Here is a 243,149-nt window from a genome sequence, read left to right on the forward strand (position 1 = left end):
GTTCTGAACTAGACAAGGAACGTTACATTTTGCACCCAACTGAAGTGTTCTAACTCTAGGTGCTTCACGCACCATGATCAATTCTCTGTTTTTTTATCTCATTCCCCAGCCAGAAAAATAGATGTTATCACACCTCATCATGTATCCGAAGCATTTTCGTTCTCTGTATTATCTTTCTAATTACTTTCCACCTGTTATCAATCAGCAATTGCTTTGTCAGATCATAAGCACTGTTATGAAAAGACGGCTGGATGATGTTAAAGCTCTCTGACCTTAATCAGTCACATCCAGCTCTGTGACCTTAATCAATTCATTCTCAGGTACTGTTAGGCAGCACAACAGAGTGCAGTGTCAGACCAGCAGCAGCGCAGCATCTGGGAATGCAAACGCTTAAGCACCACCCCAGAATTAGTAAATCAGAAACTCTGTGTGTGGAGCTCCACATTCTGTGTTTTATAAGCCTTCCAGGTGATTCTCATGCCCACCAAAGTGCGAGAACCCCTGTTCTGGTGCAAAGAAGATGAATAAGTTTTAGTCAGAAAACAAAGATTTATAATCTTGCTTTGTTACTAACTTTATAACCTTTGACAGGTTACATAATTATTTTTTCTTTTTTTTTTTTTTTTTTTGAGACAGAGTCTTACTCTGTTGCCCAGGCTATAGTGCAGTGGTGCTATTTTGGCTCACTGCAACCTCCGCTTCCTGAGCTCAAGCAGTCCTCCTGCCTCAGCCCCCAAAGTAGCTGGGATGACAGGCACCAGCCGCCACGCCTGGCTGATTTTTGTACTTTTGGTAGAGATGGGGTTTCACCATGTTGCCCTGGCCGGTCTTGAACTCCTGAGCTCAAGCTATCTGCCCGCCTCAGCTTCCCAAAGTGCTGGGATTATAGGCATGAGCCACCACACCAGGCCAGGTTACATAATTTCTATAAACCTCAGCTTCTTCAACTGCTGAATGATACCTCTTTCATAGGATGGCTGTGAAAGTAATTATATACATTAGTACATGGTAGTTGTTAAATAAATACTGTTTCCCCTTCCCCTGCTATTTCTGTCACAGCTCTCTGATTTATCACACATGTCCACCATTTAGGGGTCAGGAGTTCCAAAAATAAGACTTCTTAATTCCCCAAGGGCACTTTTTTTTTTTCCTTTTTGAAACAGGGTCTCACTCTGTTACCCAGGCTGGAATGCAGTGGCATGATCATAGCTCACTTGCAGCCTTGACCTCCCCAGGCCCAAGTGATCCTCCCACCTCAGCCTCCCAAGGAGCTGGGACTACAGATGCGCACCACCGTGCCCGGCTAATTTTTGTATTTTTTGTAGAGACGGAGTTTTGCCATGTTGCCCACGCTGGTCCCGAACTCCTGGTCTCAAGTGATCCTCCCGCCTTGGCCTCCCAAAGTGCTGAGATTACAGGGGCACTTTCGAATAAAAATTAAAAATTAATGTCCAGAATGGGCCCCCTCCAATGTAGATTTGTGGCTGCCTATGGCTAGGGAGGTTAGTGGGGAAAATGGAGAGAGACTGCTAATGGGTCCAAGATTTCTTTCGGGGTGAAGGAAGTGTTTTAAAATTGTCGTGATGGTTGCACAACTTTGAATAGAGTAAAAACCATTGAATTGTACAATTTAAATTGGTGAATTGCATGGTATGTGAATATCTTAATAAAGCTGTTTTTAAAAAAAAAAATCAGTGTCAACCAGGGCTAGAAGAAAGAGTTTTAGGAAATGGGAACAGAAATGGGCAAAAGCAAAGAGAAATGACTGAGATTTAAAAAGACTGCGTCGGAGAGAACGTAGTAACCTGTAAGACAATACGCAAATGTAGGTTATTAATTTGGTGGAATTTAACATACGCCCTCTCTCAGCAAAGATAACAGTCATTCAAGGGCCCTTAAATTTTAGTTGGCCCAACTTCAGAAATCTCATAAGAAAAAGTCTTCACAGAATTGAAAAAATTAACATACAGATTTTAGTTCTATAGAGATTTTCTGATTTTTCTCTCCCTTCCCCATACCAGGACACTTTATAACGTGATTCTTTGAAAACAGGCTGAGATAAAGTTGAGAATTCTGTTGTCTTGCCCAGCCAGTTACCAGCACCTGATAAGAGCAGGCCTCAGAATCCATGTTTTATTCACGATGTTCTAAGCTGTTTGGCTTCATCCTGTTCACCTAGACGCATATCTGATCCTTTACTTCTTTTCCTGTCACCAGACTAAATCGTTGCTATCCCACTTTTCTGCAATGACTTCCTTCATTTTCCCTAATTAGTTCTTAGGTTACTGTCTCTGCAGATAATCTACTAGTACCTCTTCCCTCCTCCTGTGGCTGATGCTCTTTCCATCAGAACATAATGGATGCATTATAGTTGGTGACACAGAGCTGGGATTAGGGTGAGACAAGGGATGTGCCTAGAGTGCAAAAAGTGAGGAGGCACCGACTCTTGGGTTGAGCAAGTACAAGTGCAGGGTGGGAAAGGAGCAGCTCCTTCATACCTACGTTGCCTCACCCTAGTCTCAGAGCTCCGGTGATTGTGAAGAGGAGAAGCAGAGGATGTTACTGCTGATGGCGTCAACGTCAGACAAGTAGTTACATTTAGTCTAGTGGCTTATATTTGAACTGGTGGCCAAGAATGGCAGGTTTGACTTTCCTCAAGATGATGCGCTGAGGTGCCAAGTGATGTTGGAAGCCAAAGGAGATTAGGTGGATTAGTTTTTGCTCAGTGTTCATGGTATGTTACTAAAAGTTACTTTGGTGTCTTGAAGCGAACTCTCCCCAGGTCATTAGGAGAGAAGATTAGTTCGCTTTTTCTTCAGAATGAAATTATAGCTGTTCCTGGTGGCCAGGAGGCCTAAGGCTTCAAGTGATGAATGCTAGTGTTTCAGAAATATTTTTAGTCAGAGACACTGAGAAGCAAACAAAAGCAACAGATTCCCCAGGAAAACACTGTGTATGCACACACAGATAGAATGTTGAGGATACCTCGAAAGGGTTCAGAGATCTCAAGAAACCCATTCATGAAGAACTCCAAAGAACCTTGATTAAGAAACCGTGGCGTAACTGGAAAGGCCTTGAACTGAAGAGAGAGAGTCAGTTAAGCAAGTTCTCCTTTCAGGGTCGTGGAAGAGACTGGTTTGATCCCTGGATACCTCTCCTGAGAGAGTTTGCAAGATCTTCAGCTGGTTAAGTCATCAGAACTAGAGAAATAAGATTTAAAAATTATGTGTATATCTGTATCTGCATCTATGTATATATCTACATTACATATATTTATATTATATGTATCTACATTTTATATATATACATCTGCATTACATATATATGTGTGTGTGTGTGTATATATATATATACACACACATGTTTTTTTTTTTTTTTGAGACAGGGTCTTGCTATGTCACCCAGGCAGGGGTGCAGCAGTACAATCTCAGCTCACTGCAACCTCTGCCTCCTGGGCTCAAGCGATCCTCCCACCTCAGTGTCGCAAGTGGCTGGGAATACATTTGCGTGCCACCACACGGGGCTGATTTTTGTATTTTTTATAGAGACAGGGTTTTGCCGTGTTGCCCAGGCCGACCTCAAACCCCTAGACTCTAGCAATCTGTCCACCTCAGCCTGCCAGAGTGCTGAGATTACAGATGTTAGCCACTGTACCCAGCCTATATCTTTTCTTTTTTTGTCTGTTTCAAGTTTTAATCAAAACTTGTATATAAGATTACTTCATTCCTGCATCTTATCAGTTGTTTCTTCCTGGTATTTGCCCTTTTCCTTGCCTACTTGGGGAGATTTGGCTTTCCGTTCAAGGATCTTTTCGCGGTCTTTGCCGAGTTTTAGCCTAGTGATAACCTTTCTGGGGTGAATGCCTATGTGGACAGTTGTGCCATTAGCCTTTTCCCACTGCACCCATTCAGTGTAGATGACGTATTTCTTCCTGTAAACCTGGACTACTTTACCAATTTGCTAACCCTTTAGTGTCCTCATACAACCTGAACTTCATCATCCTTTTGGATGGGCAGGAATCACACGTTGTACTTCAGTCTCAGCTCTTTGGAAAGAGGGGAAGACATAATCTTCCTGTGAATGTGGGAAGGTGCATTGAAATGCCTTTTGCGATTTTTGCTTCGGTCGGAAGTCACAAAGGGATTGAACTTCATTTTGGCCGCTCTGTCACCCAGACTGAAGTGCAGTGGTGTGATCATAGCTCACTGTAACCTCAAACTCCTGGCCCCAAGCAATCCTCCTGCCTCAGACTCCCAAGTAGCTAGGACTACAGGCATGCACCACCATGCTCAGTAATTTTTTTATTTTTTTGTACAGACAGGGTTTCACTATGTTGCCCAGGCTGGTTTTGAACTCCTGGCCTCACGTGATCCTCCCAAAGCTCTGGGATCACAGGTGTGAGCCACCATGCCTGGCCTATGTACTGTGTGTGTGCGTGTGTGTGTGTGTGTGTGTGTGTGTATAGATATATATATAAATATATATACATATTTCCTCCCAAAGTGCTATATATATATACACACACATATGCATACATACATATTTTGTATACATGTAAATGTGTATATAGGCGTGTATCTATATCTGTAAATATACACATATATATTTTGTATCTTAAGATATAAAAGAAGTTAAAGGGATAAAAAATTTTTAAAGGGATATAGCATTTTAAATGTTAAGCTATTAACCAATGTTAGCCAAAAGAACATAGGCATCTTGATTAACATCTAAATAAAAGCTCTAGGACATCATTCAGCAGCATTTTTCCTAGCCCCAAACTGGAAGTTTATAAAGTAGAATACAAGAAAATATAAAATCAATATGACATTAAATTATAATAAGAATACAATAGAATAAAATAACCCCTTATTTTAAAATAATAATAAATAACTTAATCAGCTCTAGTCAAAAGTTGAACTCCTCTAAAGATTATTCCTATTTTTCTCTCCAGATTTCATTTTTAATTCAACTTTCAGAATGTGTAACAAATTACCTGATTTAAGGAAATTATCATCATCATCAACAACAAAAAACCTTATTTTGCCATTCCATTCCTTAAGACACATACTTCTACTACTTTGAGACCCATCATTTCAATGGATGTTAATAAACCCAACACTGACCTCTTCTCTTAGATCAGCCTGGCCTGCAGAGGAGAGCCACCACCAAATTTCTTAGGATCAGTGGTACCTCTCTTCCAACCTATTCCTGATGGCTTGAGCAGTGTGTCCTTCAGGCCTTCCAATGGAACATAATTATCTGGCTGGTCTTGTTGCCTTACATATCAGTTTCGGCACGCCCACCTTCTTCTGTGGTTTGGCAGGGCAAGGCAGGTATTTCCATTTCCCTGAGATTTGGCCATTGTTTTTTCCAGGCTTCTTAAATCCTTGCAGCAACTTTGCCCCATCTCCCGGAGCTCCTGGTAGACTATTAAATCTTTTGTCCTGAGAAAGTACCCCCACATCAGTGAATTCTTGCTTATCCAGTCTTCCATTCTGACATCCTTGATTAAACATCCTCAAATGCTAATCCCAGGAATAATCCCCTGACTCCTGCTAAGTCTTGTCTTTTTTTTTTTTTTTTTTTAAGATGGTGTCTCCATCTGTCTCCCAGGCTGGAGTGCAGTGGTGCAATCTTGGCTCGCTGCAACCTCCGTCTTCCGGGTTCAAGTGATTCTCCTGCCTTAGCCTCCTGAGTAGCTGGGACTACAGACGCATGCTACCACGCCTGGCTAATTTTTTGTATTTTTAGTAGAGACGAGATTTCATTGTGTTAGCCAGGATGGTCTCGATCTCCTGACCTTGTGGTCTGCCCGCCTCAGCCTCCTCAAGTGCCGGGATTACAGGCTTGAGTCACCGTGCCCAGCCCTTGCCATTTTTTTAAGTACATAGTCTCTTTTCTCCCTTATCAGGCCCAGCACAGCCCCAGTTGTCAGCCTGGTAGGCAGGAGAGGAGGCGGGGGTAAGGGCAGCATCAGAGGAGGGCACCGATTTCCAGCACAGCCAAAGTGCTAGCTCTTTTTAAGAAAGATAAGGTACCTCTGTAAACCCAGAGGGTCCAGGGGCACAGTGGTTGCAGAGGCCAGACTCTTCAAAGCCTTCTCACCCACATCTTAGGATCTCAGGTTTTTATCACCAAGCCCTGATCTTCACTACTGCTTTGACTGAGCAATGCAAAAACTATGGAGCTCTAAGACTCTACATATTAAGTCTTCAGCCTGCTGCTCAAATGTGCCTGCCCTTCTACTGGAAGAGATAAGGGCCTCTTTGTAAGCTACCACACCGGTTCTGAATCTCACACTTAATCATTAACTAATTGGTTGTTTGTTTGTTTGTTTGAGATGGAGTCTCCCTGTGTCTCCCAGGCTGGAGTGCAATGGCATGATCTTGGCTTACTGCATTCTCCACCTTCTGGGTTCAAGCGATTCTCCTGCCTCAGCCTCCTGAGTAGCTGGGATTACAGGCACATGCCATGATGCCTGGCTAATTTTTTTGTGTGTGTTTTCAGTAGAGACAGAGTTTCACCATGTTGGCCAGGCTGGTTTCAAACTCCTGATCTCAAGTGATCTGCCTGCTTCAACCTCCCAACGTGCTGGGATTACAGGGTGAGCCACCATGTCGGCTGATTATTATTAAGTGTCCTCAGTCTCTCATTATCCTTATGTAGTTGTATCACTACAACTTAGCAGCAACCAGCCAACTCCCAACTCCACTGTACTTGAAAGCATTGTTTCTCCGTATTTTTGAAAGGCCTGAAATATTGCTCCTGCTACAGCATTCTCTTCCATCAGCATTCCCCTCTAGGGATGCATTTCCCCACATTACCACTAGTGAAATCTTTAGCCTCTGAGCCTCAACTTTGTGCCATGCCCCACTTCACAACCGCAACAGCATCCTTTTCATTTGCTAGGCAGTAGGTGAGCTAGTCCTAAGTGAGCCAAGTCCCCATCTTACCGCCTATTTTCTTAGCTCACTCCTGGAACCATTTGTGTTAGTCTGGACGTTTTAAGAAGCAGACACCAAGATAGCATTAAGTATACAAAGATTTTATTAGGGGAGGTGATTATGAGAAAAATTAGAGAAGGAACTGGAGAAGTCATCAAACTACAATACAAGCGTAAATCTGAATGAAGGAGAGAGAGAAGCAAGGTCGGGTAGAAGCATCCTAGACTACTATGCAGAATAAGAAAGTTTCAGCAGAGCTGTTGTCCTCGAGTCAAAGTTCTTGATAATCCGAAGAGCCCCATATCTCCCGGGAATGAGGCTGCCTTAGCATTCCAGCTACATGCAGTCATTGGCTGATAGTAGCCTAGTGGAAGCATGGCCAGCAAGCAAATGAAGCAGTTGATCTCAGAATACACTAGCTGGGCTTTTGGTCAATTATGCTGTTCCTTGTAAGTGAAGGTCTTTGAGGCACGTCTCCTGGCCACCAGATGCTGAGGGTGAAGTGCATTGTCTATTTTTCTTTTCAATCATGTCAGGCTTTTTGCTTCATGTATTTTGGGGCTTGTTAGGTACATATATATTTATAATTGTTATTTTTATATATTGATCCTTTTTTATTATGAAATGTCTCTATTTGTCTCTAACAATGAAATGTCCTTATTTGTCTCTAATATGTCCTAAAGCCAGTTTTGTCTGATATTAAAATAGCCACTCCAGGTTTCTTATGATTACTGTGTACATAGTATATTATTTTCTGTCTTTTAATTTTAATCTATTTATACCTACAACTCTAAAGTATGTCTTTTGGTGAACAGTATATAATTGAATCTTGCTTTTTTTTTTTTTAAGACAGAGTTTTGCTCTTGTTGCCTAGGCTGGGAGTGCAATGGCATGATCTCAGCTCACTGTAACCTCCGCCTCCCAAGTTCAAGCGATTCTCCCGCCTTAGCCTCCCAAGTAGCTAGAATTTAGGCGTGTGCCACCACACCCGGCTAATTTTGTATTTTCAGTAGAGACAGGGTTTCACCATGTTGGCCAGGCTGGTCTCGAACTCCTGACCTCAGGTCATCCACCCGCCTTGGCCTCCCAAAGTGCTGGGATTACAGATGTGAGCCACCTTGCCCAGCCTGAAAAGAAGGTCCTTAAAATCTTATCGGTCCTATGGTTTAGAACGGTGCCCAGCCATCTTGCTTTTTTATATAGTTTCACAATCTATGATCGATTAGCAGTATATTGGTCTGCTAGCAACATATTCTCTCAGTTTTTTTAAAAAAATGGTTTCGTTGGATATATAATTCTTGGTTGAAAGATTGTTTCATTTCGTTTTGTTTTGTTTTCCAGCACTTTGACTATGTCTTTCGGGCCTCCATTGTTTCTAATGAGAAGTTGGCTATTGACTGTATCATTTCCCTAAATGTGATGAGTCATTTTTATCTTGCTGCTTTTAAGAGGTTTTTCTCTTTGGCCGGGTGCGGTGGCTCACACCTATAATCCCAGCACTTTGGGAGGCTGAGGCGGGTGGATCACCTGAGGCCAGAAGTTCAAGACCAGTCTGACCAACATGCCAAAACCCTGTCTCTACTAAAAATATAAAAATTAGCCCAGCAAGGTGGCGTGCACCTGTAGTCCCAGCTACTCAGGAGGCTGAGGCAGGAAAATCACTTGAACCTGGGAGGTGGAGGTTGCAGTGAGCCAAGACTGCACCACTGCATTCCAGCCTAGGCAACAGAGCAAGCCTCTGTCTTGAAAAAAAAAAAAAAAGAGAGAGAGAGAGAGAGATTTTTCTCTTTGTCTTTGGCTCTCAGAAATTTGACTATGATATGTCTAGGTGTGGTTCTTTTTTGTTTATTCTATTCAAGTTTCATCAAGCTTTTTGTATATGTAAATTAAGGTTTTTCATTAAATTGAGAAATTTTCAGCCATTATTTCTTCAGATATTTTTTCTACTCTTTTCTGTCTCTTCTTCTGATATTATTATTATACATAAGCTGAAATGCTTGACTCCATGGTCTTCAAGGCTGTATTTTTCCTTCAATTTTTTTTTTGGTCTGTCCTTGGATTGGATAATTTCTATTAGTCTATCTTCAATTCAGTTATTCTTTCTTCTGTCAACTCAAATTTGCTGTTGACTTCAGTGTATGAATTTGTCATGTGAGTTATTGTACTTTTCAAGTATAGAATTTCCATTTGGTTTGTGTTTTTTCTTTTTTTTCTTTTTTTTTTTTTTTTTGAGACGGAGTCTTGCTCTGTCGCCCAGGTTGGAGTGCAGTGGCACGATCTTGGCTCACTGCAACCTCCACTTCCTGGGCTCAAGTGATTCTCCTGCCTCAGTTTCCTGAGTAGCTGGGATTACAGGCACTCACCAGCATGCCCGGCTACTTTTTGTATTTTTGGTAGAGATGGGGTTTCACCGTGTTGGTCAGGCTGGTCTCGAACTCCTGACCTCGTGATCTGCTTGCCTCGGCCTCCCAAAGTGCCAGGATTACAGGCGTGAGCCACCACACCTCACCTTCGTTTTTGTTTTTGTTTTTTTAATACTATGTCCCTAATTAGATTTCCTTTTTGTTGATTTATTGTTAGCATTTTAAAAATTAACTGAACAGCCAGGTCCTGTGGCTCATGCCTATAATCCCAGCCCTTTGGGAGGCTGAGGCGGGTGGATCACTTGAGGTCAGGAGTTCCAGACCAGCCTGGCCAACATGGCGAAACCCTGTCTCTACTAAAAATACAAAAATCAGCCAGGCGTGGTGGCATGTGCCTGTAATCTAGCTACTTGGGAGGCTGAAGCAAAAGAATTGCCAGAACCCAGGAAGCAGATGTTGCAGTGAGCCGAGATCGCATCACTGCACTCCAGCCTGGGTGACAGAGTGAGTCTCTGTCTCAAAAAAAAAAAAAAAAAAAAAAAAATTATTTGAACATATTTATAATAGCTGCTTTGAAGTGTTTGCCTGTAAAAACTAAAATCTGGGCCCACTCAGAGTCAGTTTTACTACGTGCTTTTTTCCCCCTGTATATGGATCATACTTTCCTGGTTTTTGCATGTCTAGTAACTTCTGGTAAAAAACTGAACATTTTAGGTGATATATTGCAGCAACTCTGAATTCTGTTTTCTATTTTTAATGGTTGTTGGGTTTTTCCCCCTGTCCGGATTTAAATGGCAGAATCTGCATCTCTGATGTGCAACCACTGGTGTCTCTACAGCGGTATGCCCCACCACTTGCTTTGAACAAAACCTCATTCTTAAGCTGGCAGAGCTATGCATTTTTCCTATTTGTACCCAACTAAGTGCACCATTTATTGCTGGCAAGACTATGGGGTTTTGCCCCTCATGCTGAATGGAGTCTGACTCCTTTTACAGAAATGAACTCCAAAATGGAAAAGTTTCCAGTGAAATAAAATACAACAAAATAAAATTCCAGGCCCCACTTTTGCCAGCGAATTTGACCAAACATTCAAAGGAGAGTTAATGCCAAGATTATACAGACTCTACCAGAGAGAAGATGAAACATTTCACAACTCAAGTTATGAGACCAGTATAACTTTAATGCCAAAACCTGACAACATATTACAAGAATAGAAAATTAAAGGCCAATCTCTCCTATGAGAATAAAATGTAAAAATTCTTGTTTTATTTATTTATTTTTTAATTTTTATTTTTTTGAGATGGAGTCTTGCTCTATCGCCCAGGCTGGAATGCAGTGGTGCCATCTCAGCTCACTGCAACCTCCACCTCCTGGGTTCAAACAGTTCTCCTGCCTCAGCCTCCTGAGTAGCTGGGATTGCAGGCACCTGCCACCATGCCCATCTAATTTTTGTATGTTTAGTAGAGACAGGGTTTCACCATGTTGGCCAGGCTGGTCTTGAACTCCTGACTTCAGGTGATCCACCCGCCTTGGCCTTCCAAAATGATGGGATTACGGGCGTGAGCCACCACGCCCGGCCCCTTCTTGTTTATTTTATTTAGTTTTCAGAGATGAGAGTCTCATTATGTTGCCCAGGCTGATCTCAAACTCCTGGACTCAAGCATTCCTCACACCTCAGCCTCCCAAAGTGCTAAGATTACCGGTGTGAGCCACTGCACTCAGCCAAAATGTAAAAATTCTGAACACAATTTTAACAAACCAAATCTCACAATACATAAAAGGATAAATCATCACTATCAAATTTTGTTTAATCAAAAAATGTAAAGTTTAATATTTGAAAAATCCATAGTTTAATTAATTTAGATCTGGCTCAAAAACTATGTGCAATGGCTAGATATGGATAAATCCTGTAATAAGTAAGAATACCCAGCCGGGCACGGTGGTTTACACCTGTAATCCTAGCACTTTGGGAGGCCAAGGCAGGCGGATCATCTGAGGTCAGAAGTTCCAGACCAGCCTGGCCAACATGGTGAAACCCCGTCTCTACTAAAAATACAAAAATTAGCCAGGCGTGGTAGCATACACCTGCAATCCCAGCTACTGGGGAAGCTGAGGCAGGAGAATCACTTGAGCCCAGGAGGCGGAGGTTGCAGTGCGCCGAGATTTCGAGATTGCCCACTGTACTCCAGCCTGGGCGACAGAGCAAGAACCTGTCTCCAAAAAAAAAAAAAGGTCTTAAATAAAGAATACCCCTCAGTATGCAGTATCCTCTAATAAGTACTAGAGTATCCTGTAATAAGTAAGCATACCCCTCAGTATGCAAACAACTCTTTCCTGAACGCCCTAAAGCAATGTTTCCCAAAATGTGCTCCTTGGAACAGTGGTCCTGGGAGGGAAAGGGATACTAGGATACTAGGAACAAATGAGTTTGGAAAACCCTACATACTGCACTCCATTCCCACTTTAATTTCTCAGAGTCACAATGTGTATTAGTGCATTAAATAGACTAACAAATGTTAATAATAATAAGCACATTTATCTTTGTTTAGACCATGTTTTACCAAATTTACGAAACCACAAAATCTTTTTTTCTGGTATGTCCAGTACCAAGCAGCAAAATTAATGCTCTATGGATCTCACCTTAAGAAATGCTTCTCTATAGTAACTTAGCGTTACTTAGTCTATAGTAACTTAGTGTTACTTAGTCTAGCAAATTATCTCTTACAAGGAGACAAAAGGTATTCTGCTGTCTTGGGAGAGGTCCTGAGAGACCTATTTACATTGAGAAGCATATTTATTGATGTTAGCTTTCTATTGATAAACATCTCATGTTTAATATTAACAATTTTTTTTCAGTTTATTGCATGAAGGAGTTACACTAGTCCAAGTTAAAAGCAGACTCCTAATAATTTATCATAATTTTTTTAGCATAAAATGTTATATGTGTTTTGTATTTTAAAAAAAACCTAAATAATGCAGAAATTGTTTTGAGACAGGGTCTCACTTTATTATCCAGGCTGGAGTGCAGTGGTAAAATCATACCTCACTGCAACCTCAAACTCCTGGGCTCAGGTAATTCTCCTGCCTCAGCCTCCCAAGTAGTTGGGACTACAGGTACGCACTGTCGTGCCCATCTAATTTTTGTATGTGTGTTGGAGGGGGATGGGGGTCTCACTATGTTGAACAGCCTAGTCTTGAACTCCTGGCTTCAAGCTATCCTCCCACCTGGGCCTCTCAAAGTGCTGGGATTACAGGCATGAGCCACTGCCTGGCCGGAATATTTTGTATTGAATGAGAAAGTTCCCTTTAATACCCGCCCTTAGAGATCATCATTATGAGCAAGTTAGTGTTAGCTTAGCTTTTAACATTTCATATTTGCAAAGTTGTTTTAGAATAACCGCTTACTACTAGAAGAGTTGAGTCAGTTTTCACTATCTAACAAAAAGTGTACATATTAATCACGTAAAAACATTTAAACTTGCAAATAAATGTGAAAATAAATATTAGCATGTAAAAAATTTTGGAAAAAGAAAATAAAAATCTAAACACAAAAGAGAAGATTAAAGAAGAAATAAACCTAGGGAAAAGAAAGCTGAAGATTGAAATCTGATAACTTCAAATAAGAGCTGGGACATAATAAAGATGTGAAACAAGGACACAATTAATTTTTTTTTTATTTTGGCATGCACCAAACATCCTTTGAATACTCTAACACTATTATAAGTTTCCTCTATTGCTATCATAAATCAAGATATACTTAAACAGGAAAATATTCACAGGCATAAAACTGCCATGCATGCCAAAAGGAGAAAATGAATAAAAGGCATCATTAGTTGATAGTTATGATTGAGGGGGAGATGTGTCTCATTTTACCAATCCAAGATTTGGAATGAAATGATCAACAGGCCGGGCGCGGTGGCTCAAGCCTGTAATCCCAGCACTTTGGGAGGCCGAGACGGGCGGATCACGAGGTCAGGAGATCGAGACCATCCTGGCTAACACGGTGAAACCCCGTCTCTACTAAAAAGTACAAAAAAACTAGCCGGGCGAGGTGGCGGGCGCCTGTAGTCCCAGCTACTCGGGAGGCTGAGGCAGGAGAATGGCGTAAACCCGGGAGGCGGAGCTTGCAGTGAGCTGAGATCTGGCCACTGCACTCCAGCCTGGGCGACAGAGCCAGACTCCATCTCAAAAAAAAAAAAAAAAAAGATCAACACTAGAGTGTCTCCAGATAACTGTCATCCTGTTGACATCTGCAGCACCACTAATGGTCACCAGTGAAAACAACTTCATTTCCCCCTCTCTTTTTTTTTTAATACAATTATTAATTCAATAACTTTATTCTTGTCCCCAACTGTATTATAACAGTACAGCACTTTAAGATAAACCCTAATCCTTTTTTAAATATTTGCATTTTATCTTAAAAATTAACATGCTATGTTAAAACATAACAAAATCCCTCCCCCCACCCCAAAATCCTGCATAAGAATGTGAATGGTTATGTTTGCACAGAATCTCCCAATGCTATCCCTCCCCTCTACCCCCTCCCAACAATAGGACCGGGTGTGTGATGTTCCCCTTTCTGTGTCCAAGTGATCTCATTGTTCATTTCCCACCTATGAGTGAGAACGTGTGGTATTTGGTTTTCTGTTCTTGCGATAGTTTGCTGAGAATGATGGTTTCCAGCTGCATCCATGTCCCCACAAAGGACACGAACTCATCCTTTTTTATGGCTGCATAGTATTCCATGGTGTATATGTGCCACATTTTCTTAATCCAGTCTGTCATTGATGGACATTTGGGTTGATTCCAAGTCTTTGCTATTGTGAATAGTGCCGCAATAAACATATGTGTGCATGTGTCTTTATAGCAGCATGACTTATAATCCTTTGGGTATATACCCAGTAATGGGATGGCTGGGTCACATGGTATTTCTAGTTCTAGATCCTTGAGGAATCGCCATACTGTTTTCCACGATGGTTGAACTAGTTTACACTCCCACCAACAGTGTAAAAGTGTTCCTATTTCTCCACATCCTCTCCAGCACCTGTTGTTTCCTGATTTTTTAATGATTGCCATTCTAACTGGTTTGAGATGGTATCTCATTGTGGTTTTGATTTCCATTTCTCTGATGGCGAGTGATGATGAGCATTTTTTCATGTGTCTGTTGGCTGTATGAATGTCTTCTTTGGAGAAGTGTCTGTTCATATTCTTTGCCCACTTTTTGATGCCCTTAGAAATAATACCACACATCTACAGCCATCTGATCTTTGACAAACCTGACAAAAACAAGAAATGGGGAGAGGATTCCCTATTTAATAAATGGTGCTGGGAAAATTGGCTAGCCATAAGTAGAAAGTTGAAACTGGATCCTTTCCTTACTCCTTATATGAAAATTAATTCAAGATTGATTAGAGACTTAAATGTTAAACCTAAAACCATTAAAAACCCGAGAAGAAAACCTAGGTAATACCATTCAGGACACAGGCATGGGCAAGGACTTCATGTCTAAAACACCAAAAGCAACAGCAACAAAAGTCAAAATTGACAAATGGGATCTAATTAAACTAAAGAGCTTCTGCACAGCAAAATAAACTACCATCAGAGTCAACAGGCAACTTACAGAATGGGAGAAAATTTTTGCAATCTACCCATCTGACAAAGGGCTAATATCCAGAACCTACAAAGAACCCCCTCTCTTTTAGTGGTACTTCTGGGAACAAAGTAGAGTTTGTAATGATAAGACAAAGATATTTGTAAATAAGGCCATATGAGTTATAAGACTGGATCAGTCTTATGGGTTCATGGTAGGTCATCTGACAATGGCATCCAGGGCTATTTTGTGGAAGGGTCTGATATTCTTCTAGGTGATAACTTCAGAAGATTTGGGTGCAGACCTAACAACTGCATTTCCTTTGAACATCTCTGACTGAAACAGCAGAACGCTTTCATTTTATTCTGGATCTTTCCAACTCTCAGATCAGTTTCTTTTCCTCCTGTGGCCCTCCTCTAGCCATAGTGTATCTTTTCTCAGGTAAGGGGACAGAAACTACATACAGTGTTCCAGGTGTGGCTCTTATTTCCTTTTGTGTTAAAAATGCCCTTCATAATCCCAAATTTTTGTTGGTCTTTGTGGCTGAGGAAGCAATCTGGACCAACATGTTCAAAGAATATGCTGACCCTCTTTGTATGGATGTAAGTAATAGCCAATCTTTTTTTGAGTCTAGAGGAAAGAGAACTTGACCAGCAAGTCAGGAGATCTGGCTCAGGGTCTAGTTCTGCCAATAACTGTGTGATCGTATAAGTTATTTAAATTGTATTGCCTTCAATTTATTCACCTACAAAATGAAGAATTTGACTTTTCAATGTTCTAAGATCCTTCCTAGCTCTGAATTTTTATGATTATAACATTGTAGCTTATCTGCCACTTTTCTCGACATTCTTGCATCTGATAGGAACTTTTAGTAGTGTATCCTTAGACTGGCATTTCATTTACTGCAACTGATTAGTGTCAAATGCAAACTTAAACATTTCCCTCTAAACCTCAAGTCTTAAATGTAAAACTCCTACCCTTTATTTCCTAGCTTTAATGAGATCTCTATCCATTAATTCATTTATACACTTTTTTTTTTTTTTTAAGAGATGTGATCTCGCTCTATTGCCCAGACTGGAATGCAGTGGTGTGATCTTGGTTCACTGCAACCTCTGCCTCCTGGGCTCAAGTGATCCTCCCACCTCATTGGAAGTAGCTGGGACTACAGGCCCATGCCACCATGGTTGGCTAATTTTTGTATTTTTTGTAGAGATGGTGTTTTCCCATGTTGCCCAGGCTGATCTCAAACTCCTGGACTCAAGTGATCCGCCTGCCTTGGCCTCCCAAAATGCTGGGATTACAGGTGTGAGCTACCACGTCTAGCCTCCATCTATTTTTTTAAGAATGCTTTTGTAAAGACAGAGTCTCGCTATGCTCCATTTATACATTATGACATTAAATATTAATTTCCTATTATGTGCCAGTAAGAAAAATATCATCTCTACTCTTACTGAGCTTACAGTCTGGAAAGGACAGCCATTGATGCAAGCAATGACATGGAAATATAATGCTTGGGAAAACATAGGAAATACAAGAGAATACAGACAAGTGTCAGAGCAATTTCAATGTTTTAAAATAACCTTTCAGCTTGGTTATTCAAAATTTGGAAATTTTAAATTATTATAGTTATATCCACAGCTCTCCTTTTTTAAAAATAAAGTAATAACAGTTAGAAATTCTCCTTTCCCTAAAAAAGTAGGTACATTCAAATACCTCTCTATATAAATAACACCTTACAACCAAGAAAAAGATTTGCCAAATGGCTTAATACTTATTTCCTAGTAGTTGGGGGAACTGCTTCCTTCCTTTTGAACAATATTTGAACAACTTGGCGTTTTCTCTAAGTATTGTGCAAAAGTGGCCTGGCATAGGTGAAATGAGTCAAACCTAATATAATCTATCCATTGTTCATAGAAATGTTTTGGCTCTATTCTACATGGAATCAGTGTAATGCACTACAAAGGAGCATAATTGGCCAGCATGTCTTTTGTTTATTTAAAGAGAGTAAGGCTTCCCTGTTGTTATTGTTGAGTATTTTTTAATCTTAAATTTTATTACATTGACCTTCATTGTTTCCTCATTATATAATATACAATTGCAGACAAATTAGGAAATCTGATTTAAAATATAATAAAGAGATACAATCATCTTAAGACTCCAGTTAGAGATAACTACAGTTAACACTTCAGTGTATAACCACCTATATGTTTTTCCATTTCCTTCCTTTCTTTTCTTTTCTTTTCTTTCTATGCTTCTTTTCTTTTCTTTCTTGACAGGGCCTTTCTGTGTTGCCCAGGCTGGTCTTGAACTCCTGGCCTCAAGTGATTCTCCCACCTCACCCTCCCAAAGTGCTGGAATTACAGGTGTGAGCCACTCTGTCCAGTCCTCTTTTTAAAAGTATTTTAATGGACTTCAATCACACAGATTTTGAACTAACCATAACCCTTATTTTGTAACTTGTCATCATGGACCCTCTTATTATTTATTTAATTGATAAACATCTGCCATCCTATGTAAGATCCAGAATATTGGCAATGAATTACAAGTTACTGTCAGTATTCTAGATGTCTTTCTATGTATAATGTATACACTGTTTTGTTTTTGTTTTTGTTTTGAGACGGAGTCTTGCTCTTTTCCCCCAGGATGGAGTGCAATGGCGCTATCTCGGCTCACTGCAGCCTCTATCTCCTGGCTTCAAGTGATTCTCCTGCATCAGCCTCCCGAGTAGCTGGGACTACAGGCGCCCACCACCACACCCAGCTAATTTTTGAATTTTTAAGTAGAGATGGGGTTTCACCATGTTGGCCTGGCTGGTCTCGAACTCCTGAATTCAGGTGATCCACCCGCCTTGGCCTCCCAAAGTCCTGGGATTACAGTCGTGAGCCACCGTTCCCAGCCATGTATACACTGTTTTTAACAAAGCCTTTTTTTTTGAGAGCTGAGAATTAGACCCTCACATATATGGTCAATTGATTTTTTTCTTTTTTATTGTGGTAAAATTTATATATATATATTTGTTTCTTTTTTAGTAGAGATAGGGTTTCACCATGTTTATATATATATTATTATATATTACATATTTTATATTATATATTATATTATATATTATGTTATATATTAGATGTTATATTATATATATTATATTATATTATATTATATATATAAAACATTAAACCTACCAGTGTAACCATTTTTTAACTTTACAATTCAGTACTGCTCCTTTTTTTTTTCACATTATTGTAAAACAGAAAAACAGATCTCCAAAACTTTCTCACCTTGCAATTCTGAAACTGTATACCCATTAAACAACAACTCACTTTTTCGCCCCTTTCCCAGCCCCTGGTAGCCACCTCTCTACTGTTTCTATAAATTTGACTACTTTAGATATATGAGTGGAATCACACAGTATTTGTGTTTTGTTACTGGCTTATTTCACTTAGTATAATGTCCTCAAGTTTCATTCATGTTGTAGCATGTGGTAAGATTGTCTTCCATTTTAAAGCTGAATAATATTTCTCTGTGTGTGTGTGTGTGTGTGTGTGTGTGTGTGTATACCACATTTTGTTCCTCTATTCATCATCAATGAACATTTGGGTCGCTTCCACTTCCAGGAATAGTGTATAGTACTGCTATGAATATGGGTGTGTAAATGTCTCTTCAAGACCGCTCCCTTAATCTTTTTGAAGGTATACCCAGTAGTGCAATTGCTGGATCATTCTATTTTTAATTTTTTAAAATTTTTATCAATAGTTTTTTTATTATACTTTAAGTTCTAGGGTACATGTGCACAACATGCAGGTTTCTTACATATGTATACATGTGCCATGTTGGTGTGCTGCACCCATTAACTCATCGTTTACATTAGGTATATCTCCTAATGCTATCCCTCCCTGCCACCCCACCCCACGTCAGGCTCCCATGGGTGATGTTCCCCTTCCTGTGTCCAAGTGTTCTCATTGTTCAGTTCCCACCAATGGGTGAGAACATGTGGTGTTTGGTTTTCTGTCCTTGTGATAGTTTGCTGAGAATGATAGTTTCCAACTTCATCCATGTCCCTACAAAGGACATAAACTCATCCTTTTTTATGGCTGCATAGTATTCTGTGGTGTATATGTGCCACATTTTCTTAATCCAGTCTGTCATTGATGGACATTTGGGTTGGTTCCAAGTCTTTGCTATTGTGAATAGTGCCGCAATAAACATATGTGTGCATGTGTCTTTATAGCAGCGTGATTTATAATCCTTTGGGTATATACCCAGTAATGGGATGGCTGGGTCACATGGTATTTCTAGTTCTAGATCCTTGAGGAATCGCCACACTGTTTTCCACAATGGTTGAACTAGTTTACACTCCCACCAACAGTGTAAAAGTGTTCCTATTTCTCCACATCCTCTCCAGCACCTGTTGTTTCCTGACTTTTTAATGATTGCTATTCTAACTGGTGTGAGATGGTATCTCGTTGTGGTTTTGATTTGCATTTCTCTGATGGCCAGTGATGATGAACATTTTTTTCATGTGTCTGTTGGCTGCATAAATGTCTTCTTTTGAGAAATGTCTGCTCATATCCTTCACCCACTTATTCATAGGGTTGTTTGACTTTTTCTTGTAAATTTGTTTAAGTTCTTTGTAGATTCTGGATATTAGCCCTTTGTCAGATGGGTAGATTGCAAAAATTTTCTCCCATTCTGTAGGTTGCCTGTTGACTCTGATGGTTGTTTATTTTGCTGTGTAGAAGCTCTTTAGTTTAATTAGATCCCAGTTGTCAATTTTGGTTTTTGTCACCATTGCTTTTGGTGTTTTAGTCATGAAGTCTTTGCCAATGCTTATGTCCTGAATGGTATTGCCTGGGTTTTCTTTTAGGGTTTTTATGGTTTTAGGTGTTACGTTTAAGTCTTTAATCTATCTTGAATTAATTTTTGTATAAGGTGTAAGGAAGGGGTCCAGTTTCAGTTTTCTGCATATGGCTAGCCAGTTTTCCCAGCATCATTTATTAAACAGGGAATACCTTCCCCGTTGTTTTTTTTGCCAGGTTTGTCAAAAATCAGATGGTGGTAGATGTGTGGTGTTATCTCTGAGGCCTCTGTTCTGTTCCATTGGTCTATATCTCTGTTTTGGTACCAGTACTATGCTGTTTTGGTTACTGTAGCCTTGTAGTATAGTTTGAAGTCAGGTAGTGTGATGCCTCCAGCTTTGTTCTTTTTGCTTAGGATTGTCTTGGCAATGTGGGCTCTTTTTTGGTTCCATATGAACTTTAAAGTAGCTTTTTCTAATTCTGTGAAAAAAGTGAATGGTAGTTTGATGGGGATAGCATTGAATCTATAAATTACTTTGGGCAGTATGGCCATTTTCATGATATTGATTCTTCCTATCCATGAGCATGGAATGTTTTTTCCATTTCTTTATGTCCTCTCTTATTTCCTTAAGCAGTGGTTTGTAGTTCTCCTTGAAGAGGTTCTTCACATCCTTGTAAGTTGTATTCCTAGGTATTTTATTCTCTTTGTAGCAATTGTGAGTGGGAGTTCACTCATGATTTGGCTGTTTGCCTATTATTGGTGTATAGGAATGCTTGCACATTGATTTTGTATCCTGAGACTTTGCTGAAGTTGCTTATCAACTTAAGGAGATTTGGGGCTAAGACTATGGGGTTTTCTAAATATACAATCATGTCATCTGCAAACAGAGTCAATTTGACTTCCTCTCTTCCTATTTGAATACACCTTACTTCTTTCTCTTGCCTAATTACCCTGGTCAGAACTTCCAATACCATGTTGAATGGCAGTGATGACAGAGAGCATCCTTGTCTTGTGCCAATTTTCAAAGGGAATGCTTCCAGCTTTTGTCCATTCAGTATGATATTGGTTGTGGGTTTGTCATAAATAGCTCTTATTATTTTGAGATATGTTCCATCAATACCTCGTTTATTGAGAGTTTTTAACACAAAGGGGTGTTGAATTCTATCGAAGGCCTTTTCTGCATCTATTGAAATAATTGTATGGTTTTTGTTATTGGTTCTGTTTATGTGATAGATTACGTTTATTGATTTGAGTATGTTGAACCAGCCTTGCATCCCAGGGATGAAGCCAACTTGATCGTGGTGGATAAGCTTTTTGATGTGCTGTTGGATTTGGTTTGCCAGTATTTTATTGAGGATTTTCACATCGATGTTCATCAGGGATATTGGCCTGAAATTTTCTTTTTTTGTTGTGTCTCTGCCAGGTTTTGGTATGAGGATGATACTGGCCTGGTAAAATGAGTTAGGGAGGAGTCTTTCTTTTTCTATTGTTTGGAATAATTTCAGAAGGAATGGTACCAGCTCCTCTTTGTACCTTGGTAGAATTCAGCTGTGAATCCATCTGGTCCTGGACTTTTTTTGGTTGGTAGGCTATTAATTACTGCCTCAATTTCAGAACTTGTTATTGGTCTCTTCAGGGATTCAACTTCTTCCTGGTTTAGTCTTGGAAGGGTGCATGTGTCCAGGAATTTATTCATTTCTTCTAGATTTTCTAGTTTATTTGTGAAGAGGTGTTTATAGTATTCTCTAATGGTAGTTTGTATTTCTGTGGGATCAGTGATGATGTTCCCATTATCATTTTTCATTGTGTCTATTTGATTCTTCTCTCTTTTCTTCTTTATTAGTCTTTATTAGTTCTTTATTAGTCTGGCTAGCTGCGATGAACATTTCAAACTTCCCAGTGGCTTTGTTTACACTGTGAAGGGAAAACTGCCTACTCAAGCCTCAGTAATGGCGGACGCCCCTCCCCCTACCAAGCTTAACCATCCCAGGTCAACTTCAGATTGCTATGCTGGCAGCCAGAATTTCAAGCCAGTGGATCTTAGCTTGCTAGGCTCTGTGGGGGTGGGATCTGCTGAGCTAGACCACTTGGTTCCCTGGCTTCAGCCCCCTTTCCAGGGAAGCGAATGGTTCTGTCTCACTGGCGTTCCAGGCGCTATGGGGGTATGGAAAAACAAAAAATAATTCCTGCAGCTAGTTCAGTGTCTGCCCAAATGGCTGCCCAGTTTTTTTGCTTGAAACCGGGGCCATGGTGGTGTAGGCACCCAGGGGAATATCCTGGTCTGTGGGTTGTGACGACCATGCGTAAGTGTAGTATCTGGGCCAGAATGCACCATTCCTCAAGGCACAGTCCCTCACAGCTTCCCTTGGCTAAGGGAGGGAGTTCCCTGACCCCTTGCACTTCCCAGGTAAGGTGATTCCCCACCCTGCTTCAGCTCGCCCTCCGTGGGCTGTGCCCACTGTCTAAACAGTCCCTATGACATGACCCGGGTACCTCAGTTGGAAATGCAGAAATCACCCGCCTTCTATGTTGATCTCACTGGGAGCTGCAGACCAGAGCTGTTCCTATTCGGCCATCTGGCCAGCCACACCAATCTCATTCTTTTTTACGGCTCCATAGTATTCCATGGTATATGTGTACCACATTTTCTTTATCCAGTCCACCCCTGATGGACACTTAGGTTGATTTCATGTCTTTGCTATTGTGAATAGTGCTGTGATGAACATACACGTGCATGTGTCTATGGTAGAACGATTTATATTCCTCTGGGTATATATCCAGTAATGAGATTGCCGAGTCAAATGGTAGTTCTAAGTTCTTTGGGAAATCTCCAAACTGTTTTCCATAGTACTTTGCTCATTCTGTAATGGAGTTATATCACTTTTTGTTGTTGAATTATAGGAGTACTTTATATATTTTGGATATTAACACCTATTAAAATAAAAACTTCAGCCAAATTAAATTTAAAGGAGTTTAATTGAGCAATTAACAATTTGCAAACCGGGCAGCCCCCAGATCACAGCAGATTCAGAGAGACTTCAGGGATACCTCATGGTCAGAACAAATTTATAGACAAAGAAAGGGAAGTGACATACAGAAATCAGAAGTGAAGTACAGAAACAACTGGATTGGTTACAGCTCAGCATTTGACTTACTTGAATACGGTTTGAACATTCAGCAGTGTATGAGTGGTTGAAGTATGGTTGCTGGGATTGGCCAAGACTCAGCTATTGTTACAGGTGCATACTGCTAAGTTAGGTTTTCAATCTTGTCCACCTATTAAGTTAGGTTATCAGAACCCAAATATAGAAGTACGGAGTCCTTCTCAGGCCACATTTAGTTTGCTTTAACGCACCTTCTCAAATATATGATTTGCAAATTTTTTCTCCCATTCTGTAGGTTGCCTTTTTCACTCTGTTAATTGTGTTCTTTGATACACAAACGTTTTTAAGTTTGATGTAGTCCCATTTGTCTATTTTTGCTTTTGTTGTCTGTGCTTTTGGTGTTATATCCTAGAAATCATTGCCAAGTCCAATGTCATGAAGCTTCCCCCCACATTTTCTTGTAGGAGTTTATTAGTTTTAGGTCCTTAAATGTAAGGACCTAAATATAAGGTCCTTTTTCTCTTCTCTTCTTTTTTTTCTCTTCTCTTCTCTTCTTTTCTCTTCTCTTCTATCCTCTTCTCTTTCTCTCTCTCTCTCTCTCTTTCTGTCTGTCTGTCTTTTTTTTCAGGGTCTCACTCTGTCACATAGGCTGGAATGCAGTAGCACAATCACCACTTACTGACACTTTGACGTCCCAGTTTCAAGCAGTCCTCCCACTTCAGCCTTTCAAATAGCTGAGACTACAGGTGTGTGCCACCATGCCCACCTATTTTTTTTTTTTTTTAATTTTGGGAGAGGTGGGGTCTCCCTATGTTGCTCAAGCTGGTCTTGAATTCCTGGCCTCAAGCAATCCTCCTACCTTGGTCATATGAAGAACTAGGATTACAGGTATGAAACATAGCACCCAACCCCAACATAATTCCTTGACATGTGAAGATTCAGTTTTCACAACACTATTTGAAGACAGTCTTTACCCCATTGAGTGTTCTTGGCACCCTTGTTTAAGATTATTTGGCCACCTATGGGAGGATTTATTTCTTGGTTGCCTTATTTCACTGGTCTACTTGTCATCCTTATGTCAGCACCACACTGTTTTTTTTTTTTTTTTTTTTTGAGACGGAGTCTCGCGCTGTCGCCCAGGCTGGAGTGCAGTGGCGCGATCTCGGCTCACTGCAAGCTCCGCCTCCCGGGTTCACGCCATTCTCCTGCCTCAGCCTCCTGAGTAGCTGGGACTACAGGCGCCCACCACCGCGCCCGGCTAATTTTTTGTATTTTTAGTAGAGACAGGGTTTCACTGTGGTCTCGATCTCCTGACCTTGTGATCCGCCCGCCTCGGCCTCCCAAAGTGCTGGGATTACAGGCGTGAGCCACCGCGCCCGGCCCCACACTGTTTTAATTACTGTAACTTTGGAACATGCTTTGAAATCATGAAGTTTGAATCTTTTGACCTTGCTCTTCTTTTTTTTTTAAATTGTTTTGGCTATTTGAGATTCCTTGAGATTTTATATGAATTATTTTATTTCTGCAAAAAAAATGCCATTGGAATTTTGATAGGGATTGTTTCATATGTAGATTACTTTGACTTAAAAGAGGTATTTTCAAGCCAAGGTTTCATTAACCAAGTCCCCACAATTGCAAGATTGCACTAAGAAGCAAAAGCTGTCCTAACACATATTTACCAATGAACCAAGATGATACAATGTATGGTGAACTTTCAATGCAATTAATATGCATTTATATCATTACTAATACTGAAAAGTATTCCCTTGTGTAAATTTACTGTATTTGGCCAGTGCTTTTTTTTTTTTTTTGAGACGGAGTCTCACTCTGTCACCCAGGCTGAAGTGCAGCAATGTGATCTCGACTCACTTCAACCTCTGCCTCCCCAGTTCAAGCAATTCTCCTGCCTCAGCCTCCTGAATAACTGGGATTACAGGCATGCGCAGCCACACCTGGCTAATTTTTGTATTTTTAGTAGAGACGAGATTTCACCATGTTGGTCAGGCTGGTCTCGAATTCCTGACCTCGTGATCTGCCCGCCTTGGCCTCCCAAAGTGCTGGGATTACAGGCATAAGCCACCATGCCCAGCCGGCCAGTGCTTTTTTTAAAAAAAAATTTAGACATTCTTTCTTTTTAATTAGGTAAGAATGTAAAAACACCCTCAAATATGCCTCTTGGACCATCTGCGTGATTGTTTTCTTTTATTGAATCAAAGGGTATGTATGTTTGTTTCAGACAGGTTCTTTGTTGCTGAAGCTGAGTGCTGCGGCATGATCATAGCACACTGAAGCCTCAACTTCCTGGGCTCAAGCAGTTCTCCTACCTCAGCTTCCTAAGTAACTAGCTGGGACTACAGGTGTGCACCAACACACCTGGCTAATTTTTTATTATTTGTGGAGACAGGGTCTCCCTATGTTGCTTAAGCTGGTCTCTAACTTCTGGACTCAAGTGATCCTCCCACCTCAGCCACCCAAAGTGCTGAGATTACAGGTGTGAGCCACTGCACCTGTCCCAAAGGGTATACATGTTTTTAAAGCCTCTGCTACATCCTGCTATATTGCTTTTAAATGTTTAACCCAATTTCAGCTCTCACCAGAAGTGTGTAAGTGTTTAAGGTCCTTTTTCTTTCCTTGAAGTGTTATTGTTTTTTAAATCTTATTTGTTTATTTTTAAAATGTATTATTATTTATTTTCAGAGATAGGGTCTTGCTATGTTACTCAGGCAGGACTCGAGTTCCTGGACTTAAGCGATCCTCCTGCGGCAGCTTCCTGAGTAGTCAGGACTATAAGCATACACACTGTGCCCAGTTTATTTCTTAAATCATTGCCTTGATTATTGTTCAGTGCTCTACTTTAAGCAAACTTAGTAACAGATCCCAAAATCCATACTGACACAGAATAATATATCAGAAGATATCTATTCAAATTAAGGAGGGTTGTCTAAGTTCTTTCAATCAGGAAAGAACAGAGAATTTCAAGCTTTCCATTGATATCCACTTTTTCTTCTATTATTTTTGAAACTTCTAACATGTCTCTGCAAGTTTCTTTTATCTTCTATTCCACCAGACCCTCTAATGCTTCCCTTCTCCTTCTCCTTCTTCTTCTTTTTTCTTTTTTTTTGGAAACAGAGTCTTGCTCTGTCACCAGGCTGGAATGCACTGGCACAATCTTGGCTCACTACAACCTCTACCTCCCGGTTTCAAGCGATTCTTGTGCCTCAGCCTCCTGAGTAGCTGGGATTATAGGTATGCACCACCACGCCTGGCTAATTTTTGTATTTTTAGTAGAGATGGGTTTTCACCATGTTGGCCAGGCTGGTCTCAAGCTCCTGGCCTCAACTGATCCACCCACTTCGGCCTCCCAAAGTGCTGGAATTACAGGTGTGAGCTGCCACGCCCAGCCTCTAATGCCTGTTTTAAAAGTAAGCTCTGATGGCCTTCAAAACCTAGCAAATTAAGACCAAATTCCTTAGTCTGGTATTCAAGCCTTTCTGGTTTTATTTTTCACTTTTTCCTTGTACATACCAACACCCCAGTAATGAGGCTACGCTTACCATTTCCTAAATACACCCAGTGCTTTCCCTCATCAAAAGGACCTTTTCTCATCACACCTATTGAAATTAAAATTTATATGCCACCTTCTTTGTGATTCTCTCTAGCTGCATAGAATTTTTTTCTTCCTTAAAACACCTACAGCATTTTGCATGCACCTCTGAATATTCTACCTTGCAGAATTTTTTCCCCTAGCACTAGCCTATGAATGCCTTTAGGATAAGAGGTCATTTTTTTGGGTGAAAGGGATGGGGGGAACAGGGTCTGGCTCTGTTACCCAGGCTAAAGTGTAGTGGCATGATCTTGGCTCACTACAACATCTGACTGTAGGGCTCAAATGATCCTCCTGCCTCAGCCTCCCAAGTAGCTGGGACCACAAGCACAGGCCATGACGCCAACTACTTTTTGTATATTTCGTAGAGACAGGGTTTTGCCATGTTGCTCAGGCTGGTCTTGAACTCCTGGGCTCAAGCGATCTGTCCACCTTGGCCTCCCAGTGTTGGGAATTACAAGTGTGAGCCACTGTGCCTGGCAAGGTCACTTTCTTAATCTTTGTATCAATTTTAGAGCCTAACAGGACACCTTACATAGTAGTCCCACACCCATATATACTTGTTGAATTAATAGGCAAAACATTACTTCTCCTATTATAATGCAAGTGCACTAAAAATAAGCATCTGTTTATAGAAAATCACTTTACAAACCTCCCATTATTTATTTTAATTAATTAATTTATTTATTTTTGTAGAGAGAAGGCTCCCTGTGTTGCCCAGGCTGGTCTCAAAACTCTTAGCCTCAAGGGATCCTCAAGCTTCAGCCTCCCAAATTGTTGGGATTACTGGCATGAGCCACCATGCCAGGCCTACAAACATCCCATACTGAGCAATATGGCTTGATTAGAATAAACAATCCCTCCCTTAGCTTCTCTGGGATGAAAGTAATGAAATCATTAACAAATGAAAAGAAAAAAAAAGAATAAACAATCCCTAAGGCCTCCTTCTCTTCTGGTATTTGATAGCTCTAAAAGCATCTAGGATAGTATATCTCACCTGATTTCAGCCCTTATGTGTTAATTCAGATTCCCCACAAACAGACCTTGAGATAAGGATTTGAGTGTAAATAGTTTATTTTGGAGGAGATTCCAGAAAATACCAGTAGAAGAATGTGGGAAACTGAAAAAGGGAAGGGAAGGCCACCAAGTTATGAAGCCAGTTGTCACTGTGGTTAAACGGAACTCTGAGAGTCAGTGAAAATAAGTATTTCTGAGTTATCCCACCTGGGAAGGATGTTGGGGTGTTTATAACCCAACTCTGCCAGTCATTGGTTCAGGGCTTTTCCCAAGAGACCTTAATTCTCTTCATTTGCTGACTGGCCTCCCTAAAGGGGCAGAGGCTTCTGTTGCCAGAAGATCTTCAGCACCTGGGAAGTTGCTGGCATAAATACAATAGTCAGACCCAAAGGTGGGCAGGAGACTGACAAGGTCTACCTGTTTCAGGAAGAAATCTTAAATTATATACAGTTTTTAAAATGTGGGCTATTTCAGCATGTTTATAGGTTATATATGCAAGAGTAACAGCAACATCTGTGGTTGGAATGAAAAGTCACAGAAACAAAACCTGGAATGGCCAGAGGTGCAAAGTTCATAGAAAAGGCAGATTACATGATGAAAAGTATAAAATCATTTAGAAACACAAAAAGCGTAACTGTTAGATCCAATCTAATTTTTAGTTCTCTGTAATCCTTAGACCAATTTTAAATAGGCAACATGTAAGCCTTTAGGTAAATGAAGACTAGAACAAACATTTTTAAACTCTTACTTTTATATGTTTCTATATATGCAAGTAACAAACCCATATTTAAATACTTCTCTAAACTAAATTTATCATCTTCCAACATCATCCCACTCCTCCCATTTACCAGTTATTTTAGGTTTCAGAAATGGTAAAGAAAAATTGTAAAGTAAAATAAAAAAATACATATAGACAGAGAATAAGTAATATGTGCACAAGGTAAAAGAAATAAATAATACCGAAGAGTATACAGGAAAAAAGTAAATCTTTCCCATGTGTCTTCCATTGTTCCTCCCCAAAGGCAGTCACTCTTACTGGTTTCTCATGTTTTCTTAAGATAGTCTATGCATAACACACACACACACACACACGCACACATGTAGCATATGCACAGATTATTCTGCATTTAAAAACAATTACTGCCAGGTGCAGTGGCTCACACGTGTAATCCCAGCACTTTGGGAGGCAAAGGCAGAAGGATTGCTTGAGCCCAGGAGTTCGAGACCAGCCAGGGCAACATAGTGAGACCTCGTCTCTACAAAAAAATTTAAAAATTAGCCAGAAGTGGTGGTGTGTGCCTGTATTTCCAGCTACTGAGGAGGCTGATGTGGGAGGATAGCTTAAGATTGGGAATTCAAGGCTGTAGTGAGCCCAAGATTGCACCACTGTACTTCAGCCTGGGCAACAGAGTGAGGCTCTGTCTCTGAGTGGAAAAAAAAAAAAAAAAAAAAGTAAAATATCTTGCAAAAATGACCTTTTGGGGACAAGACAGAAAATTACCATGTCTTCCCCCTTCAACCCAACTGTGAGGATGCTTACTGTAAGAAACCTTTGGGAGTAAAAAGAGTCTTACCAGTTTCTGAATGGAAGGAAATGGCAGTCTGAACAAGAGCACCAGTGTCATGAAAATAGATATTCCAGATGAGAATTTACTTGTGTTTGTCTTTTTCTTTCTCCCCTACATTGAACTGGGCACATCATTACTTACTCTTTCTCTACTGTGTGGAAGAAAAATATCAGTAATACCAGCATCAGGCTAGTGTCAGGGCAATATTGGGGCAGTGTTAGAACCTGGAGGAGGAGGGCTGGGTACGGTGGCTCACGCCTGTAATTCCAGCACTTTGGGAGGCCGAGGCGGGCAGATCACCTGAGGTCAGGCGTTTGAGACCAGCCTGACCAACATGGAGAAACCCCATCTCTACTAAAAATACAAAATTAGCCAGGCATGGTGGCGCATGCCTGTAATCCCAGCTACTCAGGAGGTTGAGGCAGGAGAATCGCTTGAACCCGGGAGGCAGAGGTTGCAGTGAACCGAGATTGTGCCATTGCACTCCACCCTGGGCAACAAGAGCAAAACTCCATCTAAAAAAAAAAAAGAAGAAGAAGAAAAGAACCTGGAGGAGGTAAGGTAATTACAGGTGCAGGCAGACTAGTTGGCTCCAATTGTTTCCTCTGGATCCTTCCCCACCTCCCCTCACCTCAAGTGAATGCAAGAAGGCAGCTCTTAGGAGACAGCAGAGCAGAGAAGCAAGCTTCCACGAGGGGCAGAGTTCCCCAATAGGGGGTGAAGTGGGGGTGATGGGCAGATAATAGGAGATGCTCCAGTCGAAACATCTGAGGAGTACAGGCATTGTACAGGAAAAACAAAATGAAATATTCTAACAGAGAATTAATAGACCAAACAGAACAAGAATTTAAAGCAAACATTAAATATCCTTAAAGAGTTAAGAGAGGATATTGGGAAAAGGAAAAAAGAACAAGAAAATTATGTTGGGACTCAAACATATAATGATTGAAAGAAAAGCACTCAATGAAAGGAGTATGTGAAAAATGAGTAAATCCAAAGAACAAACTTGTGAGCTGGGAAATAAGGTCGGAAACGCTACGAAGAACCTTTTAAAAAAGTTTTTTTTAAGGTAAAACATAAAAGAAAAACCATATGGAGTCAGGAAATGGTAATGCTGAAACCAATATATGCAACATGAATCCAAGACAGAAAAAAAAATGGAGGGGAGGGAATATCTGGAGAAATGACAAGGATATCCTAGAAGTAAAGAAAGGTGAAAGTCCTCGGATTGAAAGGCTTCACAAAGTGCCTACAAGATAGAGAAGAAAAAACCTCCACTTAGACTAATAATAGTGAAAAATTTCAATATTTTAATAAAAACGTTCAAACAGAAAAGTTGAGAGAACAATACAATGAACAAGCCTATATCACCTAGATCCAATAATTACTAGCATTTTTTGCAATATCTACTTTTTCTCACTTTTTTGGAGTCATTTTAAAATAAACTGCAGACATCAAACTTCACCCTAAATGCTATAATACGCCTGTTGTAAGGATAAGGACATACCCCTATATAACCACAATACGAATTCCCTAAAATCATCTTTCAGTCTGTATTTCAATTTCCCCAATTGTCCCCAAAATATTTCTTATACATGCTTAATATGAACAAGAACTAATGAAGTTTCTCTCATAGCACTTTTTTGTCTTTTCAGGCTTATAAAATCTAGAACATATCCTCACTTTTTTTTCTTCGTAACATTGGTTTTTTTTTTGAAGTGAGTAGACCTATTTTCTTGTGGAAAGCACCACATTCTGGATTTGTCTAATTACTTCTTCCTGGTGTCACTATCTAATCCCTATATCCTCTATATTTCCTGAAAACTAGGAGTTAAGCCTAAAATCTTGATTAAATTCAGATGAAAATGAGCTTGACAAGAATTCTTTATAGGTAATGCTATGTATTTCATAATACATCTTATCAGAAGGCACATTATGTCAGGTTTAGTGATGCTAAATTCAAGCTCTGAGTTAACTAGTGAATACTAGAGCTTATTCAATAATCCCATACTGATGGACATTTAGGTTGTTTCTAATCCATTGCTATCACAAATTATGTTACAATGAAACATCTTTGAAATATATTTTTATATATGGAAATGTCTCCTCAAGGTAGTTTCCTGAAAGTTCATTGGCATATATAATTTAATTAGATAATGCTAATTCTCTTGCATGGGGTTGTATAATTTTGCATTGCCATTGGTAATGTATGAGAGTGGCTGATAATTCACAGCCATGCTAACAGAATGTGCTGTCACATTTTTGGATTTCTGACAGTTTGATAGTTGAGATAAAATGATAGCTAAGGAATGTCTTAGTGTTGCTTTCAATGGACTTTCTCTTACTATGAGTGAGCTCAATTATCTTTTCATATATTTAAGAAACATGTGCTATCTTTTTTTGTGAACTATTTGTGAGTTTTATCCATGTCCTATCATACTTTTAGTGTAATCATCTCAGTTTTTAAGGCAAATCAGCCTTTTGTCTGTGGTACAAGCTGCAATTATCTTCTGTTTTTCATTTGTATTTTGCCATGCTTATGGTGCTTTCTATACCCATGCAAATGTTTTTTACTTTAATCCTTATGTTTTAAAAATTGTCAGCCTTTATTATGATTTCTTCTGATTTTGAATAATAATTAAGAAAAGATTTTCCCTTCTCCCAGTTCTAAAGGAATTCATCCTGTTTTTTTCCTAGGGCTTATATGATTTCATTTTTTTACATTTAGATCTAAAATCCATTTTGCTAATAACATTTTTCAAGTCTTTTATGTCCTTATGGATTTTCTGTCTACTTGTAATCTAGGTATAAATGTGGATTTATCTATTTTTCCTTCAGATCTATAAGTTTTTCCTTCATATATTTTGAAGCTCTGAATCAAATGCATATACATGTATTTATTTATTTATAATTTTAATTTTTTAAGAGTCTGTATCTTGCTGTCACCTAGGCTGGAGTGCAGTGGTGTGATCATAGCTCACTGCAGCCTCAAAATCTTGGGCTCAAGCGATCCTCCTGCCACAGCCTCCTGAATAGCCAAGACTACCACACCTGGCTAATTATTAAAATTTTAAATTTTTTGGCCGGGCGCAGTGGCTCAAGCCTGTAATCCCAGTACTTTGGGAGGCCGAGATGGGTGGATCACGAGGTCAGGAGATTGAGACCATGCTGGCTAACACGGTGAAACCCCGTCTCTACTAAAAAATACAAAAAATTAGCTGGGCGAGGTGGCGGGCGCCTGTAGTCCCAGCTACTCGGGAGGCTGAGGCAGGAGAATGGCGTGAACCCAGGAGGTGGAGCTTGCAGTGAGCTGAGATCCGGCCACTGCACCCCAGCCTGGGCGACAGAGCGAGACTCCGTCTCAAAAATAAAATAAAATAAAATAAAATAAAATAAAATAAAATAAAATAAAATAAAATTTTAAATTTTTTATAGAGACAGGGTCTCACTATGTTGCCAGGCTGGTTTTGAACTCCTGGGCTCAAGCCATTCTCCTGCCTCAGCCTCCCAAAGTGCTGGGATTACAGTATGAGCCACCATGATCGGCTAATCTTCACTTCTTCTAACTGTTCTTCAATTTTCTCTTCATTAGTAGTGGTCAGCAATCTGATTATAATGTGCCTTTATATGTTTTTTTTCTGATACATATCCGACTTGGAGTTAGTTGAGATTTTTGGATAAAGGAATGTAGTTAAAAACAGTATAAAACAGTATTATAACTGCATTCCATATTGTGAAAAAGCTAGAGGAAAGACTAAATATGGTTAAGTAGAGACAGGAAAGATATTAAAAAGACCCAAATTGAACTCCTAGAAATGAAAACTACAATTTCTTAGCTGAAAAATACACTGGATAAAAGTAACACTCTATTAGTGAAAACACTAGAAACTGTCCAAAATGAAAACACAAGGGCAAGAGAGAGAATTTACCATAAATTACATGTCTGAGAAGAAAGAAGTGTGGTTATTGAATAAAAATGAGATGACCTCCAATGTGGTAAATGATGTGAGAGAGGTAGGAAAGATTCTGAAAAGGGAATTGGACAGGGATTTAACGAAGGGGATAAATAAAAACATTGACAAAGAGCATACAAGACCAAGCTGAGCTTATATGTTTTTTTGTTGTTGTTACAGATCCATTCTTCCATCTGCTACTCTAGAAATATGAATAATTTTCATCGTTTCTCTTCTTTTCCTATCCTCCAAACCATGTCAAATTAGTCCCGTGAATTACTTTTCTAGTTTCTTGTATTTGTCTTTTTTTTTTTTTTCCCAATAACACCCCAGTTCTGGCTCTTGTTTTCTATATGCCTATACTTCAATAATAGTCTGCTAACCTACCATCCATCCTGAATTGTACTGCCAAATTAATTTTCCTAAGGCGCCACTTTGATCATGTCACTTCTTTTGGCTCTAAAATCTTCAAAGGCCCCATTCCTACTGTCTTCTGAATAAAGTTTGGATTTGTGTTTATCTGCAATTCAAAGTTTGACCTATTTTTCCAGCTTTTCAAAAGTCCTCTATGTATATACTAAAGTATCTGTTATCTCCAACCAACTTTCATGTAATTGTCTCTTCTTTTAGTCATTAATTTAACCAACAGTTACTGAGCACCTACTATGTGGTAAGCATTAGTCTAAATGCCATTGATAAAGTCACTTTCTTTCAATTAAATTTGGAGGCTGATCACTATCATATGAACTCATATAATGAATTTTCTAAACTTTCAAAGTTGAAGATCAGGCCTCACATTGAGGCAAGATCGTTATGGTATTGTCACTTCAGGAGGTTTTATCTGAATTAGTCAGTTGACCTTTCTCCATGTTCAGAACACATGAAAAAAATGATTCCCATGGGGTTCAAGAGAGAACACTGAGAACAGACCACAGAAAAATGAGAGAATCATATTGAAGTGAATGAAAGAAGTCTGGCTAGCCTTTTAGAGTCATTTCCCTCTAACTGGGAAAGCATACGTTATCTGTACCACACTAAGAGAAAGTGAAAAATTCCTTTTCCTTCCTCCCTTCCTCCCTTCCTCCCTTCCTTCCTCCCTTCCTCCCTTCCTCCCTCCCTTCCTCCCTTCCTCCCTCCCTTCTGTCTTACAAGACAGTCTCACTCTGTTGCTCAGGCTGGAGTGCAGTGGCGTGATCTTGGTTCGCTGCAACCTCCGCCTCCCGGGTTCAAGCGATTCTTGTTCCTCAGCTTCCCAAGTAGCTGGGATTACAGTCACCCACCCCCATGCCCTGCTAATTTTTGTATTTTTAGTAGAGACGAGGTTTCATCTTGTTGCCCAGGCTGGTTTCAAACTCCTGGCCTCAAGTAATCCACCTGCCTCAGCCTCCGAAACCGCTGGGATTGCAGGCAGGAGCCACTGTGCCTGGTCTCCTGTGCTTTCGTATACAGAGCATGCATTTCATCTCTTTCACAAATATTTTTGACTATCCATTATAGAACAGGCCCTGTGATAGATGTGTAAGTCAATTTGAGATGGAGCTCCTGAAAAGGCCTAGAGTCAGGGACCTGAAGCTCTGAACATTCAACAGTATTGCTTATGGTATTTGTGTTTCTGTGTGAATAAAATCAGTGTCTTTTTGGCAGCAGAGTACATCACTAAGGTGAAAGGTAAGAGTTTAAAAAGTGAGCAAAAGTGGATTATTGGCCAACAATGTATCATGGGAATATCCAGTAAGCACGACAGTGTGTATTTGTAATGTGCAAGGTCACCTCAGATTTTAGGCTTCTATTAAGACTGCCTCAACTCATGCATGAGAAAAGGAATGTGGATTTATTTAGGTATTTATGCATTTTCTTTTTTTTTTTTTTTTTTTTTTTTTTGAGACGGAGTCTCGCTCTGTCGCCCAGGCTGGAGTGCAGTGGCGCGATCTCGGCTCACTGCAAGCTCCGCCTCCCGGCTTCACGCCGTTCTCCTGCCTCAGCCTCCGGAGTAGCTGGGACTACAGGCGCCCGCCATCTCCCCCGGCTAGTTTTTTTGTATTTTTTTTAGTAGAGACGGGGTTTCACCGTATTAGCCAGGATGGTCTCCATCTCCTGACCTCGTGATCCGCCCGTCTCGGCCTCCCAAAGTGCTGGGATTACAGGCTTGAGCCACCGCGCCCGGCCTATTTATGCATTTTCTAAGGCCTCTTTCTGACTCTAAGATCATAAAAGTTTAGTCAAACTGAAGTTTTTATATTTTCCTTTCCCAATGAAGGAGGTCTTCCCAACCACTCTATGGTAGGCTTGTCACAATATCAGGTTAAAATCCAGAGACAAATTTACCATGAAGTTAATAACATTAAACTTCAGACATTTGTTAAAATTAAACAAATGAGTGGGCTGCTCATTTGCATTAGCCCCTTCTAAATAAATATTCACTTTTGTACCTAATTTTGACTCCTAATTATGTATTCTTTTTCTAAAGAGAATTGTATAAGGTCATATAAGACCTTGAAATGCCCCTGATAGAAACCTTAGACTTGTTGATGTATTCTCTTATTCACTTCATCTTTTAATTATTTTGTTTGTTTATAACTGGCACATCTTGTTTAATTCTAAGAACCACGATATCTTTAATTCTATGAACCACCGATGCTCTTGGACTTGCTCTTTCTTCTTAATTTCTGCTGATACTACTTACTTGGTCAAGGGATTCCTCATTAAAAATTGTGTTACGGTGACAGCCTAATAGTTGGTTTCCCTGAATGTGATCTCCCAAATGAATCTATCTGATATAAGGCTTCCAAACTAACTTTTTTTTTTTTTTTTTAAAAGAAACACTGCTTGTTTTGCAAAATTCTTTTTTTTTTTTTTAATTATACTTTGAGTTCTAGGGTACATGTGCATAACGTGCAGGTTTGTTACATATGTATACTTGTGCGATGTTGGTGTGCTGCACCCATCAACTCGTCAGAACCCATTAAATGACGAGTTGAATGGGGTCTCATTAAACTAAAGAGCTTCTGCACAGCAAAATAAACTACCATCAGAGTGAACAGGCAACCTACAGAATGGGAGAAAATTTTTGCAATCTACTCATCTGACAAAGGGCTAATAGCCAGAACCTACAAAAGAACTCAAACAAATTTACAAGAAAAAACAAACAACCTCATCAAAAGTGGGGAAAAGGATATGAACAGACATTTTCTCAAAAGAAGACATTCACAGCCAACAGACACATGAAAAAATGCTCATCATCACTGGCTATCAGAGAGAAATGCAAATCAAAACCACAATGAGATACCATCTCACCAGTTAGAATGGCGATCATTAAAAAGTCAGGAAACAATAATAGGTGCTGGAAGGATGTGCGGAGAAACAGGAACACTTTTACACTGTTGGTGGGATTGTAAACTAGTTCAACCATTATGGAAAACAGTATGGCGATTCCTCAAGGATCTAGAACTAGATGTTTTGCAAAATTCTTATGCAAGCTTAAGATGTTTCACTGACTTTCCACTATCACCAATCTCCTAAAATTGGGATGCTTAAATGCCGAGGCAAAAGTGGTAGTTGGTCAGAGGGTACTAGAAACCACAGGAGAAATGTGACACATTTTTCCAGAGTATCCATTTTATTGATGATGAGTAATTTAAAACATCACTCCTCCCCCACCATCTTTCCCCTTATTTATATCAAACAGATACAGAAAGTAAAAAGGAAAAAAATTTTGAGCTCAGATGCATAGAATTAGATACATCATTATTCTTGGTTCATGACACATTCTCATTGTTGTTGCATTCAAGACCCTCATTCATTCATTCATTCATTCATTCATTTAAAGTAATACAACAGGCCGGGCGCGGTGGCTCACGCCTGTAATCCCAGCACTTTGGGAGGCCGAGGCGGGCAGATCACAAGGTCAGGAGATCGAGACCATGGTGAAACCCCGTCTCTACTAAAAATAGAAAAAAAAAATTAGCTGGGCGCGGTGGCGGGTGCCTGTAGTCCCAGCTACTCGGGAGGCTGAGGCAGGAGAATGGCGTGAACCCGGGAGGCGGAGCTTGCAGTGAGCCGAGATTGCGCCACTGCACTCCAGCCTGGGCGACAAAGCGAGACTCCGTCTCAAAAAATAAAAAAAAAAATAAAAAAATAAAAAAAATAAAGTAATACAACAAATACCTATGACATTACCACCAACATGAAAACTAGGAAATGAATTTCCATTCATGTTCACCTCTTTGATCTTCAGTTGTATCACCCAGCATCTTCCTTATTCCAAGGTAACACTACTGAAATCATCATTCTCTGGTTTTCCCTTTTAATGTCACATGTGAATATATTCAAAAACAGTGGATTTTTTTGTGGGGCAGGGGTGTTTAGATGTTATTGACTTTATATGTAATCTTTAAGGACATATGCTTTTCACAATACTATATTGCTAGGATTAATCCACATTATGGCATATAATTATGGTACATTCACTTGGAGTGGATACAAATATAGCCTTATATATTTATAGGTGCACCTCCACTGCCCCGCAGGGTCCTGGGACACTGTGTGAGATGGGGAAGGTACAGATTTTTTATTTTTTGTAGAGGTGGTCCCCGTCCTCCAGGAGCTTCTAATTAATTTGTCTATTCCCTTGCCTGTTAGTGGGCATTTGGGTTGTTTTCAGGTTTTGGTATTAAAAAGAGTGCTCACATGAACACTCTTGTATGCGTGACCTGATACTTGTTAAAAAGTTTTTTTGAACTGGGCGCAGTGGCTCATTCCTGTAATCCCAGCACTTTGGGAGGCTAAGGCAGGAGGATCACTTGACGCCAGGAGTTCAAGACCAGCTTGGGCAAGATAGTTGATATGGTTTGGCTGTGTCCCCACCCAAATCTCAACTTGAATTGTATCTCCCAGATTTCCTCCATGTTGTGGGAGGGACCCAAGGGGAGGTAATTGAATCATGGGGGCAAGTCTTTTCTGTGCTACTCTCGTGATAGTGAATAAGTCTCACGAGATCTGATAGTTTTATCAGGAGTTTCCACTTTTACTTCTTCCTCATTTTTCTCTTGCCACTGCCATGTAAGAAGTGCCTTTGGCCGGGTGCGATGGCTCACGCCTGTAATCAGCACTTTGGGAGGCTGAGGTGGGCAGACCACAAGGTCAGGAGATCGAGACTAGCCTGGCCATCATGGTGAAACCTTGTCTCTACTAAAAACACAAAAATTAGCTGGGCGTGGTGGCGTGTGCCTGTAGTCCCAGCTCCTTGGAAAGCTGAGGCAGAAGAATTGCTTGAACCCGGGAGGCTGAGGTTGCAGTGAGCCGAGATCACGCCACTGCACTCCAGCCTGGTGACAGAGCGAGACTCCGTCTCAAAAAAAAAAAAAAAAAGAAGTGCTTTTTGCCTCCTGCTGAGTTTCTGAGGTCTCCCCAGCCATGTGGAACTGCAAGTCCAATTAAACCTGTTTTCGTTTCTAGTTTTGGGTATGTCTTTATCAGCAGCGTAAAAATGAACTAATACAATAGTGAAACCCTGCCTCTACCCCCGCCGCCCCCAAAAAAAATTCGCTGGGCATGGTGGCATGCACCTGTAGTCCCAGCTACTAGCAGGGTAAAGTGGGAGGATAGCTGGAGGCCAGAAGATCAAGGAGGCAATGAGCTGTGATTGCACCACTTTATTCAAGCCTAGACAACAGAGCAAACTCTGTCTCAAAAAAAAAAAAAAAAGTTTCTTTTATGTATATGCCTAGGAACAAAATGGCAGGTCAAAGGGCATGCAAATGTTTATCTTTACAGGATAATGCCAGATTGTTCCAAAAGGGCTGTACCAATTTACACTCCTACCAGCAATGATTAAGATATTGTGATAATCTGTATCCTTCAGATATGGGCCAACTTTAAACATTTCTTTAACATACATATATATATATATATATCAGGTTTACCATTTTAAACATTTTTAAGTATATAGTTCAGAGACATTCTGTACATGCACACTGCTAGACAATCATTACCACCATCCATTACCAGAACTTATCTTCCTCAACTGAAATTCTGTATCTAGGCTGGGCGCAGTGGCTCATGCCTGTAATCCCAACACTTTGGGAGGCCAAGGCGGGCAGATCACAGGAGGTCAGCAGTTCATGACCAGCCTGGTCAACATGGTGAAACCCTGTCTCTACTAAAAATATAAAAACTAGCTGGGTGTGGTGGCTCATGCCTGTAATCCCAGCTACTTGGGAAGCTGAGGTGGGAGAACCCAGTAAGTGGAGGTTGCAGTGAGCCGAGATTGCACCACTGCACTCCAGCCTAGGTGACACTGAGATGCCATCTCAAAAAATAAATAAATAAATAAATCTGTATCTAAAAATAACTCTCCACTCTCCCCTCCTCCAGCCTAGGAAACCACCATTCTATTTTTTGTCCCAATGTATATGACTACTCTAGATACCTGTGTAAACCAAAAATAAAATTATAAGCACCACCGCCCCATGCCCCCTACCCCCAACCGCCATCAGAATGGAACCCTTCTCTCAGCCAAGGGCATTCCAAAGTTAACTTGAAAAACTAGCTCAGGTCATTATGGGAGTGGGGAGCTGGATATGCCTAATTATACCCTGCTCTCTTTTGGAGTTAAGGATAGAACAGACTCTTAAAGTCTGATACGAAACATTTACAGTCTATTCTCTCTGAAGCCTGCCACTTGGAGACTTCATCTGCATGATAAAACCTTTGTCTCCACAACCTCTTACTGTAACTGAGACACTCTTTTCTATTGATAACTCTTTCAACCAATTGCTGATCAGAAAATTTTAAAATCGACCTATGACCTGGAAGCCCCAGTTTCAAGTTGTCCTGCCTTTCCAGACCAAACCAATGTACATCTTACATGTATTGATTGATGTCTCATGACTCTCTAAAATGTATAAAAGCAAGTTGTACCCCCACCACCTTGGGATCACTTGAGGCTGTATCACAGGCACATCCTTAACCCGGGCAAAATAAATTTCCTAAATGGATTGAGATCTGTCTTGGATACTTTTAGTTTACACCTGATATTAGAGAAATCATACACTATTTGTTCTTTTGTGGCTAGCTTATCTCACTCAGCGTATCTTCAAAGTTCATCCATGTTATAACACATGTCAGAATTTCTCAAGGCAGAATGATACCCCATTTTTTGTCCCAATGTATATGACTACTTTAGATACCTGTGTAAACCAAAAATAAAATTATAAGCACCACCACCCCCTGCCCCCCACCCCACAGCCATCAGAATGGAACTCTTCTCTTGGCCAAGGGCATTCCAAAGTTAACTTGAAAAACTAGCTCAGGTTTTCAAGGTTTCAAGAATATGGTTTCAAGAATATTCTTTTATCCATTCATCCATTGGTGGACACTTGGGATACCTTTTGGCTACTGTGAATAATGCTGCCATGAACATAGATATACAAATATCTGTTGAAGTCCCTGCTTTCAGTTCTTTAGGGTAGATACCTGGAAGTGGAATTGCTGGATCCTATAGTAATTCTTTATTTATTGCAGTGACATCCTCATGACTCACTGCAGCCTCAACTTCCTGGGCACAGGTGATCCTCCCACCTCAGCCTCCTGAGTAGCTGGGACTACAGGCGTATATTATTACACCTGGCTAATTTTTGTATTTTTGGTAGAGACAGGGTTTTGCCATGTTGCCCAGGGTGATCAAAAACTTCTGGGCTCACGTGCTCCACCTGCCTCAACCTCCCTACATGCTGGGATTATAAGCGTGAACCACTGTGCCTGACCTTATGTTTAATTTTTTGAGGAACAATCATACTGATTTTCCATCCTGACTGTATCATTTTTACATTCACCCCAGCAATGCACAAGGGGTTGACTTTCTTCACTTCCTCACTAATACTTGTTTTTGTTGTTGTTGTTGTTGTTTTTCTGAGACAGAGTCTCAGTCTGTTGCCCAAGCTGGAGTGCGGTGGCATGATCTTGGCTAACTGCAACCTCAGCCTCCGGGGTTCAAGCCATTCTCCTGCCTCAGCCTCCTGAGAAGCTAGGATTATAGGCACATGCCACCACACCCAGATAATTTCTGTATTTTTAGTAGAGACAGGGTTTCACCACATTAGTCAGGCTGGTCTTGAACTCCTGACCTCGTGATCCACCCACCTCGGTCTCCCAAAGTGCTGGGATTACAAGCGTGAGCCCCTGAGCCGGCCCTGTTTTGTTTTTTTAATAATTGCCATCCTAATGAGTGTGAAGTGGTTTGATTTGCAACTCCCTAATTAGTTAAGTTGACCATCTTTTCATGGGCTTATCGGCCATTTGTTTATCTTCTTTGGAGAAACCTTTGATTAAATCCTTTGCCCATTTTTGAATTTTTTTTTTTTTTTTTTTAGTAAGTTGAAGGATTTTAAAATGTTTTTATAATGGATTTTAATCCCTTACCAGATAAGTGCTTTGTAAATATTTCTCCCATTCCATGAGTTGCCTTTTCGCTCTGTTGTATCCTTTGATGAATACAAATTTTTAACTTTGGTAAAGTCCAATTTATTTTTGTTGCCTTTGCTTTTGCTGTTATATTCAATAAATCATTGCCAAATCCAATGTCATGAAGGTTTTCCCGTTTTCATCTAAGAGTTTTAGCACTTCCATTTAAGTCTTTGATCCATTTTGAGTTAATTTTGCCTGTGGCTATCTTAAAGATAAATCTTGGGAAAACTGGATTATCCACGTGCAAAATTCACCATTTATTGAAAAGATAAATGGTGTTGGGAAACTGGATATCTTTTTTTTTTTTTTTGAATCAGAGTCTTGCTCTGTCACCCAGATTGGAGTGCAGTGGCATGATCTTGGCTCACTGCAACCTCCACCTCCTGGATTCAAGCGATTCTCGAGCCTCTGCCTCTTGAGTAGCTGGGATTACTGGTGCCCGCTACCATACCCAGCTAATTTTTGCATTTATAGTAGAGATAGGGTTTCACCATGTTGGCCAGGCTGGTCTTGAACTCCTGACCTCAAGTGATCTACCCATCTCAGCCTCCCAAAGTGTTAGGATTACAGGTGTGAGCCACTGCACGTGGCCAAAAAAACTGGATATTTTTAGATCATATATTTTAGATTATTTATTTTTTAGATATTTAGATTTATCATTTAGATTATCTTTTCAATAAATGGTGTTGGGAAAACTGGATTTTCACATGTAAAAATGGGGAAAACTGGATATCCTTTCTCCATTGATTGACTGGTCTTGACAGCCTTGTCAAAAATCAATTGATCATATATGTGAGGGTTTATTTCTGGGTTCTTTATTTTATATGTCTGTCTTTACGCCAGGACTACAGTGGTTTTTTTTGTTTTTGTTTTTTTTTGAGATGGAGTCTCGCTCTGTTGCCCAGGCTGGAGTGCAGTGGTGTCATCTCAGCTCACTGCAAGCTCTGCCTCCCAGGTTCATGCCATTCTCCTGCCTCAGCCTCCCGAATAGCTGGGACTACAGGTGCCCGCCACCACGCCCGGCTATTTTTTTTTTTGTATTTTCAGTAGAGACGGGGTTTCACCACATTAGTCAGGATGGTCTCGATCTCCTGACCTCGTGATCTGCCCACCTCAGCCTCCCAAAGTGCTGGGATTACAGGTGTAAGCCACCACACCCGCCCAACTACAGTGTTTTGATTACTGTAGCTTTATAGTTAAATTTTGAAATCAAGAAGTGTGAGACCTTCAGCTCTGTTCTCTTGCAAAATTGTTTTGGCTATTTGGGGTACTTTGAGTTTTCATATAAATTTTAGGATGAATTTTTCTATTTCTGAAAAAACGTCACTGGGAGTTTGACAGGGATTACATAATGAATCTGTAGATCACTTTGAGTAGTATTAACATTTTAAGATTAAGTGTTTCAATCTATGAACACAGTGCATCATTCTACTTATTTGTGTATCTTTAATTTCTTCCAGCAACATTTGTAGTTTTCAGTATACAAGTTTTTTGCCTCTTTGGTTAAATTTATTCATAAGTATTTTAGTTTTGATGTTATTGTAAATGGAATTTTTAAATTTCCTTTTTAAATTTTACATTGAAATGCAACTAAATTTTGTGTGATTTGGATCCTGCAACTTTGTTTTTTAGTTCTAACAGGGTTTTTTGGGTGGAATCTCTAGGGTTTTGTACATAAAACATCATATTGTCTGTAAACAAATCATTTTACCTCTTCCTTTCCAATATGATGGCCTCTTTAATTTTTGCCTGTTGAACAGACTGGTCCCAAATATGGTTCCCTGATCACTGATGAGGTGGAGTATCTTTTTATAAGGAAGCATTAATATCAGTCCCATAATAGTAACATTTACATAGGATGTTAGGATAAATATAAAGTCCTAAGTTTCAGACTTCATCTCTAAATCTTAGGGTCTCATTCCCTCTCTTCTGTTCCTAATGAGTGCTGTAGTAGAAAATTTTTGAAGACTAATTTGCTACAGCATTAAGCTTAAGCCTTTCTATTAGTCTTTCAAATGCACAACATAAATGATTCTTAACCTTTATTGGTTTATAAACACCTTTGAGAATTGGATGAATACTACAAAACTTCAACTCAGAAAAAAATGCACACATGAAGTTTTGCATGCATTATCAGGAGAAGATGTATAGCTCTCCTGAAGTTCAACCATTAGTCTGGGCATGGTGTCTCATCCCTGTAATCCCAGCACTGTAGGAGGCCTAGATGGGTGGATAACTTGAGGCCAGGAGTTTGAGACCAGCTTGGGTAAGATGGCTAAACACCATCTCTACAAAAAATACAAAAATTAGCTGGGTGTGGTGGTGCACACCTGTAGTCCCAGCTACTCAGGAGACTGAGGTGGGAGGTCAAGGCTGCAGCGAGCCATGATTGCACTACTGCACTCCAGCCTAGGCGACAGAACAAGACCCCTTCTCAAAAATAAATAAAGTTGGCTGGGCACAGTGGCTCAGGCCTGTAATCCCAGCACTCTGGAAGGCCAAGGTGGGTGGATCACTTGAGGTTAGGAGTTCAAGACCAGCCTGGCCAACATGGTGAAACCCTATCTCTACTAAAAATACGAAAATTAGCCAGGTGTGGTGGTGCAGGCCTGTAATCCCTGCATGGGAGGCTGAGGCAGGAGAATCAATTGAAACTGGGAGGCGGAGGCTGTAGTGAGCTGAGATCATGCCACTGTACTCCAGCCTAGATAACAGAGTGAGACCCTGTCTCAAAAACAAAAAAAATAAAGTTCAACCATGGACCTCTTACAGATACAACCTGGATTCACTTTAGTCAATCCTATTTCTATCAAATATATAATCTCTTTCTATATTTTAGTTGTTTTTACTACACACTAACTCCCACATCCTACCACTTTGTTCCCAACTCAATGCTTTTAATCACTGCTTGTGTCCTAATTGAATTTCACCTTTTCTTCAAGGTCTACCTAAAATTTCCAATTCTTTCAAGATATTTCTCCAACCCACTATCTTCTCTCCCAAAGGTATCATTCGTTCATTCAATAAATACAAATTGTGCAACTTCTCTGTCCTTGACCATGTTCCAAAAGCTGAAGATGCAACAGTGAACACAGTCTCTGTCCTAAAGAAACAGTGCTCAGCCAGGAGCAGTGGCTCACACCTATAATCCCACTGCTTTGAGAGGTCAAGGCAGGAAGACTGCTTGAGGCCAGGAGTTCAAGACTAGCCTAAGCAACATAGTGAGACCCATAGCTCTATGCACGTGCACACACATGCACACACATACACAAATTAGCTGGGCGTGGTTGCACACACTAATCAGCTACTCCTAGTTACTCAGGAGGCTGAGGTGGAAGGATTGCTTGAGGACTGCTTTAGCCTGGGAGTTCAAGGTCATAGTGAGCTACGATCGAGTCACTGCATTCCAGACTGGATGACACAGCGAGACCCTGTCTCTAAAAAAAAAACACAACAGTACAGGATTATCCAACCAGCAGATGAAACATGTATTTAGGGCATACACACATGGACTCAGAGGGAAAACATTTAGAAAAAATAAGATTTCAAAAATAATAATTAAAAATATATTTCACCTTAGTATTTTAATTATATTTGGGAAGAGACCTCACGATCTTCTCAGTGCCCAGGGTTTCTGAAGGTCTTCATCTAGTCCTACTAGCCCAGTGGGAAAGAAATCTTCTCATAAAAACCTGATTCCTTTCCTGTTTTCTCGGATATGAATTTGTTCATGTATCCAAGAAAAAAGTTTGGGAGCTGCCCCTAACTCCTTCTTCTTCCCAATCTTCCACACTCAGTCATCTTTGTATTTGACAAAGATCACTACTGCCTAAATGAGAAGAATGGCCTGAAGGGGACAGAATTGGGTATACAAGTGGAGACCAGTTAGAAAGCTGTAATATAAGTGTAGATAATGACGAACTGAATTGAGGTGTACTAGAGGGGATTGAAATATGTGAAAAAAAGATATGAAAAGGGGGAAATCTATGAAGCTTGCAAAGTAAACATGTGAGATAAAGAGGGAGTTACTGAGGATAGTTCCCTTATTTTTGGCTTGAAAACCAGTTAGATGGTGGTGCTACTCATTAAGAGAATAAGGGAATATTGCAGTTTGGGGAAAAGAACACAACAGATTGATTTTGGTATATCCAAATGGAAATTTTCAGTGGGCGGCTAACTATTAGGCCTGAAACTGGAAAGAACTTGGGCTCAGATAAGATTTTATGCATTATCAGCAGATAAATGGTAACTGAAGCTACTGAAGAAATGAGCACAGGGAAAATGAATAAAAAAAGAAAATTAGTTCAAGTATTATGTGCTCAGTGGTTGAATATAGCCAGTAAAAAGAACATAACAGTAATGTGTTACTGGCCATGTAACAAGAACAAACAGACCATGGACCTTCTAAACACTTACCTTACATACTTTTAAAAAATAAAATCCTTTAAATTTACATACCATTATGACATTTTACACTCCAGAAAAACCAAGGCATGGTATAGTGAAGTAATTTGCCTGAAACTGCATATCTAGTTAAATGGAGAAGCCAGGATTTGAAGACAGGTAGTCTGACTCCAGAACTTTGTTCTCAACCCTATACAAACCTCACAGTAGTTCTTGAAGGTAGATATTTGTACTTATACTTTACAGATTTAAAACATTGAGGCTCAGATAAATTAAATAACTTGCTAAAAATAAGGTAGCTTACATGTAGTGGGACTAAAATTGAAAGGTAAAGTTCATATTGTTTCAAACCTGAGTGTAAGCAGGGATTTATAATTCTCTTACAGTCTTTTACAATACCTAGCTTAGTACTGTGTATTTAAAGAACAGTATTGGGCCGGGCATGGTGGCTCATGCCTGTAATCCAAGCACTTTGGGAGACCGAGGTGGATGAATCACCTGAGGTCAGGAGATCAAGACCAGCCTGGTCAAAAAGTTGAAACCCTGCCTCTACTAAAAATACAAAAATTAGCTGGGTGTGGCGGTGCATGCCTGTAAACCCAGCCACTCAGGAGGCTAAGGCAGGAGAATTGCTTGAACTCAGGAGGTGGAGATTGCAGTGAACTAAAATTGTGCCACTGCACTCCAGCCTGGGCGACAGAGTGAGATCCCATCTCAAAAATAAAATAACTAACTAACTAACTAAATAAATAAAAATAAATGAAGCACAGTATTGGCTGGGCATGGTGGCTCATTCCTGTAATCCCAACACATTGGGAGGCTGAAGCAGGAGGAATGCTTTGAGCCCCAGAGTTTGAGACCCAGCCTGGGCAACAGAGACCCTGTCTCTACAACACAAAACCCCAAAGCAACAACAATATTATTATTACTAATTCTACTAATAACATAAGAACAGGCTTAGCTCCCATTCACCTTTCACAGAAAGTTACTTGAAGATGTACCACAACATCAAGTATAAACTAGAAAAAACATGTGGGTTCAAAAGAATAGTAAAATTAAGTCCCAGGACAAAAGTCTTGCTATTGTACTAGAGACCGGAGGATGTCATGAGCTTTGGGAGAGCGGTCCTCATGGGGAAAACTTTGAAATCTAAAAATTAGATAGTACAACTGAGAGCTTAGAGAATTTGGGAATATGACAAAGAAAACTAGTTGAATCTAGAAAAGATGTTATCTGAACTTCTCTCTAGCACTGTTCTTAAACAAGGGGCATAGTGTCATGACATCATGACCCTAGAAGTGTATCCTAGCAGTCCATGGCTGCAAACATTTACACAGGAATAACTTAACTGCTTATTAATATATTTCATATTTTCTTATTTGTTCATATTTTAACATCTCTGAATGGGATTCATCTTACAATCAATGGTGTGTCATGGTTTAATTATTTTTTCCTTTTTAGTAGTAATGATGCATCTTACAATGAATAGCATGTTGAATTTGATGAATTGTGTGTGCCAAGCACTGCTTGAAATGCTTTATAATATACTCTTCCTCATTCAATCTTCATAACAATTTTATGCAGCTGATGCTACCACCATCTTTAAGGCTCAAAGATGCTAAACAACAGGTTCTAGGATTGCTGTCAAGTAACTGGCAGAGCCAGAATTTAAAATCAGGTCGATTTCCAAGATCATGCTCTTACTGTTATCTCAGTACTTACCTTGGGTGATACAAAGGTGAATAAAAATCTATCCTTGTCTGAACTGCTCAAATCAACGTCTAGCTCAAATATGATCTTTTTGAAACCTTTCCAACTCCCCAGGAAGAACACATCTTGTTCTCCTCAACATTATAAGAATCTCTATAATACTTATAATCTTATTATATTGTATAATCTCCCTGGGCCCTTGGAAGTCAGGAATATTCTCTTAACCATCCTTTTGACCCTACAGTGCCTACCACAGTTCTTGACATACAATAGAAGCTCAATAATATTTCTTAAAAAGAAGATAGGGTCTCTGCTGCTAAGCCTAGGAGACAAGAAATGCACATAAAGCTAAAAAAAGGTCAAAAGTAGTGTTTAGGAGAATTATATAGTTAAGTGCAGTAGGGTTTAAAAGAACCAATGAGGGCTGGGCACGGTGGCTCACGTCTGTATTCCCAGCACTTTGGGAGGCCGAGGTGGGTGGATCTGAGGTCAGGAGTTCAAGACCAACTGGGCCAACATGGCGAAACCCCCTCTCTACTGAAAATACAAAAATTAGCGGAGTGTGGAGGTGGGTGCCTGTAGTGCCAGCTACTCGGGAGGCTGAGGCAGGAGAATCGCTTGAACCTGGAGGCAGAGGTTGCAGTGAGCCGAGACTGTGCTACTGCACTCCAGCCTGGGCAACAAGAGTGAAACTCCATCTCAAAAAAACAAAAGACAAAAAACAAAACCCACCAATGATAGGAAGTACAAGAGGATACAGCTCAGCCAGCTTCCAGGGTTTTTTTTTGTTTTTTTTTTTGAGACGGAGTCTCGAACTGTCGCTCAGGCTGGAGTGCAGTGGTGCCATTTCAACTCACTGCAAGCTCCGCCTCTGGGTTCACGCCACTCTACTGCCTCAGCCTCCCGAGTAGCTGGGACTACAGGTGCCCGCCACCACGCCCATCTAATCCGTCTAATTTTTTGTATTTTTAGTAGAGACGGGGTTTCACCGTGTTAGCCAGGATGGTCTCGATCTCCTGACCTTGTGATCCGCCCGCCTCGGCCTCCCAAAGTGCTGGGATTACAGGCGTAAGCCACCGCGCCCGGCGCCAGCTTCCAGGTTTTCTCACTCACTCTCTCTCTCTCTCACACACACACCCCAGTCTGAAAAAGCTGAAACCGTCTACAATGGCTGAAACCACGCTGCTGAGGCATTTTAAAAATTTAATTAGTTACCAGCATGTATAAATTGAAGTTTCACATAAAACCCAGGATTTCTGGATTTTCCTGAGAAACGAAGTCATCTCAGAAACTGGGTGCTCATTCTCCTAGAGAAATGCGTTGGATTTGGGTATCAAATTCTCCTTTCAGATGAACTTAATGCTCCTTTATCCATCATAGTACCTTCCACCATTTTTTTAGGCTCAGCTTGCATAACGTAATTTATATTCTCTCGCTAATCTAGGCATCTGGATTTATGACCCCTTCTCTAGACACATTACTTACTCACTGCACTATCACACTATGAATTTTCAGGCATCCGTGATTTGACTTCCACTTTGCCTAGAAAGTCCTTTGCTTTCTCCAAAAGCACTCCTACTCCCCTAAGGCACTGCTTCAATTCTTTTCGTTAGTTTCTTCTGACCACCCTCTCAACCGTGTCACGTAGCACTGTGGTAATACTTCTATTAAAACCCTTATCAAAGCGTATGCACAAGCTGCTTCTCCTCGCGCTGACATTCGCTCCTTGAGGCCAGCGGCCCACAACTAACTCATTTCGCGGCCCCAGCTGCACGTCCTTGCCCTGGCACCTACACCCAGGCGTTCAGTACGTTTGCGCAAGTCAGACTTCTTACTTCACGGCAAACCCAAGCTAAACTAATATTACGATTACAGATGTGCGGCTGAGGTGGAAGCCAAGATTATCCCAATTGCTGGATTCTGGCCGAGAAAAAGGCGCGCGCCAGCACCCCAATCAGTAAAAACTACCGGGCAAAGTTCGCCGCCGCAGCTATCCTGCTCTAGGTCTGAAATAGTTCTAATTCTCGCGAGATTCGGCCTGAGTACCAGCCTTCAGCTCCAGTGACTTGCGGGTTCGTTTCCTCTAGATTCTCGTGGCCACACCGTTCTCAGACACGAACCTTTCCGGTGCTATGCCCCGGAAGCGGAAGTGCGATCTTCGGGCTGTCAGAGTTGGTCTGTTACTCGGTGGTGGTGGACTCTACGGAAGCCGTTTTCGCTTCACTTTTACTGGCTCTAGAGCGCTTTCCCCCTGGCGGGTGGGAGTGCAGGGACGAAGGTGCGAGATGAGCACTATGTTCGCAGACACTCTCCTCATCGTTTTTATCTCTGTGTGCACGGCTTTGCTCGCAGAAGGTGAGAGCGGCTATTTCTCAGACGTTTGATCAGTCCCCGGGAGGAAGGGCCCCGGGGTCCCTTGTGCCTCCAGGGGAAAGATCGCGAGCCTTACTTGCTAGAGACGCTCATCTACTCTATTCCAGGGGATCTCTGGGCAACTCGTGAACAGGAGCGGGAGGGGAGTGTGGAGTCGATTGCCGAGTTTTCTTTGGTCTCAGGTAGATTTCACTTGTGTAATGGTGGAGACACCTTCACATCATGTTACTGTTGTTTTGGCTGAAGACTCAGTTGTATTAGCCTTTGAAAAAGTTAACTGTGGGTAAATACAAAGCAAAAAGTTGGAATCCCTCCTTCTCCAACAGTAACCTCTAATAGTTTGTTGTGATCGTTCCAGTCATTTCTCTATTAACATGTTGCTTTTAATGTTTTAGGCATAACCTGGGTCCTGGTTTACAGGACAGACAAGTACAAGAGACTGAAGGCAGAAGTGGAAAAACAGAGTAAAAAATGTGAGTATGACAACACATTAGAAATAATTTCAACACGTCAAGCTCATTAAGTCCATGTTCACAGTAAATATTTTAAGAGCACCAGCTGGTACAAAGATGAACCTGACTTGAAGCCTATTTAGAACTAGAAGACTTTTATGCAAAATGTGTAATACCAACTAGAGAGAAGTGGGGGACGTGGCAGATACATGTTTTGTGCTGTGGTGGTTCTAAAAAGAGGTTCAGCCTGGCGCAGTGGCTTACTCCTGTTAATCCCAGCACTTTGGAAGGCTGAGGCAGGACTGAACCTAGGGGTTTGAGACCAGCCAGGGTAACATAGGGAGACCTCATCTCTACAAAAAAAAAATTAGCTGGGTATGGTGGTACACGCCTATAGTCCCAGCTATTTGGGAGACTGAAGCATGAAGATCCCTTGAGCCCAGGAGGTTGAGGCCACAGTGGGCCACGATGGTGTCACTACACTGCCTCCTGGGCAATAGAGTGAGACTTGTCTTTAGAAAAACAAGAAGAGGTTTCATTCAGTTGTGCGGAACCATGGTAGCCTTCATAATGCTGATGGCCTTGCAGTTCCTTGTGGATAGTTAGAATTTGGATAGAGAATGAAATGGGGAAAGGAAATTCCAGGTAAAGGAAATAACATATGAGCAAAAATACGGAAATCTTAACATTTAAGGCATGTTTGGAGGATAATAGGTCGTTATGACTGGTGTCAAGGTAAGTGGTGTCTTCAGAGATAAGCCAGGTTTCAGTTGGGTTAGGAAGTTGAAGAGGTGTTTGAGGAAAAGATTAAAAACAAGAAGGGTTTGTTACCTTTGAAATAAAGCAGGAATTCCACAGGACTCAGCTAAAGGTACAAGGTGAATGGTTCCTTATAGGCCTGATTTAGTTTTCTCTGTTCTTTTCTCCCTTATAAGGATTAAATGTAACTTTTGTTTCTTAGAATTCCTACAACTTTCTGTATTCTGTGACTTTTTCTTATATCTTCATAGGGATTTGAAGTTTTTTTCTTAAATTACCACATTTGATCCACACAGCAACCATTTGTGGTCACTCGTATAAATATTACTTCCATGTCATAGGAAAGAAAACTGAGCCTCAGGATGATAATGACGACTTACGTCACAGAGCAAACAAAGAATAGAGACCAGACTCAGGCTTTTAAAATTACAGCTTACTGTTCCTTCATTTACTCAATGTTGATTATGTACCTCAGCATATCTGAGCCAAACTCCTTATCTTTACCTTCACAAACAAGATACTCTTCCAGGATTTCCCTATTTTGGTGATGGGTACCTCCATGCTTCCAGTAGTGTAAGCCAGAAACCTTGATATGCTTTATTAATTTGGCTTCCAGGATACCATACTCTCGGTTTTGCTGCTCTCCATCTTACTGGTCATCCTTTTTTTATTTTTTACTTTTTAATTTAATTTTTTTTTTTTTTTTTTTTTTTGAGACAGGGTCTCACTCTGTCACCCCCAACAGCTCATTGCACCCTGGACCTCCCAGGCTTAAGCGATCCTCCTGCCTCAGACTCCTGAGTAGCTGGGACTACAGATGCACGCCACCATGACTGGCTAATATTTTGGAGAGATGAGGTCTTGCTCTGTTGTCAGGGCTGATCTCAAACTCCTGGGCTCAAGCGATCCTCCTGGTTAGGCCTCCCAAAGTGCTGGGATTTACAGGCATGAACCACAGTGCCCAGCCCTTACTGATCATTCTTCTGCAGTTTACTTGTTGGTTTCATTTCTTGACCTCCTGTTGTTAGGGGTTACACGAAATTTAGGTTTTTTCTCTACATTCACTTCCTTGGTGAACTTATCTTTCAGCTGTATTGGCCAGTGACTCCACTCCCAAATTTATGTAACCCTCTCTCCTTAATGCAAGATTCACATATCCATGGATCAATTTGTTATCTCAGCTAGAATGTTTGGTGGACATCTCAGTCCCAACACGTCCCAAATTGAATACTTGTTCCTCATGTCTAAGCCTGTGTCATTTGTAGCCTTCTTTATATTGGTCTATGGCATTTCTGTCCTTCCACTTGCTCAGGCCATAATTCTTGTGCAGTTATCTTTTACTCTTCTTTTTTTTTTTTTTTTTTTTTTTTTGAGACGGAGTCTCACTCTGCCGCCCAGGCTGGAGTGCAATGGCCGGATCTCAGCTCACTGCAAGCTCCGCCTCCCGGGTTCACGCCATTCTCCTGCCTCAGCCTCCCGAGTAGTTGGGACTACAGGCGCCCACCACCGCGCCGGCTAGTTTTTTGTATTTTTTAGTAGAGACGGGGTTTCACCATGTTCGCCAGGATGGTCTCGATCTCCTGACCTCGTGATCCGCCCGTCTCGGCCTCCCAAAGTGCTGGGATTACAGGCTTGAGCCACCGCGCCCAGCTTCTTTTACTCTTCTTAAAACCCACATCTAGTTTGTCTGCAGATACTGTGGGGTCTCCTTTTTGGGGAAATACCCCAAACCAGTAAAGGTTCAGAGAGCTTCCGATATCCAGAATTTGACCATTTTTCATTAGCTCCAGTGTTAACCACTGTGGTCTAAGCACTGTGATCTTTTGCATGGATTATTGCAAGTCTCCAATAAGCGTTCCTGTCTTCCTGAAGTCTGTTCTCAAGATGACAGCCAGAATAATCTTTTTAAAAGCCTATTAGGTCATGTCCCTTTCACTCAGCAGAAAAGCCAGCATCCTTATAATGGCCTACAGAGCTTCCTTTTTACCACTCTGATATTCTTTCTTCTCACTTACCCTGCTTTACCCACACTGTCCAACTTGCTGTTCTTTACACATACTGGCCATACTCTGTGCTGAGACCTTTCTAGTGGTTGTTCCTTCTGCCTAGAAATGTTCTTCCCTACAGTATGTGCTGGGCTAATCCTATTACCTTATTCAAATCTTTGTTCCAACATCACCCCTGACACTTAAGTTGACCACTCTATTTGAAACTGCAGGCCGGGCGCGGTGGCTCACGCCTGTAATCCCAGCACTTTGGGAGGCCGAGGCGGGCAGATCACAAGGTCAGGAGATCGAGACCACGGTGAAACCCTGTCTCTACTAAAAATACAAAAAATGAGCCGGGCGCGGTGGCGGACGCCTGTAGTCCCAGCTACTCAGGAGGCTGAGGCGGGAGAATGGCATGATCCTGGGAGGCAGAGCTTGCAGTGAGCCGAGATCATGCCACTGCACTCCAGCTTGGGGGACAGAGCAAGACTCCGTCTCAAAAAAAAAACAAAAAAAAACAAAAAAACTGCAACCTGCCAATCTCTCCTACTCCTAATATTCCTTACCCTGTTCTATTTTTTTCTGTTGCTTTTATTACTTTCTAATATACTGTATGATTTACTTATTTATCATGTTATTGTTTAGTGTGTATTTCTACCTGCTAGAATGAAAACTCCACTAGGGCAGGGTTCTTTGTTGTTGTTTACCTATGTATCCTGTTTACCTAGAACACTGACTGGCACATAGTAAATGTTTAATAAACATTTATTGATTTGAATGCTTTCTTCTTTTGCCCCATATATGCAGTCCGTTACCAAGCCCTATTGCTGTTTTCCTGATTAGTTTTCAGATCATTTCACATCTCTCCATTTCTCCTACCACCACCTAGTCTAAACTTCTATTATATTTCATTTAATCTGCTGCAGTAACCTCCTCTCTGGTCCACCTGCACCCACTCAAATTTGTCCCCTATAATCCATCTAGGGTAATGTTTTAAAACACAAATCTGATTATGTTACTTGTCCTTCTTAAAACCTTTCAATTTCTTCACAATTGCTTTAGGATAAACATGTGGCCTGTAAGGTCCAGCACGGTACAGCACCACCCTTCCTTCTCCTGGCTACGTCTTGTATCATGTTCTCTCTTGCTCCCTATTCTCTATTCATTCATGCCTTTTTTCTGTCCTCTGGGCTAGTCTTATGGTTTCCTACTACAGGCACTTTGTATCTGTTGTTCCTCCTATCTGGAATAATTTTCCCTTCTCATTTTGTTTAGTAAAATCCTACACATTCTTCAGATCTTATCCAGTCTCCCAGACGGGGCCAAATCTTCCTATCATAGTTTATGATTTATCCACATACCTCTCCTTAGAGTGTTTGTAACAATTGCAGTTTTACCTGTATATGATTATGGTCATCAGGGTAATGTGTCTCTCCTCAACAAAACTGTAATTTCTATGAGGACAAAGGCCATTGTATCCACAGTACCTAATGCAGTGCCTGGCACATATTAGATACTTGATAAATGTATATTGAATAAATTATCTGTATAGCATAACATCACATGTATTCTTTGTGAAAAATTGTTGTGCTATGATCCTGTGCTAGTTGGCAGCACGCAGTGGCATCCCTGTATACAGTTCTTCATGTCATTTATATCATTGAGTAGTTTTATGAAATACAAAACAAATTTAGCTTCAAATTTGTTTGAATATACTCATACCTTAAATATTTATATAATATGGATTTGCCCTATAGATTTTGAGCTTCACTGGTATCTACAATATTGCCTTGTCTTTAATTATTTACATTATAGAAATAAATGAAGTCTCCTTCACTGTACACTGCAAAAGTAATACCGTTGAGGCCAGGCGCAGTGGCTTACACCTGTAATCCCAACACTTTGGGAGGCTGAGGCAGGTAGATTGCTTGAGCTCAGGAGTTCAAGACCAGCCTGGGCAACATGGCAAAACCCCATCTCTACAAAACATACAAAAAATTAGCCTGACACAGTGGCGTGTGTCTGTGGTCCCAACTACTTGGGAGGCTGAGGTGGGAGGATTGCTTGAGCTCAGGAGGTGGAGTTTGCAGTGAGCAGAGATGGGAAATTGGGCCACTGCATTCCAGCCTAGGTGACAGAGTGAGATCCAATCTTGAACAAAAACAAAACAAAGTAATACATTTGCCAGTTTACACGTCTATAGTTGCAATTTTACTATAATTTCTTCATATACTTCCTTTGAAGGTAAGTATGAGGTAGGTTGATGATTGGAATGACTCATGGCATTTCTTGTGGTCTTAGGTCCTCTACTCCGGATAATCTACCAAAACTCAGTAAGCATGTATTATTTTTTTTTATATGATCAATTGAAATATTTGATTGCTTGCTATGTGTTGAGTTTACCATAGCAAGTACAATATAAAATGAGCGGCCACAAATTCTGTCTCTGGAATGTATAATCAAATGCACAGCTATTATATTTAGCATGAGGAATATTAAAAGGGAAAAACATACGGTAAATTTCCTCTTTGAACAAATATCTTAATTGCAAATACAGAATTCCTTCTGATACTTAGTATGAATTTAAGCAAGGGAAGTTTATAGGGTTTTTGAAGAACATCAAAAAATATAAAGAGGTTTGAATCAGAATTTGATATAGGTTACTTTGCTTGTGCTGATCTGGTCCTTGGCATTTTTAAAAGAATACTGATACCCAAAAAGCAGTCCTACTGAGCTGCCTTTAGCAAAAGAAAATGCTTTCTTAAAGGTAGTGAGTTGGTTGACTCAGATGGTCACTGGGCTTATAGATGTACTCTGAATATCAGTGGGTCTCCTTTTATTGTGTTACTATTATAATATATACTAATGAAAGGATACTTCAATAAATGAGAAAGATTACAGTACAGTATATATAACTTGATTCTTGTAACACATTTGTTTATTTGAGAGCATTTACTAAGTATAAATTGCTGTGAAGTATGAGTTATGTTGTTTACGGTAAAATAGGATAAATCTTTTAGAACAATCTATAAACTGTTTGGCAGAACTTTGGAATTCAGAATGCAGGAATACCAGGTCATGGACAGAAATGCGTTTCATAGTAGACATCTTTTATTTTTGTCAACTCTGACATTTCTACTTCTTGTTGTCAGGTAAGATTCTGATGAATAAATATCAACACACCAAGGTTTCATCACAACCTCATGAAGTTTGAAAAATATTAGATTAATATATCCCTAAAAACAGTTTATCTAGTCTCAATCTGGTCTGCTAGAAGACCAGACTAATGTTTATGAAATTGTCTTATGTTTCCATTCTCTAGCCTTCTGTCTTTTTATTGCCCTGTTTTCTATGCAGTCACGATTGAATGCCAAGTAGTTGTGTTACAGTCCTTCTAGGGTGGGAAAGAAATATTTTTGTTTCTTTGTTTAATAATAATGATAAAGAATAAAACATTAAGTGTTTTCTAAATCCATTTTGTCTTTTGAAATGTTATCCTTATAACATTTTAATAAAAATGTTTATTTTTTATTTATTTATTTTTTTGAGACAGGGTTTCACTGTGTCACCCAGGTTGGAGTACAGTGGCCCAATCATGGCTCACTGCAGTGTCGACTTCCTGGGCTCCTGTGATCCTCTCATCTCAGCCTCCTGAGCAGCTGGCACCACAGGAGTGCACCACCATGGCTGGCTGATTTTGTAGTTTTGGTAGAGACGAGGTTTCGCCATGTTGCCCATGCTGATCTCGAACTCCTGAACTGAAACAATCCTCCCATCTTGGCCTCTCAAAGTGCTGGGCTTACAGACCTGAGCCACTGCACCCAACATAAAATGTTGTTTTTATAACATCTTAAAATGTGAAATTTGACATTTTTCTTTTATGATCTCTCACTAGTATGTTCATTCAAAATCTTTCTCTCTCTCTTTCCGTATACATGATGTTGTGTTTTATTTTATTTTATTTTGGCAACAGGATTTCTCTCTCTCATAGGCTGGAGTGCAGTGGAGCGAACACAGCTCACTGCAGCCTCAAGCTCCTAGGCTCAAGAGCTCCTCCTGCCTCAGCCTTCTGAGTAGCTGGGACTATAGGCATGTGCCACCACACTCAGCTAATTTTTAAATTTTTTATAGAGACAGAGTCTTGCCATGTTGCCCAGGCTGATCCCAAACTCCTGGGCTCAAGCAGTCTTCCTGTTTCACCCTCCCAAAGTGTTGGGATTACAGGTGTAAGCCACCATGCCTCGCCTATATCTTATCTTTCTCTTTACCTAGAACAGTATCTGTTACTCAGTCTCCCAGAACATACATAAACTATACACACATACACACACACACACACACACACAAATCACATAAATCACATATTTTCGCCAACCCTTTAAATTTCATTTGCAATATTGGAGTCAAATTGAATTTTACAATTCTTAGATAAAGCAGTGATACTAATTTTGCTTTTAGAATTCAGGGACAGACTTCTTCTACTAAGGGAAAGAGTTCTACCTGCTAATTCTCTTTAATGTAGGTTTTAGAAATGATACTTATACCGTACTGTTTGCCATTAGCATACTAAAATAATATGGGTAACAGGTAATATAAATAAACTAAGTAAAGGCAATTTTTGACATATCCCTAGTCCATTTACAGGAGATTAAAGATAGAAAATATAATATAAATACGTTATACTATTTCTTTTTCTTTTTCTTTTTCTTTTCTTTTCTTTTCTTTTTTTTTTTTTTGAGATGGGGTCTCGCTCTGTTGCCAGACTGGAGTGCAGTGGTGAGATCTCGGCTCACTGCAACTTCTGCCTCCCGGGTTCAAGCAATTCTCTTGCCTCTGCCTCCCAAGTAGCTGGGACTACAGGCATGTGCCACCACGCGCAGCTAATTTTTGTATTTTTAGTAGAGATGGGTTTTCACCATGTTGGCCAGGATGGTCTGGATCTCTTGACCTCGTGATCCACCCGCCTTGGCCTTCCAAAGCGCTGGGATTACAGGTGTGAACCACCGCGCCTGGTCCACTATTTCTTTTTCAAAAGCTTATTGTTATGTAATCTTGATAGTAATTGAAATGCATCAGAAAAATTGGTCTTTTTTTTTTTTTTTTTTTTGAGAGACAGAGTCTCGCTCTGTTGCCCAGACTGGAGTGGAATGGTGCGATCTTGACTCACTGCAACCTCCACCTTCTGGGTTCAAGTGATTCTCCTGCCTCAGCTTCCCACACAGCTGGAATTACAGGCGTATGCCACTACGCCCAGCTCAGTTTTGTATGTTTTTTAGTAGAGATGGGGTTTCACTATATGTTGGCGAGGCTGGTCTCAAACTCCTGACCTCAGGTGATTCGCCCGCCTAGGCCTCCCAAAGTGCTGGGGTTACAGGTGTGAGTCACTGCGTCTGGCTGGTCTTAGCTTTTCTGGCTCTCCTGATTTTCCTGCAGTGTGCATATATCTATCTTGTCACATTACTGTAATTGTCATTTGATTATCTCCCCTGACTAAAGTATTCTTTAGAAGGTAGGGAGCATATTTTTTTCATCTGCTTAGAGTTATTTAGGCAGCGAATAACTGAGTGAATAAATTTCTACCGTTTGTCATAAGATAATGGAATTACAATTAACCTAGTTATCTGAGAGAGCAGAATTTGAAAATTGTGCTTTGACGCTAGCTAAGGTAATCATCCTCAGCTGATGGTCTGTTTTCATTATGATCGTATCAATATAATTCTTTATGGGTATTTGATTAATGATGCTTAGAATTGTTGTTTCATTCTTAGAATGTTGCATCTACCTTTTACCATCAGTAGCTGTGAGAGTGGACCAGTTAACTTAATCATGACCATAATCAGTCACTGTGTAACTTTCTTGCAAGCTTTTTTCATTGGTTCAGCTGTAATAAAGCATCCTTTGTTTCTTTGGTATAGTCCAGTTAATTTTTACTATGTTACTATGTTGTTTACAGTGGAAAAGAAGAAGGAAACAATAACAGAGTCAGCTGGTCGACAACAGAAAAAGAAAATAGGTAAGATGAGATATTAGTCAAAATGAAATTTGGTTTTTCTTGGAAAAAAATTAATTCTTAGATAATGAAACTATAATAAAATTATTAATAGTGATAACTCACATTTCTATGATTTTATGGTTTATAAAGCACGTGCATTCTTTATCTCACTTGATTCTTACCCATTTCGTGAGGTATACAGGACAAATTTAAGCAGTTCCTCTATTTTTGCTCTTAGCTTTGGAATTTGAGTTTTGTAAAATGACAGTTGTGGCTTTTGAACTTGGCTGAGGGTTTTTGGCATAGTTTGTAAAAGCATATTTTTTTTATATCTGGGATGATTATTTCCACTTAAGTCTTACTTGTATTCGTTGTTTCCATGGCTTCCTTACTGAGTATTGACTAGTGATGGAAATCCACCAAGGGGTAGGAAATTTTCTGAGTAATTTTGATATAATTGGAGAAATAATGAACATATCATATGTTTTTAGTTTTTTAGTATAATTTAGAATTTAAGTAATTCTGTTTTCCAAAAGGCAATTCATAAGGATTGTATATGATTTGTTTTTATACATTATGATGTTTCTTGATTCTGAAATTAGGAAAAAGATTATTATGAGATTGTGTATTTGTTTCAGAAACTGTGTCTGTATACCTAGGTCACTGCTGTTACAGCCCAGGGGAGAATTCCGTGCAATTAGATTATGTCAATTCCTGTTCTGATTAAAGTTTTTCAGTTAGTATAGTGATCCTGGATGTTTTTTAAGTGGTCTGTTTACTTAATTCTATGGGAAAATGCTATTGAACATTTACTGTATGTGTCAGTTATCCCTAACGGCATTGGAGAAACAGAGTAGAAAAAGATTCTATTTTTATGAACTGTGTTTAGAGGGGGAAAATAGACCAGAAAATAAATGATTACTATGCAGGATGATAAGTACTTTTTTGTTTGTTTGCTTGTTTTGTTTTTGTTTTTTTTGAGACGGAATGTCACTCGTTTCCCAGGCTGTAGTGCAGTGGTGTGATCTCGGCTCACGGCGACCTCGGCCTCCCGGATTCAAGCGATTTTCCTTCCTCAGCCTCACGAGTAGCTGGGACTATGGGCATGTACCACCACACCTGGCTAATTTTTGTATTTTTAGTAGAGACAGGATTTCCCCAAGTTAGCCAGGCTGGTTTCAAACTTCTGACCTCAGGTGATCCGCCTGCCTCAACCTCTCCAAGTGCTGGGCTTATGGGCGTGAGCCACCGTGCTGGCCGAGAGTCTTGAGGAACAGAAATTTAAGGAACAACAGAGGAAGTAAAGTTCTGAAAAAGTATTGCCAGATAAGTTGAAAGTAGTAGTGTCACAGAAGTTGAGAGGAGAGTGTCAGGGAGGAGGAAGGACCTGATGATGATGGTAAATGTCTAAGAAATGGAGGTTATTAGTGCTTTTAGCAAAAATGGTTTCAGTGGCATGATGGGGGACAGAAGCCAGATCATATAAATGAAGGAGAGAATGCAGACATTGAGAATGCAGACAGTGAGAAAATGAAGACATTGAACATGGACAACTCTTTCAAGTACCTTTGCTATAAAGAATAGGAAGGATATAAGAATGGAAGGCAGATTATCCTCTGTCCTTAAATTGGCAACACAGAGTATCTGAATTCAAATGATCTTAACATGGAGTGCAACCCTGAATTGTTTGCTCACCCAAAAAAAAAATCTCATCAGAAGTTATAAGAAATAGTATTTATGGCTGGGCGTGGTGGCTCACACCTGTAATCCCAGCACTTTGGGAGACCAAGACGGGTGGCTCACCTGAGGTCAGGAGTTCAATACCAGCCTGACCAACATGACGAAACCCTGTCTCTACTAAAAATACAAAAATTAACCAGGCATAGTGGCGCATGCCTGTAATCCCAGCTACTTGGGAGGCTGAGGCAAGAGAATCACTTGAATCCGGCAGGTGGGAGGTGAAGGTTGCAGTGAGCTGAGATCGTGCCATTTTACTCCAGACTGGACAACAAGAGCAAAACTTTGTTGCAAAAAAAAAAGTAGTAGTATTTATGAAGAGTTGCTTATCAAAATCTTACTAGGAATTATGAGATGTAATATTTATGAGGAATTGCTTGAAAGATGATCTATCCATTCTCTAGATTTGTACATTTTAATCTTAGATTAAGCCAGACTATCAGAAATCTGTAAACCTAAACTGGATTATTTTGGACTTCATAAAATGCTTTTACTGTATTTCGCCTTGGCATTTGCATTGTTAGGCTTATGAAAAATTCAGTCAGGTATCATACACTTTGTTATAGTATTACTATGGAATATATTTAAAAACATCCACAACATTACACAATTGTCTTTCGATAAGAAATTGTGGAAACTGTTTCTATTAGTTTTCAATGTCAGGAAAAGTAGCAGTTCTCATAAGTAATTGATTTATTTTATCTTACTGACACTGTGTTCAAACTGATTTTTGTTTTCCTTTGAATTGGCTGCTGTTAAGCCTAGAATGAGATTTGCTGTTCATCTCCAGCAAGTTTATAGGACCAATTAAATGTATTTTTATGTACGGATCCTCTATGGTTTTGTTATTATCTAACCCTTACTTTTTCTTAGCCCAGATTCCTCACGTGAACTTATTTACAAATATATATATAGTATCTGGGGAAAAAGGGGGCATAAAGAGTAAAGCCACTGCACTGAAAGAAGGGAGTTTTCAGTAAGAGGGAAGCAGCCAGCAATATTCAGTGTTCCAGAGAAGCAAAATGTCATTGATTTCACTAGGTGAAGCTCTTTGATAACAGTCCTTGAAAGAACCATTAATCTGCAGTGGAAGTGTCTTTTGCTTTTTAACTGAAGATTTGATGTTCCCAGTTCTTAATTTCAGAAGCAAATGTTTTGGCTATTTTGCATTTCCCTCTTATAGAAGAAAAATGAATTTACTTTTGGCATATGAATTTTATATAGTTTGTTTTGTTGCATTCCAAATAAAGAAGTCATTAGAGGTTTATTTGAAGGATATACGTGATGAGAAACTCAGGCAAAGCTGAACTAAGTGGTTACAGTAAGGCAGGAACCGTGGTAAAGCAAGTCCTGCAAGCAGAGCAAGTCTTGAGAAAAAGTCAGACAGGGATCTTCACTGTAAGATTTCACTAATTTTTTTGGCATTCAGCTTTTGCCTTCACCTAACCTTCCCTGTGTCCTTCCCCGCCACCAACCCCTTAGGAATATCCGCTCCAGATGCTTGTGTCCTGGGGTTCTATCTCAGTATTTTCATAGTGTGATCTATAGACTACCTACATCAGTATTGCTTGAGATACTTACGAAAAATGAAGGGTTCCAAGTATTACTCCCAGACTTTACTGAGTCAGGATCTCTGGATGTGGGACCCAGGAGTCTACTTTTTTCTTTTTCTTTTTTTAAACAAGCTGTTCATATAATTCTTAGGCAAATTAAGTTTTGGAGCCAGTACTATATTATAACTTTTCTATTTCTGTTCCCCTAGTTAATTGATTTATTTTACCAAAATTTTCTAGCATAAATTCCTGAGAGGGGAATCTAATTGGTCCAGCCAATCTTTTTATGCCATAGGCCTATGGTTTGACTGCCTCTTGGGTCAGCAGTAGTAGGACAGAGGATGTTATAAATCTTCATGAGGCTAACCCTTCAACTAGGTATGATGCCAGGCAGATATCCCCAGAAGGTGGGTGGGAAAGGGCGGGCAGACATTCTGAAGCTTGTCTGAGTGGGATAAATATCTCTTTTCTTCTCTTTTTTAGTTTTGTTTTGTTTTGTGTTTGTTTTTGAGGCAGGGTTACTCTCTGTCAGCCCAGGCTGAAGTATAGTGCCATGTTCATGGCTCACTGCAACCCTTAACTCCTCTTGCCTCAGCTTCCTTGAATAACTCAGACTATAGGCATATACCACCATGCCTGGCTAATTTTTAAGTTTTTTTTGTAGAGATGGGGTTTCTCTGTGTTGCCCTTGAACTCCTGGGCTCAAGCAATCCTCCTAATTCAGCCTCCCAAAGAGCTGGGATTACAGATGTGGGCTACCACACCTGGCCTTTTTTCTGGCCTTTTTTCTTCATGACCTGGATTTAAATATGAGAGGAAATTTTTGAAATTTAATATATTTGGGGCCCTGAATTTATACATTCATTCTAGGCCGTTTTCTGTGTTATTTGGATTGGCTGAAGGTCTACTGACTCTGTGGTCAGATGGATGTCATCATTGCTGCTAGTTTATTCCAACAGCCACAAGAAATGTAGCTCCATTTTTGGAGTATTCCTTTTCTGACTTTTAATTTTCCCTTTTGCTAGTCACCTTGGAAAATAAATCATTCTAAATATAAATGTATCTTCTGCATATTTCCAGATTATTCTTTCCATGAAATTTTCTCAAATTTCATAGATGTTGTATTCTAAAAGTTCACTACTTAGAGAATGCATAGTTTTTTGTTTTTTTTATTTTAAGACAGAGTCTTACCCTGTCGCCTAGGCTGGAGCACAGTGATGCGTTCATGGCCCAGTGCAGCCTCAAACTCCTGGGCTCAAGTAATCCTCCCACTGTAGCCTCCCAGTAGCTGGGACTACAGGGGCATACCATCATGGTTGGCTAATTTGTAAATTTTTTGTAGAGACAGGGTCTTGCTATGTTACCCAGGATGGTCTTGAACTCCTGGCCTCAAGTGGTGTTTACCTCAGCCTCCCAAAGTGCTGGCATTGCCCAGCTAGAACCTGAATTTTAAGTTCATCCTATCAACTGGCTTATAATTTTAGACTATATGCCATTTTAGAGAAATTGAAAAAAGGGAGAAAATTTAAGAGAAGGATAACTAATTTGAGACATCTAAGTACAATCATTATATTTACAAATTAACTAGCAATTCCCATTGGTGTAACATAAGCATATATATTAATGTACAGAGTTAAGACATTTAATGCCAGAGGTAATTTCAAAAAAACTCTAAAGATTGTATTTATTTAAACTGAAATATTTTGGTGCTCTGCTGAATTTGAATCTTCTGAGTACAAAATGTATACTATCCCCGGTGTTTTCATCATCTTATTAAATGATATTGAGATAGAGTACTTTTGTAATCACCAACCAGTGACAGTTTATTTAACAGCTGCTTTGTGCTCAGCATTATATGTATTAACCATCTCATTAATTCATTGCAGAGAGACAAGAAGAGAAACTGAAGAATAACAACAGAGATCTATCAATGGTAAGAGACCTAAATATAACTTCATGGTTAACCACATAATGTTTTTAGCAAAAGACTGATTTACATCAAGTGCATTGCACTCACCTTTTCAGAAATTTATCACTTGTGAAGGCTATAAATAATATCATGGGTGTTCCTGGACCAAATGGAAGTGAAAATATGCTCCTGCTCTTAAACTTCATTTTAATATTATAAGTAGCTTTTTTAGACTGTCTCAGAGGTCATAATTTGTCCTCTTCACACAGTTCTTAGTTCCCTCTTGTGTTTTCAAATGAAGTAGTTCATTTTCTTTTTCTTGTGTATGTTAATGCTGAATCTTTGGTTTTATGGTGATATGTGTAATCCCAATATAGGAGTTGGAACATTATAAATGGCTTTTATTATTGTCTTGTGTTGTTGTTTCTTTTTTAGAGACAGGGTCTTGCTTTGTCACCCAGGCTGGAATGTAGTAGCACCATCAGAGCTCACTGCCACTGTGAATTCTTGGGCCCTAGGGATCCTCCTGTCTCAGCCTCCCAAGTGGCTGGGACTACAGGAGTACACCATGCCTGGCTAATTTTTAATGTTTTTTTTGTAGAGATGAGGTCTTGCCATCTTGCCCATACTGATCTTGAATTCCTGGGCTCAAGTGATGGATCCTCCTGCCCCAGCCACCCGGAGTATTGGGATTATAGGCGTGAGCCACTGCACCCTGCCCAGTCTTTTTTTTTTTTTTCTTTTTTTGAGACAGAGTCTTGCTCTATTACCAAGGTTGGAGTACAGTGGCTCTATCTCGACTGACTGCAACCTCTGCCACCTGGGCTTTCATGCTCCTCCTACCTCAGCCTCCCAAGTAGCTTGGATTACAGGCGTGTGCCACCATGCCTGGTTTATTTTTGTATTTTTTTGTAGAGATGGGGTCTTGCTCTGTTGCCCAGGCTGGTCTTGAACTCCTGAGCTCAAGCCATCCACCTGCCTTGGCCTCCCAAAGTGCTGGGATTACAGGTGTGAGCTACTGTGCCTGGCTTTTCTGTTCTTTAAAGAGACCTTTTGTTCTCACTATCTGGCATACCATGAAGTATAAGGAAGAGTGATTTCATTACCAATTTCCTCATTATTTATTAAGAGTAGGCTTTATTTGAGCATGTCTTCCTAAAGCATAGATAGGCTAATTATATAGCTTAATTTTTCACTTCTATATATTTAACACAGGACACCTGAACTGTGCAATAGTTCTCTTTTACTTACTGAGAGGCCTTTTGCCAGTACTTATTAACTCATTGGCCAGAATTGGGCCACAAAGTCACCCCAATATTCTTCCTCACTGGGTGGCAAGAAGAGGAATTGGAGGTGAAGAGTGGGTTAGCCAACATAAAACTATAGCTTTTTGCTAAGGAGTACTTTTTTTTTTTTGAGGCAGAGTCTTACTCTGTATCCTGGGGCAGGAGTGCAGTGGCACAATCTCGGCTCACTGCAACCTCCGCCTCCCGGGTTCAAGAGATTCTCCTGCCTCAGCCTCCCAAGTAGCTGGGATTACAGGCACCTGCCACTACGCCTGGCTAATTTTTTGTATTTTTAGTACAGATGGGGTTTCACTATGTTGGCCAGGTTGGTCTTGAACTGCTAAGGAGTACTTTTTAAAAAAATGACATGAAACCAAAACTTTTGAGATATGCTTTAGATGTGGTTTTTTTGGTATACAATGACAATTTGTTTGTCTCATTACAGGTTCGAATGAAATCCATGTTTGCGATTGGCTTTTGTTTTACTGCCCTAATGGGAATGTTCAATTCTATGTGAGTGTCCTTTTATATGCTTTTGACTAATAACTATTACTCTATATTTGTAAATAGGTTAGCATGAACTTTTTGGGTAATATTTTATTTCGACGTAATTTCAAACTTAAAGAAAAGTTGCAAGGATAGTATATCCACTACCTACATTTACAATTGTTAATGTTTTGCTTCACTTTTTTTTTTCTTTTTCTCCCTTTTCTTTCTCTATTATATGTGTGTTCATCCATACATTATTTATGTATTTTTCTTTTTTTTTTTTTTTTTTTTTTGAGACGGAGTCTCGCTCTGTCGCCCGGGCTGGAGTGCAATGGCCGGATCTCAGCTCACTGCAAGCTCCGCCTCCCGGGTTCACGCCATTCTCCTGCCTCAGCCTCCCGAGTAGCTGGGACTACAGGCGCCCGCCACCTCGCCCGGCTAGTTTTTGTATTTTTTAGTAGAGATGGGGTTTCACTGTGTTAGCCAGGATGGTCTCGATCTCTTGACCTCGTGATCCGGCCGTCTCGGCCTCCCAAAGTGCTGGGATTACAGGCTTGAGCCACCACGCCCGGCCTTGTATTTTTCTTAATCATTTGAGAGTATGTTGTAGACCGTATGCCCTGTTTCCCATAACTACTTCTCTATATATTTCCTAAGGACATTTTCTTATATAACTTCAAAAGAATTATCAAAATCAAGGGAATTTTTTTTTTTTTTTTTTTTTTTTTTGTGAGACGGAGTCTTGCTTTGTCACCCAGGCTGGAGTGCAGTGGCACAATCTTGGCTCACTGCAACCTCTGTCTCCTGCATTCAAGCGATTCTCCTATCTCAGTCTCCCAAGTAGCTGTTACTACAGGCATGCGCCACCATGCCTGGATAATTTTTGTATTTTTAGTAGAGACGTTAGTAGAGACGTTAGTAGAGACGGGGTTTTGCCATGTTGGTCAGGCTGGTCTCAAACTCCTAACCTCAGGTGATTCACCTGCCTCGGTCTCCCAAAGTGCTGGGATTACAGGCATGAGCGACCACGCCAGCCAGAATTTAATTTTTATAAAATATAATTACACAATAACTTTTTTACCCTCTTAATATTGAGGGTATTTTATGTATAAGACATAAGGCTTAGGCATTATGGGTTCTCTGTAGAGAATGTAATATGTTCCCTCTTTTTTTCAGTTGCTAACTAACATGCTGCTTCAAAATGAAGGTAGTCATATAAAGATCTTTTGCCTCTTAAAATAGAGTCTTAATAACTATAATCTTGTTTAATGATAAGGTAAATTACTGTTGTCTAAACCAGCATATAGCAGACCAGAGTAATTGTGGAACTGCGTTTGACAGAAAATACCCAAAGATGATAGTAATTTATTACCTTTTTGTTGTTGTTGTTCAGGACAGAGTCTCGCTCTGTCGCCCAGGCTGGAGTGCAGTGGCACGACCTCAGCTCACTGCAACCTCTGCCTGCTGGGTTCAAGCGATTCTCCTGCCTCAGCCTCCCGAGTAGCTGGGACTACAGGTGGCCGCCACCATGCCTGCCTACTTTTTGTATTTTTAGTAGAGACGGGGTTTCACCATGTTGGCCAGGCTGGTCTCAAATTCCTGACCTCAAGTGATCCTCCCACCCAGGCCTCCCAAAGTGCTGGGATTACAGGCGTTGAGCCTGGCCTGGTCCATTTATTACCTTTCTAAAGCTCATCTGAACTATACTGCAGGTGTTAGAACTTTCCTCACTCCCCCTTTCCTTCCCTTCCTCTTACTCTTTTTCTCCAGCTTCCTTTCTGTCTGACTCTCCCTCTCCCTGCATCTCCTCCCCAAGCCTGTCTTTTCCTCCCAACCTGTTAAGTGTATACTTTGTGCCAGGCACTGTGCTAGGTATTAGAATATAATGGCTGGGCGCGGTGGCTCACACCTGTAATCCCAGTACTTTGGGAGGCCGAGGCAGATAGATCACCTGAGGTCAGGAGTTTGAGACCAGCCTGACCAATATGGTGAAACCCCATTTCTACTAAAAAAAAAAATACAAAAAATAGCTGGGTATGTTGGTGTGAACCTGTAGTCTCAGCTACTCGGGAGGCTGAGGCAGGAGAATTGCTTGAACCCAGGGGGTGGAGGTTGCAATGAGTTGAGATCAGACCACTGCACTCCAGCCTGGGTGACAGAACAAGACTCCATCTCCAAAAAAAAAAAAAAAGAATATGTGATCCCTGCCCTTAGTAGAATCAAAAATTTATAAGAAGAAAAGACAGGTAAACAAATGAGTACATTGATGGGTATTACAATAGAAATAAGTGTGCGGTACAGTAAGGGAGAAAGAAGGGAATGGTCATTTTTATCTAGATGAGGGATTAGAAGAGTTGTCCAAAGTGTTTTTAATATAAAATTTACACTTAACTAACCATTATTGATATCACAGACCTTCAGAGCTGGAAGGTACCTTTGGAAGAATAAATACCTTGTCTAAGATATCTGGACATCTCATGATTTTTATCTTATAATTCTAAACCCAGTACTCTTGCACTCTGTCATACTTTCTCTCATTTCTCAGATACATATCACCATGAATTACCAGGCAAACCAAATGCTGCAATGTTTTATAGTCAACTGTAAGCTTCATTGGTAGAATTCCAACTATTCAAATACTCTTCTTATATTTGTTACATTCTGGACACTAAAGATCTGGCTCAGTACTCATCTATCCTCCTTCTTTTTTTTTTTCGAGATGGAGTTTCACTCTTGTTGCCCAGGCTGGAGTGCAATGGTGTGATCTCTGCTCACTGCAGCCTCTGCCTCCTGGGTTCAAGTGATTCTCCTGCCTCAGCCTCCTAGGTAGCTGGGATTACAGGCTCCCACCGCCATGCCTGATTAATTTTTGTATTTTTAGTAGAGACAGGTTTTCGCCATGTTGGCCAGGTCTCAAACTCCTGCCCTCAGGTGATCTACCTGCCTCACCCTCCCAAAGTGCTGGGATTACAGGCGTGAGCCACCACACCTAGTCCAGGCTAATTTTTAAAATTTTTTTTGTAGAGACGAGGTCTCACTATGTTGCCCAGGCTGGATATAAACTTTAATACCCAAGAATGGTTTTTGTAACCTACTATAATTTTTGTCCACACAAAAATCTGTGGGCAATTTTTAAAACATGGTATGTATATTAATTTCTATAACATATTCTTTTTTGAAATGTCTTTATAATGTTCATTGAATGGATGTACTTTTTTTTTTTTTGAGACAGAGTTTTGCTGTTTTTGCCCAGCCTGGAGTGCAATGGCCCAGTCTCAGCTCACTGCAACCTCTGCCTCCCGGGTTGAAGCCATTCTCCTGCCTTAGCCTCCTGAGTAGCTGGGATTACAGGTGTGCACCACCACGCCCGGCTAATTTTTTTTATTTTTAATAGAGACGGCGTTTCACCATGTTGACCCAGGCTGGTCTTAAACTCACGACCTTAGGTGATCCGCCCGCCTTGGCCTCACAAAGTGCTGGGATTACAGGTGTGAGCTACTGCGCCTGACCAGGATGTACTCTGTTTAACTAATTTTTTGTTAATCATCATATAGAATTTTTCAGATAATATGTATACCAGTGTATACTTATTATTCCTTTAGGGTATATCCTAGTATTTCTTGAGTTAAACTTTGCTATATATTGTTCCTTAGAAAGATTTTATTAATTTATATCTTTAGATTATTGCCATCAGTACTTGTGAGTGGATCTTTCTCCTTATCATCACTGGGAATTATGATATAACTGCTTAATATTTGCCAATTGAATAGTTGAAAAATATTTCTTTCAAATTTTTTCATTTTTTGATAACTTGTGTAAGATTTAACATCTTTTCATATACTTACTATGTTTCTCCAATTTTAAGTTCCTAATTCATTCCTTCCACTTGTTCCCTGCCTTCTTTTTTTTTGCCGTTTATTTTTTATGTTTTTCTTTACAAGAGTTTTTTACATATAGAGGCTATTAAACTCTTTTTTTGGTAAATATTTTTTGTTGTTGAAAATGTTACTCTTTTCCATTATGTAAGTAATGCATTCCTCATATCAGATTATAGAAAAAAATTTTTTCCTGTTTTATTTATTTATTTGTTTATTTAGAGACAGGTTTTCACTCCATTACCCAGGCCGGAGTGCAGTGGTGCAGTCATTGCCCACTGCAGCCTGGAACTCCTGGGCCCCAGTGATCCCCACCTCTGTCCTCCCAGAGTGTTGGGGTTATAGGCATGAGCCACTGCACCTAGCCTACTTGTTATATTTAAATACTTGTTTCATCTATAATTTATTTTGGTATTTGGTTTCCAACTTTACTAAGTTTTTAACCATTGTCAATATCACATAGTTGAATAAATCATCTTTTCCCTGATGATTTGAAATGACTTGTTTATTATGTATCAGTACTTTCCCAAAACTTAGGCAGTGGACCTTAACCAGGAGTGTGCGTCAGAATCATATATGGGGGAAAAATCATATATGGAGTTTTACAAAATGATTTTCTTTATGAGTAATATATAAAAACTTACTTCTAAAAAATTTAAACACTTATGTAGAATAAAAAGTGAAAGTGAACCCAAATAAACTGAAAACTTAGATCCACACAAAAACCTGTACACAGATGTTTATTTATTCATAATTGCCAGAAGTTGGAAGGAATCAAGATGTCTTTCAGTAGGTGAAAGGATAAACAAACTGTGGTACAACTAAACAATGAAATATTATTCAGTGCTAAAAAGAAATGAGCTAGTAAGCCATGAAAAGACATGGAGAAACCTTAAATGCGTATTTTTAAGTGAATAAGCTCTTCTGAAAAGGCTATACACTGTATGATTCCTGCTGTATGAAAAAGGCAAAACTATGGAGAGAGTAAAAAGATCAGTGGTTGCCAGGGGTTAGGAAGAAGGGAAGGATGACTAGGTAGAGCACAGAGGATTCTTTAGGGCAATGAGATTATTCTTTATGATACTATAATGGTGGATAACATGTTATTATATATTTGTCCAAACCCATAGAATATACAACACCAAGAATGAACCCTAATGTCAACTATGGGCTTTGAAACTTACTTGGAACCAATCATATTCTCTGTGAAAGCAGCACTCTCATCCATATGTCTTAGTGGTACTCAATTCTAATCACCGGGAATTCAAACTTTTTTTGTTTCCCTTCCTCTCCCTCTTATTTTCACTAGACATTACTCCGTATCTGTCCTGTCCCAAATTGAATGATATGTACTGGATTAAATCTGACCCTTTCAACCTTCTCTTCCTCTCAGTTAACAGTCCCTTTTTTCTGTGTAGTCATGCATTCATCCCTTTCTCCTTTCTTCTCATTCATCCTAGCACTAGCTCCCATCCTAGTTTCAATGATCATTTCCTTTTTTCTCCTCTGCTATTACTTTTTGCTTGGTATCACAATAGCCTGCTTGCACTCCCTCAGGTGTGTCCTCTCTATCCAACATTGTTAAGTTAACCATCCTCAGAAGCCTGTTACTCATTGCCTAGTAACATTATCTGCTACTAATTAAATAGTAACCTATGTTGGGGACTGTACTAAACTCTTTATATGTATTACCCTTTTACTTTTTTTTTTTTTTTTAAATGGAGTCTCCTTGCATCACCCTGGCTGAAATGCAGTGGCGTGATCTCGGCTCACTGTAACCTCCACCTCCCGGGTTCAAGCGATTCTCCTGCCTCAGCCTCCTGAGTAGCTGAGATTACAGGGCCCTGCCCCCACACCCTGCTAATTTTTGTATTTTTAGTAGAGACGGGGTTTCACCATGGTGGCAAGGCTGGTCTTGAATTCCTGACCTCAGGTGATCCGCCAAAGTGCTGGGATTACAGGTGTGAGCCACCGCACCCTGCCTTCCCTTTTACTTTTAACAGTCTTCTAAGATAAGAATTCTAATCTTTATTTTACAGATGAGGACATGAGACTCTTAAGTTATTTAACTTGCTCAAGGTCTCCAAGCTAGTAAATGTTGAGCTGTGGTTTAACCCTGTCTCTTAGACTTTAAAGTCCACACTTATCACCATGCAACTCTGATTACTGATTTTAGTGAGACTCCTTACCCTGGCTGTCATGACATTCCATGCTTTGGCCCCAGCCTGTTTTTCAAACTATTTTCTTATCATTGCCTACTACCTACTCTCTTTTAACTGTGTTGTTCACTGTTCTGGCGCACTTATTCTTTCAAATGAATTTTAGAATCAATCAAGTGTCAGCTTCTTCTAAAATAATCCCTTCTGAGTTTTGACTGAAATTTTATTAAATTTATACATTAATTTTGAGATATTAAATAACCTTTATAATTTTTAGTATTCCCATCCAGAAAGATGGTATTTCTGCCAAGTCTATTTTATATATTTTCTTTAGTTTCTTTCCAAATAAGTATAAGTAATATTTTATATTTTCTAGTTTGCTACTACTGTATGTAAGTAGGTTACCTTTTTTTTTTTTTTTTTTTTTTTGAGACAGAGTCTCACTCTGTTCTCTGTTGACCAGACTAGGGTGCAGTGGCACGATCTTGGCTTATTGCAGCCTCTACCTCCCAGGTTCAAGTGATTCTCCGCCTCATCCTCCTGAGTAGCTGGGATTATAGGCATGCGTCACTACGCCTGGCTTATTTTCGTATTTTTAGTAGAGATGGGGTTTCACCATGTTGGCCAGGGTGGTCTTGAGCTCCTGACCTCAAGTGATCCACCCGCCTCAGCCTCCCAAAGTGCTGGGATTACAGGCGTGAGCCACCATGCCCAGCAGGTTATCAATTTTTGTGATTTTATTTTCTAACTGGACATCTTCCTGAACTCTCATAGCTTTTAATTTGATTCTCTAGTTTTCTAGGTAGATAATCATATGATCAGACAAATAATATTGTCATCTTTCCCAAATTCTCTTCCCTCCCTCCCTTCCTTTCTCTCTATCACTGTTCTCTAGTTCTAATGTGCAATGAATTAGAATAACCAGAAGAGGGTTAAATGCTTGAAGGTAAAATACCAAAGATACTGCAGTAAAGATGGGAACAAGATGAAGAGAATGCCTATATCAGGCCGGGCGCGGTGGCTCAAGCCTGTAATCCCAGCACTTTGGGAGGCCGAGACGGGCGGATCACGAGGTCAGGAGTTCGAGACCATCCTGGCTAACACGGTGAAACCCCGTCTCTACTAAAAAATACAAAAAACTAGCCGGGCGAGGTGGTGGGCGCCTGTAGTCCCAGCTACTCGGGAGGCTGAGGCAGGAGAATGGCGTAAAAACCCGGGAGGCGGAGCTTGCAATGAGCTGAGATCCGGCCACTGCACTCCAGCCTGGGCAACACAGCGAGACTCCGTCTCAAAAAAAAAAAAAAAAAAGAGAATGCCTATATCACTGCTATGATATTTATGAAATTTTTAGAGAATGGAGGTTTTCAAAGCTATATGCAAGCATATGTGATACGTTATCCTTAATAGAGTTAATAATATAATAAGCACTTATCAAATATTTGGTGATTAAGTTATTAGACCTTGGACCAGTATTGAAATGCCAGATTATTTTTGCAGTTCATCAATATAAGATAAAATACTAGATGCTGTGTGTGTGTGTGTGTGTGAGATATAGGTCTTCCAAGCTATATAAGTCAAAGAAGTCAAGTAGAGTATCTTCAAGGAGGAAAATTATATGAAAGTTTCATTATAATCAGGTTTCTTATAAAAGGATATGTTGGCAGGAAAGAAGGCTATTTTTTTTTGTTTTTTTTGTTTTTTTGAGACGGAGTCTCTCTCTGTCGCCCAGGCCGGAGTGCTGTGGCCGGATCTCAGCTCACTGCAAGCTCCGCCTCCCGGGTTCCCGCCATTCTCCTGCCTCAGCCTCCCCAGTAGCCGGGATTACAGGCGCCCGCCACCTCGCCCGGCTAGTTTTTTGTATTTTTTAGTAGAGACGGGGTTTCACCGTGTTAGCCAGGATGGTCTCGATCTGCTGACCCCGTGATCTGCCCGTCTCGGTCTCCCAGGCTGGAGTGCAGTGGCACAATCTCAGCTCACTACAACCTCTGCCTCCCGCGTTCAAGTAATTCTTCTGCCTCAGCCTCCCAAGTAGCTGGGACTACAGGCACGTGCCACCACGCCTGGCTAATTTTTATATTTTTAGTACAGAGGGGGTTCCACCATATTGGCCAGGCTGGTCTCGAATTCCTGACCTCATGATCCACCCGCCTCAGCCTCCAAAAGTGCTGGGATTACAGGCATGAGCCACTGCTCCCAGCCTTATTTTTTCGTTTTTATGTATATTATTTTCATCAACGTTCTTATTCAGAACGCTGGCAAACAATAGCTTTTTATTTGCTTGTTTTGTTTTCCCAAACTAGTGGAGGTTCACGTAATATATTTTACCAATATTAGTGCTGTATTCATGTTTTTGTTCCGGTCTTTGTACCCTGTACATTTTTTAAAAATATTGTGTCTTAGATTGTCAGCACCTAGAAGTTAAAGGCTGTATATCTATTTTTATAAACTGGCATATGAAATTAAAAGTCTAATACGTGTTTTGATTATATTGAACAAAAGTTATTCAGTCTTTAACATAATTTCTCCAAGTTTAACTTTGATCATCTCTTTTTGAGACCAGATCTTGCTCTGTCATCCAGGCTGGAGTGCAGTGGTGTGATCACTATTCACTGTAGCCTCAACCTGCTGGGCTCAAGTGATCCGCACCTCAGCATCCTGAGTATCTGGGACTACAGACATGCACCACGACATCTGGCTAATTTTTTTTTTGGTAGAGATAGGGTTTCGCCATGTTGCCCAGACTGGTCTCGAACTCATGGCTTTAAGTGATCCTCCTGCCTCGACCTCTCAAAGTGCTGGGTTTATGAAACATGAGCCACCACGCCTGGCGAAGACTATAAGGGATACTAAAAGAGTGTGTAAGCCAGGAGTGGTGGCTCATTCCTATAATCCCGGCAATTTGGGAGGCTGAGGCAGGAAGATCACTTGAAGCCAGGAGTTTGAGACCAGCCCGGGCAACATAGGAAGACCACGGCTCTACAAAAAAAAAAAAAAAGTAGCTGGGCATGGTGATATGCCCCTGTAATCTCACCCTCTTGGGAGGCTGAGGCAGGAGAATTCTTTGAGCCTAGGAGGTCAAGGCTGCAGTAAGCCATGATTGCACCACTGCTTTCCAGCTTCAAACAGAGCGAGACCCTGTTTGAAACAAACAAAAATAACCTTACACTCTTAAAATTTGTTAACAGCTGGCAGATGCTTTAAGGAAAAAAAATCTAAGGTTAGATTAAGAAGGGAAGGACTTGAACTCCCAGATTGCCAGAAAAAGGACTAGATATAGCTACTTATTTCTCATTGTTCTTTCTGGCATCTCTTCCTGAATCATTTACATAAAGCTGAAATAACAGGATTTTAGAATTGAAAGAGTTTTTTTTTTTTTTTTTTTTTTTTGAGTCAGAGTTGGGCTCTTGTTGCCCAGCCTGGAGGGCAATGGCGCTATCTCGGCTCACCACAACCTCCGCCTCCCAGGTTCAAGTGATTCTCCTGCTTCAGCCTCCCGAGTAGCTGGGATTACAGGCATGCACCACCATGCCTGGTTAATTTTGTATTTTTGGTAGAGACAGGGTTTCTCCATGTTGGTCAGCTGGTCTCGAACTTCTGACTTTAGGTGAGTCAGCAGTTTAGGAGATCCGCCTGCCTCAGCCTCCCAAAGTGCTGGTATGAGCCACCACGCCCGGCCTGGAAGACATCTTAAAAGTCGTTTAACACATAACTTCTCTCCCAATACAGAAAGCTCGTCAGTAATGTCTCTAGCAGATAATTTGTCATCCTTTATTTCCAACAATGAGGAGCTTAGTGGTTTCTGAGATAACTAGTACTTTTATTGAGTAGTTTTTAGAGTTTGAAAATAATTCCTTTTATTGGGCCAAAATATGCCTCCCTATATCTGTACTCGTGAGCAGTGGTCCTACCCTCTGGAGTCACAGAGTAAGTGCACTTACAGACATAATCCACCTATTGTGAATCATCTCTGTCTTTGCACCTTCCTTTTTCTCTTCCCAATTTTTTTCTTTATTATCCTAGACACCAATTTCTGTTCCTTATAACAAGCTTCTATTCCTGTAGCACTTTGGGAGGCTGAGGCGGGCAGATCACGAGGTCAAGAGATCAAGACCATCAAGGCCAACATTGTGAAACCCCGTCTCTACTAAAAATACAAAAATTAGCTGGGTGTGCTGGTGCACGCCTGTAATCCCAGCTACTCAGGAGGCTGAGGCAGCAGAATTGCTTGAACCAGGAGGCGGAGGTTGCAGTGAGCTGAGATGGTGCCACTGCACTCCGGCCTGGGTGACAGAGCGAGACTCCATCTCAAAAAAAAAAAAAGAACTATCAGAAGTTTTCTCAGATTTGCTGCTGGTTTAAGGTCTCATGCATGTTCAACTTCATATAATTAAATGACTTACAAGATATAAAAGATTTTCTGGCCGGAGGCGGTAGCTCACGCCTGTAATCCCAGCACTTTGGGAGGCCAAGGCAGGCAGATCGCCTGAGGTCAGGAGTTGGAGACCAGCCTGGCCAAAATGATGAATCCCCGTCTCAACTAAAAATACAAAAATTAGCCAGGCATGGTGGCACACACCTGTAATCCCAACTACATGGGAGGCTGAGGCAGAAGAATCACTTGAACCCGGGAGGCGAAAGTTCCAGTGAGCCAAGATTGTGCCACTGCACTCCAGTCTGGGCGACACAGCAAGACTCTGTCTCAAAAAATGTAAATAAATATTAAACATTTCTCATTTTTAATTTCTAATACAGTAAATATTAACAACTATAAGCTACATAAACGCAAAGTTTTTAGGGTCCTAAATAATTTGTCAATATATAAAGGGGTCTTGATACCAAAAGAATTGAGAACCACTAATTTAAGAAAAGATTTATGAGAATAATCTAGGCTCTTCCTTACATCGTGGCACATCAGGTTCATGTGTATTTTTATCATGTCACCCTCTCTTTGTTTTTCAGAGATCAGAGACTTAAAGCTCTATTTCTGTCCCAGATTCTTCTTTAGAAGTAAGAAACTTGTCAGTCTTCCAAAAATAACAATTCTTTGGTTTTTTTTTTTCTTTTAGATTTGATGGTAGAGTGGTGGCAAAGCTTCCTTTTACCCCTCTTTCTTACATCCAAGGACTGTCTCATCGAAATCTGCTGGGAGATGATACCACAGACTGTTCCTTCATTTTCCTGTATATTCTCTGTACTATGTCAATTCGACAGGTGAGTGATCACATCTACCATTTAATATGTATATTTTTCCTTGCTGTCATACCAATTAGCTTTTACTTTTAAAATACTAGAAATGTTTACTCATTGTTACTGAGTTCTTTCAGTTGCTCATTCTAGAATTTCAGTGTATCTTCCAAAAGTCATTTTAAGTGGCTGTAGGTCTAGATGACTGATCCTTAGGGATGAGAAGCAGTGATAAAACCAAACATGGATTCCACATCCCATTCTTAGAGCTCTCAGGCTCCTTCTTTATTACAACTGCCTAAAGCTACAAAAGTAGAGAGTGCGTTTGGTCTTCCCAGTATCATTTCTTCATTATATACCAGCACTGTTTAGCAGCTCAGGAGCACAAGTAAGTTTAACAATGTGGTAATTTTAGGTTATTCGCAGTAGAGACAAAGTTTAGGTTATAGAATTTACATTTGGCCAACTTGGTAATTTGACATTCATAGTGAAAAAGTGAGAACTAAGGAAGTAAAAGGGTTATGAAGGCCCGTAAGAGAGCTATAACATTTGATTAGTGGGGAAGGGTTCAGGCAGAAAGGTTTAGAGAATGAAGTGGCTTTTGAGATGGAACTATGAAAGTGAAAGGGTGGCGGGGTGCTGTGGCTCTTGCCTGTAATTCCAGCACGTTGGTAGGCTGAGGCGTGAGGATCACTTGAGCTCAGGAATTTGAGACCAGCCTAGGCAACATTGTGAGACTCCATCTCTACAAAAAATTTAACAATTAGCTGGGTATGGTGGCATGTGCCTGTAGTCCCAGCTACCCAAGGTGGGAAGGTCACAAAAGCCTGGGAATTTGAGTTTGCAGTGAGACTTGATTACATCACTGGACTTTAGCCTGGGCAGCAGAGTGAGACCCTGTCTCAAAAAAGAAAAAAAAAAAAAAGATAATTAAGGTCTCTGAATAATTCTTTATTTTAAGGCATTATTCAGTTTCTGAACATACTGCCATTTGGCAGGCTTTGTAGTGGAAAGATTTGCACATGCAGTAAATAGGAACATAACATTTTCAGTATTTGTTACACAAGTGATTCTCTTTTTCTCCCCTCCTTCTGAATACTGTCTGTGGCAGAAGAGTTTTTGTTGCCCTGTGTATTAGTTTGTTCTTGCATAGCTATGAAGAAATACCTGAGACTGGGTAATTTATAAAGACAAGAGGTTTAATTGGCTTATGGCTCTGCAGGCTGGTACAGGAAGCATGATGCTAGCATCTGCTCAACTTCTGGGGAGGTCTCAGGAAACTTAGAATCGTGGCAGAATGCAGAAGGGGAGCAGGCATGTCACATGGCCAGAGTAGGAATAAGAGAGAGAGGAGGGAGATACTACACACTTTTAAACAACCAGATCTCGTGAGAACTCACTATCACAAGAACAGTACCAAGGGGGATGGTGCTAAACCACACAATTTGACATGAGATTTGGGTGGGGACACAGATTCAAACCATTATCACCCTGGCATGTGAGAATCAATGGGAAATTGAATTATAGTTCATGGCTCACCAAGATCTTTGTCATTGTGTTGCTTAATATTTTTCTCAATTCATATCCCATCATATCCCCACAAATACAGCACTTTGCCCATTCTGGCTTGCTTAATAGTTTTCATGTTACACTCACTCAGATGTACTTTTTGCTTCTGTTTTTCCTTATTTCTGAATGCCTCTCTCCTCTTCTTCCTTTTAAACACAATCAAGTTTCAAGGCTTCCTTTTCTGGCACATATTTTCTGGCACTTACTGCATTGTGAAGGTTAGCTATAAGAGGAGCATGACTAAAATACAGAAATACCAAGGACTATTATAATAGTCTAGCAAAAAATCATTATGTTATAAACTATAACAGTGAAGAAAGGGATGAAAAGGATGGGACAAGATTGAGAAATAAATAGAAGGGGAAACCAGCTGAACTTATTGATTTAATGTGAAGGAGAAAGGAAGAACTAAGATGACTTTCAGGTTTCTGATTTTGGTGACCAAATGGGGACTAGTTGCACTAAGAGGTTGGGAATAGAAGAAAGAAGAGTACGTTGGTTAGAAGACACGCTGAGTTTGAAGTGTTTGTTGAATAGCTAAATGATTATGTCCACCAATAAGTTGTACTCTTGCTTAGCTGAGGTATATACTTAAATTTTTGAAATGGTCTCTGTAATAGAGCTGCCTTAGCTCATTTTCTATTGCTGTAACAGTATACCACAGCCTGGCTAATTTATAAAGACAATTTAGCTCACAGTTCTGCAGGAAGTCCAAGAGCATGGTGCTGGCATCTGCTGAGGGCCTTCCTGCTGCATCATAACGTGGTAGAGGACATCACATGGTGAGAGGGCAAGAGCGAGAACCAGAGAGAGCTTACTTTTATAGCAAAGCCACTCGTGATAAGGAACCCACTCCCGTGATAATGACATGAATCTATTCATGAGGGCAGAGGGATTAAACTTCCAGCACATGAACTTTTCGGGGACACATTCAAACCATAGCAGGAGTTTATCCTAGTGAAAGCTAAGGTAATGACAATACAGATCTCTCTTGGTTTAGCACAGATCCTTTGATCTCTGTGGAATATTGCTCTTTAATTTGTTAAGTCTCAGATTTTAAAATTGTGGCTTGGGTTGGTATCTTAATAAAACACGATGTAACGCGCCAGGTGCGGTGGCTCACACCTGTAATCCCAGCACTTTGGGAGGCTGAGGTGGGTGGATCATGAGGTCAGGAGATTGAGACCATCCTGGCTAACACTGTGAAACCCTGTCTCTACTAAAAAAATACAAAAAAAAATTAGCCGGGCGTAGTGGCGGGCACCTGTAGTCCCAGGTACTTGGGAGACTGAGGCAGGAGAATGGTGTGAACCTGGAGGCAGAACTTGCAGGGAGCCAAGATTGTGCCACTGCACTCCAGCCTGGGCGACAGAGCGAGACTCTGTCTCAAAATAAATAAATAAAATAAATAAATAAATAAATAAAATAAACCACAATGTATATATTTCACTTTAAGCAACAAAGAGCAATTCTGAGTTTATTTTTGTTGTTGTTGTGAGACAGAATGTCGCTCTGTCACCCAGGCTGGAGTGCAATGGCTCGATCTCGGCTCATTGAAACCTCTGCCTCCCAGGTTCAAGTGATTCTCCTGCCTCAGCCTCCTGAGTAGCTGAGATTACAGGCTCCCACCATCACACCTGGCTAATTTTTGCATTTTTAACAGAGACAGGGTTTTGCCATGTTGGCCAGGCTGATCTGAACTCCTGACCTCAGGTGATCCACCCACCTGGGCCTCCCAAAGTGCTAAGCGCCTGGCAGCTTTCCATTCTTAAGTGTTCTTGGCATAGGAAACATGGAGGCATGAACGTTTGTAATGGATCTAGGGACTACTGAATCTAGAGCTGTTGGTGAGATGTAACAGGAAGTGAAGCTTGTCACTGAGAAGGATTGCCCGAATCTTTACCTCATGGTATATAGCATGAAGCAATTTCATTTTTCTTTCTTGTGCTTCTAATAGTACAAGTCTGCTGGTGACAAATTCTCTTACTCTTCATTTATCTGAAAATATCTTTATTTTATCTTCATTCTTGAAGGATATTTTCACTGGACATAGAATTCTGGGTTGGCTTTTTTGTTTGTTTTAACCTTTAAGCATTTTAAATGCCTTTCTCCTATTTTCTGGCCTCCATTGTTTCTGAAAAGTTCTTCATATCTTTGTGTCCTTGTAAGTAATGTCACTTTTCTCTAGCTACTTTCAGATTTTCTCTTTGAGATTGGTTCTCAGAAATTTGACTATGATGTGCCTAGGGTATTTTTTAAAAGTTTTTCCTGCTAAGACTTACGGTTTTCATTAAATGTAGGGAAATTTCAATCATTATTTCTTTAACTATTTTCTGCCTCGTTCTCTCTCTCTTCTTCTTCTGGAACACCAGTTGCTTATATATTAGTCTTTTTTGGTATTGTCCAACAGAACACTGAAGCTACATTGAATTTTTTTTACTCTTGTTTTTTTCTGTTCTTCAGATGGGATAATTTCTGTTGATCTGTCTTCAAGTTCATAGACTCCTCTAATCTGTGTTAACCCTAAGCCCACCCAACGATTTTTGAATTTTAGGTATTTTTCAGTTTCAGAATTTTTGCTTCATTTGGCATTCTTCCTGAGATTTCTTGTTTGTTAATATATTATGAGCCATATTTTATGTCCATAATTATTTAGCTGCTTTAAAAACCTTGTCTGCTATGCTGGGTGTGGTGGCTCATGCCTGTTCAGCATTTAGGAAGCTGAGGCAGGAGGCTCACTTGAGCCCAAGTGATAACAGGGCAAAATCTCGTCTCTACAAAAAATACAAAAATTAGCCGGGCACAGTGGCATGTACCTGTAGTCCCAGCTGCTGGGCTATGGAGGCTTAAGTGGAAGGATTGCTTGAGCCCTGGAAGTCAGGTTTGAGGTAAGCTGTGATCATGCCTTTGCATTCATGTCTGGGCAGCAGAACGAGACCCTGTCTGAAAAACAAAACAAAAAAACCTTCTGTGCTAATTCCAGCATTTGGAATTTGGACTCCATTGCCTGTTCTCTTTTTTTTTTTTTTTTGAGATGGAGTCTTGCTCTTGTCTCCCAGGCTGGAGTGTAGTGGCGCGATCTCAGCTCACTGCAACCTAGACCTCCCAGTTCAAGTGATTCTCCTGTCTCAGCCTCCTGAGTAGCTGAGATTGCAGGTGCCCGCCACCATGCCAGGCTAATTTTGTAATTTTAATGGAGACCGGGTTTTACCATGTTGGTCAGGCTGGCTGATCTCAAATACCTGACCTCAGGTGATCCACCTGCCTCGGCCTCCCAAAGTGTTGGGATTACAGGCGTGAGCCCCTGCACCCGGCCTGTTCTCTTAAGTAACAGTATATTTTCCAGTTTCTTGATATATTTAGTAATTTTGGATCATATCCTGGATAATGTAAATGATAGGTTGAAGAGATTCTGGATTCTTTTATTCTTTGGAAGAAGTGTTGATATTTTTGTTTAGGCAGGCAGTTAACCTGGCATTTGTCTTAGTCCATTAGGGCTACTGTAACAAAATACCACAAACAATAGAAATTTATTTCTTACTCTTCCAGAGGCTGGGAAGTCCAAAATCAAGGCAAATTCAGTGTCTGGTGAGGGCCTGTTTCCTGCCTGCTTCGTAGAGAGTGCCTTCTGTCTGCATCCTCACATGGCGGAAGGCACAGGGCAGCTCTCTGGTACCTTTTTTTAAAGAGGACATTAATCCCATTAAAGAGGGCAGAACCCTTGTGACCTAATCACCTCCCAAAGGCTCCACCTTCTAACACCTTGGTAGTTTGGATTCAACATATGAATTTGTAAGGGACACGAACATTCAAACCATAGCAGCGCTCAAACTCCAAACTCTCCTTTGTGGTAGATGGCAGCTGAAGTCTCAGGTCAGTTATTTTAGTCTTAACTGGGCTGCTTATAGGCTGCCTTGCACGTAGTTTAAAAATTAAGGAGAGCCAGGTGTGGTGGCTCATGCCTGTAATCCCAGCATTTTGGGAGGCCAAGGTGGGTAGATCACTTGAGGTCAGGAGTTCGAGATCAACATTGCCAACATGGTGAAACCCCGTCTCTACCAAAAATACAAAAATTAGCCATGCTTGGTGGTACACGTCTGTAATCCCAGCTACTCAGGAGGCTGAGGCATGAGAATCACTTGAAACTGGGAGGCAGAGGTTGCAGTGAGCTGAGTCTGTGCCACTGCACTCCAGCCTGGGTGACAGCAAGATTCTGTCTCAAAAAAAAAAAAAAAAAAAAAAAAAAAATTTAAGCAGAGATTTGGGGGCAGAGTTTATACGCAAAATGTGAGGCTCCTGTTTCGTTGTCTCTCTGTTTTCCAGGATTCTTTCTCTATTTTCAGTAGCTGTGGTTTTCCTGAACCTTGCTTTTTGGTTCTTCGAACCAGTAAGACTGTAGTTTATTCTGAGTTTGAGACACTCTTCACAGTGCCGACTGGGGTTATTCCCTCCATTATGAGATTTTCAAAAAATAAAACATTTTGTCTCTGCACTAAACTAAAATTCAGAATATTCTCCTTGATTGATCCTCAAAGAAGGAGCTAAAAGAGATCTAGGGACATTTTCATTGGAAAGATAGGGGAGAAAGAGAAAGAGGAAAGGAAGGAGGAAGTGAGAGGGAGAGAAAGAGATTGTCATTTAATCCCCTGACCCCAGCAGAAAAGACCTCTATTACAGAGGGCCTTTGGTCAACCTAAAACAGAAAATATTCATTCATCATTACAAAGGAAGTGACATTACTCTAGTGCAGATTTGATGTGCTTACCTTTCAGAATGTTTATTTCTACTTTGTAATATATGTGTTAAGAAGGACCCAGAAGGGAGCTTCAGTTTTCTACCTTATTTTATTTGTTTTCTGTATTGGGCTTTTTTACATCACATTTTATTTTTCAAAAAGCTTCTTTTAATCTCTGTGAATTGTGTGCAAAAAAAAAAAAAAAAAAAAGATGGGCCGAGTGCGGTGGCTCACACCTGTAATCCCAGCACTTTGGGAGGTCGAGGCAGGTGGATCATGAGGTCAGAAGTTCAAGACTAGCCTGGCCAAGATGGTGAAACCCTGTCTCTACTAAAAATACAAAATTAGCCGAGCATGGTGGCAGGCCCTGTAATCCCAGCTACTCGGAAGGCTGAGGAAGAGAATTGCTTGAACTCGGGAGGTGGAGGTTGCGGTGAGCCGAGATCGCACCACTGCACTCCAGCCTGGACGACAGAGTGAGACTTCGTCTCAAAAAAAAAAAAAAAGAATAGAAATTTATTTTAAAAGTTAAAAAATAAAAGAGTTGTTAAAGGCTTTAAGGGTCTGAAAATGATTGATCTAATCAACCCTCTTTTTTTAACAGTAAGGAAATTGAGACTTGGTAAAATGAAAAGATCATTCCTGTTGTTTTATTGTATAGTTTGTCAACACTATAACCCATGTTTTCTGATTGCTAACCCAATAATATTTCAGTGATATCAAGCTTGTACTGTCGGGGTTTTTTTTAGTAAATATTTAATCTCTACAGTATTTTTCCGAAATAGTCTAGTTAGATATAATGTGAGAGCCCTGGTGATATTGAAAAGGGTCATTTTGAGGTGATTAGATTTTATACAGAGCTTTGTTGATACAGTAAAGATTGTATTACGGGAATTAATGAGATATTGTGATTAATTGGAAGTGAAGACTGGTTGCCAGATGTCAGAGAAACTAACAGAGTGAACTGAAGATTGCCATAGGTGTGTTATTTTAGCTAAATGACTAAGGAATAACATTTCACAGAATGTGTTTATCGCCATTGACCTGAGTCGTCCCAAAATATCCAGTTAACAACCAACAACTTCCTCTTCTTGATCACTGGTTCTTAATCTTTGTAAAGAGGAAAGAACACAAATCCTGTGGTGGTATTTTTCTGGTTTTCCTGCCAATAGAAGACACAATTACAGGAAGATGGTTTTCCTTTGTTTTTCTCTTCTGGGTATACACTCTTCATTTGTTACCCTGTTACACAGGACTGGACAGGAATTCAAAATAATTGTTTTACATTTTTCCAAAACTTGATTGCATCTTACTATATTTTGCATTTGTATTTTCTTTCATAGCATCTTTATTATATATTAAAACTCCTAACTTTTAGCTAAATGCATATTTGGGTTTTTTTTGTTTGTTTGTTTTGAGATGGAGTCTTGCTCTGTCACCCAGGTTGGAGTGCAGCAGCACGATCTCCTACAACCTCTGCCTCCTAGGTTTCAAATGAGTCCCCTGCGTCAGCCTCCCAAGTAGCTAGGATTACAGGCGCATGTAGAGATAGGTTTCACCATGCTGGCCAGGCTGGTCTCGAACTCCTGACCTCAGATGATCCACCCGCCTTGACATCCCAAAGTGCTGGGATTACAGGCGTGAGCTACCAGTCCTGGCCTAAATGCATATTTCTAAACTAAATCTTGCTAATTAACAAGGCCTGAAAACTTGACCTCAAGAAAGAAAGAAAAATTGAGAGATTATAGGAAAGCAGTCAGGTTAAGTTTAATGGATGAGATTGTTGAAAGATGTAATGAGATAATATTTACAAAAGTGCCTGTTGTACAGTGTGATAGTCAGTGAATTTATTGAATTACAGCCTGACAGTTGGTATCTTATTTTTCTTATCTGCATGCAAGGATAATAATGTCCACTTCATTAAGTTGTGAGGATTTAAATGAGAACATACACATAAAGTGCTTAGAACAATGCCTTGCAGAGTGTAAGTACTCAGTAACTGTTAACCATTATTATTGTTGTTATTCTTTTTTTTCACTTCATACTATGACCTTCACTTTAAAATAGCACCCACAAGAATATTTTTCTTTATTTTAAAAGTATTCCACTTAGCAGTATTTCAGAAAGTTGGGGAAGGCAAGGTATGAGAAAAAGTGTACAACTATTATTAATACAACTATTATCTTACTATATATTCTTAAATACTTTATATTCCTTTTTATATAGAGACCTTATTTTTTAGAACAGTTTTAGGTTCACAGCAAAATTGAGTGGAAGGTACAGCGATTTCATATATATGCCTTGCCCCCACATATGCATAGCACACCCCTCTATCAACTTTCTCCACCAGAGTGGTACGTTTGTTATTATTGATTAATCTACGCTGACATATCATTATTACCCCCAAATCCATAGTTTATATTAGGGTCCATTCTTTGCATTGTACATTCCACGGGTTTTTTGCATAGCAACTATATTTTATATGTGCATGGGTATATATATATGTGTGTGTGTGTATGCGTGTGTGTATATATATGTGTGTGTGTGTATATATAGAGAGAGAGAGAGAGAAAGCATTTGCTCATTGAACAACGTAATTGTGATTTTTAAAAAATAGGCCTGTTATACGATATTTTATTCTTTTTTTTTTTTTTTTTTTACTTCTTTATGTGACTTTCTTATTCCTAAGGTAACAGTCTGTTACAGAGAGGTGGCTTAATAAAGGAAAACTGCACTTTGAGTTGTATCAGTTCACTTTCTGACTTGTAACCTCTCCCTGTATCAACTTTCTCATCTCAACAGCAGGGATAACTAAGGACTACTATCTAGTCCTTAGAACTGTTTGCAAACTTTAAAGTGTGTAGAAATGTAGGATGTTACTACTACAGAGATGTTAGTGACCTCTGGTCCTTTTACCTGTGGCTCTTGCATCTTGAGACCATCACTTAGTTCCTACAAAGATTTTACTGATGGGAAAGCAGGGGAAGTCTATCTGAGAAAAATAGAAGACCTAGGTTTCACCTGTGAGACTATAGGAATTTAAACAGATTAGTTTAGAATTTCACTAAAGGATAAAATTGCATGCAGTAAATGCAGAGCGTTTGTGTTAAAATACAAATACTTGCGTAATGTAACACCGATACATTTAATTTAGTGTTCCCAAAATGGGTCTGTGGCAAGAGCCACATGGAAAGGACAGAGTTGCCTGAATTTCCATGTACTTTGTGGCTACTGAAGTGTCTCATTTTTAACACTTTTTTGTTGCTGCTATTGCTATTTGAGATATTCCCATCTAGAGCAGTGGCTTACCCTCAGTAGTCATTTAAATATTTTGAGTTAGTAAATGAAATTCAACAGACTACCAGTTGTTTCTCATTTCTTCAAAATATTATTTATTTTTTATTTTTTCAATCATCTTCTTTAAATCACAGTAAACCTATAAAGGGCATCCAACATTTTTACATTGGTTTTTAATCTCTAAAGTTTTAAGGACTCATCTATTTGACCCTTCAGAATAACTGAGCAAGAATCTCTTGTGTATTTTTTCTAGGCTATATTACTGTATTTGTTAACTAGACAAGTATGTTTATCAGCAGCTAATTCTGTATGTCTTACTATTTCAAATTTTATCTTTAAAGCAATTTCCCTTAATGCCTAGTTTAGTGCTAAATACATTGTAGGTGCTCAGGAAATACTTATTAATTAACTAAAGAAATTGCAAATTAGTGACATCATTTGGTCTTTTTACTGCTTTGTGTAATGGGTTTTTTGGAGGTGAGCTTTAAGGAGCTATTTTTATTATAAAAGTAATGTAGGCTGGGTATGGTGGCTGACACCTGTAATCCCAGCACTTTGGGAGGCTGAGACGGGTGGATCATGAAGTCAAGAGATCGAGACTATCCTGGCGAACATAGTGAAACCCTGTCTGTACTAAAAACACAAAAAATTAGCTGGGCATGGTGGTGCGCGCCTGTAGTCCCTGCTACTTGGGAGGCTGAGGCAGGAGGATTGCTTGAACCCGGGAGGCGGAGGTTGCAGTGAGCCAAGATCGCACCACTGCACTCCAGCCTGGCAACAGAGTGAGACTTTGCCTCAAAAAAAAAAAAAAGATAATGCAAAGTAGACCAGGCATGGTGGCCCACCCTGATAATCCCAGCACTTTGGGAGGCTGAGGTGAGCGGATCACTGGAGCCCAAGAGTTTGAGACCAGCGTGGCCAACATGGCAAAACTCCGACTCTACTAAAAATACAAAAATTAACTGGGTATGGTGGCATGCCTGTAGTCCCAGCTCCTCGGAAGGCTGAGGTGGGAAGAATGCTTGAGCCCGGGAAGTGGAGGTTGCAATGAGCTGTGACCACACCACTGCACTGCAGCCTGGGTGACAGAGCAAGACCGCATCTCAGAAAAGAAATACAAAGTCACATCATTTTCCATCTTTACTAAGGAGAAGTATCCTAATGTACTAACGATTGATTTTTTTCTTCACCTGTTTCAGATGTCTTTTTAAAGCATGAGCTATAGTATTGTGGAATGTATGTATTGAAATATTTTATGGTAAATATAATTTAGATGAGTCCTTAAAGTTATGTCCTCCATATTTAAACATTCTGTTGTATTCTAACAGTGTTACCTCAATATACACTCTTATCCATAATAGTCATCATTCTTCATGATGAAGGATTGAGGGTGTGTATGCTTGCAGAGAAGCCTGGGAATGGATATTCTCATAGTATCCAGTAGGTACTCAGTAACTACTGGATGAATAGTTTAGTGCATGTAAACCTGCCTACCACAGAATGGAGTTTGTTCTGAAGAGCAAAACTTTAACATAGAAACTACTGTGTAAGAGAATCCATTAGATTTAGGGTCAAAACAAAATAGGTTTAAATTCTAACTGTGCTCTTAATTTAGCTTTGTAATTCTGGATAAGCCATCCATCATACCTTTCTGAGTTTTAGTTTCTTCAGATATAAAATGAAGGAATTGGGCAAGAATAATCAGGATCTCTAAGGTTTTTTTCCTCTTATAAAATGCTACATTGGCTGGACGCAGTGGCTCATGCCCATAATCCCAGCACTTTGGGAGGCTGAGGCGGGCGGATCACTTGAGGTCAGGAGTTTGAGACCAGCCTGGCCGATATGGTGAAACCTCGTCTTTACTAAAAATACAAAAATCAGCTGGGCGTGGTGGTGCATGCCTGTAATCCCAGCTACTTGGGAGGCTGGGGCAGGAGAATTGCTTGAACCCGGGAGGCGGAGGTCGCAGTGAGCTGAGATCATGCCATTGCACCCCAGCCTGGGCGACAAGAACCAGACTCCATCTTAAAAAAAAAAAGCAGGGGGGGCGGGGAGGGGTTTTGGCCAGGCATGGTGGCTCACACCTGTAATCCCAGCACTTTAGGAGGCTGAGGCAGGCAGATCACCTGAGGTCAAGAGTTCAAGACCAGCCTGGCCAATTGAACTTTAGTAGAGATGAAACCCCATCTCTACTAAAAAAAAATACAAAAATTAGCTGGGCATGGTGGCAGGCGCCTGTAATCCCAGCTACTCAGGAGGCTGAGGCAGGGAGAATCGCTTGACCCAGGAGGCAGAGGTTACTGTGAGCCGAGATCGCGCCACTGCACTCTAGCCTGGATGACAAGAGTGAGACTCCGCCTAAAAAAAAAAAAAAAAAAAAAACATTATTATGAGAATGAAATACATTTTTAAAAACTGAATAAAAGTGAGTTTCTTAAAAAATTGCATTAGATGTAGATGAAACAATGGAAAAAGATGGGGGGTGCTGAAAATTTAAGAGAATTCTGAACTCAGAGTGCTTTGCAGGTTTCTAAGTACTTTCAACACTGTAAAGAAACTGAAACTGATTTTTTAGACAGAATCTCACTCTGCTGCCCAGGCTGGAGTACAGTGGTGCAATCTTGGCTCATGCAGCCTCTGCCTCCTGGGTTCAAGGGACTCTCATGCCTCACCCTCCTGAGTAGCTGGGACTACAGGCGTACACCACAACACTCAGCTAATTATTTTGTATTTTTAGTAGAGATGGGGTTTTACCATCCCGTCCAAGCTGGTCTTGAACTCCTGGCCTCAAGTGATCTACCTGCCTTGGCCTCCCAAAGTGCTGGTATTACAGGCGTGAGCCACCACACCTGGCCAAAACTGAAAATTATAGACAGTGCAGTAATGACAAATCCAGCCAGCAGACCCATACTCAAAGAAAATGCCCATAAGAAATAGCTAATGAATATTCTTCATATGCTTCTTGTTAAAAAGATTATCTCCTTTTATCATTGTCTGCTTGAAAAAAATCAACCACTTTCATTAGTAGACCAAGGTCTCATCAGGTAAGGAAGGCTTTTACTGTTCTATGATTTTCATTACATTGTAGGCCTTTTTAAAATTAACATAGTGATAATCATCCTATTGCAGGTCATAATGATACCTTTAATCTATATGAGTTTCCTTTGCCAGAGAGCTACATAAAATACATCTTCTGTATATTTGATATTAAAACCCTATCCTTACTCTGTTTTCTTCACAGAACATTCAGAAGATTCTCGGCCTTGCCCCTTCACGAGCCGCCACCAAGCAGGCAGGTGGATTTCTTGGCCCACCACCTCCTTCTGGGAAGTTCTCCTGAACTCAAGCAGAACTCTTTATTTTCTACCATTCTTTCTAGACACACGCACATCAGACTGACAAATGTTTTTCAGCAAGAGCCACAGGTAGCCTTACTACTTGGGCCTCTTTCTAGTTTCGAATTATTTCTAGGCCTTTTGGGTATGATTAGAGTGAAAATGGCACCCAGCAAACTTGATAGTGCTTTTGGTCCTAGATGATTTTTATCAAATAAGTGGATTGATTAGTTAAGTTCAGGTGATGTTTATGTAATGAAAAGCAAATAGCATCCTTCTTGTTTCATTTACATGAGTATTTCCTGTGGGACCGACTCTCAAGGCCCTGTGTATGCCCTGCAAGTTGCTCTCTAAGCGCATTTAGAGATTTAGAAGAAAAATTTAGTTTGTATAACCCTTAATTGTAACTGTTTGTTTTGTTGTTGTTTTATTTCAAGCCAAATATATGACATAAGATCAATAAAGAGGCCAAATTTTTAGCTATTTTATGTACAAGGAGAGATCTGTTTCATTTTGTTTTGCCATATTTCTAGATGTAAGTTTTAGCATGGGCCAGGAAGGACTAAAATAAAAGTTTTTAAAGTACTGTAGTTTTTGCCATACTTGACTCATATACTCAAAATACAGACTTGTCCTAGTGTAGGAATTGGAAAGCAAGAGTGGAAAGGAACGTAATAACTCATGGGAGTTTAAAAATGAGGGTCTTGGCAAGTAACACGGATGTCTGAAAAAAAAATTAAATATAAATAAATAAATAAAAATAAGGGTCCTCAGCTGTTCTCTTCATATCCTCTTACAGTCTCTCAGATTCTTGTGGGGACACTCTTAGATCCCCCTTGGAGGCAAGGTTATAGTTATATGTTATTAATCTTGCAGAGCTTCCTTTTAGTCACAATAGCCTTCAGTTTCTGCCATGCCCCTTCATAAGGGACATGGACATATAATCTATGGAATTAGGAGTCCTGTGTGGAGTCTTATCAATAAATATGCACATTCATCAAATGTCTACTTAAATGTGAGTATTCTACCAGTGAGAAAAAAACACATAATTTTCAAAGTAATCATTGTTAAACCAACAGCAAGCTTCTTTCTTATCAGCACCGTAAAGTCCAGAAGACAGTGGAAAAATATCTTCAAAGTGCTGAGGAAAATAAGTGTCAACTTAGAATTTTATGTACAATATTGGAGGCAAAATAAAGACATGTTTAGACATATAAAACTAAGAGAATTGAATTATTAAAGGTTATATTTCAAGGACAAAAAAGAAGAGTCTGCCCAAGGCAAAGATATGGGATACAAGAAACAGTGGTCAACAGAGAAATAAAATATATGGATGTATATATGGATAAATTTGAGTGTTTTATGGATTATCTAAGTTAAGGATTATCCCAAGACAACTCTACAAGGTAATTACTGTTCTTACTTTCATTTACCAGATGAGGAAACTGGGGCAGGGGAGGTTAGTAACTTGCTCCGCATCACAGAGCTATTGAGTGGCAGTCAGGATTGGAATTCAACCAGTGTAAAGCCGAATAGTCCAGGCTGTCAAGCTCTATATTGCAGCCTCCTCATAGGTATGTGGTGATTCTCTTCTCATCATCTCATCTCCTCAACTAGAGCTCTCTAAAGTTGGACTTTGTCTTTTTTTTTCTCCTTTTTACAAAGTAGTCAACATGGGTGGGAACACAGCAGGAGCTCAAAGCAGATGAAAGGGAACAGAAGTCCCTATTTTGAGACTACTTTTATCAGAATGATGTCTGATAATGGATGGTGATGACTTTTAATGGTCTTTTCTCCATATCATTGACCACTCTAAGCAAAATAATAATTTGAATGATAATGAAGAAAATTATGCTTATAATAACAATGACAAATGTGAAATATCTAAAATAAAACATGAAACCATCCTCAGAATTCTGCCATCACCTTTTTAAAGTGAGAATGTATAGCGCACTCTATCGCTCATACCCTGAGGCTTTGAAGTTGGTGCTTTCTAATCAGATTTCTTATGGACCAGGTTTTCATATACAAATTATGTTTCCATGCTAAAGAATAAATAAGAGGGAGAAGTTAAAAAGGAGAGATTACATCTATTCACCCTATATCATTAAAAAATTCTTTTAAATTTTTTTCTGAACTATTCTGCTTATGAATATTCACTCTATTCTTAAAAGCACAATAACAAAGATATATTACAGAGGAAGTAAACCTGTCACAACAATTAAATTTAAGGAGTTATTAAGGGCTACTGTAGCCTCACAATTAGTTTTTTAAAAATTTCTTGTCCTGAAGAAATTTCAAGACTAGTTATTTGGATGACACTCTAGGTCCACAGCATCACCAGATCACTGGAGATGACATTTCAAGACAGGCCTCTGAACCTCTCTCATAACACATAATTTGGTTATTTTCCCTATGTTGTAAGACATGGACTGTCTCCTGTCTAGGGGGAAAAAAACAGCCGTTACTAATATCTGCATTAGTCTACTCAGGTTGCAATCATAATATGCTGAAGTGGTAAACCTTTAAAAATGATGGTAAACCTGAGTTTATTAACAGGTTACATTCTAAAAGCTAAGCTAATTTGGAAATTGGAAAACAAATATGTGTAGGTATTCATATGCCCTTGACCAGACTGGACCTCTTTCTTCCCAGGTAAGTCATTCTCTCCAATGGGGCCAGTTACTTAAAATGACATCAGACAATTGATAGAGCATCTAGATCTCGCTTACTTCTTAAACAAAAGCATTTTGCCACAACTAGTATGGAGTAGGTTTTTTTCAGACTATTTATACTTATTTTATGTATTTCAATACTGCCCTTTAAGTAAAAGTACTATATACTTTCTCTTCTTTTGGATTAATTCTGCTTAAGTCATAATCTTTTGTTTTAATTTATTCCAGTTTGAGTTTAAAAAAAATTTTAGAATAAAAAAATCTCAAAAATATACTATTATATATACATATATATATAGAGAGAGAGAGAGAGAAAGAGCGAGAGAGGGAGAGAATGAATGAATAAAGAACACCTAGGTAACCCATCCTCCACCTTTGACAATTATTGGCTCCTAGCTAATTTGTGTCATCTGTAACCCCACCTGCTTTTGCCCTTCCTGTATTATTTGGAAGCAAATCTTATCATCTGTAAATATTTTAGGGCTTTAAAAAATATGTATAATCTTAATACCATTTTTACACCTAAGAAAATGGGCAGTTTCTTAATATTATATGTTGTCTATAGATGTAAAAAGTTTTGGCAGTTTTTTGGAATAAGGAACCAAATAAGGTACTGAATATTGCAGCTGGCTGATACACATCCTAAATTTCTTCTATTGTTGTGGTCCTCAAACTGGAGTGTATCAGAATCACTAGAGCCTTGTTCAAACACAAACTGCTGGGCCCCACTCCAGAGTTGGTGATCTGTAAGTCCTGCTATAGAGTCTGGGAATTTGCATCTCTAACAAATTCCCAGGTGATGCTGAAGCTGCAGGTTTGGGTTCACTTACCTGTTGGTTTGTCAGCATCTCTCTGCCCTCTTACAATATATTTGTTGAAGAAGTGTTGTTTACCTTGTAGAGTTTTTCTTAGTTTGGATTTTGGTGATTGCATGCTGGTTTTTTCATACTATTGGTTGTCTCTGTAATGTGAGCAGTTTTTGATCTATTTATTAACGAGGTATTAAAAATGATGGTATTTTAATTCTAGTATTCCTTCATTTATGATCTAAAATGCCTCTAGATAGAAACTTCCCCTCATCTTCTTTTTGGGAGAAAATTAAGAATAAATGCTTAACTCCTTGGTCTTCAAAATAATGAGCTGTTTATTAATATCCTCCAATAGTGAATAATTAATGTGTATGTCATTATCTATTCATGCATTTAAATATATTTGATGTACTTCAGTCCACTGAAGCTATTTCTCTTATGAATGCTCAAATTGGCCCATTTTTGGCCAGTGAAAGCCTCTTTCATTTGGCTCTTGAGTCTATTTGCATGCCCCTCGTTGTCATTGGTAGCATCCTTGCTAAGTGATATAACAAGATTTCTAAGGCTCATCTTGTGTATTTCCTGCATGACTTGAAAACAATTTCTTCAAAGAGGCTTGTTTCCTCTTTACTGGAAAATGGCATTTGGCGATTGCGATCAGAGCACTAGGAATGTTGAGACTGGGTTTTTAGGTTTCTAGGCCTTTCTGTGGACTAACATCGATATTATTTGTTGTTGTTTTAATATAAAATACAGCACGAAGTTATACTGATACTCAGGGCTACAGAATTTTTACTTAATTTATTTGGTCTGTGTCTCCTTTATCAAACTATACTGAGAATTCCAATTTGCAGCACCCAGCTGATATAATTAGAATATTACACAATTATTCATTAGTATAAGCTAAGAATATACACTCAGAAGTCTCACAATATTAACATAAACATTACCAACAATATAGTTAATGAAAATAGGTTAAGTTTTGTTTTTGTGGGGTAGAGGACAGGGAGGATTGTGTAAGGTATATCACACTATGAGTTCACAGTCCAAATACTGAGATTTCAAGTTATCTGGAATGATTTCTTTAAGGTTATTGCCAGCAGAATATACATTTACATTTGTTTTATTTCCAACTTTTAGAGATTTCTCTTTTACTTTATATAGCATTTTGATGGGTTTCTAGGCTTTGCACAAAAAAGCATATTTAAGCTATATGGAGATTTTCTTATGGGTTTAACCCCAGTCATAAGCCCCATAATTTGTGAAAAGATGGGCAGGTAAAATTGTTACCAGAAACAATTTAATTTTTAGCTAATAGTGGAGCTGGCAGGGACATGCTCTGCAGTGACATTGCCCCCTTAACACTTCACACTTGTTGGCTAAAGGGAGGAGACCTACTGGGAAGAGAATACCATGTGGGGATGTCACCAACACTGACTCAGATCCTTATCACTGTCCCCTTAATTTTTCTGCAATAGCCTACCAGGTAGTCTCCTTTATTCTAGTTCTCCTGACTCCAATTCACCCTCCATCTTGCTGTGGGAATGATTTTTTTTTTTTTTTTGAGACAGAGGCTCACCCTGTCACCCAGGCTGGAGTGCAGTGAGGTGATCTGGGCTCACTGCAACCTCCGCCTCCCGGGTTCAAGTGATTCGCCTGCCTCAGCCTCCCGAGTAGCTGGGACTACAGGCGCCCGCCACCATGCCCAGCTAATTTTTGTATTTCTAGTAGAAACGGGGTTTCACCATGATAGTCAGGATGGTCTCGATCTCCTGACCTCATGATCTGCCCGCCTTCGCCTCCCAAAGTGCTGGGATTACAGGTATAAGCCACCACGCCTGCCTGCCCCACTATATCTTGTCCTCTAGCTAAGCAGATTTCTTAAATTCTGCATTTTTCATGTTCTTTTGATTTTTATTAAAATAGAGATGAGGTCTCACTATGTTGCCCAGGATGGTCTTGAACTCCTGGGCTCAAGTGATCCTCCCACCTCAGCCTCCCAAAGTGCTAGGATTACAGGCATGAGCCACAGTGCTCAGCCTTTCATGTTCTTTTTGGACTTTACTACCTTTGTTTTCTCAGACTGAAATGTACTTTCTCTTATTTGCCTGATTTTCTTCTCCTACTTTTCCTACTTAGCATCACCTTTTACATGGTTGAGTTAGATTTCTCCTCCCTGTATTTCTGTTAGAGCCTTTCATATATGAGTCATTCATTTAAAAATGGACAATTAACTTTCTAAGCTTCAATAGCCTCATCTGGAAAATGGAGTTAATAACTCAGTCAAAGCTCCCTTATCTGATTTCCACTTATCTGAGTCTTCAGATGGATCCTCCCAGTTCCCTGTGAAAAGCTTGATGACCAGCATCCACATCACACTGAACGCTGTCAACCATGCTTGGCCAACACAGTGAGACCAGCCTGGCCAACATAGTGAAACCCCATCTCTACTAAAAATACAAAAAATAAGCTGTCAGTTGTGTAACATAATTTATCCTACTTATCGTAATTAAATACATGGACTAAATATGTTAAGTTATGAAATATGAATACAAAAGGATTACTTCTGTGAAAATTAAGCTGAATGACTTGGAATAACAATAAAAAAAGTTGCTAAAAATAATTGCCATTGGAGAAATACAAAGACTAATAAAAGTAACAAAAAATTTAGAAAGATTCAGCATTATTTCTTAGTGTTTTAATTCATGCTCCACTTTAAAGAAACCAAAACTGGAAATCAGAGGTGATGGGTTTCGTTTTGGTTTATGCAGAGAAAAAAACAGTATTTCAATCAGTAGACTCATACTCAAGGAAAAGGCCTTGGCCCTACATCAACAGTGAACAAGTATATATTTGTATGTTTTAAGTTAAAATAAACATGTCTAAAGTATGTGTATATGTATTTTTTCATAACTGTAATTAACTTTTTAGATTAACCTACAAATTACTGGTTCTAATCATGTCAGATAAATAGGTTTTTACCTCATAGTGTTCTTGATGGATTCTGTAAAGCAATTGATACTATGCCTGGCATGTTGAAGGCATTTGCTCTTCAAACACAGGAATCCTATGAGGGAGATAGGATATCTTTTTATTATTTCCACTTTATGGTGACAAATCATGATTTATCCAAGATCATACACCAGTAAGTAACAGAACCAGGAAGAACCCAGATCCTTAGTTTTCAGGGTCCACACTCTTTCTACTGCAGCACCCAGTAGGGCTGTCTCCATTGGGGCTACAATGTAAAACTGCTTAACTTGAATCCTATCTGGACCTGTTACCCTACATGCAAAAGATCTTCAAAATGTCTTTACATAAGACGAGTTGGGGTCTTCAGAGTATCATTTAGATGATTATCACTGTCTCTATTCCATTTTTTGACAAAGCTTTCCTACATTACTCTCATTGTCTAAATAGTATATTTTAACAAGACTTTTTGAATCTTAGAAGAAATTTAAAAATTATTCCACCGTAACCAGATGAATCGGGAAGAGGATAAACTTCTTAAGTAAGTCTACTTAAGCCTACTAAGAGATGATATTTCAAGTTTCAAATGGCCTTCTGCAGATGGAGGCTAAGCACATTTTAAAACCCAGAAACTTACATTTGGCTCCAAAATTCATCTGGCTTCTCAGGAATCCTTAAATATAATGTTTTTTAAAATACAAAAGTGATTTTTGGGTTTATAGCTATTTCAGCCATTTGCTGAACGGTCAATTGGATCTTAAACAGGTCATACATATCAAGAAAGTAGAAAAAGTCTGAAAGCTTGATCTGGTGACAAATTGTTCCATTCTAGAGAAAATTTTACATTTTTAAGCAAAATGGGGCAATACTTTAGTGCAGTGGTCTTCAAACTTTTTTGACCACAACCCCACAGTAAGAAATACATTTTTATTATTGCATTCCAGATATAGAAGTCCCATGAAACAATACTTACCTCTTATATGCACTTTGATATTTTATTTCATTCTTCAAAAAATTTGGTCATAATCCACTAATTTTACCACTCACTAATGGGTTGCAGCAGGCAGCAACCCATTGGAAAAAAATAAAATAAAAGTTCTCTTTGGAACTTGAAGAATAAGGAAATTTGGGTGAAGTCAAGTTTGAAGCACCAAAGACCACTTTAAATTAGATGTGGTGTACTTATCTAAGATTTTGACTATATTGTAGTAATGAATAACTTGGTGAAAATAATCAAGAACAACCAATGTTCCAGAAAGGCATTAGCAAAGAGTGTGACTTCTTTTCTCAAATATACTTTCTGGAAGACCAGAAAGTACAAGAACCTGACATTTGTATCATGATATAATTGCATACATTCGTTCACCCATTCACCAAGCACATTTAAAGCATGACCTCTGTGCAAGACCCTGTGCTACGGGCGTTGTGGACACAAAGGTGAGTTGAGTAGAAATCTGCTCAGAAATCTTACAACTGGTAGCTACTGTGAGCGTCGGTTTCCACCAAAGAGAACAATAATTCCTGCAATGGCCTGCATACTCATAAAACTGTTACAAAAATGAAATGAGAATAATATATGTAAAGATCCTTTGTAAATTATAAGGAAACGTTACTAAAAACAGTTGATTAGTGAAGTGTTCAAAAAATTTAGATTCATATCCTTTCTATATACACTAAGAAACCATTTGACAATTTGTTTTTCTCTTTTCCCCTGTAATCATTAATTTATAATGACTCTAGATTGGAGTTAGATGATTTTGCTTAAGATTATTTTCATTTGTCTGAAAGCTTTATCAAGTAAAATCTTGCTGATAAAGCACTAGACTTGTGGATGAACACATTTCATTTTCTTCTAGTCTTGGTTGTGCTTCATGTTCACTCGATAATTTAAGGTATACCATTTAATTTTAAACCTTCTCCTCCAATAAAAAATAAATAAAACCCATTTCCTGCTTATCTCACTAGATAGGATTTATTAATGCACAATAAAAATTAAAACATTCAGAAGATTTCAAATAACACAAAGTACTCATGTCTACTAAAAAATGACAGGACTACAGGTACAGGGATCATAATCTCTATAACTGATATGCCACAATCCTTAAACACCCTATCGATGTGAATATCACCTCCCCATTGTGATTCTTCTCAGCTATGTCAGAGCAACTCAACAGGACCAGGGTAGGTGAAGGGATTAATAATAACACATAGTCTTGTATCCTCTAGGAGGAAGGGAAATAAACATTAATGATTATGATGAGGTAGGTACACAGAAGGAAACCATTGATTATATTTGGTGAAGACTTTGGGTACTGTGTCAGCAAAAGTTTGCAATATAAAACCTTGCTTTCAAGCATCTTAGAGTATAGATAGGATGGCTTTTGAATGAACCAACAAAGTATGGTAAGTAGAGATGAACAGTGTGTTATAGGAGCATAGAAGAGGATATCTAACTCAGGTCCAGGAAGGGTTTCTGAAAGAGGTGACAAAAACCAAGTTCTGAAGGCTTTATTGAAGTTGGGTGGAAAAAAAAAAAAAAAAAAAGGCTGAAGGAAAAGCATTTGAGACAGAACGAATAATGTACACAAAAGTAAAGAGGCAGGAAACAGTAATTTAGGATGGGTGGAGCATGGGGGACACATCGGGAGGTGGCAAGTAGTGAGGCCAATTCAGGATAAGTAAAAGGGTTTAGTTTGAAATCTCTGAGAAGCCATTGACTACAAGCAGGAAGTGGTATAACTAGATTTACCTTTTAGGATCACTCTGGTGGCAGGATCAACATAGATTAGAAAAAGGCAAGCCTTTGCAAAGGCTAGGAGGGTTTTGGTCAATGTTAGGTGCCTACGGTATGCCAGGGGATACTGTGGTCACCAAAAATATTCATAATTACACCTTCATGGAGCTCCAATCTGGTGGGGAGAAATAAATCTCAAACAAATATCTAATTACAAAAAGTAAGTGTTCAAAATAATTACTGTGAGGGAATATGACCTTCGTCCAGTCATGATTTACTCTAGACATGTGGGATAAACACTGGGACAAATCAGGGGCTGTACAAACCGGGGAAAAGGGAAAAATGGGTGAGGCGCAGTGGCTCATGCCTGTAATCCCAGCAGTTTGGGAGGCCGAGGTGGACAGGTTATGTGAGGTCAGGAGTTTGAGACCAGCCTGGCTAACATGGTGAAACCCTGTCAATACTAAAAATACAAAAATTAGCCGGGTGTGGTGGCGCACACCTATAATCCCAGCTACCTGAGAGGCTGAGGCAGTAGAATCGCTTGAACCCGGGAGGTAGAGGTTGCAGTGAGCCGGGATCACCTCACTGCATTCCAGCCTGGGCGACAGAGAAAACTCTGTCTCAAAAAGAAAAAAAACTGGGGGGAATGACTTTTGGATAATATAAAAATACTGAAGAATATGCACAGTGATTTAGAGAGGCCATTCAAGATAGAAGTGGGCTGCCCAAAAGGGTGATTAAGCCCTTAGTTCCTTTGGCTTGTTGGCTTCTCTTAGTCCATATTTTGCTTTTTGCTGCCACCTGGTTCAGGGATAGTTCTATCACTACCAAGTACCCAGCCTGAAGTTGTAGGGCACCAAAAAAAGCAAGTTGGTGATAAAGATGGCAAAAAGGCAATTTAAATATGTTTACCTCATTCTTGAAGTACCTTCTTTGTTGTTGAATGGGTTTGCTTTTTCTAGTTTTCCTTCATCTTTTCTGCAACTCAGCTCACTGCTTATATGCGCATGCCACCTAGTGACGAAAATTGGCCCTGCCTGCTTTTTAGGGAAATGAAGTGTTTTGTATCCACGGTTCAGGGGAAGGGAGACAGGTAGAGCAGATCACACACTGAGGAAACTTCAGAATGGGTCCCCTGGGCTGAGTGCGGTAGCTCACACCTGTAATCCTAGAACTTTGGGAGACCGAGGTGGGCAGACGGCTTGAGCCCAGGAGTTTGAGACCAGCCTGGGCAATATGGTGAAACCTCGTCTCTACAAAAAATACAAAAATTAGCCAGATATGGTGGTAGGTGCCTATAGTTCCACCTACTCAGAAGGCTGAGGTGGGAGGATCATCTGAGCCCAGGGAGGTTGAGGCTGCAGTGAGCTGAGACCGTGCCACTGCACTCCAGCCTGGGAGATAATGAGAACCTGTCTCAAAAATAAATAAATAAGAATGAGTGCCCTAATGGGGCCAAAAGGAGGCTACCTGTGGTTGAGCATGACGACACAGACCTGGTAAATGCACAGCAAGCATTATTACATCTTTTTATTCCTAGACTCTCCTTCTGCCACTCCTCAAGCCTCTCAATATACTTCCATGTAAAAACAAAACAACAAAAAACAATAAAAGGCTTTGTTTCCCCCTCAACAAGGTGAGAAATCTTAAAAATAGTAGAGAAAGAGAGCAGGTACATCTGGGAGGGTCTCTCGGGCATACCTTTTGACCCCCTTGTCCCTCTTCTCCTGGAACCATTGTCTTTCTTATCGCATGTCTCCAGTCAGCTGAAGCCTTCCTCCTTCCTGGCTCACCTTTGCTCTGTGTTTAATTTTCAATGTGTTCTCTGCAGTCCCTGTTCTTTGCTGAGACTTGCTAGATTTTCCATTTTATCATAGAATACTCCCACCACTTGAACTAAAAACCTAAATTTATTATGAGGGAAATGTCAATGTAATTACACAAATATATCTGATAATCCATGATAATTCACAGCCCTGTTGAGCAGACGCTGCTGTTTCTCTGCTCCTCTGTCTGAGGACCAAGAGGCAGGGTCAGTGTGCTCCTAGCTACCCATTGCTTCATCCTCTTTTTCAAAAAGCCTTTTTTTGGCCGGGTGTGGTGGCTCATGCCTGTAATCTCAGCACTTTGAGAGGCCAAGGCGGGTGGATCACCTGAGGTCAGGAGTTCAAGACTAGTCTGGCCAACATGGCGAAACCCTATCTCTACTAAAAATATAAAAATTAGATGGGTGTGGTGGCGTGTGCCTATAATCCCAGCTACTTGGGAGGCTGAGACAGGACAATTGCTTGAACCCAGGAGGCAGAGGTTGCAGTGAGCCGAGATTGCACCACTGCACACTACCCTGAGCAAGACAGTGAGACTCTGTCTCCAAAAAAAAAAAAGGCCTTTTTTCTTTTCAGTCTCACATGTTCAATCCACAAAATTCTGTCTTTCTTATTAAAAATAACAATTTTAAAAGGGAAAGCAATATACACATTTGGTACAAATACAAATATCTGTGAAGGTATAAAATGAAAGGAAAAATCTGTGCCTCTCTTCCCTATGCTGTCCTCAAGCACCTTCCCTTACTTTGGATTCTAAAAGGTAACCATTGTCAATATTTGGTTATCTGTGATGGTCACATGATTGTCAACTTTGTGTCAACTTAGCTAGGCTATGGGACCCAGTTATTTGGTCAAACACCAGCCCAGATGTTGCTGTGCTGTTATTTTTTAGATGTGATAAACATTTACAATCAGTAGACTTTGAGTAACACATATGACGTTTCATAACATCCAATCAACTGAAGGCCTCATCCAATCAACTGAAGGCCTCACAAGCAAAGACTGAAGTCTCCTAAAGCAGAAGGAATTCTCAAGATTGCAATGTAGAAATCTTAACTTAGTTTCCAAATCGCTGCCCTGTGGAATTTGACTCAAGACTGCGACTTCAACTCTTATCCTGAATCTCCAGCCTGCTAGCCAGCCCTACTAATTTCAGACTCCTCAGCCCCCACAATCACATGAGCCAGATCCTTAAAATCTCTCTCCCTGTCTTTTTATCCTATTGTTTCTTTTTCTCTGGAGAGCTCTGACTGATACAGTGCCTGTATTAATGATGGAGATGGCCCTCTGTCTCACCAAATCCATTCTTCACTCTCATAGTTAGTTTCCCTTGCAGTTCTTTGTGGCATTCAACTAAGTTATCTCTGCTGGAATGGGAAGAGAAGTGATGTGAACCATTTCATGCCTTACCAATGAAAACTTCTTGCTGTTTTTCTTCTCTGGATGACTGGGAGGGTCATGCTGGGAGCGTCATGCTGGGAGCGTCTTTGGAAACCATGTGTTGAAGATGGCAGCCTGAGTCTTTCAGTAACCATGTGGAGCTGAGTCCCCTGTTCCCCAACCCTGCTCCTACAGATTTTGAACATTTTACTTAGATGTCTCTGAACTGTTAGGTAAATTGCAAAAAAATTTCTATTGCGTGTAAACTATTACATTTTGGATCTGTTTAATAAACTAGCTTAACTTACCCTAATTTAGAAATCCAACACCTAAAACATAGGGATTGGCTTAGTAGATGCACAGCAGGAGGTTAGGAACTGATATCATTGACTGAAAGATGAAGCCTCTTCCTATGCCATGGCAAAATATTTGGTAAAACTGTTGCTGTGGTAACTTGACAAGCAGACACAATTCTTATGGTACTGGTACTTCTAGGGAAGGTAGATGGAATGAGCCAGAATGTAACTGTGAGTTGGCTGCTGCTGGCTGTTTTTGGCTAGGTATGTTCAAAAAAGAGATGAGCTCAGACTAGAATCTACTGGTTTGCAAGCAAAGGAAGGGAATAGAGTCCAGAAGCTTGAGGACTTAAAGATTCCTAAAAGCCAACTGCTTCAGTACCGTAATAGCCGAGACAAGACTTGTAGCTCAGAGGACTGACATTGAGACATTTCAGTCAGACAAAGATCTTCCTTCAATCATGCCCAATTGTTTCAGATAGTTTCAAGACAACTGACACTAAATTGAGAAAAGACGGTTTGGGGCATGAAAGAAAAGAGATAAATAAAATACGCTTAAGTACTCTCTCTAGAAAGGAATCCTGGCTGTGGCTATTGATTGGCACATGGTACTGAATAGAAGAAGCAAACAGATTAAATGTCTTGTAAGCTTTTTTTTTTTTTTTTTTTTTTGGAGATGGAATCTCGCTCTGTTGCTCAGGCTGGAGTGCAGTGGCACAATCTCGGCTCACTGCAATCTCCGCCTCCCAGGTTCAAGCAAATTCTCCTGCCTCAGCCTCCCGAGTAGGTGGGACTACAGGCGCCCGCCACCAGGCTCGGCTACTTTTTGTATTTTTAGTAGAGACAGGGTATCACAATATTGGTCAGGCTGGTCTCAAACTCCTGACCTTCTGATCCGCCCGCCTCGGCCTCCCAAAGTGCTGGGATTACAGGCATGAGCCATGGCGCCTGGCTGTCTTGTAAGCTTTTGAAGCATAAGTATTGCTGAAGAAACCTCAGGAAGTTTGGCCTAAAAAGTTTTTGTTAAAATAAAGCAAATCTTGTTCTCCTAAACTTGCAGAAATCAGGCTGCAAAAGTTGAATAATCTTTGAAGAAGGTGTATTCCTCACCACCTCCTTTAGAATTTTTTTCTTTTCACAGCTTTTTGGTCTTTTGATTAGGATGTGTTCTTTCTTTCTTTCTTTCTTTTTTTTTTTGAGATGGAGTCTCGCTCTGTCACCCAAGCTGGAGTACAGTGGCGTAGTTTTGGCTCACTACAACCTCCGCCTCCCGGGTTCAAGCCATTCTCCTGCCTCAGGCTCCCGAGTAGTAGCTGGTATTACAAGCATGTGCCATCACACTTGGCTAATTTTTGTATTTTTAGTAGAGACAGAGTTTCACCATGTTGGCCAGGCTGGTCTCGAACCTCTGACCTCAGATGATCCACCTGCCTCGGCTTCTCAAAGTGCTGGGATTACAGGTGTGAGCCACTGTGCCCGGCCCAGTGTCATTTCCTTAATGTTTATTTTGCTTGAAGTTCATTGAACTTCTTGGGCCAGTAAGCTTGTAGTTTCCATCAAATTTGGAAAAATTATTTTAAATTTTTAAATTTATTTTTACTTTTAGAGACAGGAGGTCTCACTAACGTTACCCAGGCTGGTAACAAACTCCTGGGTTCAAGTGATCTTCTTGCCTGGCCGAATGTGGAAAAAATTTTGACCATTATTTCTTCCAGCATTTTTTCTTTCTACCTCCCAACTGCTGTATCTTCTGAGACTCTAATTACATATCTGTTCAGTCACTAGATATTACCCCACAGCCCACTAATTCACTTTCTCTCAGTCTTTTTTTAATCTGTGTTTCATCTGTAGTTTCTATAAAATTACTGCTATGTCTTCACATTCACTAATATTTTCTTCTGTAGTATCTACCTGTTCATGTCATTCAGTTTATTTTTAATTTCAGATACTAAATTTTTCATCTCTAGACTCATCTCGATACGGATCTTTTATGTATCTTCCATTTTCCTATTCATCATGTTTATACTTTACCTTTTAAGCATAGGAAGTATATGTATAACAACTGTTTTAACACCTTTGTCTAATAATTCCATCATCTGTGTGTTTTCTGGGTCTGTTTCTTTTGACTGGTTTTCCTCCTGATCATGGCTTATCTTTTCCTGCTTCTTTGCATGCCTGATAATTTTTTATTGGCTCCTGGACACTGTGGATTTTACTTTACTAGGTGATAGACTTTGTTGTATTACTTTGAATATTTCAAGAATTTTGTTCTGGGACAAGATAAGTTATTTGGAATTGGTTTGATTCTTCTGAGGCTTGCTTTTATTTATTTTATTTATTTATTTTTCTTGAGACGGAGTCTCGCTCTGTCGCCCAGGCTGGAGTGCAGAGGCACAAGAGGCTTGCTTTTAAGCTTTGTTATGGCGGCCCAGAGCAGCCACTAGCCTAGCGCTAATTTGACCCCATTGTTGAGGCAATAGCCTTCTGAGGACCCTACACAATGCCCTATATTATAAGATCTTTCCACGCTGGCTACTGGGAACCCAAACTATTCCCAGTCCTATATGAGGTCAAGGGATTTTCCTGCCTACTCCTTTCTGGTGTTTTTTCCCCTGGCCCTGGGTAGTTTCCTCATTGCTGAACACTGCAGATCAGTACTCAGCCTATTCTGCAAGTAGAATGATGTTTCCAGGAGCTGAGAGGGAGGGAAATGGGGAGATGTTGGTCATAAAGTACAAAGTTCCAGTTATGCAAGATGAATAAATTCTGGAGCTCTAATTGTATAGTATGGTTCCCACAGTTAATAATACGGTATTGCATACTTGACATTTGCTAGGGGAGTAGATCTTAAATGTTCTTACCACACACACAAGAAAATGGTAACCATGTGAAGTAATCGATATGTTAATTAGCTTGATCATGGTAATCATTTTACTATATATATGTATATCAAAACATCACAATGTACACCTTACATACATACAGTTTTTACTTGTCAGTTATACTTCAATAAAGCTGGGGGAAATAGAGGGAGAATAGAGGGAGGAATCTCTTCAAATATCCAAAATTCTCTTTTTAATAGTTCCCTTCTTTTTTTTTGAGACAGAGTCTTGCTCTGTTGCCCTGGCTGGGGTGCAGTGGTGTGATCTCGGGTCACTTCAAGCTCCGCCTCCCAGGTTCATGCCATTCTCCTGCCTCAACCTCCCGAGTAGCTGGGACTATAGGTGCCCCCCACCACGCCCGGCTAATTTTTTGTAATTTTAATAGAGACGGGGTTTCACCGTGTTAGCCAAGCTGGTATCGATCTCCTGACCTTGTGATCCACCCGCCTTGGCCTCCCAAAGTGCTGAGATTACAGGCGTGAGCCGCCGCACCCAGCCAATAGTTCCCTTCTTTCTGGCACTGCCCCACAAATTCTAGCTGCTTTGATCTTCCTAAACTCTGAAACACCTGTGTTCTATTTGTTTTTCCTGTTTTTAGGTAGAGAGCTGGGAAACTTGAAGAGCTTACTTTGTTTCCCTTCTCTCAGAGATGACACCTATGCTACCTGTTGTCCAATGTTTATAAATCATTGTTTCCCATATTTTGTCCGGTTTTCTAGTTGTTTAAGGCAGGAAGGAAAGCGTGGTTCCAGTTATTTCATCATGGTTGGAAGCAGAAGTTTCAATACCCACTTAAGATGAGAATCTGGAGGATAGAGAAGAGAGTACTTCCCAGAAGGCACCGCCAGGGACTTAACATCGCCTGGGTTCTCTCAAATCTTGATACTCCCCTTTAGCAACTTACAAGGCGGACCCTCAGATTTGTTGAGGACTTAAACACACAGCTTAATCTTTTCCTTTATATTCTTTTTTCTTTTTAAAAAAATTATTTTTTTTTGAGACAGGGCCTCACTATGTTGCCAGGGCTGGCATCAAACTCCTGGGCTCAAGTGATCCTCCTGCCTTAGCCCCCTGAGCAACTGGGATTACTGGTGCTTGTCACCATGCCCAGCTCCTTTCTGTTCTCTTTTCTGCCATAATTCCAGGTGTCTATGACATCCTTATAGTCGACCAGTCCAGTAATAGCAGCTCCTACTTACTGAGCCTACTGTGCCAGATATTTTACCTATGTTGTCTTTTTTTTTTTTTTTTTTTTGAGATGGAGTCTTGCTCTGTCACCCAGGCTGGAGTACAGTGAGGCAATCTTGGCTCACTGCAACCTCCGCCTTCCAGGTTCAATCAATTCTCCTGCCTCAGCCTCTGGGGTAGCTGGGATTACAGGTACCCACCACCACCCCCGGCTAATTTTTGTATTTTTACTAGAGCCAGGGTTTCACCATGTTGGCCAGGCTGGTCTCGAACTCCTGACCTCAAGTGATCCATCTGCCTCAGCCTCCCAAAGTGCTGCGATTACAGGCATGAGCCACCATGCCCAGTCTACATATGTTGTCTTCTTACATTGCTCCTACCAGTTAGTTATAATTTGCTCCTTTTTTTAAAAAAATAAGAAAACAGACACAGAAGTTTTAGCGGTTTAGCAACTTGTTCAAATTCATTTGTTGTTAAGGGACAGAGCCAAGATTTAAAAGTAGCCATTACTCATCATATACCTTGTTAAACTAGCTTTGCAATTCCTAGACATCCTTTACTGCAGCAGACTTCCCCTCCACTTCACTCCAACAATTCATTCCCAAGAATTAATGTAATCACCACCTAAAGCTTTGAAATATTGAACAATCTCTTTGAACACACATATCTTAGATGCTTGCAACCTTAACTTTTCCCCATTCTTCTCTTTTTCTTTCTTTTTGAGACAGAGTTTCGCTCTTGTTGCCCAGGCTGGAGTGCAGTGGCACAATCTCGGCTCACTGCAACCTCCACCTCCCAGGTTCAAGCGATTCTCCTGCCTCAGCCTCCCAAGTAGCTGGGATTACAGGCATGTGCCACCACATCTGGCTAATTTTTTGTATTTAGAGACAGGGTTTCACCATGTTGGTCACACTGGTCTCGAACTCTTGACCTCAGGTGATCCACCCCCTCCCAAAGTGCTGGGATTACATGTGTGAGTCACTGCGCCGGCCTTTTTTTCTTTTATTGAAAACTAAGTTATCATTCAATGTCACAAGGGCCTTCAGGTCCTTTGTTCCTCTTTATCTGCCCCATTACCCCATTAATCCTCAACCCTAGATGAATCCAAGCACCTGCTTGTTCTCCTCCTGGATCACTGAGCGAGGATGGAAAAAAAATGTACTCAATATTCAACTCAGCATTGAGTATTGCTCAACAACCTTTTTACTAATTCTTAGCAAAGTTTGTTATTTCCCAGAAGTGCTGTTCCAAAACTTTATCTTCCTTTTTCTTTTCTCCTTACTTTCAGCAGGTGATTTTCCTTCCTACTTCACAGAGAAAACCAGCTCTCTTCCAGCCCTGCTCCTTCACTTCCAAACATATATCTGTACTCATATTTTCACCTTTTCTCTTTTTTGAGGAAACGAAAACAGTATTTCTTCTCTCTACATTTTTACTTGCCCTCTTGACCCCACCTCTTTCTTGCTGCTTTTGGGACTTTTCATCAGTTATTTCTTATCTCTCTCTCTTTTTTTTTCTCCAGAAACTTTAGTTTCCAAATATGTTGAGCAAAAATATACAACCCCAACAGCAACTCTTTCTCCTAAGGGTAGATCCTGCAATATATCTAGGGAAAGGGACATAAAGGTGAGGGGGTGGAGGACTTTGGGGTACATCCCAAACTTCCCCTAAAACTAAACAGTTTATTCTCTGCACTAACAACACAGGAATCCCCTGATCTCCTTCTACATGTTTTGAGGGGCTGAAGGCTCTGCTGTTCTTCCTTGAATGAGAGCCTGGGTCCATACTTCTCTATAGGGGATGTCCAGAGGAAGGAATGCCTACTACTCCTACAGTAATCCTGGCCAATCCCTGCACCCCATTTTAGAGGTTCCCTGCGGGGTGGTGAGACATGAGGAGAAAGCACCTCTGGAGGCACAAGGGGAAGGCATCCATAGCCAAGGTATCTGAGAGGGAGTTTATGCCTCAGTGGTGGCTCATGCTGAGGTGATGACCACATTCTTCTGATTTTCCAGCCTCTTCTTCTGGATTCTTCTAGCCATGAAGAAAACGGCCAGCAGAAGTCAGAGAGAGCCAACCAAGATTCCTACACTGAGGCTCAGCATTTCACCTGTAGGATACAAGGATCCCACCTGGATGAAAAAAGCAAAGGTCATTGCTGATTGAGAGGCTGAGGGGCTCAGTAGTTCTGTACCAGGACTTGGAGGGCCCCTCTTCTGTGGAGAACAATGTCTCCTGAAGCTTTTCCAGCTGTTCCATTGAAATCCAGGCCCTTGGACTGAAAACTGTCCAGGGCACACTACTAGCAAGGCGAAGTTGTGAGCGAGCTATTGTAAAGGAAGAACTGCCCTAGCTGTCAGGGGAGCAGCTGTCTCACTGAGGTCTTCTGATCTTTATGCTTGATTTCATGCAAGTGACCCAGAATGTGTTCATAAGCTATATCCTTTTTGTTTGTTTGTTTTTTGTTTTTTGAGTCTCGCTCTGTTTCCCAGGCTGGAGTACATGGTGCAATCTTAGCTCACTGCAACCTCTGCCTCCCGGGTTCAAGCGATTCTCCTCCTACCTCAGTCTCCCAGGTAAGCTGGGATTACAGGTGCCCACTACCACACCTGGCTAATTTTTGTATTTTTAATAGAGATGGGGTTTCAGCATGTTGGCCAGGCTGGCATAAGCTATATTCTTAGTCTCACTCACCTCAATTAGGATGCCCAGGACAGTCAGGCCCTGAGGCCTCTGAGCGGCTTCACTCAAGCCATCACAGGAATCAGAGTCATAATGCATGATGCGGAGCTCAGTAACTGTGGCTTCACTGTTGATCTGGTGTTCTGAGCCCCCTGGGGATCATCCTGGCCCCAGTGCAGGTGGAGCTGGGTAGCTACATATTTTCTGGAGAGTCCACTTAGATACAGGGTAGAGGGCAGAGACAGTTGCATTGTGTAGCTATTCTTGTGCAGGTCTAAAGGCTCAGTGCCAGGCCAGTCATATCCATGGAGCTGCAGAGCAGTCATCTAAGGGTCAATCGTCACACTGTCTGGATATTGAAGGGGGACTGTGTATTGTTTCCACACTTCAGAGTAAGAGGCTGGCCAGTGGTCCTGACCATGTGGGCACTCATATGTCCAGTGTTGACCCTCATCTGCAGCCAGGATCCAAATCACCTCTAGCAAGATGATGAAGAACAACATGGTATCCCAGGAAGGGGCACAGGGGACTGGGAGTTTGGAGACTAGAAGACTAGGGCAGACAGAGAGAGAGAGAGATGGGGAGAGAGGCAGAGAGAGAGGTGAGTTCCTCATGTTGAGTGTATTTATCCCTTTTTTTGTTGCTATCTCTGTGTCTCTGTGCATTTCCAAGGGATTTGATTTTCAGTAGGGTACCATGGGTTTCTGGGTCCCCAGAACAAGTCTCTTGCTGCTTCTCTCAGCCCTTTCTCTTCATCTCCCTCTGCAGTCTCCATTCCACTTGATGACCCAGTTATTTCTTATTTCTCTTGGATTTGCAAGTTCTCCCTCTTCCTGGCTACTTTTTTCTTCCTGAAGCTGTGTTGCACCTTTCTTTCTTTCACTATCCTTTTGGAAAATATAGTTGTACATTCAATGTATGCACTGCACCTCTGGTTCATTCCATAACTTATTATCGTCTGCCTTCTTCTCACCCTTCAACTGAAATTGCTCTATTTAAAGATACTAAAGATCCCTTACTTGCTAACTTTAATGATTTCTTCCCAATTTTACCCAATCTGATTCTTTTTTTTTTTTTTTTTTTTTGGTCAAATGATCCTTTATTGAAATATTTTCCTTTGTGCTTAACTGGCTGGGCATTCCACAGCACCACTGTTGATGTCATCTATGATGTCAGGAGGGTGGCGGCCATCAACATTACAGCCTATAGACCCATAGACTGGGCAGTCCCCAGGATCTCTTTAATGGTTCCAGAGAGTTCTCTGGCTAAGGATCGGTGCCACATCTGTCCAGCAATGTTGACGATCTCATCAAAAGTGATATTCCCACTGTGTTTAATGTTTTTCTGTTTCTGTCTCTTGGTGGTTTCTGGAGGGCTTTGATGATCAGGGCAGAGGCAGAAGGCACCACCTCAATCTGGGTCTGTCTGTTCTGAATGGTCAGTTTCACTGTAATCCTCAGGCCCTTCCAGTCACCTGTTGCCTTGGCAATGTCATCACCAACCTTTTTCGGAGACAGACCCAGGGGGCCGATCTTGGGGGCCAGCACAGAAGTGGCACCGACTTCACCTCCGGTGCACCTCAGGTATACGACTTTGATCTCGCTGGGGTCGAACTTCCGCGGCATGGTGGAAGCGGCTGGTGTCGGATGAACCCAGATTCGGGATGACCGAAGAAAGTTGCACCTTAGCCTCCTCCGAGCCGAAAGCCGAAAGGGTCCCCAATCTGATTCTTAAACAGCATTTCCTACAGAGTTTAATAAGTCACCTGAAAAAACAATGCTGAGTTCAAATACATTTTATAAAACATTTTGGCTAAGCAACATTGAGCAGATTTCTTTTTTTTTTTTTTTTTTTTTTGAGACGGAGTCTTCTGCTGCCCGGCTGATGGCACCAGATCTCAGCTCACTACAAGCCTGGGCCCTGGTTCTATTGTCCTGCCCTCAGCCTCCCGAAAGTAGCTGGGACTACAGGCGCTCACACCTCCTGCTAGGGGTTGCTTTTTTTTTTTTTTTTTTGTATTTTTAGTGGAGAGACGGGTTTCACCGTATAGCTACAGGATATTCAGAATTCCTGACCCTGATCCCACTGCCGTGGCCTCCGTGCTGGGATTTCAGGCTTGTTCCCGCTACCGCCATTGAGAGCAGATTTCTTTACTGCAGCACTTATTTACGTTTAAAATATCCTAATAATCATTGTGATTTCCAAAACGGGGATATGTTAAGTACTGTTTTCTAAACTTATTTATCAACAGAATCCTTTTTATACGGAGCATCTTGCAAAATTAGTGTTCTGAGAGTCATAACATGGGAAACAATGCTTAATTGTTTTGAATGTGGTCCAAGGACACTTGCATCAGAATCACTTTGGATGTTGATTATTGATATGAAAACTAATCACCACGTCTTGCTATGTCAGAAGCTCTTCTGACAGAAGCCGAAAAAGAACACCCTTTCAAGGAACATGGAGAAGTTAACATGTGAGGATGTCAGAACAAGAACACAGAGGGTGCCTCGGTCCCTAATACTTTGGGGCCACCATATTATCCCTGGACTAGACCGTTATATAATAGAAAATACATTTATTTCCTGTATATGCCGTTGCTATTTTTGCCTTTGATAATGCAGCTGATCTGAAAACTAATTAATTCAGAGATAAAAAGAGAACCTACTTTCTGACTAATCATGGTGCGCAATCTCTGTACTGTTTTTTATAATAAAGCATGGATTTCTTTGTTGTGATTTCTTCCTATTTAAGGTAAAAAGATAAGGTCTTTCTTCTTTTCTTCTTTTTTTAAATTTCAATATCTTTTGAGGTACAAGTGGTTTTGGTTAGATCGATGAGTTCTATAGCGGTGAATTCTGAGATTTAGTGCACCTATCACCCAAGCAGCAGTGTGTACATCAAACAAACGTGTAGTCTTTTATCCCTCACCCTTCTCCCAACCTTCCCCTTGAGTCCCCAAAGTCCATTATATCACTCTGTATGTCTTTGCGTCCTCATAGCTTAGCTGAATCAAGGTCTATTTTTTTTTATTATACTTTAAGATGATCTATTTTAAAGGTAAAATTGTTAACACTTGATAATGGATTGGATGTGGGACATTTAGAGACTGGATAGGTTGGGATTTTTTAAAAGTTCTGCATTGTAATTTATGTTAGAAATTGTCCAAAGCACTTTCATTAAACTTCTGATTTCTCTATTGTGTTTTTCTGTGACTCAAGGTAAAAAAAAAAAAAAAAAGAAACTGGCTACATAATACAATAGCTACTTATTAAGTTCTTACCATTCGGGTTTGTATTCAGGAGTATTCAGGTTTGTATACTCCTAACATCTAATTCAATGCCTGGTGCAGAATGGGTTCTCAAAAAACATTGGAAAGGCAGATAAAAAACTGCCTACACATTAGATTTCTCAATAGCAATTGTAAACTAGAAGATAATGGAATACTACATTCAAAATTCTAAAAGAATGTTGTTTTCAACTTGAATACTATAATTATCTATGCATACCTAGATCATCAATCATATGTGAGAGAACGACTATTTTTCATTTGGGCAGTCTCACATGATTTACCTTCCTTGTGCCCTTTCTCAGGAAGCTCCTACTAGAAGATGTCTCACAGAATGGGAAATTTTTGCAATCTACTCATCTGACAAAGGGCTAATATCCCAAGCAAAGAACTCAAACAAATTTCTGGAAAAACAACCCCATCAAAAGTGGGCAAAAGGATATGAACAGACATTTCAAAAAGAAGACATGAATACAGCCGACACATGAAAAATGCTCATCATCACTGGCCATCAGAGAGAAATGCAAATCAAACCACAACGACACCATCTCACACCAGTTAGAATGGCAATCAATAAAAGTCAGGAAACAACAGGTGCTGGAGAGGATGGAGAAACAGGAACACTTTTACACTGTTGGTGGGATTAAAATTAGTTCAACCATTATGGAAAACAGTACATGCATTCCTCAAGGATTTAGAACTAGAAATACCATATGACCCAGCCATCCCATTATCAGTATATACCCAAAGATTATAAATCATGCTGCTATAAAGACACATGCACACGAGATGTTTATTGCAGCACTATTCACAATAGCAAAGACTTTGGAATCAACCCAAATGTCCATCAGTGACAGACTAGATGAAAGAAAATGTGGCACCATGGAATACTATGTTACAAAAAAGGATGAGTTTGTGTCCTTGTAGGGGACATGGATGCAGTTGGAACCATCATTCTCAGCAAACTATCGCAGTTAAATGAACCAAACACCGCATGTTCTCACTCATGTGTGGAACTGAACAATGAGATCACTTGACCGGAAGGGGAACATCACACACCGGGCCTATCATGGGGAGTGGGAGGGGGAAGGATGGCATTGGGAGTTATAATCTGATGTAAAATGACTAGTTGATGGGTGCTGATCGGCTGATGCAGCACACCAACATGGCACAAGTATACATATGTAATAAACTGCATCGCCAGCACATGTACTCTAGAACTTAAAGTATAATAAAAAAATGCCACAACTCAGATACAAAGGTAAAAAATAAATAAATAAATAAGGGAGTATACCAAGAAAGAGGAAGACATGGAAGACCAGAAACAGGTTATTGGCAGGGCAGAGAGCAAAGGGAATGCTTAGGATGACAGCAAAGACAAGTCCTGTGGGCAACTGTGGGGGAGCAGGTGGAGAGAACAAGCAATCCAGAGTAGATGAGGAGGTCGGAAAACTCCAGTACATTTATCTTCAAGGAAAACAAAACAAAAAGCCACATAAATTATCTAATAGGTTTGACCATATAGAAATTATATATTGACTTTGTTTTACAGAGCTGTTGGAGGGTGTGGAAGGACTTAGTCAAGTATTCATAAGAAAATTAGAAGCAATTGTGAACTGGAAAAATAAAAAAATTTGTGCAAAAAAGGAAATATAATTAAAATAGACTACTTGGCTTAATGTTGATTAATATTTACAGAGTCATATAATAAAAAAACTCCCTGCATATCATGAATGAAGTAATTACATACCTTTGTCAAAATTTATTGCACCGTTCCCTTAATATGAGTGCATTTTATTAATTGTAAACTATACCTCAATACCTCTAGCCAAAGGCTGCCTGCTCTGTTGGACAAGACTTTTTTTTTTCTTTCTTCTTTCTTTCTTTTTTTTTTTTTTAAAGAAATGGAGTCTCGCTCTGTTGTGCCCAGGCTGGAGGGCAGTGGCGCGACCTCAGCTCACCGCAAACTCTGTCTCCTGGGTTCAAGCGATTCTCCTGCCTCAGCCTCCAAGTAGCTGGGATTACAGGTGCCCACCACCACGCTCGGCTAATTTATTGTATTTTTAGTAGAGATGGGGTTTCACCATATTGGCCAGGCTGGTCTCCAACTCCCGACCTCAGGTGATCCGCCCGCTTCGACCTCCCAATGTGCTGGGATTACAGGCATGAGCCACTACACCTGGCCCTTTTTTTTTTTTTTTTTTTAAGGCTGCTTGCAAATTGGTATCAAAAAGTTTAAAAATAATTATATCTTTAGACCTAGCAATTCCACGTCTAGGATTCTGTCCTAAGAAAACAAGCCATATGGGCAAATTCAGCTTGTAGGTACAGCAAAACTCCACCTCTGCTCTCTTAAGACTCCTGATTGGGCTAGAGAATTAAAATGACATAAAACAGATTAACAGGAGAAAGCATCCAAATTTTGTGTGTGTGTGTGTGTGTGTGTGTGTGTGTGTGTGTGTGTGTGTGTGCTGTTTCTTTTCTTTTTTCTTTTTCCTTTTTTTTTTTTTTTTTGTACAGAGTCTTACTCTGTCACCCAGGCTGGAGTGCAGTGGCTCGATTTTGGCTCACTGCAACCTCTGCCTCCTGGGTTCAAGCGATTCTCCTGCCTTAGCCTCCCAAGTAGCTGGGATCACAGGTGCACGCTGCCATGCCTGGCTAATTTTTGTATTTTCAGTAAAGACAGGATTTCACCATGTTTACCAGGCTGGTCTTGAACTCCCGATCTGAGGTGATCTGCCTGCCTGGGCCTCCCAAAGTTCTGGGATTACAGGTACGAGCCACCGTGCCTGGCACAAATATATTTAATGCAAGTTTTAGGTGGCACACAAGAAAAGAAACAGTTCGAGTCAGTTCCTTATATACTAAATTGGACAAAGAGTGGTAAGTTATGATGAAGCAACTAAATTATGTGGGAGGACTTAAAAGGTAAGAGTTATTTTAACAAGTTCTGTACAGAATTCTCTTGGTCTTGACTTCTTGTCCCTAAAAATAAGGATGCTGCTTCTTTCACATGGGAATTTCATTTTTTGCGTTTAAGAAACAGCACAAGGCCGGGCTTATGCCTGTAATCTCAGCACTATGGGAGGCCGATGTGGGCAGATGACTTGAGCCCAGGTGTTCAAGACCAGCCTAGGCAACATGGCAAGATCCTGTCTCTACAAAAAACACAAATATTAGCTGGGTGTGGTGGCACATGCCTGTAGTCCCAGCTACTTGGGAGGCTGAGGTGGGAGGATCGCTTGAGTCCAGAAGGTTGAGGCTGCAGTGAGCTGTGATAGTGCCACTGCACTCCAGCCTGGGCAAAAGAGTAAGACCCTATCTCAAAAAAAAAAAAAAAAAAAAAAAGAAAGAAAAGAAAAGAAAGGAAAAGAAACAGCACAAAGGTTAGAGTGATCTTTTTGCACCTGCTGTTTTTCTTTTTTTCTTTTTTTGAGTCAGGGTCTCACTCTGTTGCTCAGGCTGGAGTGAAGTGGCACCATCATGGCTCACTGTAGCCTCAACCTCCTGAGCTCAAGTGATACTCTCACTTCAGCATCCCTGTTATTTTTCAAATGCCTTTAACTTAAATGGTATGCCAGAATGGCTTGGGTTTTTGTTTGTGTGGTTTTTTTTTTTTTTGAGCCAGTGTCTTGTTCTGTCATCCAAGCTGGAGTGCAGTGGTGTGATCATGACTCACTACCGCCTCGACCTCCCAGGCTCAAGCTATCCTCCCACCTCAGCCTCCCAAGTAGCTGGGACCACAGTTACGCACCACCACACCTGGGTACTTTTTTATTGTTTACTTCGTGTAGATACAGTGTTTTGTTATTTGCCCAGGCTGGTTTCGAACTCCTAGCCTCAAGTGATCCTCCCACCTTGGCTTCCCAAAGTATTGGGATTACAGGTGTAAGCCACTGGACCTGGCCTCTTTGAGTTTTTAAAGTTTTGAGTTTTTTTAGAATTGGGGTCTCACTGTGTTGCCCAGGCTGGTCTCAAATTCCTAGGCTCAAGCAATCCTTCCCCCTTAGATCCTCTCACCTCAGCCTCCTGAGTAGCTGGGACTATAGGTGTGTGCCCAGAAAAAACACTGACACAACCACTGATATACGTATCAGTATATACAGGCGATGGCTCACACCTGTAATCTCAACACTTTGGGAGGCTGAAGCAGGAGGATTGCTTAAGCTCAGAAGTTCGAGACCAGCCTGGGCAAGATGGTGAGACCCTGTCTTTAAAAAAAGTAAAATAAGAAAACTTAGGCATCCTGGTACATACCTGTCTTCCCAACTACTCAGGAGGCTGAAGTGGGAGGATTGATTGATCCCAGGAGCTTGAGGCTGCAGTTAGCAGTGATCACACCACTGCACTCCAGCCTGGATGACAGAGTGAGACCCTTTCCTAGAACACAAAAATCATATCCTTTTTGTTAAAAAAAAACCTTCTGAATCTCTCATTTTTATATCTTATACATTTGGAAGAGTTGGAATAATTTCTATATAATGCTACTGTCTCAGATAACAGACAGATTCTAAGTTTTTCTGTAAGGTCAGTACCCTTTAGTCTCTAGCTAATTATCAACTCCAAGAACAAATTCCAAAGTCAATGACCCTGAATTTCATTTGAGAAAAACAGGAAGGCACTACAAACTATGAACGTTGTTATTATAATAGCAACTGTATAGTGCTTTCTAATTTTTAGACCACTTTCACATACTCTGTTTCGTATTACCTCAGGTTTATAAATTAAACCTATTTTTGAAAATATGAGTATTATAGCCTAAAAAGTTGTTAACAATCAAAAAGACTAGATTATCCAAGCAGAGGTGCCTAACTAGCATTAGGGGACATCCTCATCAGCATGGCAATTTCAAAGTCCTGGTTTGTAACACCTGACTCATGTGTTCATTCAACAAATATTCATTAAGGACCTAATCCTAGTGTCAGGCTGCCTAGATTAGGAAACCTGTTAGGTCTTCAGTGAGAAAATTATATTCTATATATGAAGAATGTGAGGACACTCAGGCTTCAAATAAAATACAATCTATAAATTATTGTTAAGTGAAAGGCCCTGTTAAAACGGGCAGGAACAGGATTCTGAATAATTTTTTCCTTTATTTTTGTGTGGATGGTTTTCTGGCTCCCCACTGAAGGAGTTACAAGATTAGTAAACATACTATTGTTCAGGAAAGAAAAATATATGTGGGGTGTGTGTGTGTGTTTGATGTATTAATAGTTCTAGAGGACAGACTAAGAGCTGGTACTCCCTAAAGATCTTTTCTCTTTCTTGCCCTTCCTTCCTTCCTTCCTTCCTTCCTTCCTTCCTTCCTTCCTTCCTCCCCTTCTCCTTCTCTTACGGTCTTGCCTTTGTTCAGCCTGGCTGAGTGCATAATCCGGTTCACCGCCCCGGTTCCGCCATCCTCATGCTTCCAACCCCAGTTGACCTTCACCACTTTAGCTTTTTGTTTTAGTTTTGTGATCAACTTCATCTATGTTGCCCAGGGTGGTCTGAACCCTGTTCAGGTAATCCACTCCACCTCCTCTCCCCAGTTGATGGATTACAGCTGAGCCATCATGGTCCCATACTTGAGGTTGTGTCCAAGAAGAGTACTGCTAATGGTGAAACTCAAGCCAAAGCAACAAATTGGCAACTGGATGACCTGGAGGGGAGAGGCCAGTAGCGACCTGACTGATAGGTATGGGTTCCTAAGACTTCTTCCTTTGGGGAGACCTGGAGACGGGCGAAGGGGGATCCAGATGCTTTTCTTTTCCTCCACTGGTTGTCTGGGGAAGGAAATGTGGCTTTAGGGGCCCAAGTTTGGTTTTAAGCAAGCTACGCAGGTAGGCAGCTCTCCCGATCTTCTCTACCCCTTTAGCAATGATTCCACTCCTTTTCTATTCTCTTTCTACCCCCAAATCTGCCCCTCCAACACAGAAGGGTGCTTCTTTGGCATTCCTTCTGCTCCTCCTGTTGTAACATCTTTGCCTTTGAATTTCACCCTGAACTTGTAAACGGGCCAGCATCCTCTGTGGTTTCTGGGCTGCTTATCATTGGGTAGTGCTGGATAAACATCCTAAGAAATTTACATGTTCTTTTAAATCTTCTCCTAGGACCAGATTTCTGGCTCTGATAAATATCTATCAACATAAGAGTGAATTTTGATATAAACCTTCGTAATAACATCTCATCCCTGGTGTAGTAAGAAGAAATTTACTTGGACTTGCACAGAGCTGACTCCAGCCTTAACTCCTCTATGGGAAGCTCTACTCCATCTTCTATTAGTTTCCTCATTCATACAATGTGGATGATAAAACCTATCTTGCATGATTGTCACTGAGATATCTGGACAGTGCCACATACTACTTCCTGCCTAATCTGTGTTAGTTTCTTTTGTAGGGTTATTATGAGCATCGTAGATAATTAAATGTGAAAGAGCTCTGTAAACTCTACAAATCTCTTCTACATGTTGATTTTGTTAATGAAAAATAATACATTATCTAATAATAAGGGTGAAGGAGGCAGAGGATCAGAAAAATATGGGTACTAGGCTTAATACCTGGGTGATGAAATAATCTATACAACAAAACCCCACATGACAATAAAATTTACCTACATAACAAATCTTCACATGTACCCTGAACCTAAAAGTTAAAAACAAAAAGCACAAATAGGTAAGAGGAACAGCTAGATTTTGAGGAGATCTTGTTTCTTTGGGGAAGAGTCTTACTCTGTTGTCCAGACTGGAGCCAGAGTACCATGATAACTCATCATGCATCTTGAACTCCTGGCCTCAGCAATCCACCCTACCCCTTCTTGAATAGTTTGCATTCATGCTTCTGCCACCATGCAGCTAATTTTTAAATATTTTTCTAGAGACAGGGTCTCACTATGTTGCCCAGGCTGGTCTTGAACTCCTGGCCTCAAGCAATCCTCCTGCCTCAGTGTCCCAAAGTATTGAGATTATAGGTGTGAGAGTCCCAGCCTGGATAGAGGTTTGCCATTCTACACCCAGGGAATTAATTCAATATATCACGACCTATTACTCAAAGCAAACATCAGGAATACATGTCACAAGTCAAAATGCATTGGTTGGGGACAGAATTTTTAAATAGAAATTGTCCATAAAAATTTGAGACGATAGTTTCGTACCTAAATGAACATTTATTGATCTGAAATCTATAGTGCTGCTCATCACCAACTCCTGATACGTTTCCAATTCTGTTTGCAATGGACAATAATAAAATAATATGTGAGTGTGGCCTCAGGTATTCTGAATTTGGACACTGCTGTTTCCATCCGAGGACCAAGACCTACACATCTCAGTGGCATTGAAAAAGTTAACAAACTGGTATAGAATGCCAGAAAATTTGATCAGAATACTTTATATATACTCTAAACCTGAAAACCACACTCCCTAATATTCTGCTGGTGTGCTGGTCGGTAAAGGAAAAAACATTGAGAAAGACAGCAGCCCCTAGAAGAGAAACAATCCTAAAAGAAATGTCCAAATTGCCAATTACTTTCTGTTTGTCAAAGTCTCTACTGGAGGTGCTTGGAAGTTTGGTGAGAAGAATGAACCTTTGTGCAAGATCCCTCAGCTGACAGACCTGTGAGAGCCTCCGGGTGGCTGCTTTGTCTTACAGAAGGCATTCTGTTTCCTGACACATTTTCCTGTGGCCTTTGCTCTTCGTATTCTGTATGTTAGGCTTCTGTTTCTATCAATATTTGTCATTAATAGCATTTTACATTGCTCCTTCAGAATTTATTTATTTTGAGACAGGATCTCACTCTGTTGCCCAGGCCTGAGTGCAGTGGCACGATTATGGCTCACTGCAGTTTGGAGCCCCGGGACTCAGGGGATCCTCCCACCTTAGCCTCCCAAGTACCTGGGACCACAGGCATGTACCACCACACCTGGATAATTTTTGTTTTTTGTTTTGTTTTGAGTTTCACTCTTGTCACCCAGACTGGAGTGCAATGACATGGTCTCGGCTCACTGCAAACACTGTCTCCCAGGTTGAAGCAATTTTCCCGCCTCAGCCTCCCAAGTAGCTGGGATTGCAGGCGCCCGCCACAACACCCAGCTAATTTTTGTATTTTTAGTAGAAATGGGGTTTCACCATGTTGGCCAGGTAGGTCTCAAACTCCTTGTCAGGCCTCTGAGCCCAAGCCAAGCTATCACATCCCCTGTGACTTGCACATATACGCCCAGATGGCCTGAAGTAACTGAAGAATCACAAAAGAAGTGAAAATGCCCTGCCCTGCCTTAACTGATGACATTCCACCACAAAAGAACTGAAAATGGCTGGTCCTTGCCTTAAATGATGACATTACCTTGTGAAAGTCCTTTTCCTGGCTCATCCTGGCTCAAAAAGCTCCCCCACTGAGCACCTTGTGACTCCCACTCCTGCCAGCCAGAGAACAACCCCCCTTTGACTGTAATTTTCCTTTTACTCATCTAATCCTTCTATAAAACTGCCCCACCCTTATCTCCCCTTCACTGACTTTTCGACTCAGCCCGCTTCTGCACCTGTAGGTAATTAAAAGCTTTGGCCGTTTCACAAAGCCTCAGTTCGAAGTGGTCTTCACACGGATGCGCATGACATTTTAAAAGCCGCGGATCGGATCAAAAATCTCCCTGAGACACCTTCTGCCCCCTGCTTTGCCTCCAAGGAGGACCTGCTCTCAGTTCTGCATGAGAAAGATCCACCTACCACCTCTGGTCCTCAGACCAACCAGCCTGAAGGAACATCTACCAATTTTAAATCGCTTGCCCCTTTACTCTTCTTCTCCACCCTCCTCTCTACTATCCTCAAACGCCTTCTCCTTCAATCTTGGTTTCACCCTTCAATCTCTCCCCTTCTCTTAATTTCAGTTCTTTCATTTTCAGTGTAGAGACAAAGGAGCTGATGCTTTGTAACCAGGACCTCCGGGAAAGGGAGCCTCCTTGCAGGCACTGAAGGATGCTCTCTGATTACTTCCACCCACGCTTTGAGCTGTTCGACCACACCGTGGTTTTCCCTGCCCGGTCCCGCAGTCCCGCAGGGCAAGAACCCCACCCTCTCTCCCTGTCTCTACCCCTTCTCTGCTTTTCTGGGGGAAGGGCAAGAACCCCAACCCCTTCTCTCCCTGTCTCTACCCCTTCTCTGCTTTTCTGGGGGAAGGGCAAGAACCTCAACCTCTTATTTTTGTGCCCTGACCCCTTATTTCCGTGCCCCGACCTCTTTTTTTTGCGCCCCAACCTCTTATTTTTGCATCCCAACCCCTTATTTCCACGCCCGACCTCTTATCTCTGTACCCCAACCCCTTATTTCCGTGCCCCGACCTCTTTTCCCGCTTTTCTGGAGGGCAAGAACCCCCGAACTCCTTCTCTCCATGTCTCTACTCTCTTTTCTCTGGGCTTGCCTCCTTCACTATGGGCAACCTTCCACCCTCCATTCCTCTTTTGTCTCCTTAGCCTGTGTTCTCAAGAACTTAAAACCTCTTCAACGCACACCTGACCTAAAACCTAAATGCCTTATTTTCTTCTACAATGCCGCTTAGCGCCAACACAAACTTGACAGTAGTTACAAAAAGCCAGAAAACGGCACTTTCGATTTTTCCATCCTACAAGATCTAGATAATTATTGTCATAAAATGGGGAAACGGTCTGAGGTGCCTGACGTCCAGGCATTCTTTCACACATAAGTCCCTCGCTAGTCTCTGTTCCCAATGCAACTTGTCCCAAATCTTCCTTCTTTCCTTCCCGCCTGTCCCCTCAGTCCCAACCCCAAGCATCGCTGAGTCTTTCCGGTCTTCCTTTTCTACAGACCCATCTGACCTCTCCCCTCCTCGCCAGGCCGAGCTAGGTCCCAATTTTTCCTCAGCCTCCGCTCCACCACCCTGTAATCCTTTTATCACCTCCCCTCCTTACACCCCGTCTGGCTTACAGTTTCGTTCCTCGACTAGCCCTCCCCCACCTACCCAGCAATTTCCTCTTAAAAAAGTAGCTAGAACTAAAGGCATAGTCAAGGTTAATGTTCCTTTTTCTTTATCCGACCTCTCCCAAATCAGTTAGCGTTTAGGCTCTTTTTCATCAAATATAAAAAACCCAGCCCAATTCATGGCCCGTTTAGCAGCAACTCTGAGACACTTTTCAGCCGTAGACCCTGAAAGGTCAGAAGGCTGTCTTATTCTCAATATGCATTTTATTTTATTACCCAGTCTGCTCCTGACATTAAATAAAACCCCCAAAATTAAATTCCAGCCCTCAAACCCCACAACAGGACTTAATGAACCTCGTCTTCAAGGTGTACAATAATAGAGTAGAGGCAGCCAAGTAGCAACTTATTTCTGAGTTGCAATTCCTTGCCTCCACTGTAAGATAAACCCCAGCCACATCTCCAGCACACAACTCCAAATGCCTGAACCGCAGCTGCCAGAGGTTCCTCCAGAACTTCCTCCCCCAGGAGCTTGCTACAAGTGCCGGAAATTTGGCCACTGGTCCAAGGAATGCCCGCAGCCCGGGATTCCTCCTAAGCCGTGTCTCATCTGTGTGGGACCCCACTGGAAATCGGACTGTCCAACTTGCCTGGCAGCCACTCCCAGAGTCCCTGGAGCTCTGGCCCAAGGCTCTGATTGACTCCTTTCCAGACCTTCTCGGCTTAGTGGCTGAAGATTGACGCTGTCACATCTCCTTGGAAGCTTCCTGGACCATCACAGACGCTTTGGGTAACTCTTAACAGTGGAGGGTAAGTCTGTCCCCTTCTTAATCAATATGGAGGCTACCCACTCCACATTACCTTCTTTTCAAGGGCCTGTTTCCCTTGTCTCCATAACTGTTGTAAGTATTGACTGCCAGGCTTCTAAACCTCTTAAAACTCCCCCACTCTGGTGCCAACTTGGACAACATTCTTTTATACACTCCTTTTTAGTTATCCCCACCTGTCCAGCTCCCTTATTACGTCAAGACATTTTAACTAAATTATCTGCTTCCCTGACTATTCCTAGGCTACAGCCATACCTCATTGCCGCCTTTTCCCCCAGTTCAAAGCCTCCTTCACATCCTCCCCTCGTGTCCCCCCACCTTAACCCACAAGTATAGGATACCTCGACTCCCTCCTTAGTGACTGATCATGCGCCCCTTACCATCTCATTAAAACCTAATCACCCTTACCCGACTCCACACCAATATCCCATCCCACAGCACGCTTTAAAAGGATTAAAGCCTGTTATCACTCGCCTGCTACAGCATGGCCTTTTAAAGCCTGTAAATGCCCCTTACAATTCCCCCATTTTACCTGTCATAAAACCAGACAAGGCTTACAGGTTAGTTCAAGATCTGCGCCTTATCAACGAAATTGTTTTGCCTGTCCACCCTGTAGTGCCCAACCCATATCCTCTCCTATCTTCAATACCTCCCTCCACAACCCATTATTCTGTTCTGGAACTCATACATAACATTCTTTACTATACCTTTACACCCTTCATCCCAGCCTCTCTTTGCTTTCACTTGGACTGACCCTGACACCCATCAGGCTCAGCAAATTACCTGGGCTGTACTGCTGCAAGGCTTCACGGACAGCCCCCATTACTTCAGTCAAGCCCAAATTTCTTCCTCATCTGTTACCTATCCTGGCATAATTCTCATAAATACACACTTACTCTCTCTGCTGATCATGTTCGGTTAATCTCCCAAACCCAAAACCCTTTTATAAAACAACTCCTTCTTTCCTTCCTAGGCATGGTTAGTGCGGACAAAATTCTTACACAAGAGCCAGGACCGCGTCCTGTAGACTTTCTGTCCAAACAACTTGACCTTACTGTTTTAGCCTAGCCCTCATGTCTGCGTGCAGTGCCTGCCACTGCTTTAATACTTTTAGAGGCCCTAAAAATCACAAACTATGCTCAACTCACTCTCTTCAGTTCTCTTAACTTCCAAAATCTATTTTCTTCCCCCCACCATCGCTCTAGGCAACGCTTACTCCGATAAGGTGGCTAGAAAAGCAGCCAGTGTTCCAACTTCTATCCCTCATGGCAGTTTTCCTCCTTCACATCAGTCACTCTCACCTACTCCCCCACTGAAACTTCCACCTATCAATCTCTTCCCACACAAGGCAAATGGTTCTTAGACCAAGGAAAAGATCTCCTTCCAGCCTCACAGGCCCATTCTATTCTGTCATCATTTCATAACCTCTTCCATCTAAGTTACAAGCCGCTAGCCTGTCTCTTAGAACCTCTCATTTCCTTTCCATCCTAGAAATCTGTTCTCAAGAAAATCACTTCTCAGTGTTCCATCTGCTATTCTACTACCCCTCAGGGATTGTTCGGGCCCCCTCCCTTTCCTACACATCAAGCTCGGGGATTTGTCCCTGTCCAGGACTGGCAAATTGACTTTACTCACATGCCCTGAGTCAGAAAACTAAAATATCTCTTAGTCTAGGTAGACACTTTCACTTTTGTAGAGGCCTTTCCCACAGGGCCTGAGAAGGCCACCGCAGTCATTTCTTCCCTTCTGTCAGACATAATTCCTCAGTTTGGCCTTCACACCTCTCTATACAGTCTGATAACGGACCAGCCTTTAATAGTCAAATCACCCAAGCAGTTTCTCAGGCTCTTAGTATTCAGTGAAACTTTATATCCTTTACCATCCTCAATCTTCAGGAAAGGCAGAATGGACTAATGGTCTTTTAAAAACACACCTCACCAAGCTCAGTCACCAACATAAAAAGGACTAGACAATACTTTTACCACTTTCCCTTCTCAGAATTCAGGCCTGTCCTCAGAATGCTACAGGTTCCAGCCCATTTGAGTTCCTAGGTGGACACTCCTTTTCATTAGGTCCCATCTCATTCCAGACACCAGACCAAGTTGGACTGCACCCCAAAACACTTGTCATCCCTACTATCTTCTGGCTAGTCATACTCCTATTCACCGTTCTCAACTACTCATAAATGCCCTGCTCTTGTTTACACTGCTAGTTTACACTGTTTCTCCAAGCCATCACAGCTGATATCTCCTGGTGCTATCCCAAACCGCCACTCTCAATTCCCTCTTAAAGTAAATAATCTTTGCTGGCAAGGCTATTCTGAGCCTCCTTAGGCACTCTCTAATTAAATGTCCTAGGTCCTCCCAATTCTTAGTCCTTTAATACCTGTTTTCTCTCTTTCTCTTATTCAGACTTTGTGTCTTCTGTTTAGTTTTTCAATTCATACAAAACCATATCCAGGCCATCACCAATCATTCTATACGACAAGTGCTGCTTCTAACAACCCCACAATATTGTCTCTTACCACAAGCTCTCCCTTCAGCTTAATCTCTCCCACTCTAGGTTCCCATGCCACCCCTAATCCCGCTTGAAGCAGCCCTAAGAAACATCACCCATTCCCTCTCCATATGACCCCCCGAAAATTTTCGCCACCCCAACACTTCACTATTTTGTTTTATTTTTCTTATTAATATAAGAAGGCAGGAACGTCAGGCCTCTGAGTCCAAGCCAAGCCATCACATCCCCTGTGACTTGCACATATACGCGCAGATAGCCTGAAGTAACTGAAGAATCACAAAACAGGTGAAAATGCCCTGCTTCGCCTTAACTGATGACATTCCACCACAGAAAAAGTGAAAATGGCCGGTCCTTGCCTTAAGTGATGACATTACCTTGTGAAAGTCCTTTTCCTGGCTCATCCTGGCTCAAAAAGCTCCCCCACTGAGCACCTTGTGATTCCCACTCCTGCCCGCCACAGAACAACCCCCCTTTGACTGTAATTTTCCTTTACCTACCAAAATCCTATAAAACGGCCCCACCCTTATCTCCCTTCACTGACTCTCTTTTGGGACTCAGCCCGCCTGCACCCCGGTGATTAAAAAGCTTTATTGCTCACACAAAGCCTGTTTAACGGTCTCTTCACACAGACACACACGCATGACACTCCTGACCTCAGGTGATCCGCCCGCCTCGGCCTCCCTAAGTGCTGGGATTACAGGCGTGAGCCACCGCGCCTGGCCCAATTTGTATTATTTTTATTTTTATTTTTGTAGACACAGGGTCTCTCTTATGTTGCCCTCAAACTCCTGGGCTCAAGCGACCCTCCAGCCTTGGTGAGAGCCACAGCGCCCAGTCTCTCTAAGAATTTAAAAAGCAGTTTCAGATCACAATATCATCTATCTCGTTCACAGTCCCCTTGCTTTTTACTGTAACCCTTTAAAAAGCATTATACAGATAAAGAAACGGTGGTTTAACAGTGAAGTAACCACCAAAAACTCTCGGCCTGCCAATCCTCTGCCTTCTTCAGGCGATAGGATTAAGAATGGGATCCTAGGATGCTTACATGCAATGATGAACCCGAAAACGCTTGCAAAGTGCTTCACAAATATTGATCACGAAGAAGGAAGTCCTCTTCCCGCCTGGAGACTGTGTGGGGTAAGGCGAGGTGGTGGGTGGGAATCTGGTGTCCTGCTCCACCCTCCTGACGAGGGGAGGGCCTAACCTGGACCGCGGAGGAATCGAGTGACTGCCTCAAAAATCTAGAACCGATCCCCGTGACCCCGCCCCTCCCGCTGCTTCTCAGTCTCTGCGCCGGAGACGCGCCCGCCCCTCATGTTTCTCCGAGCAGGCCTGGCCGCGCTTTCTCCGCTTGTTCGCAGTCTTCAGCCCTCTCCTGTCGCCGCCATGAGTACTGGCACGTTCGTCGTGTCGCAGCCGCTCAATTACCGCGGCGGGGCCCGCGTGGAGCCGGCTGACGCCTCCGGCACGGAGAAAGCTTTCGAGCCGGCAACCGGTAACTGCACCGAGCCGGGGAGGCTGGGGCGCCGCGGGGCCGGGTGCGCGGATTTCCCGGCCAGCCCCCGTTTCCTGTGTTCTGCAGGGTCGACTTGAGCACAGACAGTGACAGTGGAGAGTCTAAGTTTGTGTGTGTAGGCAGCTAGCGATTCTGGGGCAACGCGAGTGCCTCTGGGCGGGGATGGGAAGGGAGGAAAAGGAAAAGCTGATGGGAGGATCGTGAGGAGTTTTACCGGGGCCAGAACAGAGTTCGCAAAGTCCTGGTGTGGGAAGTCGTACGTCTGTTAACTTCCTTTTTTTTTTTTTTTTTTTTTTGAGACAGAGTTTCACTCTGTTGCCCAAGCTGAAGTGCAGAGGCACGATCTCAGCTCACTGCGCCCTCGACCTTCCGGACTCAAGTGCTTCTCCCGCCTCAGCCTCCCTGGTAGCTGGGATTATAGGCTCCCAACCATGTCCGACTAATTTTTGTATTCTTAGTAGAGACGGGGTTTCAGCATGTTACTCAGGCTGGTCTCCAACTCCTGAGCGTAAGTGATCCTCCCGCTTCGGCCTCCCAAAGTGCTGGGATTGCAGGCGTGAGCCACCGTGCCCAGCCAGCTGTTCCCCTTTTAAAACTAGGACTGATGTATTATTATCTTCAAATGTGTGCATAGGAGAGGAATTCTAAAAGAACGGGGTTGTGGGGAAGATAATTATTTGTGCTGGGAATGAAGGAGCGCTCACAGATAGTTTCTAATGACTACGAATGAGGACTTTGTCACCACATTCTAATATTAAAATATTTCTGCACATTAATCAGAATTGGGAAAGGAAAAAACCCCACCTTTATTCAGTACTTTCTTCCCCAGCTTTATGGGAGTGTAATTAACAAATAAAAATAGTATATATTTAAGTGTAAAACATGATGTAATGTATGTATACCTTACAAAATGATTACCACAGTCAATCTAATTACCCATTGCTTCTACATAGTTACAGATTTTTTTGGATAGTGAAATATTTAAGATCTATTCTTTTAGCAAATTTCAAGTATACGATGCAGTATTGGTAACCATAGTCACCATGGTCTACATGAACTCTCCACAATTTATTCATCTTGCTGAAATAAAACTTTTTAATCCAGTGGATACTGTGTGCTAAGCACTGTGCTAGGCACTGGATTTACTCTGGGAACTCTGAAGGTCACAGAGATAAGGAAGAAGAGGCTTTTTGTTTTGGTTTTGTGTTGTGTTTATTTTGCTGGGTTTTAGGGAATATATGTGGGGAGAAAAATGTAAATATTTTGTGTAAAATGTAGCCAGAGCAATAAAACTGATTTGCAGGGCACTGGAGAATTTAGTATTTGACCATCCACACTAAACCACAGAGCAGTGACTTGGCAGACCCAGAAGGTGTTACCGCATCTCTTCTTTATGTAGGAGGAAACAGCTTCTCTACCCCGACCTCATCTTGATACAGAAGAAAGAAAAATTGCTCTTTGTTGTTTTAATTGCCTACAGTGTGTGTGACCCTCAGCCACTGCCTTTACCAGCTGGCTGTTCAAGTTTGTAACAGAAATTGCAGATTTGTGAAGTCTCCCTGGAAAGAGTCCCAGGAGTTCTTGTGAAGAGGATTTGCTGAGTTGAAAAGCTTAAAGAATGCTTGTTGGTAGAGGCAGTACAGTCCTTGGGACATCGGTCTAGAAAAACTGATTGTTTCATAATTTGCACCAGAATAGGGAGAGGGAATAAAGGTGGAATAAGAAAAGGAAATACTGGATTTTTTGAGAAAAAATATGTTCTTTAGGAATGCCTTATCCTGATATTACTGCTTATTAACTATATTTATCAAGTATCAGTAGTATGATATAACCTACATAGAATATAGACGAGGGATTTACAGTCAGAGTTTATAACCCAGTAGACCGATTACTTTTGACTTTCATTTTACGAGACCTCTGAGGTTCTGAGATAATGTTTAGGAGTGTTGCAAAACTTAATAGAAGTTAATGTTAGTAAACTCAACTGTAAAATAGTAGAGAGCAGGGGTTCTTAAACCTAAATCCATGATGAGTTTAGGGCAGGGGACATGACATTCCTGTAATTCTGTTATATGTTTAAGTACATTTTTTCTGGAGAGAAGTCTGCAACTTTTATCAGACTCCTAAAACATGTCAGTGACTGCAAAGTATCATTAAGAACTGCTAGGCTGGGTGTGGTGGCTTACGCCTGTAATCCCAGCACTTTGGGAGGCAGAGGTAGGTGAATCACTTGAGGTCAGGAGTACAAGACCAGCCTGACCAACATGATGAAACCCCGTCTCTACTAAAAATACAGAAATTAGCTGAATGTGGTGGTACATGCCTGTAATCCCATGTAATCCCAGCTACTGGGAAAGCTGAGGCAGGAGAATTGCTGGAACCTGGGAGGGGAAAGTTGCAGTGAGCCAAGATCGCGCCATTGCATTCCAGCCTGGGCGACAAGAGCGAGTCTCTGTCTTAGAAACAAACAAACAAAAAAACCAAAAAAACCCCTGCTAGTATAGAGATGGTCACTAAATCAAACCATACTTAAGAAGGGACGGTAGCTCACGCCTGTAATTCCGGCACTTTGGGAGGCCCAGGCGGGCGGATCATGAAGTCAGGAAATCGAGACCATCCTGGTCAACATGATGAAACCCGATCTCTACTAAAACATACAAAAAATTAGCCGGGCATAGTGGCGTGCACTGGTAGTCCCAGCTATTCAGGAGGCTGAGGCAGGGGCATCGCTTGAGTTAAGGAGGTGGAGATTGCAGTGAACCGAGACTGCGCGCCACTGCACTCTGGCCTGGGCGACAGAGCAAGACTTCATCTCAAACAAACAAAAAACAAGAAGGGAATACTACTAAGAGAATATTGATAGATAATTTTTTTTTTTTAATTTTTTTTTGAGACGGAGTGTCGCTCTGTCTCCCAGGCTGGAGTGCAGTGGCCGGATCTCAGCTCACTGCAAGCTCCGCCTCCTGAGTTTACGCCATTCTCCTGCCTCAGCCTCCCGAGTAGCCGGGACTACAGGCGCCCACCACCTAGCCCAGCTAGTTTTTTGTATTTTTTTAGTAGAGACGGGGTGTCACTGTGTTAGCCAGGATGGTCTTGATCTCCTGACCTCGTGATCCGCCCGTCTCGGCCTCCCAAAAGTGCTGGGATTACAGGCTTGAGCCACCGCGCCCGGCCTATAGATAATATTTTATTTAAATATGTGGCAACAATTCGAGATAAAACTGATGTTTCCCCTCTTCATAGGCCGAGTGATAGCGACTTTCACATGTTCGGGAGAAAAGGAAGTAAATTTGGCTGTTCAAAATGCAAAAGCTGCTTTTAAAATATGGAGTAAAAAATCTGGCATGGAGCGTTGCCGAATCCTTTTGGAGGCTGCCAGGATAATAAGGGTATGTTTCAATTTATTCCCTTCCAGAAAACTCAGCCATTGCTCTGAGGGTTCTTTGTGCTGTTTGCAGTTTGACTTTGATGCAACATTAGGCCATAACGTGATGTTTTTGTTTTTTGTTTTGTTTTGTTTTGTTTTTTTGAGACGGAGTCTCGCTCTGTCGCTCAGGCTGGAGTGCAGTGGCCGGATCTCAGTTTACTGCAAGCTCCGCCTCCCGGGTTCACGCCATTCTCCTGCCTCAGCCTCCCGAGTAGCTGGGACTACAGGCGCCCGCCACCCCGCCCAGCTAGTTTTTTGTATTTTTTTAGTAGAGACGGGGTGTCACCATGTTAGCCAGGATGATCTCGATCTCCTGACCTCGTGATCCGCCCGTCTCGGCCTCCCAAAGTGCTGGGATTACAGGCTTGGCCACCGCGCCCGGCCCATAACGTTTTTATAAAATGGAAAAACATTTCCACATGCTCACCTTAGTATATAAAACAAGTTTTTGTTCAATGCTTCCCATCTGGATCTTGGCTCTTGGACATCTCCTTTGGCAGGTTTTCATGTTTGTAAAGCTTTGTGTTGAATTGTAATGCACTCTTTATAGCTCATCTTCCTTTTCTTTTTTCTTTTTTCTTATTATTTTTTGAGACGGAGTCTTGCTCTGTCGCCCAGGCTGGAGTGCAGTGGAGTGATCTCAGCTCACTGCAACCTTCGCCTCCCGGGCTCAAGCAGTTCTCCTGCCTCAGCCTCCCAAGTAGCTGGGACTACAGGTAGGTGCCACCACGCCCGGCTAATTTTTGTATTTTTAGTAGAGATGGATTTCACCATGTTGGCCAGGCTGGTCTTGAACTCCTGACCTCAAGTGATCCATCCATGTTGGCCTCACAAAGTTCTGGGATTACAGGCGTGAGCCACCATGCCCAGCCTTCCTTTTCTTTTTAAACCATGTTGTTTACTTATTTCTTTTTTATTCTTTGTTTTGATGACTCTCAAGTCTACCTTTCTTTTTCAGATTTGTTTTCAGATAGGGTTTTAAGTATTGTTACTTTAATTGGGAAGATTTGTAGATGTTCTCTTTGAAAAAAGAAAGTTAAACTTTTTTTTTTTAACATCATAAATACATACAGTTTTTGTCAACTAAAAAATAATTGTAAAAACAAGTATTAAATGCTCATCTCAAAATATAAAAAGCCTGCAATGCAAAGGGTTTCTGTGGTGTAGTAGTTACTATGCTGGCCTAACACATAGAAGGTCCTCTATTTGAAACCCAGTGGAAACAAAAGGTTTCTTTTGTCTCCCAGAATCTGACCAGGCCTCTTCTTCCTGGGAGTCCAGAGCTGCAAGGAACAAGTGATAATCCTGCTTCTTTTTTTTTCTTTTCTTTTTTTTTAATACTTTAAGTTCTAGGGTACATGTACACAATGTGCAGGTTTGATAAATAGGTATACAGGTACCATGTTGGTTTGCTACACCCATCATCTCATCATTTACATTAGGTATTTCTCCTAATGCTATCCCTCCTCCAGCCCCCCACACCCCAGCAGGCCCCAGCGTATGATGTTCCCCACCCTGTGTCCAAGTGATCTTATTGTTCAATTCCCACCTATGAATGAGAACAGGCAGTGTTTGGTTTTTTGTCCTTGTGATAGTTTGCTCAGAATGATGGTTTCCAGCTTCATCCATGTCCCTGCAAAGGACATGAACTCATCCTTCTTTATGGCTGCATAGTATTCCATGCTGTATATGTGCCACATTTGCTTAATCCAGTCTATCATTGATGGACATTTAGGTTGGTTCCAAGTCTTTGCTATTGTGAATAGTGCCTCAATAAACATACGTGTGCCTGTCGTTTTTTATTTAAGTTCTAAAGGACATGTGTGCAACATGCAGGTTTGTTACATATGTATACATGTGCCATGTTTGTGTGCTGCACCCATTAACTCATCATTTTTATTAAGTATTTTTCCTATTGCTATCCCTCCCCCATCCCCAAACCCCACAACAGGCCCCAGTGTGTGATGTTCCACACCCTGTGTCCGTGTGTTCTCACTTTTCAATTCCCACCTATGGATGAGAACATACAGTGTTTGGTTTTCTGTCCTTGTGATAGTTTGCTCAGAATGATGGTTTCCAGTTTCATCAGTGTCCCTACAAAGGACATGAACTCATCCATTTTTATGACTGCATAGTATTCCATGGTGTTTATGTGCCACATTTTGTTAATCTAGTCTGTCACTGATGGACATTTGGGTTGGTTCCAAGTCTTTGCTATTGTGAATAGTGCCACAGTAAACATACGTGTGCATGTGTCTTTATAGTAGCGTGATTTATAATCCTTTGGGTATATACCCAGTAATGGGATCGCTGGGTCAAATGGTATTTCTAGTTCTAGATCTTTAAAGAATTGCCACACTGTTTTCCACAATGGTTGAACTAGTTTACAATCCCACCAACAGTGTAGAAGTATTCCTATTTCTCCACATCCTCTCTAGCACCTGTTGTTTCCTGACTTTTTAATGATTGCCATTTTAACTGGTGTGAGATGGTATCTCATTGTGGTTTTGATTTGCATTTCTCTGATGGCGAGTGATGATGAGTATTTTTTCATGTGTCTGTTGGCTGCATAAATGTCTTCTTTTGAGAAGTGTCTGTTCATATCCTTTGCCCACTTTTCAATGGGGTTGTTTGATTTTTTCTTGTAAATTTGTTTAAGTTCTTTGTAGATTCTGGATATTAACCCTTTGTCAGATGGGTAGATTGCAAAAATTTTCTCCCATTCTGTAGGTTGCCTGTTCACTGTTCACTCTGATGGTAGTTTCCTTTGCTGTGCAGAAGCTCTTTAGTTTAATTAGATCCCTTTTGTCTATTTTGGCTTTTGTTGCCATTGCTTTTGGTGTTTTTGTCGTGAAGTCCTTGCCCATGCCTATGTCCTGAATAGTATTGCCTAGGTTTTCTTCTAGGGTTTTTATGGTTTTAGGTCTAACATTTAAGTCTTTAATCCATCTTGAATTAATTTTTGTATAAGGTGTAAGGAAGGGATCCAGTTTCAGCTTTCTACATATGGCTAGCCAGTTTTCCCAGCACCATTTATTAAATAGGGAATCCTTTCCCCATTTCTTGTTTTTGTCAGGTTTGTCAAAGATCAGATGGTTGTAGTTGTGTGGTATTATTTCTGAGGCCTCTGTTCTGTTCCATTGATCTGTATCTCTGTTTTGGTACCAGTGCCATGCTGTTTTGGTTAGTGTAGCTTTTTAGTATATTTTGAAGTCAGGTAGTGTGATGCCTCCAGCTTTGTTCTTTTTGCTTAGGATTGTCTTGGCAATGCAGGCTCTTTTATGGTTCCATATGAACTTTAAAGTAGTTTTTTCCAATTCTATGAAGAAAATCATTGGTAGCTTGATGGGGATGGCATTGAATCTATAAATTACCTTGGGCAGTATGGCTGTTTTCACGATATAGATTCTTCCTATCCATGAACATGGAATGTTCTTCCATTTGTTTTTGTTTTTTTTTTTGAGACGGAGTCTTGCTCTGTGCCCCGGGCTGGAGTGCAGTGGCGCGATCTCGGCTCACTGCAAGCTCCGCCCCCCCGGGTTCACGCCATTCTCCTGCCTCAGCCTCCCAAGTAGCTGGGACTACAGGCGCCCGCCACCTCGCCTGGCTAATTTTCTTGTATTTTTAGTAGAGACGGGGTTTCACCGTGTTAGCCAGGATGGTCTCGATCTCCTGACCTCGTGATCCGCCCGTCTCGGCCTCCCAAAGTGCTGGGATTACAGGCTTGAGCCACCGCGCCCGGCCTGTTCTTCCATTTGTTTGTGTGCTCTTTTATTTCGTTGAGCAGTAGTGTGTAGTTCTCCTTGAAGAGGTCCTTCACATCCCTTGTAAGTTGGATTCCTAGGTATTTTATTCTCTTTGTAGCAATTGTGAATGGGAGTTTACTCATGATTTGGCTCTCTGTCTGTTATTGGTGTATAAGAATGCTTGTGATTTTTGCACATTGATTTTGTATACTGAGACTTTGCTGAAGTTGCTTATCAGCTTAAGGAGATTCTGGGCTGAGACAATGGGGTTTTCTAAATATGCGATCATGTCATCTGCAAACAGGGACAATTTGACTTCCTCTTAATTGAATACCCATTAGTTTTTTCTCCTGCCTGATTGCCCTGGCCACAACTTCCAACACTATGTTGAATAGGAGTGGTGAGAGAGGGCATCCCTGTCTTGTGCCAGTTTTCAAAGGGAATGCTTCCAGTTTTTGCCCATTCAGTATGATATTGGCTGTGGGTTTGTCATAAATAGCTCTTATTATTTTGAGATACGTTCCATCAATACCTAGTTTATTGAGAGTTTTTATGATGAAGCACTGTTGAATTTTGTCGAAGGCCTTTTCTGCATCTGTTGAGATAATCATGTGGTTTTTGTCTTTGGTTCTGTTTATATGATGGATTACGTTTATTGATATGTGTATGTTGAACCAGTCTTGCATCCCAGAGATGAAGCCAACTTGATCGTAGTGGATAAGCTTTCTGATGTGCTGCTGGATTCGGTTTGCCAGTATTTTATTGAGGATTTTTGCATTGATGTTCATCAGGGATATTGGTCTAAAAATCTCTTTTTTTTTTTGTTATGTCTCTGCCAGGCTTTGGTATCAGGATGATGCTGGCCTCATAAAATGAGTTAGGGGGGATTCCCTCTTTTTCTAATGATTGGAATAGTTTCAGAAGGAATAGTACCAGCTCATCTCTGTACCTCTGGTAGAATTTGGCTGTGAATCTATCTGGTCCTGGACTTTTTTGGTTGGTAGGCTATTAATTATTGCTTCAATTTTAGAGTCTGTTATTGGTCTATTCAGGGATTCAACTTCTTCCTGGTTTAGTCTTGGGAGAGTGTACGTGTCCAGGAATTTATCCATTTCTTCTAGATTTTCTAGTTTATTTGCATAGAGGTGTTTATAGTATTCTCTGATGGTAGTTTGTATTTCTGTGAGATTGGTGGTGATATCCCCTTTATCATTTTTTATTGCTTCTATTTGATTCTTCTCTCTTTTATTCTTTATTAGTCTTGCTGGTAGTCTATCAATTTTGTTGATCTTTTCAAAAAACCAGCTCCTGGATTCATTGATTTTTTTGAAGGGTTTTTTTTGTGTCTCTATCTCCTTCAGTTCTGCTCTGATCTTAGTTATTTCTTGCCTTCTGCTAGCTTTTGAATGTGTTTGTTCTTGCTTCTCTAGTTCTTTTAATTGTGATGTTAGGGTGTCGATTTTAGATCTTTCCTGCTTTCTCTTGTGGGCATTTAGTGCTATAAGTTTCCCTCTACACACTGCTTTCAATGTGTCCCAGAGTTTCTGGTGTGTTGTGACTTTGTTTTCGTTGGTTTCAAAGAACATCTTTATTTCTGCCTTCATTTCGTTATTTATCCAGTAGTCATTCAGGAGCAGGTGGTTCAGTTTCCATGTCGTTGTGTGGTTTTGAGTGAGTTTCTTAATCCTGAGTTCTAATTTGATTGCACTGTGGTCTGAGAGACAGTTCATTACAATTTCTGTTCTTTTATATTTGCTGAAGAGTGCTTTACTTCCAACTATGTGGTCAGTTTTGGAGTAAGTGCAATGTAGTGCTGAGAAGAATGTATATTCTGTTGATTCGGGGTGGAGAGTTCTATAGATGTCTATTAGGTCCACTTGATGCAGAGCTGAGTTCAAGTCCTGAATATCCTTGTTAACATTCAGTCTCGTTGATCTAATGTTGACAGTGGGGTGTTAAAGTCTCCCATTATTATTGTGTGGGAGTCTAGGTCTCTTTGTAAGTTTCTAAGGACTTGCTTTATGAATCTGGGTGCTTCTGTATTGGGTGCATATACATTTAGGATAGTTAGCTCTTCTTGTTGCATTGATCCCTTTACCATTATGTAATGGCCTTCTTTGTTTTGATCTTTGTTGGTTTTTTTTTTTTTTTTTTTTTTGAGGCGGAGTCTCGCTCTGTCGCCCAGGCTGGAGTGCGGTGGCCAGATCTCGGCTCACTGCAAGCTCCGCCTCCCGGATTTACGCCATTCTCCTGCCTCAGCCTCCTGAGTAGCTGGGACTACAGGCGCCCGCCACCTCGCCCGGCTAGTTTTTTGTATTTTTTAGTAGAGACGGGGTTTCACTGTGTTAGCCAGGATGGTCTCGATCTCCTGACCTCGTGATCCGCCCATCTCAGCCTCCCAAAGTGCTGGGATTACAGGCTTGAGCCACCGCGCCCGGCCTGATCTTTGTTGGTTTAAAGTCTGTTTTATCAGAGACTAGGATTGCAACCCCTGATTTTTTTGTTGTTGTTGTTTTCCATTTGCTTGGTAGTTCTTCCTCCATCCCTTTATTTTGAGGCTATGTGTGTCTCTGCACATGAGATGGGTCTCCTGAATATAGCACACTGAGAGGTCTTGACTCTTTATCCAGTTTGCCAGTCTGTGTCTTTTAATTGGGGCATTTAACCTATTTACATTTAAGATTAATATTGTTATGTGTGAATGTGATCCTGTATGATGTTAGCTGGTTATTTTGCTCGTTAGTTGATGCGGTTTCTTCCTAGCATCGATGGTCTTTACCATTTGGCATGTTTTTGCAGTGACTGGTACCGGTTGTTCCTTTCCATGTTTAGTGCTTACTTCAGGAGCTCTTGTAAGGTAGGCCTGGTGGTGACAAAATCTCTCAGCATTTGCTTGTCTGTAAACAATTTTATTTATCCTTCAGTTAAGAAGCTTAGTTTGACTGGATATGAAATTGTGGATGAAAATTCTTTTTTTTTAAGAATGTTGAATATTGGCCCCCACTCTCTTCTGGCTTGTAGAGTTTCTGCTGAGAGATCCACTGTTAGTCTGATGGGTTTCCCTTTGTGGGTAGCCCAACCTTTCTCTCTGGCTGCCCTTAACATTTTTTCCTTCATTTCAACCTTGGTGAATCTGAAAATTATGTGTCTTGGGGTTGCTCTTCTCAAGGAGTATCTTTGTGGTGTTCTCTGTAATTCCTGAATTAGAATGTTGGCCTGCCATGCTAGGTTGGAGAAGTTCTCCTGGATAATATCCTGAAGAGTGTTTTCTGACTTGGTTCCGTTCTCCCCATAACTTTCAGGTACACCAATCAAACGCAGATTTGGTCTTTTCACATAGTCCCGTATTTCTTGGAGGCTTTGTTCGTTTCTTTTTACTCTTTTTTTCTCTAAACTTCTCTTCTTGCTTCATTTCATTCATTTGCTCTTCAGTCACTGATACCCTTTCTTCCAGTTGGTCGAATCGGCTACTGAAGCTCGTGCATGCATCACATAGTTCTCATGCCATGATTTTGAGCTCCATCAGGTCATTTAAGGTCTTCTCTACACTGTTGATTATAGTGAGCCATTTGTCTAATCTTTTTTCAAGGTTTTTAGCTTCTTTGCAATGGGTTCGAACATCCTTCTTTAGCTCAGAGAAATTTATTACTAATCTTCTGAAGCCTACTTCTGTCACTTGTCAAAGTCATTCTCTGTCCAGCTTTGTTCTGTTGCTGGCGAGGAGCTGCAATCCTTTGGAGAAGAGGCACTTGGATTTTTAGAATTTTCAGCTTTTCTGTTCTTGTTTTTCCCCATCTTTGTGGTTTTACCTACCTTTGGTTTTTGATGATGGTGACTTACAGATCGGGTTTTGGTGTGGATGTCCTTTTTGTTGATGTTGATGCTATTCCTTTCTGTTTGTTTGTTTTCCTTCTAATAGTTGGGACCCTCAGCTGCAGGTCTGTTTGGAGTTTGCTGGAGGTCCACTCCAGACCCTGTTTAACTGGGTATCACCAGTGGAGGCTGCAGAACAGCAAATACTGCAGAACAGCAAATGTTGCTTCCTGATCCTTCCTCTGGAAGCTTTGTCCCAGAAGGGCACCCGCCTATACAAGGTGTCAGTCGGCCCCTACTGGGAGGTGTCTCCCAGTTTGGCTACTTGGGGGCCAGGGACCCACTTGAGGAGGCAGTCTGTCCGTTCTCAGTCTCAGACTCCATGCTGGGAGAACCACTACTCTCTTCGAAGCTGTCAGACAGGGACTTTTAAGTCTGCAGAAGTTTATGCTGCCTTTTGTTCAGGTATGCCCTGCCCCCAGAGGTGCAGTCTGCAGAGGCAGGCAGGCCTCCTTGAGCTGCGGTGGGCTCCACCCAGTTCCAGTTTCCCAGATGCTTTGTTTACCTAGTCAAGCCTCAGCAATGGCAGACGCCCCTCCCCCAGCTTCACCGCCACCTCGCAGTTCCATCTTGGACTGCTGTGCTAGCAATGAGCAAGGCTCCGTGGGCATGGGACCCACCAAGCCAGGTGTCTGGTATAATCTCTTGGTGTGCTGTTTGCTAAGACTGTTGGAAAAGCGCAGTATTAGGGCAGGAGTGTTCTGATTTTCCAGGTACCATCTGTCACAGCTTCCCTTGGCTAGGAAAGGGAATTCCCGGACCCCTTGTGCTTCCTGGATGAGGCGATGCCCTGCCCTGCTTTGGCTACCCTCCGTGGGCTGCACCCACTGTCCAACCGGTCCCAATGAGATGAACCTGATACCTCAGTTGGAAATGCAGAAATCACCCGTCTTCTGCATCGATCCTGCTGGGAGCTGCAGTTTGGAGCTGTTCGTATTCGGCCATCTTGGTTCTGGACCCCGATAGTTAAAACTTTTTATAGTCTTAAAGATCAGAAGTACCAGATGCTCATTATGGAAAGAAAACTCAGAAGAAAATGCATCAAAATAAGAATCATGGATATCTGAGTGGTTGGTCTGTGGTGAGTTTTCATTGTAAGTATGTTAAGTCAGAAACTGTGAAGGGTCTGAGAGTTCCCCTACTTTCAAGAGTATGTGTGTATATGTGTATATATTACATACATATACATATAAAACACATATAATACATGTATACATAATTATAAACATATAAGTTATGTTATACACATAATTGTATATAATTTATATAATATGTATAATCTATTTGTAAATTATACAATTATGTATAATATGTGTATATTATATACATATATATATTCTGGCAAGAGACATGAGGCTTTTTGGATCACAGAAAAGGATAGTTTATTACAGCAAAATGCAGCAGCCATAGCAATACCTTAGCACTAGTTTCTTTTTTCTTCTTTCTTTCTGTTTTTTTTTTTTTTTGATGGAGTCTTACTCTGTCACCCAGGCTGGAGTGCAATGGCACAATCTTGGCTTACTGCAACCTCTGCCTCCTGGGTTCAAGCAATTCTCTTGCCTCAGACTCCTGAATAGCTGGGATTATAGGCACATGCCACCATACTCGGCTATTTTTTGTATTTTTAGTAGAGACAGGGTTTCCCCATGTTGGCCAGGCACATCTCGAACTCCTGACCTTAGGTGATCCTCCCACCTTGGCCTTCCAAAGTGCTGAGATTACAGGCATGGAGCCACTGTGCCCAACCTAGTTTTGTTTTCAAAGCCAGTCACCATGGTGGGAGAGGGGATGGGATGAGAACCAGGTGAGATCCCTGTGCATGCAGGAAGTTACACCAAAGGAGAAGAACTAAACTTCTGAGATTCATTTAAATAGAGGCTACTGGCACATCTGCCCGTCCTCTTCTCTGGGGAGAGAGTGAGAAAGATTGAGATTACTTATTAAGCAAATCTCTAGGGTTGAGAGGGAGGGTATCGCTAAGTTTATTATCCTGGAGTATAAGCAGATGTTTCCAGGAACAGGAAGTAAAGAGGTTTACAATTCCAAAATTCTCCAGATTTCTCTATCTTTAGGGAGATACTGTCTCTGCCTTTCAAGGCCTTTGCTATTTAATCAACTTGTCAGTGTCCTTCGCTCGGAAAGCCCTGACCATGAAGAAATATCGAAATATTCATATAGAATTTTCTTCCAATGAAGTATTTTCCCGTTATTAAAAATTTATTTTTAATTCAATAAACCAAAGATAACTCAAAGCAGATAATTTATTATTTTCATTTGTCCATTTTTTTTTTTCCTGTGAATGAGCAGTATTGTAGGACTGTTAAGAATTGGCTCCTTTATTGTTAAGAAATGACTTTTATTGATCCTGGGTAATATCTAATAATATTTTTTGCTCTGAAATCTGTTGTCTGTTACTAATTTTCATTTCTTTTTACTTTACCCTCCCCTTTGCATTTCCTTTGATACCTGTGTGGTGTTTTATTAATCAAAAACATACCTTTCTTTAAAGCTCTTGTCTGATGATCATGCTCTGGACCTGCCTTCACCCCAGTTTGTTCCATAACTGAATAGATGCCACTCTGTGACTACACCTACAATCATATTAGCCCTCAGTTTTCTTTTAAGTGATTTTTCTAGTTAATCAAGATCTGCAGTTCTTTGCTCTTTTCTTTTTTGACAGGGTCTCGCTCTGTCACCCAGGCTGGAGTGCAGTGGCACAATCATGGCTCACTGCAGCCTCAACTTCCTGGGCTCAGGGGATCCTCTTGCCTCAGCCTCCTGTAGGTGCGCACCACCATACCTGGCAAATTTTCGTTTCTATTTTTTGTAGAGATAGAGTTACGCCATGTTTCCCAGGCTGGAATTTTTTAAAAAGTATTGCTGTAAACAATTATTTTTAAAGATATTTTAAGAATAAGGTAAAATATTTTACATTTGTCCACATACTTACCATTTCTGATGCTCATCAGTCCTTTTTGTAGACCCAGGTATCTGTCTGCTATCATTTTTTCTTCTGCTAGAAGGAATTTCTTCAGCATTTCTTTTCTGTTTTGCTTTGTTTTTTCAGACAAGGTCTCGCTCTGTCTCATCAGCTGAAGCACAGTGGTGGAATCATAGCTCACTGTAGCCTTGACCATCTGGGCTCAAACGATCCTCCCACCTCAGCTTCCTGAGGAGCTGGGACTACGGACACATGTCACCACACTTGGCTAATTTTTATATTTTTTGTAAAGAGTGGGTTTATTCATGTTGCCCAGGATGGTCTTGATCTCCTGGGCACAAGTCATCCTCCTGCCTCAGCTTCCCAAAATGCTGGGACTAAAGGTGTGCGCCACTGTGCCCAGCCTAGAATTTCTTTCTTTCTCTCTCTCTTTTTTTTTCTTTTGAGACGGAGTCTCTGTCTGTCACCCAGGCTGGAGTGCAGTGGCATGATCTCGGCTCGTTGCAACCTCCGTTTCCCGGGTTCAAGTGATTCTCCTGTCTCAGCCTCCCGAGTAGCTGGGATTACAGATGCGTGCCACCATGCCCGGCTAATTTTTGTATTTTTAGTAGAGACGGGGTTTCACCATGTTGCCTAGGCTGGTCTCGAACTGCTGACCTCCAGTGATCTGCCCACCTCAGCTTCCCAAAGTGCTGGGATTACAGGTGTGAGCCACTGCGCCCCGCCACCCTAGCATTTCTTATAGTACAGGTCTGTTGGTACTCTTTCAGATTCTGTATGTCTAAAAAAGTCTTTTTTTGGCATTAATTTTTGAATGAATTGTAGGTATATAGTTTTTTTCTTTCAGTACTTTAAAGATGTTGCTCCACTGTCTTCTCATTTGTATTGTTTCAGATGAGAAATTTACTGTCATTTTTATTTTTGTATCTTTGTAATGTACTCCCCCTACCCCTGGCTGTTTTAACATTCTTCTCCTTATCACTGGTTTTAAGCAATTTGATTATGATGTCTTTTGGTGCAATTTTCTTCTTATGTATTTTCCCTGAGGTTTATTGATCTTCTTGGATCTGTAAATTTGTTTCATTTGGAAAAAAAATTTGGCCATCATTTCTTTAGATTTTTTTTTTTCCTGCCCCCTCTTCCATCTCTTCTCCTTCAGGGCCTCCAATTACAAATATATTGTGCAGCCTGAAGCTATCCCACGTCACTGATGCTCAGTTCATTTTCCAGTTTTTGGGTGTGTTTATGGGTTTTTTCCTCCTTCTGAGCCTTCCCTCCCACCCCCTGTGTGTGCATGTTTTGTTTTCAGGTAATTTCTATTGTTGTGACTCAAGTTCATTGGTCTTGTATAGTGTTTTATCTGCTGTTAATCTCATCCAGTGTATTTTTCATCTGTAGATTGATTTAAGTCTTTTATATATGTGTTCTATGGCTCTCCTTAACATGCTTATGTTTTTCTGTGCCTTCTTGAACATACGGAGTATAGCTATCATAACTTAATGTTCTTGTCTACTAGTTCTGTTGTGTTATTTCTGAATGTGTTTTTATTGGTTAGTTTCGCTTCCTGGTTAAATGTTGCGGTTTTCTGCTTTTTGCACGCCTGGTAGTTTTTGATCACTAGACATATGATTTCTAGTGAATCACTAGTGCATATTATATTGCTGGGTGCTAGATAGTCTTGTACTTTAAAAAATATTCTTGAGCTTTGTTCTGGGGCACAGTGAAGTTACTTGGAATCAGTTTGATCCTTGGAAGGCTTGCTTTTAGATCAGCAAATTTTGCCCTGTTATTCAATACCCTTCTGACTGCTTAATTCTGTAATCTGGGTGTTAAGGAGGTTTTCTCACTGTGGCTGGTCAGAACATGAACTATACCTGGCCCTGTGGGGCTTTTTTTTTTTAACCTTTTTTTTTTAACCTTTTCTTCTTGGGTAGTTCCTTTCCCAGTCTTGGGTAGTTTTCTCACACTGGTACTCAAAGGGGAATCTGCAGATTTCTGGAGTTCTCTATCTGTGCAGCTCTTTTCCCTTCCATACTCAGCCTTGAAGAACTGTAGTCACTCAATGTTCCCTAAACTCCCAACCTGTCTTCTTAACTCCTGTGTCTGCTGGGCGCCACTTACCTTCCTCCTCCCTGCTCTGTGGCCTGAAAACTCTCTAGGCAGAAGGCTGCAGCAATTGTAGGGCTCATCTCATTGGTTCCCTCCTCCAGGGACCACTGCCTTCAGTTGCCTAATGTCTGATGTCTGAAAATGGTTCATGTATTTTATGTGATGTTTTTAGTTGTTTAAGGTGGGAGAGTGAATCTGGTCCCTGTTACTCCATTTTGGCTGGAAGCTCATTGATTCCTAGTGGAAATGAACATTTTTTTCCATATCTTCTCATTTTTACTTTGGATCCTTTGGTACTTTTACCAGATTGTACAGATCTTGTCTGTGAGACCCAGTCATTTTTCAGTTGGAGACCCCTTGTGAAGTAGCTATCATTTGGATTAAAAGGAGAAGGAGAATGTTACTTAAAATGATGACAAAACTATCTAAATAGAGAAGAGAGTGTGTGTGTAGGTTATCTGCTTGCCTCAAGTCCAGGCCCAGGTTGATTTGTCTTGTACAGCGCCACCAGAGTGTTCCTCCTACAGACGCACATTTGATCATGGTGCATCCCTGGGTAAAACTGGACATGGTCCCCCTCCTTAACATGGCCCTCAGGCCCTGTTTCTTCAGCCTTGTCTTTTCTCTTCACACACTGTAAGACCCAGCTCTCCTGCACTACTGGTCCTTCTTCCTTTACCAGGTGTATACTCTCACACCTCATGCTTTTGCAGTACTGTGACGCTGAGTTTGGTGCTGTTCCTTTGTTTTTCTTGTGTCTTGTGCTTACATGTTTAGCATTTAGCGGACTGTACTATAATTTATCTCTCCTTTCCTCCAGTTTTTTCCTTCTGAGCAAGGTGATTTTTGTACATAATTGTATTATCAAAAACATCTTAGGATGTATATAGCTATTTTACCTATTTGAGAAATGAGAAAATGCTCAGAAAGGTTAAATAGCTTGTCTTAGGTCATATAACTAGTAAATATAAGAGCTAGTCTGTTGGGCTTTAAAGCTAGACATTAAGGCCTGCTGAGGGGTTCGAAGTGAAAGGGAGAAGTGAGGGACCTACCCTTGGCTTCTATCCCTGTGGACACCTGGTCAAGTTCATATTGTAAAGCAAGGTGATATAGAAGAGGAACAGGGTTGGGAACAACACATGTATTTCCTAAGAAATACTTGTAGCAGTATGTTGTTATGGTGAACAATTTTATCTTATGGTTGTTCTTGCAATAGTAGCTGGCAGAAATTTTTGTCAGAGACATCTTTGATGATCCTTACATATTATATCAGAAGATCTCCTACTGCTCCTTAGTAGATAACTTTTTTTTTTGTAAGGATGGAGAATAATAGAATAACACAGAAAAAATTTCCCAAGGCCATCTAGTAAACTGAATTTTCTCTGAGAGTTGAAACCCCAAAACAGTCACCAAAACTGCTTTCCTATCCATTATTTTAAAAGAGAAAAAAATCTCAAGAGTAAGTTTCTATTCTCTTAGTAAATGTTCCAGGACTTAGCAGCGATAAAATCACAGATTACTTCCTTTTGGTTCACTCTTACACTGAAGTGTAAGCAGAACTGTGTTTCACTATTGCCAGTGTAATATCGCTTCCCTGTATTTGAAGTGTTTTGTACTGATTCATCACTTTATTCAACCAATTAATGCACTAGCCTCTCTAGGGCCTAGTTTCCTCTTGAATTCAAGAAACAAAGTTTAAGCTACTTATGGTTGCTTATACGTTTGGAAAGCTTTCGTGTTAATTGTACTCAAGAAACTTAAGAGTGGGGAATAATTTATGCTTGGTGTAAGAACTGATGTGTGTTGTCCTCCTAGGGTAACCTCTTTCTAGTGTCAGCATACTGGGGAACAAGTTAATTGTCAAAAGATTGTTTTGTTGAGTATAGAATCAGGAAGGGAGAAGGTAAATTGTTGGTTTAAAAGAGAGTTTAATTTAGACCAGGTTTGATTATAAACACGTTATCCTTTCTGAAGGAACATGTCTATTCAATAATTCCAATATTTATTTAAAATGTACAAACTTGCCATTTTAGAAGTAAACTCTTAAAGGGATGGACAGGACTGATACTCGTTTCCCTAGTAATGAATGTAGAATGAATGAGTCAAAGCACTTTATACCTCTGGTCTTTATAGAAATACAGCATGTCCAAATCTCACTATCCAACTGTCCTGTCTTGTATTTCATATTGGTTTTCATGTTCCTACTTTCATCTTTTCTGAGCTTTGTACTGTGGTTAGATGGTTGAGTTAGTTTCTGTTGCACTCCATTTTGCTTCTGGCCAGCCTTACTGCTTATCAGTTTTATAAAGAGAATGTTCCTTCTTGTCAGTTACTTGATTCATCTTTTATGTATGTTCTGATATTCACCCTATTATTTATTTTAAATTGGACCCATAATAGCAACTGCCTATTTCTTACATATTCAATTCTTTTATCATCTTTAGACCAAAGAAAGGCATTATTTAGCGTTCTTTTTTAGGTCTAATTTCCTAAACCTTTAAGCTCATCCCTGGACCATCTGTTGAATATCTTTATCCTTAGTAAGTTGTGGAGCCCAGAACTAGAAACAGTATTTGAAAATACTATTGATTGAATGCTAAGTATTAGAAAGTATTAGAAGAGAATATGCCGCAATTCTTTGGGTGAATTAAAGTGATGTATATTACAACCTCTTAAATGCAATTGTGTGTTAGAATATTTTGTATAATTTCCCTAAGAACTGTTTTCTCTTACCATATATGAGCAAACATATGTAGATATTTATGTACATATACGTATTACGTTCATTTTCCAAAATGAATTATTCCTCCACTTATGAGCCATCCATTTTCTCTCCATTTTCTACCCCTCACCTCTTCAATAAATATACACTTCAAATCAGAATGGGCCTGCCCTGCGACTTTCAGAGCCTCAGAGGGCATGGGTTCATTCCTGCCTGGTCTTGCCCTTGTTTTACTGACTGATCTTGAAATAAAGTTGTGGTCTTAAATCTTTGTCAATTAATTCACAAGGGAAGAACAGGGCTGCTTCTGTTCAGCTATAAGCTTTTATCTCTCTTCTAAATGTAACACTGCCATTTCTTTTCATTTAAAGTGAAAACTGTTTTTAGTTTTAAAAATTGAGCAACGTATTCTATTTAAGCATTAATTACATCAAGACATATTGGAATATGTCTTAAATCTAGTCTCCTGCTTTACCCAAAGGAACGAGAGGATGAAATTGCCACTGTGGAATGCATCAACAATGGCAAGTCCATCTTTGAGGCCCGCTTGGACATTGACACTTCCTGGCAGTGCCTGGAGTATTATGCGGGCTTGGCTGCATCCATGGCTGGTAAGTCCTCACCTGGTGTCTGTGACCAGCTGATAGTGAGGCAGAAGAGCAGGGCCTAGTGGTGAAGGGCAAAGATTTTGGAATTAAGACAGAACTGGGTGAAAGTCTTGGGTTTGTCACTTTCTACTTGAGTGGCTTGGGAATTACTTATGTTTCCTAATCTAAACTGTAGATAATAATTCCTACCTTCTTGGGTTAAGGATTAAATGAGATAGTGCATGTAAAGCACCTAGCATGATACCTGAGCTTTAGACCAAATTGCTGAAAAACCAGTGTTCACAAGAATCAGTGTCATATTTACCAGTTTTATCTATTTAGCAAACTTTTTTTTGACAGTGTATAAAGTTTTCGACAACTGATATTGGATGGTTGGTAGGGCCTAGGAAGGTTGCAGGGAGCTCACATGCTTCCCCTCCTGTTGAGTGTTCCTCTGATTTCCATTTTGTTTCATCTAAACTATCTAATAAAGGCTCAGTAAATTCTTAGAGCATTGTTAAATCAAATTGGATGAACATGTGTTTGAAGGATAGGCAGGATTCTCTATATGGAGAGAATATGTGGAGCCAGTGGAAGAATGACTGGAACAAATAGAAGAATGGAGACAAGTTGAGCCTGGTGTGTTGGGAGCAGTGGGGAGGCCGTGTTGACTAGAATACAAGTCAGACTGGTACAGATGTTGGTGAAATCTTAGGGAACACAGACCTGCATCCTGTTTTACTCCTGTTTTCCCCGTAGGTGAGCATATCCAGCTCCCAGGCGGATCCTTTGGTTATACCAGAAGAGAACCACTTGGGGTATGTGTGGGAATAGGAGCATGGAACTACCCCTTTCAGATCGCCTCTTGGAAGTCGGCTCCAGCGTTAGCCTGTGGTAAGAACGAATTATCTCTCCATTTGAGAGCCATTTGTTCATTCTCTCATTCGTTCTCTCCCCATTCTCTACCCTTCACCTCTCTATAAACATACACTTTAAATCGGAAGGGGCCTGCTCTGGGATATTCAAAGCCTCAGAGGACATGGCTGGCTCCTGCCCTGTCTTGCCCCTCAAGGAGCTTATAGTTTAGGTTGTACACAATCATGTCTAGATATTCCCAGGTTTTATTTAATTTTGTATATGAAAAGGAAGAAATTTAACTTTTTCTTATTAAATTGAATTAGATTTGTGCTACTTATAAATTCTCTTCCTTTCTGGACAAGAATTTTAATGTAGGAGTTAGCACTTAGGAGTTTGACTTCATTTACGAAGCAGAAGATAAACTTCTTTCTTCATTTGGGTCTTAAGAGAAATGATAAGCAAGGGTTTGATAAGCTCCTTATCAAAGAGGAACTCTGGTTGATTGACATAAAATAGTTTTCTTACAGTATTTAAGGAGAAGAATCTTTGAGGAAAGAAGACTAATTATATCTTAGAAAAAAACTATAATGTTAAAAAGCATTACTATTAGGACGTTATATTGAAATGCAGATTTTGTCCTGTTGCCATTGCATGTTCTTGTTTTAGCCTGTTTCTCTTTGAGAGACAGCTGTGAAAGAGGAAAAATAGGCCCAGCATTAAGTCATTAGCTTTGGGGACTTTCATCAAGTGAACCTTTCTGGTCTTCAATGTTAACTTTTATAGAATGGAGCTAATGATACCTACTTCATACTGCTGTTGGAAGTGTTAAATGAGATAATATATATGAAAAGGCCTAGATACGCAAATATGAGACTGGGCAACTGTAGGGGTTGAGATCTGTTTAATGAGAGAAACCAAGATGAAAAGGGCAAGATTTGTTTACTTGTTGATATGGTTTGGCTGTGTCCCCATCCAAATCTCAACTTGAATTGTATCTCCCAGAATTCCCATGTATTGTGGGAGGGACCCGGGGGAGGTAATTGAATCATGGGGGCTGGTCTTTCCCATGCTATTCTCGTGATAGTGAGTAAGTCTCACGAGATCTGATGGGTTTATCAGGGGTTTCCGCTTTTGCTGCTGCTTCATTTTTCTCCTGCCACCAATGTAAGAAGTGACTTTCACCTCCCACCATGATTCTGAGGCCTCCCTAGCCATGTGGAACTGTAAGTCCAGTTCAGCCTCTTTCTGTTCCCAGTTTCAGGTATGTCTTTATCAACAGCATGAAAACAAACTAATATGGTTATTAATAACATTTTTGGTCTAGGATTTGGTTGGGGAAGAGAAAACAATTGGAATCGTTCTTGAATTGTCCTCTAGTCCTGTTTTCAGGGGATCACTGGTCTTAGAAAGTCTTTTTATGTTTGTGTCTTGGGTTTATGCAGGTAATGCCATGGTCTTTAAACCTTCTCCCTTTACACCTGTTTCTGCATTGCTACTGGCTGAAATCTACACTGAGGCTGGTGTGCCTCCTGGGCTCTTCAATGTGGTGCAGGGAGGGGCTGCCACAGGCCAGTTTCTGTGTCAGCATCACGATGTGGCCAAAGTCTCCTTCACTGGAAGTGTGCCCACTGGCATGAAGGTGAGGATGAAACCAGTATTGGTCAACACACATGGCATTTGGATATGGCAAAGTTGGTCCTACCCAGAGTACATTTTGGAGGCTTCTCTTTTGATTTTACCTAGCCTGAATTGGGAATGGGAAGGAGATTTTATTAGGCAGAGGTGTGAGGTTTCTTATAAAAGTGTGAAGGGAGAAAGGGAGGACACATGGGGTGATTTGTGTTAGGCCAGGTTGGGGTGGAAATTAACAGCTCTAGCCTAAGGAGAGGATGTGTCTGAGTGGACAGGGGCCTGGGCTGCCACTTGTATTGTTTGGTGACTTAATTTCTTGTATAGAAGGAAGGATTTTTACTCAGGCTATTTCAGATTCATTATTTTGACATGAATTTGTGTTCTGAACTCTGTCAGCCTTAAACACAGTAACAATAACACAGAATAATTTCTGGCTATGACAGTCCTGTGAATTGACAGTATTTTTTATTTTTATTGTTTTGAGACAGGGTCTCACCCTATTGCCCAGGGTGGATTATAGTGGTGTAATCACAGCTCACTACAGCCTTGAACTCCTGGGCTCAGGCAGTCCTCCTGCTTCAGCCTCCTAAGAAGCTGAGACTACAGTCATGTGCCACTGCGCCTGGCTAAGTTTCTTATTTTTCTGTAGAGATAGGGTCTTGCTGTGTTGCCCAGGCTGGGACAATATTTTTTAAATGAGCTCCCTCTTCCAATGTCAGTGCAACTCTGTGGATTCTCTTCAGTTTTCTAGAATAGAAATTTTAATAGACAAAAGGCAAAGGATATTAACAAGAATAAGGCTACCGGTCACACACAGTTTAAGCTGATTTTGTAGGTTCAGGGTCTAGTTGACCTAGCATGCAATATAATTTGTGTTAAAGTTCTGAATACCTTGTTCTTGTTCTGTAAGATCATGGAGATGTCAGCTAAAGGAATCAAACCTGTTACCTTGGAACTTGGAGGCAAATCTCCACTCATCATCTTCTCAGACTGTGATATGAACAATGCTGTGAAGGGAGCGCTGATGGCCAACTTTCTCACACAAGGCCAGGTATGTACCTGTCCCTGGAAGAGGTGTAAAAGGAATCTCCACCCCCTCATCCAACAGCATGTTTTAAAGCTTTTTGTTTTGCAATACTTTCAGACTTACAGAAAAGTTGCACAAATAGTACAAATAATTCCCATGTACCTTTGAACCAGATTTCTCAAATATTAACATTTTAACACATTTACTTTATCTTCTTATCTGCCTGTACATACATAGGCATATTAAGTTTTTCTGAACCTTGAGAGTAAATTGTAGACATAAGGCCCCTAACCTCTAAATATAAAGTTCCTAAAAACAAGTGCATTCTTTTACATAAGCATGGTACACTTAGTAAAATTAAAAAATTAACATTGGTATAGTACTGCGTTACTGAATCTATAGCCCTTACTCAATCTACAGCCCTTATTCAAAATTTGCCACTTGTTTGACTAATGTCCTCATAGCAAAATAGAACAAAAATGTTTTTTTTTTTTTTTTTTTTTTTCTGGTCCACGATCCAGTCAAGGATGATGCATTGCCTTTAGTTGTCTTTAATCTCCTTTAGTTGAGAACAGTCCTTCAGTTATTCTTGTCTTTCAGGACACTGACATTTTGGGAGAACAGGCCATTCATTTTGTAGAATGTTCCTTAGTTTGGGTCTGTCTGATATTCCTGTTAGATTCATATTGTGAATTTTTGGCAAAAATACCACACACATGATGTCATATCCTACTCAGTGGTGATTTAACTTTGATCACTTGCTTTAAGGTAAGTCTTCACTGTAAAGTTACTGTTTTTTACTTTGTGGTTAATAAGAACTTGTAGGAGGTATTTTGAGGCTATCCTGTTCCTCATCAAAGTTTCATGCAGTAAATACTTCTGTCACCACTGACGATCCTTGCTGAAAACAGTTTTTATTATGGTGGTTGCAGATGGTGATTTTCCAATTCCATCATTTCTTCTATATTTGTTCACCTTCTACTGTAAGAAAGAACTTGCCCTTTACCCCTGTTTGTTTTCCATTCATTTATTTATATCAGTATGGACCCATGGATTCTTATTTCATTCTATAGGTTATAATCCAGTACTATCATTTTTATCTATTATTTTTATTTTTATTTATTTGTTTTTTGAGACAGAGTCTAGCTCTGTTGCCCAGGCTGTAGTGCACTGACATGGTCTCGGCTCACTGCAACCTCTGCCTCCCAGGTGTAAGTGATTCTCCTGCCTCGGCCTCCTGAGTAGCTGGGATTATAGGTGCCCACCACCACGCCCAGCTAATTTTTGTATTTTTAATAGAGACGGAGTTTCATTGTGTTTGCCAGGCTGGTCTCGAACTCCTGACCTCATGATCCACCCGCTTTGGCCTCCTAAAGTGCTGGGATTACAAGTGTAAGCCACTGTACCCGGCCTTTATTTTATTTTTTTATTGAGACGGAGTCTCACTCTGTCACCCAGGCTGGAGTACAGTGGTGCGATCTCGGCTCACCACAGCCTCCGCCGCCTGGGTTCAAGTGATTCTCCTGTTTCAGCCTCCCAAATAGCTGGGGCTACAGGTGTGTGCCACCACAGCCGGTTAATTTTTTTTTTTTTTTTTTGAGACAGAGTCTTGCTGTGTCACCCAGGCTGGAGTACAGTGGCGTGATCTTGGCTCACTGCAAGCTTTGTCTCCTGGGTTCATGCCATTCTCCTGCCTCAGCCTCCGGAGTAGCTGAGACTACAGGCACCCGCCACCACGCCAGGTTAATGTTTTGTGTTTTTTATAGAGACGAGGTTTTACCGTATTAGCCAGGATGGTCTGGATCTCTTGACCTCGTGATCTGCCTGCCTCGGCCTCCCAAAGTGCTGAGATTACAGGCGTGAGCCACCACGCCTGGCCTCAGCCAGCTGATTTTTTTGTATTTTTAGTAGAGACGGGATTTCGCCATATTGGCCAGTTTGGTCTTGAACTCCTGACCTCAGGTGATCTGCCCACCTTGGCCTCCCAAAGTGCTGGGATTACAGGCATGAGCTACTGTACCCAGCCTCATTATTTATTTTGATGCTAAAATAATTGCAAATGGCCAGTAGGAATCCCTTTCTGTGACTTTTTGATATGTCCTCATTATTCTTTGAATACTTCATTACTTTCTGGCATAGCAAAGTGTTCCAGACTCATCTCATACTTCCCCTGGCTGCACTCTGGAATCAGCCATTTCTCTGAAGGAGCCCTGGTTCCATTATTGTTTATCTGTTTATTATTAATTTTTGAGATAGTCCTGCTCTATTGCCCAAGCCAGAGTGCAGTGGTGCCTTCTTGGCTCACTGCAAGCTCGGCCCCCCCAGGTCAAGCAATCCTCCCACCTCAGTCTCTGATGTAGCATGCCACCACATTCAGCTAATTTTTGTGTTTTTTGTAGAGACGGGGTTTCACTGTGTTGGTCAGGCTGATCTTGAACTCCTGGGCTCGAGTGATCCACGTGCATCGGCCTCCCAAAGTGCTGGGATTGCAGGCATGTGCCACCATGCTTGGCCTGTTTTTTTATTTTTTGTAAATTATTTTATGATTATTTAGAAGGACTACCTTCAAACCAGTACAAGTATTTCATAAATAATATCTTGTTGTTTTGTAACCAGTTGAGTAATTTGTTGCAGAATAAGCCACCTCACATCTTTCAGCAAGAAAAACGCTAACTCTGAACAGTAAAGAAATTACACAGTGAGTTAGGACACAATTAAAATGTGCTTTAAATAGTTTTTTGAGGGGAGAGGACACCACACTTCTCTTTTTTTTTTTTTTTTTTTTGAGACAGAGTCTTGCTCTGTCGCCCAGGCTGGAGTGCAGTGGCGCAATCTCGGCTCACTGCAAGCTCCGCCTCCCGGGTTCACGCCATTCTCCTGCCTCAGCCTCCTGAGTAGCTGGGACTACAGGCGCCCGCCACCGCGCCCGGGTAATTTTTTGTATTTTTAGTAGAAACGGGGTTTCACCGTGGTCTCGATCTCCTGACCTTGTGATCCGCCCGCCTCGGCCTCCCAAAGTGCTGGGATTACAGGCGTGAGCCACCGCGCCCGGCGACACCACACTTCTCTACTCAATAAAGAGAAACAATTTTGTAGTCCAGAGGTCTTTTATTTTTTCACACCTATCATACCATGAATTCATAGGGAATAGGTTCCAGCAGCTCAGGCTCCTTCCCATTGGTTCTCACACAGTGTGCTTCCCTGGTGGAGTAGGCTGGTGCTTCAGCTGAACCTAGGTACCTTTTTCTTTAGCTTGCTTCTTTTTCTGATCATCTTCTTTCATGCATTTCAGAAGCTATCTTGGGTCTCAGAGTGCTTAATATGCTCAATGTGCATATTAATTATCTTGGCAAGAATTTTGCCCTTAATTTGTTTACAACAATGCCAGCAACATAGGTAACATTGTAGACTCTTCCAGTTTTGCCCTGGTAATGCTTGTGGGGCATTCCTTTTTGAATAGTACCCATCCCTTGATGTCTACAATATTGCCTTTCTTATAGATTTGCATGCATGTGGCCCAAGGAACAACTCCATGTTTTCTAAAAGGCCTAGAGAACATATACTGGGTACTTTTTCTCTTTCCCTGTGTTTTTCATTTTGGTGAATTACTGGAAGCTGGCAGTACTGACCAAAAGTGCTGGTTCCATTTAGTGGTGAATGGTATTTAGAAACCAAGATCTCAGTGCCAGGTGTGCTTATTGCTACTGTGGTATCATTGCTTCTAGGCCCTCTCAGAGTCCAGTGCTGGGAAATACATATTTGTGTATATGTCTCTGCACATATCTATTTCTGTATCTGTCTATCTACATAAAAATAAGTTCATCCAGATACTTTTAATTGCAGTCGAATACCACAGGGTTCATTTCTGCCTTCTCCCTTTCCATATTTGTATTTCTTCTCTGACAGTAAGAAATTGGACTCCCATTATCCACAATATGTTTATGTAATTGCTCATCATAGAATACACATAGTATTCTAATAATAGCAGTTTCAGATTTGTAAATCCATACCTCTGTGGAAAATAAACCTTCTAATTAGAGCTCAGAATTTTTTTACAGTTCTTTTTATATTTAGCCAGAGGGTATAGTCAAAATACTATGTTCAAAAGTTACTTGGGTCAGTTCTACCCTTCCTTCCCCCTCCTTCAGTGTGGTTATGATATTCATTTAAAATAACAGATTCTTTTGTTTGTGTTTGTATTCATTTGGGTTTTATTTTCCCCATCCTTGCTGATTTTAAAATTTTATTTTCATTAGGCGAAACACAAACATGGTTCTAAACATCAGAATTTTACAAAAACAGACACTTAGAAGTGTTACTCCTCCCCATCCTGTCTGCTCTGTTTCCAGTACCACCTCCCCACCTAGTTTTATCCATCTCCTTTGGGTAGCTAGTCTGATTTGTTTCTGGTTTTTCTTCCTGTGGTTCTTTTTGCACAAATGAATAGGTACTTGTATATTTCTTACTCTTCTTTCACACACAAAAGGTAGCACATTAGAGGTACTCTTTTGTACTTTGCTTTCTTTGCTATGTGTGTGTGTGGATGAATATATACACACACACAAAGAATACATATAGTATAGCATATGTAGAATAAATATATAGAATATTCTACATAGTCTGTACTATGTATATATTCTTTGTACAGATATAGAGAGAACACTAAAAATAATTGTGATGTAATTGTGATTTTATTTTATTATTATTTTTTTGAGATGGAGTCTCACTCTGTAGCCCAAATTGGAGTGCAGTGATGCCATCTTGGCTCACTGCAACCTTCACCCCTGGAACTCAAGCACTTCTCCTGCCTCACCCTCCCAAGTAGCTGGGACTAGAAGCGTGCCCTACCACACCCGGTTAATTTTTTTGTATTTTTAGTAGAGACAGGGTTTCACCATGTTGGCCAGGCTGGTCTTGAACTCCTGAGCTCAGGTGATCCACCTGCCTCGGCCTTCCAAAGTGCTGGGGTTACAGACATGAGCCACCTCGCCCTGTATGAGCCACCATGCCTGGCATGATTTTAAATATGTATCACAATTTATCCATTCATCTGTCAATGGGGTTATTTCCTTATCTCGGTTATTGTAAATAATGCTGCACTGAGCACGTGAGTGCAGATGTGTCTTTAAGGTACTGATTTCATTCCCTTTGGTATATACCCAGAAGAGGAATTGCTGAATCATAGGATGGTTCTATTTTTAATTTTTTTTTTTTTTGATTTGGAGTCTCACTTAGTCACCCAGGCTGCAGTACAATGGCGCGATCTCAGCTCACTGCAACTTCTGCCTCCCGGGTTCAAGTGATTTTCCTGCCTCAGCCTCCTGAGTAGCTGGGATTACAGGCATGCACTACCACGCCTGATTAATTTTGTAGTTTTAGTAGAGACGGGGTTTCTCCATGTTGGCCAGGCTGGTCTCGAACTCCTGACCTCAGGTGTTTTGCACACCTCGGCCTCCAAAGTGCTGGGATTGCAGGTGTGAGCCACTGTGCCCAGCCAAGTTTTAATTTTTTAAGGAGCCTCTATCCTGTTTTCCTTCATGGCTATACTACTAACATTCTTTTTTTTTTTTGAAAGGAAGTTTATTAATAAAGTAAAGGACTAAAGAATGGTTATTACGTAGGCAGAGCTGCCCCAAGGGCTACTGGTTGCGCCTTTTTGTGTTTTTTTTTTTATCATATGCTAAATAAGGGGTGGGTTATTCATGCCTCCTCATTTTAGACTATATAAGGTAAAATGACATTGCTATGGCATTTGTAAACTGTCATGGTGCTGATGGGTGTGTCTTTTAGCATGTTGATGTATAATTAGCAGCAAAGACAACCAGTGGTCACTCTCATCGCCATCTTGGTTTTGGTGGGTCTTAGCTGGCTTCTTTACCACAGCCTGTTTTATCAGCAAGGTCTTTATGACCTGTATCTTGTGCTGACCTCCTATCTTATCCTGTGACTTTGAATGTCTAACCTCCTGGGAATGCAGCCCAGTAGGTCTCAGCCTTATTTTACCCAGCCCCTGCTTAAGATGAAGTTGCTCTCGTTCAAACACCTCTGACATTTCCCCCTTCCCTTTTATAAAAGAACCCTTAATCCTAAGGGTTGCAGAGGGACAAAGATCCATCTTCTGTAAACTTCATGCTGAATAGGGGCGATGATATTCCTGCCTAATTATTAGGGTCTCTTGTATTCAGGGTAGAGAAGAGCTCAGTCAGAAAGTGTCAGGGTGAGGGTCGCTTATAACTCTGAGTTCCAACAAAAGGTGATATCCGAAGCTGGCCAGTCAGTGCTGCAGTCTGTTTCTTTTGGGTTGGGAGGGTCTCCTCAGTATTGTCTCTTCCATGGTTTGCCAGAAAGATGTTACTGGAAAGGGGCCCTGATCAGACCCCAAGAGAGGGTTCTTGGATCTTGTGCAAGAAAGAATTCAGGACAAGTCCATAGAGTAAAGTGAAAGTAAGTTTATTAAGAAAGTAAAGGAATAAAGAATGGCTACTCCATAGGCAGAGCAGCCTATACTAATTTATATTCTCACCAGCAGTATACCAAGATTCCCTTTTCTCCACATCCTTACCAACACTTGTTATCTTTTATCTTTTTGATAATAACCATGCTAACAAATGTGAGGTGATACCTCATTGTGATTTTGGTTTTCATTTTCCTGATGATTAGTGATGTGGAGGATCTTTCCATAAACTTCTTGGCCATTTGTATGTTTCTGGAAATATGTCTATCCAGGTCTTTTGCCCATTTGTAATCAGAGGTTTTTTCTTTTCTTTTTTTTTGCAATTAAATAGTGTGAGTTCCTTATATATTGTGATGATTTTTTTGTGTGTATGGTAAAGCATAACATAAAATTTACCAATTTAACCGTGTGTGTGTATTTTTTAAATTTTTTTATTTTTTGGAGACAGCATCTTACTCTGTTGCTCAAGCTGGAGTACAGTGACATCATCCCAGCTCACTGCAGCCTCGACCTCCCAAACCCAAGTGATATTTCCACTTCAGCCTCCTGGGTAGCTGGGACTGTAGGCATGTGGCACCATGCCTGGCTGATTTTTGTATTTTTTGTAGAGATGAGATTTTGCCATGTTGCCCATGCTGGTCTTGAACTTCTGAGCTCAAGCTATTCTCCTGCCTCAGCCTCCCAAACTGCTAGGACTACAGGCATGAGCCACCACTCCTGGCCTTTTGGAACCATTTTTAAGTGTAGAGTTCAGTGACATTTAATACGTTTACATTGTGTACAACTATCATCATTATTCATCTGTAGAACTTTTTCATCACCCCACATTGAAAACTGTGTACCTCATTAAATAATAACTGTTTCTCTTTCCCCTCAGCCTCTGGTAACCACTAGTCTAATTCCTGTCTCTATGAATTTGACTATTCTAGGTACCTCTTATAAGTGGAATTATATAATATTTATTATTTCATGTCTGGCTCGTTTCACTTAGTGTAATATCTTCAGGTTCATCCATGTTGTAGCATGTGTCAAAATTTTCTTTCCTTTTTAAGGCTAAATAATATTCCATTGTATATATGTATACACACACAGCAGACACACACATGCACACACATACATACCACATTTGGTTTATCCATTTTTTTATTTGTGGACACTTAGGTTGTTTCCACCTTTTGGCTATTGTGAAAATGTTGCTGTGAACATTGATGTACAGATATCTATAGTGGAAGTGTCTGCTTTCAGTTCTTTTGCGTGTATACCCAGAAGTGAAATAAGTGGATCACATGATAATTCAGTGTTTAATTTTTTGAGGAACCACTGTACCGTGCTCTACAATGGCAGCACCATTTTACATTTCTATAAGCAATGCGGAGAGTTTCCAATTTCTCAGTATCCTTGCCAACACATGTATTTTCTTATTTTTTTGCTTGCTTTGTTTTTGATAATAGTCATCCTAATGGGTATGAAGTGGTATCTCATTGTGCTTTTGATTTGCATTTCCCTAATGATTAGTGATGTTGACTGCATATGTAATTTTATAAGACATTGCCAAATCCCTCTTTAAAAGGAAATGTTGCATTCTTTTTTTTTTTTTTTAGTTAAGCAATTATTTTATTGCTCAAGTACATAGACAAATTTATGTAACCAGGGCACAGGCTGTAGATGATTCATATTTCCAGTTGGGAGAGAGGACTCACTTGGTCTTATAATATCGAGCCACACAGTGAATCTGGTTTTCTATCATAATCAGATGGAATTTAGCATCCTTATCCCTTCTCTTCCTCTCAAGAAGCTTACTTGTGCAGCACCATGTGAATCTCTCAGGATCCCACTGATTTGTGAAGGAGTCAGACCCTTCTTGGCCAGTTTTTAAATCTGCTCCTTCATGTTGTCAGATGTCAGCTTCAGCCAAGTGGGGACGCTGCGGTGATAGGGCAAAGCCGACTGGGACTGGCCCTTCCCGGAAGCGTACATGCAACCCATGATGGCAGCTGTCAGGCAGCAAAAGGAACATTCTTACTAACGATGCACGAGTACCTATTTCCTCATAGCCTTTCTTAACAGCATATATAGTCACAATTTTAAATTTATTTATTTTATTTATTTATTTATTTATTTTTATTTATTTATTTTTTTTTATTATTATACTTTTAAGGTCTAGGGTACATGTGCATAACGTGCAGGTTTGTTACATATGTATACTTGTGCCATGTTGGTGTGCTGCACATGGGTGCAGCACAATTTTAAATTTTTATCAGATAGATGAGAAGTGGTATCTCAGTATAGTTTTAATTTCAGTTTGTTTGTTTGTTTGTTTATTATTTTTGAGACAGAGTCTCGCTCCGTCACCCAGGCTGGAGTGCAGTGGGACGATCTCGGCTCACTGCAACCTCCATCTCCCAGATTCAAGTAGCTCTCCCACCTTAGCCTCCCAAGTAGCTGGGACTACAGGTGTGCACCACCACACCCGGCCACTTTTTTTGTATTTTTAGTAGAGACGAGGTCTTGCCATGTTGGCCAGGCTGGTCTTGAACTACTGAGCTCTAGTGATCCGCCTGCCTCAGCCTCCTAAGGTGCTGGGATTACAGGCCTGAGCCACCATGCCCAACTTAATTTCAGTTTTTACAATTATGGATGACATTGAACATCTTTTTCAAAATTCACATGTAATAAAATTCAGATTTTTGGTGTGTTATACTATGAGATATGATTTTCCATTAATTTTTAAGAGTTTTTTTAAATTAGTGATAATAACCTTTTATCTGAGATAAATGTTGCAAATAATTTTATTCCAATGTTTTAATGGTCTTGGCTTAGTTTAAGGTATTTGCCATGCATAAAATTTTTGTTTTTCTGTAGTCAAATTTAACAGTTTTTTTTCTTTAACTGTGTCTAGGTTTTGGATAATAGAAAGCCTTTTTCCACACCTAGGTTTTAGAGGAATTACCAGTATTGTCTCTCTCTCTCTTTTTTTTTTTTTTTAAAGTCGCGCTCTCTCATCCAGGCTGGAGTGCGGTGACACAGTCATGGTTCACTGTATGTATTCTTGACCTCTTGGGCTCAAGTGACCCTGCCACCTTAGCCTCCCAAGTAGCTAGGACTACAGGTGCATGTCACCACACCCGACTAATTTTTGTACTTTTTGTAGAGATGGGGTTTCGCCATGTTGCCCCAGCTGATTTTGGACTCCTGAGTGCTCAAGTGATCCGCCCACCTTGTCCTCCCAAAGTGCTGGGATTACAGGTGTGAGCCACTGCGCCCTGATTTCTTATTTTATATTTTGATTCCTGATACGTTTGGAGTTCATCTTTATGTATGATGTAAGATATGTATCTTATTTAATGTTTTCCACATTACTGATGATTTGTTCTAGCACCATTTATTTAGTCCATCTCTGTCCTAATGGTTTAGCTTTCGCCTTTATCATAGACTAGATTTCCATGAGCACTTGGATCTGTTTTTGGACTTTTCTGTTCTGTGTTCTTATAGCATTTGAACAGTGTTTATGTTCCTTTCTATAGGAGGGTCTAAATAGTGATTATTAGTGATTTCAGAGACAAATTTTTTTAACAATTAGATTTAAGACCACAATTCTTGATACAGTTTTACTCTTCAGTTCCCTTCCGTTCTTAAAATATACAGCCAGATCGAACCCTGATACAAGGAAGTAGGAGAGGTGCCGTGGGTTATATGTATCTAGTAATGGCCTTAACAAAATTTAAACAAGCAAAATAAGAACTAACTTTTACCTCAAAGGGCAGATTTTGCTTATGGAGTGGTATGTCCACAATTACGTGTGTGATCCTTCTTATTCAGTATGGAGACAATTTTTAGAAATGGAAATATCCTTTAAAAAAATGTATAGTGTCTCTTTTCAGTTTAAAGTTTTTAGATTGTGTTCCTTTTTCCTTTTCCCTTTTTTCTCCTTACACACATAGAAATTAATGTCTTGTGTTTGCCCTTTAGGTTTGCTGTAATGGCACAAGAGTATTTGTACAGAAAGAAATTCTTGATAAATTTACAGAGGAAGTGGTGAAACAGACCCAAAGGATTAAAATTGGAGATCCCCTTCTGGAAGATACAAGGATGGGTCCACTCATCAACCGACCACACCTGGAGCGAGTCCTTGGGTTTGTTAAAGTGGCAAAGGAGCAGGTAAGAAATAATTGGCAGTAGGGTGGGGTTGGGGAAGATTATACTGCTCCTAAATCACTTGCTTTGTGCCCTTTTCATGTTAATACTCATTTGACTATTAGCATCCCTGGCTGTGTTCTGCTTTGTACCTGCACTGGGAAGACTAAGTACGAGTTTGTTTGGGATACAATTAACATTTCAGGAATGCATTTTGGGGTTGTATTTTTAATGCAAAATATTTTTTTCCTTTTCGGCAGGGTGCTAAAGTGTTATGTGGTGGAGATATATATGTGCCTGAAGATCCCAAATTAAAGGATGGATATTACATGAGACCTTGTGTATTAAGTATGTCCTCTTTTTGTTTGCTTTTAGATTATTTGAATTAAATACTGAATGGACAGAGATGAATATTTATAAAATATGTACATGGTATAAAGCAAAGGCTGGCAAATTATGTGGTCCTACTACCCAAGTTTAAGAAGTAGAACTACTCCATTATCTTCGAAGCCTTCTGTGTGCCCCTCCTTTAGGGCACCCATATGTATTAGTTTATCCAGGACCACAACTATTGTTCTGGAAGCAAGGAGCTCAAAATGTGAAAGTGCCTATTTGATTTAAAAAAATGAAGTAATAAATTTAATTCCTTGAGAAAATAAAGAATGTTTTTCATGTGACCTGTAGATCATTGTGTTAGACATTGTGCATTGCTATGAAGGAATATCTAAGACTGGGTAAGTAGAAAAGATGTTTGTTTGGCTCATGGTTCTGCAGACTGTACAGGAAGCATGGCACCATCTTCTGCTCCTGGTGAGGTCTCAGGAAGCTTTCAGTCATGCTGGCAGGTGAAAGGGGAGCAGACAAGTCACATGTTGAGAGAGAGAGAGCAAGAGCGGCGCCAGGCTCTTTTAAACAGCCAGCTCTGTGTGAACTCACAGAGCGAGAATGCACTCATTACCATGGGAAGGACATCAAGCCGTTCATGAGGGATTTGCCCCTGTGACCCAAACTGGCCCCACCTCCCAACAGTGGGGATCATACTTCAGCATGAGATTCGGAGTGGAAAAGCATCCAAACTGTATCAGTCATCAATATAATAAGACCAGTTTGTCAGATAATATGCTAATCTTTTTAGAAATTACATAATTTAATAATTTATAGTACCTGCATTCAATCTTAAAAATCTAGTTTTGACAATCAAGGTGTATATGGTCGTCCTACTCCCACCCATCTACTTCCCTCCTACTTCAGAGATAACTGCTATTCTCAATGTTGTTTTATCATTCTTATGCTTTTCTCTATCATTTTATAGTGTATGTTAGTATCCCCTACAAAAATGTTGGTAGTTTTGTAGGCTTTAAACAATTATATATAGGTTGAACCATGTTGTATAATTCCTTACATCTTGTTTGGAGATAAATTAAGCTGGTTTTTGCCCCTAAGGTTGATAGTGGTGTCAGTTTTTAACTTCATATTTGATGCAGTATATAACCTTTAACCCCCCCAAAAAGAACCACTGATGTTTAAAAGCTGAAAACCTAATGTCCATCCCATGAATTAGGTTGCAGTTATTATATGCATATTTAATAAATAGGAAAAGCTTACAATACATTGTTAAATTAAAAATATTGGGGCCAGGTGCAGTGAATCACTCCTGTAATCCCAGCTCTTTGGGAGGCTGAGGCAGGAGGATCACTTGAGCCCAGGAGTTTGAGACCAGACTGGGCAATATAGTGAAACCCCATCTTCAAAAAATTAGCTGGGGGTAGTGGTGCACACTGTGGTCCCAGCTACTCAGGAGGTTTTATTTTAATGTTTGCAGCTAATTGCAGAGATGACATGACCTGTGTGAAAGAAGAAATCTTTGGGCCTGTTATGTCCATTTTATCATTTGACACTGAAGCTGAGGTTCTAGAAAGAGCCAATGATACCACTTTTGGACTAGCAGCTGGCGTCTTTACCAGGTATATGGAGTGGGACACTGAGAGCAGTTTTGAAGGAGTGGGGCTGCAGTATCTACTTAGATATGTAGTTGATGTTATTCTCTCACTTTAGTTTGCCCTCATAGGAGCCATCAGCACTTTCTGTTTGCTTCAGGTTAAGTCAGAAGACACGAAAGCAGCATTTTGTAGTTTGCTGTAAATGGCCAGAGAACCCTGCTATTGAGTTTTAAATTGAGCTCGTTTAATAAACACTTAAGATTCTGATCTGTGTAAAGCATTGGGTTAGATGTCTTTTGAAAACACACATGTCAAGGAATTTAGAAACCTGTAAGTATATAAATTGTGGGCAGTATTCTTCAAAAACATAATTTTTAATGGCATTATAGTAGTTCCTAATTGGAATGCATTATAACTTATGTAGCCATTTCTTCTGTGGTTGGATATTTAGGATATTGTTTCCAGTTTTAAATATTACAGTAATGTGATCAATATCTTTGTGCATAAACTTACCCTCTACTGTAATGTAAAATGGCGCTGCCAATTTGGAAGAGTTTAGCAGTTCCTCAAAAAGTTAAACCTAGAGTTACCATGTTACCCAGCAATTCATTACTAGATATACACCCAACAGAAATGAAAATATATGTCCACACAAAGGCCTGTACACATATGTTCACAGCATGATTATTCATAATAGCCAAAAAGTGAAAACAACCCAAATGTTATTTTCACTTTTTGTGAAAATGCTTTGGGAGTGCAATTTCTTTGAAACCAATTGCAGATTGCTTGGTTTTTTACAAACTTTGATTTGTCTTTGGCAGTAGAAGGCAGTTTGCTAAAGCTGCTTTACACTGGAATTATGCTGTTTCTTTGGTGATACATAAAGTTCCAATTTTTTTTTTTTTTTTTTTTTATAACTTTGTGGTCAGGAACTTGGGAAGAAAGCCCAAGTCTCACTTGAGGACCTGATATAATTGCTTTCCTTTGAGCTTTGAAGGAAAGATTGAGGAGCTGCTCTTTTGATTTGGGGACTGAGCAGGTTAAGTGCTCTTACTTTACTTTTCCACCCTCATACAAAGTCCAGTTACAAAGGCGGGTAACTCCAATGCGCTATTCTTGTTTTCTTACCAGCTTTACTGGAATAATGCACGTACAGTACAATTCACCCACTTAAAGTGTAAAATTCAGTGGTTTTTAGTTTATTCATGGAATTGTTGTGCAACCATCACCATAGTCTATGTTTAGGACGCTTTCATCTCAAGAAGAAACCTTGTGCCTCTTAACAGTTGCTTTTCATTCCCACTCCCCACCTCCAGCCCTTGGCATCCACTAAACTGCTTTCTTTCTCCATGGATTTGCCCATTCTGAACATTTTATATAAATGGAATCATACAGTGTGTATTCTTTGGTGACTGGCTTCTTTCACTTAGCATAATGTTTTCAAGGTTCATTTGTGTTATGGCATTTATCAGTACTTTATTCCCAAATAATATTCCGTGGTATGGATATGGACCACTTTTTGTCCATCCATTCATCTGTTACAGGCATTTGGGTTGTTTTCACTTTTTGGCTATTACTAATAATCATGCTGTGAACATATGTGTACAGGCCTTTGTGTGGACATACATTTTCATTTCTGTTGGGTGTATATCTAGTAATGAATTGCTGGGTAACATGGTAACTTTAGGTTTAACTTTTTGAGGAACTGCTAAACTCTTCCAAATTGGCAGCGCCATTTTACATTCCTCCCAATGACGTATGAAGGTTCTAATTTGTCCACATCCTCACCAGCCCTTGTTATTGTCTGTCCTTCTGATTTTAGCCATCCTTGTGGGTGTGAAGTAGTATCTCATTGTGGTTTTTATTTGCATTTCTGTGGGTTTTCTTTTCACTTTCTTGATAGTCTTATTTGTAGCACAAAATTTTAAATTTTGACCAATTCCAATTCTGTTTTTTTTGTCAGTTACTTTTGGTGTCATAATCTAAGAAATCTTTCCCTGACCCACGGTCATGAAGATTTATTCCTCTGTTTTCTTCAAAGAGTTTTATAGTTCTCAGTCTGACATTTTTATGTCTGTGATGCGTTTAAGTTAATTTTTGTGTATGGTGTAAGAAAGGGCTCCACTGTTATTTTTTGCATGTAGATATCCACTTGTTTCAGCACCATTTGTTGAAAAGACTGTTTTTCCCCCATTGAATTTTGGGCACCCTTGTTGCTGTTACTTATTTTAAAGATGCCTTGTGCTTGGGATTATAAAATCCAATCCATGTCTGTTTTGCCTGGATGATCAAAGATTTTAAAACATTTTGAAGAAATGAGAATTTAGTAAGATTTGAGAACCCTAGAACTGGCAGTGTAACTTTTCCTGTTAAAGTAGTAGACTAAGAAACTTTGAATAATGCACACATTCTTTTTTTCTTCATAGGGACATCCAGCGGGCTCATAGAGTGGTAGCTGAGCTTCAGGCTGGAACGTGCTTCATTAACAACTATAATGTCAGCCCAGTGGAGTTGCCCTTTGGTGGATATAAGAAGTCAGGTGAGGAGCTGGGAGGTGTGAATGCAAACCAGGTCTCTAGAGATAGGTCGTAATGCAGACCTTACAAACCAGTATTCCTAAACCTGTCTGCAGATAAGAATCACCTGAGGAAATACAGGTTCCTGGTCCTTTCCCAGATCCACTGTGGCAGTCTCTGGGAATGGAAGTCAAGCATCTTCCCCTACCCAACACTCCCTAAATCTTTCCAGAGGGTTCTGACATATAGCCTGGCTTGTGAACTGCTGATAGATATCTCAAAAAGGTTTGTCTTGTGGGTAGAATACTCTTTCTGCACAGCCTGTGATTGCTGTAAGCATAAAATAAAATCACTCCCTTAGGGGTTCCGTATCAGGATGTCCATCATCATCCACTGTGGAGGTTTTAGATTCCGTTTAGGTAAAGTGTCTCTAAAGTAATATCTCAGTAACTTTGTTTCCTCTGTTATATCAAATTAAAATCTTTAAATTTATCATTCAGCAATCAATTATTATTGTTTTCATTACCCTCGATGGCATACGGGAGTGTGTTTCCTTAGCCACTGCTCATTCATTTCGTTTATTCTATAGTCAGACATATGTTACCACAGCATACAAATTTATAAGTCTGGTATATCAGGAGAGGGTTTGAGGCATCAGGAGTATAGCCAGAACCTTTGGAGTTTGTTGCCTGTAAATATTCATTTACATATTTCTCATGCTGTTCTTCTAGAGTGAAAATTGGTTTGGGCTTTGTTGAGGCATCATTCTAAGAGTCTGACCTCTAGTTTCTGTGGGAAATATTTACAGCCATCACAGTGTTGGCAAATGTATAAACCCTGATGAACACTGATGAGATGGTGGGTGTTAATTTAACAGTCTTATTTGTCCCTGTGGGGTACTCAGAGGAGTCGTACATACAGGCACAAGTGCAGGTGGGAACCAAGGTGCCATCTTAACAACATGTAACATATAACGTTACATGTTAAGTTTCTGATAGTCCCTCAGTGCAGGGAATTATTTGTTTGGAATCAGCAGGTTAGGCCTTTGGAGGGCCTCCTAACTTTCCCTTTCCTTTGGACCAGACCATGCTATGTCGAATGAGAGAGCGAGAAAGATGACCAGACATGCAGAGCAGCACCGGGCCTAACAGGCCTGACCAGCTGTGTGCTGAGGGGATGTGGAAAGCAACAAAACACAGAGCAAGGTCTTCCCAGGACCTTTGTGTGTGATACCATTTGAGTGGTGCTCCCTGGAAATGCACATATTTGGGACCTCAGCCTTGCCCTTAGAAGGCAGAGCCTGCCTAAGTCCAGCGCAGGGTGTACAGGCAGGGCCAAGGGTGGGATACTACCCTTTTAGCACAGTAACTTTATCCACTAGTAATTGGGCAGTGTCTTGGACTCTGAGTAATCAGAGGGACCTTCAGTGCCCCCTCCCCAACATGAGTGGGTAGGTTAAGTTAGTAGTTTGCTCCTACAGGTATATAAGAAATGGTGAATAAGCCTATTGTGTAGAGTTAAGTTTTAAATTAGCATCAGTTTTCAAGGGTGTCAGGTTGATTGTTGTAGAGATTGCCTTTAACACTTGATACAAAATCTGAGCATTTTTCAGACCTCAACCCAGAACAGTAGATACCTGAAATTAAGATTCATATTGGTAAGAAAGAAGACCTGTATATTTCCCTGTCCCCATCCCCAAAGGCCAGTGGGTCATTTTCCCCATGCCTAACTCCATTCATAGCTAATATGTGGATTGAGGACTTTATTCCAAAACACTTAGGTTCTATATTCTTCCTTAGCCCTTTGAAGATCATTGTGACTGTTCAGACTATTGTTGTGATGGCTCAACCTGACCGCTTCTCCTCCTTTCAGGATTTGGCAGAGAGAACGGCCGTGTGACAATTGAATATTATTCACAACTGAAGACTGTGTGTGTGGAGATGGGTGATGTGGAATCTGCTTTTTGAAAACCTGCAGTGAAACCTACTGACATGGCCAGGCTGTGGAATGATGCGAATTGGCCCTGTTTACAGAGGCAGTACAACTGAATGTTATTTTTAAATTCAGAATTTTGGCATTCAGGATAAGAGAATGGTTCATGTTACTCTTTCTCTGTCCATCAGCTTCGTCACTGAAAATGTGCATTAAGTGCCTTGTAGATAGTAATCAAGAAAGTTGGCATTCTCCTCAAAGTATATTTTTGTGAAATCTTTTAAGAGCCAGTAACATACTTCTAGAGAGCAGGAAACGGGACTGGGATAATACATCTTCCACACATTTGGCCCACTGACAATGTTAATTCTCTGGCGTATTTCAAAGAACTTGTTCCTGGCTGATCCAAGTGCAGTGGTATTTACAACTAATTGATCACAACCAGTTTCTAGATTTCTTTGTTCCTTCTCCATTCCCACTGCTTCACTTGACTAGTCTTGAAAAACAACAACAACAACAACAACAAAAAAAAAAAACACCTTGTTCCTTTGTAGGTTCCTGGTAGAATCAATAGAGATGATTTCAGCTCATTGACTTTCTTTTAAGCTATATCCCCTTGTCATTTCATTGAGAAAGCTGATAACCGGGATAGGGAGGGGATTAGATAATAGACGGGGTCAAATTCTGTGTGAGTGTTAACTTGCCTAGTAAGCACTTTGTCTCTGTTCACTACTGCAATAGAGGAAACCTATCTCCCTATCTTGGGTCCTTGAACTACAGCCTGCTGTCTTACACCAGCAGAGCTACCCTTTAAATGTACAAATTATTTGTACGCTAATGTAATATGGTGAAATTAAAATAAATCACACTGCTAATTCTTTTGCTTTCGTGTTTTGAAACTAAACATATCTTGAGGTTATAGGAGGACAGAGGATAGGGCTGATGTTAAAAGCACAGGGGCAGGGGGATTTGATCTTTGCAGTAAGAACAAAAGGACGGGTTTGGTTGCAGTGATGAACTTTTTATGGTCCAGGTAAGCATTCAGGCTCCGTGTGCATTCTCACCTGGATAAGCAGTGCCTGTCCCTGAAGAGTTGTCAGATCACTGTGGCTTTTCAGACTATTGCAGTCATGCCTCACTCTGCCCCCTTCTCTTCCTTTCAGGAGAAGAGTTTATAAATCATAGCTAATTTAGTAGTCAGAGATAAGGGATGCTTGTTGTCACTGGGCCTGGATCTAGTTATGTATTATGATGAGCAAGTACTGTAGTTTTAGAGCATAAGAACAACCAAATCAGCCTTTCTTGGTGTTTCTTTGCACAGAGGATACATATGTGATACTGGACAAAGCCAATAGCGTTATCTTACCCTGTGTCCGAGGGGATCCTGTGCACCTTAAGCAGTAGGAGCTGCCTGGAAGAAGATAAGTTTCTGATAGTCCCTCTAAAGCAAGCTTGTCCAGTCTGCAGCCCACGGTCCATATGCAGCCTGGGACAGCTTTGAATGCAGCCAAACACAAATTTGTAAACTTCCTTAAAACGAGATTTTTTTTTTTTGCGATTTTTTTTTTTTTCTTTTAGCTCATCGACTATCGTTAGTGTATTTTATGTGTGGCCCAAGACAATTCTTCCAGTGTGGCCCAGGGAAGCCAAATGATTAGACACCTCTGCAAGAGAAAACAGCAGGGGAAAGGGAAGCAATATTTAAGTACTCACTGTGTTCCTACTGCTACACTCCTTCTCATTTATTACTCACACTAAGCCTAAGAAAGGGATTATCCCTGATTTTCAAATGAAGAAACAGATTTGGAGACATCTTGGTCCCAGGCAAGTGTGATATTTTATGCCTCTATATAAAATTATGTATCTTTTCATCCATGGTTCCTGGCTCATAACTCCCTTGGTATGGTTTTTTGTTATAATGTTGGGGCACTTCAGGCCTCAGAAAACAGAATGTCCCTCTCTGACCTTCTGTCCTCCTTTTCACCTGCCCAAGGCAGGGCTCCAATCTTCCACCACTTTTCTGATTACGGGTCCTAACACTCCCATTTCAGAAGGGGTCCTGCCTGCTGTCCTGCAGGAAAAATTGCCACACAGAGAAGCCAGGAATCTGAAGACAGGCCTGCTGGGTTTCCCCACTCAGCCTCCTTTGTATTAGATCATACCCCTTTATCCAGTCACATTTCTACATGGTGTCCGTGTTTCAGTCATGCCTCTCTAATGAAGTCTAAGAGGCCCAAGAGGACAGGCTTCAGGGAGCTTCTGGAGAGCTGAACATGTGGGGGCTTACAGGAAGGTGAATAAGAACACGTGCAGGTGCCAGGAAGGTGGTGCACCCCAACTCCACGGGAACAGAGGCTCCTGTGCTTGGGAGCCTTCCAGACCTGGCTGTATGTATCCCTTCATTTAGTTGTTTATTTGTGTCCTTTAAAATACTTTTTTTTTTCCCAGAAACAGGGTCTCACTCCATCACCTGGGGTCTTGCTCTGTCACATCACCGAATGAAAGTACAGTGGTGTGATCATAGCTCACTGCAGCCTCGACCTTCCTGGGTTCAAGTGAACCTCCCACCTCTCAGCCTCCCCAGTAGCTGGGACTACAGGTGTGTGGCACCAGGCCTAGCTAATTTTTCTATTTTCTGTAGAGAAAGGGTTTCACCATGTTGCCCAGGCTGGTCTTGAACTCCTGGGCTCAAGTGATCGTCCAACCTTGGCCTCCCAAAGTGCTGGGATTATGGGCATGAGCCACTGCACCTGGCCTAGGATATTCTTTATAATAAACTAGTAAATGCATTTCTGAGTTCTGTGAGCCACTGTAGCAAATTAATCGAACCTCAACTTGAAGCCAGTCAGTCGAGTTCCAGAAGCTTGGACTTGCAGCTGGTTGGAGTCAGGGGCAGTCTTGGACTGAGCCCTCAACCTGTGGGATCTGATGCTATCTCCAGGTAGATAGTGAGAATTGAATTGGAGGATGCCCAGCTGGTGTCCACTGCAGAACTGATTTGCCTGCTTGGTGTGTGAACAGAAAACTCCAACATTTGGTCACAGAAGTCTTCTGTGTTGATTGTTGTATGAGAGCAGAGGAAAAACTTTGTCTTCCACATCAGCAAGTCTGGAAGTTGGCAACTTCAAGCCAGATGTGAGTCTCCAATTCCTGTGCTTTCTGCTACCCTCTCTGTTTCCTAGAACTGAACCCAGTATATGTTTCCTATGCTTGCTATAACAAATTACTGCCAACTTAGCTTAAAACAACACAAATTTATTATCTTGCAGTTCTGGAAGTCAGAAATCCCAAAATGGTTTCACGTGGCCAAAACCAAGAGGTTGTCAGGGCCACACTCCTTGAAGAGGCCGTAGGAGAGAATCCTTTTCCAGCTTCTAGAGCGGCACTTCTTGCATTCCTTGGCTCGTGTCCCCCTCCTCTTAGATGCCACCAGCTTAGCATCTTCAGAATCTCTCCCTGCCCTTGCTGCCTTCTTCCCTGTGTAGTCAAACTTCCCTTTGCCTCCCTCTTAGAAGAACACTTAAAGGACATTTAGGGCCCACGCCTATAATCGCAACAGTTTGGGAGGCCAAGGTGGGAGAATTGTTTGAGGCTAGGAGTTTGAGACCAGCCTGGGCAACATAGTAAGACCCCATCTCTACAAATAAATTTTTAAAAAAGGAGTGTGGCAGCCCAAATGTGTAGTCACAGCTACGTGGGAGGCTGAGGCAGGAGGAACACTTGAGCCCAGGAGTTTGAGTTGCAGTGAGCTGGGATCATGCCCGACTGCACTCAGCTTGGGCAACAGGGTGAGACCCTGTCTCCAAAAACAGAAATGAAGACTCTCATTTCCCTCTTCAGACCTATGAATCGGAATCTGCATTTTAACAAGATCCTCGGGTGACTCATAAGCATGAGTCTGCCAAGTACTGCTTTTAGAGCAATGGTTCTCCACTTTCACTGCACATTAGAATTGCCCAGTGAGAGCTCTGAAAATACCAAGATTCTCATTTAATTGATCTGGGCATCTGGATTTTTTTTTTTTTTTTTTTTTTTTTTGAGATGGAGTTTCACTCCTTTCGCTCTTGTTGCCCAGGCTGGAGTGCAATGGCACGATCGTGGCTCACTGCAACCTCCGCCTCCTGGATTCAAGCAATTTTCCTGTCTCAGCCTCCCGATAGCTGGGATTACAGGCATGCGCCACCACACCTGGCTAATTTTGTATTTTTAGTAGAGACGGGGTTTTTCTAAGTTGGTCAGGCTGGTCTCAAACTTCCAACCTCAGGTGATCCACCTGCCTCGGCCTCCCAAAGTGCTGAGATTACAGGCATGAGCCACCACGCCTGGCCTGGATTCTTAAAAGGCACCCAGATGAGCTTAACAGGTAGCCAAGGTTGAAAACTGCTGCTTTAAGAGCTGTGCTATCCAAGTATAGTAACCTTAGCCATATGCATCTACTTAAATCTAAAACTTCAACTCATCAGTTGCTGTAGCCACACTGAGCTCAGCCACACATGGGTAGGGGTTACACTTTATTGGACAGTGCCGACAGAATATTTCCATCATGTCAGAAGGTTCTGTTGGATAGTGCTGTTTAAGAGGAAAGGAACTGAGAGACTACTCAGTTTTTTATTAAGTTAGGAGAGCATCTTTGGAGGCGAGTGTTACTAGGGATGAAACAGAAAACTGGGCAAACTGTGGGTCCTTAGAACATAAAGAAGATAACCTGGTTGCTGACTTTTGCTGAACGAGCTACACCAGCAGGTGGCTCTCGTGCTTCCTACCACAATTTGCGTGGCTACAAGACCCCTGGTAGGCACTGTGCATGCATTACCGTTTGATCCTCACGAACTTTATATGATAAGTATTTTCATTATCTCCAACTTACAGCTGTGTAAGCTGAGGCTTAGGGAGGCTAATAAGCTTGCCCAAGGGCACACAGGCACCTGAAGGTGGGAATACTTAAGGTTCACTATGGCTCAATTAGGCATTTATAGGCTGGCATGGCTGTCTGATTTTCATCTAGCAAAACTCAGCATGTGTTTCCCTTATACACATAAATGGACTGTTTGGAATGTACACTGCCAATAGATTAGTAGTTAATGGTAGAAATACTTATGCCAAGTTTTTCCCCACAAGACAAGGGACTAGCTTGTAAGAGTTATTCTCTAAGCAGCCTTTACCAACTGGATTCTGCCAAGCCCTAGGGTTCCCTGGAAGTGCAGTGAGTGGGGAAGTAGGGCACTGAAAGGCAGAGCTCTCAGTTCTGCACTTCAACCACAGCGCCCTTTATGTACTGAGCTTCCTTACAAAACTCCATCTAAGTCCAGTGTGCAACAGCAAAATGACAAACTGGGATCACATTACAGACGCTCGACTTATGATGGGGCTACATCCTGAGAAATCCAACACACGTTGCAAATATTGTAAGCTGAAATTGCATTTAATACACCTAACCTACCGAACATCGTGGCTTAGCCTAGTGACCTTAAACATGCTCTGAACTCTTACATTAGCCAACAGTTGAGCAAAATCATCTGACACAAAGCCTCTTTTATAATGAAGTGTTGAATATCTCATATAACTTATTGGATACTGAAAGTCAAAAACAATGTATTGGTACTCAAAGTATGATTTCTACTGAATGAGTATTGCTTTTTTTTTTTTTGAGACAGTCTTGCTCTGTCACTCATGCTGGAGTGCAGTGGTGTGATCTTGGCTCACTGCACATTCTGCCTCCTGGGTTCAAGTGATTCTCCTGTCTCAGCCTCCCAAGTTGCTGAGATTACAGGCGCGCACCATCACACCTGGCTAATTTTTGTATCTTTAGTAGAGATGGGTTTTCATCATTTTGGCCAGGCTGGTCTCGAACTCCTGACCTCAGGTGATCTGCCCGCCTTGGCCTCCCAAAGAGTTGGAATTACAGGCATGAGCCATCATGCCCAGCCTGAGTCTTGCTTTTGCACCATCATAATATTAAAAAATTGTTAAGTCGAACTGTCAGAAGTTGGGGACCATCTGTAGTTTGAAAATTATACCCTGTTAAGACTTTTAAAGGTGAAAAGCCAGCTTCATCTCCAGATCTTCCCTGCCCTGCTTCACTGATGCCTGCTGTTCTTTGTGCAGTGAGAAAGGAAACCTCGGCAAGTTCTCTGACCTCTCTAAATGTGTTTCTTACGAAGCAAAAACCAAAACCGTGTCTTATTGTAAATTCTCAATTACATCATTTTTTCAAGCCAGGACCAAAAATCCCTACCATTCATCATCACCAGCATTTCATAAAGAACGTTTTAATGTAAAAAATACAAGTAAAAGCTTTATGAAAAACAGTCCTCATTTTCCTTATTTTACTCCACTGGTGAAACTTTCTCATGAACTAACACTGGAGTGTGTGCTGGTCTGGTCCAGCCTCATCAAATGCCCCAAGGGCTCCAGGTGGCCATTTGGCCAAGGCTGACCATCTTCAATGGCTGGCCATGGCATTCCATCCTTAAATGCTTCATCTTTGGAGCTTAAGCAATAAACTGCTACAATGGAAAATGCATGGATTTTAGAGTCAGGACTGGGTTCAAATACTGTCTCTCATCCTCAAAGGCTATTGAGCATTTGAAAAAGCGCTAGTGCAACTGAAGAACTGCTCTTTTATTTACATTTTATCAATTTAAATTTAGGTGGCCACATGTGGCCAATCGGGCAGCGCAGGTCTAGACACTATATTTCCTTTTAAGGTAGTTTATGGCCACATCAGTGTTTTGGAGTAACTATGTTATACTGCCAACTTGGCAGTGTTCTCTAAACCAGCTGAAATCTTCTAAGTCTTCCTCATTTGTACCTAGGCAGTCAGATCTTTATTTCTAAATGTAGAAAGTTACATTCATCTCTGTTAAGTTTCATCTTAGTCTACTGCTTTAGTTTTTAAGCAACAGAAACAATCTTTAATAGAAACTTAATTTGTATTTATTTGAGACAGGGTCTTGCTCTGTCACCCATGCTGGAGTGTAGCAGTGTGATCATAACTCACTATAGCCTTGACATCCTGGGCTCAAGTGATCCTCCCACCTTAGCCTCCCAAGTAGCTGGGACTACAGACATGTGCCATCATACCTGCCTAACTCTTGTATTTTTTTTTTTTTTTTTTTTTTTGTAGAGCTGAGGTTTTGCCATGTTGCCCAGGCTGATCTTGAACTTTTGGGCTCAAGCGTTCCTTTGGCCTCCGCCTCCTTTCAAAGTGCTGGGATTGCAGGAGTAAGCCACTGTCACAGCTGAGATTTTTTTAAAAAGATCTTTACTGTTATCCTAAGTATCTGTAGCAAGTGATAATAGCATATCCTGAGAGCTAAAATATTTTTCTTTAATTTTTCACCACTGTGGCATGACTATACATACATCACTACAATCAGACTTTTTCTCAACCTCACATACTACAGAAACATGTGCTGGAAGGATGAGGAGAGGGTGCACTGCTTGTGGCTCCTCTCTCATCTAGTAGAACTAGCTACTGATTTCAGATACAGACTCAAACGGAAATGAGTAGTAAGAGTCAGGAGTTTTAGGTATGAGGCTGACGCCAGGTAAGTTTTTATTATATTTAGAAAAAAAAAAATGTAACTGGAAATAAAGGTAAGTCATTTAAAATGAATAAGAGTTTTTAAACCCCTAAAATTCTTTAATGGCAGCATTTGGATCCACTGCCCAAGCCACTTTTAACCCAACCAAGATGCTGGAAAGCAGAGCACACGGTTGTGCCCACCAAGCCCAGGAGGGCGATGGACCCCAGGGCTCCTCGACTACGTTTGCTGGGTTCTGAAAAAGAAGAAAGAACAAGTTACCAGGAGTGCTCCAGAATTACGACGCTTTCAACATTCGCAAGTCATTCTGTCATGGCATCTGAGGTTGTACATTAGACAAACTGGCCTTAGGAGGTTAACTAACTCTTTTGCCTGAAGCTGTTGGCAAGTCAGATACCACATGCCAAGTAATGTGCCACAGTAGTATTGCCTGGATCTTAGAAAATTACGGGATAATAATTACAGCAACTTTGCTCCAGGACCTTTGGAAGGAGTTGCCTCTCTTTCAAAGAAATACAGCCAAAAATGGCTTTTCCTCCTCCTTACTCAGATTATAGCAGGTATAGTAATGATGAGGCTCTGGAGTTGAACTGCATGGATTTGATTCCTAGTTTACTAGTTTATGCTTAGTAGCTCTGTGACCTACAGCTTTAATCATGCTGAGTCCCAGTTTCCTAATTTGTAAAATGCAGTATCTATATTACAGAATTGTTGTAAGGTTAAATAACATATGCAAAGTTCTTATAGTGGTTGGCACATAGAAAATGCTCAATAAAAGTAAGTTTTGTTACAAAAGAAAAAAAAAAAGAAAACAGACCTTTTACCTAAATATCAAGTGACTTCCCCTTTTCTCGAATTCCCAAGAAGAAAAATACAGTAGCATAAGATTTTATTTTATTTTTTTGAGACAGGATCTTGCTCTGTCTCCCAGGCTGGAGTATAGTAGTGTAATCATGGCTCACAGCAGCCTGAAACTTCTGGGCTGAAGCAATCATTCCACCTCAGTCTCCCAAATAGCTGGGACTACAGGTGTGCACCACCAGATCCGGCTAATTTTTGTATTTTTTGTAGAGACAGGGTTTCACCACATTGCAGAGGCTGGTACCCAACTCCTGAGCTCAAACAATCTGCCTTCCTTGGCCTCCCAAAGTGCTGGGATTATAGGTGTAAGCCACTGTGCCTGGCCAGCATAGGATTTAAAATTTAAAATTTGTTTCCTTGGCAAATGTCAATATGTACTAACCTCCTGTGTAATAGCCATAAGCATAAAGAACTCGTCCAACAATCCAGGCCAAGCCCAGGCCGGAAGCTATACGCTAAGAAAAAAGGGCTACATTAGTATTTGCATGAAACAAACAAGCAAACCTTTATTAACATCTAGGGTTGATTACACAATATGTTAGCAAAAAGTTAGTAATTTCATGGTTTGGCTAACCACTCCCCACCCAAACTAGGTAGAATTAACTTAGTTTCAGTCAGGAAAATAAAATATCTGTGATTCTTCTATGACTGGCTTGGCTTGTGGACCTCAGAGATGAGTACTGGCCTTCTCCTAGACAGGTGGGATGGAAGGAATCCCCCCTCTTGCCCTGGGCATCTTGGGGAACTTGTGCTAGAGCAAGAGAAGGACATGTGGGCCAGGCGGTCTCAGGGCAAGCCAGAAAAGGGAACTGCCCCAAAGTCAGGACTAGGGGAAATGCCGTTTTCTCAAATGGGCCTCTGAGCATGAGACTGACTGAAGACTCAGCTGCTGTTCTATGTAAAGTCAGTCACTGGCAGGGATGGGTGCAGGTGGTTCTGCAGGCTACACTAGGGGTGTAGCTCCACTAGAAAGAGGGGGAGAGCTTCTTGTATTGTGAACCCCAGAATACATGGTCTTTGAGAGAAAAGTCTCCCTGTTCCCAATGCCCTTGAGCAGAGAGAATAAAAACTTAGATGAAAAATCCATCCCTTTGGCTGCCATGCTGGGGTGACTTCTTTGGTTAAGAAAAGCAAGGAGAGAACACAGAAGAGAGCGTGTGAGAAGGCCACCTTCCCCAGTGTCTTTCCCACTCAGCAGTGCTACTGGTAGGGAAAAGGTTACTGGTTACTGCATCGGGGTCTTTGTTTGTTTGAGTTGACTTTGGGTAACGTTAAATATCAACAGGAGGGTGAAACAAATGAAAACAAACGCCAGTCCCTCAAGTCACGATGTAGCAGCTCTAGCCTCTGCCAGGCCCTTCTTTACTATAATGTTGCCTAATGACTGGCAACCTAGGAACAATTGTTAGGTGCTTGTCCCCAGACTAGCTCTTATTTTTCAGAACGACCCACAAGGAATGGGGTCCAGGGATGTGAGCTAGGAATGGGGATGGAGTGGGGACACCAAATGAGGCCTAATCTAGAGACCTGGGCTATTCAGACCAGCTAGTCTAGTCACTTGCTAGGAATGGGGGTCTTGAGAGGCACCAGAAAGATACCCTTTCCTAAGAGACACAAGAGCAGTAGATGTTTCTTTGAAAAAAAATGCAGGCCTTCAAGGTCATGAGCAGTAGATGTGCCACTCTGGCAGCTTTTTAACAAAAGTACCAGGCATTCAGGTGTGGACCAGATGGTTAGGAAAGGCTTAGCACCAGAAGTCTGAAGGGGCACCACTCTGGTCAGGACTCAATTTCAGGAGATAATCTGGCCTCGGAAAAGGGAGCACTTCTGTCCAAGACAAGACCCAAATGACAATTAATTAGAGGCAGATACATTTGCTTTATTTAGATATGTTTAAGTGCAGACTACATCTCCAGCCCACAGGGCTATCTATACTGCAGAGGCCTGCAAGGCCCTGGTGATCTGCCTCCTCACCCCTCTGCCCTCTGTTGCTGACCCTCTCCTGGCTCCACTGGCTTCTCACTGCTCACCAAACAAACCAGACAGGTGCCTGCCTCGGGCCTTGCTTGTCTTCTGGCTGGAGGTTGGGAGACACATGCAGCACCTGCTCCCTCACCTCCTTTTACACTTGCTTAACTATCATCTCAGCAAAGCCCCCCTCCCTGACCACCCGATTCAAAATTATCCCACTCCATACCCCCTTTTCCACCTTTGCTGCTTTGTTTTCTTCTCTGCACTCACCACCTCCTAACACATGATGTCATTTACTTAGGTTTTGCTTTTTGTCTGCGACCACCCCATCCCCTACAACAAAAAGGCAAGCTCTACGAAACCAGGGGTCTTTGTCTGCTTTGATCACTGCTTTACCCCAGGTGGTGAGTGACAGTTTGCTGTGTGAATGAATTAATACAACAAATGAACTCTTATAGACATGAAACTTAGAACCAGACAGACCTGGGTTCAAATTCTAATCCTTCTACTCTGTAGCTATTTGACCTCGTGAAGTTTAAATAGTATCTGAGAGGCTTTACCTTATCTGTAAAATATGAGGAAAATCCCACCTACTTTAAAGAACTCTGTAAGAAATAATTGAATAAAATCCTTTTAAATATACGGTGCCTAGACACTGAAGATATTCATTGCATGTTTATTTCCTCCTTCTGTCCCCGATAATAGCTCAGTGAACTACATCCAAACAGATGGACACCTCCTGGAAAACTTACCGGGTGGTAAACACCTCCAACAGCTAGAAAAAATAAGAAGGGAGGATACACTTCCAACCTGGAATTGACAGAAAGAAACTTTTAAAAAGTGCCCTTTTTAAGTATGCCTGTGTAGAATTATGAATCTTTTTTTTTTTTTTTTTTTTTAAAGAAAAGATGAAGTCTCTCTGTCGCCCAGGCTGGAGTGCAGTGGCGCAATCTTGGCTCACTGCAACCTCCGCCTCCCGGGTTCAAGTGATTCTCGTGCCTCAGCTTCCTGAGTAGCCGGGATTACAAGTGCCTGCCACCACGCCTGGCTAAGTTTTGTAGAGATGGGGTTTTGCCATGCTGGCCAAGCTGGTCTCCAACTCCTGACCTCAAGTGATCCACCCACCTCAGCCTCCCAAAGTGCTGGGATTACAGATGTGAGCCCACCTCACCCGGCCAGCACTATGAATCTTTACATCTTCCTTGCCAAGTTAGACGCTTGGGGGCAAAAATAAACACTGACTGCAGGGAGAAGACCTGGTCACTAACATCCACCCTCCTTTGCTCCGCATGGGATTAGAGGTCACTTGGAACATGCTGAGTAAAAGGACCTCACATCTAACCAATGGAAGTGGAAGGTCCTGGTGAGTCACAGTGGGTTTCCTTACAGCATTCAAAACCTCTTTACTCCCTAGGCCTGGGAGAGTCAACATCAGTTTAGATGGGTCATGCTGCAAAACTGTAGCAGGTAATGCAACCATGAAGACATTTTTTGAAAAGAATATCCAGAAATCCCACCATTCCAACCACTCTTCAGTTTGCTTAATAGTCAATGTGTTCACATACATAATTTTTGAAGACTTTTAATGAGGTGCCCATGATTATCACCGTCACTATGACTCAGCAGACACAGCGCACTAAGGGCTGAGGTGTTAGACGGAAAACACCCACTCTGCAGATGTCTTTGGTGCCCGGCAGGGCCGACACTCACGTGTTCTGGTGGGCTCGCTGAATGCAGTTGAAGATGTGCCCATTTTCAGGGTCCGTGCTGTACATGGTAGGATACTGTCACAACAAAGCACATACTGATTAGATGGTCAAGAGTAGCATTCAGTGTTGAAAGTTAAAATCAACCTTAAAAATAGTATATTCCAAAGTATCTTCTTTCACACCCTTGATAGATGACCATTCGATTTCTGCTTATTTACAGTGACAAGGGTCTCAATTCTCAGACACAGATTCAATGTTTCTATTAAATATCCAGGAATAAGAATGTATGTCTGCGCTGTAGCTGCACAAGGGAAAGAGGCAGCTTTGTGCCAAACTCTGCTTTTCATTGACGTTAAGCATCAACGGTGGATTTCAGATGCATTACAAAGATACCGTAGGGAAATAGAGCCTTCCTAAGAGTCACCAAATACCACATCCTTTTAAGATTTCCCTTAATAGAAGAACAGAAATTGAGTGTGTGAGAATCTTAATGGAAGTGTCCATTGGAAGGAAAAAAAAAAAAAAGAAACTAAATATAAAAACTTAAAAGAAGCTCTAGTAAGGGAGTTTAATTATTAAGTTGCTAAACAGAAACAGACATTTAAAATTGCTCACCAGGGACAACCTTAGTAATTATCCCTTGTACATCATCTAAAACTAAAGGAAGTATTTAATAGACCACCTTCCTATGTCTAAGTCCAGGCTAATCTCAACACCACATACCTCTTTTCTACTTGGAAAACAGGAAAATCATCTTACAACATCATTTTTAAAGTGGCACACCATGAAACAATGTTGCTATTTAACCCACTGTAGAAAATACAGTGACTCTTCCTAGCAAATAGCTCCAGCCAAAAGTGTACTATTGGAATCCCAGCATACCTGGTCTTTCTACAGAAGAGACAAAGTCAAACAAGATGGAAACTACTCCCTAGCAGGGCCCCATATTTCTTGCCTCTTTCCCACCACGAAGAAGCAGAATCGCTAATAGATCCAGTCCTGAAACTGCCACTTTTCACAACTAACTCCTTGCCTCTCCCTCCATGGCTGAAAACAAGTTCTTGGCTAAGCCTGTGGCCCCCAGACAAACCTACAAGGGTACCAGCTTGTGTTCCCACTTACCTCCACTTTGTACTTCTTGCGGGCCTTGGAAACATTGATGGCTAGGTGGGCCACCATTATAAAGCTGGCAGCACCAGTTAGAAGCACAAAACCATATTCCTTAGAGAGGACAGCCATCTTGCGTCTGTGGAAGAAAGAACATGTTGGGACAGCCCCCAGCACTGTGGCTATTTCATGGTGTGAAGCCTTAGGGAGCAGCATGCTTTATTAATGGGAAATGCATAAATAGAGACCAAAAAAAGGTGTGAGTCAATCTGATGTTTCTAAGAAGTCATCAGAGACAGTACCATATAAAATAATTTAAAAATTACTCAACTATGCAGTCTATACACAGAAAAGTATACAATCATGTATCTTTTTTTCTCTTTTGTGCCTGGGAGATTCTGATCAACATTATGAGATTTATCTACATCACTGCAGTAGTCATTGCTGTAGAAAAATATAGCCAACAAAAATCACATGATTGAAAAAATATTTAACATGGTAAAATGCTAAAGTGTACATTACATTGGGAGGGGGAGGGAGGGAGTGAGGGGAGCAGAGCTTGGTGGGAAAGAGGGATGGAGAAGGAAAGAGAGGGAGGGGAGAGAGAGAGAGGGAAGGGGAAAGGTGGAGGGGGGAGAGAGAGAGACAGAGAGAAAGCAAGCAAGAAACCAAGCATCCAAAATAGTATATGCATAAGTGATTCCAAGTTTTTTGCCTTCAGGCATGGGGGACACTGTGAGCGCAGGACCCCCGAGGCCTCCTTTCGACCCTGGGGCATGTGCAGGTGCAGCAGCAGACATCTCACACAGGTAGGGGAAGGCCCAGGCTGAGTACTTTGAAAGCAGAGCATGGCTCCTGAGCCTCTGAGGCTTTGGGCAGCTCCTAAGAACTCAGATTGCCCAACAAATCATCACTTCAAAACTAGCCCCATGTAGAGTTCTGATGGCTGCGACTGATTTTGAAATGCATTTTAAAAGGATGATGCAAATCCATACAGCAAAGTATCAGTTGTGGATTCTAGGTGTTAGCTATACGGACAGTCAATGTCCGATTCTTTCAACTTTTCTGTATGTTTGAAATGTTTCATGGTAAAATGTTTGGAGAAAAAGCTAATCCCAGCTCATTTCCCATTGTTCAGCGTTTTCAGCTAAGTTATTCTCCTGCCCCTGGAGGAAAGGAGAGAAAGAAAGAAAGGGACTGGGCAGCAAGAACAGAACTTGGCAGGTGGGAGTGAAAACAATCCCATGGTAAATTGGTGCTGCCCCTCCAACCGCTCTGAGCTCTGACCACCAGATGGAAGAAGGGCCAGAGCATGACGGGGCCCAAAGGAGCGGGGAGCATGTTTCAAGGGATCGCTCGTGGGCTGCCTATGGTGGGCAAGGCCTCCACGAGCCAGCAGCTCCGGTGTGCGTTCTGCCTTCAGCTCTACAATTTCCATCCCTGGTAACTGCCTGGCTTCAATCCCTGCTTTTAACTTAGGAGGGTTACCCTGCTCTGGAATGTATCTAATCGTCCTAACAAACCAACCAACAAGATGGTAAATCCTTATTTTCAAAAGAGGTTAAGTAATGTTTCCAAGGTGTAAAACAGACAGTGACAGACCTGGGACCCCCATTCAGATTCATTTGGTTCCAATATTCCCTTTCAGTATCACTTGAAAATTTAGAGTCAAACTGACACCGTGGTCGGAGCATCTTCCTTAAAACAGAATTTGGGGTAGGCATGCAGCTCAGTTCATTAAAAGTAAGTTTCTCTTAGCTCAGCAAAATAGGCCTAACTTCCTTTTTTTTTTTTTTTTTTTTGAGATAGAGTTTCGCTCTTGTCGCCCAGGCCGGAGTGCAGTGGCATGATCTCAACTCACTGCAAGCGCCATCTCCCGAATTCAAGTGATTCTCCTGCCTCAGCCTCCCGAATAGCTGGGATTACAGACGCGGCCACCACACCCAGCTAATTTTTGTATTTTTAGTAGAGACGGGGTTTCGCCGTGTTGGCCAGGCTATTCTCGAACTCCTGAGCTCAGATGATCCACCCACCTTGGCCTCCCAAAATGCTGGGATTACAGGCGTGAGCCACCGCACCCAGCCTAACAGGCCTAACTTCTAAAAACCCCTCCTTCCCACCATGGTTCACGATAATTCTCATCAGTTTTCCCCTTCTACAGTCTTCACTCTGAGCTGCTCTCTGAGGCAGGCCTGCTGCTCCTCCCAGGGCTGGGGGCACACACTGCAGCGGGCTGGCTCCACAGGTCAGCAGATCCTGGCCTGTCTGGGCAGCTGCACAGAGCAAGGAGTCTCTGGCTTCCCTCCAAGCTTCCTTGTCCACATTCTCTTCCCAAGTGTAGAAAGTCAGCATGAGGAGGGAGCCACAGTAGTTAGTAAAAGAAATACAGAGTGTGAATTCCGAACACCTCTTTGAAAATAAATAAAAATGACTGAACCTCCAGCCTACCCTTAAATTGAACACATTTGGGGCAAACAGGTCATTTAAAATAAAGCTGCCACCTGGGCACGGTGGATCACACCTGTAATCCCAACAATTTGGGAGGCCAAGGTGGAAGGAACACTTGAGGCCAGGAGTTTGAGACCAGCCTGGGCCACACAGGGAGACTCTCATGTCTACTCAGGAGGCTGAGGTGGGAGGATCGCCCGAGCCCAGGAGGCTGAGGTTAGCTATGATTGCATCACTGCATTGAAGCATGGGGCAATAGAGCAAGACCCTGCCTTAAAAGAAAAGGTGCCTCTGTCAGAAGCAATAAAATTTAAGGACAATAAAATTAAGCATATTTGCTTTAGGTCAAAGTTTGCAAATCAACAGAGTCAACTTTCAGACTCTAATCTTTGGACAGGATGCTGGGCTCCCTGGCTACGTGCAGGGCTACCTTGTGTCAGTCCAGCACTTTTCAGCTCACTTTTACTCTTCACAAAAATCCTGTTTGCTCCACTTTATAGAAAAGGAAATAGAGGCTCATTAAATGAGGGCAGAGCTAAGACCAGAGCAGGTTTTAGAATTCTCCCCCAAAACACTCCAGCTAGCCCAGGCAACACATTCAAATTTGGTGGCTTAGTCACTGACTTCTATTTTTCTTAATTTTAAGAGGTTAAGGTAGGTAAGTGGCAAGATAGAGAAGTGTCTCTTGCATAGATGTCTCTGTCACAGCAAAGCAACTGCTCTACAATCTACAGTTAGAATCTACAATTAGAAATCAATATTTACTACTGAGCCCCTCTTTTAAAGTATAAATGCAATCTGTGAGGTTAAACCTGATGGGCCTTTGCACCCTAGTGAAAGTTACTCTCCTCAGACCTTGTTAAGGTATGTATGGCGTATGAATCTGGATGAGGACAAGCAGAGCCGGGAACAATGAGGACCTTGGAAAGGCAATGAATTCACAGTAAGGGTACCCAGCTACAGCAATGGTTTGCAGAGGATGCATACTCAGTCACAGGGACAGTGTAAGTGCCTGGGGCAGCAGCGTGCCTGTTCTCCCTGAGGGTCCCCCCGCACGAGCCACAGACACATCTGCATAGGTGCAGGAGCAATGCCTGCAAAGCTGCCTGCGTGAAGGGCAGCAGCGGCCCTCCCTGACACTGCCTTGCACTCCTACCAAGTGAGGTGTCCTGCTTTATACGCCATAACAACCTTCACTTAAAACAGAGCAGGACCATGTTTGTCTGCATCTTCCATGCCAAGCACAGTGTGCACGCTCATAGATACTTACGGAATAAATGATTTGAGCTGCAACTCCAGGTGTCTTTCAGAATGACCACCACCACACGCCCCCTCCCCTGAACACACACCTGAGATCATCTCTATCATCTGGCACAGTGTCTGGTATAAAGTACGCACCTAACCAATTTAAGTTTCCGTGTCTTCCCTCAAAAGTATCTGCTGAAACCACGGAAGAAACTGAATGTATTTAGGAAAGACTGGCTTATGACTAATCCAGAAAGAGAAATCTTAAGAAAGAGGAATTCAGAACACAGAGAAAACTCTGTCATAGTTGCTGAAAAATGGTTAAATCTTCTCTTTCAAGGAAAGAATCAGCTGAATTAAATCAACATTCAAAAAAACTATCATTTGCTAAATCATTATTTTCTGAAGATACCAAGGCGAAGAGGCAGATATTCCCATTTCTTAGAGAGTAGCTTTTGTGTGTGTGGGTGTGCACCAGGAAGGGGATGCAGCTCAGTTCACAGTGGCCACACCCTAGGCAGCCGCAGCCACACCCTGGGTTGTGCCAGCCCCAGAGGTAGCAGATTGCTTCCAGGGACAGGGTGGAAGAACTGATAGCTGGCACCCCACTAATCTCTGGCACAAGCACTCATTTGAACTGCACACCACATTTTGCTGATTATATATCTGCTTTGCGTCACCAGAAACCCTTTTATGGACCTAACAAGATAAGGTTCTTGAGAGTGGGAACTTTGCCCTTGGCTTTCTCTTCTACATAGGGCTACAGACACAGTCCAACAGTCCTTTCTGAGTTGAACTTTAATACCGGTGTAGATGACTTTGCAATTCACTTGGTTATATCGTAGCATTTGTTAATCATTATGCAGTTTCCTGGATTAGTCATAAACCAGCAGTATAAATTAGTATTTATGAACTGAAACCTTCTACCACACACAGCCATGGGTTTCAGTGATGGACTGCATATTTAACAATGGCCCCACAAGACTGTAATGGAGCTAAAAAATTCCTGTTGCTTAGTGACATCATAGCCACTGTGCCATTGTAACATCATAGTACACTGCATCATTCACATGTTTGTGGTGATGCTGGTGTAAACAAACCTACTGCGCTGCCAGTCATATAAAAGTATAGCATGTATAATTATAAGTACAGCACTTAATACTTGATAATGATCATAAATAACAGTTACTGGTTTATGTAGTTACTATACTATGCTTTTCAGCATTATCATCTATTCCTTCTACTTATTAAAAAAAAATGTTAACTGTCAAACAGGTGCAGGCAGGTCCTCCCTGAGGCATTCCAGAAGGCCTTGTGACCATAGGAGAGGACAGCTCCACACATGGCAGGTATGTCCATGTGACCTTCCACTGGGCAAGATGTGGAGGCAGAAGATGGATACTGATGATCCTGACCCTGTATAGGCCTAGGCTAATGTGTGTGTTTGTGTCTTAATTTTTAACAAAAAAGCTTAAAAAGTAACTATGAAATAAAAAGTTTTAAAAATAGAAAAAATTTCACTTCCAATTAGAAACCTACAGACAGAGGCCATCAGCTCAAAGTCAGTACAGGCGTTCTGAACTGAATGGTGTTGCTTCTTTAAAAATAAAAAAAGTATTTAAAACATAGAAAAAAAATCTTATAGAATAAGGATATGAAGAAACAATTTTTGGCCAGGCATGGTGGCTCATGCCTGTAATCCTAGCACTTTGGGAGGCCAGGGCGGGCAGATCACTTGAGGTCAGGAGTTCAAAACCAGCCTGGCCAACATGGTGAAACCCCGTCTCTACCAAAAATATAAAAAAATTAGCCAGGCAAGGTGGTGAGCGCCTGTAATCCCAGCTAGTTGGGAGGCTGAGGCAGGAGAATTGCTTGAATCCGGGAGGTGGAGGTTGCAGTGAGCCGAGACTGCACCACTGCACTCCAGCCAGGGAGACCCAGCGAGACTCTTGTCTCAAGAAAAAAACATAACAAAACAAAAAACAAAGAAACAATTTTTATGCAGTTACAATGTGTTTGTGTTTTAAGCTAAGTGTTGTCACAAAAGATTCAAAAGTTTAAAAATTATAGTAAAAAAGCTTCAGTAAGCTAAGGTTAACTTATGGAAGAAAAAAATATTAAAAAATGAAGGTAGTGTAGCCTAAGTATACAGTGTACGCAAGGTCTGCCGTAGTGTACAGAAGTGCCCTAGGCCTTCACACTCACCACTCACTCACTGACTCATCCAGAGCCACTTCCAGTCTTGCAGGCTCCATTCATGGTAAGTGCCTTCTACAGGTGTACCATTTTTTGTCTTTTATACCATATTGTTACTGGATCTTTTCGAAGTTTTTAGATATGTTTAGACAGACAAATCCATACCACTATGTTACAATCGCCTATGGTATTCAGTATAGTAACATTACAGGTTTGCAGCCTAGGAGCAATAGGCCATACTATATAGCCTGGGTGTGTAGTAGGTTATACTGTCTAGGTCTGTGTGAATACACTGTATGACATTCCCACAATGACAAAATCATCTTTCTCAGAACATATCTCCATCATGAGTGAACACATAACTGTAGTTAAAAGTACCTAGCTTTCCTCTTCTACACTGTTGGGGGAAGCATAAGATAGAACCATCTAGAGGATAGCCTGGCAATAGGTAATTTTTTTTTTTATTTTTTAAGACAGGGTCTGTGTTGCCAAGGCTGGAGTGTGGTGGTGCTATCATAGCTCACTGCAGCCTTGATCTTCTGGGCTCAGGTGATCCTCCCAACTCAGCCTCCCAAGTAGCTGGAGCTACAGGCACACATTGACATGCCCAGCTAATTTCCATATTTTTAAATTTTATTTTATTTTATTTTATTTTTATTTATTTATTTTGAGACAGTCTCGCTGTGTCGCCCAGGTTGAAGTGCAGTGGCGCAATCTCAGCTAACTGCAATCTCTGCCTCCCAGATTCAATCAGTTCTCATGCCTCATCCTCCCAAATAGTTGGGATCACAGGCACCTGCCACCACACCTGGCTAATTTTTTTATTTTTTAGTGGAGACGAAGGTTTTGCCATGTTGGCCAGGCTGGTCTCAAACTCCTGGCCTCAAGTGATACAGCTGCCTCAGCCTCTCAAAGTGCTGGGATTACAGATGTGAGCCATCAGGCCCAGCCTATATATATTTTTTCTTTTCTTTTTTTTTTTTTTTTAAGAGATAGGATCTTCCTATGTTGCTTAGGCTGGTCTCGAACTCCTGGGCTCAAGTGATCCTCCCATCTCAGCCTCCCAGAATGCTGGGAATACAGGCATGAGCCACAGCACTTGGCCAGTAATATTCTTTTTAATATTCATATTATTTGGCCCATTAATCCTACTAGAAATCTATCCTGAGGTAACAATCAGAAATGCAAACAAATTTGGCTCAAAGATACTTACTTCAGCAATATTTATGATGGCAAAACTAGAAATACTACATATGTCCAATAATAGAGGGCCAGGTAAATAAATAATATACCTGTTAAATAGAACATTATACAACTGTTAAAAGCAGTGTGTACAAATATTAAAGAGGTTAAAACAGGCTCAATATACAGCAGGTTAAGTGGGGAAAAAAGAAAATAAAAGTCTATGTAGAATAATCTTGGTTTTCTTAATAATGGAAAAAAATTAAGAAAGTTTAAAAATCATAAGCATAGTTATTTCTAGATGGCTAGATTATAGATTTTCTTTGTAACTTTCTATAATTTTCAAAATGAGCAAATACATATTTTAAAAAATTATATAAAGAGTGGCTTGACAATAATTATTCATTGAGAAGACAGAGGAACAGGCAGTATGGAATGATGGAACCGAAAGATCAGACCTGACTTCTGGCTTGAGTTCCGCCACTTATCTGCTAAGTGCAGTTCACGAGACAGCTTTGCAGCTGAATACAGTTTTGGAATCAAATTGTCTGCATTCAGAACCTGGTTCTCATATTTCCTAGCTAAGTGTCCTTGGGAATATTACTCAACACCTTTCAGCAGCCTCAGTTTCCTCACTTGTTAAATGGAGATAATAATATAACCTTGAAAGGTTGGTGAGAGGATTAGATGGACATACTGTCTATAAACATTCATCATGATGCCTGACATATAGGAAGGACTCAGTAAATGTTATATATTATGTTACGTTACATATGTTAATGTTTGGTTAACTGTCCTTGACCTGTTCAATGGAGATGTTTGGCTAAATGATAATGAATATACATTTTATAATTTATAACTGCCATTTTAAAATAGCAAAGCTTAGAACCACATATATCCTCCTCCTTTTCTGAACTCTCAGCAGCCAGCCATGTCAAAATATACACTATTATGTGAAAGGCAGAAATAGGCAGAAGGAAGCAGGATTTTAGCACTGACTATGGACATCCAGAAACTGCAGTCATTCAAACCCTTGCTGCAGCCAGACACTCAGCTCAGCACTGCATGAGGGTGACTATGCATTCATTTACTTATTCGGGGTTACTGAGTGCCCACTATGCGCCACTCACTGGGCTAGTGCTGGAGACGAACAGGGAACAGCCAGAGGTTGGTTCTTTATGACACTCATTTTCTAGCAGGGGACACAGGCAAATAAGTAAACAAGTACCCAATTCCAGATTTTTCCCTACCTAGCAATGATCACCAACTAGGTATAACACAATAAACAAAAACAAAATAAATGGGTAGGGAAAGACAGAAATGGGATGAAAGAGTTTCTATTCTTACTTTCCTTATTAGCAATTACAGAGGTAGCCACTCCTAGTTAACTGTTTGTTGGCAGTCTTAAGTCAAAATAGATAAGTCAAGAGAACATTAAAGGTTTAAAAGGAATTTGAATTATCTATTTTTTTAATTAGAAAGTTTTTGTCACTTATTTAAGAGTAGAGATCCTAAATGTTTTTACTCCTAGTGGACTTCAATACTGTTTTATGATTCATCTTTTCCTTGGGAAATCTGCAAGACTAGAGATAGGAGGAATTGAGGAGTCAGACAGACCTGTACTCATACATCGCCTCTGCAAGCTTTAGGATGTATCTAATTCCTCTACAAAACAGGGAAAATACTACCCACTTATATCACAGTGTGGTTTGCAGAATTAAATTAGATAAACTAGATATGTACCTGGTATAAACAATAAATGTTGGTCCAAATATGAAGAAATAAATACTGGTAAGTGTACATGTCTGTCCACTTGTATGTAACAGTTCCTGAATGAGGAGATACTGGTTTTTCTACAAATCAGTTGTATGCTCTTACACATTTGTTCTGATTTTGTTTAAAATAATTCAAATTTGGCAAAAGGCTGGTCTAATCAGATTGCAAAACAGAGTTTCCTACCATAGACAGCATAATGAATCAAAGAACACTTAATTCATTTGTTCAACCAGAACATCATGCACTTGCTATCTATGCCAGGAACTGCTGAGGGGTGGGGATGCAGCAGTGAACAAGCAAGGGTCCTGCCCTCAAGGCCCTGACCTTCGAATGATGACAGGAGACTGACAACAAACATGCAAACAAAAGACAGCTTCAGAGAGTAGGAATTCTTTTTTTTTTGAGACGGAGTCTCGCTCTGTCGCCCAGGCTGGAGTGCAGTGGCGTGATCTTGGCTCACTGCAACCTCTGCCCCTCCAGGTTTAAGCAATTCTCTGCCTCAGCCTCCGGAGTAGCTGGGATTACAGGTGTGTGCCACCATGCCCGGCTAATTTTTTTGTATTTTTAGTAGAGACGGGGTTTCACCATCTTGGCCAGGCTGGTCTTGAACTCCTGACCTCGTGATCCACCCGCCTCAGCCTCCCAAAGTGCTGGGATTACAGGCATGAACCACCGCGCCTGGCCAGGAATTCTTTTTTTGTTTTGAGACAAAGTTTTGCTCTTTTGCCCAGGCTGGAGTGAAGTGGCATGATCTTGGCTCACTGCAACCTCCGCCCCCTGGGTTCAAGTGATTTTCCTTCCTCAGCCTCCTGAGTAGCAGGGATTACAGGCGCCCACCAACACGCCTGGCTAATTTTTGTATTTTTAGTAGAGATGGGGTTTCACCACATAGGCCAGGCTGGTCTCGAACTCCTGACCTCAGGTGATCCACCCGCCTCAGCCTCCCAAAGTGCTAGGATTACAGGCACCTGGCCAAGAGTGGGAACTCTTCTGGGGAAAACACACGGCAATGGCGTAGAGACTGGGCAGGGTTGTTTCATCAGGATCCCGGCTGGGAAGGCCTCCTTTGTGTGGCAATGAATATAGTATACCTCTCCAAATGGGCTATGTGTTCTTTGAGGACAGAGAGCACATCTCCTTGCTTATATTTTTTATAGCAACTTGCATGAAGACAGAAACTCAATAGAGTGCTGCTGTTCTATACCCTAGATCAGTGGTTCTCAAACTTCAGTGGCATTAAAATCACCTGGAGAGTTTGTTAAACCATACCTCGGTCCCAGAGTTTCTGGTTCAGTCATGTTAGGTGGGGCCTGCGTATTTTCATATCTAACTAGTTCCTAGGTGATCCTGACGATGCTGGTCAAGGACCACATTTTAAGAACCACTGTTCTGAGCAAAAACAAAATCTGCAGGAGGTGGTGACTCTATCTGATTCAAAACCACAGTCATAGTTTTCTCTTGGTGGTCTATATTCTACCACTATCTTTGGAGGCTCCTGAGGTGCTCCTTCTGTACCACCCCTGAGAGCAGAACGAGACGATGAGATCAGAGGCTGTTGTGAAGAGCAAGCTCCAGCTAAGCTCTTCACAATTACACACTAACAGTGTGCCCAGCAGAAGACTGATTTCTTCTTTCAGCTTTAACAGAGGCTCGAGACAACAAAGCAAGTATGTAAGCCAGCTCAGTATCTTCAGAGTCTCTATCCTGTGACCACCACTGGGTTCCCAGATCTCACTTCATGGTCATGGTCACTCACCAGATCAGATTTTCCCATAGTCAAATATTTAAGTCAGAGTTCTAGGTTCTCCATCTTTCAAAAGTAATGCTCATTATGCTACAGAATGACCTCTCTGGGATCATCACTTCTAATACCATGGATCAGGCACACCTCAACTTCTGAACGATCAGAAACACGACTTTAAATGAAAGGCCTATTTAATGAATCAGTGGGACTTGCAACCAACTTCTCAAGGAATTTTTCATCCCATCTGGCAGAAATAGCAAAACTGAAAATATCACTGCTACATATGTAACACCTAAGACCTGGTACCCATAGAGTGCTGCTTTTTTTGTTTTTTCTTTTTTTTTTTTTTTTTTTTTTGAGACAGGGTCTCACTCTGTCACCCAGGCTGGTGTGCAGCGGCATGATCTCAGCTCACTGCAGCCTCTGCCTCCCGGGTTCAAGCAATTCTCATGCGTCAACCTCCAGAGTAGCTGAGATCACAAGCTCATGTCACCACACCTGGCTAATTATTGTATTTTTAATAGAGACAGGGTTTTGCCACATTGGCCAGGCTGGTCTCGAACTCCTGACCTCAAGCAGTCCACCTGCCTCAGCCTCCCAAAGTGCTGTGATTACAGGCATGGGCTACCGTGCCAGGCCTAGAGTGCTTCTTTTACAGCAGGCACTGTAATCGAGTTTACATAAATTAACGCTTTCCATCCTTACACAATCCCATATGGTAGTTACTATTATCATCCCCATTCTACAGATGAGGAAACTGAGGCAAAGAGAAGGTCAACAATTCGCCTAAGGTCCCACAGCTGGTGAGTGCACAGCTGGGGTCTGAATGCAGGCAGACTGATGCCAGTGTCCATGCTTTTTGCAACTAACACATTGCTGGGTTTGTCCCTTACTCAGAAGTTAAATCACCTCTTCCCTCAGCATGGGAAGTACTGAGGGTAAGCCCTCTGCAACGTTCAATGGAAGGCAACTGAATCCTGCTGCGCCCTGGGCTTCTACTCTAGGAGCCAAGGGAGAGAAACAGAGTCAGGGCACAAAAGCTTAGGGGAGGGAGAGACAGATCCACTATCTTTGGAATGCTTTACATATAGGATCATACCATCTGCAAAGAGAGACAGTTTTACTTCTTCCTTTCCCATGTGGATGTCTTTTATTTTTTTTCTTGACTGATTGCCTGGGTTAGGGGCAATGCAATGTTGAATACCAGTGTCAAGTGCCGACATCCTTGCCTTGTTCCTCAGCTTGGGGGGAAGTATTCATGTCTCACCTTAAAGTATGTTATTAGTGGGTGGTTTCCACAGATGCCCCTTTTAAGAATACTTTAGAAACCTAATTTATTTCTCTAATGTGGGCTTTTTTTTTTTTTTTTTTTTTTGAGACAGAGTAGCTCTGTCCCACAGGCTGGAGTGCAGTGGCACAATCTTGGCTCACTGCAACCTCCACCTCCCACGTTCAAGTGATTCTCCTGCCTCAGCCTCCCAAGTAGCTGAGATTACAGGCACACACCACCACATCCAGCTAATTTTTGTATTTTAGTAGAGATGGGGTTTCGCCATGTTGGCCAGGCTGGTCTTGAACTCCTGACCTCAGGTGATCCACGCTCCTTGGCCTCCCAAAGGGCTGGAATTACAGGCATGAGCCACTGTGCCTGGCTGGGTTTTTGTTTTGTGTTTTGAGACCGGGTCCCCCTCTGTCATCTGGGCTGGTGTGGAAGTGGCAAAATCAGGGCTCACTGCAGCCTTGACCTATGGACTCAAGCAATCCTCCTGCCTCAAAGTAGCTGAGATTACAGGTGTGCGCCACCATGCCCAGCTAATTTTTTGTATTTTTAGTACAGACGGGGTTTCACTATGTTGGCTAGGCTGGTCTCGAACTCCTGAGCTCAAGCAATTTGCCTGCCTCAGCCTCCCAAAGTGCTGGGATAATAGGCATGAGCCACTGTTCCTGGCCCTATAATGTTTTAAAAACATAGCAGCACTTCTATTTGTAACTTTTAAATTTATCAGTGTATTACTTGCCAAATATGATTGTTTTGGAGGACATTATCAAGTTAGTGGAAGAAAAGTAGGAATAGTATTTTGAAGCAAGCAGGGTATAGGACATGGGGGGCAGCAGAAAAGCCCCAGGCCATGGTGGGTTTTCAGGGGTAGATTAGGAAACTAATATGCCCTGGTAAGCAGCAGGGCCCCGAGGTCTGTGGGTGGTAGAATAGCACTCAGGGCAAAAACTTTTCAGTGTAGCCAGAGTCAGCAGACGCCCAATGGGTTTTAAGTAAACTACAACACACTCTTGAAGTTTCAGTTTAGGAGTGCTCAAACTTGGGCTTAAGATGAGGCAGTGTTGGTCTAACTCCTAAAACATATGCTCCATTCCAGCATTTGAGTTAGCAACACAGGGGTTCATTATGACATCTGGCTAAGATACTTAGCTCTAGAAATTTTACTGACAGAGTTTCCTGGAAACATAGCTATTCTAACACCAAAACTTTGCTCAACCTTTCCTCTAATTCTTGCTTCTGCCACCATTTGCCGTATCTTACTGGGGCAGGGTTCCTTTGGTTACAAGGCTTACCCAGAAAGCTTCCTGAACTACATCCAATAGAACACTCCTGGGGTAAAGTTCTCCTTCACTACTCTCCAAATTCCTCTTGGCTGCCCACCAGAATTCCCCAGCATACAATCAGTATTCCACAAACAAAAGGCACGTTTTATGGATTTGGGTACTTGCCTCAAATAATTTACCACTTCTGAGCCATGAAGTGACACTACCTTTTATTTTACTAAATGACAATGAGATTCTTAAGGGAGAGAAGATTATGTCTTTCAGCTCTCTCTCTTTGCTCCCAAATAAATAAAATCCAGCTTCGACAATGGTAGTCCCTACTTCTGTGTATGATATTGCTCTCCTCAAATTGTACTGCAATTTCTCAACTGCTCTTTTTTTTTCTTTTTAATGTATCCAGGGATGGGACAATGACAAAGCATTCACAGATTAACTTGAAGCCATTCTCCAATGTTTCATTCAAATCCTTATTTGGCTGCCTGTGCTATTCCAATCTTCCTTACACAGCAAAAATCAACATTTTGATGAGAGTAACACACAAGGATGGCCACATAAAGGGCTAGTCTGATCATACCAAATGGGCTTCCCTGAGTCCCAAACACCAGACAGTAGCTTGGAACACTCTGAGGTGGTACTGAGGGTCCACTTGGCTCACTTAAAGCTCCCCTGGCTAGTTGTCCAGCCTAACTTCTGCATCCAGATGTTTCCACGAAGGAACAGGCCTCAAAATGATCTCCAGCCAGGGCAGCTGACCCTCCACACAATGCTCAATGGAGCTCATACAATGCTCAGTGGAGAAATTAAAGAGCCTAGAGGGAAGTAACATAAAAACTCTTTTTTTTTTTTTTTTTTTTTTTTGAGATGGAGTCTCACTCTGTTGCCCAGGCTGGAGTTCAGTGGTGCCACCTCAACTCACTGCAACCTCTGCCTCCCAGGTTCAAATGATTCTCCTGCCTCAGCCTCCCAAGTAGCTGGAACTACAGGTGTGTGCTACCACGCCCCGGTTAATTTTTGTATTTTTAGTGGAGATGGGTTTTTACCATGTTGACCAGACTGCTCTCGAACTCCTGACCTTAGGTGATCCACCCACCTTGGCTTCTCAAAGTGCTGGGATTACAGGCATGAGCCACCACGCCTGGCCCATAAAAGCAATCCTCTTGATATTACACAATGTATATACATGCTAAAACATCACACTGTACCTCATGAATATGTCCAATATTGTATGTCTATTAGAAACAAAGTAAAACTTAAGCTGGGTGCAGTAGTGCATGCCTGTAATCCCAGCTACTTGGCAGGCTCAGGTGGGAGGACTGCTTCAGCCCAGGAGTTTGAGACTAGCCTGGGCAACATGGCGAAACCCCACCTCAAAATGACAACATACACACCCACACACAAAAACTTTAAAAATGTAATGATCTGTTTCTATGATAGGAGAGAAAAGGAGTCATGGGATTTCTTTGGGTTCAGACTACATTTTCAGAACGCTAGTTCCAGTCCACTTCTACATTAGACAGATGCTAAAATCTGTTTCAGCATCAAACCTTCACATGACAGCCAGATTAAATTACGCTTAAAAGAAGGAATAGAAACCTAGGTGATGAAAAGTAACTATCCCCCCACAATTGCATTGCATATTCAGTAGATTATTCCCTAAGGGCTAAAAAAAACTTGAACAGAAATCATATTATTTATCCAGCACTTGATTACTGGTTCAAGTGAGGCAAATAGCAGCAAGCAAGTCATAGAGTGGGTCTTTCCCAGTACCTCATAGTCCACAGTCTTCAATATTCATCAATGTTGCTGGTGGAATATTTGGAGAGTGGAAGCTAACTCTATGTTAGGTGGATGGAAGATCTGTCCCTTTAAGAGATAAATGTGTTATAATCCAAATATATTCAACTGTAGAGTTAAATCGCCGTAGTTTGACCATATAAAATATTCAAGTTTCAGATGTCATTTTTAGTCCAACACTTTGGTAAACTGTTGGTACTGAAAACAATTGCTTAATACATGGCTGCACTGGCTGGGAGTGGGGGAGGGAAGATCAGCAGGACGCTCAAGTTCCAGTGAATGGTTCTTGGTTATAGAGCACAAGCTTGCACTCATACAAACTCTGTTAAAACTCTGTTAAAGCCAAATAAGCAAATTACCTGCTTTCTGCTTCTCTGCAGTGTGCCTTCTGTGTAATAAGGCACTAAACACACACGCTTGAATGGAACTGAAATCTCCTCTGAGAAAAAAACTGGTAATTCTGTTCGTCAGGAATCTAAGAATACTAGATTTATAACAAGACAGAATAAATCCCAGGTTCCCCTGCAGGTGTGAGGACAAACTTTCCCAGATTCTTGACACAGAAGGTTCTATGGGAGACACCTAACTTATAAGCCCTGGTTTGCTAGACCCTTTGGAGCTGAGCTTCCCAAGAGATGTGATCCCAGGGACAGTCCACTGGATGTTTCCCGTGGTCTGCAGGCAGCAACTTCAGAGGGCAGGGACGGGAATGGGGAGAAGCCATGGGATACAGAAAGAAAAATAAAGACAACATCTCATAATGCATTAAATGAAGCTGACATGATAAATTCAATGTAGGACAAAGCATTTTACATAAATGGGATGCTTGCCTCAAGTCCATAGCTATCATCTTCAGTATTTTCTCAGAATGATTCCTTCCCTTACTCATCCTTTACTAAATGCCATGTACCACTCAAGGGGCAGGGCTACTAAGAGGATGATCAAGACTGAGAAGGAAGGTCCTGAGTCTAGAATACACAGTTGAACGTGGGAGGGAGGGAGAGAGGGAGAGAGAGAGTGTATGATTGAGAACGCCAGTGAGCATGTGGTCAGGGAAGACAAAAACACAGGAGGACCATAAAACATGAGGGTAACATTGTGATAAAGGATCTGAAGAGGAAAAAGTGATACGTGAGAGAGAACACAGGTAAAGAAAACAGCAAGAGCAGAGACTTTGAGACAGAAAAAGGTTTGACTTGTATGAAGAAGAGAAAGGAGTCCAGTGTGTCTGAAGGGTAGTGATATAGACTCAAGGAAGAAAAGTATGAGAAATCAATTATTATTACCACCATGCACATTATTTAGTATGGGGCAAACCCTGTTGTAAGCAGTTCATCAATATTAACTCATTTAGATCCTCACAGCATCCCTATGATATTACTCCCATTTTGCAGATGAAGAAACTCAGTATCAGAAAGATGAAGTGACCTGCTCAAGGTCACACAGTGAACACAGAGCACAGTCAGATCCCCACACCCCCAAGCAGTCTGGCTCATTTGTGCTCTCAGCCTTTTGCTCTATTGTCTCTCAATGAGGTTGAAAAGCATGCTTGACCACACCTGACATCTTCTGAATCATTTCTACCTCCCCAGACCCTCTCCTGAGTACAAAATACATTAACAGGAAGAGAGAGTAAATAATTAACTTCAATTTTGCCACTGATTAAAGCCCGAGATGTTTCTAATTGGAAAGAGAAAAAAAAAAAAAACACTTTGGGAAAGGTACAAACAAGGAACATTTTCTTTTTAATGAGTGTCAGCACCGCAGTATGACAAAAGAAGTAGAGATTACGGGAAGGAAAAAACGTCCCCCAATCTTTCAGGCATATAGGTTTGCAAGAGCAAAGTAACACAGAAACTGGCACTTCATTTATATATCATGATTCCCATATAGCTGTCCCTTAACTGGCATTACACAGGAACCAAGAGTCACTGAGAAACTAAGCTATGACTTCCAGAAGGAAAAAAACATCTCGAATGAGTCACATTGACACCACTTGGTAATGTTCTATGACAAGAAATGCAGGCAGACTGTAGTTAATTTGTAGCAGCTGCTGAATGCCTATTAGGGTACCAACCACTCCAAAGGAAGGAACCACCTAGGCTGCTGGCTTTTGCCTGAAACAGGGGTTCGACCATTTCAGGCCTGTCTACACTTAGAATGAAGCTTTGGTACAACCGCTCACATTGCTTGCTTATTTATTTATTTATAAAATAAAATTTCACTTATTTTTAAAGGGTGGAATAAGACAACTAAATCTTAGAACGCAAGTTCCAGTTAATGAACAGATCAACGCTAGAAAGAAGTCAGAGGGGAACAGCAAGATCTATGATTCTAAAGAATAAAATCCTTACAGGCATTTGCAAATGCATTTGAAAGATAGTACAATTTTCCTGTTGCCTAATTAGTGTTTCTCCTCAGAGACAGGTAGGTAGGTAAGTACTGTAAGAAAGAGTGAGGGAAACTCAGGAATTTTATTTTACATAGCGATAATCTACCTGCTGCTAACTGCTAAATTCTTTTTATTCAGGAAGATGGTAAGCTTTCAGTAGCATTAATAAATTGAGTTGCAAAAACAGTAGCAGTATATTCTTCGAAACAAATATTGCTTTAAAATGCTAAATGGTTCGTGGTCAATTGTGGTCGGTAACGGTGTTCTAAATATAGATTCAGAAGATTTAAGTATAAACATAGGGCACAATATGTTTAACTACAGATAGATGTGCAGTAGGCACTAAATTGCTTTTGACAGATTGATTTGACATCCACCTCATTCCAGACTGCTCCAGGGGCTTTTCAGCTTTTCTCTGAATAGTGGGTACAGCCCTTCTTTCCTGTACGTTCCTTCTCAGGGCTAACCTCCAGGCGAGGAGGTAGGTTCTCTTCCAGGATTGTGTCTTTTCAGAACTCTAAGCCAACAGGAGGAAATCTAAATAAAGGGGAAGGCTGCCCTTCTCCAGTTTTGTTCCTTAATCTAAGGAGGCCCCTGTAGCGCAGTTTCTATGGTTGGCGACAGTCTCCCTGCCGATTTATATATAGTAACATTGGTTAAAAAAAAATCACTTGACAAAGTTTTCTATTTCCGTAACATTGTGTCAGGAGGGAAGCTTAACGGAAAGTCTTCCCGGGATGAAAGTATTTGTTTCTATTTTATATGTGAGTTTTAACTCCTTAAATTCATCTCCTAGGGAAATAAGCATTCTTGATCTGACTCAAGGTGCTCTCTGAATTCACTGAAATAAAATATAGCCTGTAACTCTGGCCAATAACCTTGGGTGCCACCCAGAACTGCAGGCTGCAGGTGATCTACAGATTTCCCAAGACAAGCCCTGGCTGCAGCTCCTACCCGTGAGCAATCTAAAATCTGCAGCAATTCCGCAGGACCACACCTAGGCCCACAGCACGTATCTGCAAAGCCGGAAGCGCCTTTCCCTCCAGGGCACCTCCTGTCCCCAGTGAAGGAATTAAAGTTCTAACCCCTGCCTCTCCTACCCATCCTAATCTCTGCTTTTCCTTTACCTCCTTTCCCACACTCACTTGCCCCCGACGCTACAATGTAGCTTGTAAACTCGTGACTCTCAAGGAAAGTATCAGCAGAAGCCACAACTTCGGGGAATGACTCACTAAGGAGTCTCCAGCGCCTTCCACCGCCCTGCAACTGCCCCACTACTGCAGCCCTGCGGCTCCGTGCTGCCAACCCAGATAAGGAGGGGCATTTTCTGAAATCCAAGGAAGAACCTGAAGAGTCCCCCACCCGCCCAGAGGCGTCTCTTGCTCTAAGTCAGCGGTAGGAAATGACCCCCTTTCCAATACAAATGGACAGACGATTCTAAGAGGCAGGAGGAAAACAAACACAATTCCCTCAGAGGCTCTCCCGACCGTCCCTAGCAACACATCCCCATCAGCAGCGGGTGCAGCGCTCGCAGGCCACTTCTGAAACCAGTGTTACTGATCAGGCCTGCACAACCACTCCCCCTGCAGTGTCCCGCTCGCTTATCTTCTGCGCCGGAGCAGCAGAGGGCAAGGTCGGGTGGTCTCCGGAAGGTAGAAAGAAGGGGCCCTCAGACTGTACAGCCCGGGGAGAGGAAAGGAAGGAACTGAGGAAGGGTTGACCTTGAGAATTTTCCTGAGTTACAGATAAATAGGTCGGGCCTCGCTTAGAAGCTCCCAACCCACTCCACCAGGGAGAAGATGCAAGGCAAAAGGAGAGCAAAGGGGGTGGAAATTCAGATCGCTAATCTACTGATAAGGGTGGGGGGAGGTTAGAGAGAGCGGGTCTCTATTCAGCTCGGAGAGGCTGAAATGGGAGTGCCCTGCGCAAAGGCTGAAACACCGCCGGCGGCCCGGTGCTCGTGGCTGCCCGCAGGTGCTAGCACTCACCTGGATCACCTTCGAACGGCTGGTGCAGAACAAAACTGCGCAGCGCAGTGTGGGTGCGGCGCCCTCGCCTGGGGCGGCGCTAGATGGGGCCAGAAGCAGGTCCCGCCCCAGCCGGCCAGCGCGCGGCCACGCCCCCAAGGCGGGGCTCCCAAGGCGGGACTCCCAGCGCCCGCGCGCGCTCTCTAAGTTGCCGACTTCGGGCCACTGGTTGCGAGGTGGAGGTTGCATTTTCTTCCTGCTCATGGTGGCCCAGAGATTTACTCCTCCCATTCTCAAATACATATATCTGCTACCCCCAGTGCCTTCGTGGCCGTCTTCCTACACTGTCCCAGCCAGGTCATACCTCCCGGATTGGGTTTGCACAACAGTGGGACGTGAATAATTTATCCCCAGCAGAGCCACCGTAGCGGTTTTAGGCTCTCTGCGGTAAGGGCAAAGCACGGCCATGCATGGCGCGTGCGCGAAAGTAGCCGCGCCCCAATTGGTGTGTCCCGGAGGCGCGTAGCTGGGGCGTGGGAGACGCTGGGTGTCCCAGGTTGCAACACTCCCGACGTGAATGGATGTAACGCTGTTAGGGCCTTTTTGTTTAGGGCCTAACAGATATTGTTAGTTTTGCAGAGAGCTGGGACCGAGCCCTGCCCGCGTGGTGGGCCGTACCCACGCCCCCTGCGCGCGGAGTAGCGTGGTCCCGGAGTTTTGTTTTTTTAAAGGGAGTCTCCCAATTGTCTACGTAGAGTTTTTTTCTGCGGCACATGGAGTCTCTGCCTTCGCGACCCAGACCTTTGATGTGATACGCCCTCGGGTCCAGCGTCCGGGGCGGGGCTCGAGGCCGGGGGAGGAGGGGTAGGGGTCTTGGGCTTGTGTGAGACCTGCAGATACAGTCGGGCTGAAGGAGTAGAACACTTGCTTCTAAATGCCGGAAAAGCCGAAGGAACTGACTGCAGAAGGCACAATTCCAGTTTCCGCGCGTCTTAAGTGCGCCCTCCGGCCACCTCTCCTCTGGACATCCCTCATTCTTCCGAAGATTGCCACACCTGTCCCTCCCCTATCTCCTCTTTGGAGGATTCGTCACCTCCAAGAGAGTGTGCTTAGGAACCCATCCGAATGATTCCAAGTTTAGGTGTGGAAAGGCAGAAATCTAGATTTTTGAAGGCTAGGTTGTGTGTGTGTTTCTTTGTATTGGGTTGTCATATTTGCACATCTAGAAGTACTTTGAGAGCTCATTAAATCTTTACTGTTGCTGTTTCAGCAATTTCCAGCCATTCTCATACTTTCTTCTTAAATACAAGAAGGGTTTTGTTTTGCTTGAACATTGAGAGGAAGTAAGTTAGGGAGACAGTTTGGCATTACTGAGGTAAGTTTCTCCACTTGCTGGCTGTTCTACGTAAGAAAAGTCATTCCGAAGTGGCGGAAGGGATGATTCAAAAACCAGGAGCGGGGATGCACCTTGCACCCTCATTTTACACCAGAGACTGCAATCTCAAAAAAAAAAAAAAAAAAATTTGGCCTCTCCTTTGCCAGTTATCTCGGACCACAGACAAGTACTTCATCACTCAGGACCTTCTTTTAGAAATCTTATTACAAAAGCAGTATTCCTTTATATTAGAATTTTTTGAAATACAGAAAAGCCCACAAAAAAATTGCATACACACAATGGAATCATACTGTATATTCTGTTTTGTGGTCTGTTTACTTCGTAAAATGTAAACCATTTTTTTGCTTTTCATTTCTTTTCGGTTTGTTTTTTTTTTTTATACATAGACCAGAATGTCACTTTATTGATTTGCAACTGGAAACCTAAATATGTTGTGGACTAGAAAGCTCCTGTCATCCACTCTGTATTTTTTTCAGGTAGGACGCTTTTCATTTCTTGAATGGTTCATGCTGCAACATTATTTGGCAATCAGTGCGTGTCTTTTCATAGCATGGATGCACCAATCCTCTCTTGTTGGAGTTAGCTTGCTTTCACTTCTTTCCTATTGCAGTGTACAACCTTGTAGATAAATATGTGTACATGCTTATGACTTTTTTTTTTCTTTCACTGAATTCCTTTGCAGAGGAATTTCTAGGTTTTGATCTCTATCAACAAGATGCATTCCAGGAAGAGAGTTACAGTCGTCTCCCACACTGAATACTGGATGTCATTTTCCTCTATCTCACTAAATGGGAATAAGACCTTTCTCACAAAGTTATTGTGAAGTTGAAGTGAAGTGAGGACAAAGTGCTACACAAAAGTCCTGCCCTTTTGTCTCAGGATAATATATTTTGCAAGTCCTATTGAGGCGGGAAATTAAAGAAAGAAAAATAAAATTAAAAAGAGAAATAAGCTTTCCTGCATCAGGCTGACTTGTTCTAGAGGCAGCAACAGGCACAGCCCAGACCCAGGTAAAGTCTTGGTAATACTATCTAAGGAGCCAGGACACAAAGGAATGTGCTCTGGAATCTCTCCCAGCACTCCCTCCATGCAGGGAGAAGAAAAACAAATTTTCCTTTGTTTTATGATACGAGTTTATAAATTCCTGTTCTCTGTAACTGGTGACTTCAAGTCTTCTGTTTTATCTAATCAGTGGAGTGAAGTTCATAAACTGTCTGAGCAGATCTCCTGGATGCCATAGTGAAGGCCATGGAATAAGCTGTGCTAGGCACTAGGCAAACTTAGATAATGGACATCTGGGTTGCATAGCCATGGTCATGTGTAATCCTGAGTTATGAACCTGTTACAATTTGATTAACTGTCTTTGTCCTGCCTCTGTAGCCCTGCTTTCACGCCACTGTAAGCCTGCTTCAAGCTAGCCCATCCCTTTTTAAAGTGTGTATAAAAGTCAAGTGCTGTCTTTGTTCTGGGGCCAGTCTTTGGATGTTAAGTCCGCTGGGTCTGAATGCATGTAGATATCCTCCTGTATACACCCCAAGGTCTCTCTCTGGTCCTCCTGATTCCACAACACTATTAAAACAATATAAGTTATGGATGTGTAACACTGGCTCAGAAATTACTCTGTATTTAACTTCACTCACCATTAATTCCTTTTCCATTTACAATCTGGCTTGTGCTTCCAAACGTCATCTCACACTGCTCTCTCAAAGGTCACCATTTGCCTTGTAAACGCTTTCTATCCTTGGATTCTCAGACATTACTATGTCCTGATTGTTTTCTTTCTTGCCTTCTTTGCTGGTCCCTTTTTGTCTCCCTGCCTCTTAAAATGTTTTCAAGGCTCTCCAGAGTCCTAGCCTCTATTTTTTCCCCCTCATTCTTCTATGAGTCTTTTCTTTGACTCTCCCTTAATGATTTCCCCCATTTATGTGATTGTTTAGGTTGTCTAGAGTCCAAATGTCCTTCTGTTTTTAGGAAAATCTCTTATTTTAAAATATGTTGTTTGAAAGTAGGTACCTACTGCAAAAAAGTTAAAGGGCTAGTTCTCCCTCTCCTTCACTTCAGAGGAACTAAGGGGGTGGGCATGTGCCTTCAGCATTGCCAGTCAGATGCTTGCTCCCAGGACTCACTCGGATTCTTGAGAGAATTAACAGCAACATGGGGACATTTGGAGATCTCCATTCATTGTGGTGGCAGCAGTGGGAGGACCAGATCCCTCTCAGAGTCTTTTCTGATTACTCCATTAAAAATTACAGCCTCCCTCTTCTCAAGGTACTCTTTATTCCCCTTCCTTGTTTTATTTACTACCATTTTTGGTAATAAGTAAAATTTACTATTTTGTATTTTTTATTTAATTTATTTGTTTTATTATCTGGCTTTCCTACTCAATAGTAAGTTACATGAAGATGGAGATATAGTGTTTATTACTGTATCCCTATTGCTCTTAAGTGCCTGGCATGCAGTAGACACTGTATTAGTCAGGGTTCTCTTAGAAGGACAGAACTAGGGGAGTTTATTAAGTATTAACTTGCACCATCACAAGGTCCCACAATAGGCTGTCTGCAAGCTGAGGAGCAAGGAGAGGAGAGCCAGTCCGAGTCCCAAAACTGAAGAACTTGGAGTCCAGTGTTCAAGGGCAGGAAGCATCCAGCACGGGAGAAAGATGTAGGCTGGGAGGCTAGGCCTGTCTCATCTCTTCACGTTTTTCTGCCTACTTCATATTCTCTGGCAGCTGATTAGATGGTGCCCACCTGATTAAGGGTAGGTCTGCCTTCCCCAGCCCACAGACTCAAATGTTCATCTCTTTTGGCAACACCCTCGCAGGCACACCCAGGATCAATATTGCATCCTTCAATCCAGTCAAGTTGACACTCAGTATTAATCATCACAGACACTCAGTAGCTATTTGTGAAATGAATACAGATGTGACTTCTTTCCGTTGCCTAGCCATCTGAACTCTCTGACTTCTTGGCCTTTTTATGAAGCCTGTACCTCCAGCCTAACTGTGACTGTGTGAGACCTGATAGCCTTCCAAGAATTATCCTATTCAGCAAGGTAGCCAGAGTCAGTTTCTGTTTCATGCAGAAACACCTACTGTATTACAGGATTGTCATACACAGCATGTCCAAAGCCACATTCATTACAATTCCAATAAAACCTTTACATATTTCAGTGAAGGAAGTAATCTGAGTAATTACATTAGCTGGAAACTTAGCATCACTCCTTTTCTTTCATTCCCTGGAGTTGGGAATGAGATAGCCCTGCAGTGGAATCCAGAAGAGCCACTTATTTAGCTGTGTGACTTTGGGGGAATTTAAGTTCTCTGCAACTTGTTTTGCCTTTTTATTTGCAAAATTGGTATATTAACACCAATCTTACTTGGCCATTGTGAAGATAGTACAGAGTTTGGGCCTACTATAGGCACTTAATAAATAGAGGTTTTAGTTATTACCAATTTGTGTTGATAGCACCTCAAAACAGTTTCTCTTCTAGTCCCTTGCCCTAGTTCAGGCTGAAGTCTCCTCTGACCTGAGCAATTACCAAAACTTTTTTTTTTTTTTGAGACAGGGTCTTGCTCTGTTGCCCAGGTTGGAGTGCAGTGATGTGATCATGGCTCACTGAAGCTTTGACCTCCCAGGCTGAAGTGATCATCCCGCATCAGCTTCCTGAGTAGCCGGGACTATAGTTGTGTGCCACCACATTTCGCTAGTTTTTTAAATTTTAATTTTTGTAGAGATTGGGTCTTAGCACGTTGGGCAGGCTGGTCTCTTAACTCCTGGGCTCAAGCAATCCACCTGCCTCAGCCTCCCAAAGTGCTGGGACGACAGACATGAGCCACCATGCCTGGCCACAGTAACCTTTTAACTGGCTCTCCCTTTAAAATTCATCACCAACCACCATTACAGTTATTTTTCTAGAGCAGATATCTTCTTTGATGACTGTGACCAATGCCTTTAGAATGAAGTCCAAACTCTCAAATAATGGCATTTCAAGATCCTTACTAGTCTAGCCTCAAACTACTTTTCCAGAATCCTCTCATTTAACATTAATTTAATAAACATTTTTTAAGTGCCTCTTGGGTGCCAGGTACTAATATAACTTATATTTTAACAAGGGAGCCTGTCAATAAAAACAATAAGATTATCACAGATTGTGACTCTTTCAGCCTGTTTTGTGCTGCTATAATGTAATACCGTAGACTGTGTAATTTATTTTTTAATTTTATTTATTTTTGTTGTTGTTGAGACAGTTTCACTCCATCACCCAGGCTGGAGTGCAGTGGTACGATCTTGGCTTACTGTAACCTCCGCCTCCTGGGCTTAAGCGAGTCTCCTGCCTCAGCCTCCTGAGTAGCTGAGACTACAGGCATGAGCCACCATGCCTGGCTAATTTTTGTGTTTTTAGTAGAGATGGGGTTTTGCTACATTGGCCAGGCTGGTCTCAAACTCCCAGCCTCAAGTGATCTGCCTGCCTCGGCCTTCCAAAGTGCTGGGATTATCGGCATAAGCCACTGTGCCTGACCAGACTGTGTAATTTATAAGGAACAGAAGTTTACTGGCATTTTGCATTTGTTATTTGAGTTTATCTTACTTGGTTTACCAGTATAAAACTTTGTGTAAATTACGGACATTAGTTGTTTGCTTTCCTGTACTGAAAATGTCTTTCTCCAATTTGTCGATGATTTTTTGGCTTTATTGATTTATTTTTGGTCAAAGAGAAAATAAATTTTGTGTGATTCAATGTGTCAAATTTCTGTCTTGGTGTTCTTCTTGGAAAGGCCTTTTTCATTCCAGAATCTTAAATAAATTAATTCATGCTTTATTCAGAAATTGTATGGATTTATTTTATACAAAATTTTTGATACAATTATAATTAATTTCAGTGTAAATAGTGCTACACATTCATCTTTTCTTTCCCTAACAATCTTTCAGTTAACCCCACACTATTTTATTTACCCCACCGATTAGATTACATATAAATCCACTGGTTGGAAATGGTGCCTTTATTATGAACTGAAATGCCATGCATATTTAGGTCTATTTCTGGATTCTCTATTCTGTTCCACTGATGTCTTTTCCTTCTTTTGTAATAGACTATTTTAATTATGGCAAGACTATTTGGGTTTTAAAAACCTAGTTTTTGGATTGGTGCAGTCAACATGGTCAGCAGAGTTGGGGCTGAGCCTTCAGCTGGCATGATTGGTGGCTCCAGTGCCACAGAATCAACCAGTGTGGCCAGGACTGCTGGGCTGAGGATTGAACTGTTGAGTTAGTGTGTTTGGTGGGATTGGGGCTGATGGTGCAGCCAGTATAATTGGGGTTAGCTAAAGGGACACGCTGAGAGGCCAAGAGGTTAGTTACATACTAGAGGATTGACTGAAAAAGTAAATATATTGAGAGTAAATGGAATCCAGATTTCTCACCATCTGAGAAAGGATTACAAACATGAAAAAGCAAAGGCTGGAAAAAACCCTGGAGTGTTAGTTAAGGATTGGAAATATTGGTGTGAGCTCATGGTTTTGAAAATGGCTTTGACAGACTGACATAAAAAAAATCTAGGCTGTGTGTGTGTTCATATATTTCTAGTTCTGTCTCTTGTGAAGGCCTAGAAGCAATAATATCCCAGTAGCCATGAGCATGTGTAGTGCCCAGATCTTGGTTTCTAAATACTATTTTCTACTAAAAGGAGCCAAGGATCCTTGAATAAATTGCTGATTCCAGATATGGAACAAACAAGTACAAGATGAGCCTGAAGGATATTTTTAGTGCCAGAAAGTAAAAATTGCTTGAAGAATAATAAGGGGTATTATTATTCCTTTTATTCGTAAGAACACAGAAACCAACTTAATGAAGTTTCCACTGACCAAATCTGGGATAATTTAAGCATCAAAACAAATAATGCTAATAACAGATACAATCCACTGAATAAAATAGAAATCCACAAGTCCATGCTGATATGAATAAATGCATGAATAAATAAATAACTGGGGCAGCACGGAAAACTCTACCTTGTAGTGAGATGCCAACTAATAAGCATGGAAGAAATGATAGAGCTAGGATCATTTTGCAATCATTATAGTAAAAACTGATTCAAGAAAGACTCATCAGTGGATCCTAAAACTCGTAGGTGAACATTTGATAAGGAATAGAATATTTACGTAATTCCAAAGTTATCTCCACAGACTACATATTAATACGAAAACTTAATAGTTAATTTTACAATAGAGGAGTCAGACACTATCTTATAAAAGTTAAAACATCACAGCATAAATGGATATTGTGTATGTCCTAATAGGATGGCATTAGAACATAGCATCACTTTTGGGGTATTTCTGCCAAAAATTGTATAACTTAAATGTAATTATGAAGAAATACTAAACAAACCCAAATTGATGGACTTTCTACAAAGTGAGTAACCTGCTCTTTTTAAAAATATCAAGATCATAGAAATAAGGTAAGACTCAGGAACTGGTCCAGGTTGAAGGAAACTAAAGAGAGCTGACAACTATACATTATGTATGATCCTGAACCTATAATAGCTATTAGGACAATTGACAAATTTGAATGTCGTCTGTTAATTTGATTGAAGTTCTTATGGAAGCCAAGTTGGACAGGAACACCCTGTATATAAAATAATGCACAGCTTTGAAAGTTAGGCAATAAATATCTTAGAGCTATTATCCCAGGTGGAAGCCTGATTTCATAAAAAATGGTGGTGTACTTAGGGGTTGATTGAGTACCTACTCTTTATGTAAATAAAGTGCAATTGAGGTACAGGAATCCAATTTTCAGTGTCTATAAAGAGTGGTTCAGCTTCAGAGTGAAGGGGAAACTGGGTGGATTAAGATCTTGGTGTTCTTACATACTCAAGGAGTGGGTATGTAATAACTCCGTTTTCTGAAAAGCCAAATGCCTTTATGCATCCAAATATTCTTTCTTTTAATTATTTGGAATTGGCAGTCACTTTCACATCCTTTCTGTTTTTATTTTTACAATTTCATAAATAGAATTAATGCATATGTTTAAAATCAGATGAGAGAGAGACAAGGAGAGAGAAAGGGAGGGAGATGTGATGTCTCTCCCTCCCTCCCTCTCCCTCCCTTTCTCCCCTTTCTCTCTCTCTCTCTCTCTCTGTGTGTCTCTCTCATCTGATTTTCCCACCCTCCAAAATGGTTCTATTACCCTTCTCAGTTTCTCCACTTGGAATTAGGGCATCTTTAAGCAACACAATTCAACTTCAACTTCTTATTCCGCGAACAAGAGACTGCATTTCTTAATTCCCCATGTTGGCTCTTGATGATTCTACTGTTTTTGTCCTTCTTTATCCCATTTCCACTTTGCTACCTCTGTCAACTATAGCTGTACTTTCACAATATACAGATTAATAATATTTACACTATGTTCTGAAACTATTGTTAATTTCTCCATAATTTGTCTATAATTCAATTCTATAACTTGTAATTCAATAACTAGTGTAGCTATTATTGCAGTGTAAATACTATTTACAGTAGGACCAAATATTGTGTTGAGCTTCCTCTCCTTATTTCATGCCTAATATCATGACTCCCACACATCTTAATGGATAATATTGCTATACAGGAATATAACAGTCATAGTTTAATGTTCTTTAGTAACTCAAGATCATAATTGTGAACTCTAATTTTTTTGTTTTTGAGATGGAGTCTCACTCTGTTGCCCAAGCTGGAGTGCAGTGGCGCCATCATCTCGGCTCACTGCAACCTCTGCCTCCTGGGTTCAAGCAATTCTCTTGCCTCAGGCTGCTGAGTAGCTGCAACTACAGGCACATGCTACCATGCCTGGCTAATTTTTGTATTTTTAGTAGAGACGGGGTTTCACCATGTTGGCCAGGCTGGTCTTGAACTCCTGACCTCCAGTGATCTGCCTGCCTTGGCCTCCTAGCCTATGCTGGGATTACCGGTGTGAGACACTGTGCCAGGCCAATATTTTGCTTGCCATAATCCAATGGTGTCCATAGGGTGTACCGAGGTACACAGAGTACTTTTCATCTAATAATAGCCATAATTTATTGAGCACCTACTAAGTAAGTGTCAGGCATTCTGATGGGCAATTTTCTTTCTTTATTTTATTTTATTTTATTTTATTTTATTTTTGAGATGGAGTCTCACTCTGTTGCCCAGGCTGGAGTGTAGTGGCCGGATCTCAGCTCACTGCAAGCCCCGCCTCCCAGGTTCACGCCATTCTCCTGCCTCAGCCTCCCGAGTGTCTGGGACTACAGGCGACCACCACCTCGCCCAGCTAGTTTTTTTTGTATTTTAGTAGAGACGGGGTTTCACCGTGTTAGCCAGGATGGTCTCGATCTCCTGACCTCGTGATCTGCCCGTCTCGGCCTCCCAAAGTGCTGGGATTACAGGCTTGAGCCACTGCGCCCGGCCCCTTTATTTTATTTTAATAACAACTCTGTGTCACTTTTATGGATGAGAAAATACAAGTTAATTAACTGAGAGGGCTAGATTTGAGTGAAGGACTGACATTAAATTGCATTGACCAACTCATTCCAGTTTGCCTATGCCTTACCTGGTTTAGCACTGACAGCCCTGCGTCCTAGGAATCCCCTTCTTGGATAAACCAGCATTGTTGGTCACCCCATAAGTCTAGCCTTTCTCTCTGTTATAAAAAAATTAATCATCATCATCATCATCATCATCATCATCATATCGTCACAATTTTCATGGCTTGGGCTTCATTGCTCTTCTGCTAGCCAGTTACAAGATCTGCTAATGAGTTGTTCGAATTGGGAGCTCTTACCAAAGCCTGGGCTGATGTCAAAACTGTATGCGTTTGTAGTGCTGTATGTCTCTTATTTTTCAATATATCAAAAAATGTTCTCAATTAGTCTACATTAGGATGGTAACTTTTCTATATAAAGCATACCTTTGGAGCCTTCCCTTGCTGGTCCCCCCCATGTTCATCCTCTACTATGGTGTATCTCAGAACTCAGACCTTGACCTTCTTTTCTGTCTACATACTTGCATGATGATTCTTTTACTGCCATGACTTTAGATATCATCTGTGTGAGCTAATGACCCCTATATACGTATTGTCAATACAGACTTCCCCCACAAACTCATGACACAGATACTCAATTACTTATTGGACATCTCTTAGAGGTGAAATAGTTTATCTTAAACTTAAAAATTCAAAAATAAATTTCTCATCTTCGCTGAAAAACTGCCTTCTCTCACAGTCTTCTGCGTTTCAAAATAGCAACTCGCGCCTATCAGTCCCTCAGGCCAACATTAGAGCCATCCTTGACTCTTCTTTTACTCTCTTAGCCTATAGAAGAATCTCTCTTAGCCTATAGAAGAATCTGGCAAATCCTGTCAACTGTGCCTTCTGATTGCATCCAGAATTTGACCACCTCTCATTGCCTTCACTCAACACCTGGGGCTGAGCCAGGTCTCATTTGGATTATTTCATCAGCCTCTTAATTGATTTCCTTGATTTCATTCTTCCCCACCTGGAGCCTATTCTCAAGAAAAATCCAGAGTGGTCCTTTTAAAACATATGTAGGATCACTCCTGTTTTCACAGCTTGTTTTGCATCTCACCCAGGGAAGCCCAGCCTGAGGATGGCCTTATGCTGTGTGCACATCACCCGCGTTACTGTCCTAACCCCACCAACAGGTATGTTCACGCTGTTCCTTTTGCCTGAAAGGCTCATCCCTGAGTTATCAGAAATCAGGGCCGGCTACAGAATATGCAGGACCCAGTGTATAGTGAAAATGTGGGGCTTCTTGTTAAAAAATCATTAGGAATGTCAAGATGGTGACAGCAAAGAATCAAACCAAGTGTAGGTCTCTTCTGAGTATGAGGCCCTGTGTGCAAGTCCGAAAATCCTCAGCACCTTCAGGAGTTTGTTCAACAGTCACCTTCTTATTTTTTATTCTTCTTCTTATTTTATTTTTCTATTTAGCATTTCTCACTCTCTCACTGTGTAATTTACTTATTCTGCATCTTCTGTCCTCTCCCTGCATTAGAATGTGTGAAGGCCAGGGGTTTTGTTTTGGTCACTGCTGTATCCTCAGCTCCTGGGACAGTGGTTGGCACATAGTGAGCATTTGAATACTGAAAGAGAGAGAGAGAGAGACAGAGAGAGAAAGAGAGAGAGAGAAAGGAAGGAAGGAATGAAGGGAGGGAGGGAGGGAAAGAGGGAGAGAGGGAAGGAGGTGAAGGAAGGAGGGAGGGAGGGAGGGAAGGAGGGAAGGAAGCAAGAAAGGAAGGGAAGGAGGGAGGGAGGACATTGATTTTGTAGCTGTCAGGTAGGAATAATCAGTTTTTAAATCGATTCTTCAGAGGCAGAATCTCACAGACCTGAGGTATCTGTATAACAATTACACAAATTGTTTTTATCTGCTTCAGTTTTTACCCCAGGACATTCTTGGGCCACAGAGCAGCTGGACCTTCTTGCCTTCTAATAATAAATAAAGCCCATATGGGCTTTTTTCGTATGCAATCCTGCCTCTCCTTACAAGGTCCTAAAACTGGGGTTTCTTTCCTTCTTTCTTTTATTTTTTTGAATTATTGGCTCTTTTTATCTTTTAAAGGTAAAATGGTTTCAAATTCAAAAGTTATAAAAGTGAAAAGTCTATCTTTGCTTGTCCAGTCACCTAGAAAAAAAACTCAGAAAAAAAAAAAATATATATATATTATCATTCAAGACTCTTGTGAGTCTTCCCAAAGATGCTCTATGCAGAGACTGTACTAGCAAATACATGTGTGATATGTATGTATGCCCCTGTTTCTCTTTCACAAAAAATGATAGCATAATAGATGAGAGAATGGGATAATTTATGTCTCAGTTTTGATTGAGGTGCCAGAACTCCAGGTTCCAAATACTCTCATGTTTCCCACGGAGATGGCAGGGGTCTGTTCTAGTATTGGAAAAAGGGCTTTTGAAAGTGGGTATTGCAACCCTTGAGCCTTTGCCACGTGAGGGTATAAAAGATGTTGGAAAGCCCAAGGTGGAATTAGAGATTGATGAGGAGGAAGCTGTTGCCTTGAGCTTTGAGCTCCATACCCCATTCCCACAGGGAAGCAGGATTTCCCTCACTTTCAGCCCAGGGCTGAAGTGACTTGTCCATTAAGGTGATTTTTTTTTGCTTCACAGGGGACAGTTGGCAATGTCTGGAGACATTTTGGGTTGTCCCAGCTCGGGGGCTGCTGCTGGCATCTATTGGCTAGTGGCCAGAAATCCTGCTTGTCTTAGTCTGTGTGGGCTGCTGCAATAAAATATCTTGAAATGGGTAATTTTTTTTTTTTTTGGGACGGAGTCTTGCTCTGCCGCCCAGGCTGGAGTGCAGTGGCGCGATCTTGGCTCATTGCAAGCTCCGCCTCCCGGGTTCACGCCATTCTCCTGCCTCAGCCTCCCGAGTAGCTGGGACTACAGGCTCCCGCCACCACGCCCGGCTAATTTTTTGTATTTTTAGTAGAGACGGGGTTTCACCGTGTTAGCCAGGATGGTCTCGATCCCCTGACCTCGTGATCCGCCCACCTCGGCCTCCCAAAGTGCTGGGATTACAGGCGTGAGCCACCGCGCCTGGCCGAAATGGGTAATTTCTAAAAACCAGAAATTTACTGTTCACAGTTCTGGAGGCTGGAAAGTCCGAGGTCAAGGTGCTGGCAGGTTTGGTGTCTGGTGAGGACTGCTCTATGCCTCAGAGTTGGTGCCTTGCTGCTGCATCCTCATGTGGTGAAAGGGACAAGCGTGCTCCCTCAAGCCTCTTCTATAAGGGCATGAATCCCATTCATAAGGGTAGAGCCCTCACGACCTAATCACTTCCCAAAGACCCCACTCTTAGTACTATACATTGGGTATTAGGTTCCAACATATGAATTTTGGGCAGACACCAACATTCAGACCACAGTGCTGCTAAACATCCTCAAATGCATGTGATAGTCCCCTGCAATAACAAAATAAATGCCCCAAATGTCAATATTGTTGAGCTGAGAAACATTGGCCCAACGAAAGGGGCTTTTTAGTCTCTCTGTGAACTGGTTAAATGTCTTTTGCAGTTGGTGGATGCAGGGCACCCATATTTAGAGGCTGGGGCTGGTTCTCTGTGCTAGTGGAGGAGAGAGGCGAAGGTGCTGAATAGGGAGCCATCTCCATCTGCTGATAGAGGATGCTGAACAATTGCTGTGACCCAGATAAGGATGGTGAGTGAGAGAGTGTGTACACATGCAGAAATGCCCGCGCGCACGAGAAAGAGAGAGGGAAAGGGAAAGAACAGAGAGATTGAGGGAGCACTGCATGGAGAGGTGAGCTCAGGTGAAAGAGGCAGGAGGGATACTGAGAAGCTCTGGGAGAAGGGAGCAGTCAGGAGTACTAACCTACACCAAGGGAGATACAGGCGAAATATCTCCAGTTTGGGGAAGATGTGGTGCATAGGGAGGTGCCTCCAAAGAACTTCCCAAAGTGCTTCAGGAGACAATGAGTCTGCATCAAAGACCTGGAAAGAGCTGATAACAGTTCTCAACATGATCAAGCAAGTTAGAGCCTGGCTGACACTCCAGTGGCACACAGAGAATAAAATCCATAGCTCACAAGATCCTACTGGATTTGACCACTGCTGGCCTCTCTAACTTCACCTTCCCTTCATTACTTTGCTCTGGCCACAGTGGATCTCTAGCTGATCCTTGAACAAACCAAGCTTGCTCTGACCTCAGGGCCTTCGTGCTTGCTTTTTCTACCTTGCATCTCTGTTGCCTCTCTTCATACAAGTCTCTGCCTAAATGCCACCATCTCAGAGAGGTCTTTCCTGATCAGTCCATCTAAAATAGGCAAGCAACTGGTCACTATCTCCTTGCCTTACTTTATTTCTCTTCAGACCACTTACTGTCTAACCTTTTGTTATAATGTATTCACTTACTGTGTCATTCCTCTGTTATAAAGTAATATCCCTCCAGGAAAAAAACTTCACCTTTATATTCCCAGGGCCTATGGCAAATTTAACATCCGATAAGTGTCCAATAAATATTTGTTTAATAAAGGAAAGAACAAGTATCTGAGCAAGCTGCTGTGATTTGCCAAGCTGTTTGATTTGGCTTCACCTTTGTAAATGAGTGGAGTCTTAGCTCACTTCGGCCTCCTCTCATGCTGAGCTGTTTGCTCAGGTAGTGTTATGAGCACACCTTATGTCCAGTGTCTCCTCAGCTCTGACCCTGACCATCCACTGACATTCTCCTGTCAAATTCCCTGGTCCCGGAGCAAAACGCATGGATGGCAAGGGAAAAGATGGCAGGGCCAAACACTTCACACAGCTGTTCAGATAAAAAGCTCTCTAGGACCTTCCTGTTTAAGCACTTCAGGTTAAAAGCTGTAAATTAAAAAATTAAAAGAGCACAATGACTGCCTGTGCTCTATTATTTTTCTAAGTCAAGTATGGCTGTGCTTTATTTATATTGTAATTTAAGAAATATATTTTTTTACCTTTTTTTTTTTTTTTTTATTTAATAGAGTATCACTCTGTCTCCCAGGCTGGAGTTGCAGTGGCACAATCTTGGCTCACTGCAACCTCTGACTCCCGGGTTCAAGTGATTCTTGTGCTTTAGCCTCCAAATAGCTGGGACTACAGGCACCCGCCACCATGTCCAGCTAATATTTGTATTTTTAATAGAGATGGGGTTTCACCATGTTGGCCAGCTGGTCACAAACTCCTGACCTCAAGTGATCTGCCCGCCTCAGCCTCCCAAAGTGCTGCGATTGCAAGTGTGAACCACGGCATCTGGCCCTATTTCTTTTGTTCTTCTTTTATTGTGCTATATAATGTACCTAAAGTGCTAAAACAACACACACACACACAATCATTTCAGTACTGCCTAGGTCAAGAAACAGAACATTGCTACCACCCAAAGGGCAAAAGTGGGGGCTCCTACTTGCGAACCCCAAATATCTGAGATAGGTCTCAGTCAATTTAGGAAGTTTATTTTGCCAAAATTAAGGATACACAACCCTGACACAGCCTCAGGACGTTCTGACAATATGTGCCTAAGGTGGTCAGGGTATAGCTTGGTTTTATATAATTTAGAGAGATGTGACACATCAATCAATATATGTAAGATGTATAGGCCGGGCGTGGTGGCTCAAGCCTGTAATCCCAGCACTTTGGGAGGCCGAGACGGGTAGATCACGAGGTCAGGAGATCGAGACCATCCTGGCCAACACGGTGAAACCCCATCTCTACTAAAAAATACAAAAAACTAGCCGGGCGAGGTGGGGAGCGCCTGTAGTCCCAGCCACTCGGGAGGCTGAGGCAGGAGAATGGCGAGAACCCTGGAGGTGGAGCTTGCAGTGAGCTGAGATCCGGCCACTGCACTCCAGTCTGGGTGACAGAGTGAGACTCCGTCTCAAAAAAAAAAAAAAAAAAAAAAAGATATATATTGGTTCAGTCCAGAATCGTGGGACAACTCTAAGCAGGGAGGGGGCTTCCAGGTCTTAGGTAGATAAGAGAAAAAGGGTTGCATTTTTTTGAGTTTCTGATTAGTCTTTCCAAAGGAAGCAATCAGATATGCATTTGTCTCAGTGAGCAGGGGGATGACTTGGAATAGAATGGGAGGCAGGTTTTTCCCTAAGCAGTTCTCAGCTTGACTTTTCCCTTTAGTTTAGTGATTTTGGGGTCCCAAGATTTATTTTCCTTTCACATACTTAATTACTGCTGCCTCCCTACCTATTAGAAGTCATTCATCCTGACTTTTGTAACAGTTTATTTGCATTTTAAAAAATTTTATCATCTGTGGATACATTTCCAAATAAGATAGTTTATTTTCCTATTTATGAACACTATTTGAATGAAGTCATACTTCATGAATTTTGTTGTTTCTTCTTTTGCTCAATGTTATATTTATGGGAGTCATCCAAATTGTGGCACATAGCTGAGTTTGTTCATTTTCATTACTGTAAAGTATTCCATTATAGGACTAAATCACACTTGGAAAAATCAGTTCTAATATTGGTGGACATTTGGGTTGTTTCCAGTTTGGGCCTATTGCGGAAAATGCTTTTATGAACATACATACTTATAGATGTATTTTGGTGCTGGTGTGCACCATTCTTTTTTCCTTTGAGTGAGCACAATTAACACAATGTACACCATTTCTCAAAGACATATTTCGGCCGTGCGCGGTGGCTCACACCTGTAATCCCAGCACTTTGGGAGGCCGAGGCGAGTGGATCATCTGAAGTCAGGAGTTCAAGACCAGCCTGGCCAACACGGTGAAACCCCATCTCTACTAAAAATACAAAAAATTAGCCGGACGTGGTGATGGGTGCCTGTAATCCCAGTTACTTGGGAGACTGAGGCAGGAGAATTGCTTGAACCCAGGAGGCAGAGGTTGAAGTGAGCCAAGATTGCACCATTGCACTCCAGCCTGGGAAACAAGAGTAAAAAAAAAAAAAAAAAGATGTATTCTTAGGCCTGGGTTTGTTAGGTCACATGTATGTCAACTTCCTAGGTGGTATCAAACTGTTTCTAAAGATTGGTACCCATCAACCCCCATCCACACAGCAAGCAATGGAGGAGACTTCCCATTGCTCAGCAACCTTACCAACAATTGGTGTTGTCAAGTTATTCAATTATTTTTTAGATTTTCTATTTTTTAGAGACAGGATCATGCTCTGTCACCCAGGCTGGAGTACAGTGGCATGATCATAGTCCACTGCGTCCTTCAACTTCTGGGCTCAAGGGATCCTCCCATTTCAGCCTCCTGAATTGCTGGGACTACAGGTGCATACCACCATGCCTGGCTCATTTTTAATTTTTTTTTGTACAGAAGGGGGGTCTGTGCTGTGTTGCCTAGGCTAGTCTCGAACTCCTGGTCTCAAGTGATCCTCCCACTTTGGCCTCCCAAAGTGCTGGGATTACAAGCTAACCACCATGCCTGTTTAAATTATTTTTCAGGTTAGAAAAAATGGACCTGGCACGGTGGCTCACGCCTGTAATCCCAGCACTTTGGGAGGCCGAGGCGGGTGGATCATCTGAGGTCAGGAGTTCGAGACCAGCCTGGCCAACATGGTGAAACCCCGTCTCTACTAAAAAAAAAAAAAGAAAAATACAATAAATTAGCCAGGTGTGGTGATGCATGCCTGTAATCCCAGCTACTTAGGAGGCTGAGGCAGGAGAATCACTTGAACCTGGGAGGCTGAAGTTGCAGTGAGCCAAGATCCCGCCATTGTACTCCAGCCTGAGCAACAAGAGCGAAACTCCATCTCATAAATAAATAAATAAATAAATAAAAGAAAAAAAGAAAAAATGACGGGTAGGAGTCAGGACTGACTTGCAGCTCCCACTTAGACAGACAGAAGAGTGTGAGAAAGACTCACATTGAAACCTTATTTGCAAAATTATAACTGAAGAAATTATGACAGTGAAATAAATTAGTCCTGACTGACTCTATCTTTCTTGTAACCCTTCAACTGTTCTTGTCCATTCCTGGGCATAGGCTGAACCAACATGGGGAAGGAAGTCAGTTCATGGTTTGACTCTGAAACAAAACTGATAACACCCCTTTCCTGAAAAGACCCCCTTCTTACCTGGGGTCCAGTCTGCCTTTGCAGGACTAACAAATTAGCTACAAGATTAGAAATTACAGTTTAGGGGTCATGCAGCCTCTGGCTCCAAGAGTCTGAACCTCCCCAAATTGCTCCTGGGGGTAACATCACTATTGTGAAACCTAACATCATTGCTTAAGATGTTTTGCAGACCCTGAACTCGATGGATCAGCTGACACCACCCAGACCGGTAATCTGGCCCAACCAGTTCTGCCATCCCACTCAGGAACAGAATACGTTCAGAAAACTTATCTTCGACCCCCTATGATTCCATTTCTAACCTGACCAATCAGCAATCCTCACTTTCCAAGCCCCTACCCACCAAAGCATCTTTAAAAACTCTGATCCCTGAATGCTCAGGGAGACTGATTTGAGTAATAATGAAACTCCGGTCTCCCACACAGCTCACTCTGCATGAATTACTCTTTGTCCATTGCAATTCCCCTGTCTTAATACATCGGTTCTGTCTAGGCAGCAAACAAGGTGAACCCGTTGGGTGGTTACAACATCATAAACTTTCGCTTCAAGAACTACCTTAGGAACGTACCAGGAAAACTGAAAGAGATCTCTGACCCCTTGTAGCTTGCTGCTGCAAACTCCATGAGACAGCTGAAAAACTGTGAGCGCCCGAAGTGTGACAGGGAGAAAGCCCACCTCTGAATACACATCCTCACTGGGGAAACTGAAAATCCCTATCATGGGAGAAGGATTTAGCGTTACCTAGAGCTGAAACAAACTTAGAGAGCTGAGAAAAATATGCAAGTAGAAGAAGCAGCGGGAAGAGACCTGTAGGCACTCCCGGTCCCCGGGGAAGTCATCTGGGACTTGATCTCACAGAAGTCCTGGGGAGGGCTGCCAGTGAAATTGGGTAAGGACCTCAGGGAGAAGAAAACTTCCAGATGGATTTTGTAATAAATTCGACTAAGTGCAAATTTTCCAGGACAGAATCCAAGGGTTGGGGGGGCGAATGGGAAGTGCAGATATGAGCACAGAAGCCGCTGTGGTGGGTGGGGAGATGGAGAAGCCTGAAAGCCCTGCTTACTTTCTCAGCTGGAAGGCTTGTAGCCTGGGCAAGATCTCAACCCTGCTTATCGGCTGCCTGGATATAAACTTGGTGCTGTCGGTGGGGCACAATGGGAGTGAGACTGGCCTTGCTGGCTGTGTGGGAGCTGGATGAGGTCTGTCACTACTGGCTCTCCTCCACTTCCCTGGTGACCTGTACAAAGCAGCAGAGGCAGCCATAATCTTCTTGAGAACGTAATTCCATTGGCCTGAGAACTACACCCCATCCACTCAGCAAGGGCGGCAGCAAACCCTGCCCAAGGAGACTCTGAGCTCAGACATGCCCAGCGCTGCCCCACCTGAAGGTCTTTCTCTACGTGCCCTGGTAGCCAAAGACAAAAGACGTAATCTCTTGGGAGCTCTGTGGCCTCGCCCATCACCTGAGAAACCTGAATGTTTATCCAAGAGACCTTAGGGCAAGTTTGTATCCCCTCAAGCTACGGCAGCTGATGCTTTCTTGAAAGCGCCACCTCCTGGCTGATGGACAACGAACTCAGGCCAATACAGCAACTCATAAAGGAACAACGCTGCTCCAAGAAAGGAGAAAATAACAGCTAATTTCACCGCCTGAAACACCCTGGCTAACTGGAGGTCCTGTGTCTGTCCACATGATAACTTCACTGCTAGCACAACCAGCATTTGAGAAAACCAATGTACTAAACAAAACTATAACCAACGACCCTCATAGAGTGCATTTTACTCCCCTGTCAACTTCACTGGTGCTGGTGTCCACAACTGAGACACCTGAAGATGGATCACATCACAAGATTTTTTTGTAGACACTCCCCAGTACCAGCCGGGAGCCTGGTAGCTCCACTGGGTGGCTAGACCCAGAAGTGCAGTCACTGCAGTCCGGCTCTCAGGAGGCCCCATCCCTAGGGGAAGGGGGAGAGCACCACATCAAGGGAGCACCCCATAGGACAAAGGAATTTGAAAGCAGACCTTGAGCCCCATATCTTTCTTCTGTCATAGTCTACCCAAATGAGAAGGAAGCAGAAAAACAATTGTGGTAATATGACAAAACAAGATTCTTTAACACCCCCAAAAGATCACACTAGCTCACCAGCAATGAATCCAAACCAAGAAGAAATCTCTGAATTGCCAGAAAAAGAATTCAGAAGGTCGATTATTAAGCTACTCAAGGAGGCACCAGAGAAAGGTGAAAAACAAAAGTTTAAAAAAAATACTGGTTGTGTTAGTCCATTTTCACACTGCTATCAAGATACTACAGAGACTGGGTAATTTATAAATAAAAGAGGTTTAATTGGCACAGTTACATATGGCTAGGGAGACCTCAGGAAACTTACAATCATGGCAGAAGGCAAGGGAGAAGCAAGCACCTTCTTCACAAGGTGGCAGTAGAGATAGAACACACAAAAGAAATGCCAAACACTTATCAAACAACAAAATCTCATGAGAACTCCCTCACTATCATGAGAACAGCATGGAGGAAACCACCCCCAAGCTCCAATCACCTCCCACCAGGTCCTTTCCTTGACATGTGGGGATTACAATTTGAGATGAGATTTGGGTGGGGACACAGAGACAAACCATATCACAGGATATGGACAAAAAACGTCACCAGAAAAATAGCATAAATAAACAACAATCACAACTTCTGAAAATGAAAGGCACATTTAGAGAAACGCAAAATACACTGGAAAGTTACAATAATAGAATCGAACAAGTAGAAGAAAGAGCTCAAAGACAGGCTTTTGAATTAGCCCAATCCAATGAAGAAAAAGAAAAAAGAATTTAAAGAAAAGATCAAAGCCTCCAAGAAGTTTGGGATTATGTTAAATGACCAAACCTGAGAATGATTAGTGTTCCCAAGTTAGAAGAGAAATCTAGAAGTTTGAAAAACGTATTTTAGGAAATAATCAAAGAAAACTTCCCTGGCCTTGCTAGAGATCTAGACATCCTAATACAAGAAGCTCAGAGAACAGCAGGAAATGTATCACAGAAAGATCATCACCTAGGCATATAGTCATCAGGTTATCTGAAGTCAAGATTAAGAATCTTAACAGCTGTAAGACAAAAGCATCAGGTTACCTATAAAGAAAAAAAAGTATCAGATTAACAGCAGATTTCTCAGCAGAAACTCTACAAGCTAGAAGGGATTAGGGTCCTATCTTTAGCCTCCTTAAACAAAACAATGATCAGCCAAGAATTTTGTATCCAGTGAAACTAAGCTTCAGAAATGAAAGAAAGATAAAGTCTTTTTCAGACAAACAAATGTTGAGAGAATTCATCATTACCAAGCCAGCACTACATGCTTGGAAATATACAACCCCCCTAGATTATATCAGGAAGAAATAGAAACTCTTAACAGATTAATAACATGCAGCAAGATTGAAATGGTAATAAAATTACCAACAAAAGTCCTGGATCAGATAAATTCACAGCTGAATTCTATCAGATATTCAAAGAAGAATCGGTACCAATCCTACTGACACTGTTGCAAAAGACAGAAAAAGAAGGAATCTTCCCTAAATTATTCTATGAAGCCAGTATTACCTTAATATTATACCAACACCAGCAAAGGACATAATCAAAAAAGAAGACTATAGACCAATATCCCTGATGAGCCTAGATGCAAAAATCCTCAACAAAATACCAGCTAACTGGATCCAACAGCATATCTAAAAGGTAATCCATAATAATAAAAAGGGTTTCCTACCAGGGATGCAGGGATGGTTTAACATATGCAAGTCAATAAATGTGATATACCACATAAACAGAATTAAAAACAAAAATCACATGATCATCTCAAATGCAAAAAAGCATCTGACAAAATCCAGCATCCCTTTGTGATTAAAACTGTCAACAAAATTGGCATAGAAGGGGCATACCTTAAGGTAATAAAGGCCATCTCTGACAGACCCACAGCCAACATTATATTGAGTGGAGAAAAGTTGAAAGCATTCCTCCTGAGAACTGAAACAAGACAAGGATGCCTGCTTTCACTACTTCTATTTAACATAATACTGGAAGTCCTAGCCAGAGCAATCAGAGAAGAGAAAGAAGAAAAGGGCATCTAAATTGGTAAAGAGAATGTCAAACTGTCATTTGCTGTTGATATGATTACATACTTAGAAAACCCTAAAGACTCATCCAAAAAGTTTCTAGAACAGATAAATGAATTCAGTAAAGTTTCAGGATACAAAATCAATGTACACAAATCAGTAGCACTGCTATACACCAACAGTGACCATCATTCTTCACAGAACTAGAAAAAACAATCCTAAAATTTTTATGGACCCCAAAAAGAGCCTGCATAGCCAAAGCAAGACTAAGCAAAAAGAACAAATCTGGAGGCATCACATTACCTGACTTCAAACTACACTATAAGGCTACAGTCACCAAAACAATATGGTACTGGTATGAAACTAGGCACATAGACCAAGGGAACAGAATAGAGAACCCAGAAATAAAGCCAAATACTTACAGTCAACTGATCTTCAACAAAGCAAACAAAAACATAAAATGGGGGAAAGGACACCCTATTCAACAAATGGTGCTAGGATATCTGGCAAGCCACATGTAGAAGAATGAAACTGGATCCTCATCTCTCACCTTATACAAAAACCAACTCAAGATGAATCAAAGACTTGAAATCTAAGACCTGAAACCATAAAGATTCTAGAAGATAACATCAGAAAAACCCTTCTAGACATTGGCTTAGGCAAAGACTTCATCACCAAGAACCCAAAAGCAATGCAATTAAAACAAAGATAAATAGATGGAACTTAATTAAACTTAAAAGCTTCTGCACAGAAAAAAAAATCAGCAGAGTAAACAGACAACCCACAGAGTAGGAGAAAATCTTCACGATTTATTCATCTGACAGAGGACTAATATCCAGAATCTACAAGAAACTCAAACAAATTAGCAAGAAAAAGAAAAACAATTTCTTCCAAAAGTGGGCTAAAGGACATGAATACACAATTCTCAAAATAATTACATACAAATTTATTTTATATACAAATGGCCAACAAACATGAAAAAATGCTCACCATCACTAATTATCAGGAAAATGCAAACCAAAGCCACAATGTGATATTATCTTACTCCTGCAAGAATGGCCATAATTAAAAAAATAAAAAAAAAGATGTTAGTGTGGATATTGTGAAAAGGCAACACTTTTATGCTACTGGTGGGAATATAAACTAGTACAACCACTGTGGAAAACAGTGTGGAGATTTTTTTTAAAGAATTGAAAGTAGATCTATTATTTGATCCAGCAATCCCACTACTGGGTATCTACCCAGAGGAATAGAAGTCATTTTATGAAAAAGACACTTGAACATGCATGTTTAAAGCAGCACAATTCACAATTGCAAAAATATGAAACCAGCCCAAATGCCCATCAACCAACAAGTGAATAAAGAAAATGTGATATATGTATACCATGGAATACTACTCAAGCATAAAAAGGAATAAAATAATGGCATTTGCAGCAACCTGGATGGAGTTGCAGACCATTATTCTAAGTGAAGTAACTCAGAAATGAAAAACCAAACATCGTATGTTCTCACTTACAAGTGGGAGCTAAGCTAGGAGGCCACAAAGGCATAAGAATAATGTAATACAATTGACTTTGGGGACCTGAGGGGAAGCATAGGAGCGGGGTGAGGGATAAAAGATTACACATTGGGTACGGTGTACACTGCTCAGGTGATGGGTGCACTAAAATCCCAGAAATCACCACTAAAGTACATTTTCATGTAACCAAACACCACCTGTTCTCCCAAAACCTATTGAAATAAAAAATATATATTTTTATAAGTTTCCTGCTAATGGTCAGTTTAGAGTTTTTTCTGTCTTAAAAGTTTTTGCAATTACAAAAACTGTAATGAAACTGACCTCATAGATTATCTTGGCAAACTTAAATTGTTTTAAAATTTTATTTTAGATTCGGGGAGTACATGTGCATGTTTATTACATGAATATATTGCATACTGGTGGGCTTCTAGTGTACCCATGACCCAAATAGGGAACATCGTATTCAATAGGAAATTTCTCAACCCTCTCTTCCCTTCCCCTCCCCACTTTTGGAATCCTCAGTGTCTATTATTTCCATCTTTATGTCCATGTGTACCTATTGTTTAGCTCCTGCTTACAAGTGAGAACATGTGGTATTTGATTTTCTATTCCTGCATTATTAGTTCACTTAGGATAATGGCCTTCAGCTCTATCCATGTTGCTGCAAAGGATGTAATCTCGTCCTTTTTTATGGCTGCTTGGCAAACTTCTGTAAATCTATCCATAGTATATCTCCCTTTTAGTGGGAAAGCTGGGCCAAAGGTGCTGTAAATATGATAACCACTGCCAAATGTTCTTCCCCAAGATTCCATCAGCGTATATTCCCAAAAGCCTACTTCTTCATGTCGTCAACAACATTGGCTAGCATCAAACTTTAAAATGTTTGCTAATCTCATAGATATTTCACGTTTTGTCTTGATTTGTACTTATCTAAGTTTATTTATTTTTCATGACTATAACTTTTTTCGAAAATGCCAGTTTTTATCTTTTATCCATTTTTATATTGGGTTGTCATTTTCTTCTTATTAACTTATACAGGCTTTTTATAAATTAAGGAAATTAGCCTTTTGCTATCATATATACTGCAAATATCTTTTTAAAATTTGACACTGGTTTTTAGACTTTGTTTAGGCTACTTTCATTTCACACTGAAAAAATTTTGTGTATTCACATTTACCAGTTATTTACTTTATGATCTTTAGATTTTACATCCTTCTTAGTAAGGCTTTTCATCTTCACTCATGCTTTCTTTTTGAAATTTTATGGTTTATTTTATGTTCAACTCCTTAATATATGTTAAATCTTTGATAATTTAAGTTTAAATCTTTGGGTCTTTTTAGAGACAGGGTCTCACTCTGTTGCCCAAGCTGGAATGCAGTGATGTATTATAACTTACTCACTGCAGCCTCAAATTCCTGGACTCAAGTGATCCTCCTGTCTTAGCCTCCAGAGTAGCTGGGACTACAGGTGCACACCACCATACTTGACTCATTAAAAAAAAAATTTTTTTTAGAGGTGGGGTATTGCAATGTTGCTCCTGGGCTCAAGCAATCCTTAGCCTCCTAAAGTGCTGGGATTACAAGGCGTGAGCTCCCACACCTGGTGTATGTTTAAGTTTTTGAGGCATGAAAAGTACAGAATGCAGGAGGAATCTAGCCTTTCCCCTTAACAATTTGCCAATGAATTCATGTTTATCCTCTTTGTTTAAAATGTAGCCTTTACCGTGAACTTAAATGCTCTAGGCATTTGGTTTAATTTTGGGCTCTCTACTTTGTTTTACTGATGTCTATTTTTTCTGTAGGAACTGTTTTACGTTTTGCTTACTGCTTGGATTTAAAAAAGCAAAAACTTTTTTTTTTTTCCTCAATCAGAAAGTCAAAGCCATATGTAGGCACAAAGAATGCAAGCACTGGAAGCACACCTTAGCAAGGGGCTGTGGGAGACGGATGAATGTGTGGCCATCTGGTGCACAGGATAATGGATTGTTGGGGCCAGGGGTACATAGGTATAATCTTCTTGTGGATTCTTAATGGGAAGAAATGATCTGTATAAACATAGCAATGGAAAGTTAGGCAAGCAATATATATTAGTGCCAATATCTTGGGGCAAAGTCTAGTTTCATTCAAAATAGTAGTGTATCTAGTAACTAGCTGATTAGTTGTTCTTTGTTTAAGGAGTTACAGTGCAATCAAGCTGGTGTTTAGTGGCTATAAAAAGGAGATGAACAGTGGCCTACTTCAGATAGGAAGGAGAACTGGTGTGGTAAATTTCTGACTGTCTTATATCCCCAAGAAATGGCTCCGTTTTCTAAAAAGACGAAGGCCTTTAAATAATACAGCATACTTTATAGTTACCATTTTGAATGGATAAATGTCTTAGATGCATCACAATCATCCCTCTCATATTTCTAAAATTTTCATTAATATAGATCAGGCACAATTGTGAATAAATCAGGTAGCACAGCAAAACAACACTCCTCAGTCTTACATACTCCTGGTATACTGGAGCAACTACATTTTATTTCTTTCTGTGTTTGATTTTTCTGGTGGTTTCCTCCTTACTTGTATATGTCCTCTGCGTACTACTTCTTGATAGGTCATCTTTAGACATTCTATTTTGCCCGTATGCTATGATAGTTGGTGTTTGCTGCCCTGTACCCACACCTACCCCAGCCTATGCAGTTACATCACCTTCCTTCTCTTCTTCCATGATTGCCCATGCACTGTCAATTACTCATGCCTCTACTGTTTTTCTTTTTTCTTTCTTTCTTTCTTTTTTTTTGAGATGGGGTTTCACTCTTGTTGCCCAGGCTGGAGTGCAATGGCATGATCTCAGCTCACTGCAACCTCTGCCTCCCGGGTTCAAGAGATTCTTCTGCCTGAGCCTCCTGAGCAGCTGGGATTACAGGTGCCTGCCATGATGCCTGGCTGATTTTTTGTATTTTTAGTAGAAACGAGGTTTTGCCATATTGACCAGGTTGGTCTTGAACTCCTGACCTCAGGTGATCCACCCACCTCTGCCTCTGAAAGTGCTGGGATTATAGGGGTGAGCCACTGCGCCCTGCCCTCTATTGCTTTTTCCATGGGCTCGAGGCACCATCCCTTGACTCTTCTACTTTTGTCCTTTGTGCTTAGTTTATTCTCCCCTTCCTTCTCCTTTCCATTTCTCTACATTTTTCAACTATGTTTTTACTTTTACATATCAAAGTTGATAACATCTGTTCTCTGTTCTAAGAACACAGTCAACTCTCCAAAGATTTGTTCAGTTATGAGGGTCAGAAGAAGGTGGTGCTGTCATAGGGCCAGAGGTAGCACCCACACTGCCTTCAAGGGGCTTACAGTTCAGGAGAGGAGAGAGACATGTAAACGAATAACAGACTGAGTGCCATGGCTCATGCCTGTAGTTCCAGCACTTTGGGAGGCTGAGGCAGGAGGATTGTTTGAGCCCAGGAGTTTGAGACCAGTCTGAGTAATATGGCGAAAACCCCTCTCTACAAAAAAAAAAAAAAAAAATTAGTTGGGTGGCGTGACTGGCATAGTCCCAGTTACCCGGGAGGGAGGCTGTGGCAGGAGAATCATCTCAGCCCAGAGGGTCGAGGATGCAGTGAGCCAAGCGGCAGGAGAATCATCTGAGCCCAGAAGGTCAAGGATGCAGTGAGCCAAGAGGCAGGAGAATCGTCTGAGCCCAGAAGGTCAAGGATGCAGTGAGCCAAGAGGCAGGAGAATCGTCTGAGCCCAGAAGGTCGAGGATGTAGTGAACCAAGATTGGGCCACTGCACTCTAGCTTGGGCAACAGAGCAAGACCCTGTCTCAAAAACAAAAAACAAGCAAACCAAGAAAACCACACACACAAAACAAATAAGGACAATACAAATATTAAATGCTCTATAAAGATGCTTTTAGAGTGCAGTGGGTCTCCAGGCACTCTAGCAAATTATGGTGGTGGTTGGCACTTAGAATTTGTGGCCTGAGCAAAACGAAACAAAAACCAAACAAAAAACTAGTAATGTTTATTGTCTCTGGAGAGGAAACTGAGTGATGCCAAGACAGGAGTGAAAGAGCAGGCTTCCCACTTTTGTATGTCTTGAATTCTAAGCCTCTGCTACCTGCCATAAATATACATTTAAAAATATAGCCAAGAATTACAAAAAACATTTTCTGACATGTCAGTCTGAGGACTTCAGAATGAGAGCACCAAGGGAGAGTTGAATTAAAAGAGAGTCTGGGTGCCTTGCAGGACTCTCGAGGAAAACGTGCATCTTCCGGTACAAACATGTCCTGAGGTGAAGAGCTAGCCAGATGAAAGGAGCTCATGCTATTTTCGCATGTATATTGAATGTCCACGGGACGCCCCTATCTGAAAGCAGACTTTAAAACTTGAAACTCTTCTCATCCAGCAACAGTATCTAGTTTTCATAACATTTTTTACACCAGAGGTTGCAATGTAGACAAGCTGGGAAAGGTACAACTGACTGTGTTTCAAGAAGAGCGGTCTGCAGCGCGGCACGTCTACCCTGCTCTGATCCAGGCTGTTTTTTGCTCCAGGTCCCAACTTCGCAGTCATACATGTAATCAAGACTAATGAAGCTCAATTTGTGAAATCAGTGAGGGCTACATTTTCCAATTGCGGGTGGGGGGGCATTGTATCACAGTAAGAAATTGATTTCATGTTGCAAGCCAGTATATCCATTCATAAAAATTCACACATTCATATATACATTGGAAATAAATAATACTTCCTTTGAATAATAATACTTTAAATAATACTTCCATTATTTCCATAAAATAATACTTCCTTTAATCACGAGATGGACTCAATTTTCTTTATTTTTTACTGTTGTTATATATGTATATATTTTCTTTTTCTTCTCTTTTTTTATTTTTTTTGAGACAGGATCTCATGCCATCACCCAGGCTGGAATGCAGTGGCGTGATCTTGGTTCACTGCAACCTCAACCTCCCAGGGTCAAGGAATCCTCCCACCTCAGCTTCCCAAATAGCTGGGACTACAGAAGGGCACCATCATGCCTTGCTAATTTTTGTATTTTTTTGTAAATATGGGGTCTCAAACTTCTGGGTGCCAGGGATCTGCCTGCCTTGTGCTCCCAAAATGCTGGGATTACAGGTGTAAATCTGGCCATATTTTTATGTTTATTTTTGGTTTTTGAGACAGGGTCTCAATCTTGCCCAGGCTGGAGTGCAATGGCGCAAACACAGCTCACAGCAGTCTCGACCTCCTGGGCTCAAGCAATCCTCCCACCTCAGCCTCCCTAGTAGCTGGAACTACAGGTGTGATTATTTTTTATTTTTTGAGACGGTCTTGCTCTGTTGCCCAGACTGGAGTGCAGTGGTGCATTTTTGCTCACTGCTGACTCAACCTCCCTGGACTCAGGTGATCCTCTCACCTCAGCCTCCTGAGTAGCTGGGACTACGGGCATGCACCACCACACCCGGCTAATTTTGTTTTATTTACTTTTTTATAGAGAGGAGGTCTCATTATGTTGCCCAGGGTGGTCTCAAACTCCTGGGCTCAAGCGATCCTCCCAACTCAGTGTCCCAAAGTACTGGCTTGGGCCACCATGCCTGCCTGGCTCTCAATTTTCCCTTTAATTCTTTCTGATTTGATTTTTTTTTTCAGCTTTATGAGTTGGAAGGGTCTGATTGACAAACTAAAATTGCATATATTTAGGCTGTATGATGTGATGTTATATGTATGTATGTATTGTGAAATGACTCCCACAATCAAGCTGATTAACATATCCCTCTCCTCACACAGTTACCATTTATTTTTTGTGGCGAGGACACTTGAGATATACTCACCTAGCACATTTCAAGTATGCAATACATTGTTATTAACTGTAGTCACTATGTTGTTCATTAAGTCCTCAGTACTTATTCATCCTATTTGATTTTTTTTTTTTTTTTTTTTTTGGAAACAGGATCTCACTCTGTCACCCAGGCTGGAGTGCAGCCTCTCACTACAGCCTCTCCTTCCTGGGCTCAACCAATCCTCCAGCCTCAGCCTCTTGAGTAGCTGGGACTATAGCCATAAACCTCTAGGCCTGGATAATTTTTACATTTTTTGTAGATACGGAGTTTTGCTATGTTGCCCAGGCTGGTCTTGAACTCCTAAACTCAAAGCAATCTGTACACCTCAGCCTCCTAAGCTGCCTATTTGATATTTTCTAATGCTGATAACAACCTACTAAATTTATTTTAGACCTATAGTTTGGAAAATCATTAGCTAGACTACATACATGTATACTGAGTCATGATATAAGAGGCATATTTTACAATGATCATTTTAAATTAAATTTGAAAAACAAATTACTAGGCCATGTTATAAATGTTGAAATTTGCTTGTGTTGTCATTGTTAAAATCTCTTCTGTCAAGATCCCTTCTGGCTGGGCACAGTGGCTCATGCCTGTAATCTCCGCACTTTGGGAGGCCGAGATGGGTGGATCACCTGAAGGTCAGGGGTTCGAGACCAGCCTGGCCAACATGGTGAAACCCCGTCTCTACTAAAAATATAAAAAATTCACCGGGTGTGGTGGCAGGTGCCTGTAATCCAAGCTACTCTACTAAAAATATAAAAATTAGCCTGGTGTGGTGTCAGGTGCCTGTAATCCCAGATACTCGGGAGGCTGAGGCAAGAGAATCCCTTGAACTCGGGAGGCAGAGGTTGCAGTGAGTTAAGATTGCGCCATTGGACTCCAGCCTGGGCAACAAGAGCAAAACTCTTTCTCAAAAAAAAAAAAAAAAAAATCCCTCCTATTTTTTTGGGGGGGGATTTGCATTCAAGGGACTCAGTTTTAGCAATATTACAAAATAAAAACCCAGACTCTTCCAGTCCTTTAGTAATTCTTATAATGCTCTAGGCTTCTTTGCTTTTAAAAAATGCTTCTCACTCCAGTGTGCATTCCTAAATACTATTTTATGTTTAAAAAATGATGTCTTTTAAATGTCTTTTAATCTACAATTCACTGTATTCTTCTTTCACCTTGCACTTTATTTGCTGAATAAACTAAATTGCTTCATTAATAGATTCCCATAGTATGGATTTTGTTAATTACATTGTATGATGTAGTTTAGCATGTTCCCTCTCATTTGTATTTTCTGTAAATTAGTAGTTGGATTTAGAGCTTTGATTAGATAGGTTTGATCTTTTTTGACAAGACTACTTTGGAGATGATATTGTGTTGTGTCCTTTTGCCAGATGGCAATAATGTCATGTATGTGTGCGTCATGTGTGTGTGTGTGTGTGAGTGTATGTTAGTAGCCATTGGTGCTAATTGCCTAGTTCTATTAACATATTAAGAGTTTCAAATGATATTCTAATTCAACCACTCTTTCTTAATTTATTAGCTTTAATATGTATATTAAAAGACCCCTCCCCTGACTATTTGGCTACCGAATGATTCGGTTTATATACGAAAGGCAGAACAAGTGTCTGGTTCTTTCCCTTTATTTAAAAATTCTCAAAATAGTTAAGTTGCTTCCTTATCATACTCCATAGGTGATCAAATAGAGTTTTTAAAAAAGTAACATTTTAAACCCATGGATTTAAACATAATTTGGTGCATTTCAAATGATTTCAGTTTTTATTCTTCTTGATGCTTGTGCTCCAATTATTCTGTCTTTGCTAATAAGTGACTCCTGAGTTCCTTTAACATGGCCCTAATTGTGGGCAAAGGATTACCCAGGTGCTGAGGCAGGAGACTGAAGGCACAAACTGTAGCGGTATAATAAAGAAAATAGTTAGAATAAAAAAAAAAATACTAATTAGATATAGAGATGATCATGGACAATTATCAATCATTATATAAACATTATTAATCATTAGGTTTTAATATTACTGTTTGTTGCATTACTAATATAATCTAGGAATAACCAGTGGCCATAGGGTCAGGTACTGAAGGGACATTGTGAGAAGTGACCTAGAAGGCAAGAGGTGAGCCCTCTGTCATGCCCGCATAAGGGCCGCTTGAGGGCTTCTTGGTCAAGCAGTAACGCCAGTGCCTGGGAAGGCACCCTTACTTAGCAGACTGCGAAAGGGAGTCTTCCTTTCCTCGGAGGAGTCAGGGAACACTCTGTTCCACCAGCTTCTTGTGGGACGCTGGATATTATCCAGGCCTGCCCGCAGTCATCTGGAGGCCTAAACCCCTCCCTGTGATGCTGTGCTTCAATGGTCACGCGTCTTGTCCACTTTCATGTTCCTTCCATACTCCTGGTTCCTCTTTGAAGTTCATGGTAGATAGCAGTAGAAGAAATAGTGAAAGTATTACAGTCTCTGATCTTTCATGTAAGTGCATAGAAGAAAACGCTGACATATACTGCCTTCCCTCTCTGCTTCGGCTACCTAAAAGGTAAGGGCCCACTGTCCCATGATCATGTGACTTGCTTGACCTTATTAGTCACTTGGGCGACTCGCCCTCCTTACCCTGCCCCCCCTTGTCTTGTATGCAATAAATATCAGTGCGCCTAGCCATTCGGGGCCACTACCGGTCTTCGCATCTTGGTGATAGTGGTCCCCCGGGCCCAGCAGTTTTCTCTTTATCTCTTTGTCTTGTGTCTTTATTTCTTACAATCTCTCATCTCTGCACACGGGGAGAACATCTGCTAAGCCCCGTAAGGGCTGGACCCTACACCTAATGATCATGTGTAGCTTCCTTCCTTCCTTTCTATTATGAGATGTTCCAGACTCATCTTGTACCTTTCCTGCCCTAGATCTGGAATCAGCCATGATTTCTTTTAATGGAAAATAGATTTCAGAATCACGATATTGGCACTAGAGATATTCATTGATACCAGGTTGATCATTATTTCTTGGCTTTTCAGTGGACAGAGCAAGGGAATTTTTAAAAGATAAAATACCTTACAAGTTAATATTGATACTTCTCTATTTCAAATTCAGCAATACAAAGTTTTAACTTAACCTCTTCTAATACTTTGTCATTGTTCTTCCTTATTGAGAATTGCCTTAACTTGCCATGATCAGTGGTCCTTTAGGGCTATGGATAGTTGTGTGAGGGTAGAAGGACTGACTGATCTTGATGGAGTGAAGACACTGGAGGTACTCTTTGGGAAAAGCTCAGTTCCAAAATGGTAAGATATGATGGTTAGTAAGTTAGACCTGAGCTTCTTCAAGTTATCACTGTACTAGAATTTAGACCATATTAGTAAATTAAACCTAGGACAGGGTCAATACTTGGGGTTCAAGAACAGGTATAGTGCTGCAAACAGTAAGCAACCAGTAACCTACAAGAACCAGGAAGGCACAGACTGCCAGAGAGTCCGGGACAGTGGTTGGCAGAGGCTGAACAGGCAGAATGGAACATGGAAATCAATGAAATTCCCAAGGAGGCACAGCATCTTTAACCAACTTATCTAAAAAGTGAAGGTACAGAGGGGTTTGGAGTCTTGCCAAGAAGTCACGGCTACTGGTGGTGGTGGGCAGAGTTCAGGAACTTAAATCAAGACCTACTAGAGAAAACCAAATGGCTCACATAAATGTATGGTTGATCTAGGAGATGCTGGGGGCAATCACCCACATCTCAGCTATAACCATTTCCATGGATTACAATTTCCAACTGCCAGCAGCTGCTATTCTTTACCTGAGGGCACTCTGACTGCTGAAACCACTCTATATGGGCATGCTGTAGATACTGGAGAATTACCCGAGGCTCCTCCACACCCCACAGCTGCCTCCCAGGTTGTATTTTCCAACTGGATTTAGGTTCCTATCTCTCCTTGTGCCACAGGCCCACATGGACACTATATTCTAGTCAGTAGGATGTAGTTCCTCCAGCGGGTCATTCTGTTTCACATCTTTGTACCTTTGTACATGCTGTTCCCTCTGCTTCAATTCTCTTCTCCCGTGCCAGTCTTCTCCAACAATTCCTCTCATCCTTTAAAAATGGTCTAAATGACCATCTCTTTGAAGCTTTCTTCCCTAGTCTTAGGGGTCTTTTTCTTACATTCTTATAACCCTAGGACATAATTAATATCCATTGAGTATTTGAATTAAGTATGGGCAAGTAAGGATCCCAGGCACTAAAGCTCACACAGTTTCAATTCTGAGTGTCCTTCTGCCTCCATCAGCAAATTTCTTCCAGGAAGGGTCCAATCTTAATAAGTTCCAAGCCAGCAAGTAGACACAGGGAAGCAGTAGGAAGGGGCAGAAATATGAGGCATGTCTTAATAACTCTCCTGATATTCGTTTTCTGGAATTACATAGCAAAGTACCCCAGCTGGGTGCCTTAAACAACAGAAATTAATTTTCTCATAATTCTGGAGGCTGAGATTAAGGTGTTGGCAGGGTTGGTATCTTCGAAGACCATTTTTTTTGTTTGTTTGTTTTTGTTTTTTGTTTTGTTTTTTTTGCTTGTAGATGGCCATTCGCTTCTGGTATCTTTACATGATCTACCTTTGGTATATCTGTGTCCTAATCTCTTCTCCTTAAAAGACACCAGTCATATTGGATTAGGGCCCATCCGTATGACCTCATTTTACCTTAACTATATTATAGAGGCCCTCACTCCAAATACAATCACATTCTGAGGTTAGGACTTCAGCATATGAATTTTGTGGAGACACAATTCACTGTATAATACTCTCCCAGTATAGAGAACCCATGTTCCTAACATTAAGTCCTGAAAAAACAACTGAGGTATGAATCCTGAGAGAGAGTTTCCAGGCTCTGGAGTCCTTAACTTGAGTCACGGGCTTTGTTTTTTAAACCTATCTCTCTGTTTAAGGCCAGTACTAGAGGGCTAATAGGTTAAAGTCACAAAACGATTCTATTCCTTCATAGTTGTTATGATATCCCATAGCTATTCTGGAGACCAAACTCCAGTTAGGAAGTTCCCAGGACTGAGGGATGTTGTTGAAGTTGATTATGGGAGATGAAGAAAATAACTGCAGTGAATTTCCACAGATTATGCAGTGTCTCTTCCAGATTTGGAGCAACCAGGCTTAGGCATCAGGGTTTGCAGAAAGAGCTGACTCATGTCATCATTAACTTCTACCCAGAGCATCCTGGACACTGACATTTGTGGTGTCTTGGGCTCTAAGAGGTGTAATGTGGCATTGGAAGGAAGCCACTCCTGAGAGAAGGATCACAGGTTAGCCTTTCCGCTGGGACCCTGTGCTTTGGGAGGTTGCTGAGCCCTTCCCACTCTGAAGTAGCCATGTCTCTGGCTGAGGCCACTCCCTATTATTATTACTTTTTTAAAGACAGAGTCTACCTCTGTCGCCCAGATTGGAGTAAAGTGGCGTGATCTTGGCTCACTGCAACCTCTGCCTCCTGGGTTCACGTGATTCTCGTGCCTCAGCCTCCCAAGTAGCTGGGAATACAGGTGCATATCACCACACCCAGCTAATTTTTGTATTTCTAATAGATATGGGGTTTCATCATGTTGGCCAGGTTGGTCTCGAACTCCTGATCTCAAGTGATCAGCCTGCTTTGGCCTCCCACAGTTTTGGGATTACAGGCATGAGCCACTATGCCCAGTCCACTCCCTATTTATATGTAGCCTTTGACTGAGGGACAGGGAACTGTTCTGCCTCTTGAAAAGGTCTGGAGAGGAAGGAGTTGTAGAGAATACTCACAGAAGTGTAAAGCAATCCTATTTTAGTTCTTGATGACACCTTTTCCCCTAAAATCAGGAGATACTTTATTATTCACTTGCTGCCAGACTTCCATTAATTTATAAGAGTCATCAGTATAATAAGATATAGAACATAGAATATTAACATTGGAAGAGACTTAAAGATCTAGTCCAGTCCCTCCTCCCCCGACTATTTTTTTGAGACAGGGTCTCACTCTGTTGCCCAGGCTGGAGTGCAATGGCATGATCTTGGCTCACTGCAGCCTGAACTTCCTGGGCTCAGGCAATCCTCCTGCTTCAGCCTCCCGAGTAGCTGGGACCATAGGCACAGGTGCATGTCACCACATCCAGCTAATTTTTTGATTTTGTATTTTTTGTAGAGGTGGGGGTCTCACTTTGTTGCCCAGGTTGATCCCCAACTCCTGGGCTCAATCTATCCTCCAGCCTTAGCCTCCCAAAGTGCTGGAATTATAGGTGTGAGCCACAACACCTAGCCCAGTACCCTTCATTTTGCATATGAGGGAAAAAGAGGAAACCAACGTTTATTGAAGTAGATATTTTACATGTTACAAATCCTACAAAATGGATATTACCCTCATTTTATGGACAAAAGGATGCCACTCACAGAATTAAGTAACTGGCCTAAACATACAAGCTATGTGCTAGGGGTGGGATTAAAATCCCACTGACTCCTAGGCCACTTGTCTTTGGGTAATAATTCCTTAACTAAAATCCAGTCAGACACTGCCTTCTCAAGTTTAATGCCCTAATCTGTTTCCTCTATAGAAGATCATATCGTCTAAAAAACTCAAACTGACACTACTCAGGAAACTCTTGAAGATTACATAAAGTCAATCAACAGCCTTCTATTACTCAGCCCTGTTGGACCCCAACTTGACTGGTGAAATGGCTAAACCAGTGGACTCTGCTGCATGCCTCACTTAGATTCCAGTGAATTTGTGACTTGGAGATACAGTGGAGGAGCTCACTTTTCTATTTTATTTATCTACTTAGTTGTTTTTTTGAGACTGAGTCTCACTCTGTTGCCCAGGCTGGAGTGCACTGGTGCGATCTTGGTTTACTGCAACTTCTGCCTCCTGGGTTCAAGTGATTCTCCTGCCTCAGTTTCCCAAGTAGGTGGGATTACAGGTGCCTGCCACCACGCCCGGCTAATTTTTGTGTTTTTAGTAGAGACGGGGTTTCACCATGTTGACTGAGATGGTCTCAATCTCTTGACCTTGTGATCTGCCCGCCTCGGCCTCCCACAGTGCTGGGATTACAGGCATGAGCCACCGCGCCCTGCCAAGCTCACTTTTCTGAAGGAGGAATTGCTGAGTACAGGACCTGCAAGCAGGATCACCTGGGAGTAAAGGGAATCCATGCTGAAACAACAAGAAATGAGACCTGTTAAAAGACAAAAGGTACTAGGGAAAGAGGACCACTGACTACAGAATGTGCGAAAAGAAAGGTGTGAGGGTGTTTGCAAAGACAGCTTTTAAGGGCGCTAAGTTGTAAGAGGGTAGGGCAGCAAAGACAGAGCCCTTATGCAAAATGGAGTCACTTGGGAGGAAGGGAGTGCTCTGTAGTTGTCATCCTGTGCCACCTTGTGGCCATCTTATCACTTCTCATCAAATACTCCACCTTCTCTTATTCACTTTATATTTCTAATTACTCCTATATCCTGGAAAGTCAACGTCACTTGAGTTGCACCCATAGCAATACTTAATTTTAGTGGTGGATCTCAGGACACTGATTTCTTTGAACTCTCATTGGTTGTGTGGAAGGAATTGATTGTGGAATACTGAGAGTTACAAGAGAAAGAGGTGGAAAGCAGTCAAGGTTCTCATATATTTCTTTTTCCACTGTGCTGCTAACACACTAATAAACTATTGTAGAGAATTTCCACTATCAATGGATGACAGTTCATATTGACTCTTGTATTAAAGTAGAAATGAAAATGGATTATGATGCTTTTACTGAATTCTAAGCAAAAGCTTGTTTGCTTAATTAATGTCTTGGACTCCAAGTACAGCCTATAGCAATAAAGGAGCAAATAACTATGAGAAAGAATGCCCTACTCTCCTTGCTCAAAGAATGGTTGTGTCAGAGACACTCCTGTGGTGGCAAGCTGCTGTGGGTTTGGGATTATGGCTCTAGAATAATATTAGTCAATACCTATTCAGCACTTGCAAATGCTAGATGCTATTCCAAGCACTTTATGTGATCAACCTATTCAATTGTCACAACAACTCTGTGAAGTTTGTGCCATTAGTATCCCCCTTTTACAGACAAGGAAGCTGAGGTTGAGTAACTTGTTTAGGGTCACCACACAGTAATCACCACAGTGGAAATCAGAACCCAGGAGTTTGTGCCAGCAGCCACTAGAGTGTTCTGTCTTCTTTATACCCATGTTCTATTTACAACGTCAAGTTCACATATGTCTGGGAACTCTGGCCCTTCTTCTGTGTATTCTACTATTTCTAGAGTTGTCTGCCCTACAGTGTCATTTCTCCTGACTAGGAGCTTTTGAGAAAAGGCTTTCACTTCAGCTTTTTCCACTCGTCTTTCTTTGTTCTCCTCCCACTGCCTCTTTTCCAAACACTCAGACTATACTGATTCAGCAATGAATGAGGATGTCCAGGATACTGTGATATTTAAAAAAATGATGGAAGAGTAGGAGTTAGGGAAGGTGAACCCTATTTGAGTCTTGCCTCCCCAAGGCTTAACATGCAGAGAGCCATTTAGATGGCTACAAGGTAACATCAGAGAAAAACATACACCAACCTGCCTACATCGTGGGGAGTGATATTGAGCTCTTGAGGCCAGTGGATCTGAGGTCCAGATGTTAACAATCTTCCTTGTCCCCTTAAATGGCTTGAAAGCCTGAAATATAATTCACCTAAATTCTAGCAGCTAGGAGTGACTTGAAATACCAGTAAGGTAGACCAGCTATATGAAAAGAGGAAAGGAAGAGTCAGGAAACAGTAGAAGCCAAAAAACTTTCTTTTGAGTTGTTAGAAAAGTAAAGAGAGTCAACCTGCTGTTTCTAGTACCCTTCTCTCTGCTATACCATTTCAGAGCTCTATGGAGAACAAGATGCTAGACTCCTAATGAAGACAGATTCCAGCTAAGGTTCAAAAATAAAACAAGAAAACCTCCCGAGGGACCTATGGAGAACTGACTGGGCAGAGCTGCTCAAAGATGTGAAAATTATAGTAACAGTGGTTTTATAAGTCAGAGCCCGGATCATCGAAGCACAATATAACATTGGTATATTTCCATAATGGAAAATGAAGACCTTTCCTTTTATTAATAATGTTCCTGGAAAAGCAACTCTATATATAGGGAACTCAGAATTACAGCACCCTTTCTGTAGTCAGAAACAAGCTTGGAAGTGAAGTAAAAACAGTATAATAATGTGAGCAATGGGAAGTGACTTCAGCAGAATGGAGGCAAAGCCATTGTGAGAATAGGAGAGATTCAGCCAGGCACTATCAGAAGAGAAGGGAAGGGGGTAACACAATGATTTGAAAAGTACAAAGATGTCATATATGTAGGGCTTTAAAAATTAACATTGTTTTTCCTTTCAGAAAATAGACAAGGTCTGCACAGCTAAGAAGAACAATTCCATGTTTTATGTGCACTTGATGAAAAAACAACTGAAGTAAATCTAAAATAATTCTGACGAAGAACTGATCATAGTCTATGACTCCTGAAGGTTTCTGAAGAAAGTAGCATACATGCTCTGAGTGCTGATTGGATGCAAATTCTTTGCTGGTTATTCAGGCATCCTTCTATCCTTTCTCTTCTGGGCCTATGAGTTAAATCAGCCATAAGACTAACAAACACGCAGCTTGGATTTGCAGGGGCAGGACTAATTTAAACCAGCCACTTTCCCCACCAGTTCAATAGCTGTTTTTTTTTTCATCTTGTATCCTGATAATGGACCAGAAAATGTAGTCATTTTATCCATGAAAGAGAAGCTTACAGAATTTTCATTTCCTTCTAATTTCCCCCCCATTGGTTCAGCTGTTGTCTTTCTTCTTTCAAACTTTTCAATTATTTCTTTTTTCTTTCCTCTCTGTTATCTTTCATTACTCTCGTATTTTCCCCCTGAAACTCTAGTCTTTGCTAGGTCTCACCAGTGTGCAGAACGGGGTTGGCAGAATACCAGTCACCTCACCTCACCTTCCCTCCTCTCCCTTCTCCTCTCCCTTCATTTCCCCTACCCTCCCACTCCCTCCTTTCTTTCCCTCCTTCTGACGGTATTCTCTTCCCCAGAAGCAGCATTTTCTTCTTCCACTCAGAACCTTACTTCACCAACATGCCCACGCCTTCCCTGAACCTGCACAATTACTGACTTTCTCCAAAGACCTGTTGCAACTGTCCCCACCCAGGGCTGTCATTATTATTATTGGGTTGTTTTGTTTTTCGATCTCAGGAGCAAACTCTGGAGTCGTGATCCAGTCACCTTCTTCAGCACATGACGCAGGGTACCCAGCAGGGTGTGATCTCAGACACGCAGGGGAGGGCTCTGTGGGCCCGTCGCGTATCCCAGCACTCTCACTTCCTGGGATTCCTCTGAAACCATCTTCTTGGCCCCACAGGAACACTCGACTTAAAAGTCTCCCCTCCTCCCTTAACTGGAAGATTGAGTTTTAGTCACTAACATCCATTTCACAGGCCGGGGGAAATACAGCCCCCTTCTCCGTCCAGTTTGTGTACCCTAACCCCGCCCTCCCAGGGAAGCTGACCACTCAGCTCGAGCTTATGTAGCAGCGCCTGATTGGTGGATCACGAAAAGCGCGCTAGAGAGGGCGGAACTCATTGGGCTGACTCTCCGCGCTTGGGAGGTGCCCTCGCCCCTGCAGGGACTTTGGCCGCTGCTCTGGGCGGCCTGTTGCCGTAGCAACCGCTGAAGCTCTGGGCTGCTGAGGCCGCCTGGCAGCAGGCCGAGCCCCACGCAGGTCCTGGGCTTGCCAGGGATACAAACTCCAGTTCCTTCAGAAAGCCTTCCAGATCGACGAGGAGAGGTGGGATAGTCCCGATGGCTCCACCTCGGCCAGCCACGGGAAGCCCTAAGTTTTATTCGTCATCCCCAAAGCATTATTATTATTATTCACCCTTAAGGTAAAAACCCACTTGCTTTTGACAGTAGCACAAGAAATACTTTTATTTTATGAGTTAGTGTAATTGCTTAAAATAAGTAAACTCTGAAAAGGTCGGCAATCAGCCTTTTTCTGTCACTTCCCTACTTTTGGCCTTTTATATGAAAAAACAAAACAACCAACCAACTAAAAAAACCTTTCCTGCTGGTTTTTTATATACTTGCTAGACATTTACATTTTGTTATTTGGGTGCCTACAGTGTATTTCCGCCCACGTAGAGAGATTACACCACGAATCCCTGCCACCTTCTGAAAAGTAGGTGCAGTTTACCTACTTTCTGTTTTCAGATATGTTAAAAGACGCAGAAACAGTAAAGGAATATGTCGAAGTTACTCCCGGTGGGATTGGGGCTGGCCGCTGTGAGGGACATTCCCACCATCTAATTTCGAACCACCTTGGTTTACAGAGAAGAGACCTGGTTTTCTGTCAGAAGGTGGAGGGTACTGCTGGAGGAAGTGGGTAACAAGCAGACAAAAAGGGAAAGTGGGAGAATGTACCTGGCATTCTTGGATATCCTCAGTGTAAAAATATTTCCCTTTCCCGAGTTGTTTTTATTTTATTTTTATGTATGCATGTATGTAGACATTTTAGCAAATAGTCAAAAAGCATTTGCAACTAAGTAGATCAGTAAGCTGGTTGGTGCCATTTTCTTTTCTTTCTTTTCTGTTTTTTTTTTTTTGTTTGTTTGTTTGAGACAAGGTCTCACTCTATCACCCAGGCTGGAGTGCAGTGGCACTCTCAGCTCACTGCAGCCTCCACCTCCTAGGCTCAAGTGATCCTCCCACCTCAGCCTCCCAAGTAGCTGGGACTACAGGCATGTGCCACCACACCTGGTTCATATTTGTATTTTTTTGTGGAGACAGGATTTTGCCATGTTGGCCAGGCTGGTCTCGAGTTCCTGAGCTCAAGTGATCTGCCCATCTGGGCCTCCCAAAATGCTGGGAAACACAACGCCCAACGTCGGGCTCGAACACACGACCCTGAGATTAAGAGTCTCATGCTCTACCAGCTGATCTCGCTGGGCACCCCGTTTTGGAATTTAAAAAGAATAAGAAAAAATATGACTGTTGAAGAATGCACTGGTTTTCTTATGCATTTGGATGTCTAAATTCTGATAATTAAAATTAGCCCATCTTTTCTTCTTTCTTTCTCTCTGTCTCTTCCATCTTTGTCTCATTTTCACACAAAGGATTTGGAGAAATGGCTTAATAGAGTCATTTCATTTAAAGCTGCTTTGAAATATAAAAAAATACAAACGTGAAGTATATTACTATTATTTTAGGCGTTGCCAAATTTATTACTGAAATTCTTAGTTCAGGTGAAACCCCATCTCTACCAAAAAATACAAAAATTAGCCGGGCGTGGTGGCACATGCTTGTTATCCCGGCTACCAGGGAGGCTGAGACGTAAATCACTTGAACCCAGAAGGTGGAGGTTGCAGTGACCCGAGATTGTGCCTGCCACTGCAGTCCAGCCTGGGCTACAGAGTGAGGGCCTGTCTCAAAAAAAAAAAAAAAAAAAAAAAAAAGAAGAAGAAGAATTCTTAGTTATCACTGATTATATCCTGTGGTATTCAGTATTCAGATTAAAAGAGGCTACAGGTATGTCACTGAAAAAAATTATACAGCTAAAAGTAGAAAACATTGAACAAAATAATTTCCTGTTGACTTTGTAATTTGAGAAACATATTTTTTAAAATTTTATTTCTGCAACCTTTTGTAGGGATTCCTAATACTTTCTTTACATTTTTAGCACCAATGTTGTTAATGAAATGTATAGATTGAATTGCCAGAATTTGGGGGTTTTTGGGTCAAAAGGAGTCAAATATTTGCAGTTTCATATGATTCAACCTACTATGTGAATAGGGAAATTTTGTTTAAAAATATTTTCGAGTTAATCCTTTTTTGATATAAGTGATTACCTAATGTATTGGTTTTATCAGTTAAGATTTTATACACTTTCAGCAGGACACACTTAGACTTTACCAGACTTTTCTGTTTTGCACATGTGTATAGATATCCTGACTAGAAATTCAGGAATTTAAGGGCAACTAGAAATCTTTCAGCACATGTCTTTCACAGCATTAACCACAATCTTCCCTGACAAGTTGGAGGTTACTGACTTTGAAACATAGCCAGCTGCTGGGAACCCAACGTGTATTCCTTCCATGACCCTTAGAAACTGGCCTGTTTCTTATTAATGATTTTTTTTTTGTTTTGTTTGAGGCATGTTATGGTCCATTGTTTTGGTGAATTTCCAGATCTTCTGCCATTCTTCTTGTACAACTCATTTTCTTTGTGGTAGGTCTTAGCAAAAGATACCGTGTACAGAAAAGGGGCTTCTGGAAATTATCATGTTTCAGCAACAAAATTGTTTAAACATCTGACAATCATTTACAACCAAACATCTCTGGTCCCATCCATGGAAAATATTACACATAGCAGAGAAAATTGAAAAGAGCTGGCAGAAGATATCTGTTGAGTTTGTATTGCACACTGTTCAAATGGGTTCCTAGGAAACCTCAGACCGGGGTTATTTTTTTGTTTTACTTCAATTTAACTTGTTGGGTCTGTTCCCTTATGCTGAAAGTGGGGGATCAGAGTCTGGTTTTGAAGGTGAACTTGAGAAATTAATTAGTTCATTCTCCTCCTGTCTGGAAACTCGGCATCGTGATGGACATAGAGTCTG

At 41.3% G+C, this 243,149-nt stretch overlaps 3 protein-coding genes, 1 long non-coding RNA gene and 4 pseudogenes across 6 annotated transcripts; 3 read left to right on the forward strand and 5 right to left on the reverse strand.

Annotated features, from left to right (window-relative positions):
- Window positions 1–3,390: 3,390 nt before the first annotated feature.
- LOC108583212 lies at window positions 3,391–4,221 on the reverse strand (annotated as a pseudogene).
- Window positions 4,222–48,646: 44,425 nt separating this feature from the next.
- Window positions 48,647–90,796, forward strand: TMCO1 (transmembrane and coiled-coil domains 1). The gene is made up of 7 exons (XM_021931059.2): window positions 48,647–49,869; window positions 50,283–50,360; window positions 59,040–59,099; window positions 64,255–64,301; window positions 66,009–66,076; window positions 77,153–77,297; window positions 90,113–90,796. Exons 1-7 carry the CDS (start codon window positions 49,647–49,649, stop codon window positions 90,209–90,211), a joined length of 720 nt encoding a protein of 239 aa, XP_021786751.1. The 5' UTR covers window positions 48,647–49,646; the 3' UTR covers window positions 90,212–90,796.
- A 17,158-nt stretch (window positions 90,797–107,954) lies between these two features.
- On the reverse strand, window positions 107,955–110,342 carry LOC101014676 (annotated as a pseudogene).
- Window positions 108,477–127,341, reverse strand: LOC116271598 (annotated as a pseudogene).
- A 36-nt stretch (window positions 127,342–127,377) lies between these two features.
- Window positions 127,378–168,476, forward strand: ALDH9A1 (aldehyde dehydrogenase 9 family member A1). 2 transcript variants are annotated; one of them, XM_031658994.1, is made up of 11 exons: window positions 127,378–127,678; window positions 130,943–131,088; window positions 146,999–147,128; window positions 147,864–147,998; window positions 149,405–149,601; window positions 150,505–150,645; window positions 161,045–161,233; window positions 161,470–161,557; window positions 163,032–163,173; window positions 165,576–165,688; window positions 167,538–168,476. In XM_031658994.1, exons 1-11 carry the CDS (start codon window positions 127,498–127,500, stop codon window positions 167,630–167,632), a joined length of 1,557 nt encoding a protein of 518 aa, XP_031514854.1. In that variant the 5' UTR covers window positions 127,378–127,497; the 3' UTR covers window positions 167,633–168,476. The 2 variants fall into 2 exon arrangements, with proteins under 2 accessions (XP_031514854.1, XP_031514855.1); XM_031658995.1 differs by lacking the exons at window positions 127,378–127,678; window positions 130,943–131,088 and adding an exon at window positions 139,767–139,826 and having other exon boundaries at window positions 167,538–168,099.
- On the reverse strand, window positions 158,660–159,061 carry LOC116271599 (annotated as a pseudogene).
- A 6,647-nt stretch (window positions 168,477–175,123) lies between the features above and the next one.
- On the reverse strand, window positions 175,124–200,560 carry MGST3 (microsomal glutathione S-transferase 3). Of its 2 annotated transcripts, none has more exons than XM_003893492.3 (6): window positions 200,120–200,560; window positions 180,808–180,931; window positions 179,687–179,760; window positions 178,729–178,786; window positions 176,388–176,460; window positions 175,124–175,379 (listed from the first exon to the last, which is right to left on the reverse strand). In XM_003893492.3, the coding sequence occupies exons 2-6, from the start codon at window positions 180,922–180,924 to the stop codon at window positions 175,243–175,245; spliced, it is 459 nt and encodes a 152-aa protein (XP_003893541.1). In that variant the 5' UTR covers window positions 180,925–180,931; window positions 200,120–200,560; the 3' UTR covers window positions 175,124–175,242. The 2 variants fall into 2 exon arrangements, with proteins under 2 accessions (XP_003893541.1, XP_009191152.1); XM_009192888.3 differs by lacking the exon at window positions 200,120–200,560 and adding an exon at window positions 195,713–195,735.
- On the forward strand, window positions 200,560–203,095 carry LOC103879794. The gene is made up of 2 exons (XR_001897561.3): window positions 200,560–201,970; window positions 202,177–203,095. It is a non-coding gene; the product is annotated as an uncharacterized LOC103879794 (long non-coding RNA).
- The last annotated feature ends 40,054 nt before the right edge of the window (window positions 203,096–243,149 follow it).

The sequence above is a fragment of the Papio anubis genome, chromosome 1 (genome assembly GCF_008728515.1).
Source record: "Papio anubis isolate 15944 chromosome 1, Panubis1.0, whole genome shotgun sequence".
Taxonomy (NCBI): Eukaryota; Metazoa; Chordata; class Mammalia; order Primates; family Cercopithecidae; genus Papio; species Papio anubis.

Bases quoted from the DNA above. Each gene is read 5' to 3' on its own strand.
- TMCO1 (XM_021931059.2), top strand. From the start codon at position 49,647: ATGCCCCGGAAGCGGAAGTGCGATCTTCGGGCTGTCAGAGTTGGTCTG. The intron at 66,077-77,152 runs GTGAGTGTCCTT...TTTTTCTTTTAG, and splicing joins ATGGGAATGTTCAATTCTAT to ATTTGATGGTAGAGTGGTGG. The intron at 77,298-90,112 runs GTGAGTGATCAC...TTTTCTTCACAG, and splicing joins GTACTATGTCAATTCGACAG to AACATTCAGAAGATTCTCGG.
- ALDH9A1 (XM_031658994.1), top strand. From the start codon at position 127,498: ATGTTTCTCCGAGCAGGCCTGGCCGCGCTTTCTCCGCTTGTTCGCAGT. The intron at 147,999-149,404 runs GTAAGAACGAAT...GGGTTTATGCAG, and splicing joins GGCTCCAGCGTTAGCCTGTG to GTAATGCCATGGTCTTTAAA. The intron at 150,646-161,044 runs GTATGTACCTGT...TTTGCCCTTTAG, and splicing joins ACTTTCTCACACAAGGCCAG to GTTTGCTGTAATGGCACAAG.
- MGST3 (XM_009192888.3), bottom strand. The intron at 179,761-180,807 runs GTAAGTGGGAAC...TTGTTGTGACAG, and splicing joins GCAAGAAGTACAAAGTGGAG to TATCCTACCATGTACAGCAC. The intron at 176,461-178,728 runs GTAAGTTTTCCA...CTTTTTTCTTAG, and splicing joins TTGGAGGTGTTTACCACCCG to CGTATAGCTTCCGGCCTGGG.